At 32.5% G+C, this 243,793-nt stretch overlaps 1 protein-coding gene across 2 annotated transcripts; it reads right to left on the reverse strand.

The window, feature by feature from the left end:
* Positions 1-40,703: 40,703 nt before the first annotated feature.
* Hcf (Host cell factor) lies at positions 40,704-229,047 on the reverse strand. Of its 2 annotated transcripts, none has more exons than XM_035371276.2 (25): positions 228,860-229,047; positions 220,354-220,663; positions 202,439-202,647; positions 193,157-193,348; positions 181,059-181,207; positions 171,459-171,576; positions 170,523-170,744; positions 170,211-170,276; positions 166,200-166,318; positions 162,083-162,257; positions 160,871-161,037; positions 156,532-156,585; positions 151,937-152,080; positions 143,960-144,254; positions 110,548-110,712; positions 105,800-105,927; positions 98,708-98,866; positions 89,500-90,112; positions 76,924-77,130; positions 71,530-71,711; positions 71,275-71,400; positions 55,214-55,396; positions 49,372-49,687; positions 44,194-44,248; positions 40,704-42,503 (listed from the first exon to the last, which is right to left on the reverse strand). In XM_035371276.2, exons 1-25 carry the CDS (start codon positions 229,017-229,019, stop codon positions 42,455-42,457), a joined length of 4,563 nt encoding a protein of 1,520 aa, XP_035227167.1. In that variant the 5' UTR covers positions 229,020-229,047; the 3' UTR covers positions 40,704-42,454. The 2 variants fall into 2 exon arrangements, with proteins under 2 accessions (XP_035227167.1, XP_035227168.1); XM_035371277.2 differs by having other exon boundaries at positions 181,062-181,207; positions 228,860-229,046.
* Positions 229,048-243,793: the final 14,746 nt, after the last annotated feature.

Raw genomic sequence — 243,793 nt, forward strand, 5'->3', positions numbered from 1 at the left:
TCTGCAATAAGGCTATTAATTTTCCTTGTAAACCTTGTTATTTCAGTTTTGGTGGCAGGATTTCAGGTTCTGCTGAATTCCTTGCGTAATGTGTTACGTTGAGTGATGAAGTTACGAATGCATATAGGGAATTGCCCGTAAGCGTAGGAATTTTTGACAGGAGTAGATGCCTAATCCAGAAAGTCTGAATATTTGCAGTAAAAATTTGTGCAGCATATTCCATAATCATCGGGGGTACGTAGGTTTCAAACATCAAAAATTGTAGTAGTAGCAATGTTATGCAAGAGACTCCAATACATTTTTTTGAGTGGGGGATGTCTTTAGGTTTTTTTGATGCCAAATTTCGCTATCACAGGCACATGATCAGACGAGAGTTCAGTAATAACATCAAGTGTGTTTGCAATATTAGTGTTTGAAAGAAAAACGTCCAAGATATCCGGGCTCCTGTTGACTATGTTTTGGTGTTATATAGCTTCGTCAAGCACGAACATGTAAATTGGATTATTCTCCATATATCTGTGCATCACGTGACCATTGAAGTTGCTGAAATTACAACCTCAATCTATATGTTTAGAGTTAAAATCACCACCGATGAAAGTAGGAATGTGATTTTTAAGAAAGAAATCCAAGTCGGATTCTTTTATTTTGTTGTCAGGAGAATTGTAAGGCTGCTCTCAGACGGCGGCGTAAATATCACAGAGGTATAGTCACAAGGAATAAAATGGGGAAGTTCCGATCACACCTGCGACCCAGGGTCTAAGCCACACCTAATTAGAAAAGCTAAATTTGCGCATGTGTTTGATGTGTCTACAGCTTCTCCGCTGTGTTCTCGGATTCAGGTTTCGCGCGTTTGCTCTGATTGGTTGACGCTTAACCCAAGTCAGCATAAAGTTAAAAACTTCGAACTTTATGCCAAGATCCATAAGCCAGATTATGTGACGTAGCACAGAATGGTTGCCTGGCAACGCAGCTCAACTTAAACCACTTATGCTCTTTATACCGTCGTCTGAACGCAGCACAGAATCGAGTATTTCTGATTTTAGGTAAATCTATGTTCACGCACACAGTTCGAAACCTTTATTATTATCAGTCATGACGATGCACTAATTTATAGTACTTTCACTGCCTCTGTTCGTAGACGATCACATCGGTAAGAGTTAATTGGAAATAAGCAGTTTATTCCTAGGCACCGCGTGTGTTTCAGTGACAAGACACATATCTATGTCGTGCACACGTAGAAAATCCTGAAGTTCTGCAAGTTTTGCAGTGAGATTTTGCGTATTCCATAGCGCAAATGGGATTGATAGATTATCCATGTTGCGGGTTATTTAGCACGGCTGAATTTTGTGGGATATTTCCTATCATATTTGAGAGCTGCATAGTACAGTCTTTGAACATAGCGATTGCCGCTGTGAGTTGGGCATCGACTTGTTAAGCTTCAGTCTACTTCGCAGTGAGCTCGTTTAGTTTGGAAAATTTTCCCATGTTTGCCGATTGAGCGCTGTTCATAATTATTCAATCTGAGTAAAGGGTTCCATTTTTGTTTGAATTTCGTGATTTGGGGAGGTGTGAACATCCCCGAAAACATGCTGTGGGAGAAAGTCCATAGTTTTAACAGGTTGGAGGGTCAGATTTTGGTTTCATGCAGTCTCTGGACTCATGATCTTGACCGCATTTCACACATGTTGGTGGCATGTGGCATTACATTTGTGTGTGATGAAATGTTTGGCAGCGGTAACATTGATTTGGACCTTGCCATCCTCTGTATTTTTCTACTTTAATTCGCATACGCGTGAGGTATTCCACGTTATGTTTGGATTTGGCATGATCCCTGCGATTCATGGTTACAAGGAAGATTGGCATCTTCTGGATATCCGGATCTTGTCGTCTTATAAGCTGCACAACTCTCATGATTGGAAAATTCAGGGCGAGCAATGCTTCTCCAGTTTATTGAGGGTCTATGTAAGAGAGTATGCCTCTTATAACTATCTTCAACAGTCTTTCATCGGGTAGCATATGAGTATAATAGTTAATCTCAGGATCACCTAAGAGCTTAGTGATTTTCCTGTGCACGTCACAGGAGAAAACTTTAATTTCAAACTTGGAATCAGCTTTCATTTTTGCTTTGAAGTCCAGCAGTTAGAGTCTTTAAGCAATTTGTTTAGTTATTTAATGTGGCATCTTTAACCACAATCGGTGGGATTTTGAAACTAAGTTTGGAATTATTGAAATCCGGTCTCTGAAGAATTTTGGTCGGTGGTAGGTTCGTTCGTTCTCATTGGTCATAGGTGGCGTTACTTCAGGAGTAGTTTCCTAGCCTCCTTTGCGGGTTGTGAACCAAGGATTCCTTCCTGCGTTCAGGGCTTCGGTCCGTATGAAATAACATCCTTGGAGATTGCTGTCATAACAGGTTTTTTTTCCTTTACTGCTCATTTTTTAGTAAAATAATGTAATATACGAGTGTGCTGAACCCTTCTGGCCGATAATAACCGGCCTCATGGTTAACGCAGCAAACACAGACAAAGTAAAATACAGTTAAATGATTCAGCCAATTCAGCTTGTAAACCTGAATTGTGAGGTTCAAGTCTAATTTTGCAATAGTCTATTTCTGTACCAAACAAGTAAACCATATATTCTGCACCAAATCCATTGTCATAACCCAAACCGTCAGTAAATATGTCCAATTCTCTTATGCAAACATTTGTTTTCCTATATTCCATTGCTTTTCTTAATGCAGGATGTATACCGTTAATATTAAAGACAGAAAAACATGTATTATATGTTCCTCCGTAAGTAATACAATAAGCATTTTGTGAACGTAATTTAAATACAAAGATAAAAAGCATAAAGAACATATGCATGATACCATTCATAAAAACTACGATTTTTGCTCCCCGGAGCTCCCGGGAGCAAAAAATTAATATTACATGGTTGGTATGATGATTCTATAGATTGTACGTCTCCCAGACAATGAAATACAGTCCGTACAACGCCTAGGCATGCTGAGCATCAAACTATCGAGCTGTTCTTGGAGAAGATTACTCCACTCAGCAGGCAATGCTCTCCGAAGTTCCGGTACACATGTAGGAGGTGCTTGATGGGCTGCAATTCGTCGGCCAAGCATATCCCCCACATGCTGCATTGGGTTCAAGTTGGGTAAGAATGCTGGCCATTCCATACGGGTGATATAATCCGACTGAAGGCATTGCTTTACAATGTTTACACGGTGAGGACGGGAGTTGTCATCCATAAATACAAATTCTGCACCCATGGAACCCCTAAACAAACATACATGTTGTTCCAAAATAATGTCCTGATAAATTTGGCCTGTCATGGTTCCGATCTGAAACATGCAGATCTGTTCTGAAGCCCAGTATAATTCCACCCTAAACAATCCCGCACCATTATAACGGTGTCGTTCAATGATGTTGTCCTGGTGGCAGTGGGTACTTGGAGTTCTCCATATGAAAGTCCGGCATGAATCAGACTGCAAGCTGAGCCTGGAGTCGTCGGAAAACATCACAGAAGCCCATTGTCACCATGTCTCCACATTGCATGTTCTCTAGTCCGGTCTAGTCGCTGGCGATAGTGAATTGCCGTGAGCGGAACACATCTGACTGGCCAGCGAGCATATAGACCAATCTGTCCCAAATGTCTGTACACGATTTGCTTTGAGAACGTCATACTCGTGGCCGGTACTTGCTTCGGCATATACTAAATTTGCATATACTAAAATTGGAACGATACCCGTGGCTGACTGTTTACCCGTGGCAATGCCAAAAGTCCCCTATGGGGCCCACATAATACGGAGATACGAGGCCTCAAAGTATGCGAATTCATAGCCAGCACTAGATTACAGATTGTCAACGAGATAGGGGATACGACAACCTTCGCAGGAGCAAGTTGCAACAGCTGGATTGACCTCACACTTATCATAAGCAGAGACAGATAATTGGAAGCTAGCGGACGAAGCAAACAATAGGATCATAATAATATCTATTTTGACGTCTCCAGCATCAAAAAGGATGTCTCAAAATCTCTAGCAGACCCTTGAAATCTGACAACTATCAAAGAAATCGATAAATATATAAGAGAAGTTACCACTAGTCTCCACAAGATCTATCAAAGAACGGTTCTCTCACATAACTCGAAACCAAGATTGCACACCTTCCCATGGTGGACAAAGGATCTCACTATACTCAGGAAAAAGGTTAGAGCAACAAGGAAGAAATTCCAAAAACAATTGGAGAGGAAAGGGCCTATAACAGGCAGCTTTACCAAAAGTGTACGTGCACAGTACCGGCAAAAGATGCATAAAGAAAAGAAAAAAGCATGAGATATGACATGGAACTAAATCACTGTCAGCTCTCCGTTCGGAACATATTTTGATTTAGCTAAAAGGAAGAGCATGAGTCAATTACAGATAAGTTAAACTCAAAACGACGACGGCACAATGACGAATACAATTGAGGGTACATTAGGGAAATAATGAGGTTCAATTTTCCAGAAGACGACCCCAGCCAGGATTCTACATTTCACGTAGATATCCGTGCCCAATCAACCGAGATTCCAAACTGGGAAGACGATTAGCCGTTTACACTAGAAGAAATGCAACGTATGATAAACTCAGCACGCAGAGGTAAAGCTCCTGGTCTATACGGCCTCACGATTGAAACAATAGAAGAGCTTAGGCTCGCGGACGACAAACAAATTCTAGAACACTTTAACAAGTGCCTTGTATAAGGTTATTTTCCAAAGGAATGGAAAAACGCAGAACTTGTCTTGTTCCAGAAAGAGGGAAAACCAAAGTCCATGCCCAATTCTTACAGACCTATTTGCTTACTCTCAGCGGGGAGAAAAGTCCTTGACAAGATGCTTACGCAGAGATTAACGTATTACCTGGCCAAAAACAAACTACTAAACCCCATCCAATACGAGATTACTAAAGGGCGGAGCACCACCGACGCCCTCAACCGTGTACAAAACTTCACCTTAAATAACAGACAAAATAACCTCCATACGTGTATAATATCGCTTGACGTAGCATCAGCATTCAATAAACTATGGTGGCCAGCACTCGAAAGCAGAATTAGAAAGAACAATCTACCGATTTCAATTACAATTACAATTTTCTACACTACAAAGAGGACGTTCCCACTAAAGAAGATTTACATCTATCCTATGCCAGCATAAGGAAAGCTTCCAAGATTCTCCTGTATTACACCTAGGAGATCTACCCATCCTTCCCTGGTGCAAATCGCTACTCTCAGGACAGCAAAAAGAGATATTGTCTGACGGATGAAAAGTTGTAGGACGAGTAGGGGCAGCTTTCACGGTCTTTTCAAACATTAAAGAAATTTATCAAGCACAATTCCGTCTAAGCAACCACCCTTCAGTCTTCCAAGCCGAGTCCGTCGCTCTCAAAGAAGCAGCACTATGATTAGGTACGCAACCAGCAGCTCACACTTCAATCTTCACAGACAGCATGGGCGTTCTGAAATCCTTTCCTCCACAACATCCGCCCACGCAGCACTAAGAGAGATCCTCTTGACCTTAGGCTCCTCCATTCCTTTAAACCTTTGCCGCACAGTGTTTCCGGTCTGGACACACCTAAAAATTTCCTTCTATACGCACAGAAAAATTGAATGAAAAATGATTTATAGGTTACTCTGAACCTTCTTTATTTATAGTAGATGGCAGCTCAACACAAACCAGTCCATATATTTTATCCATGTTTAGTTTTTTAAGACCCTCATTTTTCAAAGAAATCTTCCAGATTTTTTATGGTATAAAAGGAATTGTTTGAAAAGAAATTTCTATGTTATTTTTTTGGCTGTATGCTAATCTCCTTATTCTATATTAGTTTTGAATTTTTACCTAGAAATCTTGCCTAAAATCAAAAAGTGGAGCCCTAGGTGTGCCTAGACCGGGCTCACCGATAATCTAGGGCAACTGAGAGTCTGTATTCTTTGTTTCTCGGCATCTCATCGGTCAGTTCATAGACGACAATGCTCATTTCAGCACTCTTTTCGAAGCTCTATTTAATCAGTGTGCCACTTTGGGCACACACACAGAATTAAAACGATAAGTGCTATCTTCACAAAATTTTACTTGTGTACACCTCTAGGCCTAATTAGACTGCCTACCGTTTTTTAACAAAACTCCGACTTTAAAGGGTAGCGTGCCGGAAAGGGTTAAAAATCAACTGGACAAAAGGACACTCGGGGCAGAAAGGCAACGAACGAGCTGATGAACTACACTGGTTATCACAAATTAAGGAAAAATCACGATTACTGAAAAAGTTACATGTAGAATTTAATTAAACTTACCCACAATATACAACAAATTGTAAGGTATTGTGAGAATAGTAACTTCTCACACCACGCAGTTTGCCGGCATCACAAATTTTAATCGTAATCGCGGAAGTGCACGTGTGCATATAAGCACCGGCCAGACTGGTTTCTTTCCTTCTTCCCTTCTTCGCCAGTTATCTTCCGGCTGTCACTTGGCAATCAGCGAGACCGCACGATGTGCGGGGCTCTGTCCCTGCATGTCTCGCTAATGGAGTTTCATCGTTCCTGATATTTTCACGTGGAGTGTCGCCCTATTTTTGAATAAAAAGAAGCAGAACTAAAGGTTGCGATCTATTTAGATGAAAATGCTCAATGTTAAAATCCATCTGCCACGATATGGTTCTAAAACATCTCAAGCAGATTATCTATAGGTGTTCTACTCGAGAATGTGCATTACCAGCGATTGTGTGACCACGTGATAATTTTAAGTGTGTTAGAGAATGTGAAAGTAAAAAGAAGATCTTGCACATGTACAACAATATTATGGGCACTGCGCGAAATTAATATGAGAAATTTGTGAGTGCATATATGTTCGATGAGACCGGATTGTAATTTAGCTCCGAATAGTCACGTTTCGGCATTAGCCTACTATTCCATTTTAATTTATCACGTTTTGTGTTCTGAGTTTTGATATTTTATGTGTGTGTGTATTTTATATATGTGAATATTTAATCGAGAAAATGTGTTTGATAAAATAAATGTGAGATTAGAAAAAGAAATTTGTCTCCGCAAGTCTCATGCATGTGGGTTATTGGGTAAGTGAAATGTTTAATTATTCTTGATGCTAGGGTATAATTCGCAATGTGCGATCAGTGAGAATTCAGACCAGTAAATATTGAGCACAGGTAAATTTAATTAAGGATTATAGATAGATATTTGGTTAGACTGTCACATTACAACGCCTCCTAGTAGTATACACCACTACATAATAGTGTCGTGACAAAAAAAAAAAAAAAAAAAAAAAAAAAAAAAAAAAAAACTGAATTTGGATTCTTTAGTTTTTGCTCCTTTAACAGGATAGAAAATTATTTCGGGTTGAGAACCATTTTGTACGTGTGCGAAATAATTCCGGGCTACACATGTGATTCATTTTTGTGATTATGTCTGATATCAATCATAAAAAAAATATTAAGTTGAAAATTGCATATCTGTAAGACAAATAGAACTCCATATGCTAATGTTTTCTGGTTATATGATATGGTATGATAATGATTAAAAATAGCTATGTGAAAATAGTAATATCAGTCCATAATACAGGTATCAATTAATATCTAAATAAGTCAGTGCAAATTTAAGGAATTATTTAAGGAATTATTGTCAATATTTAAGGAATTATTGTAATGTATATTATATGTGATAATGATTATATAATAACTTGCATCAATGCATATGAGAAATATTGATAAGATTTACAAGAATGTATTTATGAATATACTGTTTAATTGGATCAGTAATAATCTGTAGTAATAGTAATTTGTAGTGGAACTAAGATATAGTAATTAAGGTTCAGAATGCCTAAGAAAGCTAGTATCATGAATATGAGTCTTGCAACTGCTTTGCCTACTTTTTCAGGGAAGCATGAGGAAAATATAACATTATTTCTAGATCAGTTATGCAAAATGGCAAGTTTAGAAAATTGGAATGAGCAAAGAAAAAGTCTTGTGTTAAAAATTCAGTTGAGGGGTAAGGCATTAAAATTTGTAATGGATAATGAATCATGTAAAGATATGTTATTTGATGATTTAAAAAAATGCTAAGTAACAAATTTGCAAAATCTCAGTCATTTGACAAAATTCAAATTAATTTTAGCTCAATTAGACAGACTCCAAATCAGTCAGTCGATGACTTAGCTGACAAAGTGAATGCTTATGCTGCAAAATATTTTGGATGCAATCCTAGTTCGAGTGAAGAGGTACATAACCTTACTGAGAAAGCTATGCTTTCAAAATTTATTGAAGCTCTTCGACCAGATTTAAGACTGGAAGTTAAAAACTAGGACCTGTCTATTTTGCTACTGCTGTTAAACAGACAAAGAATATAGAAAAAGCATTAGAGGATTCTGGTAATAACTCACAGACACATGATTTTTCGCCTGAAATAAATACATTAATTGTACAACAGTAGCCAAGCAATAAAGCCATTGAGGATTTGTCAAAAAATTTAGTGAAATTTTACCTAATTGCAGTGTAAACAATGTAACTAGACTAGAAAGTAATACTACTCAAGGTAGTCATAATAGAGAATCCTGTCATATTTCCCAACAAAATCATTGGACTACTGAGTGTCCCTATTTTCCTTCAAACAATAATTTTCAATATTACAGACGGGCTAGAGCCGACTATAGAAGAAACTTCTACAGAGGTAATTTCATTAATAGAAGGAATAGATATAATAATCAGTATGCTTTCAACGAGGTAATAGAGTACAGAACAATAGTCGAAATATGCCACAGATCAGAAGATACACAAAGTATTATTCAAGTACCCAAAAGAATAATTGGGGGGGAAGACGAAAATAAGAAACACAAATAGGCCAAATAGACATGAAAGATTTAGTAACAGGATTAAAGAAAATAGTGAACAAAAGTTGGTAGCTTCTTGCCAAACGAATAATATCACAGAATTACCAATAATAGAAATCAAATTTGGGGACTTTGTAGTAACAGCATTGCTTGATACAGGTGCAAATTTAAGCTTGATACAACCAGACACATTGCAAGTAATAAAAAATTATACAAAGATTCATTACTAAGTAGATCTGTAAAGATAGATACTCTAAATAATGCTACTATCCCATATTTATCTGCTGTAAACTTAAAATTTCGTTTAGGAAATAAATGGCTTGCCAACCAATTTTTTGTTACACAACATAATTGGAATACAAATTATCAAATGATTTTGGGGTATGATTTCATTCAGAAAAATAAAATACTTATAGATGCAAATAAAAATCAGTTAATTATTGATAACACCTATTTTGATTTCCTACACAAAAGCAAAAATTGTACAAACAGTAATGTAGAAAAGGTAAACAAGAATAGTCAACCAGACGAATCAGATATTGTTAGGGTAGTATTGAATACCAAAATTTTTCCAAATACTGCAGAGATAGTAAAATTTAGCATTCCAGCTAATATGCAGAAAGAACAGCAAATAATGTTTGCACCAGATTGACGAAAAATGGGCAAAATAGGTATGACTGACTCAATTCATGCAATAAGTGAAAGGCAATATTTATTTTCACCATAATTGAAAACAATTCAAATTCCACAGTAATTTTAAGAAAGGTGAAAAGATTGGTAAGGTATATAAAGTAGAAGAAAAACAATTTGAAAAGCCTAGAGAGCAACAAAATTTACAAATTAGTCATATAACTTTAAAAGAAATTAAAAAGTTAAAGGAGGAATTAAGCCTAGATGATTTTGACTTAAGTCATTTAAAAATAGAACAAAAAATAAAATGATTGAAATGCTCATGAAAAATTCAGCTGTGTTTTAATGTCATACATTACTCTGGGTGAGATGGATGCTGCAGTGCCACAATTTAATTTTTTACATAATTTTCGAATTCAGACTAGACCATACACTATTCCTCGCATTGTTAAAAAATATGCACAAGACGTGATGGCCAAATTATTAGAAGCAGGTATGATTCAGCCATCTACATCGAGTTATAGCTTTCCAGTAATTTTTGTCAAAAAGAAATCACCACCTAATTCTGATCCTAGTAAATTAAAATTTAGAATGGCAGTACATTATAGATTGGTAAATTGCATAACTGAATCATATCACATCTGTTTACCTAAGATTTCAGATATTTTGCATAATACAGCAGGTAAAAGTTATTATTGTGTGCTAGATCTTAAGTCGGCATTTTTTCAGATAAAATTAGATAAAAAAGATAAAGAAAAATTAGCATTTTGTACAGAACTCGGAAATTTTCAACCAACTCGGTTGCCCTTTGGTGCAAAGAATTCATCTGCTTATTTCCATACTTTGATATTAAAGTGTTTAGGTGAATGGCAGGGTCCAAATTTACGATATTTTCTAGATGACATAATTGTAGGAGCTAACAGCATAAATGAGCTAGTAATTATTCTACAAAAGGTGGTTGATAAGTTAAAAAAATTTAATTTAACTTTAGACCCAGCCAAATTGCAGTTATGTAAACAAGAGATTACTTATTTAGGATTTTTCTGTCAATAAGAATGGTTTTGCTCCATCAGAGGAGAATATTCAGAAGGTAATTAAATTTCCTAGGCCAAGAAATGTAAAAGAGGTTCAAAGATTCATAGGTATGGTAAATTATTTTCTACACCTAATTTTTAATTATGCAGAAATTGTAAACCCAGTAGGTAACAATAAAGAACATACCATTTGTGTGGAATGACAGATCCCAAAATGCTTTAGACAAAACACAAGAATTAATTTTAGAAAAACCCACAATAAAGAATATAGACAATGATAAACCTTTGTATTTACTAAATTTCTATGTTATTTTTTGGCTGTATGCTAATCTCCTTATTCTATATCAGTTTTGAATTTTTACCTAGAAATCTTGCCTAAAATCAAACAGGGAAGCCCTAGGTGTGCCTAGACCGGGCTCACTGATAATCTAGTACAACTGAGAGTCTGTGTTCTTTGTTTATCGGCATCTCATCAGTCAGTTCATTGACGACAATGCTCGTTTCAGCACTCTTCGAAGCTCTATTTAATCAGTGTGCCACTTTGGGCACACCCACAGAATTAAAACGATAAATGCTATCTTCACAAAATTTTACTTGTGTACACCTCTAGGCCTAATTAGACTGCCTACCGTTTTTTAACAAAACTCCGACTTTAAAGGGTAGCGTGCCGGAAGGCGTTAAAAATCAACTGGACAAAAGGACACTCGGGACAGAAAGGCAACTAACGAGGCTGATGAACTACACTGGTTATCATAAATTAAGGAAAGATCACGATTACTGAAAAAGTTACACGTACAATTTAATGAAACTTACCCACAATATACAACACATAGTCAGGTATTGTGGGAATAGTAACTTCTCACACCACGCAGTTTGCCAGCACCTCAAATTTTAATCGTAATCGCGGAAGTGCACGTGTGCATATAAACACCGGTCAGGCTGGTTTCTTTCCTTCTTCCCTTCTTCGCCAGTTATCTTCCGGCTGTCACTTGGCAATCAGCGAGACCGCACGATGTGCGGGGCTCTGCCCCTGCATGTCGCGCTAATGGAGTTTCATCGTTCCTGATATTTTCACATGGAGTGTCGTCCTATATTTGCATAAAAAGAAGCAGACCTAAAGGTTGTGATCTATTTAGATGAAAATGCTCAATGTTAAAATCCATCTGCCACGATACCGTTCTAAAACATCTCAAGCAGATTATCTATAGATGTTCGACTCCAGAATGTGCATTACCAGCGATTGTGTGACCACGTGATAATTTTAAGTGTGTTAGAGAATGTGAAAGTAAAAAGATCTTGCACATGTACAACAATATTATGGGCACTGCGCGAAATTAATATGAGAAATTTGTGAGTGCATATATGTTCGATGAGACCGGATTGTAATTTAGCTCCGAATAGTCACGTTTCGGCATTAGCCTACTATTCCATTTTACTTTATCACGTTTTGTGTTCTGAGTTTTGATATTTTATATGTGTGTGTATTTTATATGTGTGAATATTTAATCGAGAAAATGTGTTTGATAAAATAAATGTTAGATTAGAAAAAGAAATTTGTCTCCGCAAGTCTCATGCATGTGGGTTAATTGGTAAGTGAAATGTTTAATTAGTCTTCATGCTAGGGTATAATTCGCAATGTACGATCACTAAGAATTCAAACCAGTAAATATTGGGCACAGGTAAATTTAATTAAGGATTATAGATAGATATTTGGTTAGATTGTCACATTACAACGCCTCGTAGTAGTACACACCACTACACGTATCGAATAACATAAAAAGAAATTACCAGACAAATATGGTAGTATAGAAATTAGCACATGTATAAAATGAACAAATCGAAGGTGTCAGTTTGCTATAGGAAAGTACCTTCAATATGGAATATGATCGTCTCTAGAAGCAATACAGCACATACAGTGATGTGTGATGCATTCAATTAGGCGGCCCATCAGTTCCATAGGAAGCGAGAACCATTGCTCTTGCAAAGCAGTTGCAAGCGTGGCAAGGGTTTAAGGAGGCGGATTGAGAGCAGCTAGACGTCTCCCTAAAGCATCCCAAACGTGCTCGATAGGATTCAAGTCCAGGGCCACTCCATGCGCATCATCACTCCATGCGCATAATTGTTTTCTGTTGAAGATAATCATCTACGATGCGAGCCCTGTGTGGTCTAGCGTTGTAGTCCTGTAACAGGAAAGCATCACCTATTGCCCCGGCATATGGGCGCACATAAACATCTAGGATGTCATCTCTATAAATCTGAGCATTCACGGTTCCCCTTGGAAAAACATGGACGTCTGTGCGTCCACCCAGAAAGATGCCACCCCAAACACAGCCACTGCCTCTTCCTTATGCATCACTTTCACGGACGTTTCACGGACGATAACGGGTTCCCGGATCTCTCCATATCAAATAATGCCTACTAAGGCATTATTTGATATGGTACAGAAATAGAAGTCTAGTTTACTTTTATCTGTGTACCATAGTCTTTACGGATGAGTCCAGGGTTAGTCTAGAACGCGATCGCGTCCTAGAATAAACCTGAACTCATCCGTAAACAGACTAGCCCTCCATTGCTCAGGCGTCCAGTGGACATGTTGTCGTGCCCACTGCAAACGGTCCCTCCTATGGCGTGACTTGAGCAGCACGCAAATGATTATTCGCCTTGCATAGAGACCACCTTCGTGAAGCCTTCTACGCACAGTTGACGTTGACACCAACCTTCCGGTGGCTGCAGCAAGGGAGGATCTAAGAAGAGTCGGAGTAGAGGTTCTATTCTTGAGTGCACACAATGTCAGATATCGGTCATCGGCGCTCGTCGTAGAATTTGGCATTCCTTGTCTGAACCTCCTACGTGCCGAATCTGTGATTTGAAATTGCCTCCAAAGTCTATGAACCACAGAAGGACTCACATTTAGCTATCTTTGACTTTGTCCTGCCTCTAGTCTCCCAATGGCTCTCCATCGGAGTTCTGCAGGCAAATGATGCCTGGATGTCATTGTTACGAATTGGCTATCTCAGATTTTTGATGTCACTGTCACAGTGAAATATGTGGGCTTGCTCTCAAACATGGACTTTTATGCTCCTCGCAGATGACGTATTCCGAAAACAGCGCCACTAATTTGCACATCGCCATTTTACTCAGCTACTCTTACTCGGCAAAATATTTAAATTTTACACGGTTTGTCTTATTTTTGAAGGAGTTATCGCTATATTTGTGATTTTTCCTTAATTTATGATAACCAGTGTAGCTAACAACCCAGCTCTCAAACCAGAAATTGACAAGCAAGTTCCGTTTTCCGCAGAAGTTGCAAAGAGGCTCCTCAAGACAGCATTCCAAGAGACATGGTCATCACGATTGCAGGAAAAAGAGACAGTAAGATTTACTTACAATATCTTCCTAATACCTACTCTCAAGAAGCTCAAATGCAACCGAATCTTCCTCCAGGCCTGTACCAACCACAGGAAATTCTCAGCGTATTACAGACGGTTCCTTAGAAGGGACATCAACTGTTCTAAAAATAATGCATGCACATCCGACTCTTTCTTCGATTTTGGAGCCATCTGTGTATGCGCATGGGTAGTAGTCTCTAGTTTGTGTATCTTTTGCAATACAAGTTGATTTTTGGATTTACTGCTGGGTGCCTTCTGTATGGGTTACAGGGAGACTCGTAATTGGAATATGCGAAGTCTATCTTTTTTGGAACAGTTCCTTTTAAGCCTTAAAATCGTGCCTTTGGTATGTTTCATTTGAGGTGTTATATGCAGGAGGGCTATTCCTGCCAACACACAGAGTGCTGCTTTTGAAGTTGTTCTGTAGCACCTTGTAATGCATAGTAAAAACGGGCGTTGTATTGCCTGCAGCAGTGTTTTCTTTTCTTTCTTTCTTTTTTTTTTTTTTTTTTTTTTTCTTTTTCTTTTTTTTTTTTTTTTGGTAAGAGGTTGAGCCCAGTTCTCTGCTCCATATAACACATTTTTTTTCAATAACTGTATTAAAGAGAGTTTTTTGAATATATGGACTTAATCCCCAATTTAATCCTTTCACTTTTCGGATGTTGTTTGCAATTTTGGAGGTTTTCTTTCTAATGAATTTTAAATGTTGAATCCAATTTAATTTCTTGTCAATGATTAGGCTAAGGAATTTCATGCCATCAGTAATTTTTATTTTCTTATCTTCTATAGCAAATCTAGGCAGGCGTGTAATCTTTTGGGAGGGCTTTGGAAATGTAACGGCCTTAGACTTTTCTTGGCTAATGGTTAATTTCAGATTTAAACAGAGGGAGTTGAAGATGCATAGCGTTTCGTTAGTATTTTTGTCTAAGAGGTTTCTGGTTCTTCCTGCTATGATAAATGCAGCGTCATCCGCAAACGGTATTCCTTTAAAATAGATTCGCCAAATGTAGTTGGTAATGGAATTAATAAATCCGCACTTAGGCAAGAACCTTGAGGGCAACCTCTTTCTTGGTACCTTTCAATTATTCTACTGTTATTCATAATTATGCTTTTCCTGTTTTGTAGAAAATTCTGTAAAATGATAAATATTTTTTTGGGGGGCATTTCGCGTCCGTGAGGGCTTGAATAACTGCGGGCCACCACATAGAATCGAATACCTTTTTCAAATCAAAGTAATGTTGAGTGTAAATCTTGAGCTTTCTTTTTCTGTATTTGAGCCAGTGCGTTGTCAATTGCATTTGTAGTAGTCTTGTTAGGTAAGAATCCAAAATGGGTTTCACTTATAATCTTGTTTTTTTGTATGTGGTGACGTAAACGGCCTGCTATTGCTCTTTCTAGAACTTTTCCAATTGTTGGTAGAAGGTTTATTGGCCTATATGAGTTTGGGCTTCCTGGATCTTGATCTGGCTTACTAAAAAGGATTACTTGCCCTATTTTGAAGCAGTCTGGAAAGTTTCCTAGCTTTAAAAATTTATTGCATAGGTTTGTGAAAATACTTCTATTCGATTTATGAATTTTTTGAATTAATTTGTTGTTAATCCTATCTGGGCCTAGTGCTTTGTATTGGGAAAGTTTTTTTTTATTATTTCTTTTATTGTGAATGGGATACCTTTTGGAGTACTAGGTATTTTTTATTGTATCTCAATAATTGTTGGTCTTGATTATCTTGCAATGGATCATCCGAAATGAAAACGTTGTCCATTATTTCCATTATCGTTGCAACTGTGGTATCATCTTGTGATGAGCTGCTTTGTCTTGTCATTGGGACTCTAAGTTGGGTTGGGCTGAAGACCTTGTTTGTACAGATTTTATATATAAAACCATATGTGTCTTTATGAATTGTGCAGTATCGTTTCCAACTATTATTCTTGGCTGTCAGTATTTTCTTTTTATATAAGGCCTTTTGTTTTGAGAAAAGAATGTAAGCTTTATTTCTTGTTTCTTGGGACGGAGCTTCTTCCATTTTCCGATACAATGCTCTAGTCTTGTTCCTCTCGGGTCTCACTTCCTTTTATTTTAAATGAATTCTTACTGTGTTTTTGGATTAATTTGATAAATTTTTCAGTGATGTCATTTAATTCTTTACTATTATGTCCAGAAATAATTCCATTGTTGATATTCTGGAGATCTTGTTTTATTGAGTTAATGAATTTTTTACTAGAACTGGAGGTGATGTTGAAGAGCATGGTTGTAGTTATTTCACTGTTGAATTTGAGCTGATAAGAGATTAGTTTATGATTCGATATTAAGTCCATTTCACGAACTCTCCAGTTTCTTATTGCATTTGCAAGTCCTATTGATGAGAGCGTGATGTCTACCCAACCACGACCATGAACAGTCTCGTATGTCAGTGGGGCCGTTGTATCATTATGAATAAGAAGATGTTAGAAAAAATGAAGTCTTCCAATAATTCAACTCTAGTGTCATATGTCGAATATCCCCATGTTGTGCTATGAGTGTTAAAATCCCCTCCTATGTGGTGGTATGCTTTTTGCTACCGTTCAGAATGGAGGTTACTTTTTCTAGATTAGGCCCAATTTCTTTTATTGGAAACGAATAAAATGAATTAATGATAAACTGTTTATCTTTGTTATTTAAAGCAACAGATACGATGTCCTTGTTTGCATAATGTTTATTGGGTACCAAATTTTATTTGTACAAATTATTGCTCTTTTGATTCTTGATTTGTCCAGAGGGGAATATTGAAAATAGTTCCATGCTGTTGGAATCGCATTTACTTGTCCATTCATGCAGTATGGTTCTTGTAAAAGAATGAAGTCTGCTTTAATTTCTGTTATAGTCTAAACTAAGTTGGACGTCGCTGCCTGGGATTTCTGAAGGTTAATTTGGACAACGTTAATATCGCTTATAAATGAGGTTCTATAGAGACATTGTAAAGTGAAAATTTGCAGAGATGATTTAATAGTGTTCGTGAAAGAGTATCCTTGAAAAAGTATTGTTCTTGTCTGGAAGAACTTTGTTTTTGAAAAGAGGCTGCTGAGGTTGCTTTAAAAAAGGTTGTCGTGGAAGGCTGTCACTATTATTCTTCGTATGCAGTTTTTGGTTTGGTTTTTTTTCCCGCTGTCTGTGGTAAATGGGGCAATTGGGAGCATATGCCTCATGATTCGTATTTAGGTTGCTGTTATTAGCTTCGTTGTTTAATTTGAAGTTTATGCAATATGGACTATCCGCATTACAGTCTTTTATTTGGTGAGCTCCTCCACAAAATGCACAGTATGATCTGTATTTGCCATTTCTAGCAGAATGTTCAAAATCTTGGCAAACATAACATCTTGGCACCCCAAAGAATTCTGTAGTTTTGTGGATTCTCCATCCGTTAAAGAATTGACCTTGAATAATGAGGGTTCTAAATGCTATTGGAGAGCATTCTACTACCCACTTTGTGACGCGATTTCTGTTGTAATTGAGACGAAATGAGATTTTTAGTCCTGACGGATCGACTTAAGTATTATCAAAAATGATCTTTAAAAGCTCTTATGGAGTGATACCATGTGCAGCATTATGGATTGTGCATTTTGTTGGAATTCGCGCGTTGATTTTTTCTTTAATGTTGCCATTATTGCCTAAAACTTCTTTAAGTTTCTTGACTTCCTCTTCTGAGTCGCATGTCACTGCAATACCTCCTTTCTTAAGTTTTGTAAACTTTTTTTATCTGAATTCCAATGTTTGCGATTGGCATATGCTTTTATAGTTTTTCTTGCAGACTTTGATTAATAGAGTTTTCATTTGGCAGAATTAGTAGTGTTGGTGAATCCAGCCTTTTCTTATTGGAAATGGCAAGTTTTGTTATGTCTGCATATGTTAATGGATTTTGGCGATGTTCATTATTGCAACAATGGTAATGAGATACAGCATGACATTCCGGATCGAAATTGGAATAAGGGTTATTATTGTTGTGCACAACAGGCGTAATATTTTCGGAGTGGTTCTGCTTTGCTAACATTGTAACTCCATATGTGCTGTCAAAACTTTTGTCGAACTGTTGTAACTCCATATGTGTTGTCCATATGTGCTGTCAGCAGTTTTGTTCCTGCTTTCTGGGGAAGAGGCAATGGATTGAGGGGAAGTGCGGATTCCAGAAAGTACGGAAGTAAGTGTTTGCTCTGAAGAACATCGCTGTAAGATTCAAAAGACTGATTGAACAATGCCATCTTGATAGAAGGCCGGAGCTAACGTTTGATGACGTCACAGCCAGGAGCGGTCAGCCAAGATGATCTTCGATCAGCGTGCTTTCTTTTTATCGATAGTATATAAGAAAAAATATATTTTTCAATAAACAAAGAGGAATCTCGTGAGAGGGAAAATTTGGGGACTCGGGGTATCGCGCTACTTCCCTCTCGGATATTCTGGTTTCTCTCTCTCTCTCTCTCTCTTTTTTTTTTTTTTTTTTAGATTGCTTTAATATATTTTCGCCTTAAAAAAATATTATACTTCACCGATTTTTTTTTCTCACACTGTTCTTTGCTATCTGTTAAATGTCCATATGTAAGGGACGGATTATTCTTCACTGCCTTAAATAAATTCTTAGAACTATGAGCTTATATAAATTACAATGTTCCTCATTGTGTTATATTAGCATTAATTAACTAGTAATAAATTATGACAGTAAAATAATTAATCTTGTAATAAATTATGATAGTTAAATTAATAAATACTATGTTTAATTTGTATTTTATAATACATATACTCTGTAATTTACACACACACATACACATATATATTATTATTTGTTTTTGTGTGTGTGTGTGCGGTTGTGGTCTTGTATTGTATATGGTTCTATGTTGTTTGTCTGCTGCTGTTTTTTGAAAAATTTATGAAAATGTTGGGAACGAAGTAGCATAAGAGACTTTAGTTAAATTAATATATACCTTTGTTTGATGACTTTTGTTGATATCTCAGGATGCAAGCATACATATTACTTTATATTCCATGCTAAATACCTTGATACGAAGCATTTTAACACCGTCAATATATTTTTTTTCCAGTAACACATCTATTCACCATTACCAAACACACTCACTACACACACACACACGCACACACCTGTGAGACACTATTTATTGTAAATGAAGACAGATTATTCTCCCTTTAACTACACTCATGGACACAATTGTATTTTAGGATATTTTCTACTTCTTTTCCTTTTCTTTCTATAGGCCTTTTTTTTTTCCTCTATCATTTTTGGGCCATTTATTTTTAATTTTATTTTGTCCCATCTTTTTCTTCCTGGCCTTTTGAACTCGTACAAAATGTACGAAGTTCCTTTTTATTCTCCTCAAATAGGAAATTGCCCCTCTTTCTATATACCTTTCCTTCGCACTTATGCTTGATTTTTCGCCCATCGGTGCAGAAAGGCTTAGCGGGTGCAAAACAAGACATCTGTCTACTTTGTCTGTTTGTTCTTGATTAAGTAACTTTTAAATTTACTAAGATAACTAAATGTTCTTTCCACTTATTTTAATTATTTTGATTTGAATAGTTAATAGATAATGAAACTTCGAAATAGCTTAATTCGGTTATGCAAGGAATTAAATTTGAAGTAACATCCGAAAAAGCTAGTGATAATTAATTGGAGATGAAGTTTTAGATTTTGGCATCCTAACTTCTGAGATATATATATAGTAGAATTAATGTGTTTAGTGTCTATCGATTCTGAAATTGAAATACAATAATTTGGAATTGATACTACGAATAACTATTAAGGGGGTGGAGTTATACGGTGTTTTAGAACTGGTATTCTTAAAAATTAAATTTTATCAATATTTAACAAATTAAATATTCAATGAAGTATTGCATGAAAATTTGATATTGTTTCAGAGTAACAATGTTAACGATAAAATAAAATCGTGTTAAATTCTTAGCTGTAATGTTTAGTTGTATGTTACTAATCTCTACATATAATAAAACAAAAAGTTTGTCTGTGTGTGTGTGTGTCTTTCGTTCGCGCTGTGCGTAAGCTAATAGACCCACGGCTACGAAATTTGGTACATAGATGCATCTAGACAAGAGCCAGTGCACCTCGAAGCGATTTTTTTCGAATTCGAATTTGTTTTATTTTATGTTTTGTGACGAAATCGCGTCATTTTGAGACATAATGAGCTATAGGCAAGCGAGATTTTACTCTACACACTCCATTTTCACATCGTCATGAAACGTAGGCACTCAGCTATTTTACGAACTTAAAATAAATTTCGTGTTTCAATAAATCGATTAAATACGAATTTATTTAACAAAGGGAGCTTAACATCTTTTCAACGAGATTTTTTCTAAAAACTTTTATTTTTAAAAATGTACAGTTTATCTTTCTTTGATTTTTGGACACGTTAAACTTTCATCCTTGCAACTGCTTTTACAAAAAGAATTTTGGAAAAATGATAATATTTTGTATTTAAAAAAAAAAAAAAATAAATGAAGCTTCCGAGTGCACTTCTCACATCTTTAAAAATGTGATTTTAGCAACAATTTTCCTGTCTTATTGTTGTTGATAGATTTTTGATGATCGCATCATTTTGAATAGTTTCATTCTTTTAGAAATATGGGTTTGGCAACACGTTTTCATCGTATTTCTTATGTCACTGATTTTAGTGCTGTAGAACTAACGAGAAATTGTGTACCCGTATGTATTCGTTACTCGGTTAACCAGTACTCGTTACTATCGTATCGTTACTCGTTACTTTCGGTAAAATCGATCGGTATCCGGGCCTAGGGACGCCGCCCTAGGGATCGGTATACGGCCCTATGGCGATTGGGAGTTTTGCGTCGTATTTTTGGGTAGAAATAATTCACCTCCTTTTGTGGTGTTACAAAAGTCAGAAGCGCCTACGGAAGGCCGTCAGGAAAATAGGAAAAATAAATAAAGAAATAAAATAAATATTACAATAATAACATTAATTAGTAATTAAAATAATAAAAAATAGTGATTAAAATAATGAATAATTAAAGTAGCATAATAATTAGCAACTGAAATATAAAATACTTATAAGTAAAATTTAACAAAAATGTAAAGACAAATAAAAATTAAAATAATTCTTAAATTGATGATGAATAGTTAAATTATAAAGTAAAATACCAGACCTTGTCTTATTGGCTTAGTACCTTTTCGTCCTTTCTCATTTCATCCCAGCTCCAAAAAGTGTCATTTCGTTCGCTGCCTTCCCCCACCAATTCCCTCTTTCCTGTTTTATCCGCTGTTTGAAAAACAGGTGTTTACTTTACGATAAGACGAACGTCTGTTTACTTCAGTTAAAATTGTTTAGAAGAGATGACTGTTTCTACTTAGCTTTTAATTTCTAATACTATTTATTATTTTACGCAGGCGAATTATGCTGAGCAGAGGAATGAATTTCAGACGTGTTCAGAAGGTGTTGTATCTGAATATAATAACATTTTTGTTATATAGTATCCATTTTTTTAATTTCACACATTTCTAAAGCAACAAAATCACGGTATCACTATTTTGGCACACACACCAAAAACATGTATAATTAACATTAATGTTACATTCTTTATTAAAAGTAATGGGTCCTCTTTAAATGCAACCATTCATGCCTTTTAGAGCATTTTACATGCCGTGGTCTTAAAAAGGTGATGTTCACTACCAATGTTTGTTTATGTTCTCAAAAATACAGATCTCTTAGAAAGTGACCTCTTAGAAATGTCATAATTAGATGATTTGCTATAATTATTTTCTAATAGATAACGGAATTAATGTAATTTAATGTCAATAACTCGAAGAAGCAAATTTAAATACGGTGCAACAAAAATACAGAAGTATTTTAAATGACGAAAATATTCATATTTTGTCAATGTCAAATTTTAAAAAGAATTAATTTTGGACAAATTATGAAATCTAACTTTTAATGTTGTCTTCTGGTTCCTATATTTATAGCTGGCAAAGTTTTATACTCGTTATGAAAAAATAAAAATACAAGAAGTTTGAGTCCCGTAGAAAGACATTGACCGGGAAATTTAATTTCAAAATTTGCAGTGTTTGATGCCATTTGTAACTTGCCTTCGAGTATCTCTTAATTAAGTTAGAATAATTCGAGGAAATAAGTTTAAATGAAGTGCAACAAAAATAAGCATAATTTAAAAAGTTATGTGGTATCCATATCAAATTTCACTTTTCATAATGACAATAAAACTTTCCAAATACAAATAAAGAAATTGGGTTGGTGTATTTAATTATGGCAAAGCACACTAGGGCTATCTGCCTAAAGGGAGGGATGCTTTCGTGGAGGACTTTCTAAGGGAAACTGGCTCGTATACACGTTACACATGGGGAAAACCACGAAAACACCCATTCAGCCAGTCCGTTTGCGGGATTCGAACCTCAGACCGAATTACCAGGGTTCAATGACTTTATTGCCCGGCCGCTGGTGGGCTAAAGAAACTAGGAGACCGCATTAAAGATTAGATTTTGTTATTTGTCCGTTATTCGTTATTTCGTTCGCTGCTTCTCCCCATTCCTTTCATCAGAACCGCTAATGACGAAAGGGTGAATTTCTAGTAAAGCATGTATATTAATGTTCATTATACATTTGTCACATTTTTGCTTTCTTTCAAAACAGCGATACTGTGGTTCTATTACTTTAGAAATTAATAAAATGGACCCTATGTTATAAAAACCTGATTATATTCAGATACACACCTTTTGCACATGTTTGAAATCCAATATTCTAATCAGAATGTCTACAGAAAATATTGAATAAATATTAGAAATCAAAAGCTAAGTGAGAATGAAGTAGTAAGAGTCATATCTTCTAAACTGTTTTAATTGAAGAAAACAGGTGCTTGCTTTATCGTAAAGTGAACACCTGTTTTTAAAACATCGAAGAGCCCACCAGCGCTCGAGCGGTAAAGTCGCTGAAGACTAATAGTTCGATCCGGGGTTCAATTCCCGGCTAACGGCTGGCTGCACGTGCGTTTTTGTAGTTTTCTCCATGTGTAACGTGCATATAAGCCAGTTTTCTTTAAAAAGTCCTCCACGAAGGCATCCCTTCCCTTAGGCAATAGCGCTAGTGTGCATTGCCGTAACCAAATAATCCGAAACAAAACAAAACAAAACAAAAAAAAGGGAATTGGTGGGGGAAGGCAGTGACGAAACGTCGTTACATAACCAAATTTCTATCTATACTCTGGTAAACAGTACATTATTTGCTCCTCAAGGGCCTAAATTTAGTTAATGCTTGGCTTAGTTCTTAAATTGCAATTTCAGTTACAGTCCCCAAACCAGACGATGTCTGCTATTTTATTTCATTACTTAGTTTTTCATCATTAATTTAAGAATTAATTAAATTTTCATTTGTCTTTACATTTTTATTGAATTATAATAATAATCATTTAATAGTCTAGTTGTTAATTATTTTTATTTATTCATCTTTCCTGATGGCCTTCCATAGAGCTCCAGCACTTCTAATTTTAAAAATTAAGTCCTGACTACAACCAACGATTGCGAAAATAAAACTCAAGTAACTTACTTAGTGATAAATAAGTAAAATAAAAACCAACGCTTTTATTTTATATTTATATACGTGTGTACTTTACATTTAATTATAAGGATATATATATATATGTGTGTACTTTACATTTAATTATAATTTATTTAAAATATACATATTTACGTTTTGTAGTATTACCGATTGCAATAAGAAGGGAGGTGCACATCTAGATGTTATAATGGGCCCATGTACAAAATTTCAACGTTCTAGAACTAATCGTTTTTGAGTTATGCGAAATGCATATATACGTACTTACACATCACGAAAAATTCCCTTTCAAGTATCAACTTAGAGTCATAATCATTAGTCATAAGTGTCAGCTTAGAGTAAATGGGATTACATTGAACAATCCGTTTCTGGGAAAAAAAAAAAAAAAAAAAATTGTGTTTGTACGTACAGACGTCACTTAAAAAAATAATTCACATGGATTCTGTTATCGTCAAAAATGGATATTTCCGTTGAAATATGATACCCAAAAATTTTTCTCGATTACAATACTTACTTCCTTTTTATTTCGTACAAGAAAGTAAGAACTTATATTAACCTACATATTCTTATATAAACAATACCTAAGTGCAGTATATAAATATTTCAAATCAATAAAATCTCACTATGCCACGCTTAAGAAAAAAATCAATAATCATCTAAATTTTCAAATTACAAACATAATATGCACTATAAATCTAAATGTAAAAAGCAAATACAAAATAACGCTTCACGCTATCAAAATGGATCATTTTCTTAACTATCAACAACTAAACGATATTTCAACTAAAACACATAATGTAAACAAGAGTTTGCCCGATGAGTTAACCAAAAAAATTCGAAGTTATCAATGAAAAATGTGGCACACGGGTATTGTGAGCAAATGTATCATTCGTATTTGAACAGCAACCGCATCATTCGTATTCGCATAACAACCGCATCATACGTATTCGAATAGCAACCGCATCATTTGTACTCGAATAAACCGCACCGTACGACAGATACGAGTAACCCGAAATGAATTTGTGAGTACCGAATCAGTACTTCGAGTCAACCGATGTACCCGTTACTCGGTAACGAATACATGCGGTTTGCTCCAGCTCTACTGTTTTTATGAGATTGGCATAATTCATTGTCATTTTTATATAAATATAATACATATTTATTGAATTTTTTTGATAAAGTTGCTCTGTAGAGTAAAACTCTGCGCAGAATTTTATGTTTTTTGAGTTGCTTTCATGTTATTTTTTGCTTATTTCACTGTTTGTAAGATATTGAAATGTTTTGCATGATTTTTTATCTTCAACAGAAAGTTGTTTAACTTTTTTATTAGGATTATTAATATTTGTGTTAAGGGATATAGCTTATTTCATTGTAATTTTTTGTCTCTTGAAAATATAAGATAACATATTATTAATTATACTTTGCTTTTCAGAATTTTTTGTATTCTTTTATGTTATTTATTGCTCATTTCACTGTTTTTAGAATATTGAAAAGTTTTGAGGGATTTTTTTAGGAAACAAAGTTCTTAACCTCCTTTACACCATTTGAGTTCTTAAAATTTTTCAAAGGCTAGTTGGTTAATTTATTTATTAGGATAATTAAAGTTCGTATTCGTTAAGGGATATAGCTTATTTCATTGTAATTTTGTTATAGGTAATAACTTTTTTTATGAAGTTGTTCTGCAGAGTAAAATTCTACGCAGTTTTTAAATTTAACGTTTGGTGTTTCCTTCAGCCATTTTTCTGGTACATTTAAAAGCCAGACAAAGGCTGGTAGCGAAGCTGCTAGTACTTTATATATAACTGAAAATAACAATATTATTTTATCAAAAATAAAAATTAAGCTTAAATGTTTTGCATGTTCAAATATTAAAATTTAAGCATCATCAGAAATAAAAATGTCTTTCCATGGAATTTGAAATATAAAAAGTTACTAAAATAATAACTAACAATTTTCAATATTTTAAGGTAAAACTTAAATATCTGGATAGACAAAAATTCCCTCTACAGAGCTATTATAAAATTATTTTAGCATTACCTAAATGTTATTCAGATTTTTTAATTTCAAATGACATACCACACTGTTCATAAGCCGTTTCAACACTAAATATTATTGTAAACTCCAACTCCGAAATCTCCAGTTTTGAAATGTTTATATCTTTTCATTTGTTATTCACACAATCTTGATGTCTTATTCAAAAAATCTAATGCACTTTCAGAAAATATAAAACTTGGTTTATATAAAGTAATTTGTATGCAAACACTAAGAGAAATTGACAGAGCTCAAACAACATCAAACTCCATAAGTCATAGTCAAAAAGTAGATTCTACATCTACTGATAGTCGTACCATTTTGGAATCGTAGCCAAAACCTAAGGATGACACTTTTGGGCTTTTGTAAGTTCCCAGATACTTCCATCTGAGTATGCCCACATTCCAGGTGGCAGATAATTCTACCACGTAAAAAAATCCTCCGCACGTGTCCTCTGTGCCATAACTATTCGGTTGTGGCACTGAGTGGCTTACAGAACGCTTGTGAACAATTTTACTTCTTTGCTATCATTCCTTATATACACATCTCTTACACTCTTATCATTGTGATATACCGTCGGCGTCATCTGAAGGCTTCCTCTAATTTGCATATTACTCTTGAAAATGTGTGCGATAACTTTAGAGTTTGAATTCTGTGTGATTCTGAATTATCCTTAATTTATGGACATGCGTGTATCTCTGATTCGTTGCAGGTCCAAGCCCTAGCACCATATAATATAATGGGAGTAAACTGTTTTGCAAATTCATCTAATACAGTCAAAAGTCTTTAATCCCATCTTCGGCGATTCCGGATTATAGATCATCAATTTAAATCTGGTAAGATGGCATGCAGAAATTATAAATTTACAAAAAAAAAAAAAAAAAAAAAAAAAAAAGCTTAATATTTATTTTTTTACTTTATTAAACATTCTTTTCAACACACGCATGCGTAAAGCATACATTACGCATAGTCGAAATCAGAAAATTGCAACCAGAAAACTATTTGATGTGTATTCGTGATATTTATAATGACGAGGAATTTGATTTAAATCATATCAAAGACGGAGTACATTGAGATTAAATACTACATTTAGTAAGGAATTATAAGCCGAATAAAATAAAAACATCTGCCCTGAAGATAAGGATAGTGCTGACAGATGAACTTCCAGTTCATTGCGCACCGCGTCGTCTCGCCCCACCCCCCCCGCAGAGCAGCGTGAAATTGATAAACAGATTTCGGAATGGTTAAAGAAACAAAGGATATGCCTTTATCCATTTTTTGTTTGATGAACATCGAAACATGCTTTCGCTTTGTAGATCCTTTGGCAGCTCCAGAATCGGAAATTCTTTTTGACATAATAGAAAGTTCAAGCTTACTTTTATAAAATTGTTCTAACAGTCTGCAAAAAATAACAAGCCGGATCCAATTAGAAGATTAAGAAACAACACAATCTGCAACATTAACTGAAATAGATAATTTTAGCCTAGCTTATACCATCCGTTATACATTAAACACGGATGCGTAAACGTATTATGCGCAGAATGTTTGTAGCTTTGAAGTCCGGATTAAAGACTTTTGACTGTAATGTGACTTTTCAGTGCTAATGACTAGGCTGAAAAATTTCTTTTATAATGCATCAGAATAGAGTTAGTTCTTTTATAAATATTTTTTAAATGTTTTCCAAAATTCAGTTTACAATAGAATTTTTTTTATTTTTTTTATTTTTAAATTTATTTTAGAATTTTATATTTAATTGAAGATTTGTTATTCTAAAGAACAGCATGTATTTAATATGTATGGAAGAGGGGTGGCCAAACTTCATGTCGATGGAGCTGTATAGTAGATTTCATGAACGCTCGAAAGCCACAAATCCATATTATACAGTTTCAAAAATAACATGTTTTCAGCGGAAAGAAACTTTTGAAGTAAATCAACGAGAATTTCACATTTTATATGTGATTAAAATGGTTACATATAAACTGTATTCAGAAAAGTAAGTCCTAATAAAATATAAATTTGAAATTACTGTATTATGCAGTCAAGCATTCTTCTTCCAGACAGAAAAAGCAAATATTTTCTTTTTGTTTCCTTTATCCTCCCCCTTTTATAATTGCTATAGTAATCTTTAATCCGGACTCGTCGGGACATCGGCGATTCCGGATTATAGATCATCAATTCAAATCTGGCAAGATGGCATGCAGAAACTATAAAATTAAAAATATGAAACCGTAATTTATGAAATAAAGAGCAATTATGATCTAAAAGGTATCAAAATTTACAAAAAAAAAAAAAAAAAAAAAAAAAAAAAAAGCTTAATATTTATTTGTTTACTTTATTGAACATTTCTTTCAATGTAAGTTGTTCAAGTTGCTTCGTTTTTTTTGTGCTAATACTTTCTTTTTAATTCTATATAAACAGACATAATTTCTTGTTCAGTTACAAAGTTCCGTTGTTCAAGACCTGTAATTGCTGTGCCGAGAATACCGACTAACTTGTCAATCAAAATTTTTTCGTTTTCACTAACCTCTGTCATTTTCTTCATTCCTTTATCCATTTTTTGCAGCAATTCCACTTTTGTTTGATGGACATCGAAACATGCTTTCGCTTTGTAGATCCTTTGGCAGCTCCAGAATTGGACTCTTTTTGACATAATTGAAAGTTCAAACTTATGTTTTATAAAATTACTCTAACAGTCTGCAAAAAATAATAAGCCGGATCCAATTAGAAGATTAAGAAACAACGCAATTTGCAACATTAACTGAAATAGATAATTTTAGCCAATCTTATACCATCCGTTATACATTAAACTCGCATGCATAAGCGTATTATGTGCATGTGTAAATGCATGCGCAGAAAGTTTGTAACTTTGATGTCATTCAAACATCAAATAAATTCAAAACATTGAATCTTAGAGCTTTTCAAGTCATTTGAATGCTTTGAATCCTAACTTAGAAATCGTTGAACATTTTAACCAATACTTTGGAATGACTAGTTAACTGATATAAGTTAGTTAACTGTATAGAAAAATTAATTTAAAATTAAACGTGACTGCAATGGTACCTGAATCATCAGTGTCACTCCTGATGGCTGCGAGTGTTATATTATTTCAGTGCAGCATGCAGAAAAATCTACCACAATTTGTTTTTAATCATTACACCTGTGCATTGTTGAAAATTCTTGAAACTATCCCAATAATTCTGAGCATAGGTGACGTATTGCTAATAAATCTAGCAGTTCATGCCACTATACATAAATATTTTGTAAGCCATGTATTTCATCCATCTATTTGTCAAACTCTTCCGCCATGGCTACTGAATTTTGAGCTAATTTCAAATACAAGGGAAATCAAAACTAATGGTACAAAACAAAAATGTAGTACCCGTAATAAACTAATATAAATTTGTTTCAATTAGTTCTCAATAAAATTCTATGTGTAAATTTTCTTATCTTTAATGAAATAAAAATTGCGTTCAATACAGATACCAGCACAAAGCAACCAATCTCTTTTTTTTTTATGTGCATGTATTATTAACCCTCTCGCTGCGCATACCGGATTTCCATAGGCAACGTAGAAGTAGCAAAATTTGCGCAACCTGCGATTTCTGCGGGGATGAGTTTTTGCCATCTATTTAACTGTGCAGCCCGCTCTTTCTCCGTTCAAGGTTTCCTTTCGGCTTTTCTGTGATGTTTAATTGTTTATTTATATGTCGGCTAATAGATAGCATTAGTTGTCCACATTTCTGGCAAATATACAAGGATAGCATTTTGCGCATGCTTTTCAGAGTTCAAAGATGTCTGGAAAGAAGCGTTTCGCGAGTGATATAACCTATATTCCTGACGATATTTCCGACACTGATAGTAGTTCTTATTCTGGTTTCAAGTATATTGAAGATAGTTATAGCGAAACTGATAAGAATTCCTCGGATTCCTCTGCAGATGGTGATGAATCTGAAAATTCAGTTTCTATTGAAAACGTTCGACAGTGGTGCAAACTATTACAATATGCAAATAGTTTCATTAGTATACATGTTTTACCTTTGTATTTTATAAAATAAATCAAAATGTAACCAATATTGATTTTCCTTTTATATCATTATTCTTCAGTTTCAGAATTCTGGCAACCTTTTTCTATTACCTAATTCTATATTGGGAAAAAAAAAAAAAAAAAAAAAAAAAAAACCTCTTTTACAAAAAAATTTATATATTTTAACTCTAAAATATATGTAGATTTGAAATATGTAATAAAAAAATACTCAATTTTTGAACCTATTTTGATAAAAAAAGTACGGAATGAGAGGGTTAACTCTATCAAACTATAAATTCACATCGAGAAAGTAATGGTGTCCATCTTCCAACAGATATTCTAGAACAGGGTTGGCCAAACTTCATGTCAGTAAGAGCTGCACATTTGAAATCGGGAATGTTCGAGAGCCGCATCTAGATTTTCTAAAAGCCAGAAGTTTATATTTACATCATTATAGAAGTAGTGGAGGAGGTTTTAAATATAAAGAAATCCCTGATAACTTTGTAAAAAGAGTCTAAACTAATTAATTACTTCTTTTTGGACACTGAATAGTTTTAGTTTACCACATATCTTATATGCACCAGCCGTACAAATTGCTTGCGAGAGCGATATCAAGCTCGGGAGCCGCACTTTGGCCACCACTGTTCTAGAATTTGATTTTAGGGACAAAACAGTTGGGAACCCCTGATATATAATATGGTAGTTTTTAATTCTCCAGGTTTCTATGGACATGCACAGACATGATAGACATCTACACGATAGTTTAGTTCCTGAGTTCTTGCTACACATATATACAGGTCCATCGTATTCAAATTAACTGTTGGACCCATAAAGAATATCAATTGACATACCATTATGTCTTACATTTGAAGAAAAATAACTAAAACTCAGACGAAAGAATAAAATGAATTCCTTTTTTAATATTTCAATATTCAGGTTAATGGTTACACAACGTGGGTAAAGGAAAAAAAAAAAAAAAATCAAATGAAGTTTGAAATAAATTTTTTAAATGGAATCTGTAGGATACTATGACTGTAGAAAATGAAAGCTAAGACTTACAACTGAAAGTTTACAGTGGTAAATCCAGTAAAATTTCACATTACATTGCTTGAAATTTGTAGTGATCAGAGTAGATCTTAGTACTACAACATTCCCTTCGACTACAGAGCATTTGTGAAGAACGTGCCAAACATGTATGATGATTGAAGATTAACATGAAAAATATCAGCATATTAAAAAAGTATGATACTGGTACCAGAGCTGGAGCAACATTCTGAGTGGCAGAACTAAGAGATAAAAAGTTTTCGAAGTAATGGGGAGGGGCAAAAAATGTCTCCATCCTAGTGCAGTATTTGTGACGACAAAGAAAGAAGCTTGTCAAGCAAGTTACGAGAAACTAACACAAGCTAAACCAATTTCATCTGTATCAGTATGCTGCATTTTGACAGAAGTTTTGTAGAACAGAGATACTTCTATCCAGTTGATCCTTCATTACTAGATGCAACACGATGATGAAGTTCAAAGACTTATATCTCGAATGACTGCAATTGACAACGTAAACTGAAAACTTTGAGCAAAATTAAAATTGTTGTCAAACAAATGGTTCTCCTCAAAATATAAAAAATTTCAGCATGCTCAAACATTGATGAAATAAATTACGATTTCTTCCTAGAATTACCACGGATTTATGAAGATAGAGTTTCATGAGAAAAATGTGTTAACTGCAGTATATTACTGCGAGATGTGTGAAAAAACTGCATAAAAATTATTTGACTTACTTACAGATGCAGAATTAATTTTGAAGGACATCAGCACATGAGGTAATTGGCCAAGTTTCCTAACCAAATAAGAACAAGAAAGTTTACTTTTACTAATCCTAAAATTCCCAGATTTTGAATTCCTCCTCAAATTGGAAGAGCTGTATGTGGACAGCGATTTTTCTCCTTGAAAGAGGTTTCTTTAATTACCCAAGTCAGTCAAGGACTGAAATGTAATATTATACTAAGTGTCATGTATCTGGCAACGGTGAGCCAATCAGCTGCCTGGCAGAGCCCAGCAAGTGAGAGGGACGACAGTGGCATGTTAGCCTCAGAGGAGGCAGGTTGTAGGTTAATTATGTTGTAGGAGCGAGGTAGTGCTCCGAGTTTGCCTTTATTCTTTAAATGTTAAATTTTTTTTTCATTATTCTTTGAAAGTTAATTTTTAATAAATGTTGGTGTCGTTTTCCTCATGGTGCCTTATTAATCCGCAAGGTCATTACAGCACGCTCTCTTTTGAGAACCAGAGCTAACGAAGCCGACTGAATTTTGGAGAAAAGGTGAGAAATTTTTGTTGTAACTTTAAGGAAAATTTCTTCTAAATATGTTTAAAGGAGTAGTTAAAAGTGATTTGATTTCAGTGTTGAAGGAACTAGGTGAAGAAGCCGATTCTAGTTTAAAAGTTGTAGAATTAAAAGATAAGCTTTTAAGTTCTAAAGAATATTTGAAAGATAAAGATTTTGTTATTGAATTTCTTAATACTACGGTTGAAGAAAGGAAAAAGTCAGAAGAAATTGTGAAATTGCGTTTAATGCAAATCGAAAGTAGCAAAGAATCTAGTAATAACGTAGAAAATACACTTTCATTAGATGAGCTTTTGAAAGCTGTACAGGCATTATCGATTTCTGTACCTAAAAAGGGTGAAGCATGGAACTTATTTTTTGATTCCATAGAAAGGGCTTTTAAGCATAAGAACGTACCAAATGAGTTTAAGTCTGAAATTTTACTTAAACTGATAGGTGATAAATCTTCTAATATTCTAGTATATATTAAAGATGATGATTTGAAAGATTATGAAAAAATTAAATCTTTAATTCTTAAGGAATATGAACCATCGCCAATTATATGTTTAGAAAATTTTCGCCAAGCTCAAAGGTTGACGGGGGAAACTCATTTGCAGTTCGCCTCTCGTTTAAGATCATGTTGGATCCATTATTGTAAAAGTAGAAACGTCAATGATTTTGAGTCTTTAATTAACTTAATAATTTCTGATAAACTTTTTCAAACATTGGATAGTGATTTAGCGTGCCATGTTGCAGTTCGACAAGGTGAAAGTTGGCTACGTCCAGAAGAACTAGCAAAGGAATGCGACACTTACTTCATCGCGAAAGGTAAATCTTTTGATGACATAAGAGGTGAAAAACGCGCTAATTTTCGTGATTCATACAACAAAAACTCTAAATATATTCCACCAGCGCTAAGAAAAGATTTAGTGGTAAATGAACAGAAACATTCGTTTAAACCGCGAGAATGTTATGTGTGTAGTAGCAGTTTACATTTGGCTAAGGATTGCCCGAACAGGCGAAATAAATTTGAGAGGTCCAATAAACAGAACGATAATTTCCCAGTCAAACCGAAAGTTAACACTTCAAGTAAGTCGAAGGACAATGCGGTTGTTACAAATGTAAATTCTAAACATTTACAAAAACCCGAGTGTTCCGACGGAAAACTTAATTTTTATTCCTTGGAAAAGATTACTATTTACATTGCAGGGAAGCAAGTAGAAGCTATAAAAGATTCAGGTACGGAAATACCAATTTTGAACACTACATTAATTCCTGATTTAAAAATAGAAAGTAAGGGTAAAATCATTTTAAGTTCCGCATTTGGCGACGTCATAGAGGCAACGTTAGCAACTATTCCCATTTATTACAAAAAACCAAACAGTTGTCTATATTCGCACGTTGAAGCTCTTTTCGCATTGACAGATAAGCTAAATGTTCAATGTTTAATTACACCAGATGTATGGGATCGCATATTTGAAGACGAGAATGAATCAATGGTCTACCCCGAGACGAAACCGGAAACTCATAAACAAAAACACCCTAAGGTTGGCGCCGTTGAACTGTCAAATGTAAATTTTTTTTTTAGCTCAGTTGCGAATCAGAATGATGAAAGACTAAACAGTTATTCGGAATCGAATAAATTTAAGGTCGATCAGAGAAACTGCCAAACGTTAATAAATTCTTTTAAGGACGCAGAAGTAGGGAAGAATAATTTCTTTTTACAGGACGAATTATTATTTCATAAAGAAAAAATTTGTGGGGAAAACATACAACAGTTAGTTTTGCCCGAGAATTATCGAAATAAAGTCCTTCAATTAGCTCCTGATTCCATATTCGGAAATCATTTAGGTATGAGGAAAACTAAAGAAAGAATTAAGCTTTCATTTTATTGGCCGAACATATCCAAAGATGTAGAAAATTATTGTAGAACATGCGAAAGATGTCAATTAAAAAGTCCGGAAAGACAATCGGATAAAATTCCGATTACTCCTATTGTTCGCGCGCCATATCCCTTTCATACGGTAAATATAGATATTATTGATGAAATTTCACCTCCTTCAGGAAGGAAACATAAATATTGTTTGTGTTTGATAGATAATCATTCAAAATGGCCAGAAGTCATACCTTTAAAAAGTCTTTCTGCTAAAGCTACTTGTGAGGCTCTTTTAGATATTTTTATGAGAACCGGTATTCCAGAAATAATTTGTAGCGATCAAGGCACTAATTTTACCTCACAATTAACTCAAGAATTCGAAAATAGGTTAGGAACTCATCCTCGTTTTTCGACAGCTGGTTACCCAGCATCAAACGGCTCAGTGGAAAAATGGAATCGGGTATTTAAACAAATGTTACATCATGTAATTCGCACAGATCCTGTTAATTGGGACAAGCACATACCTTATTTACTTTTTGCGTATCGTGAAGTTCCAAATTGCACTACCGGTGTATCTCCATTTATGCTTATGTACGGTCGTGAAGCTAGAGGTCCCTTAGCTGTGTTAAAATCATCATGGTCCGGTGAAATACCATTACCTCTTAATCTGAGTAATTCAGCAGTTGATTATCTACAAGAATTAAAGATAAATTTAGAGAAAGCATCTGAGCTCGCTTCTTTATCTGCCGCGGAAAAACAAGAAGCTTATGCATATTATTTTAACCGTCGCAAAAGTTTGAAAGAATTTAAAAATGGTGATCTAGTATATTTACTTATACCAGACTCTAGCAACAAGCTATATGCTAGGTGGACAGGTCCAGGTGAAATTGTTGAAAGAGTGAATCCTCATTCTTACAAAGTTAAATTACCCGATGGGAGTGTGAGGCATGTTCATGTGAACAAAATAAGAAAATTTTATGTTCGAGCACAAACTGTGGGAGTGATATTTGAAGATGATTCTGAGTTTGGGGAAATTCATACCACTCCAAATAAAGGAGATTGCGCAGTAACTAGAAGGAACATCGAGGTGAATATTAGTCATTTAGAGGATAGCAAACAAAAGGAATTACACGAGCTCTTACTCAAGCACATCGCGTTATTTTCTGGGGAGATCCAAATAGCCAGCGTTGGTGAACATAGAATTCGGTTGTTACCTGGAGCTGAAAGAAAAAAGCCATATATCTATAAGATCCCAGAATCTTTGAAACCTGAAGTAGATAAACAGATCGAGGAATTGGAGAGCTTGGGTCTTATTGAGCCAAGTGAAGCTGAAATAGCATACCCAGTCGTATGTGTTGCCAAGAAAGACGGAAGTATGCGTTTATGTATTGATTTCAGGTTGTTGAATCAAGTAACCAAGCCTGTTGATTTTCCAATGGAGAATGTGACTGATCTAATCAATAAAATTGGACACGCGAATGTTATCACCTGTTTAGATGTCTTGAAAGGTTACTGGGAAATACCTTTAGAAGAAGAAAGTCGTGATTTAACATCATTCAAGACACATCGTTCCCAGTATCGTTGGAAAGTGATGCCTTTTGGATTAAAAAATGCAGCTTCTACTTTTCAGCGAGTGATGAATGATGCCTTAAGAAAACATAGTGATTTTTGCAAAGCATATATTGATGATATTGCTATCTTTTCACCAGACTGGAATTCGCATCTCAAACATTTAGATGCTGTGCTAACTACATTAAGTGATCTCAGGCTTACGGTGAACGTGAAGAAATGTGTTTTTGCACGTTCGGAGATAAAGTATTTAGGACATATAATAGGAGCTGGAAGACATCAACCTGATCCTGAAAAATTACAAGCCATTGAAATTATAAAAAGTCCTAAAACAAAGACTGCTCTAAAGAGTGCATTAGGCTTATTCAACTATTATCGTGATTACATAAAGAATTATGCAGAAATAGCTCGCCCATTGACGGAGCTTACGAAAAAGAAAATTCCTGAGATAATTCCATGGACTGATGTTGAGGAATCAGCATTTAAAGAACTGAAACGTCGACTGTGTGAAGCACCAAAACTGTACACTCCAGAACCAGAAAAACCTTACACCATACAGTGTGATGCTAGTTCATATGGTGTTGGTGCTTGCTTGTCACAACGAGACAGCAAAGGCAGTTTGCATTTTATCAGCTTTGTCAGTCAAAAACTTTCGAAAACTCAGCAGAACTGGTCAACTATTGAACGCGAGGCTTATGCCGTTGCGTGGTCATTAAAAAAGTTCGAGTGTTGGGTGTTTGGATCGAATATCGAGCTGATCACAGACCATAATCCATTATTATATTTGTATAAGTCGGCACCGCATTCAGCCAAATTACAGAGGTGGGCAATGGCACTTCAGCGCTATAATATTCATATTTCTCATTGCCCTGGTGCACAATTAAAAAATGCAGATGGTCTTTCAAGACTAGTGGGTGAATGAAATAGGTGTGAACTAAGTATGAACTAATATGTTTTAAAACTTTGCATTAGTTACTTTCTTTTGTTCCGGAATTGTACGAGAGCTACTTTCCATCTGTTTTGAAAATCCAATTACTGGTTTCCATTTAATATTGCATTATAATAGTGTGTTTTGAAATAGTATTGCATATATGTTTTATTACAGAACTCCGGTATTGTATCAAGCCATCTGTTCATCTGTTGTGAGATGAATGTTTATTGCATTTATTTCAAAGTATGTTATTACATCACGTATACATGTTCATATATTTTGAATTAATTTGGTATGTGGAGTATACAATTTAAGTTTGTATTTGCTGGTTCAGTTTTCAGATTCTGCTTCGCTTTGGCGTAGCACAATCTTACCGGGGGGTGTCATGTATCTGGCAGCGGTGAGCCAATCAGCTGCCTGGCAGAGCCCAGCAAGTGAGAGGGACGACAGTGGCATGTTAGCCTCAGAGGAGGCAGGTTGTAGGTTAATTATGTTGTAGGAGCGAGGTAGTGCTCCGAGTTTGCCTTTATTCTTTAAATGTTAAATTTTTTTTTCATTATTCTTTGAAAGTTAATTTTTAATAAATGTTGGTGTCGTTTTCCTCATGGTGCCTTATTAATCCGCAAGGTCATTACACTAAGAATAGCAAATCCTCCAACCCATTGGATAATAACTGTTGTAAAGCAATGGGTTCATACAGAAGGAATGTAAGCAGAAACTGCCTGAAACAAAATTAATCTGAGAGAAAATAAAAATAGAATTACTTTTAAAATTACATCATATTTGTAAATTTCAGGCTTTATTGTTGGTCGTTACCAGCTCTAAAAGTAACAAGCAACTGAAAAAAATAGAATTTTTTGCAATTGCGTTGGTTACTCTGACGATAATTATACGACAGACACTTTGAAATCGATTCAACTATTACACACATAATATAAGAAATTAGCAATTAATAAAGAAGCATGCCATTGCATGATCTTTATTTTAAAAAGCAATTAGATTAAAAAAAATAAACAACTGTTTGTTGCAAACACGCTGAGAGTAGCTTGTGAGCTACAGTTTGGCCATGCCTGATACAGAAGATGCTAATCTTATTTCTTGAATAATGTGAGCACTCAGAATAAATTAAAAAAGATATAATGTCAGTGAGGCAGAATTGTTAGAAGTTAGTGAAGCAACGAGCAGCAAAATTTAGGGATGACAAAATTTTTAGAATTTAGAACAGACACTACTTAGCAAAATTAAGGACCCATAGAGATTGAACCAGGTAGCAAAATGCCCTGTATATGGTGCATTGAGATACTGAGAGTTTTCATTTTCTTCATTAACAGAAAAAATTCCTTTCCACAGATGCCTGTCCACGTGATAAGCTTGTAACTATATCTGCAATTTTCCTTGCTGGTATCTACTGAAAAGATGAGTAAATGAAAGGAAGATAAACATGTTAAGAGGAAGACTTCTACGATCAAAAGCAGAAAATTCAAATAACTTTGTTTTCACTTTTCTTTCAAAAATTTTCCACAAAATAAGAAATTCATAAGATATTTCCTATAACACACATTCATTACATGTTAATATCATGAAAATATCTTTCATTCAGTCATATTTACTGGAATCTTGCTTTCAAATCCTTCAAAGGTGCAAGGTCTAAAAATTATCCTTTCCAACTCTAAGAGTGGAAAGCCAAATGATTTTTAAATAAAAAAATCAGAAAAGTGAATTCTTAAGAGAAAGAGAAAATTGATACACATTTGAATATTCTGAAACAACTACACTGTGGCGGAGGACCGAAGCAATTTCTTGTTTTTCCCCCCAAGAAATGCTTCGGAAACTGCATTTCATAGCATTTATTATCTTATCTATTTTTCAGAATAGAAATATTCCTAAGTGGCCTAAATGGAAAATAATGCCATTTTAAAATATGACATGGGAAAATAAAAATCTTTTATTTTAATGCAATTTCTTATTCACAGTTTTAATATACTTTTATTTTAATTACATTTATTAATTTTATTATGTTTAGGGAAAAAATCATCAAACAATTTGTAAATATCCAAATAAAAGTTTTTCCACACAAATTGATCTTGAAATCAGCAAATGTTGATAAATTGCCAAATTTATTATCGTTTAATAAAAAAATCATATCTCAAAAGGGGAAAGGATATATTTGATGTTATGCTTTTTGAACTATTCATTCTCAAAAAAGAATTTTGAAATGCTAATATTTCAATCAAGGCAGGGCCTTGTGCCCTATTAAAAAGGATGAAAGAATTCAAATTATAACACATCAAATAAATATTCCTCCAAAATGTTAATTGACGGGCAAAATGGCAGTCGTAAAAATAGACAGAAATGTCAGATGAGTAAAATTAAGGACATTTTGCCGATCTGCACCGAAAATTGTTTCCAAAAAACCCAAAGATAAACACTTCAAAGACTGTATGAACCCTGTGTAGGGATAACATAAATAATCAAAAATGTTGACACTGATTGTAGTCCTAATGTAGCTGAGCTGAAGATTGTCAAAGAATTTTTGCCATGATGGGGAAATGGCAGAAGTGTAGTATCACATAACAACTATCCAGTCATGAGGTTTTTCCAACTTTGTATGCATTACATCAGCAGTGTCAAACTAGTGGCCGATGAATACATTTCTGTTATGTAGTTGTTGCAAGGATTTCAAGATTTCTGTTATATGAAGTTCCAGTTTACATTATTTTCCTTACCATTAAAAACGCACATGAATAATGCATCAGAAAATTTATAAATATAGCTTAAGTTAGTAAAAAAAATATCAAATCAAACTAACTTTTATTTGTAATTGTCAAAACATAAATAAACTTGGTCATGAATTTTTTCACCCAGAATAATTGCCCTGTTTTGTATGCATTTATATGCAAATAATTTTTAGTAGTTTCTCTCCAAGGCTAGAAACTATACTAGAACTGAAATGCCATTAGATATCAAACTATAGTAAGAAACAAAGCAGTTTAAAATTATTTAAGTAGAAACATATGCATTTTATCTACGCATACAAGAAAAATTGAATAAATAATAGCTAGAGACTAAATTGTCGTTATTTATTCTTAAGTTTTGTCTTACTTGGAAAGCCTTCAAAATTTATTTATAGTTTAAATTATAGTTCGTTAAATGTTGATTAATTAAACTTGTTAACAGACTGAAATTTTGATATTCAGCTGTTCAATATATTTGAATTACAACAAAGCAATCAACAAAGACGTCTCGTCAAACTTCAGATTTTAAAGAAAATAAATAGTTTGAATATTTTTCTCTCACAATATTACTATTATTGTCTGTGTAAATTCCGAAACATATCTAGTAAGCAAAATTTAAGATTTGTTAAAAAAATTCTGGCCCATCAGGCCATGGGCAATTTGAGTTTGAGACCACTGCATTACATTGTTTTAATATATTTAGCTCTTTCGTTAAAAGTGAGTACCACTTCAAAGGAACTCAAAACTGATGTAAATTTATTTCATAATGCACTATTCAGGTTATTCAACTACTTGTATGATTCTGATATAAAATATATTTAAGATTTAATAATGTATTCTAAATTTTATGTTCTTTAGCTAATTTAATTTTGTAATTTAAAAAATATCCTGAGTAGGGAAGGAACATTGAAGTAATTTTGAACATAACAAAAATAAAATTAATGTACAAATTATTGTGTAGACAAACTTCATAATGTACTATGCATTAACATAAAACAAAATTAAATAAATATTTAGAGACTAAACATTGGTGAATCTTCATTAAGTTCTACAAATGCCTGCAGTAGACAATTCAGATAAAATTTAATAAGATAAATCATACTGAAGATCACTAGCCATAGGGGAATGAATTTTGCACTATTTAAGCTTCAATAATTTAATAATGAAACTTAAATTGTGCAGATTTTCTGAAGAACACTTTCAGTAGTAAAACCTAAATATTAAAAAAGTTGATTTCAATGATCTACCAGAAGATGTATCGGAAAACTGGAAAGTTGCAAATTACGTAATAATAAGAAATCTGGATGGTTTATTTGATAACGGGAATCTTATCTCCAAACTTATTTTATACATACATATCAAAGTGTAAAACTAAGCAACATAGGTAGGTTTTTTATGTCAAGTTTTCAACTAAAGAAAAAAAAAAAAAAAAATATTTAAAATGTTTACAAAGGGGAAACCACCTACATAGGTTTAATTTATACATAATTTTACTTCTAGTACCCATCACAAAACATTTCTTCTCCAGGACAATTTAATTTTTAGTATATGAAACAGTGGATCATAATGGACCTACATGTATTCTGCAATTAAATAAATTGAGAACTATACAGACTAATTTCAATATACAGTCACTATGTCTGTTTTTTTACAGTGCCAAGTTTATAATAAAATGTATCATATTTACAACTTATCAATTTTTTATATTAATGAAACAAACATTTAAAATGCTCTTTTTTTATTTATGATATACATAAAGCAAATTACATTTGAATTGAACAGCAAACAGGCTGAGGCATCGTCTGATGGCGAAGTTTAGAATGTACAGAGTGATTTAAACATCACTTATCCTCTAAAAACAGATGATACTAATGTAGTCCATGAGAATGTAAAATGCATTTTAAAATCAAAACATACTACAGGGAAAAAATAACACAAGATGTGCATTCTAGAATGAGAGCAATATATTATATACATACAATGCTTTTTCCATTCTTCAAGAAAACTCACTCATACTTTGGAGATGAGATATTACAAAAAATTTGGTACCTACTCATTCAATAAAAGAATAGAAGAATTAATGGTTAAAACAAGATAACTTTCTGAAACAATTTATACATTAATTTTAAGGACAGAAACTTAAAAGTATGTAGCTCATTTCATAGATCTGAAGTCACTAACAGAACAAAGAAAAACATATAAGACTTCAATACTTAATATTAATAAAATTTGCAATAGCACTATAAATTATTAACTAGCTTTTTTAATGTGTTACATCTGCATAACAGTTTTAATTCAAAGAAATGGTGCAATATATATATGATTTAATTTCATGCAATACAAGATATAAAAAATATGCAGTTTTAAAATGTTAATATTAAGTATGGTAAAAAGTATTAAAATTGAATTAAAAAAATTTTTTTTGAAACATTTAATGTGAATCTTTTTTCCTCACCAAGATAAATGATGTGAATTTTAGCAATTTACAGCAGAAAGCATTATATCAAACTACACAGCAGTGAACACCTAATTTAAATTTTCTCCATTGAGAACAACTCAATGCACATATTTAAAACTCAAAATAATTTGTAAGCTACATTCAAGCCAATGAATTGAGCTTTAGTTGCATCCAAGCCTGAAATGTTTATTGAAAATCTTTTCTCTCGTCAAGATAAATAGACACAAATACTTATAACTAACAACGGAAGCCAAATTACAATATATTACAACACAACATTTGAAACTCAAACACAATTCACAAATGACATTCATGTCTGTGAACTGTTAAATGCATTCAAATGTATACATGATAATTATTTTCACTTCTCAAGATACTTGAAGATATTTCAAGATGGGCATGAAATCTGTTACTTGACAAAAGAAGCCATAACATCAAATTAGAGATTAGCGACCATTGATTACAAAACTGAATACAGAACTTCTCTTTAGCCTACAGTTTGAGGCTCAACTCATATGTTACATTCATAAATGTATTGTTTGGGTTTCAAATGTATAGGTAGCTAACAATGTCTGACCCACATTCAATAGTATATGTATGAAAAATGATTAATCAAACTTCACTGGCATTATTAAATCTTTTGTTATAGAAAAATTATAACAATATATTTACATATTTTTATTAATCTCATATTTTATATGTAATGCACGTTGCATTTTTAAAAATTTAAATACATTATTTACTATAAAACAAATAACTTAATTCATCCATAATCTAAATATTACACACACACATAAAAAAATAACAGCTTCAGCAAAAATAAACATTGATAATGGCAGCTCTCACCTCCAAATATGTTGTACTTGAAGCAGAGGAAAAAGATGAGATTTTATTACAAGATGCTGATGGGAATGAGTGAATTTAACAATTTAGGAAATGTACAATATGCATACTCGGTCCCAGGAAAGAAACAAAATATACAATTTCTTGCAACACAAATGTCATAACAAGTGTTCAAGATTCTTCCACTTTGACCTTCTTTGAAGTTAGAGCATTGGCTTTACTGCAAATGAAAAATAACATAAGTCTAGTGATCTGCCATGTACATAAGAACTGAAAGTGCATAGGAGAACTTGAAAACAGCAAACTATTTTGAATGAAATATAACATATGGCATTATAAATATATTTTATTAACAACAATAATACTATAAATAAAAATTACCAATGTGAAATATTATAACTAAAGATGTTTTGAATTACATGATCATGTATGTTTATAAAACAAAATTATAGAATTTATTCCTCTTAAATTATTCTCTTTATTAAGGAATTATACACTGATTAAATTTGAAAACTAAATTAAAGATCTTATGCTTTTTCAAATAACAGCATCCTGGGAACTGGCTGTTTGAGAGAAGGATCGTACATTCTGTGCAATGGCCAATGATAAATATGCGAGAAGAGGGAAGAAAGAAAGAAGAATGAAAATATTTTTATCATCAACATTTTATTTCACAAATTTTTATCTATAGAAATTTTATGTTTCTTAATCTATTTAAGTTTCTAAGTCCACCATTCAACTAAATTTAAAATATTTGATCTTACTGCAGAAAATCTATTATGCAGAATTTAGTAGTCAACAACAATAACCTTTATCACATCACAATGCTTTCAACCTGCAGCACCAGAATATCATATATCACTGGTAGCATGTATATAAGTGAAAGCTCCTAAAGCTATTTCCACTCTGAAGACATGCCAAGTTTTTATGATTTTAAGTGATTTTTTAATGCAGCCTGACAGAGAGAGCTCATGGGATGGATATAGCGCTTATGACGCAACAATGAAATTCGCACTTTCATAGTTCAAGAGTGTCGATAAAAGAATTACAGCAAAATTTTGGGTGCATGATGATTGCAACCATAAAAAGATCTTGGATGATTATGACTCACTTCATCATGACAAAAATCGTTTCATGCCATAGAAATATAGCACTGCCTCAAGTAATAGCAAATGCAGTGTGGAAACTCAACAAACATCAGAGTGAGAACTGAGGATATTTCCCTTTTTTCCGGTGTCAACTACAGTACTTTAATGACTGTATCGTACTCGCTCTAATCTGACCAATAGCACTTCCATTACAGAACGGAGACAGCTGGTATTCAGTGGGACCTTTGCATCTCTAACAGATGAACACTATATTTTGTGCACGTTCTTTCTACTGGATTCTTTCTTCTTGCAGCCTCATTTCTACACACACACAATTTTTCTTCCTGTAGCCTCATTTAACAGGGCACTCAACAGCTATGCAGGTCTAGAGATGACAAATTATGAATGAAGGAACATTCACTTGAGTTTGGAGCCATGTAATGGACATCTAAGTAACTAGAAGTCAATGCAACTGAAAAAATCAACAGTGGCATGCAACGGACTCTCGAACACAGAAATCATACTCCTCCAAATACATTAAATCCACAGACAACTCTGCAGAAGTATGTGTTCATTGCTCACTGTATTTTAACAAATTCTTTTTTAATCATGATTTTGCAGCTGGTGTCAGAATATTTGTCTACAAATGAACAGGTTTGATCCCTACTCAAATAAAATCCTCAAAATGTTACACAAATAAAAGAAATTATTCACTACTACTTTAGTTCCATTCTTTGCAAAATGGGGCACAAAAGTTGCTGCTGAAAGATCTTAACACATTATTTGTTAATGCAAAATTAGGCAAACAGGTTCACTACTTACTCTGATGGCTGAGATCTTTTAGTTCCAGTCTTACTGTTACTGACATTCATTCCATCTGAAGATAAAGAATTATGCTATTTAGTACAATTATACTGAGTATGAGAGAGCAAAAGAATAAATGATTATTTAAAAAGCTTGTCTGTCTCAAAGATTACTTGATTAGTGTAAAAAGTCTAATAATAAAAATTATAATACAAATGTAGGTAACCCAAAAGTAACAGAAAAAGCAAAAATTTAGTAATTTGAAAAATATGGATACTAGCACAATGCGGTTTTCATAAATATATATATATATATTTTAAGTAATGAAAAATATTGTCAAATGGTTATATTTTTCACCGACATGTTAGGCTGTACTAGTCTTAGGACTATTTGCCCTTTCAATAAGTAACCGGACAAGTTGCATAAAACAAAACTAAAAACAAAGTTTGTGCTTTATTGTTATTTTTTGGTGATGTCCCAGAGCTATGACTAGATGAGCCTGGCATGCCTGCTACATGAAGAGGATGCTCAGAATCAGCGAAAAAAGACAACGGCACCTCCGAAGTAGTGATGGGCAACTTCGGTACTTTCTTGTACCCGGTACAAAATCCCCGTTACTCAAGTAACCGTTACTTTGAAAAGTACCGAAAACCGATTTCAAGCACTGAGTACCCAAGTAACGATTTGGAGCACCGGAGTAACGGTTTGCTGTACTGTAGTACCCTAGTAACGATTTGAAGTACCAAAGTACCCTAGTAAAGATTTGGAGTACAGAAGTGCCCTAGTAACGATTTGGAATACTGAAATATGCAGCTAACGATTTTGCACACTGAAGGAACTCTGCCATGTCACCACGTGTTTGATTTTATCTGTACCGAGTAAGATTTTGAATATCAGAAAACATGTCAACTACGTAAGTGTCTGAGGAGCAGGCCATTCATGGACACAAGGAGCACATATCACCATTTCGCAAATACAACCAGATACTACTGTCCTCGTACCAAAACTGAAGTGAGCTGAACCCTCATTGATCCTCCAGTAACGAATACCGAAATACCGAGAAGAGACTCATATTTTCGTTACAAAGTAGCGAATACCGAAAAGTACCCGTTTCGGTACAGAAGTAACGAATACCAAAAAGTAGCAATTTTGGTACTGAAGTAACGGGTACTTGGATGTACCGATTTCCAGTACGCCTTACAAAATACCCGGTTCGGTAGTACCGACTCATCACTACTCCGGAGGTTTGCAGCAGCGGAGTGTCATTAAATTTGTCACCTGAAGGGTTGAAACTAATTCAAATTCATCATTGGATGGCAGTACAATATAGTGAAAGCTGTTTGAGTCGAACACAAGTATACGAGTGGGGAGATAAGTTCAAACAGGAGGCAAAAAGTGTTGAAGATTCACCACTCCCAGGATGCTCTCTTTGTACAATCATGGAGAACGCTGCGAGAGATGATATGGGAAAACACGTGTATTAAGCTGCATTGCCAGGCAACCAGTCTGTGGTCACAAAATCTGGTTTAGGGCTTTTGGCATAAATTTCGAAGTTTTCAACTTTATAGCGACTTAGGGTAAGCGGCGAACAATCAGAGCGGGCAAGCTGTGGACACATCCAACGCATGCACAAATTTAGCTTTTCTGATTAGTTATGGTATATACTCTGTTTTGCAGATGTGAATGAAAGTCCCATATTTTATTCCTTCTGACTATGCCTCTGTGACATTCACTCACCGTCTGAATGCAGTGAGTAAAATTTCAGCAAAAATGAACATTAGTCTTGGATCAGCCCATCATACTATTCATGACTTATTGATATTCAAGAAAGTGTGTATGAAGTGGGTTCTAAAACATCTGATATTAAAATTGAAAGGCACATGGATATATGCAGGGAGCTTTTGCGACAGCATAAGGCAGACACGGAAGCATTTCTTCAACACACTCTAAAGGGAGAAGTAAAGTTGTGGAGATTTTTATGAACCTGAACATAAGCAGGCTTCAATGGAGTGACGACATTTTTCATTTCCAAAACCAAAAAAGGTGTGAACTGAAAGAATTGCTGGTAACTTTGTTTTGAGACCATAAGGGAGCAATTCTCGAACATGGTGAGAGAAGTCAAAATATCAACAGGAAGATGTATGCAAATCTTATACATGAAAATTTGAAATCAGCAATTTTGGGGACGTAAAGTAGACTGGTGTCCAGTGGCACTTTGTCACCCTATGACAATGTGAGGACACAAGCTGAGTCATATTACATACCATTAAAGACCAAAGTTCCTCAGCTTGCCCCATGCCCTATATTCTTCAGATCCGGCATCTTCAGATTATCACATTTTTAATCCACTGAAAGAAGCTCTTAGTGGCTCAAGAATCGCTGATGTTGAGGAAGTCCAGGCAACAGTGCATAAATGGTTATGCACCACGCCCCCAAGAATTCTTTGTTTGTGGAATTGAGAAGCTTCTCCAGTGTTGGTATAAGTGGATGGAAGAGGGAGAAGAGGAATTATGCTGAAAAATAAATAAGTGTTGCATTCCATTCTTATACCAGATTTTTCAAAAATTTTTTTTCCTCTTTTATTATTGAATGACCCTTGTAGTATTTCATGTGGGGCTACATGCTTATCCAATTATATTGAAGATATGGTTCCGTTGACCAAAATTCAGCATACATAAGATCTGGTTTTGACAGATGTTATGAAACTGCAAATTGAGCACTTGTAAAACAATGTGGACTGGCTATCAAATATCCTGTGGAAGGAGAATTTTCAACTTAATAGAAGTTAAATGGGGAGGGAAGCACTTTATCTACTGATAAAGAAATAACACATAAGATGACAGCAAAGTGCCATTCACTGTAGGCCCCTTTTGTTTGAGAAAGTCCACAATGACACATATTGAACCGTTTCTATTGCAATCAAACTTTATACAATGCTTTTAAGACATTTATCCTTGTAAGAGTTCCATATCGTAACATCCATACAGGATGGAGCACCTCCACACAGACCCTGCAAAATTTTATGATGATAATGTCCTCAGTCACTCTTTTCCACAAGAATGCCTATGAAAATCAATGTGACATTTGCTAACTAGGCTATCTGAAGTCACAGGTACATACAAAGGTCTGCTTATGCCTTGGGACATGTTGAAATAAGTTCCCATTATGTACACAGACTTACACCTGAGCTCTTTTCTCAAATGGGCAGTGTCATGCCATGTCTAAAGACCATTTTCACAAATGATCAAGCTCTCAAACTGAATATCTGTAATTAAAGGTGCGTTGTAACCTGAGCTGTGTCACTGTATGAGCTTCTGAAACACTGAAGCATCACTTTGAAAAATATACTAAGTCTTTTGGTGCATTTCTTTGAAAACTGCATAGTGCTACTGTCTATAATTTTTAAGTTTTTTATAATTGAAAATAATCAATTTTGAAAAATTTAAAAAAAAAAAAAATCTAGTAACAAAATCGAGCAAAAAATAAAGGAAAAAGGAAATAAAAGGGTATATAAAATGAAAATCATATTATGTTATTGGCAACATCAAAAAGCATAAAAAAGGTTTTTTTTTAAAGAAAAAGTATAATCTAATTAATATCAAAATACAACCTGGAAGTTTTAAATGCAATTAATTATTAAAAATACTTACAAAAAATTAAAGTATTTTTATTATTTCAAGAGACTTTTGTGAAAATAACAATTTAATCCATTTTTACACAGTTGTTAACAATAGCAGGTTTTAAGAAAGCAGCATCTTAAATTTGCTCATAGCAATTGCCATGCTGGTTGGTATTTTCTAATAACAGTTTTTCTACGTTCGTATTTGCTAACAACAATTTTCCCAATATTATACTAGATCTGAATTTAATCTGCATTTTACAAACAATATTGAAAACACTCTCACACTCAGCATTGCTATGCGGAATAATACAGATGGCCAGCCACTATTATTTTAGAAAATCCACTATACTTTAAAATTCCACCAGAACTTTTTAGCATTTCATTTAGACTTCAATCTGTGTCAATTCCTGTTGATTCCAATTTATCTTTTAATTTAGCTAACTACACTTTCTCTACTGATGGTGCTGGACAAAAATAAAAATGAAATGAAAACAAAATTCTTACTGTGATGAATTGGGTGATTTATCCAACCAAATTAATTCAATAAATGCAAAACTATTAAAAAAAATATTTCATACAAGATTGCACTTTATTTAAATCAACAGCTTTAAAGAGGAATAAATCTTTTCTGGTACCTCGGTATAAAAATCAAAACTTATATTTTCACTTCCATATTCTAAAAATTGACTATTTTCTGAAATCACAGGACACCACAGAAGAAATATCCATTCATAATTATTAATCCCCAACTTCATTAAAAATAATAATTCAAGACCCAATTATAGCAAAACTATTTCATTGGTACCCTTTAATAATCAAATTTTCTCGATATATCATCTAATGTGATTAGTATATGCATTTGTGTTGTGTTTTGACAAATAAGGCTATGTTTGAGTAAAACTCCATGTTTCTAAAACCTTCCAGTTCACGCAAATGGAGTGACCAAAGTAGACCACCACATAAAAATAAACACTTAAAATAAATAATAGTAATAATAAAAGAACTCATATCCCAAAAAGGGAAAAGTTGTTTTTGATGCAACATTTTATGAACTTTACATTTGCAAAGAAAGAATTACTTCAAATTGTTTACATTTCAACCGAAGCAGGACCTCGTGCTTCTAAAACTCAAGTATCCACCATTTATATTAAGAAGTAGACAAGAATTCAAACGTTAACCCATAAAATACATATTTGTCAATACATTGGCAAAAAATATTCCTCCAAAATGTTAATTCTCACTCAAAATGGCTGTCATAAAAAAAAGAGAGAGAGAGAAACGCCAGATGAGTAAAATTAACGATTTTTAAGGATTGTATGAACCCTGGACCTCAAGAACTTAAAAATTTAATTTTAATTTTAAATATCATTTGAAGAAAAATGACCTATTACTGTTCCTAAATTCCATTAATTATGCTATTGTACTTACAGTGTAGTATTATTATTAATAGCATTAAAATACTTATAAACAGACAAAATAAAAATTCTTTTGGTATACTTATTTTTTTTATCCTAGTATGTTTATTAAATATCTGGGATTTAATATTTTGCACAAGAAGACAAAATATTACATACCTTGAAGCCACCTGACTTGAGTGGCTGGACCATAGCCCTTTTCATTTCGTGCAGCAATTCGGAAAATTATTGCAGGCTTGGTGGTCATGTCTATGTGAGCAGAAGACAGATTTGCACTGCTGACAGTGCAAGACGGTTCAGGACCACAGTAAACACGTACAAATGCTAACTGAGATGTATTAGAAGTTACAGTCTGTTTATTATCACCCTGGCCACCAGTTGTGGCAGATCGCATTGCTAAATACACAGAGTACTCTGTTATCTCCCCAGAAGTTGTTTGTGGAGCTTCCCAGGATAAATGAGCTCCATCTGCACTCTGAAAAGATACATTAATATAAAAGAAATTATGCAATGAAATATACTAAATTGCTTACAAAATCCATAGCAAGGAATACATAAAATTTAATAATAAATATTTGATATTTCACTGCTTTATTGTGATTCTCTAATCCCCTCATTTTAGGATTTCAGAAACCAGATTTAAGGAAGTATTACATGTTAATTATTAATTACTACAATGAGTTATAATATTAAAAAGTTACACATAATAATGTTGATAATCTCATTTAATAAAAATGAAAAGACCAAAAATGTCAATATATATACATCTAACCTATCTATCTGTATATTATTTAATTAAATTATAACTAAACAGGCAAAGAATAAATTTAAAAGCTAAAATGTAATAAAATTATTAAAAATAATTAAGTTAGCGCATTCTATGTAATTCTAACCTGGACCGAGTTAAGTAATTAAATAAAAATATACTAATATAAAAATACAATTATGAAAAAGCAGTTTTATAACTATCAGAATATCACTTCAAGAGGTGGAAGAATCTCGCAACGATATTACCATTTTTTTGAAGCATTATCAGTTACATTTCTGTTCACTTCAAATTAGCTGAGGCACCAAAATTAATTATTTTAAATTATTCATACCTCTGAAAATTAGAAACTTCTACATAATCAGCCAGAGAAAAACAAAAATAAATCAACTGTAATTATTAAAATAAAAATTCAATAAATCAAGTTCATTAAGCATGATGCCACCACCCCCAAAAAAGAGGCTAAAACCGACAAAAAGGAACAGATATATTGACTTTCAACCATTTCAACCATCACGGAATCTTACAATATCTACCCATTCTGCCTCAAACTAATCAGTTGACTTTTTACATTTTCAGCCATCATGAAGTTAGAAGAGATTTCAATTTTTCTTCAATTAAGCTTGCTAACTGGAAAATCTGCAAAAGAACTTATACGAAATACTATGTATAATCAAATACTTCATATTAAAAATATTTGTACAGAAATCGAACAGCAGCAGAAATAAATTTTTTATTTTCATAAATTTTGACAAATAATAAATAAAGATCTAAAGCATTACTTACAAAATAGTTTATAAAAGCTGGAGAACAAATAATCAAGTTTCAAAGGCATTGAAAAACAGTTTATAAAAGCTGGCATAGTCTACAAACTAGGAATGTTTTATCATATAATGCAGCCTGTTCTTAAACCAAACAGGAAGAACTGAGACAAATGGGTGAGGAAAAATTCATGGTACATTCAAAATATAAATTTTTTACAAATCTGTCTCATTACTTTTTCTCACATGTTGGCTCTTACTTTGACTAAAATGACCAATTCCAGATAAAGTTGCTTTTATAGCCAAAAAAGCTTGAAGACTACTACAGAACAAAGGCTGTCATCCGGACCTCAAAGCTACAAACCTTTTTTTTTTTGGATGCTTAGCGCATGCGCGTTGGGAGGATGTGTCTCCAGATATGTTAAAAAATGCTTGGCATAATTTGTGGCCAGCTACCATATTTCATGGTGAGGACAATGAAGATGATAGCTGCGAATTTGAAGGTTTTCGGACATCGCAAACTAAAGGCGAAATTTTCCAGTTATTGGAATTTGTCCAGAAATGTGGAGAAGCGGTAATAAATGAAGATGATATAACAGAAGTTTTTCATTGCGACAACAACGCCCTAATCATCAATCAATTAACGGACAGCGAAATCTGTTGTATGGTTCGAAACAAACGAAAAAATTTTGATTGACAGTTAGTCAGTATTCTTGACACAGCAAATACAGAACTTGAACAGTGGAACTTTGTAACTGAACAAGAAATTATGTCTGTTTATAGAATTAAAGAGAAAGTATTAGCATAAAAAAGGAAGCAACTTAAACAATTTACATTGAAAGAAATGCTTAATAAAGTAAACAAGTAAATATTAAGCTCTTTTTTTTTTTTTTTTTGTAAATTTTGATGCCCTTTAGATCATAATTGCTTTTGTCATAAATTACGGCTTCATATTTTTAATGGTATAATTTCTGCATGCCATCTTACCAGATTTAAATTGATGATCTATAATTTGGAAAAAACCCCTAATCCGGAATCGCCGAAGTCCCAATGAGTCCGGATTACGGACTTTGTCTTGTATTATGCTCTAAAAATCTCTTCCACACCTCCATTTTCCCAGATTACTTAATCCATTTGAAAATTACAGTTTTTCTTTTAAGTGCTTGGAACTTCTTTCACTAATATTTCTTAGCAAGTTAAAAATCACCAGTGGTAACCTGGACCTGGATTTACATTCCTACAGATGCCTTTCTCAACTAAAAGTACTGTTGCGTTTTTTTTTTTTGGGGGGGGATAAGGGTTCGTGGATTTGGAGTGATTGACGACAACACTTGATGAAGTATCAAAACACAATTTATTTAGCCACTATTACTCAGGAGAGCTCCAAAATCATGTTTACAGTTGCTGATAAACTAGTAAAAGCAAGCTAAAACAATAAGCAACTACAGCCTTCAGGCTATAACGGTGGAGACAGCTTCACGGCAAAGCACTAGAGTACAGCTCCTGAATCAGTTCAGTCGTTCTCGGAACTCTACATACTCTCGAGACTCTCCACACTACAACTCGTGATGCACTCGGTAATAAGCACTAGAGTACAGCTCCTGACTCGATTCGTTTCTTCTCGGAGCTCAACACACTCAAGATAAAACTTGACGAGGCACTAACTCGTGATTAACTCGATAGACAAGACACTGACTGACTGACTCACTCATTAACTACAATCCGTATAATCCTTAGTCAGAAGCCAAATTTTATACAAACAAAACGTAATACAACAATCATAACTAATAAACAAATATTTACACTATGTATGATTTATATACACAAATTAACCACATAACAATTTTAAATTGAACAAATTAAAGTTCAGAATGAATTGCAGTCTCAAGCTTTTCATTAAGTTATAACTGGGTCAAATACTTTCTTACTGCAATTTTCAGATGTATTGCATCATGTGTATAGTTCAGCTCGGTACTTTTATCCGTTAGCAAATTCTTATTTTCCTCTATTTCTTGAAAACCAGTTCTGATTTTTGCATATGCATTTTCAGATGGTTAAATACTTGCTGACCGCGACTTTCATAACTCCAATATCAGTTTCTACGATTCAGGCTTTCTTCACAGCCTTCAGGCTATCAGTCTACAACGATGAAGACAGCTTCACGGCAAAGCACCAGAGTACAGCTTCTGGCTGGGTTCAATCGCTCTACATACTCTCGAGACAGACTAACTATTAACTGACTGCTACTTAGCAGGGTTTATAAAGCTTTTAGGCTCCTTTGAGAACATTTTGGTCCAAACTGATAAGAATTCATTCTAGACGATTTTATACCCATTAATGGCATATTGTTAATTTTGTCACCAGATACGGCAACGCTGACTTTCCTTGCCATTTTCTGGCAACTCTAAACATGCTTTGCAAGGAAGCTATCTTACCGCGGCTGGACATTTCATAATAGTTATTTTGTTTAAGTGTTCAGCTTGGTGTAAGTACTGTTTTTCCTGCCCAATTTCATTTTTCTTTTTTTGTATACTGATCTGAAATAATCGAATTAGAACAAAAATTTAATTAATTTTATTCCAGGCTGTATTAATTACCAGTTTTTCTATTTTCATGTATATAATTTCTTTTTGGCAGTACTTTGTTTTTGTACACTTATTGAGTATTTTATACACACTTGAGTGTCTAATTTTCAGAGGTATAAATAGTTTAAAATAACTAATTTCAGTGCCTCAGCTAACTGGAAGCAAACAAAAACATAACTAATAATGGCAGAAAAAGTCATTGTATCTTCGCTAGATTTTTCCACTTCTTGAAGAAGTTTGAATCTGACAGTGATAAAATAGCTTTTTCCTAATTGTAATTTACATCTTATTTTGTGCATTTTTTAAATTTTTACTTACATTTCCAACTCAGTACAGGTTAATTTCACAAAATACACTAACTTAATTATTTTTAATAATTTGATCAAATTTCAACTTTTTATTTCATTCTCTACCTATTCAATTATAATTTAACTTGATAAAATATTTACATCAATCTTAACAGCAAGTGCACAGGATATTGTTTTGAATGTCCAATTAGGTATACAAGAGTTTCAAAAATATTTAGAAATTCAGAATTTTGCAAAACGCTAAAGAAGAAGGTCCCACATTAGTTTCATTTTATTTAAAAATCACAACAGAAAATTAAACTCATGCTTAACAGTTTTATCCAAAAGGAAGACCATTAGACTGCAAAAAGTTTTTTTTTATTTTAGTTAACTACTACACTGAATAAGCATAAACAATGTGGTATCTTAATTTTATACTTTAAAGTTTGTTTAGCTAGAAAAATGCTACAGAACAGTTTTTTTTTTTAAATTAACAAATTTAAATACAATGCTTCTTTGCATATTGATAACTGATTTTAAACTAATCCTTCACATATCTGAAGAAAAGATTATATTTCTCTCATTTCTTAAAATCAATATTCTTGGTCAAGGGAAATGATTTATTATATGGAAGGGGATAAAGTACAAACATTATTGAATGATTCTCCAGTAAACAACTTATATTTTTGTTCACTAAAAATATTCTTATTTCTGAGAAATGAATATTAAATTCGCTTTCCTTCTTTAGATCATGTTTTGTCTGATTAGTAGCCAAATATTTAAATCTGTGAAACATTAGCAAGGTCACCTAGCTTCTGTTTCCAATGGTTAAATGAGCTAAGTGCGCTGGGTTTTCGAGGTTCTCCCCTCCAAATAATATTAAGATTTTTCTGTTAAAAGTCACTAGTTATATTTTTGTCATTCACACCAACTTTATGTTCCCAATTTTTAATTCCTAAGACCTTGGATAAAATAAACACTCTTGTAAAAATGCAATACCTTTTTAATCTGAAAGGTATCTTTGTACGAATGGTTGTGAAGGAAATGTGAATGAATCAGTGAATCCTGCTCTCCAATGTAATTTTAAAATTTAAAAAGAAATATGAGTAACACAAAAGAACTTTCAGTGTCATCTCATTAAATAATACAGTAAAACAAAATCTGCAGCAATGAAACCTTCAAGCATATCATCAACAGTTCCATATAATTTTAGTCTTCGATGTTCTTAAGGACATGACTATCAGTTTTATTTAAAACCAATATTTATAGTTTCAAAAATAAGAGCGATCTTAAGAAAAATATGATGCTAGCACAGAAAAGAAAATATGAACATTTCAATTAGAAATTTCAAAACACCTGTTTCACATGGAAGTAAAGAAGAGAGAGAAAAATCATGGGACAATGTGTTAAATATTCATTGCCTGAAGGTGCAACACGATAATGTAATACAGTTTTTTCACTAATTTGATACATTATATATGATAAATATTCCTTTAATAAATAAACCCTGCATAAATATTTTCTGTATAAATTGGCTTACAAAATGTACAAAATATAGTATTAAGAAAGCAAATTAATTAAGGAAAAATGAAATATAATTACCTTACTAATTTTTATAGCTGATGGAGCCCCAGGATAGCCTGGAAGACATGTTTTAAAAGCTGAAACTTCACTCCAAGGCCCTCGACCACATGCATTAATTGCAGCAACTCTGAATTTGTAAGCTGTTCCTGGCTGTAATTCCTGCTTTTTCATACTTGAAAGGTCAGGAACAGCATCTGAATCCTATAACAATGCAATTCCGAAAACAGAGGGATGAATTTTCACCACAGTTTGAAAACATTTATAAATCAGATTAAAAACTGCATAATTAAAAAATAATCAATTAAAACCCACTAATAAAGATATTACTGATATCTTTATTAGCTGATAAAGTTTTACCCACTAACTAAAGTTGAATATCATATGCATAGGCCATACACAAATTGAAGAGCAAAGTACTTTCATTTGTACTTAATAAAATAACAGTTTGGTAAAAGATTTCTGGTGTTAATACATTAAGTGATAAACATTTCTATGCATTTTATTTTGAAAAGTACTGAGCAATATTATGCCCCCCCAAAAGATGTTATAAGCTGTCGCGAACGACGCACGCTCTGCTCTTGGGGAACGGATTGAGCCTCCAGACCGATGAGAATTGAAAAGAAAGTTTGTTTTTTGAGAACTGGCAACGATGAGTGTATGCTTTTAGAACAGTGACGCAGTAGAATAATGACGCTTTTAGATATGAATAAGAATGATGCTAAGTAGTTAGAAGTGTTTTTTGATAGTGTAATGATTTTGAAATTGTTTCTCTTTTGTGTGAAATGTCAAATAAAGTGATTCATACAAAATAGTGCCAATTTTAGATGAGTTTGAAACCAAATCGGAATCCACAAAAGCGGCGGACCAGAATCGAAGAACGAGGATCATAAAGGTAAGCAACCTTTCTTTATTTGCTTATCTAGAATTTTGAATGATCTGTTTTTTATTGAATTGAAGTGATATAAACATTTGGCACCCGAACAGGGACTCGATGTAGACTATATTGAAGTGAAAGATTTAGGAATGTTTCAAAAATAGCTCCTTGTGATTTGAGAAGTTTATTTATGATTTGAGAGTACTGATTTTAATTTGAAATATTTTCTATCTGAAATATTTAAACATGTTTACTAAAATAGAAGAATTAAAGAAAAGACGAACTGTAGTTAGGAGTATGACAACAAAGTTGATAAATAATTGTAAAGAATACCTCCAAGAAACAGAACACAATTTGTGTATCCTTAATGAAAATATTGATTTATTAGATTCAAAATATAACAGCCTAAAAGAATTAGATAAACTACAAGAATTAATTGAGGCTACTGAATATGAATCGGAATTTGAAACTTGCGAAGTTTATTCCGAGAAAATAATTTCCATGAAATCAAAACTAACATTTATGCTAAAAGAGAATAAGAAACCTGAAATTCCTGCCTCGAATACAATTGGTAATATTGTGAATAATATTTCAAATATTTCTGTATCTCATTCAAAAATTAAATTGCCCAAATTATCGATCAATAAATTTAATGGCGATCCTGTTAATTGGTTATCATTTTGGAACCAGTTTGACAATGCGATAAATCAGAATAGTGATTTAACAGATAAGACAAATTTAATTATTTGATTTCATTTTTATCAGGTACTGCTTGTAATGCTGTTAGTGGTTTTGCATTATCAAGTGAAAATTATTTCAATCAAGTTACTTAAAACACGCTTTGGTCGAACAGATTTAATTATAAATGCACATAGGTGAAAACTGCTAAATTTAGAACCTGTTAGGAATGCTAACAACATATTTGCATTACGTAAGTTGTATGATGATATCGAAATACAGATAAGAAGTTTGAAATCACTTAACCCCTTCGAGCTGGGTAGCAAAAACGCACGCTTATCGCAGAGGCCGGCAGTGTCTTCTGCGAGCGTCTCTCCAGGGCCGGGAGCATTTTTGCTACTAAGCCTAAATCCATGAAATTTCCGAAGTATCAACGCATTGTTTAATAATGCTCTATAGAGTATTTAAACGGCTTATGCTTTATAGATATTTTTATATACATATTTTAATTACCTTATTTCTTGTCTAAATGCATATTTTACACATTTTATTTTAATTACTCACCATTTTATGACTTTTAACATTATACATCTGAAAACTAAATACATTACTTAAAATTCTCTTTTCGTATGAAAAATTTTAAAACAGGGATCTACACACAGTCCTACGTTACATTCCTTGAACTCATAATAACTCATTTGCCGTTTTGGAGGATTTTTCCGGGAATGTGAACAAACGAAGCATTGTCGTCTCATTTTCTTATCAGTCTCTTCTGAACAAAGTTTTGGAAAATGTCTTTCAGTTAATCTTTCAGAATCAATATCAGAATTTCAGAATCAATATCTGAAATATTTTGCATCATTTCTGCTATTTCATGCTCTGTTAAACATTTTCGACGCTTCGACATTGAAACGGTAAAAACAGAAAGAATTCACGTCTAACAAGATCTAATTATTTTCTAAAAACTGAACTGTAAACCGAAATACTCAACGCTTTAGCGCATATAAAACTTCTACTTACAATAAACAACTACCACGTGCGAATAAAGTGCGATTTAAAGAGACGTCATAAATCACGCCAATTGGAAACATTTAGTTCCCCGTTTGTTTATATAATCAAAAACACGTGTATGTGAGTCATGCTTCTCTCATTTCAAGTAGAAGTTCTAATGTACACGTATCTGAAACCATATGAGCATACAGTGCCATCTTGTGGCAGAAATTATAATTTGAAAAACGTTCCAAGGTACTGGCACAAATACGTGACTTTCGGTAGAAAACGCAACAATGCTCTGGCACGCCTGCGTGTCGGCCGGTAGATAAGTGCGTTCGTTGTTGGCACGTATACGTGACAGTCGGCGCGAAGGGGTTAATGTAACTTCTGGCACATATGGCACGTTATTGACACCAGTTTTATTAAAATTAATTCCGAATGAACTGAATCTAAGGTTTCCAAAGAAAAAGGAAATTGAAAGATAGTTTCGATGTAAACGAATTATTAGAGTTCTTAAAAACGGAAATTGAATGCCGCGAATCTATGCTACAAATTCAAGATAAAATAAACAACAACAATTCGAGCCACTTTTCTAAAAAAAAAACGAATAAATAAAATTTCTATTCCAACGGCTGCTGTGTTAAAGGTTTCAATTAACAGCTGCTTATTTTGCGAGGATTCAGAAAAAGAAAAACATACTTCGATGCTTGCCTGAAGTCTGTAGCAGACAGAAAGGCGTCACTTCGGAAACTCGGAATATGTTATTTATGCCTTAAAAGGGGTAACCATTTGGCAAAAAATTGCTTTTCGAAGATGAAGTGTGATTCATGTGGTTGGAAACACAACAGTTTAATATGTGACAGAAATAGTTTAGATGAGAAAAAATCAAATAAGAAGGATCTCAATTTGACAAACAAATCATGTTTAGAGAAAGTTTTATTACAAACTTTAGTATTAAAAGTGCGTGGCAATGGTCCAGAAAAATACTGCCGCTGTTTAATTGATTCTGGGAGTCAACGAAGCTATGTATCTAAATTCTTAGCTAATGCTATGCATTACGAATGTATTAACGAAAGCAGTATGATTCATAGTCTGTTCGGAGGAACCGAAGTGGTTGAAACTCATAAACAGTTCATTGTACGCTTAAGTAGTATTAAAAACGATTATCAGTGTAACTTCAAAGCTTTTGATCAAGCGAAAATTTGTTTGGATATTCCACAATTGAACATCAAGCCTTATTTAAATGAATTAAACTCATAACATATTTTTGAATGATGTTGAAGGTAGGCATAAAAAATTGTTTGAACATTCGCCTTCCGAAATTCATATCCTTATAGGCGCTGACATTGCGGGAAAATTGCTTACAGGGAAAATAAAGAAAGAATGTGGATTAATTTGCATTGAAACTTATTTAGGCTGGAGTATCATGGGGAAAATTCCCGTAGAAATGGAAAATAAATATGATTCTTCTTATATATTTTCTATGTTAGTATCAGATAGTAAAATTTCTGATTTATGGAAACTTGATACTCTTGGGATATTAGATCCTTCAGAAAGTCAAACTAAAAGGGAATTAGAAAAACAAACAATGACACATTTTCTTTCCAATGCGAAAAGAGATGAAGAAGGAAGGTTTCAAGTTTGTTTACCTTGGATTGAAAAATCATTCCCTACTTCCAAACTATCGGGAAATAGCAGAAAAGAGATTAAAGAGCACAGTGAAGAATTTAAGGGATGGGGGATTTTTAGAAGATTATGACACAATTTTTAAATCTTGGGAAGATGATAAAATAATAGAAATTGTTCCTGAGGAAGAAGTTAATAACCCCTCTCATTATTTATCCCATCGTGCTGTTATTCGAATGAATTCCACCACGACAAAAATAAGACCGGTTTTCGATGGATCCGTAAGAACTAAAGGATCACCTTAAATAAATGACTGTTTCGAAAAGGGTCCAAATTTGATTAATACTGTTCCAGCTATAATAAATAGATTTCGACTGGGAAAAATTGGCATGAGCGCTGATATTAAAAAGGCTTTTCTGCAGATAGCACTTAGTCCTAAAGACAGAGATTATTTAAGATTTTTATGGTGGGAACAGGGAAATTCTGAGTGTTTTAAAATATACAGGCATAAAAGAGTGGTCTTTGGAATAATTAGCAGTCCATTTCTCTTAAATGCAACACTAACGAAATTAATGAATGAAGTACCAGAAAATTATCGTACGAGTGCTAATAAATTAGTAGAATCCTGGTACGTTGATAATTTAGTTACAAGTGTGAATGATGAATCAGAATTAAAGAAGTTAAAAAATGATGCCACTGAAATTTTGGCAAGTGCTAAATTTGAATTACAAGAGTGGGCATATAACTATCCTCGAAATGAAAGGGATGCATTTGTTGTTGAACCCATTTTAGAACAGTTGAAGCTTGATAAATTAAATGAGAATGAGTTTTTCGATGATCCTTGTGAAGCTAAAACGGTCAACATTTTGGGACTTCTTTGGGATTTGCATGATGACACATTAAGTTGTGATATTAAGGGATTAAATGAATCGAAAAATAAACCTGTTACTAAAAGAGCAATTTTGTCTTAAATTCATAAAAATTTTATGACCCCATTGGATTCACCTGCCCTATAATTTTAATTCAAAGGAAATACATGAAATGGAAAAATTATGCAAATCGTTTAACAGAAATAAAAATTCCTCGACAGATGATGCTTAATATTGATTCTGAATTAAAATTATCCTTTCATATATTTTGTGATGCATCCCGAATGGCATATGCAACCTGCGTTTATTTAAGAAATGAAAATGGAAATGAAGTTTCCTGTCATTTAGTTCAAGCACGATCTAGAGTTGCTCCTCTAAAACCCACATCAATTTGTAGACTAGAATTATTAGCTTGTGTTGTTGGTGCAAGATTAATGAAATCTATAAAACAAGAATTGAAGAAAGAAAATATACCTACGTTTTATTGGACAGATTCAAGGAACACATTGTACTGGATTAAGAATGAAGAAAATTGGGGTGTATTTGTTATGAATAGAGTGAAAGAAATACGGGCTCTTACTAATCCTGATAAATGAAATTATGTTCCTGGCAACTTGAATCCTGTGGATATTCCGTCAAGAGGATGTTCTGTTGAAACTATAAAAGCCAAAAGATGGCATGAAGGTCCAGCATGGTTGAAGTTGAATCCAGACTGTTGGCCTACTTGTGATATTTCCCCTGACAAAGATATGATTGATCAAGAAAGAAGAAAAACAGTTGTATCCTTGTTAACAAATATAGATGAAGAATTTTCGCATTTCTCACAAATTTCTTCTTTTGAGAAAATAATTAGAGTTACAGCCTGGAAAAAAAGGTATATTGACAACTGCAGAGATAAAAATAGAACAACGTCAAAGAACTCAGAAATCGAAGAATTGAATGCAGCTGAAGTCTTTGTTTGGAAAATTGTGCAAAGGGTCTCCTTTAAAACAGAAAAGGATAAACGCTTACGAAATTTAAAACCATTTGTTGATTCATCTGGTCTTTTAAGAGTAAAGTCAAGAATATTAATGAGACAAGACTTCGAAAATTTTAGAACAACTGTAATCCTACCTCCTGAACATCCAGTTGCCTCTAAACTGATTATGGAAAAACATGAACAACAAATGCATTGTGGAACTCAGACTTTACTGGCAGTGCTAAGAGAAAATTTCTGGATTTTGTAAAGCTGTAAAACTATTCGTCAAGTGTTGAAAAACTGCACTAAATGTAGAAGATTTGATTCGAGGCCCTCCACGGTACAATCTGCACCTTTGCCAAAGGACCGTGTTAGAGATTCTTCTGTTTTTGAAGTGACAGGTATCGACTTAGCTGGCCCTTTGTTTTTAAAAAATGGATCAAAAACGTGGATTGCTTTATTTACATGTGCTGTATACAGGGCAATTCATCTTGTACTTTTAACGTCTTTGTCAACAGATAAACTTTTTATTGGCTTTCCGACGTTTTATAGCACGCAGAGGAAGACCTGAAATTGTCTACACTGATAACGGTAGTAATTTTATTGGTACAAATTCGCTCTTAAAAATGATTGACTGGGATAAAATTATTAAGAATCATGTTGTCAACCGCATTAAGTGGAAATTTATCCCACCAGCTTTTTCCTGGGGGGGGGGTGGATTTTGGGAAAGAATGATTGGCCTGATGAAAAACAATCTCAGAAAAGTTTTAGGTAATGCCTCACTGAAATATGAAGAACTCTCTGCGATCCTCTGTGATTGCGAAAATATCTTAAATTGCAGACTATTAACTTATATTTCCGAGAACTTGGAACTGGAACCCTTGACACCTGCAATGTTTTTTCGTGATCTAAAAGAAAGTGACGTTCCAGATCTAGACATTATTGATGCCAAATACTTACAAAAAAGGTATGCATATCAGATGAAGGTCAGAGAAGATGTAAGAAAACGGTTCAGAACTGAATACTTAGGACAACTGAAAAACCATATTTTAAAAAGAGAGAAATATGTTAAACTATCAGTTGGAGACATTGTGTTAATAGAAACACCCGAGAAAAGAATTAAGTGGCCTCTAGGAAAAATTATAACACTCATCCCAGGAAATGATGGTGTAGTTCGTTTAGTAAAATTACGCACCAAAAATGGCGAAATCCTTCGACACATACAACCAATTTATCTGTTTGAAGTCCATTTACAAATGGATAATATAAGGAGACTGTTTGAGAAAGAAGCCTTCTGATAAAAAAATGTGTGATAAGCCTACAACTTCTATTGGATCTACAGATTTTCGTGCCACTGACAAAGATCAGTAGGATGAACTCAATCAGAATCCCCTCAAAACAACTAGATGTGGACAAGTGATTCGAACCCCTGAACGATTAAACCTCATGAACTTTCAACCAGACTGTGGCTGAGTTTCAACTTGGTGAAACTCATCGGGGGTAGTGTGTCGCGAACGACGAACCGCTCTGCTCTTGGGGAACGGATTGAGCCTCCAGACTGATGAGAATTGAAAAGAAAGTTTGTTTTTTGAGAACTGGCAACGATGAGTGTATGCTTTTAGAACAGTGACACAGTAGAATAATGACACTTTTAGATATGAATAAGAATGATGCTAAGTAGTTAGAAGTGTTTTTTGATAGTGTAATGATTTCGAAATTGTTTCTCTTTTGTGTGAAATGTCAAATAAAGTGATTCATACAAAATAGTGCCAATTTTAGATGAGTTTGAAACCAAATCGGAATCTACAAAAGCGGCGGACCAGAATCGAAGAACGAGGATCATAAAGGTAAGCAACCTTTCTTTATTTGCTTATCTAGAATTTTGAATGATCTGTTTTTTATTGAATTAAGTTATATAAGCAGAATCTTACAATTTTTTTCCCTTGAGAACTCTTGCTGTTCATTCTAATTATTACAATTTAAATATATTTCTAGCTTAATTTTTTTAATGATTCTTAGATTAAGGTTTTAAAATACTGAAACTCTGTGAGAATATTAATAACACATTTGTTACATTTCAAAACTTACAATTTATTTGATTCAAAATTCTCTTAGCATATAAATTGTAACACAGTTATAAATTAAAGAATGTAAATAATACTAGTAACTCACATAAGAATATCACTGAATGAAGCTTTTGGGGGACCAACACTGAATTTTTCTAATTTATTTCTTAACAGACCCCTCAGAATAAGATGAAAATGATTTAAATAATTGCAAATTTTGAAATTAAATATTTAATTTAATTTTTGTATTGTGCTTTTTTTATAATGAGCATAAAATTTTCCTAAATATAGGAGGGGGCACTTAAAATACATTTTTAAAAATTTTTAAACAGTGAAAACATGAATATCTGCACAAAAGCATTATTGCAACGAAGTATATGCCTATAACCAATGTCTAAAAAAATTAAGGCCAGATAAGGACTTTAGTGGACATAGCACATATAGAAATATATCTGAACACAAGATAAAGGTATTAACTGCACAGGCATACAACTCAAAATCTGGAAAAAAAAAAAAAAAAAAAGGCATATCCAGAAGAAAATATCAAGACTGCAGACAAATTATCCAATAACGAATATTTCTAAAGCAAACAAACAAATCTTTAATGTATATTTTAAAATGAAATTATTTCAGCTCAACACCTAAAATATTTTATAAATTCTTTCCAGGTTTTTATTTAAGAGCACTAGCATGATTGTTCCAATTTTTAAAATTAAAGTCAGAATTTATGATATCTTCCTATCAGTATCACTAAGTCAGTAAAGCGCTAAGAGGTTTATTTTGTAATTATTGGTTAATGTTGAAAAATCTTTAATACAACATTCTGTGATTTTTCCTTTTGAGTAGCAATTGTATTTAATAACCTTCTGAAGTGTGCTGCTAATTGCAAAATATCCAATTATTTAGAAAATACGAGGCAAGTCAAAAGCCGAGAAAATTTTATATACAATATATACAGTAAAAGCCCAATTATCTGGTACTGACAAGGGTTGTATACATTTCTGCATATGGAAATTAAATACTTTCAAGACCATCAATGGAAAAAACTTTGCATTCGAGCAGTGACGCAATAGCACCTGGTCAATTTGAAGCATCTAATTGAGCTGTACCTGGGAGGTGTGATGTGTCCACATGATGTGCGCCATACCAGCGCTATGCGATTTTGGAACGTGTTCTGTTTATTTAAGATATTCTTATGCAAATTACTTTCATGAACCAAGCTCAGCTTGTATTCTAAGCCAAATCTACTTAGTTTAGTTAGTCTCAGCATAGCATTTACTTGGGGGGATACATAGCTTTAACACCATAATTAGCACTTTGTTAATATAATCCAAATCATCTCGAGTTACTGGTTCCCATAGCAAAAAAGGACTTGAGTGCAAAGAGTTAAGGGCCTATCAGCAGGGTTGCCACTCAAGCAGAATGAAATTCCCTGACCTTTGCAGGTGTGTTTTAAGAAAATTCCAGTCTATCCACGTAATGCACTTTGGCTGTGCCGAGAGGTAAATTAATTATGGAACCCCTTGAAAACACAAACATTAGTCAATTACACACACACACACATATACTATATATATAATCACCTAAGTATTACTATCATAGCTATAATTTGTTTTTGTTGTTTTCTTTACTGAAGATTAAGATTGGAATATCTGCCCAATCTGGATTAAAAAATTTCTTCTCCCCCCCTCTTTTGGCAGACATTTTGCAGCTAAATGAAAGAAAGAAATCTATTTAATGATATTTTAAAAATAAATTCTGGTATTTTATATTTATTTAGCAGCATACATTAGCAAAATATATGTGCATTAAATTTTGTGATGGTATGTCATCATACTGCTAGAATTAGTTTCAGGAGTAGGCAAGAGAAAATTGCCTGAAATTTGAAAGTGTTATTAACTAAAAAAAAAAAAAAAAAAAAAAAAAAAAAAAAAAAAAAAAAAATTAGATGGAAGAAGCAACATAAAATGATATGAATAACAATAAAATAATTACTTAAAGATTTAAAATTGATTTACAGTAATCAACAATATTTTGGTGAATACAGTTATATTAAATAGCCTAGATGACTGATTACTATTTTATTTTACTGCAAAATGAAAATAAAAGATTTATTTAAAAAAAAGGTTTAAAAGATTTTGAAGTAAAATCCTAATATATAGTACTGACTTGGCAGGATATTGAAAAGTGTCACTAACACTAAAATGACCCATTTACTGCTCATCATAAATGTCTGGTTTACAGCTCAACATAATGTTGTCAAATTGCGTGTGTACCATATACTAGGATTAAACCGATTTTGTTTTATACAAGAATGGGGAGGCATTTTCTTTCGTTCAACATGCAATGCATATATGTATGCAAGTCTCTCGTTACTGAAAACCCAAGTCACTGGAACTTGCTTTGCCATTCTAAAAGACAATCTGATTGGAGGTGCGAAAACTGGTTCTACGGCAGCCGTCTGAATGATGCTTATGTGAAACAATCTTGTGAAGAAAGTGATTGCTATTTTGGGAATCGCCATATAAAATTCCCTGACTTTTCCCAGTTTTTCAGGTAGCGTGGCAACCCTGTACCAGAAAATGGGAACTGAATAAATTCAATTAAAGATCTCACAGTTTAAAATACCTGTAATAACATCTCACAGTTTTAAATACCTGTAATTTATGCAACTGATTCTCTAACTATAATAAAATAATTATACATTAAAAACCACAAAACATTTAAGTTTCTTAGCATCAACACTTAACAAAATATTCATGCGTCTTTTTAATTTGATGCCTTCCCAGACATCTTGGCTAATTTATATCAATTTTCTTCTCTTTAAGCGTCTTTTCTAACAATTAGAAAATTTGTTTCAATGTCCTAACTAATGATCCCACTAGTTTCTACTTTATTTCCTAACTTGTGAATCTGTTAACAATGTACCTATGAGGTTTTACTTATTCTGGTAAAAATAAATAGTTCAAAACCCCTGACAGATGCGAAGCAAATTATCGCCATGTCTGAAAGTAACTACAAAGTCAGATTAAAGGTTTAAATAAACCTCTTTATATAAACAGAACTTGGAAAATAAAGGCACGTTCTTATGTTAAAAAAAAAAAAAAAAAAAAAAAAAAAAAAACTACAGCTCTTGTTGATGTAATTAAACAGGAACAGTCCAATTCAAACTAAAAATGTGGACTAACAGTCAAAGACTACACAATTTAATTTTAATCCAAGATGCCTTAGTAACTCTATCATCGTAACAAATTCAAATGCCAGCAGCAATAATGCAATGATTAATGATTATATATTATCACAGCTGGCAGGATCTTATGCAGCGTATAAGCGGAGGCCAGTAACACATTTAAACCTCAGTTTAAAAACTAAGTGATTTGCATTCTGGTGAGGAAATGGAAAGAACTTATAGTAAAACAACTGGCTAATTTACATAATAACTTGTAAAACATAAATATATTTGAAGAATTTTTTTCCCTCTTTATGTATTCAGTTTCTTTCTTCAATATATTTCCACTTCATTCTAGAATTTTTTAATTTAATTAAAGATTTTTATTATTCTAAAAAACTAAATGCATTTAGAATTAAGACACAATAACACGACGAATAAATACTAATTCAGAAGTCAAACAACAAATTTGCAAAATTTGCGGTTTTGCAGCTGAGGATTGTGGTTCGGTAAAACCATCGAAACTAATCCTGTGAAAGTTTTGTAAATATAACGCTGATTTTTGTTGTTTCACTTTTGAATTTGCATTTAGAATGTTTAGAAAAAGTTGATAATATTATTTCGTTACTAATGTGAACATAAAGAATAAATATGAAATAAAGTATGGTAAGGGCCAGTAAACAGAACCAGCATGGCAGAATTTTTAGAATTAAGTGACACACCAAGCAGTAAAATGTAGAAATGGCAAAACTTTCAGACTTAGGCACTGGGAGCAAAATTTAGGAAGGTACTAGGTACTTGAATTTAGGATCCACAGAGATTATGTGGAAAAATGCCTAGCGACAGCCCTGTGTATAATGCATCAACACATAAAATTAATCTTTTAAATTGTCAGATCTCAGTTTCTTTTATTCATAGAAAAATTGCCTTCTATAAATGCCTGTCCATGTGTTAGGGTTAGAAGCATTGATATCTGGAGTACAAATAAGTCTCTGCCTTTTTTTTTTTTTTTTTTTTGGTACCAAAAGTTGGGCATTTACTGCGAAAGAATAGTACATTATATTTTATTCAAAAAGTTGTCCATCGCTAGCCACTACTTTTTCCAGTCTTTCTGACAATATAGAGATACCAAGTCAGAAGAATGCTTCATATTTCAAACCTATCCATAAATCAACCCAATTCTGAGAACTCTGAATATTTAGTGACACTTATATGGGAAAAATCTGCCCATGAAAAAATTTAAAAAGAAGACACTTTTAATTAATTACATAGCTATTTTGTTTTTGCTCAGAAATGTTTTGTAAATTGTGCTTTACAGCATTTATTACTTTGCTTATTTTTCATTCAAAATATTGTATAATAAGTTGACAAAATGGAAAGTAATGCCACTTTATAAGATGACAGCAAAAAATCAAAATGCTTTATTTTAATGTTATTTCTTAAATATAATTTCAATACATTACCATTACATTATAAATTTTATCACTGTTACAATGTTTAAAAAAAATTGCCGAAAAAATTTCCACATCTTCAAATAAATTTTTTTTTATAGGAACTGATCTTAAGTCGCCCAATTTGGGAACATCTAATAACAGAATTCACATCCCCAAAAGCAAAAAGGTGTGCAACAGCTCTTTATTAGAAAAAATGAAATAATTTCGAAATGCTTATGTTTCATTTCTTACCCAGAAACTTGAGTATTCCACTACTTACTTATATTAGAAATAGGAACAAATTATATCCTATTCAAAAGATAACCATATTTGTCAGAGAATCGCCAAAAATATTCCTCCAAAATGCTAATTCACACTCAAAATGGCAGTTGTAAAAACAGATAGAAATTTCAGATGATTAAAAATTAAGGACCCTCTGCCAATTTTGGTTGAAATTAAGCATCCATTAAGGACCAAACATCAATTCCAAAAAACCTAAGGACCGTACAAACCCTAATTGAACTAAATGGAAAGCTCAAGTAAATCCGACTAACCTGAATATTTTAGAAATACAAATTTTAACCTTCCAAAACTGGGCCGAAATTCTCATAATACAGCCTTCAGACCGGTGCGGTCCGAAACAGTTTTGCCCCCTCTTTGACATTTTCCTAATGAGAAAAGTCGTTAAGTCCCCCTCCATGGATGAAGTAAAATTTACATGTTTGCCGGACGCTTACGTCCCATAGTAGAGGGGTTGCTAGATTTGCAATTTTTTCGATGATTATTTTGCTTTCATTTAAATGAAGTTCTAAATAAATAGTGCATAAATAAATATGCAGTACTGGATGCATATCCAGTGCACAATTTATTTAGAACAAAATGTATGCAATGTTTATATTTCACTCAATATTTCTAATCAATCTCGTAAATAATTTGTGAATTTTTTAACTTTGTTTTCACTCTTCATTTATATTCGCGTATTTTCGTATTAGAAATTAGAAAGCGAGAACAAATTTAACAAAATATAGTAAATACGGACTAGATTTAAGTCTTCAGGCTGGAATGCGATTTTTAATAACATATTTTCATTAATAAAATAATGGTAATAACTAATTTAATGAAATAATAATAATAATATTTATTACCATTAGATGATTAAAATGAGATTCAATACAATTAGACTTTGAGATGAACTTACAGAAATAATAAAGCTTTACATAACAATAACAGAGATTTAAATCTGCTTTTTTCGATAATTTTGTTATTATAATATAAAAATAAAAGTCCGAGATACATTGGTTGCGTTTAATCATTTAACTCTAACAAATATTACATTGGACTATCAGGCAAAGAAGGTATATCTTTAACGAGAATTTTTCTTTGTAAAATTGGCTTTTGTTTATGTTAGCAGTGAAAAAAATCCATGACCTATACATGCAATCATCAAAAGAATTTTGAGAACAGTTTTAAATGTTCATGAAGAATTAATTATACGTCAATTTCTTTTCATAGGTAGAAATTTCGTCTAAAACCATCGTTATATCCAAAGGTTGAAGTCTATTTCATTTTCAACGAATATTCTATTTGCACATAATATATTTTCTAATTTATTTTAGAAAGAGCAATCTTTCACATTTTCAAAAGAATAAGGACATACTGGGTGTTGACACTTACAATGTAGTATGTTTTTCATATTTCTTCCAGTAATGAAAACAATTACCTTGGAATATTTTCAAAGCAAAATTAAGAAAACCGTTTACGCCAAATTTTGCATAAAGTATCTTCTCGTGTATTTTTTTATTTAAAGTGTGGAATTTTCTCTTTGAAAATATCAAAAATCATCAACGGAGCAAAATTAATTCATGAGAAATAACTTTGAAATGCAATAATTCCATCGTAATATGAAATAATGGAGAAAAGTGCAATACAGTTTATTTATTCACAAATAATCCCCTTCATATGCGTAATTTATGTACTGTCGATTGAGAAATATAGGTTAGTAAATTAAACCGGTTATTTCAATACTTTTCCTTTATCAATATTTTTACAGGCTCTTCAGTAGAGCGGTAAAGGTGGCTGAACACCTGTAGCTCGCTTGGGTTTGAATCCCGGCTAAATAGTTGGATTCACGGTTTTTGCGTAACGTAAATGCAAGCCAGCTTCTCTTAGAAAGTCCTCCGCGAAGGCATAACTCCCCTTATACAGGTAATTGTTGTGTGCTTTGATGTAATTCAGTAAGCGAACAAAATTAATTCAATCAAACCCAAAGAACGGGTTGATTACATGTGGAGTTTTCCACCAGGAGCATAAATGCGAGCAATTTTCTCTTAAAAAGGTTTACACGAAAGCATCCATTCCCTTATGCAGATAGCGTTTGCGTGCTTTTCCGTAAGCCAATCCTAATTTTCATACATTTAATAGTAAGTTGACATACACCTTATTACAGACAAAATAACAACCTTTTTTAAAGATATTTTTTTATTAACTTATCTGAATTCCCTTTATCTCTTGAGGAGTATAAGCAAATAAAACTGGCCAAAATTTTATACAATGTAACTGATGTTTTGATTCAATTTAGAAGTAACGTGAGCTTTACTGATATTTAAATACTTTTTGGCAGATCTCATCCTAAAAGAGGGTCTAAAGATAAATTGATTCTATTTAATTTACAATAAATGAAAATCATTGAAAGCAATCAGTGAATAAATGAAAATCAGCAAAACTATTATGCATACAATTGTCTCTTATTTATCTCCTGATAAATCAGACAAAATTGCCTACATAATAGAAGCACTTTGAAAGAGTTAACAGTTCTTAAGGGTTTTATGCACTCCACAAAAAAATGTAAAAATAAAATCTTATTATTCATAAGTATGAAAAGGAAGTAAACGATAAAAGCGGTTATCCTATTTTCTAGAAGGCATTAAATCTAAAATATTAATCTATTCTTATTTGTTATGATTAAAAAACATTAAATATGGTAAGCTTAAAGAGCGGGCAAAATCGCTGACGTTTTAATCATAGCAAAAGTCAGTACTAAAAAAATTAGCATTAAAATTATGAGACAGATTGAGAAAGAGATGGCCTCTATTTGATTTTCAAGTATATTGGCGTGAGAAGAAACCTGCGGTTTTTGCCAAAATGTAGCCAAACTGATAAGAAGAGGGAAATAATGCGTAGCCAGCGGCTACTCTGAGCAGCGACAATGGACCACCCAGAGGTCTACAGATAGGCGATTCTCTAAAATGGGGATGGCATAGATGGTACGACAGTTGTACCAGTGCCAGCATCTGAGAAAGTCATTCTCCTGGTACAACTGCTGTACCAGCCGTCTTCAGAAAGTTAAAGAAAAAGTAAAAGACTAAAATTATCAATTTTCAAGAAGCAAATCATACAAAGAATAGCAAACTCACAGCAACCTTCCTATCGCTAGGCTCTGGCAGATAAAAATGAGACACAACTCCAGAACTGTCTTTGAACAAACCAACATCATACCACTGGTTTTCCTTTTTTGGATGTTCTTCTGTCTTTATTGGTTCCTACGAAATACATTCATTATGGATCAAAATTATACTATTCTGCACACTAATTAAAATGAATGTCACATCAGAATTCACATAATTTTCACTTTATTATAAGTATATTCATATAACAGAAGAAACGTTTACCTGTTTAATATTTGTAAGATCCATTTTTAAACTTAAGCCAGATATATTATCTGAGTTATCAACTGAACTAGCAGGTACATTCTGACTGTTAAGGACAGTCAAATTATCTTTCTTTATTGTTGCAGGTGATGAGAGTGGACCAACAGATGATATTGCTGCTGTTGCCAGAGTGGCTAAAGAATCTGCAACATACATTAAAATATAGTTTGAAGGATAATAAAATCTTTACTTACCTTTATTATAATAAGGGAAAATAAGTTCTAGAAATAAACTTTTAACTTTACAGATTGCACATATCAATATAAATGCATAATAAGCTTAGCTGAAATAAACACACTTTATGTGGATGATACACTTTACCTGGAAATAAACCACATTCTTTGACTAATCTGCAATAATTTCAGCAACACTATTCAATTAAACAATACTATACTATATATAAAACACAATCAATGAAAATCAGATAATTCTTGTTAGTTTATTTTGGGCAACAGGCAAACTCAACCTGAAGTAATGATTAATGACTTAAATCTATTGACGACTGCATTATTCTTATAAATCATATATATATAAATAATTTCAAAAGTAATATACCCTAAATTTTGCAATCTATAACATGAAATATCATATCAATCTTTTGGTACATCACAATTCTAACCAGAATCTTGCTTTTAAGCTTTCTGAAAAACTGGATTCAGTTTTAGTTAGGTCTTCAAGATAAAAGAATTGTTCGAGTGTATTTTTCCTACCTGAGAAAAATAAAGCGTAGAAGGTTCAAATTTGAATTACAAAATGCACAAAAAAATTATTCAGATCTGTATTTCTATAATGAATCAGTAGTTATTAAGACATGCAAACATATGCTGTCATGGGAAAAAAAATGACAGGCCATATGTGAAGAGGACAGATTAGTTGCCATGGATGGATTTTTCCACACAATCTTTTGAGAATGTAATAGTTAAAGGCTGCTGGCAGTTTTTCCAAATAGTTCTCTTTAATATTATGAAGCACAGGTGATTAGATGTGTAAATCATCGATTATTTTATTCAACTGCATTGGTAAGAATTTTGGACACAGTGCTCTGGTGGTTGCAATTTCAATCTAAGTTCACACTTTTTAATACGTATTTCAAGGATTCCAATTATTTCTTTCAGAAAAGAACCTCCTTCATCAGCAAACCTCATGCCAGAATTTATGTTTCATACTGTTACGAATTTCGTATACAGATAGAGGATTTTAGTAATTATACATGAAATTATTGTATTTTGCTGCATAATGTAATGCAAAAACTCTTCAGAGAAAAGCTAAGCCGGAAAAATAAGAATACAGGGGGCAGTCCATTTAACATTAAGTAAATGGGCATCTCGGTAATTTGGCGAGATACAGGTGACAATTTTGTCGCCAAAATTGGTGACATTTTGGTCTGGTCCCCACATGACTGTAATAAGTATTGTAATAGCATAAACACAACTAATCATTATATTAGCTACAACCGTAATTTGACATTCATATCACTTTCCAGTAATTTTGAGAAGTAGAAAGTACTAGAAATATATTGGCGGACAATTTAAAACTACATAAGAGAGAGAGAGAGAGGGCATCTGCTCTCAGTTGTTTAGCTACTGGTGTTGGGAGTTGTTAGTTCAGTGCAAGATTGGAGATATTTCCAGGTTAACTTTTTCTTTAGATGTGCTTCGCATTGTGTTTAACATTCTTAGTACAGTACAAAGTCCGAGATCCAGACTCATTGGGACATCGGCGATTCCGGATTTTTCCGGATATTAGATCATCAGTTTAAAGCTTGTAAGATGGCATGTAAAAATTATAAAATTAGAAATATGAAGATGTGATTTATGAAATAATGAAGCATTTATGATCTAAAGGGTAACAAAATTTGCCACAACAACAAAAAAGGGGGCAGTTAATATTCATTTATTTATTTTATTAAACATTTCTTTAAATGTAAGGTGTTTAAGTTGCTTTTTTGTGTTAATATTATCTCTTTAATTCTGTAGACAGACATAATCTCTTATTCAATTAAAAAGTTCCATTGTTAAAGTTCTGTAATCGCAGTGTCGAGAATTCCATCTAACTTGTCAATCAGAACTTTTTTGTTTCCAATACCTGTCTGTCACTTTCTTCGCTATTGGTAGTGGTATTTTCTGGATCTAGAAACATACTACAGATACTGTTGTCCGTTAACTAATTGATAACTGGGGCAATGTCATTGCAATGACAAACTTCTGGTATATCATCTTCATCTATTACCGCTTCTTCACATTTCTTTAAAAAATTTATTAATTGGGAAATTTAACCTCTGTTTTGCAATATCAGAAAACTTTCACATTCGCAGCCATCATATTCATCAACACCTCACCACAAAATATGCTAGCTGGCCATAAATTATGCAAAGCATTTTTTAAAGTATCTTGAGACACATCCTCCCACAAAGCAGATTTTACGCTAAAATATTTAACATGGATTTAAAAAATTCTACTTTATATTTCCATTTCAGCGTGCACACTATTCCGATATCCATAGGTTGAATGATTGATCTTGTAGGGACATTAGGTAATTTGTGGGAGCAGGAAAGATGAAAAATGAGCAACTGCCTCCGCCGGGAGTCGAACCACGAACCTCTCAATTACGTGCTGAGTGTGCAGACTACTACGCCACAAAAGCTTGATAAGTAGGTGGGAGAAATATCTTATATACTCCCCCTTTTAAAGGGAAACTGGGGTTTTTAAGGAACAGAATTGCCAAATGCTGGGTGAGGAGAATCATCATCCAACACCCTTTTAGTTCAGGCACCACTGTAGAGACATTCGGTAATTTTTGGAAGCTAGAAAGATGAAAAATGAGCAAATACCTTACCTGGGAATCGAACCGTGGACCTCTCAATTACGCACTGAGTGTGCTACCATTACACCATGAAGGCTCGATAAGACGGCGGGAGAAATATCATATAACGTACAATTTGGAGGAAAGAATAATACGGATACATTATCTTTCACTTATTTTCCCTATTTATGTGAATCTTTAAAGTTTAAAGAAGTATGAGTCGAACAGTTGTTTACAATTAGGACAATTTTTGAGTTATCAGGTAAACCAATCGAATTCTGCCAAGCCTCATGTATGAAATGAATTTCAAACCAATCATTCATTAACACTTGTGTCATCCGTGTTCTTTTCTTTGAACAATATATAACCGGAAAAGTCTTTACTTCTTTAAATGCTTGAGGTAGTGCATTTCTTTCAAATTACGAAAAGTTAACACTTGCATGTTCCTACCGCATTTGTGCATGCAAAAATTGCTAGTCTAGCTTTGGAATCTTTGACATGAGTTGGAGACTTTTCCATAGAGGATGCAAAGATATTTTGCAGTACATATTGCCAGAAAAGACCAGTTTCATCAGTGCTGTAAATTTCTTCTAGATAAAACTTTTAAACTAATGATGAGTTCAATGAATTCATCTGCAGCTTCAGTATCAGCTGAAGCTTTTTCATCTGAAATTCTTAATTGCCTTATACCATGGCAAATTTAAATTTGTTTAACCAACCTGTCGAATATGTGCACTCAGGTTTTAAATTCATTTCTTAGTGAAATATTTTAGCTTGCACCATTAGCATTTGACCCATTAATGGCATGGCCTTACTGCGACGATGTCAGACCCATACAAGTATCACAGTCATGATCTTCACTTTTAGTATAACGAATAATATTTGTTATTGGTTGTGTTACATAAGAATAAAGAAACTAAGCTCAATGAGTCGAGTAGCAGAGAAGATATATACGTTTGCTGCGGCCGATTGCAACCAAAATAGGAGGTGCACATCTACATGATATGACAGTCATGTACATACAAATTTTCAACGTTCTGAGGCTACTCGTTTTTTAGTTATGCAAGATATGTACGTACCTACGTACGCATAGACGCCACAAAAAATTCTCCTTAGAATTAATTTTAAATAAGTTTTAGAATTTTTTAGGGTGAAAAACAGTCTTTTATTCTGTCCTTACGTACAGATGTCACGTAAAAACATTATTAAATTGCATTCGATAGCAGTGAAATTGGATATTTTCATTGAAATATGATGCCTGAAATTTTTCATGTTACAATACTTCCTTTTTATTTTATACAAGGAAGTTTAAAAAAAAAAAAAAAAGGTTTGAAAGGTTTTGTGGTAAAATACTAGTATATGATATGGCCTTGGCACGATTTTGAAAACTGTCACCAATACCAAAATGACTCATTTACTGCTTACCATAAATGTCTGGTTTACTGCTTATCAGAATATTGCTGAATCCGTGTGTACCATATACTAGGATTAAATCGATTTTGTTTTATACAGGAATGGGAAGGTATTTTTCATTCAACATGCACTGCACATGAGCATGCGAATCTTTCAATTTTCGAGGTAACTGGAAACTAAAGTAGCTGGAATTTTTTTTTTTTTTTTTCTTTCTAAAATACAATCTGATTGGAGCTGCGAAAACTGGGTCTACATCAGCTGCCCAAATGATGCTCACGAGCTACTAATTCGCCAAGAAGGTGATCGCGTCCAGCGTTGCAGTAAAAATCACGTTTTGTGGGGATAGCCCTGCGAAATTCCAGACTTTTTTCTCAGTTTTTCAGGTAATGTGGAAACCCTGTGTACAGCATCAGAAAAAATGCATAAAATTGTTACCTTCAGACTGAATTAAATCCTAAAATTTTGTAAACATACTGTGCATATCTCTTAAAATATTTATACAAAAACTAATTAACTGATACTTTTTCAGCTATGGTCATATGTGTTTATTAACATGACTTGCATTCACATCTGTAAGGTATGGAAGTTTCCCCCCGGAGAAGTTAAAATTTTTAAAAACATCATTTACAATTAATATCTCAAAAACTTTAATATCGTACAAGAGTAAGTATTTAATATAAGTATCGAGAAAATACAATAACTTATCAATAGTATCAAGACATAATACACACCCAAATTTACATACACACTAAAAAATTTTATAGTTACTACAATTAAAACGGCATGATAAACTAGGAGAATCTTTAATGAGTCATTTTACACACACTATAAAATATTATTCTCTTATGAATTTTTTCATAATAAAAATTATTACTTTGAGATGTTCTGCTTTTATACATGCACTGTGCATCTACAATCTACATTTTAAATAAAGAAAAATATCTTAAAATTAATTTCACTTAAATTTTACAATTGCGTTTGACTGGCAAGGGTGCACTAAAGCTCAAAATTTTGCACAAAGGCACCTCCAACCAATAAAGTGGCATAACTAATCAAATCAAGTACTTCAGTGCATAATGCAAAATGATGTACAATACATTTAACTATTGCAGTGAATATAAAAATGTATAACAAACTTACGCCTTCCAGTCAAAATTTTGGTCATAGACTGCATGGCATTACTGTCTGAAACTCCTCCATCTTCAGCCTGAACAGGTGGGTCATCTGCACACATTTGGGCTGGAGGCTGAGCACCAGGTTGTTCTAAAGTAAGGGAAGTCTGGCAAGGGACGAGATGAGATGAAGCCTGAGAATTGGTCACAGAATTTGCACTAACACCTGATTCAGCTGATAAAAAAGAAGAAAAAGTAAATAATTTTTTAAAATACTGAAAATGCACATAAAATGGGGTGCTTAAAAGGTCTGTTTTTTTTGTTGTGAAGTCATCAGAAAGAGATAACATTACGAACACTGTATTTTCTAAAGCAAATTAAACAAAATTCAACATTTGTGGAGTTGGTAGGAAAAATAACTGATTCTGATTCCTGGAATTTTAAAGACACCATCTCTGACTTCAACTCCCTCATATATATGCAACCATATACACAATAGTTACAGCTTTCTTTTTTTTTTCTTTTAAATACAAAAGTAATAGATGCTACAGAGAAAAAAAGAAGGGAAGATGGCATAGCAGATAATTTAAAATAATTCAAATTCATTATAAAATGGAAAAACTGGCATTAGTAGTTTCTAAGAAATGGTATAGCTTCGGCAAGATCTTCTTTGACAGAGGATCGCAGATCCAATTTGATGAACTTCAGAGCTGAGAAGAGTCTTTCCACACTAACTTGAGCAGAAGGAAGAGATGTTACTGTTAAGGCTACTTCTTTTCACTTTTCAGGATTTGTTATAAGTACTAAAGAGGTGTCTTGCAATAGTGATTATATTTCTTTATTTCTTCAAGGGCTGTGTACAAATCTTGGTTGAAATTTTTCATTTTTATATCAAAAGGCACTTGGCTCTTTATTTTCTTTCACTCTGCTTTAGCCTTTTCAGTATTATCCAAATATTTCGTAAAATCTAATTCATCACCAGAAGAGGATGATTAGAGATTCAGCAGCAATGCCTGCAGTCTGACTGTCCTGATTTGAATATCTAACTCAGTGATTCTCAATCTTTTTAAATCTGCCACCCCCTAAAGGATGAATACTTTTTGAACGGCCCCAATGTGAAAATCCTGTAATTTAAGGTATGAAGGGGTGGGGGTTCCTGAACTATAAAAGCCAAATAGCCAAACATTTTAAGTATTTTTTTCAGTAGACTTGCACAATAAATGTGTTTAACCTGATAGTTAGCCGAAGAAGGTAATTACAATTCTCTGGTTAAAACTGAAATGACCAATTAAAAAAAAAAAAAAAGAAGAAAAAAACCACTATTTCATGTTTAAAGAAATTCTTTATTAAATGATTAAAAAAAAGAGCAAAAATACACTACTCGAGTAATATCAAACTATCAATCAAAAAAAATCAAGTACGAGCAGTGGGATGTTTATGCTTGATGTTATAAAGCCAGTTTCTGAATTATTCGGTTCAACATTTTTAGAGCAATGAAGGCGCAAGTCTCTCATTCCACGATTTGGGGTAGACTTCTCTTTTTTTGTAATTATATGAGTCACATATAATGAATACTTGCTTGACAAGAAGAAGAAATAGAAGGAAGGTAAGGCAATTAAAATTTTTTTGACGATAGTCCACAATCCTGGATAGAGGCCACTAAAGCTACTTTGAAGCCCAAATTTTGTAAGACGATCACCATTCTGGAAGCTGGCTTTCAAAGATTCATTAGATGAAAGTTCAACTAGTTCCTAATGAATCCTAACCTCTGCTTTCTCAATATTCATAAAAGGGTTCAAGATCCATTGAGGGATTTCCAGAAACAAAATATTCTCAAAACATTCAGAAAAACCCTTGTGCAAAGACTCAAGGTGTTAACTTGTATTTCTGTGCTCTTTTGCAGATCCAACAAGATCGAAAACTGGCTGAATTCGTTGCAACCAAAATTCTGCTTCCGCGAATTGAGTTTTTTTTAGGAAGGCAGACATAAGAGATTTTGTTGTGGTTAAATTGAGCTCTTCGCCATGATGCTGCAAATTAATTCCACTTTTGATTTAATTAATTATTTTGTGAATAAATTGCTCCTGTAAGTAACATCTATCTTAAATTGTAGTAATCTGTCTTTCAGAGCAACACCTTTATCTTTGAGGAACTAGAGTACATAGTAAAAAGATTCCAGAACTTAATGAGGCAGGTACCTGTGGAGAGCCAAGCGAACCTTGGTGTGTAAAAGCAAGCGATTGAATTCTTCATTGTTGTCCTTACACAGCTGACCAGATAATCGATCATTGAGAGCATTACTGCGAATTTTGTTCACAGCAGAGATGACATTTTGTAATGACTAATGCAAACAGTCACTGAGGTTTTTTGCAACTAAATGCTGCCTATGAATCATGCAGTGAACAGCTAAAATACTTGGTATCTCTTTCTTCAAAAACATGATGAATCTACGATGACAACCAGCAGCTCCAATGGTGGGTGGCAACAGACATAATGTTCGCAACAGGAATCTTTATGCCTTTAAAATAATCTTTGACAGTATTCCATTCACGTTTAATATCTGCAATCAAAGTGTTTTGCAAAAAGTATATCTTGAATAATTTTCCCTTCCTTCACAAACCGGACGTACGCTAACAATAAAGTCTCATTAGTACTTGGCAAGGTTGTTTCATCAACCTCAAGAGAAAACTCAGTGAGTTTCAAAAGTTTGCAAAGGAAGCTTCAACATCTTCAAGCGATCTCACCTATTTATCATCACACTGTATCATTGCTTAATGCGATATTTCTTATGATACTTGTTGTGGCTGCATGGTGTAAAACCGTTTCTAAAACTTCCTCGACAGCTGGCATTTCAACTCTTCACCAATGGTACAGACGGTGCTTTAGGGAACATGTCCCTGATGTTCACAAAAAAGACAAATCTTTAATTTGTCAGTCAGGATGAATATTTTGCACATGCTCCTGCAAACAAGATGGTAGCCTCATTAGATAACACGTTTTTACAAAGTAAACACATAGAATTTTGTAACAAAACTCTCAGAACTGTAAGTTCGACAGCGCAGTAAAAATGCAAACTTCAAATATATGGAACTGTACAGACTACAATTATTTTCAAGCGATATTGTTGGCAGAAATGAAACGACCGAAAAGCAACAAAAGAAACACAAGTCAAATCCAATTCATATTGAAAGGACACTCAATATACATGCAGCAATTAATTCCTGATGCATGCCCAATGCTGATTGGGATCACAGAAAGACCGTAGTGTTGTATTCATCCTACCTAGAATATAAATTCGACTCATCAATGTTAGGAGTAGTCGCCCCCAAGTTCGTTTTATTGCCGGTACAAATGGTGTAAACCAGCTAATTGATTTAATAATTTTTGGGGGTTTTAAAATTAAGTTCGAATGCCAAAACATGCTCACTGTCCCCTTATCACCCAAAACAAGTTCACCGACCCTCAGGATCCTCTTACTGCCTCCCCCTTGTCGAGAACCAATGCTCTGACTGTTTCAAGAATAATTTCATTCTTCATGAAAGTTCATAGATGTCTCTCTCTACCTTTCTAATTTGGATCTACTTATACTGAACCCAGCAGGATCTCATTTTCTAGCAGTTTTATTAATGTGTATAGATCATAAATAAAACAAATAACTCAGTTTATCATTAATTAAACATAATCTGAGTTTTAATTCACTTTATTTTCATTTCCTATTCAAACTGTCCTACAGAAACTGGAATCTGAGTCAGCATGTTTTTGGTGACTCCAGCTCCGACTCATTTTATCCCCAAATCTGCTCAACTCTGATTCCGACTCTACAGCCCTGACTACAACTATTAGATAAATTTTTTTATTTCTTTCAATAACCGCTGATAGTGCCCCATTTTAACATACAAAAATATAAGAAGAATAAGTTTACGAATTCAAAATAATCCAAAATTAAGTAAAAAATCTATTTGTTAAAATATCAAGTAGCCTAACAGTCTGGGAGCAAAAGTTACATCAAATATAAATTTCTACTCTAATTATATAATTTTACAGCTGCTATGATTTTAAATTTTGCATTATTTTGTGCCCAGTTAACTTCTTTAGTAGAAAGAGATTAAAGCATAATTTTGAGTTTCTGGGAGGGGGGGAAAATGCAGGAAGTTAAGCAACCACTATTTCATTACGTACATGACAAAAAAAAAGAATCTGTTTTAGCTGCTTCAGATTGAACTCAAGATGAGGAATCAGTGTTCCAGCTATCTAAAGAAGCCAAAAGCAGATAATGCCATCTAAAAAGCTGAATGCAGGGTTTGTACACACTTCTGATGTGGAAATCTATGTGGAAGCACTTTAAGGACTATCAATGAAAAAAATTAAGGACCTATCAAGCAAATAGGAACTGAATAAACTAAAGCAATTATCTACACCAGAACATCACTTCTGTAACTTGTAGGAATAAATTAGATCTGTAAGTAGGACACATTATTATTAAACATAATCTAATATATCTAATGTTTGACTTCACTATAAAAGAAATCCAAGAATAAAATTAATTATGAAAGTCCAATTTACATGGCTGCCACTACTTGGAAATAAGCAAACATTATAATGTTTTTGTTTGGTGAAAATTGTGGCCAAATCATACGAAGCAAAATTCAGATGGAGAATAAAGATGCTCGAAGGTCAAATCACTCTCGAGCTATGAAAAATGTTAAAAACTCTCCATCAAATAATACATTACTGATGCTTTTAGAAAACACACCGTGCCAAAGCACAATTGTTCCTTTGGTTTATGTAATATTTATAAGTACTTCTTAATCCCTTTTCCTATCATATGTAGTTAAGATATACATTATACAAAATATGAAATGGATTTTATTAATCATCATGATGGGGTAAAAATATTAATAAACATGCTATAACAAAAAGTATTAAAAACTATCAGGAAGTATTTATTACTCTATGGGCTCAATTCATTGAAAAATAATGCAGTTATAATTTGAAAGATAAATGAAGGACTTTATTTTCAGCGCACTGGCAATTTAGACCCTTACATGGATGATTAACATAATAAGGTAAAGATAACAGAATAGCAACGTGGTATCATAAATTACAGGGCAAAACTAAATGTTGAGGGTGCTAAAGGAACAAAAATCAGCATAATATTCATAAATTTGCAGGGTTAATTTGAAGGTTTAAATATGTGACCTTTGGCTGCACAAGTGCAAATGGCAAAAGTGAAGCCTGCACTCATATGATAACAATTACAGGAATTAAGTTAAATTACTGGCACCATCTACTGATGAAAAATGAAAACAATTACAAAATAATTTTCTTAAAAGCTGAGGGTAAATATGGATCCAAATTAGGATTATTAACTAGAACTGAAAAGATTTTTATTTACCAAGACATTTTTAAAAAAATAATTTTAGCGGCGGAAAAGTGGAAAATGTAATTCTCTGCCCAACAGTGTTAGGCAGTAGAGGATTTATGCGACTCCTCTTAATGCCCCCTGTTCCTTATTTTAAGGCTCTCTTAGTTTGACCAATGTACAGTCACGTGCAAAAATTTAAGACCAGTAGCTGTTTTCCTGTATTTTAACCCTCTAAGCGTTACGGGTTTAGCTCTGAAATTTCAAAGTTCCTCAAAATGTCATGAATAAGTAGTACTTTCATGATTTTAATTAAAAGATGACTCTCTCATTTTGTACTTTTCTTCCAATGTACATTCAAACCGAAATCAGATACACAAAAAGCTAGCAGAAAATTTCATGTATAATGAATATAGAAGTCAGCCTTCTATACAGAATTTTTCGGCCGTAACGCTGAGAGGGTTAACAGATTGCACCATTTTCGCTCGTGATTGCGTTATCTAATGGGTTGACTGCATCAAACGCTTTCTACTGCTATAAATATAGCATGGTTTCATGTATCAGTAGTTTGTTATTAGATTTTGCGTACACAGTGCTGTTGTATAATTCTTGTAATGGGTAAACAACCTCCACTTGCTGTTGAAAAATGGGCAAAAATAGTGGCCCTGCATGACTTTGGCTTTTCTGAACGTGAAATAAGTTTGAAGGTAAATGTCAGCAAGACAGGCATGCATCAATCAGTAAATTCAAAATTTCTAGAAATTATACCGATCTTAAGAGAAGCGTTACCAAAGAAAAACTTGTGCACGTGATGATCGTGTGATAAGAAGGATGATAACTTGATGTCCAACAACCTCCTGCGATAAAATTAAGAGCTGCTCTGGCTGCAAAGGGTAAGAACATCAGTTCGAGTAATATTTCAAGACGTTTGACTAAAGATTATGGTTTATTCTCCTATAAACCTACAAGGATACCTTGACTTACTCAAAGTATGAAAAAGGAACGACTGACTTTAGCCAGACTATATCAAAACTGGACCAAACAACAGTGGAGCACAGTGTTACTTTCTGATAAGGCAAGTATGCAGCAATTTTCTGCATGTGCTAAATGCATTCGCCGCCCATTTGAAAAAAGATATGATGACAGATGTACGATTCTGACAGTGAAACAACCTCCAAGCCAGATTATATGGGGTGCAACGGCCTGCACCTGGTACTGCTGCTGTATATTTCCTGCCACCTAAAACTACGATGAACGGCAATCGGTACCTTAATTTATTATGTGACAAGTTGAAGCTTCACTTGTATGTTCACAATTTTCATGCATGCAAGATGAGGTTTCGAGTCACAGGGAAAAGAATCTTATGGACTACCTGAGGGCTACTGATATCCAAGTGCTTGATTGTCCAGGTAACAACTCAAGATTTGAATCCCATAGAGAATCTGTGGTGTATTGTGAAAAGTAAAGTCGCTGAGAAGCTACCATCCAGTGTTGCAGAACTTGTTGAAGCAATAAAGCACATGTGGTGTACAGAGATTTCTCAAGCTTACTGCCAGTCTCTTGTTCATAGCATGCCTAAAAGGATTGCAGCAGTGATAAAAAATTAAGGAGATGCAACAAAATACTGACTATACTTCAGTAAACTTGTAAGTCTAATTTTTTTGTTTATAACAGATGTTTTTGTTGTGGAATTCCAATAAATCTGATTTTTCCATGTGTAGTCTTAAGCTTTTAAGGGCAACTGTAAATGAAACCACACCAACAAGGAATTTTATAAATATCCCAGTTCCTATCTGGAATGAAGTCTTCTAAGTATGAAACATAACCACATTCAGAGTTTAGCATTATTCGATTACTCGAGAGTTTCATTGATAGAAAAAGGGGAAAAAAAAGAATGACCTGAAAACTGAATTCCTGTAAAATGCTATTTTGATAGCTAATCGACAGAAAGAAAAGACAAGAGACTTCTTATAATCTCCTAAAACCCCAGAAGGCTTCTTGATGTGCTGAATGAGAATTTTTTAACGGCTCTGTCAATGTTAGGAGAAAATTCTTTGTGCTTTTAAGTAATTTAGTAAATTAAGCAAATGCTTTTATGTAATTTAGTAAGTTTAAGTACTTCACTACTTAAAAGCTTTTGCTACACATCATTATCCACAGAGAAGTTACAATGCTGATAGTCTGACAACATTATATTTTCAAAAATTATTATTACATCATCCTTTAAAAAATCAAATAAAGGAAATTTGTTTTTATCTAAAATACATAAAACTTCATGTAAAGCATACTCGCCAAACTAAAACAATCAAAAATCAGATTTTCTCAACAAGATTTTTTTTAATAACGAATTAACTTTAAACAGCTTTAATTAATATCCCAAAGTTCAAAATGCAAACAGTATAAAAATACTTGCACGTAAATTTTTTTTCTTATTATTTGCATCTTTACATCAATAAGTTTTTGCACAAATGGTATGAATAGTGGCAGATTTTGCTTTCATTATGAAAAAAATTTCATAATTTGTTTTATAGTAATTGTCCTGTAGGCCTGCTTTTGCCAATAAAAGTTTTTTTAAATATTAGATCTAAATTTAATCCCTGTTTTCACAACAACACTGAAAATCCTCGTGCACTTTACATTACTATGGGGAATTGTCATAATGGACATTATTCTAGACAGTTTACTATACTTCCAGTTTTCCGGTGAATCTCCACTAGGTGTCAATCCTAGCTGGTTTTATAATTTTATTCAAGTTTTCTAATTGGAAACTACAAAATGGCAACTGCAATTTATCTGTTCCATCATGAGTATCATATCCTGACTGAATGAAGTGAAACTGGAAATCTATTCAAAAAATATCTTATTTCAGAACAAGATGTATTTGAAGGAAATGTATGTAGTATATAATCACATACTTGGCAGAAGTAGCTTCTAAGTAAGTAGCTTACGCAAATAAAGTAGCTTACGCAAATAAAACTTACACTTTATCTACATGAGTTGTTTCATCAGCTGAAGCTGTGATGCTGCTTCTTCTCGTGTAAATAAAACCTATTTTTGTCTTCCCCTACTTTGCTAGTATTTTTTTCTGCAATGGTGAGCATAAGTCATCAAAGACATTGACCACTACTAAGGCCAGAAGCAAGTCACTTTTATTTCCGGACGCACATAATAAGTGGGCCACTTTTGCCTCCTATGAAGGGACAGACACTTACAACCATTCCTTCTCCAGGATTTGAATCTGGGCTTTTTGGTATTGCAGTCGGCTCTCCTAACCACTTAATCGTCTGGACTCTGATCAAATGTCTTTCAACAGATCATAAATCATTGATCGAAAAACATGAATTAATGGAATTCTGCTTTGTAGAACTGTGTTAAGAACATCGAATGATGGCAAAACAAATTATACAAAAAAGTAAAAACATTTATTAAGGTCCGAAGACAAAAACAGATATTCATTCTTCACAAGATAAACTTACAGCAATTGGAAAAAGTTTTCCCTAGTTCAATAATTTTTCTTTACAGAAATTCGTATCGGCTTTATTCTTTCTAGTATTATTATGAGAACTACCAATTAAATTGCTTACAGGTGTAGAAATTTCTTTATTTTTCTCAAACCTATTTTTAACAGTGGAAGTAGTAACTACATTTCCATTTATGTTAAGTATTTTATAACTTTCAACACAGCCTTTTATCTTATCTCTAGAAGAATTTACTTCTTTAAAAAATCTCACGTGTACACCACGACTTCCTTGTATGGAATATTAAATTACACACATTTTTTCTTGCATTTTGTTTAAACTTATTGGATTTAATTATATCTACTTCGCCGACAGCGCATAAAACACAAGAGAATAAATGCATTCTTTAAAATTCACTCTATTTCTTTACCATAGCGACACTCTGGCGCTAGGTTCACTTAACAGTATTATATTTCGTTCATATTATAACTCAGAATGCAAAAAATTTGTATCATTTAAAGAATTATCTAATCGTTGCCACATGTTCTATTCAAGTACTATAATATAGCTAGAACGATGTGTAAAAAAAAAATTAAGCAAACAAAACAAAAAAGAAACAGTTTTTCATAGACAATTGAGTATTTCTCATTCAATTAATTCAGTTCTCACTTCGCGACAAGGCAAAAATACATAAAAACTCAAAATATCTCTATTAAAAATTACTAATTATTAAAAATTAAGTAAATCTTAAACACTTATTTCCTCGAAAAAATTCCAGAAAGGATTAAGCAAGATTTAAATCGCAATAATAAATGAATTCGTTTATCTTTGTTGTTGCGAAGTTACGTTTCTCTAGATTGGCAACAAATTCACTACTCAGCTGTTTCAAATGTAAACAAGCAATGCCCGCCATCAAAATAGGCTTAGCGGCACTTTGGCAACAAATTCACTACTCAGCTGTTTCAAATGTAAACAAGCAATGCCCACCATCAAAATAGGCTTAGTGGCACTTAAACCCTTAACTGGAAGATAAAAACAACATAAGTCAATAATTTTTAAAGAAAAAAATGTACAATTTACAAACATGTAAGAGTAAAGAAACTGAGATCACTGAGCCGGGTAACAGAGTGGATATATTTATAAATATATTTATATACGTTTGGCGCGGCCGATTGAAACCAAAATACGAGGTGCACATCTACATGTTATAGTAGTCCTATATACAAAATTTCAATGATCTGAGGCTACTCATTTTTGAGTTATGCGAGATACGTACGTTCGTACAGACGCCACGAAAAATTCTCTTCAGAATTCATTTTAAAGCAGTTTTTTAGTTTTTTGGAGTAAATGAGTCTTTTATTCTGTCCTTACCTACAGATATCATGCAAAAACATCGTTAAATTGCTTTTGAAAGCAGTCAAAGTGGATATTTTCGTTGAAATATGCTGCCTGAAGCTTTTAGAGATTACAATACTTCCTTTTTACTTCGTACAAGGAAGTAAAAATGCAAAACTTAGGTTCCATTGGTCAAGGATTCTGGATAAATATTTTTTAAAGATAGCCAGCGTGTACATATAGTTTTACAAAATTTTCTTATTTCAGTATTATGCAGCTGTTGGGAATTTTTTCAATTTTTGCTTTCTTTTAGAACTCCTTTCAAGATAATAAAAATCAACAGTGTGTTCATCCATGTATATACTGGCAAAAAGGCTGCAACTTTTTTAGCTGCTAAACTTAAGAAGTGACAGGTGTACATTATAGTTTCCAAATCTGAATTTTCCATTTTTAAGATACCTGCAACAACACCAGTTTTTGAGTCTATCACTATTGGTGCATTTATCAGCATCAAATGCTATGAAATTATCTAGATGAATTGTATTTTCTTCAAAGTTTTAATAATTAGCTGTGCTGTATTAAAGCCTGTCAAATATCCTTCTACAGAGGGACAGAAAGTAAACAATTTCTGAAGACTCGCGATTACTGGGAGGAAAAAAACAATTGAATACAGTTTTGCATCGGTATTATTGCTTCTATCCGTAGAGGCAGAATGGGATTGTTTTAATGCAATCAATAAATGAAGATTTATTTTTCATACCATTTCTTTAATAACTGGGGCCATTTCTGTTCTAGCACTTGAGTATTTCTTAGCAATTATCCCAATTATTTCTGAAAACCCTGGATTGAAAAAAGAAACAACTGGACACAGTTGTGAATCGTTCCTACTGTAAAGAGGAAAAGTGGAATGTTTTAATACAATTAATAACAGAAGATTTATTTTTCATGCCAATTTTTTAACAATTGCAGCTATTCTGCTCCTTGCATTTGAGTTTTTCTTAACAATTCCATTAGCAGGAAAAAATTTTTGGTACTTTTCTGTTATCATGATAGGATTCAGAAATGTATGTATGCACATGTATATGTGTGTGTGCATACACACACACATATATATATACACATAAACAAACACATATATCCATATATATACATACAACTTCTGAATCCAGTCCCCATAAGAGAAAAGTACCCAATTTTTCTAAATAAAGCTGCAGCTTGATTCAATGCATTCTGCATTAATAACTTTTGATCTTTTGTTTCCACAGAAAAATTAAATTTCCCCCCTCAATATAACTCATGTTGTCCTTGGGCTTTTATGTACGCACATGTTCGAGAACATCAGCCCTCCCCCCTGAGCGAAATTGAAACATAACAATGACAAACAACATACATTGCAAATGCATTACAGTTCCTGAGGAAATAATAGGAGGAAAATAATCTGTGTTTGATTTTTGAAAACAACATGCATATTTCACCTTTTTGCAGACATTACTAAAACAAAAGATCGTAGTTTCTTAAACTGTTTATCGAAAGCACAATCACTCACACCGCTCAGCGAGAAGATGAATCAGATACGAACCTCGATCTTGCTTTGTGCTCATTGGCTAACATATGCCAGATAATGCGCAGTGGCACTCGATGCTTTTTGGAGAGTTGGAACACTATGTTTTCGGACATGCATTCTCACTCACAAAGCAGAAGCATGCCATAATTTCTCACTGATGAAACGACTTTTTGGTTTTCTTTTAGATGTAGAAAACAAAGTGCTTTCAGATGCCCAAAATGACTTTTTTTTTTTGGTGCAAATAATGAAATGTTAAGACAAGCTACATAAATATTGTGAGAAAATTTAAAAATAAGAGGAAGTTGGGAGCGTTCAGTGTCAAATTGTAACAGAATCTGACTCATAATTTACATTAAGTACAGGCCAGTAACAAAAAGACACCCATACATTATAAACAAGAAGCACATACAGGATATAACAGTACAGCGGTGACAAACTTTCAGGAGAGATAGAGTACACCTAGATGATGGCGAAATCACACAGCAATGTCGTAAATCGAGAGTCTCCGGCAACTCTCATAAAGGCTGCATTACTTTCATACTTTACCAGGATACAAAGTACTGTCCTTTTTCACATTTGCAAAAATTTGGATTTATTAGAAAAATCTAATTAATCAGAATATATCAAATGTACCCGAAACAATTCTAATTTAATTATTCTGTACAAGATATATTCCCCAACTTGACATAAAAAATAAGTTCTTTTGTATAATTACTTAATGATATTAAGCTTTAAAACTGCAAGACAAACAATTCATAAAAGACAACAAAAGAGCTAGTTAATGGAATACAGAACTTTACAATGCCAGAAATGCACTTTGCCCTCATCTGACACACGATTTCATCAATTTACCTTTCTTCATGAGAAAAAATTCTACACAATTACCTTTTGAACGTTCAGTAGAATCTTGACACTTTTCAGGCACACTTTTTTCACCATTCTCCCCACAATGTTTTCCATCAGTACATGTCTGTTTTTGTTCTTCATTTTCACCACAATGCACTCCATCCAAACAAGTTTGCTCTGATGTACTGATATCCATTTTTTCACCATCTTTGTTATCATCTTCATCATCAGTCCCACAATGAACTCCATCATCACACACTTTCTTCTCTTTTTTTATTGGTGTATCATTTTCACCACAATGAATACCATCACTGCATACACTGAGAACTTTAGTCCTATGATCAATGACCATTTTGCTATCTTGTCCATGAACACCATTACCATTTTTAGATGATGTAGCACTAGATACTGCATCAGCAACATTGTCCTCTTCACCACAATGCACACCATCTGCACATACTGATTTTAAATTGTCACTGCCTGTTGCAAATTCAGATGTCCTTTTATTTTCATTACCCTGTTCTCCAGATTTTATTTCACTTAGATTAGAGTCATTTTCAGAGATTACAGATGAGGACTGAATGTCAACATCCATTTTTTCAGACTGCAAACCTGTAACAGCATTTGATGCTTCACAATTTTCTGCATTTCCCTGAAAAAATGACAATATTTAGAATAATCATAATAATAATAAAAAGAAAAGAAAAAGAATAACGCCAAATTATTTTTTTAAGTATACATATGGTTATGACATTTTGCACGAAAATGAAAACACAGAGTAATCTAAAAGTTTTATTTTTCTTAAAGTAAGTTTTAACAATTCTGCCTGTTTTTTTTTAAAACTTTTTTACACTAATGATTCTTACCTTCCACTGCTTGTGACTTATCCTCTGTCTGCATGTTACACAACTGATATTTAGCTCAACACATCGTTTTATGGAAATTAATGCACTTTTAAAGCTACATGAGAATGTAGCAGAAAAAGACATGAATTTTTAAGTATATACATGAATAGATAAAAATTTTCAATCATCTTTTAATATAATTATGAATTTTTTATACTTTTAATTTCTCATAGATACACACAAATACACACAGTTGATATTCATGAGTTAATTACCATCACATACTTGCCAACCATGACACTCAAAAATCAGGAGATTTTTTTAAGAAATCAGGAGATTTCTCACAATGTTAAAAAGACTTTTTAAATGATAAAAATATGGTTTTTAATAATGAATTAACTTTAAACAGTAACTAATTCTTAAATGCAAGCAACACAAAAATACCTTACACATAAAAAAACATTTTTATTACTTGCATCGTTTAAGGGAAAAAAAGGGGGGGGGGAATTTTAGTTTAGAAAATTAGGAAGTTTCTTTCGAAACAAACTTGTTCACTGCAATTGCCACGTAGGCCTGTTTTTGCTAATAAAAGTTTTTCTAATGTGTCATCACTAATATTAGATCTAAACTTAGTCCTCGTTTACGCAACAACACTGAAAATCCTCTCACACTCTGCACTACTATGGGGAACTGTCAAGATGGCCAACACAATTCCAGACAGTTGACTATATTTTAAAATTCCATCAGCACCTTTCAGTTTTCCAATTAAACTCCACTGGGCGTCAATCCTAGCTGATTTTATAACTTCATTCAAGTTTTCTAATTGTAAACTGCTGTTATGCAGCTGTTGGAACTGTTTCAATTTTCCCTTCCTTTTAGAACTCCTTTCAAGATAATAATAAATATCAACAATGTGTTCATCCACATTTATTAGTAAAGAAGCTGCCCCTTTTTCAGATGCTAAATTTAAGAGGTGACAGGTGGACCTCATAATCTGCAAATCTGAATTTTCCTTTCTTAAGATGCCTGCAACACCAGTCTTCAAGCCTACCAATACTGGTGCATTATCGGCACCAAGTGCTAAGCAATTATCCAGAGGGCCTGCATTTTCTTTTAAAGTTTAATAATTAGCTGTGGTATATTAAAGCCTATCAAATGTCCTTCTAAAATGGGGACAAAAAGTAAACTGCACTCAATTTCTGAAGACTCTGGATTAAAAAAAGAAACAACAATTGGATACAGTTTTGAATCGGTATTATTGCTTCCATCTGTAGAGAGGCAGAACGGAGCTGTTTTTGTGAAATCAATAACTGAAGATTTATTTTTCAAACCCATTTCTTTAACAATTGCACCTGTTTTGGTTCTTGCACTTGAGTATTTCTTAGCAATTTCACTATCGGGAAACATTTTTCTAAATAAAGCTGCAGCGTGATCCGATGCATTCAGTGGCAGGTTGTGCTCCAGTAAAAAGGCAGAGAACAGACATTCTGCATTAATAACTTTTTGGTCCTTTGTTTCCGAAGAAAAATTTAATTTTTCGTTTTTTTAAAAAACAACTTATGTTATCCTTGTGTTTTTGTGTTCGCACATGTTTGAAAACATCGGCCCTTCCACATTGCGAATTCGAAAAATTGCAACGACAGGCGGTGCACATCGCAAATTTATTACATTTCCTTGAGGAAATAATGGAAGGAAAGTCAACTGTGTACGATTTTTGAAACGTACATGAGTATTTCATTCTCGCAGACATAACAAAAGATGATAATTTCTAAAACTATTTCCCGAAGGCACGTGCACTCACACAACTCATCACAAATTGAACGAAATAACTAAAGAACATCCAAATAACAGCTTGCCTTGTCCTCATTGGCTAATATATGCCAGCTGACATGCAGTGGAGTTCGATGCCCATTGGACAACTGGAGAACGACGTTTCTAGGATACGTATAATGCTCTCACTCACAAAGCAGAAGTTATCTGATTCGTAAGGTTTTGTTTCAGATATAATCTAGAGAAAATTCAATTGCTTTCAGACGTCCACAATCACCATTGTTCATATAACATAGTATTAAGCCAAGTTCCATAAAAATCGTGAGAAATTTTAAGAATAAGAAAAAGTCGGGAGAAATATATTGTTAATCGGGTTGGCAGGAGATCGGTTGAAAATCGGGAGTCTCCCGCCTAAATTGGGAGAGTTGGCAACTCTGCCATCATGTGCTACTTGGCTACAAACATATTACTGAAACTTTCTATCATAACATATTTTCAGGATTTAAAATGATGTAAGCTATAATAAATTTATAAAATTTCAGTGTCATGGCTGTAACAGAATCTGACTCATAATTTACATTAAGTACAGGCCAGTAACAAAAACACACCCATACATTATAAACAAGAAGCACATACAGGATATAACAGTACAGCGGTGAAAAACTTTCAGAAGAGATAGAGTACACCTAGATGATGGGAAATCACATAGCAATGCATGGTTGGAAATGCTTTCCTGGCGAAGTAGTGATGACGCAAAATGCAAAAAAGGGAAGGACACAAACAGTGAGACAAAATGTTTTATTATGTTTATTTCAGCAGAAACCAACAAATAAGAACAAAAACAAACAACTATCATTATTAAAAAAGGTGTTTGAAATTACCACCCCGAGCTGTGATGCATGACGCACGGTTCCTTTCATCATGGTCCCAGTCCTAATTCCGAACACCTTCTTTGATGGCGATCGTTGTCTCTGTATGTTGTTTTTTCTTTGTTTTAGCTGCACTCCGAATAATACACATTTTTTCATGCCGTTTGTGCCCTTTCTTTCTTGGTTTTTGTGTCGTCACTACTGTGCCAGGAAGGAGTTTCCAACCATATATTGCATTGTGATTTCCCATTGTCTATGTCTACTCTATCTCTTCTGAATGTTTGTCACTGCTGTACTGATACACCCTGTATAACAGATTACTCAAGATTACAATATTGGCTACTCTGTTTGCAAAGACAATCAGTAAAGGATGCTTCCTGCAGGACTTGGACCACAGTCCTCTTGATTTGATTACAAGTGATAGCACTGTGTCGCAATATGAATCCACTTTTTGCCCAAAAGATAATCTTTTCTCCTTTCGTTCCAAATGTCATGATGTAACAGTTTCGGAAATCATGAAGAAACAAATGTGCGTTTTTAGCATTCATATCCACAAGGCGTCTAGTCATAGTAAATCGAGGATGCTCTACAACTCTGTAATTAACTTTTTCTTCCTATCTCATAATATTTTCGAGTTTATCACCAGGCAGCGCTGTAAGCTATATCATCTAGTAGCGCATAGCCACTTTACTAAACCAGGGGTGCTTGTGGGACCCCAAAAAGTCCCCTGAAAGTTTCACGTACTTACTACCGACATTTTGGAGTTTTGAGAAGGGGAGGGGGAGAGAAATGAAAAATTACAATTATGAAGTATTGAATGACCTAATTATAAAAGTTCAATGAATTACCTTTTTTGCAAAATTAATAACCATAAATTTTCAAACATATAAACTACTACATTTTATGTAAATATTTTAAATTACCTGAATGAATTCTTTAAAAAAATTATCTAATTTCTGCTGCTTTTTCTTTTTCTTTTTTTTCTTTTTTTTTTTTTTAAATTTTCTGATGTTTGTGGGCTTGTCTTTCTTTTGTGGTGAACTTCATAATTGCAGGAAGGTTGACTTTTATTTTCCTCATTTACAGTTGAAGAAATTTCCTCGAGAACTACACATGCAGAGGTAGAAGCAGTTTGCTTTTCTGCTAATGTAGAAGGTTTTTCAGAGACTTTTATAGGTGACTCATCTGAAATACATGTTTTTAAGTCCTCTTGACATGCTTTCCAACTTCTGTTCATATTCAGTAAGAGATCTTTGTGAATTGGATCAGTCATTGGATTTTTGAGCCATATTTTTCACATGAGGTTTCTTTACAAGCCATTAAATCATATTTAATAGTCTGTGCATCTAGGGAATCAATATTAAGAGAGGTTCTGTAGTCAGTGACAAGTGTATCCATTAAGTTGAATGCACTTTCCACTAATGGGCCCTGGAAGCAGCTAAGGCAGGCTTTGACCAATTTAGCCAATGTAGGATACTTATAATCATTTGTGAAATCATCTTTTAAATTAAAAACTTTAGACCAATATTTATCAATTGTACACTTGACTTGATTTCCACTTTCATCAGATGTGTAGAGCATTTCTTTGGTGATATAAATATCACTCTGGTATAACTTTATTTCAGCTTCTACTTTTGACTTTTCATTATCACTAAAAATATGGGACATAAAAGATGATAATTTTTCAAAAGCTAATATTGTACTGGTTTCACCTCTTAGCTCTGGATCTAATGCTGTAAAACTAATTAGATATGAATTTTTAAGGGGTAATTTCTGTTTCATATGCTGTGCTGTATTAGTATAAGCTTTCATCAGAGAAATTTGGAATTCATTTGCTATTCGATGATTTTTTGATAATTTCTTCAGCAGAGTGGAAGCTTCTGCACCAGTAAATATTACTTTGCTAGGTAGATGGAATTCTGGATTTGTGACATCAACCTTAAATAAATCATTATAAGATGTGCACTCTATATTTTCTGGCTTCATAAAAAAAAAGAGAAAATTTTTGCCATCAATTTATAAATACTGGAATGTATTAAATGAAGCATTGGTTTTTTTTTTTTTTTTTAAATAATTTAATATATGTGTTGAACTCTGGTAATACTGCTGAATATAATACTATATGCAATAAAGTTTTGTTTTGCATAACAAATAACCCATTTAGTATTCTTTTTTTCCGAGCTAAAGCATCCTTTGTGAGTTGTTGGGAAAGCAAGCAAGAATATCCCCCTTCAACAATTTTTTTCTGAGCTGCAGAAATATTTCTTTTATTGTATATAGTTTCAACATAAGAAAAATAATCCTCTTTATCAGTTTTATCCAAGTAGTGAAAATAAAATGCAATAAGAGCATCCCACAGATCTTTGATTCTTTCTAAAACACATAAAATGTACACTCACCTATGGTCTGGTCTCTTCAAGGGCTAAGTTTTTTAATGGCAAGGGATTCACAGATTTTGAAAAATTTTTCTCTTTTACTGCAGCTTTTCATATTAAAATAGATGTCATCAAACAAATCTTCTAAGTATCTATCAAAACATGAAGCAAATTTTTTTTGCACAGTTATTAGCTGTGTGACATGTGTCACCATCAATATTTAATAAGTGGGGTGCTTTGTTTGATCGTAGTCTGGTTTCAACACCCTTTTTTTTTCCACGCATGGTGTTACATGAGTCCATTAATACACTAATTAAGTTTGCCCATGGAATATTATTATCTTCAATAGTATTAACAACTGCTTTAAAAACAGCTTCTGAATTGCAAGATTCCATCTTTAGAGATGCAAAATGATGAACTACAACTTCATTTTGATTGTTGTCATAAAACTGCCCCAATATTGCCAGTATACTTTCTTGAGCATTGCTAGTACTTTCATCCAAATTTAGAGAAAATGGAGTCTCCTTTAAAGTTTTAATGATATTTTCCTTAATAGTTTTTGCGAGCCCATATTTCATCTTATAACATGCAGTAGTCCTGGATTTTTCCAACGAGTTTAGTGCCGTCTGATCGCGGCTCAACTGTTTGCAGAGTTCAATTAAATTGGGAGCTACATTGAAAGAAAGAGAATTCTTGCGATAAACGAAGTTATTAATACCTCTTGGCGTGCTTTTCTTGTCACTATATCCAATGGCTGAGCATCAGTCTCCAGTAAGTCATCAGTATTTTTTGAATTAGCATAATTACTTAAAGTCATTGAATGTCTAATGCACTTTGAATATTTTATGTGCGTCACAGTTTTAGAATGATTTGTGAAAGCCTTGAATCCTTCCCCACCATACTTCAGCAGTGAGTTACAAAAAACACAATATGCTTGTCCAGCAACATTTATTTTCTTGCACCATGTGCCGATGGTATCCCCATTACCATCTCTCCGTTCAATCCAATTCCACCTAAATGCATTCCGGACACCTTCTTCTAATTGCATAATATCACTATTTATATCGAGAAATTTCATAGTGAAATTCTCTTGCGTACAGAAATATAAAAAATATTTCAATAAACGAAACGAAAAATTTACACGTGCATCAATAAATGAAACGAAAATTTTACACAGTGGAGAAAAAAAAGTTGAGAAGCGATCAATGACAAATAGCTAATACGGCGAAAAATCCCCCTTCTCTACTTATTGGCTCCACGCCAGGAGAGATAAGACCTTTGAACCCAGAGTCATCGTTATTCAGTAGCGATGGGCGAAAATATGTAAGACGTAGAATAGGAGAAGAGCTACATCCTGACTGCATTCAAGCAACTGTGAAGAACACAGTTGGTGTTATGATTTGGTCATGCATGTCAGCAGATGGTATTGGTCGCCTTCATGTCATCGATGGGACACTGAATGCCAGAAAATACATTGACACTATTCTAGAACAAAACTTCTACCTTCCATCAGAGATCTCTTTCCCAACAGTGCTTCGTTTATTTTTCAGCAGGGTTCTGCTCCTTGCCACACGGCCAAAATATCGAAAGAGTGGTTTCGTACAAAGAGCATTAAAGTGTTGTCATGGCTAGGAAACGGTCCTGACCTCAATCCTATCGAAAATTTGTGGCACCGTTTGAAAACTCTTGTCTGAATGAGGCACCCATCAAATAAAAGGGAACTAATTGAGGCTATAATTGTTTCCTGGCATCATGTAATAATGAAAAAAGAGCTTAAAACTCTTGTTAGCTCAATGAAACGTCGATGTGAAGCTGTAATAAAAAATAAAGGGAACCCTACTAAGTACTGATCACTGCAATCATCACTATCTAATGTTTATCCATAACTATTATCGTTTAACTTTCTTTTGTATTGTAAATAATTTAATTTTGTGTTTTGTATTGAATTCAGTAACAAATTCTCTTTAAAATGATATATACAAGTTTGCATTTTGTGAAACGTAACGTTTTCTAGAGGCATACGAAGTTCAAAAACATCAAAATTTCCAAGTGTCCACAATTTTGGCCACCACTGCACTTTATGCAGATTTTTCATTATTTAATTTCTGTAAATATAATGCAGGACTCTAATATTTGGTGGCAACAGTTTGAAAAGTGATTTCCCATTTATTGTGATTCAACGCAAAATCGCTAAACGAAAACAAATAGTCCGTCAGGAACAAAGCCCCTTTAGACTAAAAATCTAATAAATAATAGCATAATGAAAAATATAAATTACTACTTACCAGTAAAATTACAGAATATAAATATGTGTACATTTTCATTCCACTAAAAGTTATGCATATATATTTTTTATTTATGTATATTTACATTAATGCAATATATACATTTATTTTCTTATAAGCTAACTATATGAAATCCAAAATTTAAATAAATGAAAAATTAATCATACTAACCATATTAATGATGCTGATTCTTAAGGGGGAAAATTTTTTGAAATATATAAAAAAAAGTCTGACTTGCAGCCAAGTAAACATGGTTTATAACGTTTCTAACATACAGCATATTATGTTGGCATTAAAATGTTTACTGAAATAAGCATGATTAGTCATCATGCAGGTTGTGTTAAGTATGTAAACTCCATAACCTCAAATCTGCAGTCGCTATGCTCAAGGGTAACTTTGCAAATTCCCTTTAAGAGATTTGAAGTGTTTTCAGAATAGAATTCGCCATCCTGAAAATATTTTGGGTCCTAAAAAGATATCATACAGAATTTTAGAACTACCGTGTGACTATTCTGAGCTCTGTATAGCATCACATTAATATTCAAAATGTTTTTCAGCACTACACAATTTAGGCGAAATAAGGCACTTAATATTAAATTCAGAAACATGGAAGAATACTAATTCTTGCAATATGAGCAAAATGCAGTACAAATATGTGATATATGCTACAATTGTGATTTTCTTCCACACACTGGCAAATACCGTACAACAAATATTTCTGCTAACCTATAGGTTCACTTGAGAAAGATCATGTACAAAGATAGTCAAACCATCTTTTGCATGTCCTATCAGAATCTGTACCTTAACCAGACACTTTCAATAAATTTCTACATGCTTCTGTAGCATTTCTTCCTTGCTGAAATTCATATAAAATAATACAGTGGCGTAAAAAAACTTTACCAGTAGCAATGGGTACACTACCATTTCACACTTAAAATTAACATGAATCAACTTTTAGTTAATTTGCTATGTCAGTATGTATACATTAAAGCGATAGAAATAGAGAGCCGAACATGAGCTAACATGCCGAAAATTGTTGTCATAGAAACGGAAAGCTCTGTCCGTTTATATATATATATATAACATCCATAAGTTAATTTTACCTCAGATGTTACTGATGGAACGCTAGAAGATGGAGGAATAAGAGTGAGAACTTTCTGCCCAGCTACTAATGTTTGCTTAGCTTGCAATGTTCCAGCAGTGAATATACCTTGTGCTGGCAATGTAAGAATTTGGGCTCCTGTGGTCTGTCCACCACCTACCTAAAATTTTAAGGAAAACAATTTTGAAAAAATTGAGTTCTTTCATTAGTTCACTTGAAAAAATGCTTTAAATATGTTAAAAAGATATAAATTTAACTTTTAGACATATCTAGGGCAATATTTGTTTACATTTTATACAATAAAATCACAAAATGATTGGATGGACTTGAAAATTAAATACCTATGTAATAATTTTATTAGGTATAGCACATTTTATGCATGTACCTGCCAGAAAATGCCAATACCTATGTTGTGCTACAAAGATATACAAATTTCAGCAGAAAACCTGAAAACTTAGGAAAAAACTACGGAGCTTGATTTATTCACACACACTCTCTCTCTCTCACCACCCCCAAATAAACCTCTTAAAGTCTTTGGTTTTAGGTGCATGATATATAAGACAAGAACAACAGAGGAATACAATCATCATAAAATAGGGATAAAAGATTATAATCATTTCAAACTGCACGGTGGCTAAAATATAAACTTGTTAAGGTTTCTTAAATATTCAAAATTATACTAATATCATTGCATATTGATATTAGATATATTGATATATTACAAAATACAGATATATAACTGATAATATAAACACAGATTGTTGTGAGAGATTTCAACAGAATAACACATCATGCCAAAAACCAGGGGTTTTATATAATCTAATATAATCAATAAATTTATGACGAAAGCACTGACATCTTAGAGACTTAATGAAACTGTCTCCAAATCTGAAACCAAAACATCTGCAGTATGGCTGACAAAGTTCTAGCAAAATATAACAATATGAAATTACACCAAAACGTCGTAAGCTTAACGCTAGTATGCAAAGAACAATTACTGCAGTGATAACAAAAAGGATTCACCAACTATTAATAGAGTAAATTAATATAGTTTCCACTGAACAATAAATAAATTTGGCTGCTGCTTGTAAAAAGCTTTAATTACAAAAATTATTATCATCACAGAGTTTAACCCTTTGCGGCATAATATTTATTTTCTCAGTTAGCAATTTCCTAGTCTTTTAAAAATAATCGATTTTAATTAACATTTTTCTCATTAGATGTCACTATACCAGGGGCTTAAGTTTATAAGCAAAAAAATAATCAAAATAGGATCACAAGAGTGGTATCCAGGTATCTCACATTTTTCAATATTTTAAAAACTTTGGTATACAATTTAGGATATGTATGATTCTTTTTAATATTCAAAAATCTTAATTGGATTGAATATTTTAGAACATTAATTTTGCAGTTGAAATAAGTGGGTTAAAATTTGTCCCACCCACACACTTGAATTTCTGCTCAATAGATGGCAGCACTCACGATTATTTTTCGTTTCTTTTTTGCATCTACTTTTTTCGTGATTGCGCGCTTTTACATTAGTTGTATGTTCTGATGTGCTAAAATGTCTAGAAAAAAAATTAACAACTTAGGAAGCTATGGATCTTTTTGCTGAACTGCCATCCGATTGCGACTCAAATGCTTCAGATGTCAGCTCTGATTCAGATGAAATTGAAATCCAAGAAAGAATAACTGATGTTGAAGTTATTGCTAGAAGAAGAAAGGGGATATCTGTGACAACAACGCTGAGTTTGCAGAACACTCAGAGTATTCTGTTCCATGCAGGAATAAACAAGAAGTTGAGACAGTCAAATACCGAAAATCCGCTGACCTGAAATCCGCATTGCCTCTCAGAATATAAACATTCAGTTTATAGGTTCCGGAAACTGCAACATTGAGTACGAAATATCGAAGAAAAAAATACTTACCGAATAATGACGTGATAATTACCGAATAATAATGAGTCAAAACGGAAATATCAAATTATTGACATAAAAAAATAACATAAGTTTTTTTCCACCTCTAATCTGCATCGAGGTAAAAAAGTAGACGATTCACTCAACGCTTTGTTCAAGTTCACAATTCAATCGGCGAACCTCAATGCTGTGTACATATAATACATTGAATAATACAATCAATTTATATGTGTAATAATAATTTAATGCATATAATAAATTATTGCAATAATGTATATAATAATTTAATTAAATGTATCTAATACACCTTATTCATTTTGCACTTTTAGTCCGAATATTATGCTTTATCTTTTCTGTCCTGAAATCTGCAAAATCATAAAATCTGCACAACCTCTGGTTCCAAGCTTTGCGGATTTCTGGAATTTTACTGTATTTCACTTCCAGAATTCAAAGAAGATTCGGGACCGACAGGTGAGATTTTTGATTTGAGTGATCCAACACCTGTAAATTTATTTATAAGTATATTCACACTTTATTCATAGAACATATTGTTTTTCAATCAAACTTATATGCAACACAGAAAAACAGTGTGTTTTCCCCTCTTGATAGTAATGAGTTTTTGCGATTTCTCGCTGTTAATTTGCTAATGGGCATAAAAAACGTTTCCAGGTTATCGGAGTACTCTACTATTACATGGTGATTATATAGCAAACATAAAGCCTGTCAACATGTTCAGTTGGATATTGGGAAATTTTCATCTAAATAATTGTTTACAAGCTAAGAGAGGGGAAGGTAATTTTCATAAGCTATACAAAATACGCCCACTTTTAAATCACCTCTGGAAAAGGTTTATGGGAGTTTTTAATCCCAATTAAACTCGGGCAATTGACGAATCAATGACTCGCTTAAGGGAGAAGCAGCCTAAAGCAGCCTTTATATGCCTAAAAAACCGATCAAATGCGGTTACAAAGTATGGATGCGGTGTGATGTCACTGGATTTGCATGCCAATTTGAAATTTATACTGGCAAACTTGGTGACTCTGTCGAAAAAAAATCTAGGCGAGAGAGAGTAGTGAAAACTTTGTGCCAGCTTCTTTATGGTAAGAACCATAGAGTTTTCATGGACAATTACTTCAGTAGTTATAATTTGTTTCGCTTTTTAAAAACACAGAACATCTATGCATGTGTAACTGTAAATATGAATCGGAAGTATCTTCCCAAAAATTTAAAAGAAGACAAATTTATGTCAAGAGGAGATATAAACTTTTCAGTTAGCGATGATTCAATTTATTGCATAAAATGGAAGGATAAAAGATCCGTTTCTATCCTGCCTTGCTTGGAAAAGGCAACTGAAATGAAAAAAATTAATAGAAAAGAACGAGATGGAAAAACAAAAAAAGTACTGTGCCCAAACAGCATTATTTCATATAATAAGAATATCAGATATGTTGACTTATTTGACCAACTGAAGGGACTATATGAAATAGATTGCAAAAGCAAGAAATGGTGGCACAGGATCTTTTTTTTTACTTTTTAGATGCGAGTATAGTACACGCATATATTCTATTTAAGTTTGTTCACGAACCTGATCATGATGTAAAAACAACGAAATATTTTTGTCTCTCAGTAATAGAAGGTCTAATGGCACTTGCAGAAAACTTAAATCCCCAGTTCAAATAAAAACTAAAAAACCGTTCGTACAATCAGAAAAGAGACTAAAAAATGTAAATCACACACCAAAAAGATGTGGTGGTGGTAGTAGATTTATGGCGCAAAGCTCTACAGGCCATATGCGCCAAACACTGGATTCGTTTTTCAACATTCATTTACATTAAAGTATAGATTTTAGATAAAAAAAAGTCTAAAGACAACAGCACACTTTTAAAATCGAGGCAAGTAAAAAGATATTTAAATGGTGGGATGCAAATGCTGATTATGATTCAGATAATGAGATACGCAGTAGAGATATAAAATCCTAAAACATCCGATTCATAAAAATTCTAACATAAAATCTCAAGACTAAAATCAAATTAAATAATAGAAACCTGTTTCTTTCAGGTAGTGAAAGATATTAGTATTGACCTCTCTTTCGATTAAACGGTCGAGAGGCAGGTCGCAGCTATTAAAATACTTCTCACATAGACTTTTAAAATATGGACATTCAATTAAAATGTGATGGACTGAGAGACAAACATCACAATTTGCACAAAGAGGCTCATTCTCAGCTTTCAGAAGGTAGTTATGTGTCACTCTAGTGTGACCAATTCTAAGGCGAGTCAAAAGAACTTCCTCCTTGCGATTGCTAGTAGTATTCCAATGCTCTATTTTAGGCTTCACCCTTCTCAACTTGTTATGAAGTTGAATGTCCCAAAGCTGCTGCCATTTTTTTTCTGATCTTCTCCTTGATTACACAACAGATATCTCTAAAAAGGATGAGGCGGCCGGACATTTCAACAGCAGATTTCGCTGTGATGTCCGCCAGTTCACTGCCTTTTATTCCTGTATGTTTGGGAACCCAGCAGTACAGAATTTCATTGCCACAACTTGTTAATATAATAATCAACTTGAGAACATCCACTATCACAGGATTCTCGGTGCTAGAAAAATATTCTAAAGTTTTCAATGCACTGTAGGAGTCTGTATATGTAACGAATTTTCCATGGTGCAATGTAGAGATGTACAAAAGTGCATAATATATGACAGTCAGTTCAGAGGTTAAGAAGGAGGAAGCGTCGTGTAAACATCTGCCTTCCATGTGGCCACGAATTATAAATGACATCCCAACATGGCAAGCTGACTTAGATCCATCCGTATATATGGAAACATAACTCCTGTAACTATGCCTGTGCTCAACAAAAATTTGTCTGTATATGCTCTCATTAGTAGTTGTTTTGACATAACTGTGGAAAATATCAAGAAACTGGACTTGTGCATTTTCCCAAGATGCGATTTCAAAATGCTGTACTGCTTGTGGGGGGACATATCAGACAGGGAGAATTCTTCAATGAGAGAACGAACTCTGACAGGAAAAGAAGGCACGCAGGATGGACGTGCCTCAAATAAAAGGTCATCACTATTATCAAGTAAACACAGTTTATAAGGATGGTCAGGTTTAGATACTATATTAAAATACTGTAAAAAGAGACAACTCTTCATGCCTCAAATGGAGTGATAGTTCGTAACAGTCAACATAAAGACTTTGGACAGAAGACATCCTGAAGGATCCAGAACAAATCCGCAGAGCCTGATGATGAACAGGATCTAGTTTTAACAACACTGAAGACCGAGCGGATCCGTAAACAGCTGAGCCGTAGTCCGGTCTAGAGCAAACAAGAGCTCAGTAAATGCGAAGCATGGAGCAACGCTCTGCACTCCAGGAAGTGTTCGCCAGGACTTTTAAAATATTCATATTTTTTGTACACTTTTTTCTCAAGTTTAGGACATGAAGAAGGAAAGTCAATTTTCGGTTGAACATCACCCCTAAAAATTTTACTTCAGGTGCAACTGAAATCACGTACCCATTGAGGTATAATTCAGGCTCAAGATGGAGACCTTGCTTTCTACAAAAATGCACGCACACAGTCTTCTGTTTCGAAAATGTAAATCCTTGTCTTTTTGCCCATTCCTGGATCCTGTTCAAAGCGATCTGGAGCTGCCTCTCTACATGTCTCATACCCGCACCTCGACAGCTAATTTGTAGATCATCAACATATAAAGATCCTGAAATGGTGGGAGGAAGTTGTTTTAATACAGAATTTATTTTTAGGCTGAACAGTGTTACACTAAGCAAACAGCCTTGAGGCACACCCTCTTCCTGTCTGAAAACTTCTGACAAAACAGAGCCAATTCTTACTTCAAAAGTTCTAGCTTCCAAAAAATTCTGAATGAAAAATGGTAGGTTGCCACGCAAGCCACTATCATGAAGATCACGAAGTATACCATATCTCCATGCCTTATCATAAGCTTTCTCTATATCAAAGAAAATTGGGACAAGGTGATTTCTTCTTACAAAAGCTTTTCGAATGGATGTCTCTAAAAGGAGCATGTTATCTACGGTTGTTCTCCCCTTTTGAAAACCGCTTTGATAAGGCGATATAATATTATTATTTTCCAAGAAGTAGACTAGGCGACTGTTTACAATTTTTCATTCCACATATGATTTTTTTTCCCCTGCTATACACTAATATGCTATAAGACATGCGCTAGTTGCATGGTGGGACAAATGGTATCCCACCTTTCCCTGTAAAAAAAAAAGCGCAGAATTTTTTCCAAGCCTGAAAGGTACTTATGCAAGTCCATCTGACTTATTCTAAGGCATTTTTTTTAAAGATTAAAATATTTTTTAAATATGCGTGTCGCAAAAATTTAATACCAAAGGGCCAATAGTGTACATAACTATCAAACATAAATTCAAATAATCATTTTGCTCATAAAGCCCTATTTATACATATGTATTACAGATTTATCCTGGAAATACTATGTTGTCTTTATTTAAAGCATTGGCAATCTGTCAAAATATTTTACATCCAATGGTTAATTTTGGATAATAAAGCTCATGGCAATTATGTATCAGTACTAAATACTTACATGTGATATATGATAAGTTTTTAATTTTACATCTAGATTTTGAAATTCTTTAAATCCACAGAATTTATTAAACTATTAAAATTTATTTACAAAAATTACACTTAAAGTAATAAATCAGACTGCCTAACAACTTGTTTTAATTTTTGAAATACTTAAACAAAAAATACAAGTTCTCCTTTTATTTTTTACAAAATATGTTAATTCATAACTTTCTCTTTGCTTACCATATTTTAGGTACATAAGATTTCAAACTTTAACTACATAAGCAGTAATCATTGTTTATGAATATCTGACCTTTACTTCTTTAACCTTTAATTAAAAATTATTTCCTTAAAAAACTTTTAAAAAAGTACTTTAAACTTAATTAAAAATTCTAAAAAATTGACTCAAAAATGTGCAGTATCCATTAAAAACAAAAGTACAGCTGGCAATGAAGAGATTTATCCAATTCCTTCTACAATTTACCATTACATTATAAAATAAATACTTGACAAGTTAAATTTGATCTTAAAAAGAAAATTACTTAAGAAATAATAAGATGAAAATAAGATTTTTAAATGCACTTCTACAATAAAGGAAAAACAGAATACCTGGTTTGAATTTTGGGCTGTTAAAGATTTTGCTGGTATTGTTATACTGCTAACTTTGCTGCCAAGAGCTGAAGTTGGCATTGTTAATGTAATAGGAGATGTCACCGTAGAGTGTAAACCTTGATGCCCTAAATTTAATATAAAAATTATTTTTAGAATTCAAGAAAACGTCTTATACCAAAATAACTCATAGAATAATAAAAATAACACAAAGAAGCATAATTTTAAACCTGCATTTTATGCCTAATCAGCTGAAATTTATACCACTTCTTATTCCCATCATTTTAATCAAACATTTCAAGATTCAAATGATAAAAAATGGCAATGATTGCAGCTATATATTTGGATCAACTGCAATTTTTACTTCCTTGTACGAAGTAAAGGAAGTACAGTAATCATGGTACCAAATTTCAACAAAAATATCCATTTTGACCGCTATTGAATGCAACTGCATGATGTTTTTCATGACATTAGTACGTAAAGATAGGATAAAGGTCTCTCTTTCCTCAAAATTACAAAACTGATTTAAAATAGATTCAGAAGAGACTTTTTTCGTGGTGTCTATACGTACGTACCTAGCATTTTTTACCTAATTTTTCTTACCATAGCAGACATATTTGTTTACTTTTGAAACTTAGCAGAATAGTGAATTAAGTCTTTCTGCAACTTCAATGTCTTTTTGCTGACTGTGACCAAAATGAAACTCTTAGTTTTGTGCACCAAAGAAGATTCTGCCTTCTTGATGAGTTGCTTGTTTTTGCATGAAACTGTAATTTTAATTGTAAAAATTAATTTAATTGTTTTAACTAATTTTTTTAATATCTTTCAATTTTTATGAGCTTATTATGTATTTTTGAGTAAGAATGAGAAATATGTCTCTAATGAAATTCGAGGAAATAAGTTTAAATGACATATAGGAAAAAAATGTGTATAATTCAATATTCCATAAGTCGTGGATTAAGATAAGATTCATTTAAAAAATCTGATGTCTCTCTCATGTCAGCAGCATGTTTCTACTGACTGTATGATTCTTCAGTTATCAAGAATTTAAACTCTATTATTAAAAAAAGAAGAATCTGTATGTACATATGTTCCTCAAACTGTGGGAAAAAGCACCCAGAGACACCAAATTTTGAACCCATGTAGCTCTCAATTTGAAAATGTGCACCTTGGAGCCCAAATTTGGATTTTTTATTTATTATATATTTTGTATGAGTTTAATGAAATTTTAACTAATAAAGTTAGTGATATGAGAAGTGAGCAGTGGCAACACTATTCAAAATAAAACATTTTTATTTCAGCATACCAGATTATTGCTATTCAGCAAAATATGATATTTTATCTTCTAATTTTAATCAGAAATTTAAAAGGAAGGTACTGCTACTGCCTGGAAAAAAATATTTTTATTTTCCACAGACCAGCATGTTGCCATTCAGTAAAGTGTAAGATATATAACTTTAAAATTCAATCTCTCTGTTACTGAGTAACAAAGTAAGCAATCTAAATGCAATAAATGTAATTCTTAAAAACATATATAGTACAAAGTCTGAGATACGACATTGATGGAATTTCAGGTATTCCGAATTTGGGATTTTTCCAGATATTAAATCATGAATTTAAATCTAGTAAGATGTCATCATGCAGAAATTATAAAATTAAAAATATGAAACCATGATTTATGAAATAATTAGCATTTATGATCTACAGGGTATCAAAATTTACTTTAAAAAAGGGGGACTGGCTTAAGACTTATTTAATTTATTAAACATTTCTTTCAGCTGTAAAATTGCTTCGTTTTTTGTACTAATACTTTCTTTTTAATTAAGACACAATAACACGCCGAATAAATACTAATTCAGAAGTCATACAACAAAAATCAGCATTATATTTTCAAAATTTTCACAGGACTAGTTTCGACGGTTTTGGCCAAACTACCATCCTCAGTTGCAAAACCGCAAATGTACATGATAGGAAATAATGATTAGATGAGATAAGAAAACATGGACAAGAATAAGCAATTGGCGCCACCTGTTGGTGAAACCAGAACTAAAACATAATTTCTTTTAAGGCCGAAGGCAAAGATGGATTGGAATTAGTATCGTTAACTAGAACAGAAAGATTTTTTGAATAATTTCTTTCTTTTTAGTTCTTCAGACAGAGATATTTCTTGCTCAGCTACAAAGTTCCATTGTTCAAGTCCTGTAATTGCTGTGTCAAGAATTCTGACTAACTTTCGAATAGAATTTTTTTTTGTTTGTCACTTTCTTCAGAAATGCCATGTGATATACCTTCCTCTAGACCACTAATCAATACTTTGATTAGCATAATATAGTATTTCTAACACTCAGTGAGGATATTCTGTTCTATCCATCTACCATGTTTTCTGCAAACACTCCTTTCATAACTCCAAAAGCACACAGTGAACCATTAGTGAAACATCAGAGAAATTAAAAACATATAGGAGGAAAAGCACAGATCTTCAATTTTTTTATTTATTTCTTTATTTTTTTAAAGAGTTTCAAAAATAGATTTGGATGTGCGACTAGTACAGTAAGTAATGAAACTGTTCTATTTCAGGGTTTTGTAGATAAACACATATAGTATTTCAAAATAGAGGCATTGAAATATTACATTAGTAATAATAGCAAGCAAAAAATAAATTTCTCCCTTTAGATTTTTATAGCAAAATATATCATCATCATTTTTTAACCATATCTGAAGACCTTTTCCTTTATTGTGATGATAAACTGACCTCTTCTATTATTATTACAATTTCCAACATTACTGATATTATAAACTTTTAGATAAACTCGTACTTCTTCCCAGATATCCCAATCCTATGTGTCTCAGATCAGACAAATTTAATTTAAGATATCTACAACATGCTCTATATTCAACTTTAAGCTTAGGTGAAAAAGCAATAAATGTTAAGCTTTTATACTTAAGTTTATATTTTGCTTATTAGTGACATACCTAAATTTAAAAAAATTGCAATATCTTGAGTGGACAAATTTTCTTTTGAGACAAACAGATTTCAGATATGAAACAGTTTTTTTAATATGTAGTTTCTGCTTCAGTTTTCCCTTTTACTGTGAATAATACTGATTGTATAAAAGCACGGGAAATGTTTCAACACCTTAGAAAAAACAATGTTCGAGAAAAATCTCATTAACATATGTCATTTTTAAAGCAAGATATAATTACAGAAGATTATTATTTTATTCTAAAAAGATGAATGACTTTAAGAATATCTCATAATTTTTTTCAATTTACAAAATCAAAACTACCCTAAAATTTCAGCAAAATCTCCATATATCCATAACTGTATAAAATTATATTTAATATGCTACATTAAATAAAAGTACAACACAGTTAGTCTGATTTCTCAAAATTACATTTTCTACAATTACTAAAATCATAGTTCTATTTAATATGCTACATTAATCAAATGCACTGCATTATTACTTCTGATTTCTCAAAATTATGGTTTCTATAACAACTCATAAAATCATAATTCTACTTAATATGCTACATTAACTAAAAGTACTACACAATCAGTTCTGACTTCTCAAACTCTAAAACAAAACAATTTAAAATTTTTTCTACATAGAATTAAATCTACTTAGGATATTTTTCAGCCTCTGACCCTATTACCATATGTTAGGAAAATAACTATTAGAATGAATAACGAACAATAAAGTAAGAAATAACTGCACTTCTGCATTAGCATCATACATGATGATTTTATGATGATTAATGGCATAAACTGTCAAAAATGGTTTAAAACTGTTAAAAAATTAACTTTTAAAAAATTTTCTAAATCCAAATAATGCTTGTTCACAATAAATTTCTTCTATCTAAATGACTTTTACACCTTTTGCTAGGCATTATATGAAGCAATCTTTGTTTCACATTAAAAATACTTTTAACACATATAAATTATTTGATTTGTGTTTTGATACTGTAACTATGCTCCCATCTTTATGATTTCTATCAGTATGAGGAGTTGAATCTGCTTTTTGCAGTTTATCCCTCATATCTGACCAAACAGCCGAATAGCAAGTATCTGCATACAAACTGCCACAGAGTGAGTATTTTAATTTACACAACAATATTTACAAAAGATTTTTTTTTGTTTCTATTGCTTCACAAAGAACGACTAAAATTTTCAAAAGTTCAGAATTTGTACATTTTTTTAAAGATGTACCTTTTCATAAGCTCTACAGCCTGTTACAGGCCAAGACTGTCTCTCCAAGTGTCGTCCAACTGACCCCATTTGGCACAATAGTTCTCCATCAGTTAACTCCAATTAACCTTAAATCTTCCTTGACATCATCTACTCATCTAGTGGGTAGTTTTCCTTTTCGTCTTACCCCCTCAATTCTTGAAAGGTTTACCTTTTTGGTTGGAAATGCATCATCATATCTAAAAACATGGCCTAGACATCTGATACATGATGCCTTTACCATTCTAACAATATCAGTTTCACCCTACTTCCTACATTTTCCACGTAGTTGATGATTACAGAGAATCCTCCACATGCCATTTGGTTGTACTGGTCCAAAGATTTTTCTTAAGACTCTTTTTCGAAAGTTGATATCAGGTTTTTCTCCCTAAGTAACCAACATTCACTTCGTAAAGGGAAACAGGCCTTATTAAAGCTTTATATCGGTAAAATAAAATTTATTCAGATCTCTACAGATTAGAAATCATGTAAAAATATATATTATCTATTTTCTTCAACTTACCAGAATTCGAAGCTGTAGTAAGGATAGTAATTGCTTGTTGACCAGATGATGTTAGGCCAGCAGATGATACAACAATCATTTTAACACCCGATGGCGTTGTTATAGTATTCAAGGGTGTACCAGCAGTTAATGGCAACACATTGACAGAAGACCCTCCAGTTTTTGCTATAACATAATTACTTTCAATTTTTCAATGTTCAAAATTTAAAAGCAATAAACAACACAAAACAAATTTAAAATGCTGCAAAGATGCAATATAATGCAAATACCATTTTAACGGTGGAAATTTATGAAAACAGAGTAAAATAAGTAATTTAAAAAAATCTAGTTAACAGAAGCTAATTAAAAACAGATCTTCATGAGCTGACCGAAAAAGCCGTGCACTCAGAGAATTACCAAATTAAAGTATTTCTCCACAACCCGCTTCCCCCCAAATATACCAAATGAGTTGATTAAACTTCATATTCCACCACTTTTCTTATACACAATACTTATATCAAATATATACCAATTCACAGTAATCATAAACAATTAAATATTTTCCTTGCTTTTATAAACACATCTTGTTTACATTCCAACAGAAAAATTAACATATCACAGACAACCAATAAGAGAAAATTATAAAAAATGAACTTCAACTCATTTTTCACATTTTTGTACACTTCAAAGGTATTTTCACACACTGATGAGAATAATGAAGTACTCATTGTTATACCTTGTAAAATATTTAAATTACACTTTTTAATGTACAGTAAAATACAAACAAAAAAGCAGCAGACTGTTCCACATCTCCCACTACACACTATTGAAAACATTTAACTTATGCTTTTCAAGTCTTGAATGGGAAACATGGAGAGTATACTGCACACAAAAAACTGGAGGCCAGTTTTCTATATCTTTCATTTTACTTGGCCAATTGCCGAAATTCAACTTCTATTTTTCATGCCTCGAAAGCATGACATAGGGTATGTATTAGAGTTATATGTAGCTATGTTGTAATACAGGTATTTTGACACAAAATCAGACTTTTTCTGAAATGAAATGCCAATTTTTTTTCCAAATTTCGATTCTACGATTCAAATTATGCTAGACTGCAAATTTTGGAAAAATCGCATGGGAAGTTTTTAAAAAATTAGCTCTCAAAATTTTAGCTCCGCAATGTTAATTGAATTTGATATATATTTATTAATGTCTATTTTTCATTAAACTTACTTCATTCCTTCTTCTAGAATTAAAAACTTACGTTCATTAAAAATAAAATTCACCCACTTTTTATGATTTATTTTTTAAATGTGTATTTTTAAATAAATTTTATAAATTTTTTGAAAATATTTTTGCGCTATAACCTATAAAATTTATACCATCATCTTAAAGTAGATGCATTTCTAAGTATACCTGCAAAAAATTAGATTTTTTTTTTCCAAAATTTCCTAGGATATACGTGAATTTATTTTGAAATTTGGCATACTTGTTATAAGCGCTAATACACCAAATGCAGCTTACGCACTTTGTTAAAATTATTTGAAACAATGAACAGTGACTTTTTCCCTGCTCATTTACAATAAAAAAAAAAAGGAAAGGAAAATACGTTGCTATAAATTAAGGAGTTGGCCAAGTGAATTATTCTTGGTGCAAACTAGAAAAAAATATGGCAAGATGAATTTTTAAATTCCTCTATAAATTTCAAACCAAATTTTACAAAATTTAATATTTTGGCATTATTCGAGTCGTAGAATCGAAATATGGAAAAAAAATGGTATGTTATTTCAGAAAAAGTTTGATTTTTTGTGTCAAAATAAATATATTAGATTATCTACATATAAATTATTAGATTATCTATAAATAAATCTAATACATATACTAAGTTGCTCTTTCAAGACATGAAAAATGGTGTGGTGTGTGATTATGGCAAAGCCTCACGGGCTATCTGCCTAAGGCGAGGGATGACTTCGTGGAGGACTTTCTACGGGTAACTGGCTCGTATATACGTTACACATGGGGAAAACCACGAAAACGCCCATGCAGCCAGCCCATTCGCAGGATTCGAACCTCGGACTGAACTACCAGTGTTCAGCGACTTAACCGCTCGGCCGCTGGTGGGCTCCATGAAAAATGGAATTAGAATTTTGTCAATACGCCTAGTAGAAGGAGGATATAGAACTGTCCCCACTTTTTTGGTGCAGTGTACATTAAATTTATATACAGCATTGATAAAAATATGTGTTTTGACATAAAACCAGACTTTTTCCACAAAGGCAAGTTCACTTTCTTTTCCATATTTTGGTTCTACACCCGAAATTAGGCAAAAGTTCCAAAATTTTTCAATGTTGCACAAAACGTTCCCCCCTTTTTTTAATGTTCTTGAAGGTTGCCACTAGTTTTCAACTTGTCATTAAAGTCTGGTTTGGTTTAGTTATGGCAAAGCATATTAAGGTTAAAGTGAAGGGATGTTTTCCTGGAGGGCTTTCAACGGGAACTGCCTCCTATACACGTTACACCACTGAGGTACGAAAGATAGGAGATGGACCAACTGGTTTTTAACACATATTTCTTTGAAGCAGTAACACACCCTACCAAGTGAACAAAACATTCAGTGACTTGCCATTAAGATAAATAGGCTTTGACAAGATCAGAGGTAAACAGTAAACATTTTGCAATTACATCATAATTCCAGAACATTTCAGAGTCCTAAGTATGCGAATATACATTTCTAAACAACATTTCATTCTGAACAGAGTTAAATGCTATACTTTTCGAAGAACAGTTTGCTCAGAAAAGTTTTCATTAATTACGTTAGAAAGATATTTTAAAGTAATTTGATTTTATTTGGTTATAGATCACAAAAATTAAAATTTGTGTTATTAATATTTAATGACGCATCATTTCTTTTCTATTTATAGAGCTATTTTTATATATACTTTCTCAAATATGAGATGATTTTCAGCTTCTGAGGCATTTTCTAAATCAAATTTCACTTGTTAAATAATGCTCTGTTTGATTCATTTCAAGTTAGAATTCTTTTTATTTTAATAGCTAAATATGTTAAATATTGTTGTTGATTTCCACGTGCATAACTTTTTTATGAGTATTTCTGAAACGGAAGGGGGATTTGTTAACATTACTTAAAATTTTAATAGATGAATTATAATGTGTAAGGGAATAATTCTTTTCAATTTATATCAAATTGATTTTAGCAATACACACTTTAAAAATTCTATTTTAGAACTCACACATAAATAATTTATCTCTTGTGTTGAGGAACTGTGTACCCTATATAAAACATGTGCCATCATTTACTCCACCCTTTCCAGTTTGGCTTCTTTCCTCCTACTTAAAATCTTGTGATCGTTATGCCTGAAGAAATGTGATGCAGTTCCTGATGCTCTTAAAGCTTTTTCTTTAGAAGTTATAGCTGCAAATTACCCTGGCTTTGAGTGGATCCACATTTATGCCGATGGCTCTGCAATATCGGTGCCAGGTTGTACTGTGAAGGATATTTTGCAGAAACCTATACTGTTAGTCTTAATGCCTCTAACTTCAATGCAGATATTTTTGCCATGGGAAAAGATTTTAAATCTTCTTGGCAACTTCAGCACGGAATATTTGTTGACTCCTGGGCTACAATTATGGCAGCTCTCTCCTACCACCTAGTGATTACTTTCTTGTTGAAGATATTAAATAAACGTATCCAAAGCAAACTGCGCAAGGTTGGGAGCTAGTTTTCAATGGATCCCAAGCCACTGTGGAATGCCTGGAAACGAAAAAGACCTATCTTTTGCCTAAAAAGTCTGTAAGCTACCTCAGCCATCAGTTTAGTTCTGAGGTAAAGAAGGAAGTGGACCAATTCTTAAAACAAACATATAAACTCCTCTCGACAGATAAAATGTGGGATACTTTTGCATTTTTGCCTATTCAAATGGACATGCCCCATGCAGTTTTTATGGCAAATTTTCAACTCTCGACAGGACATGACTTTCTACAGAGGCTGTTCACACATTTTTTAGACGATTTTGGTAAGCGGTAATAAAAAATCGTTTGCTGCAAAAGAAATAATTGCAATTGTACTATGTTTTTAAAAGTCAAAATTATCATGTGTGACTTGAAAGTTTTGTTTTTATTCAAAATGGCGAATTTAACAAAGCAGTGGTTTGAAGGCTACATTTACGCTTTTTAAGAAGAGAAATATGCATACTCCGTTATCCAAAAACGATATGAGAGTCATGGTTTTGTGATATCTAAAGCGTCGATAAGTAGTTCATCAACAAGAAAGGAACGAAACGTTAAATTGGAGCCTCAAGTGGGACAAAAATTCCAAACAAGTATCCAAGGAAAAAATGGACATCTTCGACTATTGAAAAGGTACGTTGTTTAATGTTAAAAGAAAATTCCCCTAGTCAAAGGACAGTGGCAAAATCATTAAAATGTTCGGTGTCCGCTGTAAACAAAATGATAAATGTTGATTTAAATCTTAACCCTTTCGCGACGAGTTCTTTTTTCTTTTTCTAATATACCTGTTAGCAATTAATTAGTTCCTTTATTAAAAACACATTCCGTCAAACATTAATTGTTATTTACTTGCTTTATTCAGAAACATTACTGCTCAAAAAACATTACAGTTCAAATTATTATCGTTCTAAAAAAAACTGTTGTTGCCAATCGGGAAAATACATTTTAAATAAAATTAATACGTTGCGTTTACACACCAGAACAATTTTGATAACATAAATTATGAGTAGGGCACTCTAGAATGCTAAAAATTAAGATGTTATATTTTTAGAAAAATTTTGAACACTGATTTAGGAACGGGACATATATGTCCCATCAGACCTGACCGCTGGGACATATGTGTCCCAACTGTCTTCAATGAGTTATTTTGTATAGAAAACCAATGATTTTCTAGTCATAAAAATTTAATTACGAATGGTATGGTTTGAAACAATCAATGCACAATGCGACATTACACACTGTGCACATTATTTTAGTTGCCGATTTCTTCTTTTGTTGTGCACATTTATGGCACCGGCATCGTGTTTTTGTTGTTACTGGCAGATGGTCACCAACATTGAGTACGCTATGTGATGTTTTGGATGGGCGTCCAGTTCCTCTATGGTGTTGATACTGTGCGTTGAGCTTTCCGGACGCCATCAAGGCTTCTGCAAGAGGTACAATGAAATCAAGAAGTGGGGTTTTTCGATGTTTGAGTTCGCAGTACGCATTCCATGAGTTGACCACTGCGCTCATCAATAGGTGAAAAACTTTCCCACCACTTGCAAGTTTTTCGATCTAATTCATAGACATTTGCCATTTGATCTGCAAGGTCTACACCTCCCATGATTTTGTTGTAGAATTCGATTGCCACAGGGCACTCAAATTCTTCTTTGCTTCCATCTTTCATGGTGCGATTTACTTTTGTGTATTTAGCTTCGTGGCAATTACTTAGCATCATCCCTTCCTTTGAATCAAGCCACCTCGCACACAATGTTCCATTTTTAATTACGAGAAATTCAGCCTCACTCCATTTGCTTAGTTTTATTGCAAAATTAGGAACATCTTTGCATGTCTTGATGCATATACCAACAGCAGGAAATTTCAGGGTTTCCATCAGGTGCACACTTGTAAAAAATCGGTCAAACGCAAGCATCCCGTCTTTACCTCGGATTGTCTCCGTTAGCCTTGATACTACCCGTTCCCCGAGTGTGCCTTGAACTTCACCAGTTTCTTTTCCAAAATAAATGTTCATGTCATATACATATCCCGCTTTTGAATCACATCGCTGCCAAATTTTTATCCCTCTTTTGACAGGTTTCATCGGCTTTGTTTGAGGATGTTTCATCTCAAACATCTTTATGTTTGAGGGATGAACGTCCCTTGAATTTCGCCATTGATTCATCAATAGCTTGATATGAACTTTCGCTTCGGCACTGTTTGAAGGTTTGTTTCAGGCACAAAACAACCTCGTCAATATAATATGTTTTACTTGCATTTTCTGGTGCAGCAAAATATAGTTTTGACAGCAACGTTTTACATCTGTCTCTTGAAATAGCATTTTTTATTGCTACGTTTCCCAAAGAAGGATTAGATGACCAATAATGAGAGAATTTCGGCACCCTATTGTAAGACATGACAAGCATGCATCCAAGGACAAGCATAATTTCAGATGGGTCTGTAGGGTAAATTGTTTGTCCTAACTTTTCGAATCGTTGGTTTGTGCATCGAGAGATCCAAATCATAAGACTTTATGGAAATATCTTGAGAAACACATCCAATTCAGTAGCTGAACGATTTAATCTGAATAACAAACTAGGCGATGACTCTGCTGGAATTGTCATTTGAGGTTGGAAAGTTGAATGTGCATGAAACCATAAGATTGGTTTGCAGCCTGAAGCATTAGCTGATGGCATCTCATCAACTGATGAAAGTGATGCCGTATCAGTATCACTCAAAGCATCGCTGTTCTTTGTATTTGGGGGAATGGTATCATGATCGATATCCATTTCACACTCGTCTGAATTGGATGAGTACTGCAAATTGTGTGTTCGATCTTGAAAATCGGGATCGTCTATTTCATCATCCAAATCAATATCTTCGTCATCTGACTCTTCTAAAATTTTTTTGATTTCTTCATTAGTAAGTCCCCGCCGCAGAGTCATTTTAGATTGAATTAATATGTGCCTAAATTAAAAATAATAGGCAACTATTTCAAAAGTAATCGAAAAATATAATACCTAGAGAAATGATCACATAGGACTGTTGGGACAATGTGTTCCCACTATCCGAGACGAGAGGGACACAATATGTCCCGATAATAAAAACGGAAGTAAAACTTTGCCACTTACAGTTTATTAGAGGTAATCCACTTCGTGAGTAACTTATCTGGCCTTATATTTATGGATAAATCAAAATTTAATCGAAAATAGGTGGTATTTTCTAAAACTAAACTATTTACGTTCGTAGAGTATGGAATGAGCTGTTACAACAGTTCAAAAACGCGGGAATTGCATTATGTACAGTAGTGCCATCTATGTTGTGTGAATGAAAATACCTTCAAAAATGTTGGCAGGACTGGTGGGAAAGTCTCCCATCAGACAGAGAAGCGTTTCTATCCCACGAGTATTTTGAATTTTGCTTGGGACGTATGTGTCGCGTTAGGCGCGAAAGGGTTAAGAAAGCGAAAAAACGCAATGTGCATCGTCTTCTTCAAAAGCATATCGCTCAACGCAGGACACACTGCAGAATTCTACATGAGAAATCCAAAGAAAAATGGAAAACAATTGTCACAATAGATGAACCATGGGTGTATTTAAATAACTGTAACAACAAAAAAAAAAAAAAAAAAAAAGAAGAGCCATTTATTATCATAAAAGGGGAGAAAAGAATTTAAGTACATGGTTCAAAGAATCGAAAGAAAGTTTTTCTAAGAGATTCATTATTGTTGCTGGTTTTTCTTATAATGGCAAGTTAAAAATAAAGAGAGTGCAAAAAAATGTCAAGATTAACTCCAAATACTATCAGGAACATATTTTATCGCCAATTTTTCTGAATGAAATACTATCGCTTTACCCACAGTGCCATCAATCTGTGAGACTCCATCAGGACAAAGCTAGCAGTCACACATCAAAATCCACTGTAAATTTCCTAAACGAAATGGAACAAAAAACTGGTATCAAGGCCATACCCTTCACTGATATCCCTACTAAATCTCCCGTTGTGTCACCTATGGATTTTTGTGCTTTCGGACTTTTAAAAACTGCATTATCCAAACGTTGTCCCATAACCCTAACAGGATTCTGGAAAGTTGTTCGGGAGGAATGGGATAGACTATCTCTTCTGCCACTTCAAAAGGCATTATTATCCTGGAAATTGTGGTGTCGAAAGATAGTTCAGAATGAGGGATGTCAAATAGAACATTTAAAACACAAGAGTTTTATGTAATTTAGTTTTGTGAATACAATATACATCGTCTAAAAAATGTGTGAACAGCCTCTGTATATAAACACTTGCACAGCATTGGTTAGCGATGTCTGCCTTTTCTGTCTGTCAGGTGAAACCATGGACCTTCTTCATTTGACAACCTTCACTGCACTTGATTTTATGACTTTCAATTCTGACAACTGTAACCAAGGCTAAATTTTATACGACTGCCAAAAGTCTCATGGCAGTTATCACTACAGACTGATGTTGGGAAGGAGGAGGGACATTAAAACTGCCTTAAGTAAACATTTCATAGACTGCTTTACTACACCTTTCAATAGATAGTTTCCCCATGCGAACAATTCTAGCTTAAACAGTTTTATATTTTTCAATGTATGTTAAGAATTAAATGTTAAGCTGATTATATGTTTAGATAATATTTGTAATCATTATAAATTTAGATATATTTAATAAGTAGATTTCTTCAAAATAACACTCACAGGAATTTACAATGAATATGCATAAATACTCATATTAATTTAATATTTAAAATTTGCAGAATGTGCATATTTTTAATTTTTATGCATAGAGTGTACTTTACAACTACAGCAATTTACAGTAATTTAGCATATATCAGAATGTTTTACGCAAGGAATATGTATAAACATAAACTGGATGAAAACTGCATGAATTACACACATTTGCTGCAGAACAGACACTGGTGTTACTGCTGAAGAGCTAAGCATGATATGGTGTGGGAAAATCACCATCTCATTGTTTATTTTCAAGTTAAATCAGTATTATGTTTTGAATATGCATTAGGGCATTGCCATGGAGTAAAGGTAAGAAACTAATGGTGAACGTATGTGGTTCAGAATGAAAACAAAGTTTCATTTCATGCAAAAATCATACATGAATAGAATCTGAAACATACAGTTTGCAAAATTCATTTGTAATATATGTGGTATCCATAAGTACAACACAGCCACCAGAGGGCCTCACCTATGCAACAGGCGAAAAAGGAGGATGACATATAGACAGACAGTCGTCTATCCCACGCGAAGGTGGTAAGATGTCTCCATGAGAAGGTGGTAAAATGTAGGTCTACACGTGAAGGTGGTGAATAATGAAGTGTATGTTTCAACGAGGAGGTTTTAACTTGACTACATATACTACAGCTAGTGTGAGTAGGCGCTAAGCTGCTATTTAATTTCTAAAAGTGATAAAGAACAGTGTTTATAACTAACAAGTGCAAGAACGCGCAACAGCACTTGTATTTAATTCAATCTGTACCTTTTCTGTTCTTTTCATTAAATGTCGTCTGTGGTGTGGAAAACGTTGGACTTGTTATTTGACCCTAGGATTAACATCTTCAACTCACCTGCCACATATATTTGTTTGTGATATAGTTTCATAAAAAAAAAAAAAAAACACTGCAAAAATAATTTTATTCCTAATACCAATCATGTGCTGGCGTGTAGTCATAAAATTCCATACTTAGTAATCAATGTGGTAGACATAATAATCTTTTATTACTTCTTTTTAATCATATTTCATATAATAAAAAAGTCAGCATATGGGCTAAATTTACTTCTATGACACAGCATTACCTATCAACATAACCTCGCATGACTAGCAGCGGAAGCGTTAATATGCACGTAAAAATGAGTTTTTCTTCAAAAGTCCTCCTCCACGAAGGCAGATTATCCTTTGCATGCTTTACCCTATTTTAAAGATCTGGCTGACCTATGAGCCAAATTACAAATATTTTAACATTCATAATTTTACAGTTAGATTTAGCCAACAAGTTTCGAATTTTTGACTTTTTGGATACATTTATTACCAAATTCCAATTTTCTAGTAAATATATATTGGAAGAACAAGCACTCAATAACTCAGCAATTTTACCCAATTTAAGCTTTTTGATAATATAATAAATAACAACTATCCATTTCACAGTTAAACATTAACCTCATTGTCATTGGATCGCAATCAGGTTGGCTTCCTCTGCATACCAACACCAATTCATTTTTTGAGACAGTTAAAACACCTAATTAATGTAAATTCACAAATATCTCAGATCCAAAATGCAAGGAAATACAAAATGTAACAATGTGGAAAATGCATTGATACACCAATTAATAATATTGATAATGATTTTTTCACATCTTAAAAACTTTTAAAATTCACAAACCACTACTCAATCTCAATATATATATATATATATATTTTCCAATTAAATAAAAATAAAATGATGAGTTTAAAATGAGTAACTAAAAACTTTAAATCCTCTAACTAAACTTTTTTAATTAAAAATTTAGTCTACCCTAAACATTTTGAAGAAGTGCATATTACAATATTACGTGCATAACAAAAAATATATTTTTTATTTAAAACATTAGTTTGACATTTGGAACATAAAATAAAAGTAGCAAATGCCCTATTAAAGGCATTGAAAGACGTACACAAATTTTCACCCTTAGTTAGTTATAAAGAAACTGAGCTTTAAAAAGTCTGTTATACTTTAGTGATATTTTGACCTTTTAAAGATATCTTAAGGTATTTATCATTCTTTACACATAGCATAAATATTTTGCTCAAATCTATATTACTGAAATGAAGTAACTTAGAATTTTATAAAACTAATTCATAATCAAAATAGTTGTTGCAGGTTATCAAAAGATAACCAAGATGCAACTTCTGCAGAAATACTACTAAACTATATAAACTGCTATTACCCATTAAATGATTAATCTTTCCTTTACCCGGAAGTGGCCTCCCTCGCTTTTCATTTTGTGCAGAAATGTCATCTCTGTAAGTACTACAAACCACTGTCAAGGTAACACACTCTGGATGTAAACAATAGTACTACACCTTTTTTGGGTACCAAAGCTCAGCAGAACTGCTTCAGCCATAGTGGGGAGGAAGTCTTCTCCTTTTATTCCCACCTTGTGTGGAAAATCAGTGACCAGACAACAGCCCACTGGACAAAAGCAGACGCGACAAAAGCCCACAAAAAAAAAAAAAAAAAAAAAAAACACCACTGGGATAATTGCCCACACAGATAAGCGCACTCTGATAAAAGCCCACACTGACAAAAACCCACACCGAAATATATGCTACGTTAAAATTAATATTTTTTTCCCCTTTTTTCTTCAGCTGCACAAAGCAGATTCATGAATAAAGATAAAATAAAAAATAAATTAAATTAATAACAAATAATTGAACAATACATTTAAGTAGCGGAACACATTTCATTTTGGGCTCCAGCTGAATTAAAACCCTATCTGTACTATATAGAACAGAATGTCAATCAAAATAATGTAATTAAAAACATATACATATAGAATAGAATTTCTAATACCTTGTTTTCTGCATGAAATGTTTCACCAGTTTTTGAGGTTCGTTCGTAAGAATAATTCATTCAGCAGAAGTCAGTAAGAACAAATAAGGTATACTTCAACTTTGATCTCATAGGTTTATTAGATAAATAAATTATTTTGAATTCAGCATCAAATTTTAAACATAATTTTTTTTTTTTAAATTTGTGTCTTAACTTTAATTTTCAAAAAACATGCACATGATCCGAAGTTTTGTTGTTGCTTCATAAGTTTTTGTTGTTAGAATAAGAGAAGTCTGATAAATTAAATTATTTGTACATTCAGTCACTATTAAAAAGTAATTCTGTCTAGACTATGGATCCTCAATCAGGAGGAATACCTCTAAGGGGAATTTCACAGTTTCAAAGAGTAATTTAGTCAACCTTTTCTTAACATATTAAGTATTTAGATTTAGATTTTGAATATAAAAAAACACTTTTGTTCAAATTTTGGTATTTATCAACATGTTTTATACTTGTTTAATTTACAAAATGCATTACAGATAATCCCTATTTGAACAAACGCATAAGTATTTTTCAAGTTTGTGGAAGGAGGTATTGAATGATCGTTTAGCAATGGTGAAAAGGGCACATGAGAGAAAAACTGTTGAGAATCACTAGTCCAGACTGAGCCAACTTGAATTAAATATAGAATTTTTTACTTTACGGATCTTTAGTTCTTACTGTAAAGTCATTAGTTTTTTTTAAAAATGCGGGAGACATGAAAATAAGCAACGCCCTCTCCGAGACTCGAACCTGAATATCTTGAATACGAGCTGATTGTACTAACCGTTACACCACAAAGGCATTCTGGAAGGAGGGAGAAAATACCTTATATACTCTCCCTTTTAAAGACGACCGAGTATTAGGGGACCCAGTCGTCAAATCTTGGTGGGGAAGAATCATCATTCACCACCTTTATTTTAGTTCAGGCACCATGCTGGAGATGGAGATATGGAAAATGAGCAATGCGCTCGCCGGGACTCTAGCCTGAACCTCTCAAATACGCGCCGAGTCTGCTAACCGTTACACCACGAAGGCATGCTGGAAAATAGTTCTTGTAAACAGTTCTCTTGGATAAAAGGTTTCAACCTTTATCCTTATTCTGTTGTTACTGAACATCATGTTGATTAGTGAGTTTGGTTTGGTGTATGTGAGTACGGCAAAGCCTCGAGGGCTATCTGCCTGAGGAGAAAGATGCCTTCGTGAAAGACTTTCAGAGAGAAACTGGCTCGTATACAAGGTACACATAGGGAAAACTACGAAAACGCCCATGCAGCCAGCCCATCGGCGGGATTTGAAACTCGGACTGAACTACCGGTGTTCCGCGACTTTACCGCTTGGCGGACTCTATTGACTAATGAGAAGACACTAGCAATCTTACAGAAGGTTATTGACAATTTGCATGCTCCCGTAAACGATTATGCCTTATAACTTGTTTGTTAGTTCCATTCTTAAAGCTAACATTCAAATATAAAATTAAATAAAATTCCACGTTTTATTGGGGTTAGTTTCATAAAAAAAATTCTATTGATTTCAAAAGAGAAAAAAATTTTGAGCATTTGTTGAGATAAGCAGTATGCATAACAATGTACATATATTACATTCTAAACATGAAACATTTTTTTGATTGGTAGAACGTATCTCATCTAAGACTTAATTTATTTTCGATTCTCAAAACTTTCTAGACATTGTTTCTTTGAAAACAAATCTGAGAAAAAGTTCAAATATTGGAAAAAATAAATAATTAGTTAGATGAATAAAAATTAATAAAAAATGGAATAAAAGCTATATATTAAGAAAACATTAGTCATCCAATTCTTAAGCTTTTCATGTAGGCACAAGGCTCACCAGCGGCCAAGCTGTAAAAACACTGAACACTGGTAGCTCGGTCTGGGGTTCAAATCCCGATGGAAAAGCTGACTGCATGGGAACTTTCGTGATTTTCCCTTTGCATAACATATATACGAGAGAGTTTCCTTTAAAACGTCCTCCACAAAGGCATGCCTTCCCTTTGCTTAGTGTCATTTCGTCCGTTCTCTTTTCATGCCGAGTTCGAAATAGTGTCATTTGTTGGCTGCCGTTCACACTTATTCTGCCTTTCCTGTTTCATTCGCTGTTCGAAAAGTCAATTTATGATTAAGAAAAGATATATTTAGACGAAATAACCCTTACTACTTTGACCTGACTTAGCCTTTCAGTTTTAATATTTATTAAACATTTTCTTTAGATACATTTCAGGCCCACCAGCAGCCAACTGGCTGCATGGGTGTTTTCGTGGTTTTCCCCATGTGTAACGTGTATACGAACCAGTTTCCCTTAAAGGTCCTTCACGAAGGCATCCCTCCCTTTAGGCAGATAGCCCTTGAGGCTTTGCTGTAATTAAGTAACTTAACCTAACCTTTAGATAAATTTATTCCGAGCAGAATAATGAATGTCAAATATGTTCAAGAGGTGTGTTTTTGAATCTTAATTCTATTTTTGTCATATAGTGTCCATTTTTTTAATTTAACATACTTCTAAAGAAATAGAACCAGTGTTCCTCTGCTTTGACAGAAAATCAAAATGTAGCAAGTGTATAATGAAGATGTACATGTTTTATTAAAAATATAGTGAGACCTCTATAAACTCAATCGTTCACGGTTTTAAAGGATTTTGGTTGTAGATATTGTGGTCTTAGAAATGTGATATTCACTGGCAATGTTTATTTATGTTCGCAAAAAAATACAGGTCTCTTTCATAAGGCGACCTCTTAGAAATGTCGTCAATAGATATAATTCACTATAATTATTTTCTAATGGATAATGGAATTAATTTAATCTAACGTCAAGTAGAAAATTGCTATTTACAATAGGGAGATTTAAAAGCACTATATCTGTAATTAAGAGCACCGTACTTTTTCTTTCACAATCAGCTGTTATATAAGATTAGTTGCTTTCCTGTGTATTTTTCATCCATATGTCTTGAACAAATATACAGCAAATGCAAGACAAATTATTAAAATATTACAATTTGAAACATTAATACTAATTTTTTATTACTATACATTATCCCATTAATGAATCATGAATTTATATAATATGTATACTTAGAATCTAAAAAGTATGAACTCTGAATCTGATGTCTCTATAAATATATATTTATGTAGTTACAAAATTTTATTAGATGTTATTATATGCATAGTTTTTTGTAATCTTCACTAATTACAAATTAGTTCTTTGTAATTAATTTCTAATAAAATGCTACATATTTATTACTATATTTTGAGGTGATTGTACTTAAATTTGTAGATATGTTGACTTCTAAGAGCTGTTCCATCCCCCCCAAAAATAAATAAATAAAATGAAAAAACATTTAAAATAATAATAATAAAAAAAAAAAACCATTTAAAAACACTATTCCAAATTGCTGTAATTGAAAAATTAAAAGGTTACACTTGGAATTCATTTTCTGACAGGGTGTCAGCTGACAGTTTTAATTTATTTAGAAATCTAAAAGAAAGTAGCTCTGGAAAATCGCCAAGTTAAAATTGTTACATTCAAAAAAGTTTTCAATGATAAATATATTTAAACTTTGATAATAAGCTCAGTCTAAAGTAAATAATAGAACATCTCTTAGCCAAGTTTTCATTGTTCTTAACTGTTTTAATATAAGTTAATATAGTTTAAAAGCAACTAAAGGAAAAACTAAAAAATAAAATTCAAGTGTTTTTAATTAAAAAGTTAATAGTTTTAATAATGAAACATAATTATATTTAATATCAGCCATATTACCTTAAAAATAGCATGTGAGAAACTCTACAATGATATTTTTCATTTTCACATACACATACCAAAGTTAAATAAGTAAATAAATAATATACAAACAGACATATATTTGAGACATTAAAATTCAGATCTGAATATTCCATTTATTATAATTAAAATTATAAATACATAATATAGTAACAAAAAACCCTTTTGATCCTTTTTGATTATGGTGCGCTTTTATCATTATGGGCTTATATCTATGTGGGCTTTTATCAATGTGAGCTTTCATCACTGTGGGTATTTGTCGCGTGGGCAATTATCATAGTGGGATTTTGTCGCGTGTGCTTTCGTCCAGTGGGCTTTTGTCTGGGAACCGGAAAATCACATGGGGAATGTTATGTGGAAAAACCCCGAAAACAACCACGCAGCCATCCTAGTTGCCTTACATCGAACCAAGCCAGAATTACCAGTGTTCATCAATGTTACTACACGGTGGGATTCCTGGCATTATACACTCATTTCTCTTGCCAAACTTCTATTTCATGTTAATACTGAATTTTGTTTTTAATCTTCAATGAATGATCATTTTAATGACTTTATTGCCCAGCATATTAGTTTTGCGTTTTAATCAAAATGTTTATTCCCCCAAAAATCTAAATTTATTTTAACTAAAAAATTTTTAAAAAAATTAGACGTCTGAGAAATACACAGAATGTTTGAAATATTATGTTAAATTATTTTTTGATTTAAATGATAACAGCTGTATAAAGTTATCGGATATTTTATTTAACATTTCCATATGCAATTTTGCTATGTTAATAATAATCAGCTTCTTAACTGAAGAAGAATCATACCATCTTACCGTCATTATTTTATTTTCGAAGAAAATATTAATCATTTTTCATCTTATAATAAAGCATGGTTGAAAAGAGTTTTTTCCTGGGTGTAACATAAATAAATATAAGCTACTTTTTTTTTTAGAAAATCCTCCACAAAAACCTTTCCAAATATGCAGCTCTCATAAATTTTGACAATTCAGGGTTTTTCAAACCTTTAAAAATTTGTACTTCATAAATAAAATAAAAAAAATATACATCTTTTATCAGAAAAGTACCAGGAATTTTTTTAATTTTTTTTATTTCTCAGTCTGCAATGCTAAAAAGCAACAAATGTTGTTTTTATGTTTTACCTGGTATGTATTCTCACCTGACATGACCTTGGCCATAAGTGACACATTGAATGCTGATTGTGAGCAAAGAGTAAACATTAAGTTCTGTATTAAGCTCGGAGAAACACCCAAAGAAACGTGGAACATGATTAACCAAGCTTATGCAGACAAGGCACTTTCAAGAAGTCCTGTTTTTGAGTGGCCCAAAAATTTCCATGAAGACAGAGAATAGGTGCAAGATGATCCCAGAGCTAGTCGCCCGTCTATAGCACACACCGATGCAAACATAGGGCGCTATTGCAAGATCATCGTATAACTATGCGTATGATATTAGAAGAACTGAATTTAAATCATGATGTGTGTCATAAGATTTTATGTGAAGATTTAGGGAAATGGAAACTTAAGAATCATCCCTCACTCACTAACAGATGAACATAAAGAGGCAAGACAAAGAATTTGTGCTGAACTGTTGGATAAAGCTAGACGTCTTAAAATCTAGACACTCTCAATAAAACCATCACAAGCTTCTGGGAAATAGAAGAAGAATTCCGCAAAACTTGTAATGACGAATTAAATTATTGCAATGAACACTTTGTGAAAACACATTATAGGATACCAGATGGTAGATATGTGGTTGAAATGCTACTCAAGCCAGGATCTTTGGAAACGATGTTATTGGAATGGGATCCTACTTTGAAAACACTTTACGTAGAATTTCCTAATGAATATGAAAATTTGCATCATATGGAGGAGGTGAAAGAAGATACACGTATAGATGAAGGGTATTATTATCTACCACACTATGGCGTACTGCATCCCACCAGTGAAACTAAACTACACGTGATCTTCAACACGAGTTCGAAAATGTCTAGGGCGCATTCCTTAAATGATTTATTGTGCAAGGGAAGAGTGCTTCAAGAAGACCTCTACTCGATTCTAATTAGATTTAGTAAACACATTTTCGCCTTTACATTTGACATCAAACAGATGTTTAGAATGACTGAAGTTAATGCTTCGCAAACTAAACTTCAAAAAATCTTATGGAAAGATAGTAAATTTGCACCGGGTATAGTATACCAGTTACGAACTGTAACATATGGAACCACGTCCACCCCACACTTAAGTGAAAGTTTTACAACAACTTATGCTAGATAAGGGAAAACACTTTCCTTTAGCTTCAAGAGCAGTCTTTCAACATTTCTACATGGACGATTGCCTTTCTGGTTCTTTAGACTTCAGCGAAGCAGCTTCTCCAAAGTGGAGGAATGACTTTGCACAAGTGGTGCAGTAACAAGACACCATCCACTGAACTGCAAGAGTTCACGCTTGATCGAAATTCTGAAGAAATAATAGTTAAAACACTAAGAATGTTTTGAAATAATTTAAGCGATTCCTTTACATATAACGTAAGCATAAGCACTAATCTAACTTCACAAAAAGATCCATCAAGTGGATTAATAAGAGTTAGTGGTAGACTTTCCCATTCAGGTTTAAATTTCAATTGTAAACATTCGGTTATTCTTCTACTTAGAAATAACTAGTAACTCTAATATTTGAAAAATTTGTATTTTGCACATTATGGATAATTATATTTCTACTGTTGAATAATTTATTTTATTCTGATTGAATTACTAATTAGTGTATTTGTTGTACGTTGTGTCATTATATGTTTTTATTCAGTTTTTTTCTTTAAATTTGAAATAATGTAATATTTCAATGATGGGAGGGATGTTCCATACTTGTAACTTTATTGTTGCTTAACGTGCTGACAGAGCACTTTCACGTTGCATTTTTGTTATTGCGCATTTATTATGTTAATCTATTACATCTGGCAACGAGAAGTAATGCAAAGTTTAGTCTCTGATAATTGGCAACTGAGACATTCTACTACTACGCAGAAGAACACTCACACCCAAAATGTACTCCCTGGAATAACTGTCTCTGTTCTCGTTAAGTGCTGAAACTATGTCTTACTTAAACCCCTTTTCTGCATCATCTCTCCTTCTTAAAATAATTCTAACTTTTACATGATGTTTAGTTTTTAATTTAAAGGGATATAGAAAGTATTTCTACTTCGTATTTCACAGCCTAAGAACGGACTGTTCCAGCCTAATTAAGATGCAAAAACGAAACTTAAAGTTATATCATCTGGAAAGCTGAGTCATGCCGACAGTTGATTGGCTGCCGTAAGATGACATCATATCTACAGGCATGAAAGTGCAAGTTGGCAAAAAAAGCTGGACAACGTGCGGACATAAAATTACACAAAAGCTAAATGCGCACGCGCGACCTCCCAAAAAAAAAACATTTTAATAAAATATTAATCTTTTAATATAAAAAGTATTAAACATATACATATAATTAAACTAAAATAATATTTGTACTTACTATTTTGCTATTAATTTTATCTTCCACTTGTAAAAAAAAAACACCAAGAGATTGTAATGAATTAACCTTCTTTAAGATGCTCTTTATGTAACTTAATTTAACAATTCATACATGAATACTGTACACAACATTACAACACACTAATACACAAATTTATGTTATTACAAATTTATGTTACTGCCCATTTTCAGGCAATGACAAGTTTTAGAGATAATATATATAACTGTTACTACAGCTTTCAATTTCCTTTTAGTTCAATAAAAATTACTTTATATAACACCAGAAAAAGTAGTCATGTGAGATAATATAGTTACAAAATAACACAGTCAAAAGTCGTTAATCCGGACTCGTCGGGACTTCGGCGATTCCGGATTATAGATCATCAGTTTAAATCTCGTAAGATGACATGCAGAAATTCTAAAATTAAAAATATGAAACCTTAATTTATGAAATAAAGAAATATTATAATCTAAAGGGTATCAAAATTTACAAAAGAAAAAAAGTTTAATACTTATTTGTTTACTGTATTAAACATTTCTTTCAATGTAAGTTGTTTTAAGTTGCTTTGTTTTATGTGATAATACTTTCTCTTTAATTCTATAAACAGACACAATTTCTTGTTCAGTTACAAAGTTCCGCTGTACAAGTCCCGTTAATTGTTGTGCCGAGAATACCGACTAACTTGTCAATCGAAATTTTTTCGTTTTCACTAACCTCTCTGTCATGTTCTTCATGCCTTTATCCATTTTTTGCAGCAATTCCACTTTTTGTTTGATGGACATCGAAACATACTTTCGTTTTGTACGATCCTTTGGGAGCTCCAGAATCGGAAATTCTATTTGACATAATCGAAAGTTCAAGTTTACTTTTATAAAATTGCTCTTACAGTTTGCAAAAAATAATAAGCCGGATCCAATTCGAAGATTAAGGAACAACGCAATCATCAACATTAACTGAAATAGATAATTAGATAATTTAAGACTATACCGTCCGTTATACATAAAACGCACATGCGAAAACGTATTCTGCACTTGCGCACACGCATATGCGCAGTTGTAAAAGGTCTTACGCGCATGCGTAAACGCCTATGCGCATGTGTCAACGCGGCGCACGCGCAGAAAGTTTTTAGCTTCTATCTCTAGCTCTTCTTTGTACAGTTTATGAGCATTCCTTAAATTTTTACATAGTTTTGCAATGCAAGGCACGTGCCACTGGCAATGCAAGTGGTTATCCGTATGTACGACAGATGGCACCACCACCGATGGCTGAAATTATTGAAGTCAACTCTCGTTTGACGGTTGCTTGCTCTTCTTTGATTCGATATTCGTATGCATCTAGTTCTGCCTTTTCGCCTTGATGTAAAACGACATATTTCGCGATCTCGGCTCAGGCAAACTCGAAAAGTTCGCAACAAGGGGTGCCCACGTTTGATCGCTAACCCGGAGTAATATTATACGATGGCATAATGTAAAGATTTTTTTACAAAGAAAAGAGGCAGAGAGAGAGCATGTCCTCTTTACCCCCCCCCATTTGCCGGTCGCGATTTCTCAACAGTTCTGCATTGATCTCAGAAACAGCCCGAGTGACGTTCAACAAAAGCGGAATTGCGCGAAAACGCAGAAAACTTTCATGCCTTTATCTGCTTCAAGTATAAATATCTCATATTGCTCTGGCTTAGTTTTTCTTCTTGTTCCTGTTTTTCATTGCTCCTGGTGTGCTGTTCCAGCGTTCATCTGAAGACGTTCTTGATATGTGCGTCGTCCAGCGATAAGTACCGTGGTTCCGGGCCATGTTGGCTTTTCCAAGTGGCGTCGAATCCCAAGTTGTGGTTCCCGGTGATCAACTGCCATGGGCAGCATCCTGTTTCCAAGGTTAAGCGGCATCGAATCTCAAGTTGTGGTTTATGGTGAGCAACTACAGTGGGTAGCATCCCGTTCCATGGTTAACCCTTTGCGGCATGGTGGGTTGCTCCTGGTGTGCTGTTCCAGCGTTCATCTGAAGACGTTCTTGATATGTGCGTCGTCCAGCGATAAGTACCGTGGTTCCGGGCCATGTTGGCTTTTCCAAGTGGCGTCCTTTGCGGCATGGTGGGTTGCTCCTGGTGTGCTGTTCCAGCGTTCATCTGAAGACGTTCTTGATATGTGCGTCGTCCAGCGATAAGTACCGTGGTTCCGGGCCATGTTGGCTTTTCCAAGTGGCGTCGAATCCCAAGTTGTGGTTCCCGGTGATCAACTGCCATGGGCGGCATCCTGTTTCCAAGGTTAAGCGGCATCGAATCTCAAGTTGTGGTTTATGGTGAGCAACTACAGTGGGTAGCATCCCGTTCCATGGTTAACCCTTTGCGGCATGGTGGGTCAATATATGTCCCACCTAATTAATATTTATTTTCTCAGTTAGCAATTTCTAATCTTTTAAAAATAATCTATTTTAGTTATTATTTTTCTCGGTAGATGTTACTACTATACCAGGGCTTAAGTTTATAAGCAAAAAATATTCAAAACAGGATCACAAGAGTGATATCCATGTATCTCGCATTTTTCAATATTTTAAAAATTTTGGTATACAATTTATGATATGTATGATTCTTTTTAATATTCAAAGGTATTTTATTTTCAAAAATCTTAATTGGATTCAATATTTTATAACATTAATTTTGCAGTTCAAATAAGTGGGTTAAAATTTGTCCCACCACACACTTGAATTTCCGCTCAATAGATGGCAGCACTCGCGAATATTTTTTTCTTTTCCTTTTTGCATCTACTTTTTTCGTGATTGCGTGCGCTTTTACATCCGTTGTATGCTCTGATGTGCTAAAATGTCTAAAAAAAAGTTAACAACTCAGGAAGCTTTGGATCATTTTGCTGAATTGCCATCCGATTGCGACACAAATGCTTCAGATGTCAGTTCTGATTCAGATGAAATTGAAATCCAGGAGAGAATAACTGAGGTTGAAGTTATTGCTGAAGAAGAAAGGGAACTAGTTATAATTTGTTTCGCTTTTTAAAGACACAGACCCATCTATGCATGCGGGTGCCATATATGCATGTGGCACTGTAAATATGAATCGGAAGTATCTACCCAAAAATGTAAAAGACAAATTTATGTCAAGAGAATATATAGACTTTTCAGTTAGCGATTATTCAATTTATTGCATAAAATGGAAGGATAAAAGATCCGTTTCTATCCTGTCTTGCTTGGAAAAGGCAACTGAAATGAAAGAAATTAATAGAAAAGAACGAAATGGAAAGACAAAAAAAGTACTGTGCCCAAACAGCATTATTTCATACAATAAGAATATGGGATATGTCGACTGATTGATCACCTGAAATAGACCGCAAAAGCAAGAAATTGTGGCACATGTTTTTTTTTTTTAAACTTTTTAGATGGGAGTATAGTAAACGCATTTATTCTATTTAAATTTGTTCACGAACCCGATCATGATGTAAAAACAATGAAAGATTTTCTTCTCTCAGTTATAGAAGGTCTAATGGCACTTGCAGGCAAGAAAGAGCTGAAAAGAAAACTGAAATCCCCAGTTCAAATAAAAACTAAAAACCTGTTCGTACAACCAGAAAAGAGACTAAAAAATGCAAGTCACACGCCAAAGAGAACGAGCAGGAGAAGATGTGCGTATTGCAGCACATCGAAAGAAGAATGACGAACATTTTGGATGTGTGAAACATGTGAAGTGCCTGTATGCTTACAAAAGAATGAAACAACATGTTTTTCAAAGTTTCACGAAAAATGACATTTTTTCAATTTTAATCATATATAAATGTTTTTGAATCAAGTGCCAATTTTAATATTATTTAGTATCATATGTACGAGTATCAAATTTGAATCTTAAAATATTCAAGAAAATATTTTCTTTTGTTCCTAAAATTTAAAAATATTAAATATATACATGCAAAATGTGCATACGCAAAATTTTACAAGTCATGCATATATGCAATAAGTACAAAATGCATTTTAGTGTGTTTATTATGAATATTTTAGAATGCACGCTTTATTTTGTTTATTCATTCCTCATATGATTTTTTTCCCTGCTATACACCAATATGCTATAAGACATGTCCTAGTTGCATGGTGGGACAAACGGTATCCCACCTTTCCCCGTAAAAAATAAAAGCGCAAAATTTTTTTCAAGCCTTAAAGGCACTTAAGTAAGTCCATCTGACTTATTCTAAGGCATTTTTTTAAAGATTAAAATATATTTTAAATATGCGTGTCGCAAAGGGTTAAGCGGCGAGAAATCTCGAGTTGTGGTTCCCGGTGATCAACTTCCGTGGACGGCATCCTGTTCCAAGAATAAGCGACGATAAATCTGTTGTGGTTTCCAGTGAGCAACTGCTGAAGGCGGCATCCTTAACACAAGTGTTTTTCAGGTCTAGCGGCGACGTTTTTCCAAGCTGTGTTTTCCCGTGAGCAACTGCAGTGAGCGGTATTTACAAATTCAACTACATTCAAGGTTTAATTCAATTTTTCAGGTGCCTTCTTGGCCAAAAACATAGGCCTTTAAGTAAAGTGAAATTCAAATTAATAGCGTAGTTTTGTTCTATGATATGTTTTTCACGAGTCACTGAATGCCAGTATTTATAGAACAGGTAATATATTTACTGTATCATTAATAGTGTAATATTCTTTAAAGGAAAAACCCTTGGAGTTAATGAATAGTTAACTAAATGTGATTTTTTTTACAATGATTACGTTACACTTTTAACTTTAAGTTTCTGGTATCGATCAAATTTATTTATTGTATTTTTACTTCTATATACAGTCAAAAGTCTTTAATCCGGATGTCCATAATCCAGACCTCAATGCTACAAACTTTCTGCGCACACAACAACGCATAATGCATCGACACATGCACATAATACCTTTATGCATGCGCGTTTATTGTATAACAGACTGTATAAGCTAAGCTAAAATTATCTAATTATCTATTTCAGTTAATGTTGCAGATTGCATTGTTCCTTGATCTTCGAATTGGATCCGGCTTATTATTTTTTGCAGACTGGTAGAGCAATTTTATAAAAGTAAGCTTGAACTTTCGATTATGTCAAAAAGAATTTCCGATTCTGGAGCTGCGAAAGGATCTACAAAGCGAAAGCATGTTTCGATGTCTATCAAACAAAAAGTGGAATTGCTGCAAAAAATGGATAAAGGCATATCCTTTGTTTCTCTAACCATTCCGAAATCTGTTTATCAATTTCACGCTGCTCTGCCGGGTTAAGGGGGACGTCAAGGCACGCAATGAACTGGAAGTTGATCTGTAAGCACTATCCTTACCTTCAGGGCAGATGTTTTTACTTTATTCGGCTTATAATTCCTTACTAAATGTAGTATTTCATCTCGATGTACTCCATCTCTGATATGATTTAAATCAAATTCCTCATCATTATAAATATCACGAATACACATAAAATAGTTTTCTGGTTGCAATTTTCTAATTTCAACTATGTGTAATGTATGCTTTACGCATGCGTGCGTTGAAAGAAATGTTTTATAAAGTAAACAAATAAATATTAAGCTTTTTTTTAATTTTGATACCCTTTAGATCATAATTGCTCATTTCATAAATTACGGTTTCATATTTTTAATTTTATAATTTCTGCACGCCACCTTACCAGATTTAAACTGATGATCTATAATCCGAAAAAGCCAATAATCCTGAATCGCTGAAGTCCCGACGAGTCCGGATTAAAGACTTTTGCTTGTATATTGTTAATAAATTGGTTGAGTTTAAAACTTTTGTCATTTATGTGTGCACAGCACATAATCTAAGGGTGCTTCTATTGCGATAATTATTTCTGCTAAATGTTTTCTATAACTTTAAACTTTACTTTTGCATCACTAAGGATAATTAATTAAATGATATAATTACTTATGCATCTTATTTCTTACTACGGTAACAACGTACGCTACATCGCACATTACTTTAAAACAATCGATAAGTTTATCTTTAGCGAAATCTAAGACTTTTAATGATCTAAGATTTTTCTTAATATTATCTAACATGATGTGGAGCTCTTTAGCAGATTCATGTTTTATTGATGCCATATTTAGAATGTTTTTAATAAGACAGTCTACAATTATTTTTTTATTCTCGTATCTTTGTAAAGTGAAGAAAAGTTATCATCTGATGTTTCTAATGAGTTGGCTTCTCCCCTTAAAGCCGCGTGTAAGTAATGAATTAAACTATTAAACTGCGTCTTAAACAAATTCCATTCTTCAAATTTTCTGCTAAAATTCTGAAGAGGAATTTTTGGCAGTTTTACTGAAGCTCTTTTAAACTGATCATTGCATACAGAATAATTTTCGTATGTAGGTTTGTGAATATTTTGATTTGTTACGGATTCTTAACTTTTATTTTTAAGTTTATTAATAGAGGTTTTTAGACTTACCTCTAATTTTTGAATATCCTCATCCATCCGAGACAACAACAATTACGCTTCTTCAAACTCTTCATTCTTGAGTATTCTGTAATAGTCATTTTTCAACACTTCAAACTTTTCATGAATATTTACCACTTTATCCAAATGAGCTTGTAGCTGCGCGATATCTGGTTGATTTTGCTTTTCTGCAGCTGTTACCAGCATTTGAGATCCTTGTTAATTGTCTTTTAAGGCTTCCACGTTTGCAATTTAAAACTGCGATATCTGTTGTCATTGTTTACTTCTGGTTTCAAACCGGTAGCATTTAATCCATATGTTCAAGTTCTAGTACCAGTAATGTGCGATGTAGTGTACATTGTTAGCGTAATAAGAAATAAGATACGTAATTAACGATATCATTTAATTATAATTAAATTTAATTATAATTAATTATAATCTTAGCAAGAACAGAGACAAGTTATTCCAGCAAGTACATTTTTGGTGTAGTAGTAGAATAGGTCTCAGTTGCCAATTATCAGAGACTAAACTTTATATTACTTCTTGATGCCAGATGTAACAGATTAACATAATAAATACGCAATAACAAAAATGCGATGGGAAAATACTCCATCAGCACAACAATAAAGTTCCAAGTACAGAACACCAGATATAATCTTACATTTATGTCAAAAATTATTGTGCTTTTTTTTGGGTTCTGCGAGTTATAAAATGACTGAAAGAAAAAGCTTCATCAAAATTATTGCAGACATCCAACGGGCTGTGACAAATGATCTTGCAAGCATTGCAGTCAAAGATTTCCATGCTTGCTTCCAACACCCCCAGAAAAATTGGCAGTTGTGTAGCCAAGGGGACTATTTTGACAGCAGCCAGTATCATTACTTTGTAAATGCAATTTTCTATTTTTTATGACCTTTGTCCTGTAACTTTTCTGACAAAGGATGTATGTATATGCCTCAACACATGTAGCTAATGGGACAACATTTTACATTCGTGTACCACCAATATATATATCTATATATATTAATAGTGCATATTTAGAGAAAAATTAGGAATTTCAATGTGAAGTCAACATTTATTCCAAATCAACTATGCAAATTAAGTAACAATTTCAAAAAAAAGTTAAATTAGAATAAATTTTAAAAAATCAATACAAAGAAATCAAGAATGAAGTAAATAGGTAAAGGACAATTGTCTATAAAGCAACAACTAGTAGTAGTATAAATAGTATGGCAAATAAAATTGAAGTACAAAGTTTGGAAAAATAAACAATTGAAAAGTCAGAGAAACAATGTTGACTCATCAGGAAAAATTAGCTTATCTCACCCTCTCCCCAACTGTACACACATCCTGTTTTGTCCGTGCCATGCATATGTAACTTAGGAATTCGTTTAAAAATCTTTATATAACAATTTATCAAGAATTCATAAACCCATATGCACATCAAGAATTCCCCTACATATTAATCACTATTCCAATTAAATTAATTTAATAAATGCAAAATTCTCTAGAAAAATTAGGCAAGCATCCAATAATAAATTCAAATTCATTATTTGATACTCTAAGCTCATTATCTGATTTCACTACTTCATAAGGAGGAGGGAAGAACTTAAAAGTGGATTCAAGAACTATTAGTCTATAACTCTCCGATTAGCTCGAGTGTTTGGATCTGTCATGAAGACCTGCATTTGAAGAGCATTTATTAGCTAAATTTGTATATTTACTTACTTTAATTCTATTTTCATAAACTTACATTTATTAAGATGACATTTATATTATTAAAGAAAGTAAGAAAACAAGATATCGTAAATTATAAGCCAATATATACCAAGTGACAAAGCCGGCCATGGCACTCAGAATGTTAATGCACTACCACAATACAGCAATCTTGTGCATATGCTTCAGTTCTTTTCATATGCTTCTTCACAAATTTGCAGGAGATTTATATAGAACTCTCTTTCTATGCAACACTTTTCTTTAACCTTTTCACTCACGTCTAGGGATTGCAATTTCGGACCAAAAGTTCAATACTGGTATACTGGTTTTAATAGGTAGTAGGAATTTTAGAAAAGAAAGAAAACACATGTGTTTCTTTGTTTTATTTGAGAGAGCAGGCATGAAAGTTTTCCACTTTTTCGAACGTCACCCGGGCTGTTTCCGAGATCGATGCAGAACCGTTGAGAAATCGCGACCGGAAAATGTGTGTGTGTTTCTGGGTGGGGGTAAACTGAGGATATGCTCTCTCTCTTCCTCTTTTCTTTGTAAAAAAACTTTACATCATGCCAGAGATCGCAAAATGTCGAGGTGGGTGGGGCTTATGTGGAAAGGCGGAACTAGATGCGTACGAACATAAAATCCAAGAAGAGCAAGCAACCGTCAAACGAGAGCTGACTTCAATAATTTCAGCGATCAGTGCTGGCCCCATCTGTCGGAAATACGGATAACCACCTGCATTCTCCAGAACACAAAACTTTATGTAAAGTTTTAAGGAATGCTCATAAACTGTACAAAGAAGAGCTAGAGATAGAAAAGGAGGAGCGAGAATCTTAAAAAAAATAAATAAATAAATAAATAAACATTGCAGAAATAAAAAAGTATCTAAGAATTGTATAAAAGTTGCTGAAAAGAAATTGAAACTAGCTCGCAAACAGAAATTAGAAAAGTTGATTGCAAAAGTAGCAAAATAGAAAAAGCTTTTTCCCTAAAAATTTTTAATCAGGATCGAGTGAGACTGAGACAAAATAGTTATTTTTTATATTCCTCCTTTAACTATATGTTATTTTGTAACTGTATTACCTCACATGACTACTTTTTTTGGTGTTATATAAAGTACTGTTTATTGAACTAAAAGTAAATTGAAAGCTATAGTAACAGTTATATATATATATACTAATACTATATATACATTTTGTCATTGCCTGAAAATGGGTGGTAATATATAACATAAATTTGTGTATTAGTGTGTTGTAATGTAGTGTACAGTATTCATTTATCAACTGTTAAGTTACATAAAGGGCATCTTAAAGGAGGTTAATTCATTATAATCTCTTGGTGTTTTCCCCCCCCCCACACAAGTGCAAGATAAAATTAATAGCAAAATAGTAAGTACAAGTATTATTTTAGTTTAATTATATGTATATGTTTAATACTTTTTATATTATGGTTTTTTTTTTAAGGTCGCGCGTGCGCATTTAGTTTTTGTGTCCGCGCGTTGTTCAGCTTTTTTTGTCAACTTGCACTTTATGCCTGAGAGAGTAAATACAACAAAAAATCATATTTTTTAAAGTATTTACCTCTAAATCCCTCATCTTCAAATAAATCGATTTCTCATCAGATAGTTTTGGATATAATTGATTTCTGTATTGAATTTTGGTTCTTTGAAATTTTTTTAGTTATCATTAATTCCAATTTTTGTTCAAGAGGCCATTCTTTTTCACTATAGGTATCGACATTAGTGTCATCATCATCATCATCATAGATACCTATACAAAATTCTTCTGAACATGAATAGGTTAGTGAATAAAAAATTTTATATGAACTTGATCAAATTTGGTTTCATTAGTATCTTTTCTTCTTTTTCATTTTCATTTTTAAAATAATTATAATTATGTAAATACCATACGTCATTTTCTATTTCAGTATGCCTTTCTTCTGTGAGATTTTGCAATGTAATACAGTCAAAAGTTGTTAATTCGGACACCCATAATTCGGAATGATCTATAATCCGGACATCAAAACAAAAAACTTTCTGTGCATGCGCCACGTTGACACATGCGCATAGGCGTTTACGCGTAAGACCTTTTACGACTGCGCATATGAGTGTGCGCAAGTGCAGAATATGTTTTCGTGTGCGCATTTTATGTATAATGGACGTATAAGCTAAATAATTATCTATTCCAGTTAATGTTGATGATTGCGTTGTTCCTTAATTTTCGAATCGGATCCGGCTTATTATTTTTTGCAGACTGTAAGAGCAATTTTATAAAAGTAAGTTTAAACTTTCGATTATATCAAATAGAATTTCCGATATATATTTGTTAATATGTAAAGGATCTAAAGCGAAAGTATGTTTTGAAATCCGAAATCTGTTTATCAATTTCACGCTGCTCGGCGGGTGGAACGCCGCTGCGGGCGCGTAATGAATTGGAAGTTGATTTGTCAGCACTATCCTTATCTTCAGGGCAGGTGTTTTTATTTTATTTGGCTTATAATTCATTATCAAATGTAGTATTTCATCTCGATGTGCTCCGTCTTTGATATGATTTAAAACAAGTTCCTCGTCATTATAATTCGCTTCCGACAGCGAAGAAAGTAACAGAGGTTATTGAAAACGAAAAAATTTCGATTGACAAATTAGTCAGTATTCTCGACACAGCAATTATAGGACTTGAACAGCGGAACTTTGTAACTGAACAAGAAATTATGTCTGTTTAATAGAATCAAAAAGAAAGTATTATCACATGAAACGAAGCAAAACTTAAACAACTTACATTGAAAGAAATGTTTAATAAAGTAAACAAAAAAATATTAAGCTTTTTCTTTTTGCAAATTTTGATACCCTTTAGATCATAATTGTTCTTTATTTCATAAATTACGGTTTCATACTTTTAATTTTAGAATTTCTGCATGCCATCTTACGAGATTTAAACTGATGATCTATAATCCGGAAAAATTGATAATCCGGAATCGCCCGACGATAATAAGTCCCGACGAGTCCGGATTAACGACTTTTGACTGTATATAATTCTTCAGATAGTCATGTGTGCTGTTTGTTCTTTTAGTTCTGAAATTTATTGTTGCATTAGCTGTTAATAAATTAGAATCTTGCCGATATAATGCCTCCACAGCCAGTTTTATTGGAAGCAGAGCTGATACAGTGCTGGATACTAAGTTGAATTCACTATAGGAAAAATTACTTTGCAGGTTAAGGTCAATTATTGCTTTTTGGATTGGATTTTTCAGTAATAAAAATCATTCCACCATTAGGAGTAAACTGTTCCAACGTGTTTCAGAATCTAATATTAATATATGTTCCATTTTATTTTCAGTTAGTATATATTTTTGTAATTAGGCATATTTTGTAGGAGAATGCTTAAATATCTTAGCAATTTTTCAAAATTAAGAGTTAGTATTTCATCCTCATTCTCTTCAAAGTCGGAATCAGAAGTTTCTATATGCACAGTATTTGGGGTTTTCTGTTGTTTATTTTTTTGGTATAATATATCTATTACTCCTAATTGAATTCCATGAGCATAGCACAATTCCTGATTTGCACTAATCAACTTTTTTTTAAAAACCGTTGGTCCATCAGTCATAATGGATACAATATTTTCTTTCAGGGATAATCCATGTTTTCCTAATTTAAACACTTCCATACATTCTTCGCTGGCATACTTACTGACACATGTGTAAGTCCTATATTCCAAAAAAAAATTTTCTGAATGAATATTCATATTTATATAGCATCTATTTCTTACACTTGTCCATTCATCAAATGTAAGACTAAATTTTTTACCATTTATTTTTAATTGCATTAACTCATGTTTCAAAGAATTGTGAACACAGTTACTGCGGTTTATAACAGTTCTTCTTATAGTGTTAATCGATGTTGGTAGATTTTTAAAACCTCTGGCAGATAGTGATTTTCTTAATTCAGTAGAAGTGCAAAACACTCGAAATGGCAAACCATCTAATGCTGTTATTTTACTTATAATTCCATCAATTTTTTTTTTTTTTTTCCAAAATATCCACAATCCTTGATGATTGGGCTTAGAAGCTGTGCTTAAATTTGTATCTTCATTGCAATTAGATTTTTTTTCCTCTTCGTTACATGTTTCATGTTTTTAAATGTGTATGGAGTTCACTTGTATATTCTCGATTCACTTTAATAACTCTTGAACATTTTTTACATTATTTTCATCACATATATAATGAAACCAAACTGAAGTATTATCAACAGATTTTTTATGCTCTTTAAAGTTATTCTTATTCATTATTATTTATTAATTATGAGTATATAATAAATCTGAAAAATACTTTGAACCATAAAGTATGATATGCAAATACAATGTGAATAACAAACTCACCAATTTTAAAAATATCGAAATTTTTCAAAATATTTTGCACTTTCTTCACAACTACAACTTTGTTTTCCCACATTTGAATATCAGATTATGAAACCTGTGCATGTGCTGTATTGCTCTGAGCTGTAATAGGAGAGGACAGTTTTGGCTCACCTCCTTGGATGATTCACATATTGTATCACTTCTTTAGAGTGTATGATTCATATTCACAGTCTAATTAATTTTGCCCATTAGGGACACATCAAAGCAAAAACATATACTACTTTGCTATGTTAGAGACCCCTGAACATACAGTGGAAACAATTAAAAAAAGTTCTAGTAAATACTGAAAAAGCGATATTTAAACTTGCAAATACCAGTATTACAAAATTGAACAAATGGTTCAAAATACCGGTATTCGGTATCCCGGTATTGCAATGCCTACTCAGGTCGTATCATATATGATACTTTTCAATTTCCCTCTGAGGGCCCAGATTATCAAATGTGATGACTGCTGCTAATTGCCCAGCACATCATATTTGTGCTGAAAAGGAAGATTATATTTCAAACTTTAAATGCGTATAAATTAAGTCAGAATGTTTTAAAACCTTACATGGAGTTTCTTGAGTAACAGTCTTACTGTTACGTATATGATTTATCACTTTAATCCACAAAGTAAATGCACAGTGCTTATAATGGAAGTTTAAAATTTAGAAATGTGACAGAAAAGAATGAATTAGAACTGTGTTAGAAATTTAGAAATCATAACACAGGCATTTCTTGCATAAAAAGAAACAGAGGTAGATATAAGCATATTTAATTTACTCAATTCATTAATAATCATCGATGAAATATTCTGACTGTTTAAATCATTAAGTTAATTGGATGCAGCAAATGGTACTTTTTAGTCTATAGTTTGCCTTATTAAGTTATTATATACAACTTGTAATCATTTTCACCCACAGACAAATTTACCATCTCACTAAGAATGGCAGATGTTTTTATTCAAGCACATTAATATCCTCCCCAACATCCGAATGAGGAAACATCTTCTTAAATATAAAACCAGTATGATCTGAAGCATTCAAAGCAATGCTGTGTTCAATCAAAAACTGTACACACATACTCTTGGCATAAATAATGTTAACTTCAAAATCAGACAAATTTTTGAAAAAATGTGGTCACGTTTTAATTTTAACTAAATTTTGAACATCTGATTTACTTTTCCGTATGTTTTACAATACCACTTTTTCCACAATGAAGTATTTTAAAATCATATTCACATGCATCATGAAATCCATAAGTATTTACCTTGCATAATTCTTTAATACAAAGAAACTCATCCTTGTAAGGTGATTAAAAAAAAAATCTGAGAGTTTTTCAGATTTTATATTATGCCAAAGAGGCCATTTTTTTAAAAAAAATGTTCTGTGTTTTACCTTTATTGATTAAATACCGAGTTCTTTGCACTTAAAATACATATCACAAAATATTTAAAAAAAACGACATATCTTTAGAATTCCTGATACACAGTCTCATGAAGGCAAAAATGTTTTTCTCCATACAGTGTTACTAGTCTCATTTTGAAATTGTTCAGTTTCTTAATCAGAAATTCGTTAAAGTTTTTTCAAAATTTTAAATAGAAAATAAAACAAATTCAAAATTCAGGCTTTGAAGTGCCCATGTTCAGTTGGAGGACTAAGTTTTTAAAATTCGATGGCTCTAGGTACCAGTTTCTTTGACAATGCAAGAAACATTCAAAGAGATTCTTCATTACTTATTTTTTTAAATATAATACATGGTGATAATGTTTGGTGGCAACAGTTTGAAAAGTGAATCACAAAATGCTGTTTTGAAATTAATAGCCCTTCTGGACTAAAAATAGAAATACACGGTATAAAAATGCAGAAGCAATGAAATGCTCCAGGGTTACATTCTCCCCCAAATGATCATGCAGTAACCCTAAAATCCAACAAAAGTGTGCAACAAAAATAGATCAGGCAACAAATCGTCTCGATGGAGAAATTTTTTTAGCATCACAATAAAAATAATGTAAAAAAGTGTTTTCAAGCATAAAATCATAAAACAGCAGTTTTTGTATTATATCAGATCATTCATCTTTACTAAAGCCACTATTCTGTTTATAAACAACAAAGAAATCACTGCATGGAATCTGTAGAACCAGAATAAATATCAATATATTTTCTAATATTAGTGATAATTTCCATTGTTAAATTAACAAGCAATACCTTTATAAATTAGAAAATAAATGAAAGGTATGACAACGGGATTGATTAAAATTTAGTAACAACTTTATTTTTAAAGTAGAAATACTTATTCTTTCTAGTATTTAGATAACATACCCTTTCCTGCATCAGTTGACACTGTTGACAGTACAGTTTTGACTCCACTTGAAGCTGAGGACACAATTAAAGAAGTAGGTGTTCCTGATACCTTTGGCACAGATGTTATCAGTTTCGTAGGTGTCCCTGGTTTCCCACTGCCAGGAGCTGCAATAACAAATGTCTGTTTGGAGGCTGAAGCAGTAGAAACAGTGTTTGTACCAGAGGTTCCAGCAACAGATGGTTTGGCAACACTAATTATATTTGTGGGCAATGTTCGAAGGATGGTAGTCATCACTTTTTGTTGCAGCATTCCCTGGAAATAGAAATTGGGAGAAAATTTTATAGATGACTAAATAATTAAAATTTCATGGCATAAAAATCAATCCATGCAATAAAGGTTAAATAAGTTTTATAACTAATTAGAAACATGATTTTTCTGATTAATTAACTAACAAATAAAAAAATAAAATACAGCATAATTTTCCCCTTATTAATCAAGGGGGGGGAAGAAATTTCAGGCACTGTGCAACACAGTAGATGCCACTAATTAATCAAGTTTCAAACATTAAATTTTAAAGCAAGATACAAAAAATTAACATTATGTTACATATGCTGACACACTTTTTTTCTAGTCGGTGATGAGGATTTAAATGTGTAAAAAAATCAAACTACCCCTCTTTTGAAACTTGTTACTACTGAATAATCCTTATTATACTGTAATCTGTCTTCTGATACAGTTGACTCTCAGAGTCAACAGAAATTTTGACATTCAGTGAGGGCATTCCAGAGTCCTCCTCAGCAACTGTCAAACATAACTGAAATTTAAAATTACCAAACTTTAATTTTGAGCAATTTCTCTTAACTTCCTCCCTCACCATGCAGGATTAAGTAAGTTTCTCCATAGGCCTGTCACTCTGGACTACTTTACATCACTGCACCCAGTGCTTTTTGCTATTACACATAGGAGTCTTTATTTATACAATTAAAATTAAAATATAGAAAAAATGCACTCCCATTACTTTAATTTGATAACCCTACAGAGGGAAACTGAAACAGATCATACATGATATACTAGCCTGATAAGACTATCAAACTGAACGTAAATATTAAATACTTACCTTATTTTGTGGATTCTCTTTTATTAATTTTTATGCTTAATGGAGTGATAAGTTCTAAAAATTTGATTTACTAAAAGCAAATAGAGCCTTGAGAAACATTTCACTGCTTGAAATCTTCAATTCATATCACAAAACCCCATGACAGACATGACCAGCAACTTCTTATTTGATTCTCACCCACTACAAGACAAAGCCTTTCAGTTATAAGTGTAGGAGTTAAGGAAACTGGTTTTGCATCAAAGAAGTTTTCTAACGTAGATTTTGTCTGCAATGCATCTCTACTAAGGCTATTGCTTTTATTTACAACCTGTTGTTGCTATAGCAGTTCAGTTTATTCACAGTTTGCTTGTTATTATTCATCATTCTACTCGAAGCTTAAAACCTTACTCTGAAATATATCAGTCCAGAGAATTCCAAAACATATTTCACATGGGTGCCAGGTACATCTTACTCAGGATGAAATGAAAGGCAGAAATAAGGGAAAAAATGTTTTTCATTTTAAGATGATACATCACTTCATATATGTAACCATAATAACTTTCTCAAATTTGGAAAAACATTTTGAATTCATTAATACTAATTATCATCTATAGTAAGTTATATGCAGCAAAAGATATGACTAAACAATGCCATGTAAGAATTACTCACTGAGACTTTAAAGATAACAACACTGAATTTCATATGCAAGTGATATATCGGGTATTGAAGAAAGTTTCCCGCCACGACAAATATTGTCAGTGAAAACAGTTCATGTTAGCATGATTAATCATCTTTTGTCAAATGATGTTTGGCATTTAAAAGAAAGAAACTTGCTGTAGAACACTGTGCTGGGAAATTTGTAAAAAAATATCGTTATCATTAAGTGCAAGGTGTTTGAATTGGAACTATCACACTACCAGATTAGAACCATTATTTACTTCCAAAGGACCACAAGTGGCCAGGCGGTAAAGTCATTGGAACACTGATAGTTCGGTCCGAGGTTCGAATCCCCCCAACGGGCTGGATGCATGGGTCTTTTCGTGGTTTACCCCATGTGTAACGTATATACGAGTTTGTTTCCTTCAGAAAGTCCTCCACAAAGGCATCCCCCCTAGGCAAATAGCCCTAGTTTGCTTTGCCATAATTAAATAAACCAAACAATTTTTTCCCAGTTCTCTTGCCAGCTACAGAATGTCACCAAATCATGTGTACAGTTTTAGGTACTAATGTTGTACGATATGATACTGTAAAGGCTTGGTATTGAAAGTTCAAAAACAAGAACTATGACATTCAAGAAGCAGAGCACTCTCACAGCCTACTCATGTTCATGAGGATCGCCTGCGAGATCTTGTGGAAGATCAGTATGCAATCATTTGAGAGCTTGCTAAGGAGTTAAGGCGTCAGTCCCATGTCCATTAGTCGCGCTATGCACCACATGAACTTGACATAGAAATTTAATCACTGGGTGCCGCATGAGCTGACCCAAGTAGATAAGAAGAGACGTGTTTGGGTCTGCACTTATCTCTGAGAATATCAATCCAAGGACAAAATTCTGGACCGGATCATCACTTGTGATAAAAAGTGGATTTAGTTCAAGAACACTTGCTGAAAAAGGGGTTGGTCTGCGTCCTGCGAGCCCATTGGCAGAGCCGCAAGTGCAATTTGACTAACAAAAAGATCATGCTTTGTATCTGGTGAGATTGCCATGGTATTATCCACAAAGAATATCAGAAAAGGGGTAAAACCCTTGACAGTAAGGTGTATAGAGAGTTGCTAGTCAGTGTTTATGCTGCTACAGGGAAAAAACATCGAACTGAGTTCCAGCATAAAAAAGGTAATGTTCCATCAAGATAATGCAAAGCAGATAGATGTGTCTCCATTCACCAGATGACAGTGTATGGACTTGAATGGGATCTTTTGCTACACCCACTATTATAGTTCTGGCATTGCCCCTTCGGACTTACTCAGGTACAGTATCTATGAAGGCTTTACTCAAAGCCTATGAAATACCTATGAAGAAAACTTCAGGTATAATTTTATGAAAGTGCACTACCTAGAAGTCGTAACCTGAAACAGAAAGGTGTCTCATTGCTTTTTCTTTTTCTCAAGGTAAAGCACATAAGAAAAATTCAATTTTGAGATTAGCTTAGTTATATGGTCATTCAATATATAATAATGAATATTATGAATTTCTTAAATAATAATTTATATTTTTCAATGTGCTTAAAATTATTTCTATTCTTCATTGTAGTAACTGCTTTAAGGTAACCGATCTCGTTCAAAAGGCCGATTTCAACTCAAAAAACTCATTTTTTAAAAAATTTAACATGTTTTAAGACCACATTCTTTGCTATCAAAAACAGCTTTTCTTTTTTTGATATGTTGATTAGAAGTAGAGATATACCAGTTACTCTGAGATACAACAAACCAGAAGTAACTGTCTGCCACACCAGAAGTTAAAAGTTTAAAGGGCAAATTAAAGGTGCACTTTCCACTTTTTTTCTATATTATTTATAAAATAAACAATTTTAAGCATTTCAATATGTTTGAAGAATTTGGCAATGTATTTTCTTCTCTTTTGTACTTGGCATTTCAAACTTACCATTTTGTTTACATTGAGCTTTCCATACTTTTGTTTACAAATTTCCTCCACTAATTTATTAGCTAAAGATTCATTTTTTCACTGTTTTTGATTGTATTTAAATAATCAAAAGTTCTATAAGCCAAAAATATATACGTTGTCGTTCAAAAAAGTGAAAATTTTACAGTAATCGCTATACTAAATATGTGACTGCTGATTCTGGTAATCACAATGAAACTGTAACATCTGTGTGTGCTAGTTCGGCTAAATTATCCAGAACATAAATTTAAAATGAAAAAAGTGATTTTAATAAATTAAAAGGTAATCGTATTATTGACGTGTATTCTTTTAAATATTATTCCCGTCATTTTGCTGCCCAAAATGTTTGACTAATTTATCTCTTGCTGAAAATTTTCACTTTGGTTTATATTCTTATTTCACATTAAGTTGCAAGATGTAGTTTCAGCACAAGTTTTGCATTTTCAGAAAACACTGAAAGGTCTTTGAACATAAACTGTAGATTTGCATTCGCATTGAGATTAATTAGGAAATGACTGATTGATCCAAAAAAGAGGATTGAAAAAAAAAAAAAAAAAAAAAAAAAAAAAAAAAACTCATATTATTTTAGCAACGGCTAATACTTCGATGATGAATGCCACTACTGAAGTTCAGCAATTATTGAAATGTAACAATAATAACTGAGATAATAGAATGTGGAGCATCCGTTGATGAAATGTGGCAAAGGAGAGGGTACTCATCATTGAACAGTTGCATTGCTGCTTTGTCTATTCAGACTGGTAAAATTTTAGATATTGAAACTTTATCTCAGTATTGTAAAGCATGCAAGAAGATTGGGAAAATGAAACCAGGTCTAAAATATGAAAAATGTAAAGTAGAACATACTTGTCCTTCAAACTATACAGGTTCATCCACAGGAATGAAAGCAGCTGAAGCATATCATATATTCGAACACTTAGTTGCCTTGCACCATTTAAAATACGTAGAATTTTATGGAGATGGTGATTCGAAAGGTTTTTTGAGCGTGAAAAATATGTATGGTCTAAAATCTGTAAAAAAATTTGAGTGCATTGGACATGTACAAAAAAGGGTGTGCACTGCGAAAACTGAAGAATTCGATGCCTGGATTAAAAGGAAAGCTTGCAAACTGTTTCATTGACAAGTCAGGAACTATAATGGAATTGATATTAGGAGGGATGTTGGCAATTTAGATGATATGCAAAAAGCTGTCATAGCTATACTTTTTCAATGTGCATCAAACTCTAAAAATGTAATGCATGGTCAGTGTCCTCGTGGTGTAAACAGTATCAACATGCTGTTTGCTGAAAAAATATATACAGAAAAAGCAAAAGGACTTCCGGTAACTGTTTTAAATATCATAAAATCAACATATATGAAACTGAATAATAGGGAATTGTTACAGAAATGTGCGCATAGTAAAACCCAGAATGGCAATGAGAGTTTCAATGGAATTCTGTGGCAAATACCTAAAAACATATTCATTGGGTTAAAAACTTCAATATTTGGTGCTAATATCAGTGTGATTTAATTTAATAATGGATTTTCTGGTTTTATTAAAATATTTGAGTCGCTTAAAATGACTCCTGAATATTTTTTTACAGTCCAAAGGTATAAAAATTATATGTAACATGAATTGCCGATTTCCACTAAAATTCACAGGAAAAAACTGAAATCCATTCAAAAACATAAAATGAAGGACCGATGATTAAGGCAGGAGCATTTGAAGTGAATACTTGTGTACATGATGATGTGATTTATTATTATTTTTTATGATATATGTTCATGGCAACCATGATAACTCTAAAAGTTCATTATAGAATCATTTGAAATTTTGGACACATGTTTTAAACATTACAGTTGTTATTATTATTATTATTATTATTATATGAATACATAATGTTGACTAAAAGTTAAAAAATTAACCCCACATTACATAAATAAATTACAGCATTTTTCCTTCAATAGCACACGCATTTAAAAAAATTTTTTAGTGTTAACAGAGATACATGGCCATATACTGGTAGTGAATCAATATTTTCAAATTATTCTAGTTTAATGCATGCTTCTAGGTCGTATATATATAAAAAAGACAAAAATAGATTTTTATCATCATTTCTATCATTAATATTTTCTTGCAAGTCATGGTTGATGTTTTCATTAATTTTGTCAAAAAATTTTTAATTTTTGCATAAATTTTTCTAAATAATGATTTTTACATCATTTTTGCAGTTATTATATTTAACTCTGAGTACAATTCATACTACATTAAAATATCACACAAATTCAAAAATATAACAAACACTTTGAAAAACGCCCTTTGAACGAGGTCTGTTATAAAATTCTACAGTATTATATACACACATTTTTAGAAACCTCATTTAGGAAGCAGAAAGGTTGCACAGAGATTGCATCAGGAGAAAAATACTTAGTGCCAGCTCGGTGTACGATGCATTAAGACATGTTAGATGAATCTTTTAAAAGCCTAAGTTTTCAATTTCTTTATTAATAAAAAAAAAATACCTTTCTCTAATGCCTGCCCAAGTGATCAGATTAGAAGCATTTTTGATATTTTCCATGCTTGAGTCTAGTGAAAAGTAGAGAAAATAAATGGAAGATAAACATATTCAAATATTATGTTTTCATTGTTCCTCCATACGTTTTCCAAAAAGTAAGAAATTCATTGCAAACTTTCTGTAAAATACATCCATTATGTGTTGATACCATGGAGACATTTTTCATTTTGTCACATATTTCTCGAATCTTCTACAATCGTGAGTCTAAAAATCTTCCCTTCAAATCCTTCTAAACCTTCCAAGCTGCAATGACTAAAATCCTAAAGAAAAATTATCCCTACCAATTCTGTAACAGGAAAAAGCCAGAAATATTTTGGGGAAAAAAAAGGGAGGGAAAAAGCGTAAAATTAATTTTACATAGAAAACTGATGCATAGTCTTAGAATTTTGAATATTGTGAGACAGTTAAATGGGGAAAACTCTTACTATCGAAAAATTAAAAAGAAAACATTTTTAAATATTTACATAGCTAATTTTGCCTTTGTTAATAGCTGTTTCATAAATTCTGCTTTACAGCATTATACCTTGTTTAATTTCCTTAATTTTGCATTATTTAATTTTGCATTATACCTTGTTATTTTGGGGAAAAAAAAGGGAGGGAAAAAGCGTAAAATTAATTTTACATAGAAAACTGATGCATAGTCTTAGAATTTTGAATATTGTGAGACAGTTAAATGGGGAAAACTCTTACTATCGAAAAATTAAAAAGAAAACATTTTTAAATATTTACATAGCTAATTTTGCCTTTGTTAATAGCTGTTTCATAAATTCTGCTTTACAGCATTATACCTTGTTTAATTTCTAGATTCAAAATATTGTGTAAGTTGCCAAAATGAAACTTTATAATATAACAGCGAAAAATAAAAATGTTTTATGTTAATGTTATTTTTTAATTATAATTTCAATATATTCCCATTATTTTATTTTTTAAATATAATTTCAATATATTACCATAATTTTAATGAAATTTATCAATGTTGCAATGTTTTAAAAAAAATTGTCGAAAAGTTCTCAGATCTCGTAGAAACCGATCTTAAAATCACCAAAATTTTGATAAGTCGCCAAATTTAGAACTGTTTAATAAAAGAATTCACATCCCCAAAAGCGAAAATTTGTTTAAAATTTCTTTATCAGAAAAAATGAATTTTGAAAACCTTATGTTTCACTTCTTGCTTAGAAACTCGAGTATACCATCATTTATACTTGAAATAGAAATAAATTATAACACATGAACCCATTCAAAAGATAAACATAGATGTCAGTGAATTGCCCAAAATGTACCTCCAAAATGCTAATTCACACTCAAAATGGCAGTTGTAAAAACAAACAGAAATTTCAGATGATTAAAATTAAGGACCTTTTGTTGAGTTTGGCCAAAATTAAGGACCAAAAATTGATTCCAAAAAATCTAAGTACTTTTAAGGACCGCATGAACCCTGACAATGTAATGCAAAAATATACGTAAATATCTCACTATTTTTCCCATAGACATTTTATGTTATTTTTACATTCAACTTGTAAGTTTTTTATGGAAGGTCCATTCGTAAATTGAACACATCTTCTGTATGCAACTTACGAATGCATGCTGCCTGGCTAGTCATGGAACTAACAAAAACTGTTAATAAATAAACAATAATCTCTATTTTAATTTAATATGTAACAAAACAGATGAGGTTAAACTGTTAATAAAAATTCTGATGGCTTACTTGTGGAGATATTCCTAAAATAGTTGCTTGGCTCGAATTAGATTGAGGAGACAAAATAGCAGTTCCTTGTTTGGCTCCTCCACTATTAGCTTGGGTGGTAACTAATTTCACAATAGTTGCACCTTGTGGAATGGTTCCTTTAGTCTAAAATCAGAAGTACATGAAGTATTAAAAATACAAAACGAAAGTTAAAAATACGTCAAATTGTATTAAAAATTCACATCTTCTTTACAAAACATGATGATTTACATCATATAAAACTGCCTTAAATCATGGTACCAGGTCATTTATTCTAGAGATTAACAACTTTTGTTCATGTCCTCTAGAATTAATCATATATATACATAATTTGATTTTTTCTTAAAAAATGTGTCGCCATATACTTAATGAAATGTTTTGAACATATTTAACACATTCAAACTCGTCTCTCACGCACTAAGAAGTGACAATGGGGAAGGAGGTATAAAGCAACAAGATATTTCTTTAATAATATTACTAATGAAAAAATGAGTAAAGAAAAAATACAAATTAATTTTTATTTTGATATCACTAACGCCAATCATTTATTATTTAGTGTGTATACAGACAAAGATGATAAAAGTTCAGTACAGGGAATCAATAAATAGGAAATGATGCTTTAATCTCTATGAACTTTAGAAACGAAAACTCACATAAGTATATAGATCCAAAAGAAGAGTGGACATACTTGTTACACTTAGTAATGTTAGATTACTTTTCATGATTGAGTTACTTCCATAAATCTTCAAGTTCTTTGCCTTATTTTGTTAGACAAGTTTGTGAGGTAATATTTTATTGTCTAGTGCTTTTTTCAATATTAAATGTGTCAGAAATGTTTTCAGTAATATGTTTTAGATTAAAATCCTTTTTTAAAAGGAAAAGACAGTTACTGCTAATAACATTTTTAAAATCACGAAGACCACAATCTCTTGTTTAATTTCTGCAATGTAGGTTTCAATGTCATATAAGTACAATTTTGATATTTGTGTAGGTGATCAGGCACATTTTGAAAGCAATTCAAATTGCTTTGTTGGAAGATTTTCTATTAGCATAATAAATGTTGTTTCACACGCATTAGTGCTATTGATCATTTCAATTATTGTCTTGTTTTTCTTTTACAATTCTAAATTTAAATCAATTTGGATATAAAATCTGAAAGAAAAGCTAAATAACTGGCCAAGTTTTATCATTTAAATTTGCACAATCATAATCTTTCTCTTCCAAAAAATTTGTATCTCAATTAAGCAATATACAAATCTTAGAAGAAATTTACTTCTACTTAGCAATCTTTCACTGGTATATAATAATAACTATGGTTGTTCTTTATTATTATTATTATTATGCATCAGAAACAAATGCCATTTGATAGAAATTCCTCAAATGGAATTATTAATTTTAAGCACTAGATCAATTTATTTGTATTTATTTTTTTGATGGCTAATATTTGTTGGTGAATTAAACAGTGGTGGCTCAATAAATTGTGTTACCATTTACCATTTTGGCATAAAGTTATAAACCCATTTATGCAGCTTATCACTGTGGCTGTTATTACATTATTACTGCTGGCCTATCACTGCTTTTAAAACTAATTTAAAAACTACATTTTCAAATTAATGAGGAAGCTTTTATAACAAGTGAATATATCAAACTGTTTTAAAAGTTGTAATTTATTATACCTATTTTTTTCCAAAGAAAAACTACGTAAGAGTTCATTAGATAAATGTTTTAAAACCATACACATGAAAATAAGCAATTCTGCTATGTTGTTTGTAGCTTCTAAATCATAAAATTCCAGGGGAAAAAAGAAATTTTTAATCATTATATAGGTGTTCTCATATTTTCACTAATCTTAATCTGCCACATCAGATTATTTCAAAGTAATTGTAGATACTTAATTTCAGTAATAATTTAAATCTTGTTATATTGAAATCATCTTTTATCGGGTGACAAGTCACAAGAGTTTAATCTAGAAAAGACTAAGAAAGAATCTAGAAAAGATGTTGGTTCTTTTTTATTTATTTATAACATGCTCTGCAATCAGGCACAACATGGCAATGGTATGACCCGAAGAGGACTTTTTAAAGGCTCATATCTATGTTACACCTGAGGAAAACCACAAAAACAGACATGCAGCCAGCCTTTTTGCTGGAACTCGAACCTCCGACTGAACACTTGTAATTCATTGGCTTTTACTGCTCGGCTGCTGGTAGGTCAAGATGTTGGTGTTCAAATGATAATTTTGATTACCTTCGGGTACCTCATTTGCCCCACATGAAAATGGCCTTTTATACCTGTTTATTTGCAACACATTCTTAATTTTCTTTCCCTTAAAGTTATTTCAGGGTTCCTATACATTTTCATGCATGGAAATTAAGTTCCCATCAGCAAACGAAAATTGAATAACTGAAAGAAATTGTCTATGGCCAAATTTCACTTTTGTAATACTATTGGAAGAATAAAGCAGATCTGGAAGTAAGATCCATTACTATTAAACATAATCTAACATTTAAATTACTAAATTATAGAGAAAAATATTCAAAATTTAGGTTTTATTAGCAGAAATATGTTCATTCGTTCTTTTATACCTTGTTTAAGCATATGCTTGCTCAGTCCATTGGTTTATTGCAAACTTTCTGTGAAGAGGCATAGATTAAAATAAGAAGTAAAATCATAAATTAGCATGACTCGTAACAAGAGCTAGGATGCTGCCACTCCTGCTGCTTACTTCAACAGAGAGGGGCACTGATCAAAACAGACATGAACGCCTAATTGGAACACTTGGTGATTGTTGAAAGTTAGTTGTGCATTGTTTGTCTGACCCTAGTTAGCTTTATACCTTCATGTAGAGTTCTGACACGACCCAGTTAATATACTGCAAAGTCCCAACAAGCAACTGAAGCAGTAGTGGTGATAAGTTGTTTTGTAATAAGTTTCACTAGTTATAAGGAGTAATACTTAATACTGTTAATACTAACATTTTTGTGTATCTTATATCCACAGTAAGGATTAAGAAAAGGTGATAACTTGCCTTAATGCAAAAGATAACTTCCAATGGAAGCATTTAGTAATAAATAAATAAATTAAGCAGTTAAGATACTCTTAGTCATTACAAATTTATATGGAACTGATAAATTTATGTTATTAAAAAAAATGAAAAGTACTACTAAAATTACAATCTAAGAATATTTTCACAGTTCAAAATAGATAGTTATACATTTAAATTATGATACTGATTTTTAAGTTTTTAAGCAATGATGTAAGGACAACTGCATATTAAAAAGAAAACGTATGCCGCCACAAAGGTGGAAAAATGTCTAGCCCCAGCCATGGTCTTCATGATGGGAGAAGGTTATGAAAGCTCAAAGATGAGTCGTCCTTTACAATCATTAGCCTATTATGTGGTGTGCAGATGCTCAGAGCTAGCTTTGTCAGTATAGTTTCTTGTTAACTTGCCAACATTGACAAAAAATACCTAATCATTGCTGTATACCTAAGTGCAGTTGCGAGGGAACTGAAAATTATGCGAGTGTACACAAATTTTAAAGGACAACTCAAAAAAGCATTTGTGGTGCTGTAAGATTCTTTGTGTGAATACAGTTCCATCTAAGCAAAATGTTATTTGTGAAAAGTATTTTTGCAAAGATATGACTGTACGAGAAGATGTATTCGTAGATAAAGACAGGACAATTTTATGAATTCCAAGAAAATAATATATGTTAATGTGTCATGCATATCTATGTATATTTATCAAATGTCCAACACATATGACTAAAACCCACTGGAAGTAAGGAAAAGCAGAAAAGAAAAATTAATAGAAAAAAGAATTTAAAAATTTCACAGACAATGCCAACTTTAATCAATTTGATAAACTAATAATAAATACTGACATCAAAATTACAGAAACTTTGTAAGAAAATACATAATTTATGGTGTATAAAAATTCTGCTGCATTGTTTGCTATAATTTTGTCCAGTTGCATGCATCCAAAAATACTTTAAAAATAGACAAAGCAATGAATACTGAAATATTTTATGAAATTACCATTGTAATTTGCCCGTATCCATTCACTTAGTGAAATTTATTCTATTGGTCTACAGACATTAGACAATATTTTACTCTAACAGTCTATATAAACATAAATTAAGCACTTACAGCCCATAACCTATACAAAGGTGAGAAATGGGAACTAATAAGGACTTCAAAATTAGATCCAAAGTTTCATATATAACAGTTTCAAAACATATATGCATTCTTTTAAAATAACTAATTCACATTTTGTATAACTTAATTAGGTGTGCCTGCCCACGCAGCTCGTTATTTATACTATTTCACATAGTCTCTAATCAAACAAAATGCTCTCTGCAGCTCAAATATTATACAAATGCTAATTTCTCCCTGGCAAACAATCATATTCTGCTACATCTAGCCCTTATATAAATCTCAATAATAGAAATGATTTTTTAAACAAGAACTCAGTGTTTAGATTAGTGATGTACGAGAAATTTCTATTTCTTTCTACATAAACAGAGTTTTGCACAATATATGCTTCAGAGAAGACAAAAAGCTGAAATAAATACCTGTTGGCCTGGAAGAGTAGCACTTTTACTCTGCACAAGGCTAACCTTAGGAACCTAAACAAATAACTGCAATTACTATAATAACATACTGATTTATCTAATCTTAAAAGCATAAAATTTACATAAATAAACTCTCTAGGCAATATGTCCAATATATATTTTATTCTTAGAAAATAATTTGCTTTTGCTCCTTAATGATTTATAAAGCATTCTTATAAGGCTATAGTGTATTAAAGTTAATAGTAAAACATACAATAGCAGATAAGAAAACTATATGAGCATAGCAATGCAAATCTAGAACAAAATGGCTACACTTCTTAAAAAAATTGCAATAAATTAAAAAGATTTAATAACACATTTTCTAAAAACATAAACATATATGTCTATGAAGGTATGCTTCAATTTTTATTTTTTTAACAGAAGCCGTTTCTTATTTAAAAAAAATCTGATGACCACATGACTTCCTTATAAGGAATGTTAAATTATTCCTATTTTCTTCTGCAGAACATTTTCATTTACCACTTATTTCCTCGGCATTCATTACAGACATATTTCTCATTCAATTAATTCAGTTCTCACTTCGCGGCAAGGCAAAATACATCAAATATCAAAACATTAAAATATCTTCATTAAAAATTAAAAATGTAGAACACCATAAAACACCAAATACAGTTAAAACAATTTATACAATTAAAATTAGTTTCTATGCAAAAGCAAGCAACTTAGCCAGCAAGCAAGAAGTCAGATTTTTTAGTGCCCAAAAGTGAAAGTTTAATTTTGGTCACACTCAGCAAAAAGACACTGAAGGTGCAGAAAAACTAAATTCACTACTTTGCAAAGTTTCAAATGTAAACAAATTTGTCTGCTATGGTAAAAAAATTAGGCTCAGCTGCACTTAAACAACTTTAAAATCTATAATAATAAAAGCAAGTGTAATGTGTCTGTCTGTCTGTCTGTCTGACCGAGCTCTCCAGCCAAATCTATCGCACGCAGGGACCTGGAATTTTTTATACGGAAGCACAAAGGGGCTGGCCACCAGACCTCGAAGCCCGATTTTCGATTTTTGAATTAGAAAAATTTTAAAAAAATTATTTATAATTAATTAATCACGGTTTTTTTGACTCACTGATATTATTATTTGTTTTCAAATAACGTTCGATTGTAACAATTGATTTCTTTATTCTAGCGTTAGTTTGCTGTTTTCACGATACATTAAATCGATTAATTACAATTCATTTCTTTTTTGTAGCTTATTATTTATAATTAATTAATCATGGTTTTTTTGACTCACTGATATTATTATTTGTTTTCAAATAACGTTCGATTGTAACAATTGATTTCTTTATTCTAGCGTTAGTTTGCTGTTTTGACGATACATCTATAATAATAAAAGCAAGTGTAATGTGTCTGTCTGTCTGTCTGACCGAGCTCTCCAGCCAAATCTATCGCACGCAGGGACCTGGAATTTTTTATACGGAAGCACAAAGGGGCTGGCCACCAGACCTCGAAGCCCGATTTTCGATTTTTGAATTAGAAAAATTTTAAAAAAATTATTTATAATTAATTAATCACGGTTTTTTTGACTCACTGATATTATTATTTGTTTTCAAATAACGTTCGATTGTAACAATTGATTTCTTTATTCTAGCGTTAGTTTGCTGTTTTGACGATACATTAAATCGATTAATTACAATTCATTTCTTTTTTGTAGCTTATTATTTATAATTAATTAATCACGGTTTTTTTGACTCACTGATATTATTATTTGTTTTCAAATAACGTTCGATTGTAACAATTGATTTCTTTATTCTAGCGTTAGTTTGCTGTTTTCACGATACATTAAATCGATTAATTACAATTCATTTCTTTTTTGTAGCTTATTATTTATAATTAATTAATCATGGTTTTTTTGACTCACTGATATTATTATTTGTTTTCAAATAACGTTCGATTGTAACAATTGATTTCTTTATTCTAGCGTTAGTTTGCTGTTTTGACGATACATCTATAATAATAAAAGCAAGTGTAATGTGTCTGTCTGTCTGTCTGACCGAGCTCTCCAGCCAAATCTATCGCACGCAGGGACCTGGAATTTTTTATACGGAAGCACAAAGGGGCTGGCCACCAGACCTCGAAGCCCGATTTTCGATTTTTGAATTAGAAAAATTTTAAAAAAATTATTTATAATTAATTAATCACGGTTTTTTTGACTCACTGATATTATTATTTGTTTTCAAATAACGTTCGATTGTAACAATTGATTTCTTTATTCTAGCGTTAGTTTGCTGTTTTGACGATACATTAAATCGATTAATTACAATTCATTTCTTTTTTGTAGCTTATTATTTATAATTAATTAATCACGGTTTTTTTGACTCACTGATATTATTATTTGTTTTCAAATAACGTTCGATTGTAACAATTGATTTCTTTATTCTAGCGTTAGTTTGCTGTTTTGACGATACATTAAATCGATTAATTACAATTCATTTCTTTTTTGTAGCTTGTGGGGGGGGAAGAGAGAGAGACAGTCTACATGTCCTACACTACTATTCCTGCGCTATTCACTTATCTGCATTTTCTAAATGCACGGGCAACGCCGGGCGGGTACAGGTAGTAGCTGATAAATCTACAACATGCAGATTAACTAAAGGCATAAAGACCTTTACTAATAGATAACAACATAATTTAATGATTTTGAAAGCAAAAAATATATAATTTAACAAAAAAATTTTTATATATCTATATAAAAGATCAAGGAGCTGAGTAACAGAGTAGGCACATATATATTTATAATTTTTTAGAGTGGCCGACTGAACAAAAAGGGAGGAGCACAAACTACATATTATAGTAATCTTATATACAAAATTTCAACGTTCTGATGCTACTCATTTTTGAGTTAAGTGAGATGCATACATATGTACATAAGTAGAGACATCATGAAAAAAATCTCTTCTAAATCTATTTTAAATCAATTTTATAATCTGTTTGGGGAAAAAAGTTGTTTATTTTGTGCTTACATACAGATGTCATGCAAAAACATAATTAAGTGCATTTGATGGTAGTCAACATGGTTATTTTCATTGTAATACGATACACGTCAAAAGTCGTTAATCCGGACTCTTCGGGACTTCGTCGATTCCGGATTATCGATCATCAGTTTAAATCTCGCAAGATGGCATGCAGAAATTCTAAAATTAAAAATATGAAACCGTAATTTATGAAATAAAGAACAATTATGATCTAAAGGGTATCAAAATTTACAAAAAAAAAAAAAAAAGCTTAATATTTATTTGTTTACTTTATTAAACATTTCTCTCAATGTAAGTTGTTTAATTTGCTTCATTTTATGTGATAATACTTTCTCTTTAATTCTATAAAAAGACAATTTCTTGTTCAGTTATAAAGTTCCGCTGTTCAAGTCCAGTTAATTGCTGTGCCGAGAATACCGACTCACTTGTCAGTCGAAATTTTTTCGTTTTCACTAACCTCTCTGTCACATTCTTCATGTCTTTATCCATTTTTTGCAGCAATTCCACTTTTTGTTTGTTGGACATCGAAACATACTTTCGTTTCGTAGATCCTTTTGAAGTTCCAGCATCGGAAATTCTATTTGACATAATCGAAAGTTCAAGTTTACTTTTATAAAATTGCTCTTACAGTCTGCAAAAAATAATAAGCGAGATCCAATTCGAAGATTAAGGAACAACGCAATCACTAACATTAACTGAAATAGATAATTAGATAATTTTAGCTGACACACCGTCCGTTATACATTAAACGCGCAGGCGAAAACGTATTCTGCACTTGCGCATACGCGCAGTAGTCAAGGTCTTACGCGCATGCGTAAAACGCCTGTGCGCATGTGCCAATGCTGCGCGTGCGCAGAAAGTTTTTAGCTTTGAGGTCCGGATTATAGATCATTCCGGATTATGGGTGTCCGAATTAACGAATTTTGACTGTAGTAATCTTATATACAAAATTTCAACGTTCTGATGCTTCTCGTTTTTGAGTTAAGTGAGATGCATACATATGTACATAAATAGAGACATCATGAAAAAAATTTCTTCTGAATCTATTTTAAATCAATTTTATAATCTGTTTGGGTAAAAAAGTTGTTTATTTTGTGCTTACATACAGATGTCATGCAAAAACATAATTAAGTGCATTTGATAGCAGTCAACATGGTTATTTTCATTGTAATACGATACACAGAATTTTTCATGATTACAATACTTCCTTTACTTTGTACAAGAATGTAAAAAATTTTTGTGAACTCATTTTAAGTTTTAAAATGAATGTTTAATGTAAAAAACGTTTTACAAAATGCAATACAAACCACAGTAACACCCTGACTGGTTTTAACTAAAGTGACAATTTGTGGTTGATTTCCAGTTCCAGGTGTTTTATGGACAATAATCTGTTTCCCTCCTTGTGTTCCAACTTGAGCACCGGATTTCAAAAGAGTGGCAGGAGAACTCATGCGAACTGTCTGACCACCAAGTGCTGCAATTTTAAAGATGATCTTTGCTTTAATTCTATTTTAAATTTACACACTCATATTTAAATCATACATGAATTAATCTTCCAGCATGCGCACTTGGCAATTTTACATGAGAGCTCCCGGGTTGTATTTTTTACGACATGCATAATTTTACCATTTTGGGCATCAAAAACGCCAGAAATGAGTGAATGCTGATAATAAATTTGTTAAGACATAAAATATTAATCTTATTATTGCAATATACAAATGATATCACATTCAAATATAAATAAATTATTTTAAAATTCTTACGTTAGTGAGATGGAAATGCAACGACGTATTTCATTATAGAAAATTTTAAATTTATTTAATTATTATATTTTAAAATCGAAACTAATTTTAATATTTATCAAAGATAAGTATAGACAATAAAAAAGGAAAACACCTTGGTAGGAAAAACCCCTTGGTAGCATTACTTCTGTAAAAAGTAAGTTTACATTTACTTCTGCAAGGAAATTTACTTCTTACTGGTTACAAAAACGCACTTTAAACTAACTTTAATGTTTTTATTTAGTTCTAAAAATAGAAATAAAAGAAAATAAGGAATGGAAATCGCTATTGTTCTCCCATCGAAAGGTTTCCTATCAGATTATTCTTGAAGAATCCGAGCAAAATCAGCTGGTTGCACATATTTTTTTGCCATGAAAACAGGTATAAAATTTACAGAGCCAAATATATTTAAATTCAAATAATAGACAGCACTTAATAACATATAATTACAAAATATTAAAAAAAATTTCCAAATTTTAAAACAAAACCACTTTTATGAAAAAGCTGCCACGTAGCACAAAAGCCCATTTAAAAAGTCAAATGACTTCCTGTTGGCACATTACATGATGTGAGGAAGGGTAGAAAGGAGGAATAGAAATGACATTCAGACGTCTCAGCTTCGATATGCGATAAATGTGCATTAAAAACTGAATCTGTCGTAAATTTTGCACAGACGCGCGTGCTGGAAGGTTAAATATGAATAATTAAATCATTATTATAAGGAAATACGATGTCTACCTGCAACAGAACTGAGCTTTATTCCTTGTGGACTGATAAGAGATGGTGTGACTACTCGTATGCTGCTTACGGCAGAGGTTGTGCTTGTGGTTATTTTCTGAGTGGCAGCAGCTGCAGCAGCCAATGCAGCCATTCCACTCATTGTAGTTACAGCAGTCGTAGAAGCAGGAGCAGCCTGGTAAGATATTTATCAGAAAACTTTCAAGATATTAGAATTTTTAAGTTTTAAAAAAACTGTACAGTAAAATAACTCATTTATAATTTTGCACAATCTTCTTCATGTTAGGCACAGAATGCTGAGTCATATGATGATTTCTAATTTACATAGTAGGATTCAAAAGTTTGGCTCTGTATAGCATACACAAAGTAGAACTACTATAACTTTTCTAAAGTAGTTTTATTTCATTACATTGTGGGACTTAAGAGTATTTTAAACCAGGTATCTGGAAGCTAACAACACACGAAAAATGACCTTTATCGAGTTTGATATTATGTAGGACAACTGCCCAATGGAAAATGCCATACTAACAGAACAATGGCTAGTGAAACTGAACACTGTATCAAAGAGCCTGGGTTTTAATCCCAGAAAAAGATATCGATGTTTGTAAACATACAATATCTGTATGGCTAGGGGGCCACTCAAAATACACACCAAGCCAAAATCCTTGAGAGGTTGGCGGTAGAGAAAGAGGGGCGGAAAAACTCTTAGGCAGGCCCTACATTGTTTTCCCTTAGAATTCCATCTGCGACAAATGCATTAACGTAGCATTAATGAGGCTTAGGGGACAAAACATGCCTAACCTGGATGCACAGGTTCTGACCTTGCTTCAACCTATACCTTTCAAATGAATACTTGAAAAATACTGCAGTAGATTTATTGCGAAGTAGACTGTTTAGTTTCGAATAACATTTAATCTCCAGCATGCATATTTTCTTTCTATTGTTCAAATTGTTATTTTGTAAATACTATGTAAATATTTCTGTGAATTATTATTTTGATACTTGTATACATCATATAAAAAGTTCTGATAATATCTGGCACAGTATGTAATTCCACAAAATAATTCTATAATTTATGCAGTCTAACTTTTAAACTAATGATATTCTGTTCACATGCAGCAACACAGGATTCCAACCTATTTCCTTCAAAGGCCTTGTATGCCCCATGTAATCTCTTTCCAAGCCTTGCTATGACATACATATAGTAGTTTTTTTTCCCCCCTACAAAGGACAGACAATAACAGCTTAAGCATAATAGCAGGCCTGTTGTTCTCATGGGGATGTATATAAAGAGAGAACAGACTTATGGCATCAGGAATATGCAATGTCCAAAAATCTTTGAATGAAATTAATATACTTGGCAGCTCCAAAATAGATAATAACATGCATCAGCAATGTTAATGCATATGTTACCATAAATAGCCGAAATCTGTTTTGAAGCATAATTACTAGCAAAATTATGAAGTATGCAAAAGTATCTCAAATTTCTCAGTCTTACTACCGATTTATTAATTTTTATGTGAAAGTGAACAATGTATTTCACAATAAACCAACTGCAGTATTTTTACAACTGGTCACCACTACAGAGGATTGGAAAGACATGAAATAAAATATTTCTTTCGCTAAATACTGGACCTTTCAGTTAGAACCCATTCTTACTACAAGCACACAACTGAATTATACAAGGTGTCTCAAAAGGTCGTTGCCAAACTTTATATGCTGGTCTGTCATACTATTACAAACAAGATTTACATAGGAACTTCTGCCCGAAAACGTGAACGGCGACCGCTAGAGGGCAATGTTCACAAATTTACAGGGGAAGAAAGAAAGGATGTTGAAAGAGGTATTAATTTGACTTTCATTAAAAAACATGGTTAAATCATACATGTTTAAAATTCCACATGGATTCAAGGACACATTCAAAATGAGCACGTGTGTCACGGACACATGTTGCCACTTCCATGATCCTGATGAGATCTATGTCTAATGTTAGATCCTCTCAAACATCACAGACTTTATGTATAAACAGACATAAATCCAGGGTAGTCAGGTCAGGGGATTGCAGTGGCCACGCGACTGGTCCGTCTTTGCCAATCCAGCTATCAAGATATGGCCTATCGACGTATTCCCATATAGTGTTTCTGAAATGTTAAGACGCTCCCATCATGCTGAAAACAGATGTTTCAGTTGTATAGCTGCTGGAACGTCAACCACCAGATCCAGCACCACTCTTTTCACAAAATGTCTATAAAGAATTGAGTCAGTAAACCAATTTATTCTTCTTCTGCAATGTCCTCACCTGACATGATTACACTTTCCACAAGCCTGTGAATACTGCCCTCTAGTGGTCGCTTTTTGCATTTTCGGACACAAGCTGCAATGTAAACCTTGTTTCTAATGGTATGACAGACCAGTATATTAAGTTTGGCAATGACCTTTTGAGACACCCTATATAAAACTGACTTCTAGGTACAAAAATAAACATGACTGGCTTCATGATATTGGAATTTGCAGGCAAATATTCACTGAATGTGGCTCATTTCTATGATGTCAAATTTGTTCACATGACAATACAGAAATGAAGTTTTCTTCGATACCAGTTTAGCTTGCTTAATTTCCTGAATTCTTTACATATCTCTCTGTTCACAACAGTGTATTTAGAAGATCTGTTGTTTTTGCTATTGAGCAAGTCATTAGTAACCTTCTTTTCCCACACAGTCAACAAAATATTCCTTTTAGGATGGGGAAAGGGGAAAAAATTGAAAGAAAAAACACGTTACATTAAATAAATCATAATTAACTTCCAACTAAACAATACAGATGTGTTCCTGGCAACAGGGTTGCAAGATCACATAGATCAATTTCCCAACTCGCATAATCACTGAGTAAGGAGAAGTAACCAATCAGCACATAGATCATTCATTCATCCAGTCACACTAAGTAATTACTGTTATATGTGTAGTTAGAATAGTTTTTAACTGAAAGTCACAGGTATTAGGCAAATTAAAATTTCGATTTGTATCTTTTCCAACCTCTCTTGTGATAACCAGCTGTAACTAGTAAGAATCCAAAATTTAAAATGCTCATAGATACCTCGCCTGTTTGCTAGAAATTATGCATAAAATGGATTTCAGCTATTTAAAGTAACATATAAAAATTATCAGTGCAAGCAGAAATTTCACAAAACGTGATAGGGAAAAAACATGATAAGAGATATTTTCAAATTATCAAGATTAAAAAAAAAAAAAATAATGCTACTGCCTATAGATAATTCCCGGTTTCCTAATTTCCTTTCAAAAGACCTATTTCAGGTTTGTTCTTTCACTTGTAGACTATATTCATCGGAAATCAGTTCACAATATTTGTCTTTCTTGTTCGTTCAATGATGAGACCTTGGTTTAAGCTTAAAATACAACTTAAATGGCTTTTAAACTGTAAAATGCAACATCAGCTTAATTAACAAACATTTAAAAAATGAATTCCAGATATTTTCAAAACATTCTAAGTAACAATGGCAGATGTGCATTACTCTGGAAATGGGTACACCTCATCATAAAAGTATTTATATTATAATTAAGGATTCATACCTCAGATTTTTTTTAAAGCTTACAGACTTATAGATTATATTTTATATTAAAGGGAATAAATTTTGCATTACCAATTTACAACAACGGAAATTTTATCAATATACAAGATTTACATGCTAACAATAACGTCAACTGAAGAAATTAAACCTTTGGCTATGAGCAGCATCTATCAAAAAAATTCTATACATTCCAAATAACTTTAACAAAAAGACATTCAAAAGTTTCATCAAAATCTGTTCATACAGAATCTTTTAATACATTAATTTTTTGTGCAAGCAATAACGAAAACAGTGTTCCAGAAATTAAGTCTCACATTATTTATTTTGACTGAAAATTTAAGTTGAACATCAAAGAAAATTTAGACTGAAAATTTAAATTGAACATCAAAGAAAAATGTACTTTATATGACAATTTGAGTATTCTAAATACCAAGGAATATAGTTTCAGTAAAAAAAAAAAAAAAATGTATATTTTGAAAAATGAATTATTCAGGCAAAAGTACAATCAGTAACAAGTACATCACAACATACCACATTTGTCACTAGTGGACGCACTACATGAGTACCACTTGGGGTCTGTGTTACTACTCTAATTTGTTGAGCGGGAACGGCTGTCGAGTTTCTTGACTGGACTACAGTAACAGTGGCAGCTACGGTGAAAAATTATGCTGAATATTATATGATAATGTAATTTAACAACAAGTGAAATAGTTCCATATTGAATTCCGAATAAAACATTAAAAGGGGGAATTCAAACATTAAGAAATTATCTAAAAATTTCACTTGACGTATATAATGAAATATGGCAGAACCAGATTAAAAATAAATAAATCTATATAAATAAAGAAGAAAGTTTGTGCGTTTGTCATCATTTACCCCATTACCTCATTTACTACTACAGCTATCATCGCCAAACTTTCTATGATTCTTTTCTGGATCCTGGAAAAAGTTGACGTCACTTAAAAAAAAAAAAAAAAAAGTAGCTAAAATGAGAGATATTAATTAAAATCTCAGAAAAACGATAATTTTAGCTCTCATTTTTTTCAAAGTGGCAACAGTCTCGCAAGCTGGAGATGAAAATCTGCTTTATTTTGAAAGTTGTTGCCACTGCTCACTTTCAAATCTTGGAGTTTGTTAATAAAAGAATTTAATAATTTTTAATTTAATACAACAATGAAATAAAAATAGCACTGGCAAACATTAAATACATTATTCCTGGTTAAAAAAATTCATGGAAAGCTATTTCAACTATTTCCATCTTCCTATGGCTTTAATCAGCCGAAATATTAATTAAAAGCTTTAAAAGCACTAATTTTCACACTCACTTTTCCGAGTAGCAACAGTCTCAGGCTATAATAATATGTGCATCTCCAAATCAAATAATGGTGGTTCAGTGAGTTCACTAATTTTAACACTTTTACATTTTTAACAATATTTTAATTACTATATACAGAGCATATTCTTAGGCTGCCGCTTTCAACATGAACAAACTTTATTCTCTACAACTAAGCAAGCAACAGCGCCCTCTAGCCTTTTTCTTCAAATTACACAACACAGGCGTCGGAGATAAAATGCTTTTTATTTCAAAAAGTGTTGCTACTGCTCGCTTTCAAATCGTAGAGTTAGTTAATAAATAGTTTGAAAGTTTTACAAAACCTATGCATATAAAGAAGAATGCCTGTTTGTTCGCGTTATTGATTTCTGATCAATTAACGATCAATTTTTTGCCGTGTTTAATTGACTAAATATGAATATAGGTGAAATATTGGATGAAACTTCAGCTTTTATGACCATTTGATTACAAAGACGATAATCATTAAAAAATACATGCCACTGTTGCTGATATTACAAGAGAGAATTAGCTTTTTTTTCTATCGAAATTTTTTATGTGGGTTCCATATCATATCAGACTGAAAAATGTATGACTATGAATCATATTTTTTGCATCAGTAAGTTGCGTTCACAAACAACGTGGTCACGCATTCGCGCGTTAACCAATCAGAAGCGAGTTCAAAAGCGGCATTTGCTGGATGGCGGGAGACTGCGTAAGTTGACTCAACTTTTTGATGTGTCAGTTTCAGGCATCTCATTTCAAACATCCAGTTTATACCATGGTTTTTTTAAATGACAGTGCTTTCAAAAATTCTTCTTCATGGGAAAAAAGGTCAAATGGACTAATCTTAATAAAATGTCAGATTAAATTTTAAAAAAATTGCATACACTAATAGAATAAATAGCTTTATAAATAATTTAAAAGAAAATTCTCAAGTTTATTAGTAATAAACCTTAATAATCAACCATAAATGATACATAATTGATAATTTTTACAGAATAATCTAAAGCAATAGATTGTTGTGAGAAAATAGTAATGGATTTTGAAATCCCAGATTCTGAATTTTTCTTAAAATAAATCGACATCAATTTAAGGTTGCTCTTGTTGCCTAGTGGATAAAATGTTGGCTTTTTGAGTTAAAGATTTTGGATTCAAGTGTCACCAGAGTGGTGTTCTAATGAAATTGGTATTTTAAAAAAAAATATTTACAGAAAATATTATGGCTAGTTTCACAGTAGCCCAGATGGAATGTGATGTGTGAAAACAATGCTTCCCTGCAAGGTATCATACCAAGGAGGTAACACGCTCAAGTAGTTTTTTCCTACCTTTGATGATGATACGAATATACTTTTTTTAAAAATCCATCGCAAATTTAATTTTTTTTGGAAGGGGGGACACAAGAAACTTGCATTTATTTTTCATTTCATTCATTATTCATACAAACCTAATTTTCACTTGGCATTGTGAGCATTATCCTTTTTTTGACAATAAGCCTTTGGAATAATTCATAAGATCTGACTACTATGATCTGATTCTATTTCGGCTGACACGAGACTAGCAAAAACGATACTGGTATTAGTATAAAGTTGCTGTTTCGTTTAATTAAAAAATTTATTGAGTTCTGAATTTTAAATAATTGGTGACAAGTAAACCATTTGTTTAAAAAAATTAAGAAAACTTATTTATACAGAAAAGAAGCTCACAAGTATGTACTTGATTTCATGTAATATTTCTATTTATTTTAATGGCTTCATGTTTGTTTTTCTTAACATGCATGAGCACTTTCAACAAGTTTAATCTTGATGTTAATTTTTCATTAATTTAAAAAACTTTTGCATGAGCATTAGCAAATTTGCTAATTGTGGAATTCAATTTTTAACGCAGAAAAAGAAATATTATATAAAATGCAGTTGTTTCAATGAGTGTTGGATAAAAGTGACATTATAAAATAAACCATTAGATAGTGGCTGTTTATTAATATATGAATGACTAATTGAAGTAATTACTATTACATTTAAGGTAAAAAATATGTACATAAAGCAGAAACTAAAATATTTTTTTAAATTGATGTTGTTTATTTAACTTAAAAATAACTGCTTTTTTAAGTGTGATATTTAATTTGGTAAAGCTGTAAATCCTACATTATATTTAAAAAAAATATATTTTTATTGCATTATTTAAAACAATTAAGAGAAGTTTATTTAAGGAAGTTCATACATCATGTGAAAACCTCTATGGTATTCTACCACATGAAAAATTTACTCTCCAAATCAGAATCATACAATTAGGATCTTTTAATTATCATTCAGCAAAATTCATAAATAAATTAAATTAGATATATACAGCGATTCTTTTCGGGATATATAGTCCAAACGATTCTTTTCTGGGATATTCTGACAAAAAATAGTTTTCTGCTCTTGAAAAAATAGTTCAATGAAATTCATCGAATTGATGAGGTGTCATGCGAAGGTAATTAAGAGAAATTTCGTTTTGTTCAAGCGCATTACTTCAATTAAATTTCTTGCATCTCTTTACTGCAGTCATTTCTCACATAGTAATATAAACCACTGCATTCTGCTTCTCGTATACAAAGCAAGAAGTAAAATAAGTTTTAATCGAGCAGAAATTAAATCCATTTTAGTTAAATCGTAAAATGTCAAAATACCACACAAAAATTTCATGTTTTCCCCAAGTTTCCGATATGAAGCGCCATCTAGTGCAAGCATATGCCAACTTTTAAAGGGAAAGTTGCCGCGCTGGTCCGAACTGGCATACGCTGAAAGTGTTTTTTTACACTTTGCCGCTTCACGCCCCAACGGACCAGTATGAATGCAGCTTTACCAGAGAAGGATTATAGCGGTATCATTTTCTCTGCTGTTAGATACATTACTCTCAATTTATTCAATTAATTTAATTGGTGTCAGTACTTAAGCTAGTAAATAAATAAAAAATACCAAGGAAAGTTTTTACCTTAAAAAAAGAAAAGAAATAAAAAAAGGGAAAAATTACAAAACATTTAAGATATTATGAGTTTATTAAAAGTAACAACATCTATTAAAGATGGATTATTTTAAAGAGAAAGAAATTAATGACTTTGCAAGTAATATTATAAGCAGATTAGAACTTGAACTTCAAATACTAAACCACACATAATGAGAATTCTCTGACATTTTAAATAACATATACATAAAGATAAAATTAATAGTTACGCTTAGTAACTGTTGCTCCAGTGCTGGCTGGGCTCATTGCTAACCGAACAAGAGTTTGTGCTTGTGCTAAAAACAAAATGATATAATAATGAATCATTTGTTTCGAAATATGCAAGATAAAATATTTTAAACATCTGTATTAGTTTAATAAATTAAAAAAAATTAATTCATGGTTTGAATCATACATTCATGAAAGTTCAAAATGCTAAAATTCTGCTTGTGTAACAAACAGTTAAGTATACATTTTGAAATCGCTCATTCAGAAGCATTTTGAATCATTACAAACAGAAAATTAAAATTTTTGAATCATACCGGTTGTTGAAACTACTGCTGCTGGTGCTGTTATAAGTGGTGATACTGTAGCAGCATTTTGCGTATTAACTGTAGATGTTGTGGTTGGTTGATTAACAGGTGCAGTGTTAGAAATAGGGACAGGAGCAGCAGGAATCGGATGCTGAGAAGCCCCAGTTCCAGCCATCTGTGGCGAAGTTGGAGGCATATCATATTTCTGGAGTTGAACTAAGTATGTATCAGCTACAAATTAAAAAAACACAAAATAAGATAGGCAGAAGAAAAACACCACACACTAAATTTTATAAACAATATTGTCATATCCTTCTTTTTCTTGGGCGTGTAGATTCTGGACATGTATTTACTTCCTACCGTAGACGTATCGTATTGTATGCGTTGCATAAAACAGCCATTTTAACGGCAAAAAATTTTATTAACACACAAATAAAAATAATAAGTACAAACGATTAACACACAAGTATAACTTCGTATTTTGCATCCAAGCTGACATAAAACACGTTTCCTTCGTTACTTCGCTACTACCTACTAACTACTCTTCTCTAGTAAGTCTCATGAGAGAGAGGCGTTGCAGGCCGTTCAGCTAAACTGCACGTGCGTGGTCATCATGTCATGACGTCACGTCAATATATTGTTACATTTTTCTAATTTTTCACCTATAGAAGTATGCATTTGTAAATGTAATTCACACAAAGGTTTTTATGTGTTACAATGAAGTTAAAAAATAAGCTTTGTTGACAAACATTTCTTAATGAGCCACTTTATAAAAATTTAAAAGCAGTGTTTATGAAATGTAGTTAAGAAAGAAACATGCCATCAAACCTGATTTAAAAGATTTATAGAGAGATTAATGAACTGAAGGCTATTTACATAATAATACAATAAAAAAAGTATCCCATAAGATTATTACTTTTTAAATTTTTTTACAGGAAAAGTTACCTGTTGGAACTGTTCCCCAATGAACTTCTAAAGAATGTGTGGAGGCACGTATCAGCTGAACACGTGAAGGAGCTGCCGGCTTTTCAGTCTCTAAAAACCATAAATCTTTGCAACATACCTGCAAGTACATGACTTCAAATATAAAAAAAAAAAAATGTATGGAGAATAAAATATATACATAATTCTCTTTCATATAAAGTAAGAGACTTTACTACGGAGGAAAAAAAATAAGTTTAAATGGTGTTTTCAAATGATACATTCTTCTAGAAAACATTTAATTTAAATAGTCAGATTAGGAGACATCTGCAACTGCTTAATCTGTGTTCACTTTTTGCCACAAAGAAACCAAGTTTCAATTTTCAGGAAAATTAACATGCTAATTTTTCTCAAAACATCAATTGATTACCAACACACTGTAACAAATTTTTATTGAAGAAGCAATTAATTTTATTACAGAAGTAATTTAACAGTTCTTGTGCATGCATCAGGGCTTTTATTTTATAGTAAACAGGGGTTGTGAAATTCCACAAAATTTTCCTTCTGAATATACATTCCAGTGAAATAATTTATTTATTCATAGCTTCACAGATGCACTATCTTAACATAAATGCACTTTGTAGTCAGTTTATTTGCCATAAAATGAGTAAACATTGCTACAAACACAGATAAGTTACTAAAACTAGCATTCGTAAACATTCTTTTCAAGTCAAAAAATGAAAAATATGGTAAAGAAAAATTAACTAAAAACCATTAGTAATACAAATTTTTAGGCATTTTATTAAATTTTTAATCGAGATGCACAACTGCATAATAAAATAGCAGAATAAGCATAGATATTAAATTCAGGGAAAACTTACTGTGGGTAATTTTTTTAAATAGTATTTATTTTTCTTAAATTTAAGAGCAATTTTGCTACCTGACAAAACAATTTTCTGCAAAAATATTTAAATCTATTTTTACAAAACTTCAGCATGAACAACAATGAACTAGTGCATTTATTCCATTTGCCAAACTACCAACTGGGTATGTATCTTATCTGCACAGTAGTCCAATCTTCCAATTCACAGATAACAATATTCATTGCTTTATAAATTTTCATTGTTATAAAGCAATGAATATTAGCATTATTTGCTACACTTCACTTAACAATTAACAACTATGGACACCTGCTTTGGCATAAGTCCAACCTATAGCAAAACTTGTCAGTGGACATTATTAACAAATAAACATTTTCACATTTAAACATTCAATGCAATTAATTTAATGACATTTAACATAAAATCCATAATATATAAAATTGAATAATTAAAAAAACTTATTACAATCAAATTTTTCTGAATTAACACGATTATTTAATTAGAAATTTTCCTCTTATTACTCAAACTACTACATTAATAAATCTATTTAAATATTACCGAAGGAAATATTTTAAATCATAAATAATTATAGAAGAATTTAAAATCCATAACTCAGATATCTTTATGAGATTTCTGAATTTTGATTTCTACAGGGAAAAAAAAAAAAAAAAAAAAAAAAAAATGCCAACTTTTGAATGTTTCTTAGGCTCTGTCTGTATGACGCAGTTAGCATCGTAGTTTCGTGTAGAGTTCCTGGGGTTCTAACCCAGTTAATATACTTTAAGGTTCCAATAAGCACTAAAGCATCAGTGCTAAGTTACTTTGTATCAAGTCTCACTAGATACAAAGAATATGTTTTACATTAATTTTTACAATTTTGATGTTTTACATTAATTTTTACAATTTTGTGCTTTATCTTGTGACCACAGTAAGGATTAATGAAAGGCAATAACTTGCTAGACAGCCTTAGTCATTTGAGATTTACATGGCCACTATTTTTTTTTTTTAATATTTCTTAAAGCACTATTCAAATCACAATCTAATAACATTTCACAGTTTCAAAGACATATAATGTATGTCACTGATTAGTAATGTAACAGGGTTGCCACTCATACAAGAGAATGAAATTCCCTGACTTTTCCAGGTGTGTTTCAAGAAAATTCCAGTCTATCCGCATAATGTACTTTGGCTACGCTAAGAGGTAAATTAATTATGGTATTACTTGTATTGTGTAGCAAATTCACTTAATTATTCAATAAATCCCAGAGGACATTTATTCTTAATTATTCTTGGTATACTTTGTTTGATAATTTTGTTTACTTTTCCACAGAGGACATTATAGTACAGGCTCAAATCATAAGCAAGTAATTCATTTACATAATAATAAGTGTACATATCTTTGAAGAATAATTTTCTTCTTCAATACATTCTCCATTCATTTAAAAAATTTTGTATTTAATTCGAGATTCTAAAAAATGCATTTAAAATGTATACAAGAAGCTGATAATTTTATTTCTTTAGTAATATGAGCATTCAGAATAAATATGAAATGATATATGGTCAGGAATGGTTACAGAACCAATGTGGCAAAATTTTTAGATTTTAATTGCATTCTGAAAAATATAGAAATGGCAAAACGTTTAGAATTCAGGACCACTGGCAGCAAAATTTAGGAAGACAGCAGAATTTAGTATCCACGGAGATTGCATTAGATAGGAAAATGCTTAGCGCTAATCCTGTGTACGATGCATTGAGACATACATGATAAATTTTTTAAATTGTCAGTTTTCAATTCCTTTATTAATAGGAAGTTTCCTTTTTATGAATGACTTTCCATAGGATAAGATTAGAAGTGTTTTTGATATAGTCCATGCTTGTGTCTAGTGAAAAGGAAGATAAAATAAAAGGAATAAAAAGGAAAATAAAAGGAAGATAAAAATGTTAAGAAAAAGATTTCTAGAGTCAGAAGTAAAATATTTATATATTATATTTTAATTATCTTTCCAAAAGCTCTCAAGAAAGTAAGACACTCATTAGAAGCTTTCTGTAAAATATATCCATTACATAATAATACCATGAAGATATTTTCATTTCGTCACATTTTTCTGGAATCTTCTAGAATCATAGGTCTATAAATCTTGCCTTCAAATCCTTCTAAACTTAAAGTGCAATGCCTAAAATCTTAAAGAAAAATTAACTCTACGAACTCTGCAAGAGCAAAAAGCTAGAAATATTTTGTACAAAAAAAGAAAAAATCAGAGGGAAGGGGAAACGTAAAATTAATTTTAAAGAGAAAACTGATGAATATTCCGAGACAATTACATGGGGGAAAAAACTTCAAAAAATTAAAAAGAAAATATTTTTACTTAATTACATAGCTACTTCATTTTTGCTATGAACTGTTTCGTAAATTGTGCTTTATAGCATTTATTAATCTTGTTTATTTTTTATATAAAAAATATTGTACTACAAGTTACCAAAAGTGAAAGTAATATCACTTTATAATATGATAGTGAGAAATAAAAATGTTATATTTTAATGTTATTTCTTAAACATAATTTCAATATATTACCACTATTTTAACCCGGCAGAAGGCGCGCACCCAACACTGACGTTGGAGATCGCGCGGGGTGACAGCGTCACCCCAATCAGTTTCATTAGGAAAATGTGTTATATATTTTATAGAAATCATTAGATTATAAACAATAATTGTAATATTTCATTTAGAAACTATACTTCTTTACTTAAAAAACTTATTTCAATATTTAAGAAAAAAAATCCATTCAAAATATGTATATACCTAATCAGGAGTCAGAAGCTAACATACACTTCTGGCAAACAATAAGAAGAATGAATTTTACATGAAAAATGATCACATATTTTGCAAGAAATTGTAGTTTTATTGTCTTTGGATCTTGGACACATAGCACGTCGGCCTTTGTGGAGTTTTGGTTTCTTTGATGGGCGTTCTTCTGATACACTAGAAGTCGCATTATCGATGCTTTCATGAACCACTTGAGGAAACATTGACATATTTTTTGTAATCTCTATGTAAGGCCCTGTTATAAGAGATATAGCCAAATTTTTTAGGAATTTTCTACTATTTCCATATTGTAAGGGAGGGGTCTTTGTTGGGAATAAAGCAACTCGGGTATTTATTGCAGTGACGTTCAACACAGTAAAAGACTACCATCGGCCATCTGTTGGTTTTTCAAGATGTCGAATATAACGATAACATTTCATCAACTTTATCTACACCACCTTTTGTTGCATTATAAAAGTAAATTATTTCTGGTTTCTTCGTATCATCACTTTTATCAATGGCATCATCGCAATGCATTGTACATAACAAAACTACACATTTTGATTTTTTAGGCACGTACGATACTATTGTTGTGTTCTTTTAGAACCCAAATATAGATAAATAACAGTTCCTAGTTTTTGTTTGGACGAACTTGGTGGGAATTTCAGCCTTGTTTCTGTTCAGGGTTCCTACAACAGTTAACTTCTTTGACAAAAGTTCTTTTGCTAGAGGATAACTCGTATACCAATTATCCATTGTTACATTTCTGCCCAAACAAAGGGGTGCACAGGCGTTTTGTAATTTCAAATGAAGACTTTTCAAATCTAAAGGGACCTTCTGACTGTTGTCTTGTGTATATCTCCACGTTATAGCTGCAGAAAGTTCTTGAATCTACTAAGGCAAATATTTTGATTCCATTCTTCGATGGGTTGCTGGGTATATATTGACGAAAGGAACACCGCCCTCGAAATTTCTCTAATTTTTCTTTGATAGTAACATATTTACCAATAAGGTATATCTTTTGGCAATTTTCATTGAAATCGGTAAAAAATTCTCTCGCAGCCGCCAGTTTGTCCAATTTTTTCCGAGCTTCACGATTGGTCACACTGTCTAACCGTAGACACCTGAGAAGAAATTTAAATCTTTTATATGACATTGTGTTCCGTAAAATTGCAATGCCTGTTTCAATTTCCAGTAGCCCACAAATCTTGCGTATTTTTGTGACGATTTATGCAAGCCGTACAGATGTAAAAGCCCCAAAAGTGCTCTAATTTCCACATCATTTGTCGTGATATTTTTTCAATATAAATATTTGTACACTCTACAATGGATTGTACCATTTTAGCATTGAAAAACAATTCTCAACTTTCTAGAAGCTCCGTTATATTGCGTGCAGTTTCTTTTAATCCTGCTAAATGAGTTATTATAATTTGAGAAGACCTTTTTCACTTTTTGATTTGGTTTTCCATTCCGCCAAACTCTTATTTTTGCTAATAAAAATACTTTTTACTAAATCAGGATTTCCGTCGTCTTCATCAGTCTGCTCAAATTCTCTTTCGCTGTTGTGAGAACTGTATATTTCTTTATCAGATTAATTTTTACTATCTTGATCAATTTCTCCTTCAGAAGACTCAACTTCATCTAATACATTCCATCTCTTTTTCTTGTTCGGTAAATTTACGTTTGTAAACCATTATCTATCAAATAATCCAACAGAACCACAACGGAAACACTCGAGAGCACGAAGCTAAACTTCTATTAATGAAAATTTCGAAGCAGTAACTGTCACACGGGGTGACTCAGTCACCCCATTCCCTCATGGATTCCAAGAAACGATTGCTTCTCTCGCAGAAAAGAAAAACAAGCAAAAATAACAATACACATTCCAAGAGGAGTGTCAAACAGGAGGATACTAAAAGGATGATTCATTAAAATGAAATATTTCCGGTTAGGATTGTTGATTTTTGACGCATGGGGTGACTCTGTGCCCCGCATGACTTCTCCCGGGTTAATGAAATTTATCAATGTTATAAATGTTTAAAAAAATTCCCAGATCTCCAAATTAAAAATTATCTATAGAAATTGATCAACAAAATGTTGATTAGTCACCATATTTAGAACCGTTTAATAAACAAATTCACATTCCAAAAAGTTGCTTAGGATCTCTTCATTAGAAGGAATGAAATAATTTTGAAATGCTTACGTTTCACTTCTTGCCCGGAAACTCGAGTATCATACTGTTTATATTAGAAACAGGAACAAATTATAACTCATTCAAAACATAGCCATGTTTATCAGTGAATCGCCAAAAATATTCCTCCAAAACACAAATTTACATTCTAAAATGACACTCGCATACATAGATATAAATTTCAGATTAAAATTAAAGATCTACCAATTTTGGCCAAAATTAAGGACTTTTAAGGACCATAAATTGAGTCCAAATAAACCTACACACTTTTAAGGACTCATAAGGACTGTATGAACCATGGAGGTAGGAAAGGGAGGAGGGGCTAACCCGCACTAAAAGTTAAGCACTGCTTTGAAGCTTGGGTCACCAGATGGAGTGTTCTTTGTTTACATTCAGAAGCTCGCTTGACAAGATTCTGATAGTATTTCGACACACGACAGTCCCATGGAAATTGAAAAAAGGACACTTTCGCATGAAAGAAACATTTAATGAGAGCAATTATTAAACAATATTTGCAAATAAGATACTCTTATTTTTGCAAAAATGTTGTAAATAACCCAGTATCTATGCGTCAGTTGTACACAAAACTTATCTTATTTCATGGTCAGTGATTAATAGAGTTAGTTTTAAGGGAAAAAATAAAGTTTTCTCTCTCTTTTTTAAAATTTTATTTAGCAACATGTTTAGCTGATTACTAAATGTAATAAAAAATTATGAATGAAAAATCTCTGTTACTCAATACATATACTTGAGTAGTGGTCCTCTATTTTTGAAAGTTTCAAGACATGAAAAAGTGTTATAAATTTGTATATCAACATACTTTGTATATTGTTACCTTCTGGATTACCTCACAGTATGGAAATTTCAGGTAAGTGAATTTAGATAAATTAGTTGTTTTAACTGTTTTAAAAAAATGAAGCTATTATGCAGAGTAAGGCAATCAAGATTGCGATCTGAGTTAATTATGTGAATTGGATAATTATTATTTATTATATTATCAAAGAATTATTAATGTCATTGTGGAGGAATTTTGAAGAAAAAATGACCTTTGAGTGGGTATTAAAAATAATACTTATAATTTTCATGCAAATTATATTCATATATATTTTTTATGTAAAACTTTCGGGTGTATGCTAAATTTCAGGTAAGTGAATTTAGATAAATTAGTTGTTTTAACTGTTTTAAAAAAATGAAGCTATTATGCAGAGTAAGGCAATCAAGATTAATTATGTGAATTGGATAATTATTATTTATTATATTATCAAAGAATTATTAAACTGTGTAAAATTGCTAAAAGAGATCTGCCAAAATTTATTTTCTACAAGATTTGAAAAGTTTGAAACTTGATGGCTAAATGTAAATATAATTACTTTACACGAAAAATATAGTGAATGCACAGAAATTAAAGATTTGCACATGCTGGAAATGAAAAAAAGGAAATATGTATGGGTATTTATGCATGTGCTTGCAAAAAAAGCATGTATCTGCCTTTGACAAAATACTTAAATATTCATCAAATTATTTATAAATGTATTTGAAATGAAGAATTTATTCACTTATAAACAACTGTGAAAGTACTGTGAAGAAATCTAATGATTAAATGTATCTAATTTATAATGATTATAAATGTTATCTAAATATATAATAACCTTAATATTGAATTATAAACATAAATTGAAATCCTGTTGACAAATACGTTATAAAACTATTTAAGCAAGAATTGTTCGTATTGGAAAGCAATCTGTTAAAAGGTATTGTAAAGCAAATGCTATGAGATGCGCACTTAAGAACGTAATAAAGAGTTTTGGAATATGTATTGTTGAAATGAAGAGTAAAAAAAAAAAATTTTATAAGTATAATTAAAAGATTATTCCCCTTACATTTTATAATAACTCAGTTACAAGTTTTAAATAATACTTTAAAAAAAAAAAAAAAAAAAAAAAAAAAAAAAAAAAAAAAAACTTATTTTATTCCCTTTCAGAAATGTTCAGAGAAAGTCAAGTACTATTTAAAGTATTTCGCTAATTCCTAATAATTCTCTAATTTAAAATAAACCGAATAGAGCATTAATTATAAATTGACTTACATTTTTCGATTTAAAAGATGCCTCAGAAGCCAAAAAATCATGTCATATTTAAGAAAGTATTTTAGGAAGAAGCTCTATAAAGAGAAAAGAAATAATGCATAATTTTAATATTAATAATACAATAAACTTTGATTTAATTTTTGTACCTTAACCGAATAAAATCGAATTACCTTAATTTTTTTTTCTAATATAATTAACGAAAACTTGTGAAAATATTTCATTCAAATTAAACCATTCTGAGAAAACTGACCTGTGAAAAGTATAGCATTTAATTCCGTTCAGAATGAAATGCTGTTTAAAAATACGTTGCTTTCACATACTTAGGACTCTGAAGTGTTGTAAAAAAAGAAAATATATACATTTATATGTATATTTACGACGTAATTACAAAATATTTACATCCGAACGCGTATAATACCATAGAACTCAATGGTAAATGACCCAATGTTTTGGTCACCACGTAGGGATCGCCGGTGCTTCAGAGCAGGGTACGGGAGAAACTTGTTTAGGGCGACTCCATCTTACTTCCTAACTCCATGGTATGAACCCTGTAAAGCAATGCTGTAAGTACATTATTAACATTCCCACACAATTGTATTGCTTTAGAATCATTATCTAAGAATCATACAAAGAATTCATTAAATTAGAAATATTTTTTATTTATGGAAATACGGATTGTATGTGTAACATTACTGAAGCCTCCCAGCACTTTCTAGAATATGTATTCCATTAAAATTCTATACACAAAAGATCTTCTTTCCGTCCCCCCTCCAAAAAAATTTCATGGTAATCTGAATAGAAATGCTTAGCACTTAATCTATTAACAGCAGACACCTTTTTTCAAAAGTGGTACTTTACTTTTAGTTATATACAAATGCAAAAATTTTACTCTTCAATTTTTGTACAGCCCCTGAATATGATCTTAAAAATTAAATATCTTGGCTACTTTTTGGTTGTACAGGATTCATACATTTTTTAAATTTTACATTTTATAACAAGCATAGCTTAAATTTCAATACGACAAAAGATGAATATCTCTATCTAGGACCAATAGTTACAAAAATAAAGGAAGAATAAGGTCCCCCCTCACGAGAAATTATTCCTTCATATAAAAAAAGCTTGTTTCAAAGACCTTAAAAAATCTAACAGAAAAAGAAGCCTCAATTAATACTAGGAATCAGAAAAAGTAACTGCATCAATATTTTTACAATACTTTTATAAAAATCTTACTCATAATAAAATTCAACAAAAGCAGACTACTGACTCATATGAAAATCTGATTCAGTTCCTTTTTCTTTTTAAATAAATGTAAGCAATAAATAAAATCTAAATAAATGTAATACTTCGAAATTCATTGCGACTATATCTTTAAACTGAAAATAATAAATTATTAAATTACAAATGGGAAAGAATTATACTTCAAAATGAAACCAGGAGGGGGATGCATTTTTAAATACTTGTTTAATTTGTGCAATGCATACAAAAAATCATGAAGATTTAAATAACTGAAGTTAGACTTAATTTACAGAGCAGGAAAGGGGGTAACAATTTTATATTTATTAAATTTTGAATAACTCTTACTCATCGAGTCAGTAGTTTACACCTGGCTGATACTATTTAAAAAAGACGGGGAGAAACTAGAAAACTTTGGATCGATAAACACCACCTGGTTATTCCAAGCTTTTCTATACCCATCTCGTCCACTCCATATATACAATCGGGAATTGATGGCAACAGAGCAATGGCCAGCTCGAGCTCGGGGAACAGCTTCTTCGAATCCATCCATGGCAAGTGGCTCCCAAGTCATAGTTTCTATTGAAAGATTATAGCTTTTTACTATTATTTATTATAAATTAATAAGTTCTAGTTATGAAATTCATAAGTATTATTATTTAAAAAATTAATAACTTATGCAACCATAGCTTAATATAAAATAGATATTACAGGACTTTCATACAAAGTAATAAATAAGGAAGAAATTCAAAGATTGATTACCGTGACATCAACAGAACATTATTGCTAGGTAACAAGACCTTTCACACAACATCAAAATTTGGAATAAGGACATAGCTAAAAAATTCCAATTTTAAGCTAACACTAACATATAAAAATGAAATTGACCATTCAAACAGAAATAAATGAGGTCATTTTATCGTCATGAAGTGCTGCCAGGCCATTCTTAGAAAAGCATCACATATGACACAGAAAGGTAAAGAACTTTAGTGTTTTTATTTACTTCTTTATATTAATTATTATTATTATTCATGTGTTAAAATAAGCAGTAGTTTGTTTCACTACTCAGGTAAAAGTGCATTTTTTAAAAATAAAAATGGACAATAAATTTTCTTTTTAAAGGAAATTCAGAATTTTTTTTAGCAAACTTAAAAATTCTCACAGCATCTGGGCAGATATCAGTACATGCAAGATTATCTTTCCAGGAATAGTTATGCCTTTCAGGATTGCAATCCTCCAAAATTTTTGAGGTTGAATGTGCCAATGAAGCTTAGAATAAAAATAGAATAGAATAGCTAGTTAGAATGACAAACTGTAATTCTCAGAGCATTTATAATGTGAATTCTCCAGTGACTTATGCTATGATGGTAGTGACATTTAAGTCAGAATTTCAATGGAGCTTCAAGAAATCACAAAAAAAATTTACAGATTACGATCTTAATGTTTTCTGAGTTTGAATGTGCCAATGAAGCTTAAAAGACTATGGCAAACTGTAATTCTCAGAACATATATACAGTCAAAAGTCGTTAATCCGGACTCGTCGGGACTTTGGCGATTCCGGATTATCGATTTTCCCGGATTATAGATCATCAATTTAAATCTGGTAAGATGGCATGCAGAAATTAGAAAATTAAAAATATGAAACCGTAATTTATGAAATAAAGAATAATTATGATCTAAAGGGTATCAAAATTTACAAAAAAAAGCTTAATATTTCTTTGTTTACTTTATTAAACATTTCTTTCAATGTAAGTTGTTTAAGTTGCTTCGTTTTTTATGTGATAATACATTCTCTTTAATTCTTTAAACAGACATAATTTCTTGTTCAGTTACAAAGTTCCGCTGTTCAAGTCCTATAATTGCGGTGTCGAGAATACCGACTAATTTGTCAATCAAAATTTTTTCGTTTTCAATAACCTCCGTTACTTTCTTCGCTATCGGAAGCGAATTATAATGACGAGGAATTTGATTTAAATCATATCAAAGATGGAGTACATCGAGATGATATACTACATTTAGTAAGGAATTATAAGCCAAATAAAATAAAAACATTTGCTCTGAAGATAAGGATAGTGCTGACAGATCAACTTCCAATTCATTGCGCGGCCGACGCCGCGGCTTTAAAGATAAACAAAGGATATGCCTTTATCCATTTTTTGTAGCAATTCCACATTTTGTTTAATAGACTTCGAAACATACTTTCGCTTTGTAGATCCTTTACATATTAGTAAATATATATCAGAAATTCTATTTGACATAATCAAAAGTTCAAGCTTACTTTTATAAAATTGCTCTAACAGTCTGCAAAAAATAATAAGCCGAATCCAGTTCGAAGATTAAGGAACAACGCAGTCTGCAACATTAACTGAAATAGATAATTAAATAATTTTAGCTTAGCTTTTACTGTCCGTTATACATTAAATGCGCACTCGTAAACGTATTTTGCACACGCGTACAAGCATATTCTCAGCCGTAAAGGCCTTACGCGACGCATGCGCAGAAAATTTAAAGCTTTGAGGTCCGGATTATAGATCATTCCAGATTAAGAGTGTCCGAATTAACGACTTTTGACTGTATAATGAATTCGCCAGTGACTTCGATTATGGTATGTGACGTTTAAGTCATAGTTTCAATAGAGCTTCAAGAAATAACAAAAACTTTTCAGATTATGATCTTAAAGTTTCAAGATAGAATTTCTTACAACACTGCTAACAGTACGGTACGTACCAATGGAATAAATTCAAGAAATCATGCTTGAAATCAATGCTATTGAAAATAACACATTTTGTGCAAATTTACTTACTACACACTATTTCCCCAGGGGAAGTTATTAGCTCTTATAAAGTGATTGGATGTGTTATTTAGTGAAAGTATTTTATTTACATGCAAATTTTTATAAGTTAATTGAAGAAAACATCCCAGGAGTTTGGGACCTTGTCGTGGTCTGGGGGCTCCTTCTAAGGGGGGAGGTCTAATCCAAACTCCATATAGAGTGCTTGAAAATGGATGAAAGTGTGCAGGCAGAGACTGCTGTTCAATCAGAACTTATTGAGGAAGCTCGTTCACTTATTAGTGAACTAGTTAGAAATAGAGAACCTGAAAGGAAAATTAGAACTGATAAAGAAACCACAACCTTTAACCGAAAAGTCTGCTGAAATTGTTCAAGAACAAACAGTTGAAAAGAAATTGAATCAAAAGAAGGATAAATTTAAGAAAAAAGAAGAACACGTAGCGTTGTTATATCCTACGGTGAAAGGGGTTTCATCTGAAGAAGTGAAAATGAAGGTGGTTGAAACAATAGATCCAGCTCAACTAAAGATTGAAATAAAAAATGTGAGAAAAATTAACAACTGAGGAATTGTTATAGAATGTGTAAATAAAGAAGTTGAAATTTTAGAGGATGAAATAAGATCAAATATTTTGTTGAAACAAGATGCTGAAACAAAGGCTCCAAAAAAGAAACATCCAAAGATAATATTATATAATATAGAAGCTGATTTAAAAAAGAAAGAGATTCAAGAATCAGTGATTAAACAAAATCACATTTTTTAAAATGGAGGTTTTGAACTTTTGTTTTCAATTAAAGCAAAAAATAATAAGTTGCATTGGGTGGCTGAAGTTCAGCCTGCTAAATTCAAATCTGTATTAAATCAAGGGAAAATTAACTTGAAATGGTTTCGAATATCAATTAAAGAGTACTTGAATGTTGTTAGGCGATTCAAGTGCCAAGAAGTGCTAGATGTGCTCGAAAAGGACACAATCATTGGGAATGTAAGGAAGATCCAGAATGTATAAACTGTATGGAAGCCAATAAAAAATATAAACTTGGGTTAGATTCTAGACATTCCAGTCTAGATAAAACTTATGAATGTCTAAAAAGATAATATGATTTATTGATTAGAAGAACTGATTATGGTTAATGGTCCTATTAAATAAATATGCAAAGGATTTGTATTTTTGTTTGAAACTGTAATAAGTTATTAATATGATTCTTAGTTTCGTTATTATTGGACTTGTAAGAAAAGAATATTTTTAGTCTTTGTTTCAATTATAAAATCATTTTTGTTATTAAAGAAAATGATCCAATTTTTTTATGAAATACAAGTTGTATAAAAAATGATTGATTATAGTTTTGTGATCCTAAATAGGATATTTTATGTAAAATTTTATTGTATAAATGCAAATTTAATGATTTGTATTTGTGATTTTGATTAATAAAAAGATATTTGTTGGCGAGGTCAATGGATCTTTCGGCTAGTAGCGGGTACAGTATGGTGGTTGGATTTTATCCTAAATAGAAGTTCCAATAAACCCTGCATATACTGTAAGGTTTGCAGGATGGATTACCAGTCTTACTACACGCTATTACAAATCTCAAATGGATTAGGAAAAATTTTGCAGAAAGAGAGGAAATGGTTCAAAAGGTTTAGAGAGGGATGCAAACTTGAACTGCTCATAATTTTTACAATTCCAGAATCAAGAACTATTTATTTTCATCAATTTTTTCTTACAGCTGGGAGTCTGTTTAATTCATATAACAGGTTGCAGAATTAAATCAAAAAATGAGCTTTGGATGTGCAACTGATGCATCCATTTTACATTGCTTTACATTTAGGTTTCCCCCCCACACACTCTATGACAAATTATCATATTCAGAAGTGATTTATCAGTTTTAAATGAAGAAAAAAATTGACATTTTACCATCTGCAGAAGTCATTGGGTTTGTCTTCCAAATTATTTCCTAAGTTATTACAAAAATGGATTTATTTGACAGTATCACACAGTCACCTAAATATATAGTCTCCCTCTTGGGTACATTTGAAAATGAAGCAGCGATTATGCTAAATGTACAGTATTCACAGACTGCTCCTGAATTGCTCCAAAGAACTATAAATCACAGACCTACAACATCTACAACATGGCATAGCTGCAGTTCCAGAATAAGAAACATATTAATTCTAGTTTACGAAGGCAGAGTGTTTCATCCTCAACAAAGCTATTGTTTTTTGGGTCTAACTGTGATTTTAGTTCAGAATTTGGGGGAAAAGATTCTTTTTCAGTTGCAAATGGTGCTATAGCAGAAGCATTTCCTCACATTTCAGTACTTCAACCTTAAAGACTGTTATCTTGCCCAACTGTCCACACAACTTTATTTCCTATGTCTCAAACAGTTCTTCCAAGAGTGGGCAATTTTTATCCAGGAAATTCCAATCCCTGCAACCACTAATATGTTTTGAGCTTCACACCCTACTCTTCATCATGAGATAAATGAGACTACAGAGTTGCCATTCTTTTAGAATTCATTATGCAGTCAGTGATTATTAATGAATCAAATTTGTTACTTGCTTAGTTTATTTACCAGGTAACTAAAAACGTTTCTGACATTTTTCATGTCCCATTTGATGAAGTGCTTGCAGGGAGGAAATGAAGTGACTCGTACAAGGTTAAAGCGATGAAGGCTAAGTGTAACCATTGATTTGCACTAATACAGACATACTACACACAGCAATTACAGCTCATCCAGCATGAAGGAGAAATGGAGGTATTGAAGTAACTTGCTCATGGTTGTTTATTGCATGACATTAAAGTGGGTTTGTTAGAAGTTGCATCAAGTTGTCGAATGTGTTCGGCATTTGGAAAAAGTGCAGTGAACAAACCCACCCAGAAGTTCAGATTGGGAAATCTAAGTATTACAGGTGAAACCACAAGGGGTAAACAAAAGATGTTGGAAAATGAGGCTATGAAGACAGCAGAGAAACGTATAATAAACTTGCCAAATGCCTTCAAGTTCACCATCAATAAGTCAAACTTTACCTATACTGAATACTGAAGGTGTACTAGCTGAACTAGTGAGTACCCCACACAATGTCAGCAACCAAAAAGAAAAAATGAGTGAGTCTGCTTGTTGTTGCAGTCTTGGTATCACAGCATACCTATATTTGGTCAAGTGTTCATGACAAAGTGGATCCAGTATGACATGCCACAAATTTATTATCATTATGTGACTCTATACCTCACACTCAAGACTACTTCTGCATCCAAGATCGTACACTGTGGAGTAGTCTTTTTATCTGGCAGACAAGTTGCTAAGTCTTGCATTAGATGCTACCACACTACTGCACACCATCTCTGCGAACCTTTACTCATAAGGAGTTGCAATGCATACGTCATGCATAGCAGCAGAAGCCATCATTAAGTTAATTGCAAAGGAATTCTGTACTCTAACACAAATGCCACATATAGTGAGGAAAACCAGATACCATTCAGCAATTTGGTTGGGAGTCACTGTACCCTCCACCTAACTCACCAAACCTAGCACTTATGGATTACTACTTTTTCCATCCCATGAAATCATTCAACAATGATGCAAATCTGTGGCACAAAATCAAATTTCTTTCTGTCCATGATCCCCGAGTTTTATTACCAAGACATTGTACACCTGCTTGTTTTTAAATTGACACTACTGATAGCCACCTCTAGTTTGGTCTATCAGCTACAGTGCCACCATATTTGTAAAGGAAGTAATCATGATACTGGGGGGGGGGGAATAGTTCCGAAAGTTACTATCAACAAATTTCAGTGCAACACCACTTTAACGTAGCAAACGAATCGCAGAAGAAATTTTAGGGAACAACAGCACTTTACTCAATAAAAGCACTTCTTCAGCACCTTCTGGAAGAGGTCTGAAAAATGCCAGTCAAGGCTGTATTAGAGTGCTTGAGCTATATTATGATACCTTTGCATCGTAACATTACAGAAGAGTTTTCCTGTTAGAACAGTGGTTCTTAACCGGGGGTGCGGGAATGTATTTTTGGGGGTGCGGGAGAAGCCCCTACCTAACCATAAAAATTATTAAATATCATTCATTAAATTTCTTATAATAAAAGATTTGAAATCTGCAGTAGTGTCCCCAATACTAAAGCTCATAAAAATTGGTAGCACTTAGCTCACTTATCGGCAAAAGACACAAGAAAGAGCCGGTGCCGATGGGCGTATACGCTACACTACGAAAAGGCATGGAACGCTACAAATGAACGCGAACAGGCAGCCAGGTGACGGCGAAAAGAAAAAAAAACTTTGTGGGAATACAAGCATGACCTTCGAGAAACCTCGATACAAGCGGAGAACGTTATCCCAGCTTGCGCATGAGCTGAGTTCCACATGTGCTACTCCAATGAAATCTACGGATTCACAGATTTGTATCTGCATCTACTGCGACTGTGTTAGGTAGAGTCAACTATTGTGTCTGCGACATGTGTATTGTGTATTCTGACTTGTTCAGAAACCTCTTGAGACTAATAGATTCTTAATTGCCTGTTCAAGCCGAATAGAATTCAGTGATATTACAAATGTAAGAACATTATATCTATTATATTACATTATTTCTAAATAAATCGATTATAGTGAAGCCCACTATGTCAAAAAAAAAAAAAAAAAAAAAAAAAAAAAAAAAAAAAAAAACAATGGAACGATAAGTATGCTGGTTATGGATTTACCTGCGCAACCGAAAAAGATGGCATGCAACGACCGCAATGCATCTTGTGTTCCAAAATATTTTTAAACAGCAATCTCAAACCATCAAAGTTATTAGAGCATTTCAACAATGTGCATGGTGGCGAAAAAGCGCATAGCATGAACAGCTTGAAGTCAAAGAAGGCTCGGTTTGATACCAGTGGAACTATCCTAAAATTGTGTCGACCAGCAATTCAAAAACCTTTATTAGAAGCGTCATATCAAGTGGCACATGATCGCTGAAGAGTTGATTAAACCTTCTGCTTTAATTATTGCTAAAACAGTTTTAGATTCGGAAGCACATAAAAAAATCCAACAGATTCCATTACCGAATGATATTATACGATCGCGAATACAAGATCTCGGTGAAGATATTTTAATGCAAGTAATTGAAGACATAAAAATCAGTCCACTAAAAATAAGCATGCAACTGGATGAGTCAACTGATGTTGATAATTGAAACAAACTTTTGGTATTTGTCAGGTATGTGAAGGAAAAAAAGGTGATAGAAGAATTTCTATTTTGTGAACCACTGGAGGTGAATACAAGAGGAATTGATATTTTCAATCGCATCAAAGATTTTTTTACCAAATATCAATTACCTATGAATGTGATTGGCTCAATATGCACTGATGGAGCCCCAGCAATGTTAGGCAAAAATTCAGGATTTTTTCACACATGAAAAGAGAATTACCGGAAGTTATAATAACGCATTGCATGTTGATTCGTCACGCACTTGCGTCGAAAGCATTGCCAGAAAGTTTAAAACAACATCTAACTACAGCAGTAAATATAGTAAAATACATCCGACGACGAGCGCTTAATCATCGCATTTTTCGTGCATTTTGCGAAGAAATCGGTGCTGATCATAACCGTGTTCCTATATCACACCAAAATACGATGGTTATCTAAAGGTCGCATGCTTAACAGAGTTTTTGAATTGGGTGAGGAAATTATTCAATTACTGACTAGTCAAAATTGTTATTTAGTAAAAGATTTTGAGAGTTATGATGCAATGCTGAGGCTGGCCTGTGTAACAGACATATTTAGCCATTTAAATGAATTGAATCTATCAATGCAAGAATTTGGTAATAAATATATTAATATCTAGTGAAAAATTATCTTATCGCAAAATGAGAAATTTGGATACGTCGAGTAGAAAAGGGGAATTTTGCAAACTTTCCCTTGCTTGATTCTGTTATTGCGAAAAATGAAAAGAATACAATTATACCCGCATTGTAATACATTTGAGACGATTGAGAGAATCATTCAATGGATATTTTTCTACCGGAAATATTACCAAAACTCAGAGATGGAAACTGGATCCATTTCTATTTGACTTAAATTTGATGGATGATAGTGATCTGAAAAAAGATCAACTTATTGAAATGCGAGCAAGTGGACATGTTCAAATGGAATTCGAACAATTAGAATTGCAACAATTCTGGTGTTCACAGTTACAATGTTATCCAGAATTGGTGAACGGAGCACTGCAGTTATTCTTACCCTTTGTTACCACCTGCTTGTGCAAAATGGGATTTTCATCGTTTTTGCATATAAAATCTAAAGCGAGAAATCGCTTAAATGCAAGTGGTGACTTACGCATATGTCTTTCAAAAAAGAACCTCGCTTTGCCAGTATAATAATGTAAAAACAACAACAGACTAGTCATTAATAAAAATAATATTGTTTTGTATTTATATAAAATGTACAATGTTTTTCTATAAACAATAAGTTTCGCAAAAAATGTATTTTTCTAGACTAAAAAAATTAAAACTCAATTTTCAATGGGGTGTGGGAGATATATTTTCAGATTCAATGGGGTGCGTCTCGCTAGAAAGGTTAAGAAACATTGTGTTAGAATAATGTTTTCAAAAAAAAAGAAAGATCTGCTGGTTAGAATAATGTTTTCAAAAAAAGAAAGATCTGCTGATGAAATCTGTTGTGCAGCCATACCAAACAGGGACGTTTGGTGAATACAATAGTATTTCCTACACTGCATGGAAATATTCAAATGCCTAAATTCAAAAACTGTGAGTGTTGAAAGTCCCATTTAAGACAGTCAAGCATCGCCAACATTTATTCTGGTGAGGAATGTCACAGCAAATGCCACCCATTTATTATAACCATCATGTTTTAATTCCTGCATGTGGGTTATCTTGTATGTGTAGAAGTGAAGAATGCCATAGCACTGAAAGATTCCAATCCAACTGTCACACTATTCTAGACACTGGTAACCAATGGTCCTATGGGTGCTGTCAACGACTGCAGTCGCCATATCAACTGTCTGTTCTGACAATGTTTTATACCACCTACCAAAACAAACTGCTAAAGATCTTGTTTCTTCAAACTTCTGAATCATGCCTTGCAATGAATTATTTGACAGAAGGTATTTATGTAGATTGTTACAATTTCTAAATTCAGGAAGAACTAAGGTTGCATACGATTCTTGAAGATAAAATAACTTTACAAGTAATGTGTGCTGAGGTAAAAGGAGACATTGAATAACTAATGTTGCTGTCATTTATGTAACCAAGCATTTGCATTTTAAAATTTCACCTATGTTTCATGAAAATTTTCAGCTGTGTAGACTAGAACAGTGTCATATTTTCCCTTACCAGTAACTTTTTTTAATAAATTCTTTTCCACATTTTGTCATTATTCTCTCTGTCAAATTTGGTGACACTCCATCTGATACAGAGCTCCAGATAGCTCCAAGTAGTACACCCTGTCCCCAAAAAACTCTATCAGGGTTAGTAGCCACATTTTAGGTAAAAAAATAAGCAACTATAAGCACGCTTTCAAGCACATTTTAAGGAAAAAAATAAGCACCCGTCTAATTACATTGTACACGACTGCAAAACCTTAAAAGAAAAATTAGACTTGTAATTTAAAATATGAGAAATTCAGTATTTATTAAGAGAGAAAGAGCATTACTCAACCATGAAAAACAATTACTTTTTTAAAATTTTAAACAACAGTTCAATTTACAGAACTAGTTTACAATGAAAGGGAAAAAATTATGCAGAACTAACTACATTACAAGATTTAATGGTGAAATTGCAGTTCAAAATAGAGAAAATAAATAATAATAAGCCATATTTATTATATCCGCTTGGTACCTAATAATAAATACAATTTATTTTTTCACTCATATTAATGTTTAAATAATTTAACTTAAATCAAAATTTTGAAAGTTTTCTAAATTTTTATCATATAACAATTTTCCCTTAATAGATATTGCTGGCAAAGTAATTAAACTAAAAATAAATAACAAGAGGAACATTTCTGAAATCAGAAGACGGGAAATTGCTTCACGCAGTCATCCTTTAACAGTAAAAGCCTATAACTAGCCCGCATACCAGAAAATTACTGAATATCTGAAAATTCCAGATAGTTGAGAGTAACTGGAAAAAGAGGAGCCTAGGGGGGAGGGCATAGATTGTAGCCGTTCTTTAGATTTTTCAGCTAAATTACTGTATTTGACGGCATATAAGACGCACCCTTATTTAGACGGCCACACACAAGGAAAAAAAGTTTCAATAGCGTGGTTTCTTTTAGATCTCACGTTTCGTAAAAGCCAAATAAATAATTATTGAATGCAATTACCTTCACGTATAAGACGCAGGTAACTTTTTTGAAACCAAATTTAGGAAAAAAAGTGGGTCTTATATGCCGTCAAATACGGTATGCTTTTGACATTTCGATATGTGCATCATATAAAAATGGCCCAACGGAACTGAAAAATATTCTGCTTAGCAAGCATAGTAAAACTCTTTTAAGTGCTCGTAAACAAATCTCAGACTAAACAGAAAAATTAATTATCTCCGCAAAATATCACAAATCTAATAGCGCAATACATGCACTGTATTTCTTCCATACCTGATATAACGCAATCGAAATCAACAGCTGCCGGTATTCGACGAATAAAGAACTAAATAAAGGAAAAGAAAGACTTACAATCTGGGGTGTTTTTCATTCTAATTTTGAACAGACTGCGTAAAAATTCTGGAATAGAACTTTTAGTCCTATTAAATTAAGATTGGAAAGTGACTAAAAAAAAGAAATGTTGCTTGTTTGTCTGCGAACTGTAATGGCTTCAATATTCGAGATTTTGTGGAGAAAATGGAGGACCTCCCATCTTTTGTACCGTAAAATAAATTGGGGGAAAAAATTAAAATAAATAAATAAATAAAAATATAATAATAATAAATCATTTTGACTATTCTGATTACTTTCACTTTATTTAAGCCATTCCGAATATTACTTTAAACCACATTTACCCATTTTTGAAGTTTATATATACTTCAGCAGTTACTGCAACTATATTATTATAAATATCCACACATATGCTCATAATATAAGCATAACAATCATAATAAATGGGAATATGAACTGATCACATGGAACGAGAATGCAAATTATTAAAATCTTGATAAATCTAAGCATGTGTAGTCTTGGGTGGGAGGAAAAGAATACGGAATGTACCAGAATTTTCTACCACTTTCACAATTTTGTGACCAATAGAATGACGTGCACCTGTCTGTACTTGCGCGCACCAAAGTTTATGTTAATGCACAGAAAGGGGAAGAGCTATTTTTAGGAGTATGATTCACCATCTGACGTTCTATATAAAGGAAGAAAAGAAAAGTTGTTTATTTAGCTTCAACTTTGGTACGGGGAAAAAATGCATATCAATTTAAAAAAAAAAAAAAAAAAAAAGAGAAAAAGTAAGCACCTATAAGGGTTCTTATATTTTATTTTCAAATATAAGGACTTATAAGCACTTGTAAGGACTGCTGCAAAACTTGCCTGTAATTTAGAAATAAATGTACCTCTAGAAAAAATATTGTGCAGAAAACTGAATTTCTCTATGTTTCTGTTATATAAATACAATATATTTAGATGATTTTCATGGAATTAAAGCTGTTTTGGCAGACATATGTGCCATACATGCATTTAAATAACAAGAACATTACATACTGTCAAATAAAAAACAATGTAAATTTTACTAACCTAAATTCAGAGATGCCAAGGTATTGGTGCATTTCCATTCCTTTTCATGGGTGGCAGCTTTATTATCATCCATCACTAAAGGGACCCAACCTCCAAATACAAGCATTCGATGCCCAATTAATGTTGCAGAATGTAAACTCCGAGGAAGAGGTGAAAGACCTTGAACAACTGGTTTTGACCAACTCATTGTTTCTAGATAGTATAAAAAGTATGAACTTAAAAAACTAAAAACCTTTGATATAATATCACTTAAATAAATTCATACTACATAATAAGTATACTTGCATATAATGCAGTAACCTGGCACTTTTGATATCAATTTATTCTTGATAGCTGAACTGAGAACCTGAAGCACTTTTACAGGGTTAGTGCACATTTCTGCCAATGAAAATTAAATACTTTAAAAAGACCTTAAAGGACCATTAATGAAAAAAATTAAGGTTATTCAAAAACAAAGGAGATGGTGAAGGAAATAATTGCTATTATAGAGCTAGACTAGTTGTTTAAAGATATTAGAACAAATATGGACATGATTAAAATATTTGCTCCTAAATTCCTAAGTCAACTACTTTAGGAGAAGCTTCTTACTATAAGAGGGGGGAAAACATGCTAGTGAATACCTGCCAACTTTGTACTAATAAAAATCACATTTTTTTAACACATTCAAAGTAGTTAACTTTGCTTTTATTAGAAAGGAATCAGAAAATCCAGCTTTGTAATACTTATTATCCACTTTATATTTGACAAACAAGATATTCTCAAGAAAGTGTGTTGTTACAGCAGAAGTTAGTCTTTTTTTGGATGAGACAAAAATGTGCTCACATTCCATACTGCTATAAGGCATGGCTAGTATAGCTTTCAGAACTCAGTGATCCTGTCCTATTTAGGAATTCCTACTACAGTACACTTTCCTATAAAATCAACCAAAGCATTCATACCAACATCTTTAGACTGTAACACATTCCTCCCAATACAGGGTAGGGTCGTAAATCTTTTTTGCAATTCATTCCTCACTATATCATTGTTCTATTTTTTTTTTATGTGAGAAAAAATGGGAATTTATACAAATATATCAGACACTATTAAAAGAAAAATTATTTAATTTTAAATTAAAAATTTCTGCCAGATGTAATATTTCACTTTTTCAGTGAAAAATTTCTGATGTTGTAATTACATGCAGTTTAAAAATTATGTCAAACAGATGCAAAAAAATTCTTTTCTTTCATATTTTAACTTTTTTAGCAAGTCTTTAATACAAATTTCAATACACAAATCACCTCCTTTCTGATTTTCCAAATGGTGATAGGGAATTTCTGTCAAGTCTTAAAACTGATTATTATTACTGAAGGCTTGACAAATCTGGCATGTCCTTCCCACAATATCTTAAGCATTTTCCTCAGAATGTGAATCTTCAGTGATGCAGACTGTACTTGCATATTTAATTCTTCAAAGTCAGAAACATTTGATAGTAAAAAAAAAGTTTTACAAACGCGAGATGAAAAAATGAATAACATTCTTTTATTGAGAAAAATGTATTCCTCCCTTCAGTTTGGTTTTCTAGGGAACAGAGCCTTTTCAATCCTTTACCAAGAGACAGCCAACTCGCGTGCACATACCCGTTATTATTTTTCTCATACGAAGCTGTTAAAAGTTTTTTTAACTCTCTTTTCATTTAGGACTTTCTTTAACCCACTGATGTACCATTTATACAGGAACTGCATTAAAACAGCATTTATTATCGACATTAGCATAATTCATTGTTTTAGTCTAAATTTTCATTAACTTTCATTGATTAAGATAATAATTTAATCCTTAAGGTAACTAAGAAAACAAAACATTTGAAACAATAAAGTTATAAAAATCATATATATCTCAAAACTGGATAAATGCAGTTATGCCATTTGGGTTAAGTAATAGACTACATTCGTTAAAATTCGATCTATGTTTATTGGTAATGTAGCAGTTGCATTTTCTGCTGCTTAATTTATAAGGTGACATGGGCAACCTGTAATAATTAATTCTTCTAGGTATTTTTCAGAAAAGTACCGAATCTTATCGACAAGCAGTCATATCTAGTGCATTATCTGCACAGAAAGAAACAGTTTGATGAAGGAATACTTAACTTACTCAAATTATTAATAATTATCATTGAAATATTCTGACCTGTTGAATCACTAACTAAATTAGGTGGTTATAAGTACAAAAGAGTACTTTTTTTTTTTATTCTTTACCTTATTAAAATAACTTTCAAGAATTGGATACAACTTATAATCACTTTCATTGCTTTCATCAACAGAGCAGAAGGTAGATTTTTGTAAAATATTAATAGGCCTTTTTGATAAATGTTTGCTATATTGGTAAGAATGGCAGAAGTTTTTGATCAACTACTATTTCTTTGCTAGATCTAAATCGGGAAACATTTTACTTCACAAACGACTGCAGCATTCAGCACACTACTGTGATGATCTGCAGCATTCAGTTATTGGGTTCAATCAAAAATGGAGTAAACTGACATTTTGTTGAATAACAATAACTTCAAAATTAACAGATTTTCGAAAAAAAATCACAGACTTTGTGATTTTTATTCAAATTTTCAACATATATATATATTTTTCTTTTTTTTTTTTATGCTTTACAATATTACATTTTCAACATAAGATATGATAAAAATCACATCCACATAAGTAGCAATCAACATAAGTATTTCACTTGCATCAGGGTTGCCACTCAAACAGGAGAATGAAATTCCCTGACTTTTCCAGGTGTGTTTCAAGAAAATTCCAGTCTATCCACGTAATGTACGTTGGCTGTGCTAAGAGGTAAATTAATTATGGTATTACTTGTATTGTGTAGCAAATTCACTTAATTATTCAATAAATCCCAGAGGACATTTATTCTTAATTATTCTTGGTATACTTTGTTTGATAATTTTGTTTAGTTTTCCACTTAAGAAACTTAATAAAATTTAAGATATATATATTGGATAACAAATGTATGTTTTATTTAATTATTACTCATGATCATCACCAGTTTAACACGAGGCTAATCCGGTCCTTATAAATCACAACGCAATGCTAAATAGTTAGGTTAGATTTTAGGCAAATTTAATTTGCGTGAGGTATGTTCTTAAAAGGCACCTTAACACTTGAAAACACAAATATAATTATAATAGTTGTTGTTTTCTCCACTGAAGATTGAGATTAGAATCTTCCCAATCTGGAATAAAATAAGGCTTTTTTTGCAGACATTCTGCAGCTAAACGAAAGAAAGAAATCTATTTTAATAAATTGAAGTATTTTATATTTATTTCGCAGCATACATAAGGAAAAAATATGTGCATTAAATTTTGTGATGGTATGTCATCATACTGCTATAATTAATTTCAGGATTATGCTAGAGAAAATTTCCTGAAATTTGGAAATATTATTTACTAATAATAAATAAATTTAGAGGAAAGAAGCAACATTAAATTATATGAATAACATAAAAATAATTACTTAAAAATTGAATTAGAATAATCAACGATATTTTAGGGAATATAGTTATATTACATGGCTAGCCTAGATGACTGATTACTATTTTTTTATTTTACTGCAAAGTGGCAAGGTATTTATTAAAAAGAAAAAAAAAAAAAAGGTTTAAAAAGATTTTGCGGTAAAATTCTAGTATACGGTAAGGCTTTGGCACGATTTTGAAAATTGCCGTCAAGACCAAAATGACCCGTTTACTGCGCATCAAGATGTCGCCAAATCCCATTATTATCTAACCAAAGAACGTCTATGTAAAGAAGAAAAGGTTCCATACAAGTAAAATGCTATTACGCCGCTAGAATGCGGAGGGAAAATTTGCCAAGGGATTTGGCGACCAGAATTTCCCTCTCCGCGATGTGTACAGGAAATTGAGAAACACGTGTTAAGAAGAAACGCTTTTTGACAAAAAGAAAACTACGAAAATCCGTTTTTAAATTATTGCGAAAAAATCCAAGAAGAAACGTTTTATCAAAGGACGTTTCTTCTTGGATTTTTCGCAATAATTTTAAAAACGGATTTTTGTAGTTTGTTTTTCCCCTGAAAATAACTAATCCATGAATTAATTTATTTGCGCCAAAAAATATTTTCTTTTCCATTAGAGTTTAACCACTTGCGGCTAAGACTAAACTTCACGGTTGCGGTGCCGTGCGCTACAATATAACAAGCCGTAAAGTGTCTCATTTACGCCGCTCCGCATCTGCGAGTGCAATCCAGAGCTGTAACTCGAGAAATAAACAATCTTGTTGTTACGCGTCGTGCGCACCACGTTATTTTCATTTTTGCGATAAATGCTTATCGACGTGGTGTTCACGTCGCTCGCGGTTTGAGACAAAAGCATCTTGACGTGCGTGGCACGTCTTTTTAAGCGCAAGTGGTTAAAGAAATTTTAAACGATATTCATTTTATGAACTCTTGATAACGTGACCTTCGAACTTCGACACCGGTTTCGAGCTTTGGCAACAGATATATCAGACATGCACAGCTGTTTTCCCTCTATGATGGAACGGAGCCACAGCCACGTCTGTTGCAGAGAGGTTTTCCTTCTTTACAATACATATTCTTTGATTCTAACCTCCATGGTACCGTATACTAGGATTAAACCCATTTTGTTTTATACGAGAACAGGTACTTTCTTTAGTTCATGCATTGCACATGCGATTCTCGAGAATATTGGAAACCACAAGTTGCGGGAAAGTTGCTTTGCCTTTCTAAAAGACAATCAAATTGGAGCTGCGAAAATTGGCTCTATGCCAGCTACCCGAATGACACTCACGTGATACATAATTCGCCAAAAAAGTTACCTCTTCCGACGTCGGCGCAAAAATCGCTTTTTTTGGCGGGATCGTTGTATGAACTTCCCTGACTTTTCCAGATTTTGACAAAAATACTTAAATTCCCTGACATTTCCCTGAATATTTTGGTCAATTTTCGAATTCCCTGACTTTTCCCGGTTCTCCAGGTTTTCCAGGTAGCGTGGCAACCCTGTTGCATGATTCTTTTAATACAAAATTAAAATAATAATAAACCTTGTGCCAACATTTGACACTACTTGATATATTTAGCAATTGCAAATTCATATCACATTTCTCAGTTTGACAAAAGGTTGGAAATAAAATTGCCAAATATGAAGGTCAGATACTTGAATAACAAGAAAGTGAACTGATAGACGCTTTAATTTTATATAATTTTATTACAACATCAGAACTTTTAATTACGTTGTAACAATATTAATTTTTTTTGAAAACCGCAAAATTCGCAAAAAAAATTCAAATATTGACAAATCTGGCCATGCACAGTAAAAGGAAGAAGAAATGATGAAATGATCTAACAGTTCTTCTCTAACTAGACAGAATGGATTTGTCTATTTACATGGTAACAATGGTAATCCCAAAAAATGACAGGGTTACCATACTTTTCCATGTAATCTGGCAGTAGACGAAATAAAATTCTTATTAAAAACGTGCCTCCTCCCAAAAAAAAAAAAAAAAAAAAAAAAAAAAAAAAAAAAAATTGCCTATCAATCACCTTTAATAGAACATCTTTACAAATTCCTAAAAATAATCTAAGTGTAAAATCATAAAGCTACAGAGGATTTAGTAAAAGTTGGTACCTATGTCAGTGTTTTACATTATGATATTCAATCAGCATACTGAAATGAAGAACTGGTGTAAAAAAACATACATGAATAAAGTAAATGCAAAGTTCGTACACATTTCTGCACACAGAAATTAAGTACTTTTAAGGACCATTAATAAAAAAACATTAAGGACCTACAAGCAAATGGCAATAAAGAAAACAAAGGGAAGATAAACATGTTAAGAAAAAGATTCTAGTATCAGAAGTAAAACATCCAAATATCATGTTTTCTTTTTGTCACATTTTCTAGAATCGTAGGTCTATAAATCTTGCCTTCAAATCTAAAAGAAAAATTACCCCTGCCAATTCTGTAACAGCAAAAAGCCACAAATATTTTGGAAAATAAATCAGACAAGGAAAAAATGTAAAATTAATTTTATAGAGAAAACTGATACATATTCTGAGACAATTACATGGAAAAAACTATTACCATGAAAAAATTAAAAAGACATTTTTAATTACATAGCTGCTTTTGCTAAGAACTGTTCGTAAGCCTTGTTTATTTAAATGTACCTTGTTTATTTTTCAGACTCAAAATATAGTATAATATGTTGCCAAAATGGAACTTAATAGTATGACAGCAAAAAATAAAAATGTTTTATTTCAATGTTATTTTCTAAATATAACTGCAATATATTACCTTTATTTTAATGAAATTTATCAATGTTATAATGTATTGAAAAAATTGTTGACAAATTCTCAAATCTCGGAATTAAAAATTTTCTATAGAAACTAATCTCAAAATCGCCAAAATGTTGTTAAGTCGCCTAATTTAGAAGTGTTTAATAAAAGAATTCACATTCCCAAAAGTTGTTTAAGAGCTCTTCATTAGAAAAAATTAAATAATTTTGAAATGCTTATGTTTCTTGCTCAGAAACTCAAGTACTCCACCATTTATATTAGAAACAGGAACAAATTATTACCCATGAACCTATTCAAAAGATAACCATAGTTATCAGTGAATTGCCAAAAATATTCCTCCAAAATGCTAATTCACACTCAAAATAGCAGTCTTAAAATCAAGTCTTAAAATCAGACAGAAATTTCAGATGATTAAATTAAGGATCTTCTGCCGATTTTCAACGAAATTATGGACTTTTACGGACCAAAAATTGATTCAAAAAAACCTAAGGACTTTTAAGGACCCTATAAATGGATTTCTGAAAAAGGTTATTAAAAATTATGCAAGTTTGCAAAGAACTTATACAGACTTGAGAAAGGATCACATGAATGGAACAGTCAACTTAATGAAGCTCACCTAAATAAACGATTGCAACAAACCAAAATGATCATTGTTTGTAAGACAGACAAAATAAGAAAGGTTTTGTATACACTCTTTTTTTTGGGGGGGGGGATCAAAGCAACATGAAGGAAGTGGTTGTTTTTGATGAAACTGAATATGTGTATCGCTCATACACATACAATAAAATGATCAAAAAATCAAGGTCATAGCACCTGTTCACGACTTGCAATCACCCATTGAGGGTTCAAATTAGTAGTTAGTCAAATCGCCTCTGGCTGCAATGCAGGCTTGAATTGGTCAAGGCAAGGAGTGGTACAGGTTTCTAATGTAATCCTGTGACACATTCTACCAGGCATTCATCAGATGTCGCTCCAGATCTGCAATACTATGTGCTTCTCGAATCTATGCTTGATGATTGGTGAAAGGTTTGGTGACCTTGCTGGTCAAGGAAGAGTATCAACCGTACAGAGATAGGCGAGTAGTATGTGGCCTGGCATTATCTTGTTAGAAAATGGCCCCTGACGTGCCATGAAGGGTAATGCAAGCAGGCGCAAGATGGTATCAACATATCGTTGAGCAATTAAAGATGTACTAAGATGACTAAAGATGGCCTGCTGTCATAAGAAATAGCACCCCACACCATCACACCTAGGGTCATGGCTGTATGCCTTTGTAAAACAAAGGCTGATTGGGACCACTGGCTCCGTCCTCTCCAGACATGAACACAGTGGTCATTTGCTTCAAGAGTGAAGAGGGATTCATTGATGAACACACAACGATGCCAGTCTGATGGCAGCCATGATAATCAGCTGCGACACCACTCCAGACGACTCCGTCGATGCTTTGGGGTCAAAGGCAACTGTCTTAGAGGCCTCTGTGAGTGTAACCCTGCCTCAGACAAGCGCCGTGAGATGGTGGACAGTACCATGGGAGATATAGGCGTAGCTGTAGTGCGTTGAATAGTCAACAATGATACCATTGGAGCAGTTTCAGCCTGGCGAACAATCATCCTATCTTGGCTCACATTTGTGATCCTTGGTCTTCCAAAACCTTCATTTTGTTGGCAATTTCCTTGTAGCAAGCATTGCTGCCAACATCTTTGCACAGCAGTGTCTGTAAGCTGCAGGTGGCAGCCTATTGCTCGGTATGACCAAACAGCTTCTTGCAAATCAAGGTCATAGCACCTGTTCACGACTATATGCTATAATGCTACCACTTTCGAAGTCGTTTAGTTGTCTGTAAGGTCTTCGATATCGTCGTAATAGCATCTTTAGTTGCTTCTTTACAGAATTACAATGGCAGCAACAAAAAAAGATAAATTTTCCACCTCTGTTACTGGCTTTGTACTTTGCGCACTACGCACTAGGCCCTGAAATTTTTATCATTTGTTCGATAAAGATGTTTTTGCATACCAAATTTCATCACGTTCACAAATCATCGCATGACGATAACGCCACAAACATGCGTTTTTCAGGCTTTAATAGTTGTGAAAGGATACTCGCATAATTTTTGAGCGCAAGATGGAAAGAAGGATATTTTTTACTTTCATATTATTTATTAACTAATATTTTTTTAAAAAAAGAGCAAGAAATTTAAACAAAACAAGAAACAATTTTCACTATGAGAGTATCAGATTAACAAAAGTGAAGAAAATAAACTCGTAATTAACTTGGCAATTTTTTACAGATTAAGGTTATGCAGTTTTGAAGATCTTTTTTCAATTTTTTTTACCATGTAACTGCCAAGAAAAAGAATTAAGTCTGAGCTCTTACTAATTCATTGTCTTATCTTTCTGGGCTTGACAACAAGGGCAGACATTATCAACTTTGAACAAGCGCTTAGTGACAAGTATGTTGGTCCATGAACGGAATCATAACAATGAAAATACCACATACATTATGGATAGGTTTTGCCATAAGGAGCCACCAGATCATTAAATTTTAATCACGTAGAAAAAGAAAGCTTTTCCCTTGAGAAGTGTTTCGGATTCAACAGCCTCTTATCCTTGGCCACCTTGAAGTCCTGACCTTACGACACTAGACAAGGTAATTTATATCAAATCACCCTACTTCAGCATATATATAGAAGAAGTGATACATGGACTATTATGCTCTACGGGCAAGAGTGCTTGAAGCTTTCCTGCAAGTGACATCATAGCTACCAAATCAGATGAGGCAGGGCCATTAAGCCTATACAGGAATAATGGTGTTGCACATACAGACACTTTGGAGAAATAACATTAAGTTTATTAATGCTAAAATGAAACAACTGCACATGTAAAGTGACTTTCTGTCACACTGTATAATCAAAATAATATATAGTAACAATATAGCTATATATTAAACACACACACAAAAAATGATATTTTATTACCTATATCTAACTGCCACAGATCACCAAGTCTGCACCCACTCATTCCACCATAAACAATTAATCTAGCATGCTTATCATTTTTTCCAGTATAGGCAACTGCAGTATGAGATTCTCTAGGTGGGGGTGGTTGACCACTGTACTGAGGAATATCCCACATCATAGCATTTGAATATGAACGTAATTCTAATGTATACAGATCATTCAGATACCTAAAATATAAATAGGTAATACATATAGATCTGAATTTAAAGACATGAATAATGTACAAATAAGATAAAATAATAAAGCTATAAATAAGATATAAATAAGTGAAAGCTATATTACAACATAAGATTTTTAAAAAAGTACTTATATTGTCCCAAGTAACACTAACTTCAATAATTACATAATCATACAAATAATATCATACATAATCATACAAATGAGCTATTTTCTTAGTAAATCCTGGTACCATCTGGGTGTTCAATAATGCTGATAAATTTGACATTCCTATCTGGGTGTTATTTTTAAAAAATGTAAAAAATACAACTACTCCATTTGACACATAAAACTGAAAAGAATACCAGCAGCACCTTCAAAACAGCCTAATATTATAAATGCATAATTATTAATATATATATATATATATATGTAAAATATTTATAAAATACGATGGCTTTGCTCTTTGCGAACCAGCAACCTTTAATTAATTTTCTGCAATTCAGCATCTCCCCTTAGACCATTCATTACCTTCTAGAACATTCGCGCCTATTACATAACCTCCTCATATAAATGCTGCGTCATAAGTTTTTCTACATTTTTCTAGAAGCTACTCTGTTACATAACCTTTCATATAAATGTTGCGTCATAAGTTCTCCTACACAGATGCCTTCACGCCTTCGTCCTGCTAACGCTTCCGCTATGCTCCTCTTTCTTTGTTAGAACGTTATGACATATTAAAGTTTAGTCATATCCATAGTTCAATTACTGAATAAGTTATTTGATTAACTCCATCTGGAAAAAGTCATTCTGCTCTAAATTAAAAAAGATATGCTTGCTGTTAAAAGTAAAAAGTCCCGAGTCATCATTTTCCTCCGTGCTTCAATCATCTCAACTTCATCAACCATCTGCCAGAACGTGTAATGGAATAGCCTCACCATTCGCCTACGATGTGTTGGAATAACTGAAAACATTACAGTTATTAATTAGCTGGTAGGATTTATCCTCTACGTGGGAAAAAAGCTCCTGGATTTATTTCTAACGCGCTTCTAAATTCAACAGTGGGTTAAGGACAGTGTGTGATCGTCTTATGCTTTTGCTTCTTTTACGGCGATGCTTAAAGTGTTTTACCTCACCTCCAAAGTTACGTGTTTTATCAAGTGCTTCTAAAGTGATTGATTTTAGTGTTCAAATTGATGTGTATGCGAACTCTTAAATTCAAAATTTTGTGATTGGAATGCTAACATGCTCAAAAACGGCAAAAATGTCAACTGATAAGCAAGAATCCGTAGCTATTGTGGATACAGTGAAATTTCAATTCCCTATTTTTGACGGCACAAGTACAAATTTTCCAATAGACAAATATCTTCTATTGTTTGAAGAGAAATGTGCCGCAAAGAACATTCCAGAAAAGGAAAAGAAATTTGTTTTCTCCGAGTGTATTAGAGGAGAGGCTTTAGCCCTCTATTTACGTGATTGTTTAGATAAAGACTGGAACAACATAAAGGATATTTTCGAGACATACTTCACAACATCGGAATCTGTTAGTGATTTTGTGTCTTTAAAATACGAGAAATTTAATAATATTGATATTTATTTTCGTAATAAGTTGAAATTAGGAGCCAGCTTGAAACTAACAGATTCCACAATGGTGGAAGCACTTACGGGAGGACTTCCTGAGTCTCAAAGAATGCTGTTAACAGTGCAAAAAATAGACACACCGAAAGACTGGATTACTCTTGCTAGGAAACTGTTTCCAGTTCAGATGCCATTGGATGGTCTAGGAAATAGTAAATACCAATTTGTTTCTCCAAGGCAAACTGTTCCGAGGTGCTATTATCCCAGAACAGTGCCTTATCAAAGTTTTCGTAGTGCGAGACCTTTTAATTATCAACAAGTGCAATACCGACCTCTACAGTATGCGTATCGGCCAATTCGATATCCACAATTACCTGCTATAAACTCTAACACAGTTCCTAAAAGAGAAGTTAAAAAATGATATTACTTTAAAGTGTATGTCCAAAATGGACAGGAAAAAATTCCCAGTATTATTAATACGGGATCGCAAATTAACGTCTTACCGTAAAATTTTTTTAACAAAATTGGTGATAAATTTAGAGAAATTTCAGTGAAATCTCATGATAAAATATTTTCAATATCTAATGAAGTTCATATAGAGAAAATAATCAAAGTAAAGTGTAAAGTAGGTAAAATAGAAAATAATGTGATATTTTATGTAGTAGATTCAAATTTGAATTATTTATTGCTTTCATCACCATGTGTTTCATTATTTAAATTACAATTGAATTTTCATAATTATGAAGTGTATCAGCTTGGAAAACAGGTAAGTAAAAATGTTAAAGTAGACAAGTTTTTCCAAAATAATTACGTATGTAAAAATGATCTTAGTACTAAAAATTGTGGTAATTATTTTGAAAATAGTAAAAATTCTGATAGTAAATTACAGAAATTGTTGAATGATTATAACTATATATTTGCAAAAAGTAAATATGATGTTGGTTGTATAAGGGTTGAACCTCCCAGAGTTATATTAACTTCTGAATTACCAATAGCCTATAGACCATATAGAGCATCTCCTAAAGATAATAGTGAAATAAAAAAACAAATAGATGAATCGTTAAAAGCTGGAATTATTAAACCTTCTTATAGTCCTTATGCTGCTCCTGTAACTTTAGCTTATAAGCGAGACGAGCAGTCCAGAAGCAGATTGTGTATTGATTTCAGGAAGCTTAACCAAATTACTAAAACTGATTCTGAACCTATTCCTAGAATTGATGCTGTTTTAGATCAATTAACAAATGCAAAAATCTTTTCTACATTGGATTTAGGATCAGGCTATTGGCATATAAAATTAAATGAAAAGGATACTGACAAATTGGCATTCACTACAAATTTTGGACTGTACGAGTTTACTAGATTACCTTTTGGTTGGAAAAATTCCCCAGCTGTTTTCCAACGAGCTCTTAGACAAATTTTAAACAAATATCAGATTCAATTTCCTTTAAATTATTTTGATGATATTATAGTATTCTCTCCAAATTTTGCTGAACATTTAAATCATCTTAAAATAATATTTGATATATGTGAGAAAGAGAATATAAAATTAAAACAATCTAAATGTAATTTTGCTAAAGAAAAAATAAATTTTCTAGGATATGAAATTCAAGCAGGTAAATACCAGCCCAGTAATGCAAATATAGAGGTTATTAAGAAATTGCAACCCCCTAAAAATATCAAAGAATTACAAAGATTTTTAGGAAGTATTAATGTTTATCATAAATTTATTCAAAATTATGCTAAAATTAGAGCCCCCATTACACTTAAGAAAGATACTCCTTATAATTGGACTGATTAATGTCAAAAAGCTTTTCAAAAATTAAAAGATGCATTGATTTCTAGACCTATTTTAACTTTGTTTAATCCTAAATATCCCTGTCATGTATTTGTTGATGCGTCCAAAGAAGCTGTTGGTGCTGTTTTAAAACAAGAACATCCTGATGGTAGTTTACATCCAATTGCTTTTCAATCTAGAAAATTAAGATCTTATGAACAAAATTATGCCATTACTGAGCTGGAATGTTTATCTATCCTATGTGTCAACATTTAAGATTGCAAGTTAATTTATTATCATTAGAAGAAATAAAACAATATCAAAATTTAGATAATTTTTGAAATACTAAGTATAGGAAAATGAATGATGTCTTAACTATAAAAAAAAAAAAAAAAAAAAAAAAAAAAAACAGGGATTGTAAAAAATTGTAATACCTATGTCTCTACGTACGAAATTACTTGAAAAGGCCCATATACAACTTGGTCATATTGGTGTATCATCTATGCTAAATTTGTTATCTCCACAATATTATTGGCCAGGAATTGTTCAAGATGTTAGAAATTATTGTAAACATTGTGAAGAATGTCAGTTTAATAAGAAAAGTAAACAAAAGAAATTTTGTTTAATGCAAAATTTACCATCAGTTAGTAAACCTTTTGAAATATTATTTATTGATACTGTAGGTGGTTTAAATTATTATAATTCTACTAAAAAGTATATTCACATAATTATTGATCATGCAACTAGATATATCTGGACTTTTGCTTCTAAAAGTTAACTACAGATACTTATATAAATTGCTTAGAACAAATTTTCCAAATTCAGGTCCCTAAAAAGATTTTAAGTGATATGAACGCTGCTTTTACATCTTCAAAATTTAAGCACTTTTTAAGGAATCATAATGTAAAACAATTGCTAACTACTGCAAATAGACCCCTAACTAATGGTAAAATTGAACGCATTAATCAAACTATTATAACTAGATTAAAATGTAAACTAAATTCTTATCAAGGTAATATAGCATGGACAAAATTATTACCCCAAGTAACTGAAGAGTATAATAATACCACTCATTCTGTAACAAAATTCCCTCCATCATATTTGATTTATGGAAAATTACCTTATGATTCCTTAATTCAAAATCAAGAATTGTATCCGTCAATAGAAGAAGCTAGAAAAATAGCTCAAAAGAGATCTGATGATTATCATAATGTAAATAAAGAAAGATATGATATTCATTTTAAACCTAGTAATTTTAAAATTGGTGATTTAGTGATGTATGAAGAATTTCAATACCCTAATACACGTAAATTATCTCCTCCATTCTCAGGACCTTATAAAATTCTCAGGACCCACAACAAATATTATTGCGCCCTGGCCAATATATCGGCAGATAATAATATATAATAATAAAATAACATATCGACGAAGAAAAAAATGAAATGTTTACTGCTAAGTAATTAATGATAATTTATTCAGTGTTGTTAGACGACTCACAGCGAGCTGACACACACACTACTTAAATTACAAATGCGTGCGAGTAGCTTGCGTTCAGCTACCTTCGGCTTTTGGGGGACACGTGCACTCACAACTTGTACGCATCCCCCGATAGCCGAATGTGGCCGAACTCATGGTCTCAGTTTTCCAATCATAGTTTTGTATGATATATTGGTGCATGCATGTGCATGCACTTTGCTTTATTATTAATTATTACTTAATTCATATTGTTACGGATTTCATAGTTATTTATTTAGTTAGTTTTTTTTTTAAAAATTTAGAATTGTAATTAGATTTGCTTCATGTTGCCTTAGCAACGCAGAAGATTTTTGAAAAGACAGCTGCGTTGGAAGGTTAAAAATAGAATAGCACGTGCATTTAATACCTAATAAATAAATATCTCATAATTGCTGTTGCCATCCACAAAAATCCAGATATTTATAGATGTTTCCAGTATATTCGAGAAATTAATTATAAAGCTTATAAAAGCTGAGAACAAACAACTCATCTCAGTAGTAGCTGTAGTTCTAGCGAACTCTTTGTTTACTTAATGCTGTGATTGATTTGTAGCGATTTCGCTGTGATCAGATTAAAGCAAAATCATCTAGTTTTGAAAGTTTCTCCATTGCCTGTGACGAGAGCACGGACATTAGTGGCAAAGCTCAATTAGCAGTGTTTCTTCGTTCTTGTGACAAGAATTTTAACATTTCCTAGCATTACTAAGAAAAAAACTTAGTGAAATTCACGGTTCAAACATTCATCATACACATTGCATTATACATCAAGAAGTTCTATGCACGAAAGTAATAAATAGAGAATGTTTTGTCATATATAAAAAAAGTTATAAATTTTATAAGATCTCGAGGTTTAAATCAGTGTCAATTCACTGCTTTCTTAAGTGAGTTAGAAAGTGAATATTCGGGTTCTTTTCTATATAAATATATATATATGTTTATTATTGTATTATTCGAAATAAATCTACGTTTCTATGAATATTTATTTATTTATTTTTTTTTGCGGCTCGCCTAAAGTTAAACCTTGTTTTTTTGGCCCAAGTGTACCTATGAGTTTGACATCCCTGGTCTAGACACACATAACTTTTTCTACATCTGCCATAATTATTTTGCGCATGCATGAAATATCTGTCACAAAAAAGCGCCAAAGCTCGAAGCTGATGTCGAAGTTCGAACAGGTTCGACGGTCACATTACATCTATGGAGCTTTTCCTTCTTTACATAGACTTTCTTTGACTCAGCTGACACACGTGTCGGCATCAGTGCTACTCTGTAAAAACGTGTCGGTATCGGTGCTTAAAATTATTTGTTTAAAAAAATACCCTGGAAAATATGACTACAGGAAACAAGAGATTAAGCTATACAATTCAGTATAAACTAGGAGTGTTAAACTACGCCAAAGTGCTAGGAAACAGAGCAGCAGCAAGGCATTTCGGTCCACCACCTACCGAAAAAATTATACGTACTTGGCGACTGCAGGAAGATCAACTGAAGACTGCCAAAAAACAAAAACATAACCTTCGATGCCCAGCTCCATCTTGGCCTGAACTTGAAAATGCCGTACAAATGTGGGTGATAGATAAGAGGAAATCTGGGATAAGTGTTTCAACCAAAATGATAATCAATGAGGCCAAAGAATTTTCAGAAAAACATGGGAATCAGAACTTTTCAGGGTCTGAGGGCCGGTGCTACAGGTTCATGAAAAGGCAAGGCTTATCAATGCGCACAGAAACAACTACAGTCAAAAGTCGTTAATCCGGACTCGTTGGGATTTTGGCGATTCCGGATTATAGATCATCAGTTTAAATCTGGTAAGATGGAATGCAGAAATTATAAAATTAAAATTATGAACCGTAATTTATGAAATAAAGAACAATTATGATCTAAAGGGTATCAAAATTTACAAACAAAAGCTTAATATTTATTTTGTTTACTTTATTAAACATTTCTTTCAATGTAAGTTGTTTAAGTTGCTTTGTTTTTTATGTGATAATACATTCTCTTTAATTCTATAAACAGACATAATTTCTTGTTCAGTTACAAAGTTCCGCTGTTCAAGTCCTATAATTGCTGTGTCTACCGACTAATTTGTCAATTGAAATTTTTTCGTTTTCAATAACCTCTGTCACTTTCTTCGCTGTCGGAAGCGAATTATAATGACGAGGAATTTGATTTAAATCATATCAAAGACGGAGTACATCGAGATGAAATACTACATTTAGTAAGGAATTATAGGCCAAATAAAATAAAAACATCTGCCATGAAGATAAGGATAGTGCTGACAGATCAACTTCCAATTCATTGCGCGCCGCGGCGTTAAAGATAAACAAAGGATATGCCTTTATCCATTTTTTGCAGCAATTCCACTTTTTGTTTAATAGACTTCGAAACATACTTTCGCTTTGTAAATCCTTTACATATTAGTAAATATATATCAGAAATTCTATTTGACATAATCAAAAGTTCAAGCTTACTTTTATAAAATTGCTCTAACAGTCTGCAAAAATAATAAGCCGGATCCAATTCGAAGATTAAGAAACAACGCAATCTGCAACATTAACTTAATTAGATAATTTTAGCTTAGCTTATACCGTCCGTTATTCATTAAACGCACATGCGTAAACATATTATGTGCATGCGTGAACGTATTATGTGCATGCGTGAACGTATTACGTGCATGCGCACACGCATATTCGCAGCCGTAAAGGTTTTACGCGTGACGCATGCGCAGAAAGTTTGTAGCTTTGATGTCCGGATTATGGGTGTCCGAATTAACGACTTTTGACTGTATTGCACAGAAAATGGCAGCAGATTATGAAGGAAAATTACTAGCATTTCATAGGTTTGTTATAAATGCACGCAAGAAAACTTCTTTTGAGCTCTGTCAAATAGGAAATATGGATGAAATTCTACTCACATTTGATGTACCATTTAACAAGACTGTGAGTATTAAAGGGTTTAAATCAATAACCATAAAAACCACAGGTCATGAAAAAAAAAACGATATACAATAGTTCTAACATGTTCTGACGGCACAAAACTACCTCCGTTTTTCATATTCAAAAGAAAAACTTCCAACAGGTGTAATTGTTCATTTTCATCCAAAAGGCTGGATGGACGAAGCTGGAATGAAACTGTGATTATAAAGAATGTATGGGCGAGGCAACCTGGTGGAAGAAAACCCTGTCTTTTGGTTTCGGATCAGTTTAGCGCCTAATATTAGTATTATACGCCGTGTTAGCGCCCATAGAACTGAAACCATAAAGAATAAAGCAAGAGAATTAAAAGTCCAGATAGCTGTCATTCCTGGTAGACTGGCTAGCCAATTGCAGCCTTTAGATGTATCAGTGAATAAGCCATTTAAGGAAAAAGTGCGAGAACGATGGAACAAGTGGATAGGAGAGCCACATCACGCACTCACGCCCTCAGGTAGAATGAAGCGGACCTCTATTTCACAAGTGTGCAAGTGGGTAAAAAGATCTTGGGAGGACGTAAAGGCTAAAGTAATTGTTAAGTCCTTTAAGAAGTGCGGAATCAGTAATGCTCTTGACGGTCCAGAAGACGATGCATTATTCGAAGAAGGTGATACTAACAATGACGGAAACAGTAGTGATGACGATATTCTTGTTTTCGATTATGATGATAGTGAAAAGGATTTTTATGGTTTCGAAAGTGATTAAAGTCTAATTTCATAATAGGCAACGTTTTCCTTGAATCTGTGTTTTTTGTTGTTTCTGCTTTATTTTGTATTACGTTTGATTGCTTGCCGTTCATTCATTTATTCATTATTGAAATTGACATATCATGTTCAAAATAGCTTGATGTTTGTTAATTTTCCTTAATAAAAATATGTTTGGTAATTGCATTCAATAATTGTTTATTTGGCTTTTATGAAACGTGAGAACTACAAGAAACCACATTTTAAGTTATTGTAGTATCGCACGGACTATTGAAACTTTTTTTCCTTGTGTGTGGCCTTCTAAATAAGGGTGCGTCTTATATGCCGTCAAATACGGTAATATATATGGTTCCGTGTATAGCTATTTTTAAATTATTTTACGAGATTATGCACAATAAAAATAAAATTATCAATTCTGTAAAAACTGTACTGAAAGATATAAAATAATCTCTTGTTGGTGTTTAAACAGTTTTATTTTTGCTATTATAGTGAAAACAAAAACTGGTATTCTCCGATTTGCCAACCATTGGCAACTAATTTTTGCCAACCTCAGATGCGAAAAAAAGTAACCATTTTAAGAAATGGCAATACAGTGAAAATTACATAAAACAGCAATACATTTATAAAATTCAAAAAACATCCACAATAAAACCCTGAAAATACCATAAAACAGAAAAATTAACTTTAAAAAATGCAAAGAAACAACATAATAAAAAAAATTTTTACACTCTTCTCCCACATACAAATCAGCCTGTTTAAACTTTAAAAAAAAATCAGATAATTGCACAAATTCAGAAAAAGCTGTTGCCACAATCACCTAAAGAGGCTATATCACTTCTAGGGACATGCGTGGCTACACGCGACAATTCCAAGAAATGAGATTCTAGTAGCACAGTTTTAAGCAGGAGACTTCCGAGAAACGTTTCCTCTAGCTAGGCACATGTTCCGGCTATGACTAACATTTTGAAATTTTCCCGAAAATGTTTCGTCTGGAGACGTGTTCCTCATACGTTCAACTAATCACACGAAAGTTCTGCTTCTGAAGGATCATGGGTAACTTTCAATATGGCGATGGCTTTCACTGTGAAGTCATAGATGGTGGAAATAAACAGGGATAAATAGAAAGGGCTAGCTCATTTCTTTGTTCGACTCCTCGCCGACGCGAGCCTAATGGGGGGAACTTAACAGGCAGTAATCTGACGTCACTGTGATGCCACCTGTTCTGATTTCCCGCGTTTAAAAGTGTAGTTTCATTCAGCTGCAAGACTATTTTCTAGAGGTTACATATCCCAAATTAATATTAATCATATATATATGTATATATTTATCTGTTTTCTAGTAACGTATATATTTAAAATAATTTATATATATGTAATTTCAGTCAGTTTTTATTTTAAATTCAATATTGTAAAGTGTCATTTACGTAATATGGCCTTTTGTAGTAACGTGCCGTAGCACTTACAGAAGTACGAAAGGATGAGATATTTTATTTCATGGGACCAAAGGATCCAAATGAGATTTTGCTTTTGACGAAAGAATGGATACACAAATGTCAAAGACAAGATTCTATTAATGTGAAGAGCGGAAAAATCTGCAGCGAACATTTTCTATGCAGTGTTTATGATGAAGATATGAAAAATCGCTTGTTTGGATAGCCACAAAAAAAAAAAAAAAAAAAAAAAAAAAAGAAGAAGAAGAAGAAGAAAAGAAAAAACTGTTGAAATGGAATGCTGTGCCGAAAGTAAATTATGATGACAATAATAAATCAAATTTTAATGATTTTGAAATAAAACTCACAAATGAAAATGTAGATACTCCTGAATTCCATAAGTTTAAGGATGAACAAGAATGCATTGACAGCTTGAAGAACAAAATAATAACCTTAGAAAATTGTATTAAACTATTGAAAAATAGAGAAAAGAAAAATTTTAGAATGTTTGTTCAGCGGCAAAGAAGGTGGACAACATCTAGACAGAAATTGGTATCAGAAATTAAAATCTCAAACAGCGAAATTTTTTTCGGGGGAGAGCACAAATCGGAGAATTTGGAAAAATGTCTAAAGCCTATTTTTATAAAGACGCAGATTAATGTAGTACTGAAAAAGAAGGAAAAAATCAGGTGGACTAGTGAAGATATTTCACTTTGCATTGTCATAAGAGCTCTGTCATCTTAAAGCTATGATTTTTGGAAAGAAAAAAAATTAAGAAAAAAATTGGAATATCTTTACCTAGTATTAGCAAATTAAAGAAATGGTGCGCTAAATTTTAGTGTAGTCCAAGAATTCAAAGTGATGTTCTTACTCTAAAGAAGGAAAGAGTCGAATATTTGTATTCTGTAAAAAAAATATGCGTTCTCAGTTTCGACGAAATGCATATAGATTAAAAACTCTGCTATGACTCTAAACTGGACCAAGTTCTCGGTTCTTTTCAAAATGTACAGTTTGTTTTAATCAGAGATCTCCTTTTGCACTCTGCCTCAAATTACTGAGAAACTGCGTTTTAGATAGAGGATTTGTTTTAGAAGATGGAACTGTTTTAAATTTTGATATTATTAAAGAGGTTTTAAATAGAGATTGAGAAGAAATCAAATTGTGTCACAAACTAAAACCGAATTACTTAATGGTCACGGGAAAAAACGGGGACAAAAAGTCGCTCCAGAGAAAACATTTTCAAAAAATACAGCAAAAGGTATACTCCACCCCACAGGAAATCAAAAAGCATCTGACTTCTATGAGTTAATCGATAATATTTTCGGTATTATGAATAGTACCAACAAGAATAACAAGTATTTAACAAACTAATTTTGTTAAGTACTCGTTAAAGTTATTCTTATTGTATCCTTTATAACTAATTATTGATTAGATTTTGTGCTAGATTAGCATTCTAGATAAAATATAATAGTAATAAAACATCAAAGTAATTAGCATAAAAAGACCTGCTTCCTTTACTCACATTTTCGAAAAATTAAATAACTGTATTAGGTACTCTGAGTAAAGCTATTTTGTCAAAATTAAGGTAACAAACTTACATACATTTATTTAATTGTAATATAGATATAAGTATAAATTACAAAATTATTTAAAAAATACCTATTATTATATTGAATCGGAAGAGAATTATAACAATGTAAAAGTTACAATTAGGCAAAAAATCAAACGTAGGTTAGCAGAAATGTGGCCATATATGTCATATATGTTTAAAACTATGTCAATGTAAAATTGTTTTTTGAGTAAATTTAAATAGCTGCTATTATACTTATCTTAGAAGCAGTATAAAAACTCTCTCAGTTAACATGCAGATAAAGAAATTATTAGAAATAAACGTGCATTAAATAAAAAACCTCCAAATAAAAATTTAAAAAAACCCACTTTATGTTAAAAGAGTAGCACCACGGAACTTTATGTTAAAAGAGTAGCACATTTTATCTATTATTTTAAAATTGAGTAAGTATTATTAAATTTTTAATGGTTCAGTCTAAAATGCATAAAGCAGTAACATTGTCTCTTCCGAATTATAGTTATCTTTTACACACAACTCATTTTAAGCGCTGGTTCAAAAACGCTAATTTCCAAGCTGTGAATTGCATCTGCACGCTCAGTGTCATCATGATTACGTCATCACTTCTCACTTTCTGCTTCAGGGGGAAAAGCTCTATGAGCTAGCCCTTCTCTTCTAAGTCCTGGGAAATAAAGGCCAATTTAATTATTGCTGTTTTGTTGTAACATAACTGCCTGAATCATTTTAAAAATGTTTATTTATGCATTAAATATGTAATCGTGGAAATTTCAGTGTTGACAGTATTTTATGACGTTCTTGCACTTCGGATTAGTTTACAAATTGTTCGTCACCAAAAGTTCACCAAATTTGTCGTATTTCGTGCTGATCGTGTATTATCACTGTTGTATAACAGAATTTTATTTCTTAAATTTAAGTTGAATAATTTTTTTAAATCTGTTTGTATACGTGTGGCTTTTCTCCTAATTACTTATCTTTTAAATTCTTAATTGCATAATCAGTGACACATTTTAAACAGCATAAAAGATGCATAAAAAGTTTATGTAATAATGAAAATACTCATTATATTTGTCTATTATTTTCATGTTATTAATGAAATACTTTTTGGATTATAAATACATTAGAACTTACCTTTTATTGTAAATGCTACATATTGAAACGTTGGAAATTTATGGATTTATTATTATGCATGATGAAAAACATTTGTATATACATTTATTATATAAATCTTATTCATTACATTAATACTAATAAATATATATCAACAAATCTTAAATCATCGCATCTCTCTATCTGTATGTAAATATGACTTTTAATTTGAAGTTACTTCTAATTGATATAACGATCATGTAATTAGCAGCAACTGTAGTCATCAGTTCTTTGCAAATTATTATGGATATGTAATGATCAGTTGAAAAATAATTGATGAGCATTTGAGTACTCAAATGTGTACATTTTGGGGTTAATTTATATTTTTATCATATGTATGATCTACGTAATATAAACATGACTAATAAATAATAAGAAATGTAACGGCTATGAATTTATAACAATTGATTACTTAAATCAGTGCACAATTGATTATCACCTTCATGTGTGTTTACATAATGAATTGTACTTTCCAATTATGTGCACAGGCCTACTAGTGGCCAAAGCGTCGTTGAATACTGGTAGTTCTGTCTGAGGTTAGAATGCCGCGAACGGGCTGGCTACATGGGCGTTTTCTTGGTTTTCCCCATTTGTAACTGGTATACGAGCCAGTTTAAAAAAATCTTCTACATAGGGATCTCTCCTGTTAGGCAGATATCCCTTGAGGCTTTGCCGTAATCACATAAAACAAACTAATGATGTGCACCTCCTAATTTCTAGAATTTTAGGTATAAGTGTTCTATGGGACAGTAAAAACCTCGCACATGTTTGAATCTTCATTTTGCTGAATAGTATTTACTGGCTGTGAGGATGTAAATATCAGCCATATATATTTTTTGTCATAGAAGGTCTTGCTTTTTTTTTTTTTTTGTCTATTTGTTTATATTTATGAACAGTAATTATGAGCCATAAAGTTAGTCAAGAAAATGCTTTCACCGGGTCACAAATTTTCCAATGAGCCATCAAATTTTCATTGGAAAGCAGACATCAGAAAATACACATAAGTAATGTGTGATAAATAGACTTATCCAGCACGTTTTAAACTAGTCTTAGTGTATACAGAATTTGGCTAATACTGATGTAATTGATTGCTATAACCAGAAGTGTGTTTATCTGTTATTTGAAATGCCAGAGTAGAGATCAAAGTGATTAACTTGATAGCAATCACCTTTCTATTACCTTCCATAACTAACAATAAAGTTTAAAACGAAAAGAGTGCGAGCGATGCAAAACAACATGAAGAAGCAAACGTCACTTGAAAGGAAACGTCACTTTCGCCAATCTGAGCGATAACTGATTCTTGTTTGGCTTTCAGCCTGTTTACCAAGTAAAGATGGTAACCCGATTTCGCGGAAGAGCGATTCTCAAAACCGTTCCTCCAAATGTTTTGTTCCGTCAACAAATATCGTATGTGATAACAGCACAAGAACAGTTGATAAAGTACTTTTGAGCATCTCAGATGCACCATTTTATTACTTCAACACTACCAACAATATAGACATTGCTACAATTTAGCTATTTTTAAATTACACTGTTTTATGTGAATTTCAATGTTTCATTACGGATAGTTCTTTTTATATATGCCACACTTTTTTAATTAACAGATTAGCTTCACAGTGGCATGTCGATTCACTATAGGGAGGGAGAAAAAACTGCATGCACACACTCATCACACCAAGCAGCAGCCACCAAGATGACAGTCGAATTTCAAACATGAATTCCAGGCTGGTGTAAAGCACACACAATCATTTGTGGGTTGCAAGATATATTTAAAGCTAACAACACATATACAGTCAAAAGTCGAACACCCATAATCCGGACATCAAAGCTACAAACTTTCTGCGCATGCGTCGCGCGTAAAACCTTTACGGCTGCGAATATGCGTGTGCGCATGCACATAATATGTTCACGCATGTGCATTTAATGAATAACGGACGGTATAAGCTAAGCTAAAATTATCTAATTAAGTAAATGTTGCAGATTGCGTTGTTTCTTAATCTTCGAATTGGATCCGGCTTATTATTTTTTGCAGACTGTTAGAGCAATTTTATAAAAGTAAGCTTGAACTTTTGATTATGTCAAATAGAATTTCTGATATATATTTACTAATATGTAAAGGATCTACAAAGCGAAAGTATGTTTCGAAGTCTATTAAACAAAAAGTGGAATTGCTGCAAAAAATGGATAAAGCCATATCCTTTGTTTATCTAAACTTTGTTTATCTTTAACGCCGCGGCGCGCAATGAATTGGAAGTTGATCTGTCAGCACTATCCTTATCTTCATGGCAGATGTTTTTATTTTATTTGGCCTATAATTCCTTACTAAATGTAGTATTTCATCTCGATGTATTCCGTCTTTGATATGATTTAAATCAAATTCCTCGTCATTATAATTCGCTTCCGACAGCGAAGAAAGTGACAGAGGTTATTGAAAACGAAAAAATTTCAATTGACAAATTAGTCGGTAGACACAGCAATTATAGGACTTGAACAGCGGAACTTTGTAACTAAACAAGAAATTATGTCTGTTTATAGAATTAAAGAGAATGTATTATCACATAAAAAACGAAGCAACTTAAACAACTTACATTGAAAGAAATGTTTAATAAAGTAAACAAATAAATGTTAAGCTTTTTTTTTTTTTTGTAAATTTTGATACCCTTTAGATCATAATTGTTCTTTATTTCATGAATTACGGTTTCATATTTTTAATTTTATATTCTGCATGCCATCCTACCAGATTTAAACTGATGATCTACAATCCGGAAAAATCGATAATCCGGAATCGCTGAAGTCCCGACGAGTCCGGATTAACGACTGTATTATGCTTAACAGTCTCATTGAGATCAGGAAGCTTTGACAGCGAAGGATAGTTAGACAGTAATTTATCATACATACAATTTGTAATAATTGTTTTAACAGAATATAAATGTTTGTTAATTACACTGCAGTTAATTTTTAAATCAACAAGTTTTTTGTTCGTTTAATCGGGTAATAAATCAAAATAATGCAAGAAATCAGATCCGATAATATCTGTTGACACTTTACACACATAAAAAGTAAAATTAAAATTACGATGAAGTCCAAGGTCAATACTTAACGCTTTTTGTCCATAAACTGAAATAGGGATACCATTTGCTGTAGAAAACATCATAATAGGTGTTTGACGTGCTTCCTGTCTGGTTGCTGAAAGAAGACTGACGTCCGAGTCAGCGACGCGCAAAAATATTCTATTCGATTTCCTGTCTCTAATGAAAAGGCGACGAGATTCAGAGGGTAAAGCGCATGTCGCCGCTACACTTTCCCTGGAATGTACATGGTGGAACACACTTTTTAGCTATGTCACCAAATTTATGATGATACCAACAATAGGAACAGTTCAAAGCAGCTTTAGCTGAAGGGCTTCGCTTTCTGTTATAGCGATTTTTGGAAATACTGCGTGATCGTCGTAGAGACGAAACCTTGCTATGCAATTCGCAACTTCCTTCAGCAGGGCATCCAATTTAGAATTCTCAGAGACATTGAGAGATACACGAGAAGAAACTTCGCTTACCTGAGCGGGTGTAACTTCCAATATTCTATCCGTGAGACTGGCAGCTTTCGATAAATCGAGCGGCTTCCAACGCTAGAATAGACTGAACACTTGGCGGCATCTGGTGCATGAATAATTCCAGTAACAAAGAGTCAGGCACATTGTATTTTTCAGCCCGCCTAGACATTACATGAAGAAGTTTTGATGGCTTTCTATCTCCAAGTTGCTCGCCGGTGAGTAATTTCCATACAAAGTGAAAGTATGCTTTGAAATCCGAAATCTGTTTATTTCACGCTGCTCTGTGGGGGAAGGGAAACGATGCGGCGCGCAATGAATTGTAAGTTGATCTGTCAGCTTCAGGGCAGATGTTTTTATTTTATTTGGCTTATAATTCCTTACTAAATGTAGTATATCATCTCGATGTACTCCATCTTTGATATGATTTAAATCAAATTCCTCGTCATTATAATTCGCTTCCGATAGCGAAGAAAGTGACAGAGGTTATTGAAAACGAAAAAATTTCGATTGACAAATTAGTCGGTATTCTCGACACCGCAATTATAGGACTTGAACAGCGGAACTTTGTAACTGAACAAGAAATTATGTCTGCTTATAGAATTAAAGAGAATGTACTATCACATAAAAAACAAAGCAACTTAAACAACTTACATTGAAAGAAATATTTAATAAAGTAAACAAAATAAATATTAAGCTTTTGTTTGTACATTTTGATACCCTTTAGATCATAATTGTTCTTTATTTCATAAATTACGGTTCATATTTTTAATTTTATAATTTCTGCATGCCATCTTACCAGATTTAAACTGATGATCTATAATCCGGAATCGCCGAAGTCCCTACGAGTCCGGATTAACGACTTTTGACTGTATTTATTATCAATAAGCCTAGCGTTATATTTACTATTATGGTCTACTGATGTTAAGCTTTTACAAAAAAATTTATCTTGGAATGTTATTTTGGGAATCCTCACTATAATTAGGAAGGCTACCAAACAAATATACTTTGTTCCCAATGAGAGTAAAACTGCGTCCTTATCTTAGACAAGGCAGTGGTTGATTTTTTTAAAACTGGCTTTAATTGCTTCCCACCTGCCGGCCCGAAGCTCATAAACTTCGCTTGAATTCTTTCCATATTCAGCTATGCAACCAAATAAAATACATATTCAGTTCAAGTGGATTGCCCTACTTTAGCGGTCTATGGTAATGCCCAGTGATTCTTTTCATAGGTTGGGTGCCAAATCCTGTATACACTAAGACTAGTCAAAAAGTATCCAAAAATTTTCCTACTAAAGGTATTGCAGTAATACCAAATAACAGATATACATGAACTTTTCAAACAATTTTACGGACGTATTAAAATATAAAATCAAATAGTAATCTATTACATATAAAAAAATCTAGCAGAACTTTCATACTTATAAAAAATATAATGCACTTAAAGCTGCAAGAAAATTTATTACCTTGGAATATTATTTTTGGGATCATCACTATCATTAGCAAGTCCACCAAACAAATATACTTTGTTCCCAATGAGGGTAAAACTGTGTCCTAATCTTGGACAAGGTGGTGGCTGATTTTTTGGAGACCGGGGCTTTAATCTCTTCCATTCCCACCTGCTAGCCTGAAGCTCATAAAGTTCATTTGAATACTTTCCATATTCAACCATGCCACCAAATACTAGCAATCTGGCTCCATCACAGACAAAACCGTATGCTGCACATCCAGGTGGTATGTCCCCTTTAACAGGCGGTACAAACCATTGATTACTGGCTAAAAGTTAAAAAGAAAAATTATAGCTCTTGAATCTGAAATAATATTTATTTCACTTAACACATATACATAACAAATACATATTATGATAAAGTAAGGTATACACAAAAATGTTAAATTAAAAGGAAAATTTAAAATATATTTGAACATTAAATATTTTAACAAAACTTAATAAAACACAGAAACTACTTAAGGTGACAAATCATAATGCATGAACTATATAAAATGATATTTTCCTAAAATAGTCACTCATAGTTCCAAACAATTCTGATCATCAGTGGTGGGGATCACCTAAAAGAACATAACTGTAAATCTATGAAAATTACTCATTTAGATAATGACTTTGCTTTACTCAAGGCTTTTGATGGGGGAAAAAATTATAAATGAAAAAGCATTACAGTTTAAAGAAGTACACATGAATTAAAGCAAAACATTAAGTTTTGTAGCACTTAATTTCATCCATTTAAAACAAGGTAAGCAAAACAAAAGAATGGCTGGTTACTCCAATTCAAATTCATGCAAATCCATATAATACAAAAATAATTGGTTAAAAGACTTCTATGCTATTGAAAAATCCTACACTGCAAGCTCTGCTGATTTCAGTGAAATAAACTATTACCAGATATGAAATTTTCAGTAAGTTCCCAATTAACCACATTAAAATCATTGCTAAATTCCCTTGATAATTTAGATTTCTTTAACTTGATCAATTGAAAGATTTGATACATCAGACGCTTTTTAAAGGATGTTAAATTATTTTCTGTCTGTTTCTTTTTCAACAAGTTGACTTGTGAATATTAATGGAATTTTGTGTTATAAACAAGCCAGCTTAAAAAAAAAAAAAAAAAAAAAAAAAAAAGAAAAACTAATAGTACTAATTTATTCTCAAAAGACATGAGCTTTCACAGTTGTGTATATAATATTTTCTAACATTAAAATTTGTTTTTGAAAGTAGCTTTAAGAAACTAATAACATTTTATGTAACGAATTTTATGGACTAAACTTTCATAGAAAATATTATACTGCGGATATTAGTTGTTCTTTGCTGTCTCTCATTAGTTAAGCTCTTTACTTAGGCATAACAAACTTGCCAAAGTCCACTAACTGAACATAGACTTGGACATAACTGCTGAGTTTTGCAATTTCATAAACCCCCTTTGGAACAGGATTCAAAGAATAAACAAGGGTTTTTTTAAACATAATTTTTAATAGATGTTTTATTTATACTACTTAATATTTTTATTTATATTACTTAATACTATTTGCCATTTTTCAAAAAGCATATTTTTAATGTTTTCCATTTCAAAATTGCTAGTCATTATAATATGTTTCACTTTGTGGAATATACAAAGTTATAATTAAAAGTTACAGTAAGAGTTATTGTATTTTCACTTGAAATAGTTACTGTTAATGAGAATAAAATATATATAATAATAGTTAATTTGTTCTATATATATATAAATCTTGCAGCTATAGCACAGGACGGGTTTAACCTTCCAGCATGCAAGCTATGCACAAAGTTTACTACAAATTCGGTTTTTAATGCACATTTTTTGTATATCGCAGTTGAGACGTCTGAATGTCATTTCTATTCCACCTTTCAACCCTTCCCCACATCATGGAATGTGCCAACTGGAAGTCATATGACTTTTGTTTTTTTACTGGGCTTTTGTGCTGCAGCTTCAACGTTAACATTACGACGTGGGCATGGTCGTGGGTGAAAGTTTGGAAAATATTTTTTGTCAAATATTTTGTAATTTTGTGTTATAAATTGACATGTATTATTTTAATTTGTATAAATTCTATAATTTTTATATCGGTTTTCATGGCAAAAAATTATGTGCTACCAGCTGATTCTGCTCGCATTCTTCAAAAATTATCTGATGAAGAAAAAGAAGACAAGGAAACCTTTAGAAGTGAGAATAATAGCAATCTGAGTGAAGAAAATACAGTCAAAAGTCATTAATTCGGACACCCATAATCCGGACCTCAAAGCTACAAACTTTCTGCGTATGCGTCTCTTTGACGCATACGTGTAAGACCTTTACGGCTGTGAATATGCGTGTACGCATGCGCATAATGTTTACACATGCGCGTTTAATGTATAACGGACAGTATAAGCTAAGCTAAAATTATCTAAATCAGTTAATGTTGCAGATTGTGTTGTTCCTTAATCTTCGAATTGGATCCGGCTTCTTATTTTTTGCAGACTGTTAGAGCAATTTTATAAAAGTAAGCTTGAACTTTCGATTATGTCAAATAGAATTTCCGATATATATTTACTAATACGTAAAGGATCTACAAAGCGAAAGTATGTTTCGAAGTCCACTAAACAAAAAGTGGAATTGCTGCAAAAAATGGATAAAGGTTTGTTTCTCTAACCATTCTGAAACACCTGGGGGGGTGTAGCCCAATACATTGGAAGTTGATCTGTCAGCACTATCCTTATCTTCAGGGCAGATGTTTTTATTTTATTTGGCTTATGATGATAATATATTCTATATTAGTAAGGATAAATCTTCTTAGTGGCAAAAACAGAAGTATATAAACTGCTCAAAGACGAATAAGATGAATATCGTGAGCGTTACCTGGCCTAAAACACCATGCCAAGGATACAAAGTATGAAATAAGAACATTTTTTAAAACAGTTGATATAAATATGCTTGATGAAATTTCGGCATGTACAAATAAATATATAAGTTTACTAAAAGGCAAAATACTCAAGAAATAGAGACTGTACTCTTACCTGAGTGGAAATGATGGCCTGGTTTAGATTATCAATATATTATTTGTTATATATTATCATATATGACAAATTGCTATATATGATAGAAATAAAAAAAGGACACCATGTAAATGCAAAAGACTTTTTCTCAAGTGATGGCATTGGAATTGAAATAACAAGAACTGTGATGAGCTGGAAGTTTTTTATTTCTGACAAATTGTCTTCGAATCGATGATAAATCGACAGAACAGATGAATATTAAAACTAACTTTAAAATATAGTTATTAACTAATAAATTTTTAAATTTCTATAATGAAATACATCATTGGTTTTCCACCTGACTAATATAACCATTTAAAAATAATTTACTACCATTTGAATGTGACATCATTTGTATTTTGCAATAATACGGTTAATATTTTATGTTTTAACAAATTTATTATCAATATTCACTCATTTCTGTCATTTTCATGCAAACAACGATAAAATAACAGATGTCGTAAAAAATACGACGTGTGTGTGCTTATGTAAAGTTGCAAAGCGCGTGCTCGAAGGTTAAAAAACTTTTATTCTAATTAATTCGAATTTTTAGCCTATCTATATATTTCTTTACGTATATATTTTGCGCGTGTTTGTATAGTGCTATGTTTTCAAACACCATTTAGTATTATTTATTTATTCTTCCCTTTCTCCACAAATATGTAAATAAATAGGTGCACATTTAATGCTTTGCTTCAAGTGAAAAAATATGTAAGCACGGCTCTGGACAGAGTTTACACTAATGTTTTCTCATAACATTGTTATGTAGATGAAGGGATCCTACAAATGAACAAGCAAGTACTCAAGTCTAAACTCAAGACTTTTTATTAACTTGAACTAAATGAAGAGCAATTTTTCTACATTTCCCCCTTCTAGGAAGACGCAGCGTCCCACTGCAATCTTGTCTGGCTTTTTGTAACAGGTCTCCTGGAAATATTGGGCTTTCTTTCATCATCTAGTTGTACTTTTTTACTTTTATTCTAATTAATTCGAATTTTTAGCCTATCTATATATTTCTTTACGTATAGATTTTGCGCGTGTTTGTATAATGCTATGTTTTCAAACACCATTTAGTATTATTTATTTATTCTTCCCTTTCTCCACAAATATGTAAATAAATAGGCGCACATTTAACGCTTTGCTTCAAGTGAAAAAATATGTAAGCACGGCTCTGGACAGAGTTTACACTAATGTTTTCTCAAAACATTGTTACGTAGATGAAGGGATCCTACAAATGAACAAGCAAGTACTCAAGTCTAAACTCAAGACTTTTTATTAACTTGAACTAAATGAAGAGCAATTTTTCTATATTTCCCCCTTCTTAGGAAGACGCAGCGTCCCACTGCAATCTTGTCTGGCTTTTTGTAACAGGTCTCCTGGAAATATTGGGCTTTCTTTCATCATCTAGTTGTACTTTTGGATCAAGATAGGGCTTCAATCTCAATACGTGAAAGATGTCTTTTGAATTCCGTCGTTTCTTATTTTGTTACATACTTTCTACTTCATACGTCACGTCAGAGAGCTGTCGTGTTATTCGATATGGTCTAAAGTAATGTCTTAGGAGCTTTTCGGATAAGCCAACCTTTCGTACTGGAGTGAAGACCTAGACAAAGTCTCCAATGTTGTAGCTGACAGGTCGATGCCTCTCGTCGTATCGGCGCTTGTCTGTGCTTTGTGCTTTAAGAATATGGAGTTTTGCAAGCTAGTCTTCAGATGTTGTGCATAACTATCTTCGGAATCTTCGATACTGTATGGAAAAATTACGTCGAGAGGAGTCTGGATATCTGTGCCATAAATGAGAAAGAATGGGCTGAATTATAGGCATAGGTTACAAATGGTACAATAGTATCCAAATTTTTCTGTTCAATGTCTACATACATGGACAACATATCTGCTAGTGCCTTATTGAATCTTTCAGTTAAGCCAGTGGTCTGAGGGTGGTAAGCAGTCATCAGAAGATGAGACGTCTTGCATAGACGAATTACTTCTTTAACAAGGTTGGATAGGAAGTTGCATCCTTGGTCACTTATTATTTCTTTGGGAGCACCATGCTTCAGTACAATTTCTTCAACTATAAATTTGGCAATTTCGGCACCCTCAGCTGTCGGTATTGCCTTTGTGACTGTAAATCTGGTAAGGTAATCTGTGCAAACCACCGGTTCCCATTTCGAGTAACCGGAAAGCGTCCAAGTAGATCTATTCCAATTTTGGTAAACGGTGTATCAGGGGGTTTTATCAGATGAAGCTGTCCTGGTGGACATTGCGGCAGCGATTTCCGTTTTTGGCATTCTCAACACTGCGATACATACTGCCGTGTGCCAATGGTACTTCCTCCTTATTCGGTCGTACGTTTTGGCAAATCCGAGATGGCCAGCGGTTGGAGCATCATGAAGACTTCTTAGAACCTCGCTACGAAGTTGCTTTGGTACCACCAACAGCCATTGCTGTCCCATAGGATCATAGCTTCTTTTGTACAGTATACCATTTCTCACTTGATAATTTTGATATGCATCACCTCTCTTGAGAGTTGTAATAATGGATTTTAATCGTTTGTCCTTCTACTGCTCTTTTCCGTAATCTACAATAGCTGCAAAGAAAGGGATGTCTTCATTGTTCTCAATTATTGATTCTATAAGAGGCTTCCTTGATAGTGAATCTGCATCGAAGTGTTTGCGACCGTTCTTGTAGACGATATTTATGTCGTATTCCTGCAACCTGAGAGTCCACCGTGCAAATCTTCCAGATGCATCCTTAACATTAGCCAGCCAACATAAAGAGCAGTGTTCTGTGACTACCGTGAAGGGTTTTCCGTAGAGGTATGGCTTGAATTTACCAATTGCCCAGATAACGGCAAGGCATTCTTTTTCGGTGGTGGAATAGTTGCTTTCAGTTGCAGTAAGTGACCTGGATGCATAAGCTATTGGTCGTCTTTCTTTCCCATCCTAAATCTGAACCAGTATTGCACCGATGTCATAGCCACTAGTGTCAGAATGTATGCTGGTTTCTATGGCTGGGATAAAATGTCCCAAAACAGTGTCACTGGTTAGCAGCCTTTTGAGCGTTGCGAAAGATTCAATCGTAGCGCGATCCAAGAAAATGTTGCATCTTTCTTCAACAAGTAATGCAAGGGCTTTGGGATATCTGCGAAATTTTTGATAAATCGTCAGTAGTACGAGCACAAGCCCAAAAAGCTTCACCTTTACTCTTAACAAGCATACCCCTCCATACACTGTGACAGACTGGAATAATTACACATGGGAGATACTTTGCTAATAAACCAAAAAAAAAAAAAAAAAAAAAAAAAAAACCTATTTGTTAGAAATTTTATAAATTGTTTTCCGAGATAAATATTGAACTAAAATTAAAATATGTACCTAATAATATGCATGATATGAAATAAAACTTTCTCCAATTTGAAATCCCCATTCTTTTGCTTCTTCAATAAAATGCCAAATTTTGCCAAGATAGTTGCTATAATACCAAAGTATCAAGATTATTATGAAAAATGCAACACATTTTATGGTGAAAGGCTTTAAATTACATAAATCAAGCATGCAAAGCTTTACTCAATTTTTGATAATCAATATTTTTTTAAAGTTTTCCTTTCTTTTAATACACAGTCTGTAACTCTTGATACATATCATTCTCCTACAGTTACCAGTCCAATGCCAAATTCGTCAGCTACTTTCTACATTGTCTCTAGACCGTCTAAAGTTTCTTTGGGGTGCCATTCTTTCTGTAATAGTGTAAATTGCCACTTTTAGACATCATAACAATATTTGTCAAATAAAAACATACCATACACAGACATATGTATAGTAACAGACAATAAATCAATCTGAATGGCAGATACATACGTCATACTGTAGATCAGTAAAGTCAGAAGCAACGAAACAGACTACATACAGTTCTTGTAGCAGACAGCCACTTTTTTCCTGATGGTATGTAGACTAGGTGAGACTCTATTGCATATACAAGTTAAGGGTGAAGAACTTCAAAAAACTGCTTTATTTGCAATACTACAAACACGGTTATATAACAATATCACGTATACTACACTTTCACTGAAACTACTCTGTTTATACCAAAACCCCAGATGTGCTCTTTGCTTAACTCATAAGCCAAGGCCTCTAATCAGTACACTTATTCTTTTAGCACTTTGCACAGGTCAGCAATCAATACAAGAGTACATGCACAATTGGCTTCTGCAGCTCATATACTAATTACTTATATAATAATAATTGATCTGAAACATTCCAATGAATATAATTAAACCCATCTCTGTGTAAAATGGGTTTAATTCTAAGCTGAACGGCTGGCTACATGGGCATTTTCTTGGTTTTTCCCATGTGTAACATGAATATGAGGCAGTTTCCCTTAAAAAGTCCTCTGCAAAAGTATCCCCCCTTCAGTCTTTGCCATAATCAAATAAACCCCAATCCCATCTGAAAACTTTTAGGACAATCCAAACACAACAAGAGGGTATATTAGTATAAACACCAGTGTGTGCAGTGCACGAACAATACGTTTTTGACAAAAAAAAATTTACACTGCTAAGGAAATTTTCCCATGTTATATTTAAATCTGAAAATAAATTTATGACTTAATAAGTGCATTGCCAACAGCTTTGTCAAAGTTGACATTTAAGCACTATTTGGAAATGAATAAAATTTCATTTTAAATCGTATTTTCATCCCATCTTAAAGTTTCAGCCTAATTTTCGCAAAAATAACATATTTATCAATTTAAGAACATTTAAATACAATGCAGGAAGATCGGAAACCCCGTTAACTTTAAGACTTTTAAGAAAAATGAGGGGGAAATTCACTTCTCTTCCCAACTGTCATTCAATACTAATGTGAATTCTTCTTAATAATTCAGATGATACCATCTGCAACACTTATTACGAAAAATTTAAAATAGGCTTTGTTCCTAATGCAGTTCCACACACCGTTACTCGCGAACTTAGCATGCAAATGTAAATTAGCAAATAGCCTGCTTTGAGAGTATGGCGGCCAAATGAGGCTGTAAATGACAATTGGACAACTGATGATTACTTACCGGGTATTCAAGCTTTAAGATTATTTTTTATGTACGATAAAGCTTAAAGCAATACATATAAGACTCCAGCTCTGATGTCTTACGTAGTATTTACCTTAAAATGCCATACATATTAAATTTTTACTTTTGTTATCATTTGTCACGACGCACACACGGGCGCCGCCATCTTGGAATACTATAACAGCGGCAAATTAAAATTTATATTATTTTCATACAATTGTAAATTTTTTCTTAATTCTGAAAATTTAACAATATTTATTCATGACTTGATCTGATAAGAGAAAAAAAGCATAAGATACATTCTGACTAGTTTAAAAATACAAAGACTTACTAATGTATAGCGGCGAGTCCAAACAAATTTATGTACTTACTAGTGCTGTAAACGTGGAGTTCATCAACAATCCCTTCATTACCACCACCGAAAACAATCATAAGATCTTTAATTGCAACAGCGCGATGACCATGACGAGGTCTTGGTGCCTGTCCAGTTGTGTTTGTTACTCGCTTCCACTTCAGTATGGGTGCCGCCATCTTGGCTAATTCCCACAATGCACAATCCGGTATTGACGCGATCCTACTAATCTCAACACCATCCTAGAAGGTTGCCAAAAAATAATAGCATTTGAAAGAAACAGCCCAAGTAAATTATGATTATTTACTTATAAAATATTCCTTTGTAAGCCATTAATTTGAAAGGTGAAAGCTTTTAATGAAAAGTTATAATTTGTCCAATGAAAAAAAAAATGTTTTCGGAAAACAAATAATTTCAAAGAACTATTTGCTGCGGACTAGTAATTCAAATGACGTTTTATTGAAAACTTCTCTGTAGAAATTGTAAACAAACATGCCGAAAATTATTGCAGCGGGTGTGAGACTCCTTTTCAAGGAAGGACTTTATGTGAATGGAAACTAATTATTGAAAGAGGTAAAGAGTGTTTAATAAAGCGAAAGTAGTTATAATTAGTTAATTAAAATCTAACATTCACTGCCCAATGCACCATTATGCTATTACCGTTTTTACATTTTAAAAGTTTAATACTGCATTGTACGTTTGTCATAAAAAATGAAAAAGAAAACATCTGACAGAAATTCATTAATAATTTTGCAACAAAATTATGTGTATAAAAGTGAATAAGTTGATATTTTAAATATAAATTAAAAAATGTATTTATTTTTTTTAATTCTATTTTAATGTCACAAATTTCTTAAATTCTTTTGAAAGAATTTACATCCCTAAAATTTTTAACTACTAAAGATCACAGGGAAAAGTGCAGAATCGCCCACTGCTTGGCGCGTTTTTAAGAATTGCACATACTCGGTATCCATGTACACATCGACCTATTTTCACTTACCCCAGAATTGCACAAAAATGCCATTGTGCACTCTTTTTGACTTTATCCATGTACACATTGACCTATTTTGATATATATATATCTATATAAGTAAAAAAAAAGTACTTAAAAGTCAAAGAAAATTGACAAAAATCCAATTCTTCTTAATCTTGTAAAAAGTGCCAAGCAAACGCCAATCAAATAAGTGGGCGATTCTGCACTTTAGCCAGACAATAACAAGGATGTAAATAAGAAAATTTTGTCACTATTTGAAAGAAATTGTATTTTTCCTTTAAAAATCAAAATCGTACTAATCAAACAATGCTTACGTTTATTATTAAATATGCCCAATTATTGACATATATAACAGAATCGTGATTGAATTCCTAATTTAATAAAATAATTGTGTAAAATAATCAAAAAACAACATTAAGATCATTTAGTAATTAATTTTTGAAAGCCTTATAATCTAACATAAACCTTTCTGCTGCTGTTTAAAGCAGTATTTTTATTATTATGGCTTTCAGCCTGATATTAATTCCTCATTCAAAGAAAACTTTCAGTTAATCTTTGGATTATGGTAACTTGGCGAAAATTTGGCGACCAACCCTGCTACATCAACCTTCTAGTTTTTGTTTGGACATCATTTTGTTTTCACGAAGTAAAGGCATGTTTTTCTTTTTTTTTTTTTTACTCAACATTTTCTCCAACAATCTGCTAGCCGAATTACGCTTATACTAGAACTTTTATGGAACAAAAATGCTTAATCATGATGAAGATTAGGTGTGAAATTGGGAGAAAGTGCAGAATCGCAAACTGCTTGCCGCGTTTTTAAGAATTGCACATACACGGTATCCATGTACACGTCAATCTATTTTTACTTCAAAAAACATCCCAGAATTGTGCAAAAATGGCATTGCGCACACTCTTGACTTTATCCATGTACACTGCTAAAGTCCTAGCTAGTAACCTAATCGCCTTACCAAAATGTCGCCAAACTACCTGTTACCATATTCCAAAGATTAGCCAAACTTTCTTTCATTCTGAACACTTTGTTGATCTATTGGACTAGAAATGCAACCTGATGAAATGATATGGTTGATCTTTACATTATGGTAACTTGGCGAAAAAAGACATGTTTCTTTTCTTTTTATCTCCTGAACACTTCTTCCAACAATCTACTAGCCGAATTACACTTATGCTAGAAATTTTATCAAACAAAACTGCTTAATCATGACAAATATTCACTGCAAAATTAGGAAAAACTGCACAATACCATTCTCCTTACGCATTTTTCAAAATAACACATACACATAAACCATGTACACGCCGACTTATTTTTACTTAAAAAAACATCCCAGAATTGCACAAAAATGGCATTGCGCACACTCTTCACTATATCCATGTACACTGCTTTTTTCTCATAAATTACAAAAATTTCACGAAAATACATGACAATTTTCTAAATCTTTAAACCCGGTAAAAAGAACATATATGAAATTACCTGATCGCGAAAAAGTATTTACCCTTTACAAATATGAACATTTCCACATATAAAATAAATAAAATATCCAAAAACTTTTACCTCTAAATCATCTATTACATTATACACGTCACCAACGAATTCATACCGCAAGCATTACAAATACTTAGTATCAAATATTTAAATTATTTCCATGCACGTTTATTTCAACTTAAACATATACCAAATTCTTACAAGCATAAAATTCACAAAATAACTATCATTTCATTAAAATATCACTAAACCATGTACACGTCGACTTATTTTTACTTAAAAAAACATCCCAGAATTGCACAAAAATGGCATTGCGCACACTCTTCACTATATCCATGTACACTGCTTTTTTCTAATAAATTAAAAAAATTTCATGAAAATACATGACAATTTTCTCAATCTTTAAACCCGGTAAAAAGAACATATATGAAATTACATGATCGCGAAAAAGTATTTACCCTTTACAAATATCAACATTTCCACATATAAAATAAATAGAATATCCAAAAACTTTTACCTCTAAATCATCTATTACATTATACACGTCACCAACGAATTCATACCTCAAGCATTACAAATACTTAATATCAAATATTTAAATTATTTCCATGCACATTTATTTCAACTTAAACATATACCAAATTCCTACAAACATAAAATTCAAAAAATAACTATCATTTAATTAAAATAAATTCAAAAACACTACTTAAAATATAAATGAGCACATACATTAAATTAATAAAAATTACCTTACAATCCTAATTACTTTAAACTAAATAATTGCTAATAACAATTTTCCCAATAATACCAAATTCCTTTCCACCTTACATTTACAGCAATGCATAAAAATAATATCCTCAAATAATTAAAAATACTAACTTACCTTATCTTCTTCAGAATCTTGATTACGTGGCGGATACACTTTTCTTACTTCTGTTTCAGAATCTTTAAAATCATACTTATCTTTCAAAGCAAGATACCAGGTAAAATAAATAACATAATAAAACATCTTTATTTCTCTCTCGCACAACCTTAAAAAACATTTATTACTATCCTTTTCAATACCACTAAATACCCATTTCGGATTCACTTTAGTTACGGCCATGGGATCCAAAAATTCACAAACACTATTACACACAACACAGAATAAAGCCAAATACAAAATTGCCAGATTTTTTCCCGATTAAAGAACAGTAATTCGTCCATTAATATCACATAACATATCCCATGATCTCTCATTTCCCTCACACAAAATAATGCATAATCAGAACTAAATACTACTCACATTCTTAACAAAGTCTAACTAACCTAATCTTCTTCCGAATCTTCCTTACATGGTGGATACACTTTTATTATGGATTCAATAAAATTACTGAACGATTTTTTTTCCGAATTTGATAGAATTTGATAAAAAAAAATTCTTTTTATCACATCTACAATTCACTTTAGACAGCGCCATACAATCCCAAAATTATTCAACCCTACTTCACACAACACACAATGAAGCTTAATACAAAATAATATACATCCACAGATACTTGTCCAAATTCCCCCCTTTTCCGATTAAAGAACCGTAATTCGTCCATTAATATCACATGACATATCCCATGATCTCTCATTTCCCCCACACAAAATAATGCGTAATTGGAACTGAATTCCTTGTCATTATAAATATCATGAATACACATCAAATAGTTTTCTAGTTGCAATTTTCTAATTTCGACTATGCGTAATGTATGCTTTACACATGTGCACGTTGAAAGAAATGTTTAATAAAGTAAACAAAAAAATATTAAGCTTTTTTCCTTGTAAATTTTGATACCCTTTAGATCATAATTGCTCTTTATTTCATAAATTACGGTTTCATATTTTTAATTTTATAATTTTTGCATGCCATCTTACCAGATTTAAACTGATCCCGAAAAATCGATAATACGGAATCGACGATAAGTCCCGACGAGTCCGGATTAAAGACTTTTGACTGTGTAAAAGGGTTACAACACAAAAACATGCTGGAAGAAGGGAGAAAATACCTTATAAAGTAAATCACAAATTTAACTTTATTATATATTGCTATTCTTATGCAGACAGTAGAGTGCCTATGGAGGTCAGCCATAAACAACAATGTGGAACCGCCCAATGATATTTATGATCATATTTAGCTGAATTCATATGGCAAAAGAAACAAAGAGGGTATGGAAAAAATTTATTGGACTTTATCATCGAAGTGATTGCTAAAACATTTCGGTCAGAAATCAACATTGACGTTTGAATGACATTGAATGAAGTTTATGCTAATAAATAATAATTATTTAATCTGTTAATATTATATTTTTTAATATTAATTTTGAGCACTTTATAAAAATGCAAGCCACTTTATCAACAATTAGGAAATTTGTTTACATAGCAGGCACATAGTGGAAAAGTTAGATTGTGGGCATGTAATGAAAATGTACCATATTTATATCTAAGTAAATATTTCAGAGTTGAGTTTTTTTCATAAAGTTTTTGCTGTTATAAAATAGACTAGATACTCATATACTAGTACAGTAATCCTTAAAAATTTTCTGTAAATCTTTTTTTTAAACAGTTACTGCACAATAGATCAATACCTTGTTTGGTTAATCTTTGGAATATGGTAACAGGTAGTTTGGCGACATTTTGGTAAGGGGATAAAGGTTACTAGCTAGGACTTTAGCAGTGTACATGGATAAAGTCAAGAGTGTGCGCAATGCCATTTTTTGTGCAATTCTGGGATGTTTTTTGAAGTAAAAATAGATGAAATAGATGAAAAATACATGAATGATACCATGTATGTGCAATTCTTAAAAACGCAGCAAGCAGTTTGCGATTCTGCACTTTCTCCCAATTTCACACCTAATCTTCGTCATGATTAAGCATTTTTGTTCCATAAAAGTTCTAGTATAAGCGTAATTTTCAGCTAGCAGATTGTTGGGGAAAATGTTGAGTAAAAAAAGAAAAACATGCCTTTACTTCATGAAAACAAAATGGCGTCCAAACAAAAACTAGCAGGTTGATGTAGCAGGGTTGGTCGCCACATTTTCGCCAAAAAACCGCCAAGTTACCATAATCCAAAGATTAACATAATGTTTTACTGCACAATAGATCAATATAATGTTTAGCATTCTTGTATTATTGCTTTATTTTTCTTATGTGAACTGTTTACTTTTTAATTAATTTTCAAAGCAAAAATCATGTTAATATGGAAAAGTTTAGATTTTACCATCTTTGTAAATGTTTATTTTTAAACAAAACTAGATAAGAGTGCATAACATAATAACTGATATAGGCCATATCTCAAACTAATCTAAAATTTTAATTCGCTTCATTTATTTAAGATATAAATTCCCTCTCTCCTTCATTATTAACATTTATTTCTAATTTATGTTTGATCTTTGATAACATTAGTACAATAGGATTTAACTGTAATTGAAGTGATAAGAAATAACCTTGATTATATTTATTAAAAAGAAATAGCATTTTGCACTTTTTGGGGTACAACTCTGATATACGCCCTAATTTCACCAAATATGATGATATGCATTCTGTGCTGGTTTTTGGTGTGATTGCGTGTTGTATGGTAACCCTGTTGATATTGAAAAATCTTTTGCTGGAGCTCGTTGGTTCGCGTCATGCTCTGTGTCTGAGAAGATGGGGAGGAATATAAAATGGTAAAAGTTGTTGAATTTAAATTCGGCAAAAGGAAATATCATCATGGCCATCCAATTGAGGGGCAGTGGATATTTGGAAGTGTGGAAAGAGGGTCTGGGAGATTATTTTTAGTGGCTATGCATGATAGAAGTAGGGATTTGTGATTTTATTGTGAACCATAGTATGAATTTTCTGGATAGTGTGTCTGGCTGTCATATAAATACGATAGTGATTATGTGGCGGCATGTTAAAGATGGTATGAAATTGGTATTTCTGCTGTTCGAAAAAGCATTCATTCATGATAAGTGCATTTTATTATTTTCTTGTTCTTATTTTGCAGAATGTTATGTTCATTGTTTTTTTAGTATAAATTTCTGTTGTTATTGTCGTTTTTTTTTAATTGTTTGAAATTTATTTTAGTTTATTTTATTGTTGATTAGTGCATAGTCCCTAGATTGTGTAATTCATAGATGTTTATTAAAGTTGAAACAGAACGCTGTGTACATGGTATTCTTTGAAATTTATTGTTGTTATGTTAATGTACTAAATCGGGTAATTGATGCGAGTATTAAAGCGAGTTAATGTATTAATGTGTAAAATTTAAAATTGAACTTTTTTTTGTGTGACTTTCATGGTAAATTGGCTACAGTGCTTAGATGGCAAATTTAATCTCCCAGTCTGAAACATGGAAATTCTAAATATTGCCAAATGCTTATGCAGTGGCTGTTTTAACAAAAAAATGCCTTTTTCTGTTAATGTTTTCATACCGATCGAAATAAATTTCATGTTTGTGATATTTCATAAATATTTATTATTTATATATCTGTTATATACTATTATTATATTTAATAATAAGGAATGTTTTTACCAATCTTTACATTTACTTGATGTCTACATTTCTATTTCAGATTTTTTGAATGATGTAATTGTAAAAATTCTTAACTGATATTTGCTATTGTCTTTTTTTTAGTTTCAGTTTACCGAATTGAGGCCAAACAGCTATGTACTTGCATAAGCCAGAAAATTCCCTTTCTTGGGTAATTCTCTTCTGGTTAAGAATTAGTGGGTAAAGTGCTTAATCGCCCATTTATGTGGTGCGTATTGATGTGTACATGGACAAAGTGAAGAGAGTGCTAATTGCCAAGTTTGTGCAATTCTGTGATGTTTTTTTAAGTGAAAATAGGTCGATGTGTACATGGATAACGAGTGCAATTCTTTGACTTGTTATTTTCAAGCTGGCGATTTTGAAATACGCGCGAAGCAGTGGGCAATTCTGCACTTTCCCCTATTTAGTTTTAATACTTACATATTGTTTCCATTTCTTAATTTTTGCATGTTATTTTCATTTACGTATGTATAAATAATCATGAGATTTCACTAAATTGTATTATTATTGTACATTTATAAAATACTGCAATTTAACAGTATTCTGAAATTTTTTTTATTCATTTGTCTGTCCCAAAATATATGAAACCATTGTTGAATTTTATCCAGTTTAGCAAAAGATTTCTTTGATTAATATCTCATATAAAAAGAAGTAATTTCAATGCAGATTTTTTAACCAAAACTTAAAGTGCAAAAAGTCGTAATCATGTAGTATGGGATTTACCATGTTTAATGAGTTATTTCTTAGATAGTTCTATTAAAACACTATTTTTAAATATTAACATGCAATACAATGGCTGAAAAAAAAAAGGACTAACACAAAATCAAATTTTAATGCTGCTATCTAAAAAATAAATAACTAAAATCATACTACAAAATCACATACTCCATAATTACCTAAATTTTTTATTAAAACTGTCATTATTTGGAAGTGATGCCAGTAAATTAAACATGAATATTCTGGAAGCTGCTGAGCTTGTTCACTTGAAAGATAGTGATTTTATGGACTAAAAAAATATACAAAAGAACATTGGAGGTTTAATGGGTTTTCATCCGCAGAGAACCCGTTGGCGCTTCGGGAAAGAATCCGTTGGCGCCGTTGCATTTTTACTCGCCAAGCTCGTGGTTCATCGACGATGAGAAGAGCCGTAAATGTGATATTTTGTAAACGTGATTTTTAGTGCATGTAAATTCAAGTTAGCAGACAAAACAAGCATATGGTAGTAAAAATTCACAGATAATAAGCATATAGATGTAAAACTAATCGGTTAAACGTGATATACGAAAATAAATTTGAATTAAATTCAAGTTAGCACAGAAAAGAATATATTAAGCATAAGACAATTGTTCGGTGTCTGAAAGAGTATTGCTTGGCAGCATTGTTTTACGCCAAGCCGAGTTTGACTTTAGTGTAACCCTAAAGTTATTTCGTTTTTGCTTTATTAGTATAAATGATTTCTGACTTGATGTAAGAGCATATGGTTGCTCGCTCTTAGCTAAGTTACATAGGTAACTATAAACACATGCATGTTATTATTGTAATGTTGTTTTTGTTAAAAATAAATTTGTTATTGTTAATATTACAGTCCACTTACTGAAGTTAAGTATCATTAAATAAGTTCGAGCTATCTTCGGCAAGAACAGTTTGGTCTCACATTAGCCGGAGAAGAATATGGCTACTAATATTGTTTCATTGAATCGCCAACGCGGCGTAGTGAAAACGAAACTCGGAGCTTTGATAAAATTCCTTGATGAGTATAAAATGGAGGAGAATAAACTCAACCATGATGTTATTATGAAGACTAAATTGGATTCTTTGTTGGAATTAAAATCTCGGTTTAAACAACTCATAGTGGAATACACCAATTTGCCAGAGGAAATTGACGTGAAGGATAATCTAAGCATTACACAAGAACTGGAAGAAAGCATCGAAGAGTTTGAAGTAAGATTTAGAATTTTTCTTTCTAATTGTGAAACAAATAATAAAGATAAATTTGAAACCAAAACTGTTTCTAAATTAAATTTTAAACTGCCTGATTTACCTCTTCCTCAATTTTATGGTAAATATGAAGATTTTAAAAATTTTAAAGTGCAATTTATGTCTATGATTGGTAATAATAATAATTTAAATGATACTGAGAAACTGTTTTATTTGAAAGCATCACTTAACCCCTTCGCGCCGACTGTCATGTATACGTGCCAGCAACGAACGCACTTATCTACCGGCCGACACGCAGGCGTGCCAGAGCAATGTTGCGTTTTCTACCGAATGTCACGTATTTGTGCCAGTAACTTGGAACGTTTTTCAAACTATAATTTCTGCCACAAGATGGCACTGTATGCACATATGGTACATATGGTTTCAGATACATGTACCTTAGACCTTCTACTCGAAATGAGAGAAGCATGACTCACATACACGTGTTTTTGATTATATAAACAAACGGGGAACTAAATGTTTCCAATTGGCGTGATTTATGACGTCTCTTTAAATCGCACTTTATTCGCACGTGGTAGTTGTTTATTGTAAGTAGAAGTTTTATATGCGCTAAAGCGTTGGGTATTTCGGTTTACAGTTCAGTTTTTAGAAAATAATTAGATCTTGTTAGACGTGAATTCTTTCTGTTTTTACCGTTTCAATGTCGAAGCGTCGAAAATGTTTAACAGAGCATGAAATAGTAGAAATGATGCAAAATATTTCAGATATTGATTCTGAAATTCTGATATTCTGATATTGATTCTGAAAGATTAACTGAAAGACATTTTCCAAAACTTTGTTCAGAAGAGACTGATAAGAAAATGAGACGACAATGCTTCGTTTGTTCACATTCCCGGAAAAATCCTCCAAAACGGCAAATGAGTTATTAGGAGTTCAAGGAATGTAATGTAGGACTGTGTGTAGATCCCTGTTTTAAAATTTTTCATACGAAAAGAGAATTTTAAGTAATATATTTAGTTTTCAGATGTACAATGTTAAAAGTCATAAAATGGTGAGTAATTAAAATAAAATGTGTAAAATATGCATTTAAACAAGAAATAAGGTAATTAAAGTATATATATAAAAATATCTATAAAGCATAAGCCGTTTAAATACTCTATAGAGCATTATTAAACAATGCGTTGATACTTCGGAAATTTCATGGATTTAGGCTTAGTAGCAAAAAAGCCCCCGGCCCTGGAGAGACGCTCACGGAAGACACTGCCGGCCTCCGCGATAAGTGCGCGTTTTCGCTACCCGGCTCGAAGGGGTTAAAGGTGAAGCAAAAATGTTAGAATCATGTCAGGATACATTTGAGTCGCTGTTTTCTGCACTTGAAAGCAGATATGAAAACAAAAGAGCAGTAGTTGATGCCTTTATCAATAATTTGTTGAACTTTGAAAAATAAATGACTCACCTTCTCAGTTGAGATCCACTGGTAAATAATGTTAAAAGATGTTTGAGATCTTTAAGTGTATTAGAATTTGATAGAAATAATTTATCTGATAATTTGATATTAAATATTTTATTGCATAAATTAGATAGAGAATCTAGAAAAGCATTTGAACTAAACGTAAAATCAAATGAAATTCCCAAACTTGATGAATTTTTAGAATTTCTCGAAGAAAGAATTTGCATTCTTGAAGAAATAAACAAAGTAAGTTTTCCTAAGCAGAGCTATGCTACTAAAGTATCAAATCAATTAAGTCGCTGTAGAAATTCAAAATCCTTGGTAACTAAAACAAACCCTTTTCGAAAGTGTATTATGTGTAAAGAACCACACCCAATATATCATTGTTCGAAATTTAAGAGTATTTCTGTTTCTGAGCGGTATGATTTTGTTAAAGAATATAAATTATGCATTAAATGCTTTCTGCATCACACGTATTATCGCAGTGTAAGGCTAAATATAGCTGTTATGTCTGTAAGAAAGACACACATCATTCGCTGTTACATAAAATTGACGAAAAACAAAATGAATCATCGAAAGAAAAAGAATTGACCTTGAACCTTTCGTCAGTGAATGGGAAAGAGGACTGCCCCTCTCCCCCCCACACAACTTTGATTGTTTATCTTCGCGATGTTTAGGATGAACGATTTTAGAGCCGTGCTTGATTCAGCTTCGACTTCTAATTTTTGTTCTGTAGGTGTTGTGAACTCATTAGGAATAAAGAAAGAACGAGCATTTATTCCAGTTAGTGGAATAGGCAACACTACTTTGAATGTTAAATCGCAAATAAAGACGCGTTTATCGAACTTAGAAAAGGAAAATGAATGGGAAATATAGTTATTAGTTGTTCCCAAAATAACTGACATGACACCATCGAAATCTATTGATATTTCGAAATTAAATATTCCAAAAGGAATAAAGTTAGCTGATGATGAATTTTTCAAGGCAAAAAAGGTAGATTTATTATTAGGTGCGGAATTATTTTTTGAATTTTTAAAAACAGATAAAATACGTTTAGAAGATAATGAGTTACTTCTTCAAAACAGCTGCTTCGGCTTCTTAGTTTCTGGAAACATTAGAATTCCACATTTAAAAAATTATGACTTAAATTATTGTTTTTTTGTCAACAGAGATTAATTCGTTAAATAACTTAGTAAAGTCATTTTGGGAAGTTGAAGAAGTAAATGAAACTAAATCTACAGTTAATTCTGAATTAAATTATTGCAACGAACTTTTTAAAAACTCATTTTACCGGCATGCGGATGGAAGATATGTGGTTAAAATGCCGTTCAAGCCAGATATTATGGAAACATACAATTAGGGGATTCAAAGGAAATCGCTGAAAAAAGACAATCAATTGTGGAAACGTTTGTCGAGTGATTCTGTAATGAAAGAACTTTATGTTTCATTTTTAAGGGAATATGAATCATTAAATCATATGGAGAGCATGGAAGACTATTCTGAAACTGAAGGAGGATATTTTCTTCCTCATCATGGCGTGCTGAAACCTGAGAGTAAAACAACAAAGTTACGCGTTGTGTTCGACGCGAGTGCCAAAACTACTAATGGTTGTTCATTGAACGACATATTATGTAAAGGTGGAATGATTCAAGAGGAACTTTTTTCCATCATGATACGGTTTAAAAAGCATATTTATGCATTTACTGCCGATATTGAGAAGATGTTTCGACAAATTGAAATATTGCCATCGCAGACCAAATATCAGAAAATACTTTGGAAGGAAGATGAAGATAAGCCTATAGAAATATACAGACTCAAAACGGTAACTTATGGCACAGCATGCGCTCCATATTTTGCACAAAAGACTCTTCAACAGTTAGTGAAGGATGAAGAAAAGGATTTTCCTGTAGCATCGAAAGTGGTCTTGGAAGATTTCTATGTAGACGACTGTCTTACTGGATCTTCGAATTTGAAGGAATGCATTCAGCTCCAGAAGGATTTGTCAGAATTGCTCCAAAGAGGAGGAATGAAGCTACACAAGTGGTGTACTAGTTTTGATTCTCAGAACTCTGATTTACAGAATTTTTCATTTGATCGTAATAGTAATACAACTGTGAAGACGTTAGGTATGTTGTGGAATAATAAGAAGGATACATTGCAATATAAAGTTACTGTTAATGAAAAGCCTGATGTTACGAAAAGAGATGTTTTCTCTCAAATAGCGAGATCATATGATCCTTTAGGCCTACTCGGTTCTATTATTAGCAAGGCAAAGATATTCATGCAAGCACTTTGGTTGCTTAAGCTAGACTGGGCGGAACAGTTACCACCACCTCTTGCCAATGAATGGAATGTGCTTATTAAAACTCTTCAGAGTATAGAAAATATACAAGTACCTCGTTGCATTTTAAAAGAGACCTTTTCAATGCTCATTTTACAGGGATTTGCGGATGCCTCCGAGAAGGCATTTGGCGCAGTGATATATCTTCAAAGCATTACAAGCATTGGTGAATATTGTAGTAAACTTCTTTGTAGCAAATCTTGTGTAGCACCAATCAAGACTATGACTATTCCTAGATTAGAACTATCAGCATGTCTACTCCTGTCCAAACTTATGAAAAAGGTTTTAGAAGCTTTGAAACTCAAAATTGATGACGTTAAGCTCTGGTCAGATTCAAGCATTGCTTTAGCCTGGATCAATACATCACCACATCTTTTGAAAACCTTTGTGAGTAATAGAGTCTCACAAATTCAACAACTTACTTCTAACTATCAGTGGGGACATGTGTCTTTAGAAATGAACCCAGCCGACATCTTTTCCAGAGGATCAGATGCTACAACTCTTGGATCTAACAAGCTGTGGTGGAAAGGTCCTGATTTTTTAAACAAGGACAATTTTCAAGATAAAAATGGACTTAGTGATGAGCTTTATTCTTCAGAACTGAAACCAGTTACGACTTCCTTGTTGCCTTTAAAAACTGATTCATTCTTTGATGACTTCCTAAAAATAACTAATGATTTCTTGAAACTAATACGAATTCTTAGTTTACTTTTCAGATTTATCTACAACTGTAGGAACACAAGTGAGAAACGAACAGGTACTATTAGTATAGATGAAATGGAGCTGTCAAGAAATACACTCCTTAAATATATCCAAGGTAGGTATTTTGCAGAAGAAATTTCTTTGTTGTAGAAAGGTCTACAGATAACATCAAGGAGTAAGTTAAAATATTTTGATCCCTTCTTAGATGAAAAAGGTCTGTTAAGGGTAGGTGGTAGGATAAAGAATTCTAGTTTAAGTTATAGTCAAAGACATCCCATTATTTTGCCTGCCAAGAATAAGTTAACTGAACTTATATTTATTTATTTTCATGAAAAGGATTTTCATAATGGTTCACAATCACTATTAAATTCTATTAGACAAATTTATTGGCCCATTAATGGCAGGAATATAGCTAGAAAGATAGTCCAAAGCTGCATAATTTGCTTTAAGGCAAAACCAATAATTTCTCAACAACTAATGGGAGAATTACCTAAAGAGAGAATTAATATTAACTTTACATTTAATTGTTGTGCTATTGATTACTGCGGCCCATTTTTGATAAAGTACAAAGGGCAACGCAAGGGTAACTATCATAAGATATATGTTTGTATTTTTGTTTGTATGGTGACAAAAGCAATTCATCTAGAGATTGTCAATGACTTAACCGCAGAAGCATTCATTGCTTGTCTGAAGAGGTTCTTTGCCCGACGAGGTAAACCAAAAAAAAATATTTAGTGACAATGCAAAAAACTTTGTTAGTGCAAATACAGAAATAAAAAAATTGAGTATTTTTCTAAAGCAGAATGGAACTTTAGCTAATTTTTTAGCCGAGGAAGGTATACAATGGAAGTTTATACCCCCAAGAGCACCAAATTTTAATGGTCTATCTGAAGCAGGAGTAAAATCCTTTAAATTTCATTTTAAATGAACAGTAGTAAATTCAGTATTAACCTACGAAGAATTTTTGACAGTAACAGTTCAAGTAGAGGGAATCTTAAATTCTCGCCCTCTTACACCGTTAACTTCTAATATTGATGATTTAAATGTTTTGACCCCTGGTCATTTCCTTATAGGTCGACCGATCAATTCAATAATTGAACGCAATTTAACAGAAGTAGATAATAACAGACTTAGTTTATGGCAAAAAACTACAAAAATGGTACAAAATATATGGAAGAACTGGACTAATAATTACTTGAGCACTTTGATTCAAAGAAATAAATGGATGATTGCTAAACAAAATATTAAAATAGGGGATATGGTAGTGATTAAGGAAGAAAATCTTCCTACCTGCAAATGGTTGTTAGGGAGAATTGTAGATGTGTTTTATGGGAAGGACAACCGTGTGCGAGTTGTCTCTGTCAAAACCAAAAATGGTATTTATAAACGAGCAGTTACTAAAATTGCTGTACTGCCAATTGAGAAATAATGCACGAATTTTTATGTTTATTTGAAGGTTTGAATTGTAA

Source organism: Stegodyphus dumicola, chromosome 5 (assembly GCF_044657685.1).
Source record: "Stegodyphus dumicola isolate Sdum_Otavi_A_Nest chromosome 5, ASM4465768v1".
Taxonomy (NCBI): domain Eukaryota; kingdom Metazoa; phylum Arthropoda; class Arachnida; order Araneae; family Eresidae; genus Stegodyphus; species Stegodyphus dumicola.

What these genes read in the sequence shown, in the direction of transcription:
- Hcf (XM_035371276.2), bottom strand. Translation starts at nt 229,019, where the DNA reads ATGGCGGCACCCATACTGAAGTGGAAGCGAGTAACAAACACAACTGGA. An exon ending in TTTTAGGAATATCTCCACAA is followed by an intron (nt 144,255 to 151,936) that starts GTAAGCCATCAG and finishes TTCTATTTCCAG; the next exon opens with GGAATGCTGCAACAAAAAGT. An exon ending in GTCAACTGATGCAGGAAAGG is followed by an intron (nt 110,713 to 143,959) that starts GTATGTTATCTA and finishes ATTATGTTATAG; the next exon opens with CAAAAACTGGAGGGTCTTCT.